At 45.4% G+C, this 243,793-nt stretch overlaps 1 protein-coding gene across 2 annotated transcripts; it reads left to right on the top strand.

The window, feature by feature from the left end:
* Positions 1-936: 936 nt before the first annotated feature.
* MYOZ2 (myozenin 2) lies at positions 937-211,748 on the top strand. 2 transcript variants are annotated; one of them, XM_086961442.1, is made up of 6 exons: positions 939-1,231; positions 4,692-4,795; positions 14,513-14,682; positions 85,918-86,047; positions 89,267-89,447; positions 211,127-211,748. In XM_086961442.1, exons 2-6 carry the CDS (start codon positions 4,720-4,722, stop codon positions 211,356-211,358), a joined length of 789 nt encoding a protein of 262 aa, XP_086817568.1. In that variant the 5' UTR covers positions 939-1,231; positions 4,692-4,719; the 3' UTR covers positions 211,359-211,748. The 2 variants fall into 2 exon arrangements, with proteins under 2 accessions (XP_086817569.1, XP_086817568.1); XM_086961443.1 differs by lacking the exon at positions 4,692-4,795 and having other exon boundaries at positions 937-1,231.
* Positions 211,749-243,793: the final 32,045 nt, after the last annotated feature.

Raw genomic sequence — 243,793 nt, 5'->3', positions numbered from 1 at the left:
TTTTGCACCAAAAGTTAACGCCCTTTTAAAGGAGGTGCTAACAGGAGAAATGCTTTCATTTCTCTGTGCTTTTTCGACTTTGCATGCGTGCTGTACTGTGCAACACGTATGCAAATTGGGAAAAGCTTTGCATCGTGCCTAGCATAGTACTTTGTACAGGAAGGGTACCCTTCCTGTACAAAACCTATGCTACACTTATGCACACACCCTAGCGCTGCAGCGCTAAGGTGTGTGCGAGGCGCAAGGCAGCTGAAATCAGCACCAGCATAAAGGGAAAGGGGAGGAGAGAGACATATTTCTGAAGATATGGCGCTCCACTGCACACTCCCTGTTGCGCAACGAAGCGCAGCCTTGCAGAAGGCTGCGTGTAATAAGTCCAATGGGCCACAGGTATTCTTAAGATGAGTGCTTTATTGTTACAATCTTAGATGGAAGTAAGTAACAAGCACAGGTATCAAAGGTAGGTAAGCCCAAAGGGTGAGCCCCACCAGGAATACTACACTGCGCTACGTTGCGTGCCTTTTTAAAAAATATTCCCCTTAATTTCCATGTGCCTAAAAAAAAGAATCTGACCTTGTCTATAGTAATCTGGTGCTCATTTAAAGCGCTTTAAGGCTCTTGGGTCGAGTTCCCGCTATATAAAACTGAGAGCGAGTGCTCCCATTTCTGTAAAGGTCAATCGGCCCATGTCTGGATGAGCTGTAACACCAAGTCTCACTTTGATGCACTATAGGTCGTTGAAGGTGTCGCTCAACATCTGTCTTTAGTCTTCCCTCCATTTCACACAGTGGAGACACCCCGCAGCCAATCGCAGTGCAGGCTGACGAATCCCCTACTTTCAGCCGAAAGTTTGGTTGAGAGTTCGCACTTTGTACCACAGACCAGCCTTGCCAGGACCCTTTCACCTCCCTCCCCCAATGAAATGGCCAGTCCCCTGCATCCTTTCTGCAGGAAGCCAGGCCATGCCTCATCCTTGAGTCAAGTCTCTGAGGAGAAGCTCTTTCTGTCAGCCCCATAAGCCAGGGAGATATGAACAGACAGTGTTTGCTTCTATATTTAACTGCCTGATGTCATGCGGCCGCCAGGCTTTGTGGCGAGGCTAAGCCCCCCAGTTGGTCTTCTCTCAGGGCGCCGTGCAGACCCTCCGGGCTGAGGCTAAACAAGCACCTGCAACCGCAACAAGCTCACAGTGACAGCACCTCTCCAGAAAGGGGCCCGCCTCAGGTGTAAGGTGAGTGCATTGTTCGTGATGTTTATTATTTAATCCTTGCTCTTGTCATCTGTCACTTAGACGAAGGAAAAAATGATCCCCTCGCGGCTGTAACAGCCGAAGTGCAAAAAGGCCCTTTTAGAGGACCCGTATTTAAACTTATTTACGCTTTCTATTACACTAATATGCTTCTTGAGGTTGGCGAAAGGGCGTTTGAGAGGGTGTTTACTTCGGATTCTGTTGCCATGGCAACAGCTGCCGGCTTCTGGGCATCTTTCCTGGCTTAGATCAAAGTGCAGGATGTTTGACGAGAAGCAGAGGGTGCTTGGACAGTGAAGGGGACAGCAGCTGGGGGTTTCTGAGTCAGGCAGCGACAGGAAGGCTGTTTGTCACTGTGCAAGTACTGGAACAACCACAGCAGGATGAAGACGGCGGGATCTTTGAACCGAAATAATAAAAAAACAAAGATGGCATTATCTATGGTGAAGTGTCCAGTTGTGTCGTTACAAATGGTGTCACCAGGGTCTGGCAGCACATGGGTTTTGGGCATAAAATGGATGCCTTCTTCAGTACATTCCAGTTGATTACCATTGCAGCTTGAAACTAGTTATTGGCCTCAGATCGTATCAGTGCTTAGTTTGCAAAAAACATAAGGACCAGGGCTCTCGTCAGGAGGCCACTGCACATTGTAACACACATTGCCATGACAGAGCCCCCAATGATAGTAAAAACACAAGTACTAACATTCACAATCCTACAACTGTGACAGTCCTGACTATTTCAGGTCCCAAAGCTATAAGAATGGCTTGGGCGAGTGGTAATATTCATTTTTAATGCATATTGAGTTAATAATTAACCATTGTTGTGGTAATCTCTAAATTAGCCAGACAGCACCATCTTGTGGCAGACTGTCACTGGCACCGGTGCTGACAATTAAATGCTAGTGCCAGCACCGGAAACTACTGGATCAAATTAGGCACTGGGATAGTATCTATTGGTTTCAATAGGCATTTTTAGATCTGGTGTTAGCCAAGACCTTTTGAGTTTACTAAAAATATATGTACAAAATACCTACTTATAGGGGTTTTCAGCCAGCCCTCTTCATCCATTGATCTGTTATTGTGCCATTCACATTTTTCATCTAACCTCTACAGAAGTGGTCTTCAAACTTTTTGATGCAGCGCCCTCGATGGGAAAAAAAAAATCATTGGTGGCTCCCTCAGAATTTTTCACAATTCTATTAAATTGGCAATGTGTAAATATGTCTACACATTTTTAAACATTGCAGTTAAGTTCTGTTACTGTTTTAAATGCAATCAAATACATGATTGCCAAGCATACTATTCCGGTCAGGCAGGACTTACTAACGTGTAAAAGTATCCACAGTGCGATTATTAGAAATAGGGGTGGGGCTTTGTAGAATATTTGGAGTTCCTTTCCTTTTGACAGGTACTGCCAGCCAGGCTACAAATGGCTAAAGATGTTAGTGATGGCCCATTACAGAGAGGCTTACTGTTGCACATTTTGTTCTTCTAAAGGGTGAAAGAAAAAGAAAGCACTGTTATCAGCATGATGCGTGTTTTGGCCAGAGTCTGGCACACCCCCGGCGGATCACTTGAGCCCTAGGAGGGCCCACCCCCTAGTTTGAAGACCTCTGCGCTACAGTGTACAGCATGGGGCAATGCAACCCACTTCAGCAGCCACTGGCTAACTTCAGTGTGAGTGACGCCACTCAGCCCTTTTAGAAGGTCATCCACACACAAATAAATTCCCTTCAGTGCCAGAGCCTCCTTTTTCAATTTGTGACTTTTTTAGATCAACGTGTTTTTCCTACTCCTTAATGTTGTTGTTTTTTTAGTTTTTTTTTTTAGATTGATGGGGGCCTGGCATCTTCCTCAACAATAGCGTTTTGCAAAAAACATGACAAAACAAAACAAACTGCCCAAAGTCAATAGGCGGTGAGACCATGGCAAAACTATTGGCTTTGCCAATGCCCGTTTCATTTTGGCTCTATACATTTTCTTTTTTTATGCAAGGCATCGTAAGTTCTTAGTAAAAACATACGTTTGCCACAGCAAGCACCAGTCTGGGTTAAACTGGCCATTCTGCAACTCTGCCATTTTCCGGGCGGGCTTCTAACTGGGAGGCTGCTTTCTGAGCTGAATCAGCTTCCACCGGAGAATAATGAAGCCTCCAGCACCCCTGTTCTAGGGGTGGCTACCTCCTAAAGTGTGGGCTGGTTGGAACATCTCTGTTACCAGTCCAGTTCTGGCAACAGTAAAAAAAAAAAAGAGTATTCTGCCAAGCAGTATTTCCACCCGGGGCTCATATGTTCCATTTCACCACTGCAAAGGTCCTTTTTTTTTTAGATCCTATTGTTCTGTTAATGTAATTTTTAAAGCGTACATATGTCACTTTTCATGGCGCTATAGTTAAAAATTTAACCTGAACATGATTTGATTGAACTTCATTTTTTTTTTAGAAGCTTTATTCGGTTTCAGTTTCAAGAATCCATAAAAGCACATACAAATGTAAAACAAGCATTACATAGCATTCATATTTACATTAGATAAAAACCCATTTCATAAATACAGAGAGAAACATACCGAATTGCCACTAAATTCCAAAATTGAACTTCATAGTCCACACAGAAGGAAGATATGGGTCATAGATGATGACATTTTGGATAAAGATCTTTAGCAGTTTCCTGGCGAAGGCCTGCTTAGTTTCAGCTCACATGGAATATGGGGGGGTAGTCACAGTCTGGCCCCGGCAAAGGAGAAAGATCTCTCTCCGAAGGTCACTGTTCTTGCTTTGTGTATACAGCAGAGAGCAAGATAGATTGCAGCAATCCAACAGTGTTCTAATATCTACTTACAGTCTGTGATCTGGATGACATAAATTGCCTGGGTGTGCTAACAATGATTTGTTGTTGCTGCAAAACTGTGTTGACTACCACAAAAAGAGACCGAGCAAAACACTCACCCAAACAGCAAATACTTCGGTACTAAATAGCACCGCAGAGGTCATTTTTGCTCTATTTATTTTTGTTGAGGTTAGTGATGTTTTGTGGCATCAAACATCTTATGTTTCCTGTTTTGACAAAATATGGAGCCCTATGTCTGTTGAGATAAAAGAGCACTGACAGACACAAAAAAATGGTACACAATAACACATCGTTATAAGGTGTACAGTCGTGTTCAAAGCATCTCTGTGCAAAATTGCACATCCCAAACACTTTAGGCAGTCCGACCCAGAATATTTTGACTATTTGGAGGTGGGAAGCATGCTCAGTGGTAAATTAGTTTGGGATAATCTCAGAAGGACATTAAATCAAACACATATATTAAATTAATAGGAAATAGAAGTTGGCAAATGTTCCTGAGGAAAAGAAAGAGTTATCAATCGCAATATCAGAAAGCACGTGACTGTAGCAGCTTCACAGCCTGAGATGTCTTCCTTGTTTTGTTTCCCGCCACAGGGGAGGAAGAGCCCGGGGAACGCGCACAATGTTATCACACAGCGACCTGATGAAGGAGAGGAAGCAACAAGCCGCCGCCATTGTGAAGGGCGTCCAGGGATCTGGTACAGCTCTGCAAACCTGTAACTTCAGCCGTGTTCTCCTCCCCGCCCTCCCTAACATTACCTAATCCACACTTTTAGTCCGCTAAAGGTCCTTGTCTCCTCCGCAGGGTGGATGACCCTTAAATAATCTGCTGGAGTGTTTCACAGCCCACACACACATGGTAACTAACCCTTTTGTGGGTCTCATTCATTTGGAAGCTATTTTCAGATGAACAACTGCTGTGAAAGAATGGCGCGCCCTAACAGCTGATGGGCATTCTGCGTGGGTAGATTTACGCACTAAGAACTTGGCTAGCCGCCATTTTGTAACACAATGCTACAAATGTTTTATAACCAACTTGTTCAGATTCTCTGTCACATCTAAGCGGAGCAAATGTTATTTTCTGAATTGCTGCATGTTGCTACAAGCTAGCAAGCTTTGTTTCCCAGTTTCAAGGATATTCCCTCGGTAATACAATGTTATCCTGTCTGCATGACGCAGTTTAGAAACAGTTCATCAGCCCTACTGTTCAATGAAACGGCTACCCCCCTCCCTCTAGTTTGAAATATCCAGGTTCTGGAAATGCACATTTCTGTGTTTCCTTTGTATGATATCTCATCATCCTTGTGACCACGGTGGTCACTTTAGTGCATTTTAGAAAGAGTACAGAGGTTTATATGTATGGAAGCATAAACACATGTTCTAAATCGTTCAATTAGCTTCTTTGCAAGTTCTGGCTTAGCTCCTCATCAGTACTTAATTTGTGTCAGAAGTTGCAGGTCTTTGCACTGGCATTTATTTATTGGAAATCACGATAAGGAGCTCAGGAGGGAAGACATTAATCAGGTCGCCCTCCACTCACAAATAACAAGACTGGTAATTGGATGTAACCAGAAAGTGGGTTGAGGTTGTAGCCCCCCGCCACCAGTTTTAGAAAGGGAATTGGTTTTTGCCCTCTTCAAGCAGGTCTTTTTGTTTATTATTTATTTATTGGAACCAAGACTTAGTTTTCATCTTCAGCCTTTGACCTTGAAGAAGAGAGAAGAAAGAAGAAATTGGTGGAATAAGGTAAATTGGGACAGATAGGGAATCAGACACAAAGTGGGAAAGCAGTGATGAAAAGCACATCAAAGAGTGAGTTAAGGAGATGGCAATTCTAAGGTAGTGGAAGAAAGATCCATGAGATTGAAATCAAAACTAGACAGCCTTGGCATTCAGCCAACCCAGCATTCTGCAGCACTGGCGATAGGCTTCAAATCAAAGCTCTATGCCCTGCACTTATTTTTTTCACAAGTGAACCACTGCATCAGACAGCAGCTCCCATGGCACATTCACTATGAACTCTACCAACACAGGAAGTTCTAGCTTGCTGGAGTTGAGGATGAAATGGGTGAGGAGGAAGAAAGTTACTAAGTCTATCTTTTTACAGTTTTCTGTACCATCGTCGGATGCTGTGTTGACTAAAGTAAAACAGGCTTAAGATTTTCATTAGCAAAATTGTCATATTAGTGAACCTGCTTGTCTACCGGTGCCCCTTTACTGTCTGCTCTGTATGATAGAAAATTGAGTTAATTCAATCATGTCTTTGATCCCATTTGCTATCTACCTAATCTATAATCTGTAGGCTGATTGGCTGTGAAGGATTTGATTTCTATTCCCGATCATGAATTCGACCCTCATACTATCTCAGACAGTTCTTTTTTTAAGAGACTATCAGTACTTGAGAGGGAGTTTTATGGACACTATACTTACGTGGAACTTTTTGAAGACAAATTCCACCAGCAATGTGCACACAGAGGAGGAATACTGTCCCAGAATTCCTTTTGTAATGGCGCTGGTATATCAAGTGTTTTCACATATGGATGGTGAAGACCCATGGGAAAGATGGGAAGGAAGCCCATGTAATATAAGGAAGGTGTGGACGTTTGTTGAAGGGCTGAGTGCTGCTCGGGACAGAAAAGTGTCTTCATGTAAGGAAGAACAGACATCCTAGGGGCTTATGTACAAGGAAATGGCGCAGCGCTGAAATAAATTTTGCATTGCCATGCTGTGTAATTTAAAAAACGCAGGGATGCACCGTATTTACAAGAATACAGCGCACATTTGTGTTTTCCATTGTGCTGGAGCTAAAAAGAACATCCTAGCACCAATACAGACACCCTTGCGTCGCAGTGCAAGGGTGCCTGCATTGCAAGGATGATTGTTTATGCGCAGGAAGGTGTCCCTCCCTGCACATAAACAATCAATAATGGCGAATTGCTACTTCTGTGTGTGCTGCAGAATGCAGCAGCACACATACAAAAAGGAAAAGCGAGGGAAAATAAAAGTATTTCTTTTCATTGCGCAATTCTAATGCCTGCTTTTGCCTGGCATTAGTTTTTGGCGCTGCCTTAGATTTACAGATCCTTGTAAATCTGAGGAAGCATCAAAAAGCAATAGGTGGTGTGGTGGAACACCTACAGAAACACCCATTGCACGCCTCTTTCCACACAGATACCTGCGTGAAAGGGGACCATATTTACAAAGCGGCCACTGGAACGTTGAAAAAAGTGACGTTTTGGTGGCGCAATCCCCTTGTACATATGCCCATCAGTGTCACTGTAAACTCTAAACTTCCTTTTTGCCATAGAGGTATGAGCTGGCTTACCCGAGACACACTAATAGTGACTGAGGGTGCTCATCGCATTGGCGCCTGGCTTGTGCCTGGTATCACCTCTCACCTCCCCTCAGGGCAAGCTGGATCCAGTCCTCGCCAATGACTGCATGCCAGAGCTCTACTGCTCAGTTTAAAAATAATTGTTTCCTTTTGCTAACTGCGCATTCCCAAATGACATTTGCATGGTTTATGGTGGGCAAGTTTAGTTTATCGCACACACTCCACGAATGAAAATACTCTGGGACTACTCATTCTCTAACAGCAAACAGTGCCAAGCCTCCTGTATGTGAAGTTTGGCATGCTTTGAAATATGCCCCTCACTCTTCTTGTGTGTTCACATTAGGAATGAAGATGCAAATAGCAGAAGGAGAGCATCTAGTATGCTTCTATGTAACTCTGGGGTGTTGATCACATTGGAAGACAGCATTTAGACAACATTTTGGAGAAAAAATATAGTGTGAACAAAAGAATGTGTCAATAATATTGAGGACAAAAATAGCGTGAAGGAAATTATCTATAGGTAAGCAAAGTTTACTATATATAACTCCAAATATATGTGCCTTCACAATATATATATCTTCAAGGTACGTAGATGTGGAGTTAAGAATAGTAAAACAATACTTATCTATGTGCACTTACCTTCTTAATATTTTAGTCCTCACTATTTTTGACAACATATTCTGTCCACACAATATTTTTGTTTCAGATATTCTCTCAGTGATCCTCAGAAGACAAAACTATAACCTTCATTAAAAGGTCAGTTGAACAATTGTCACATTGTTGATGATACAGTGCAGCACTGGACTGTCCCAAACCAGGCACTACTGGCTAAGGGTCTCCCATCTCTCATTCCTTTGTATCCCAAAGCAAAGGTTTTATGGATACAAGGGCGACATGTTCAGTCAAGCTTCAAGGCTGCTGAAGGTTCCAGCAGGATTTTCAAAGTGGTCAGGCACAACATGTTTCTGGCATCAACAATCTTTTACAATCATAATTATTAACTAAATGTAATTTATGCTGGCTTCTTTTCTTTGTCTAGCTCAAGATGTGAGGCTGTCAGAGTTCAGAATGTGATCTTTCAGCACACCTATAGTAATCTATTAATCAAAACCAGAAAACCAATCACTTACAGTAGATTTTGTGCATTTTCTGCCTCCAGAAATACGTTTATGTGCACACCCAAACGTCTGGTTCCTCCCTTTCCAGCTCTTGGATCCCTTGTGTCCTAACCTGTCTTGTGAACTGAGAAGAATTCCCAAATGCAATTTTAAGTATAATCATTGTATAGACCAGAGCTCTGCATATTCCTCTCTACCTGGAAGAATTTGTGTTGTCTCTAAGTGGAACTTATATTCAAATGCATTATTGTGTTGTCATTTTCAATATCATAATACTGATGGCAAAAAAGTCATCATTTAATTCCCGAAAGATTTGGTTATGTCTTTAGGTACCAACCAATATTGATTCAAATACAGACTTACAAATGAATTATGAATATTTGATAACCAAGGTAGTTTCACAGCATGGTTCAGTACCATTATGTCCTGCAATTCCATCTGAAACACTATGGCCTTTGGGTTGAACAACAGATCAGATCAAAATCTTAAAGGTTTTAATGCCCAATAAGGAGCCACTTTTGCTTCCTGACTTTTTTCGTAACATCAATAAGGGTGTAGAATTGGGTAGAGTGCTTATCTTCCTAATATTCTGAGTGATTACAAGAGGACTACAGATCCACATACCCCGAGATTTGTCTCCATAAAGAGCACTAGACATCACCTTGAACTGATGAACAATAACAGGAGTAACAAGGACTTCCTTCCATTCTGTTATTGTATAGTGAAAGTGCATATGAAAAATTCTGCATATCTATGCCACTTTTTTCTAGCTGAGCTGATAAATGAACTCTATTATTCAGTCTCATACCTACAGATTACAGTTCTATGACCTGTGTCAACTGACTATTGTTGAATCATATAGTTTCATTGGCATATAAGACTTCCCAACTATTATAATTTTACACTTGGCAGAATATAGGGATAATCTTTTATTCAGGAAGTAATTTTTAAAGAATGATCAAAGACAAATGCAAAATTGCATAAGCTCAGTGTTACATGCCTCAAGCAGACATGGTAGTTTAAATTAATTCAAACATTAACTTCAATTAATTCAAAAAATAAATGTAAACAGAGTTGCTCTTGATTTTGCAGGGTCTAATACTCCAAAGCCCTATGGCTATTTTGAGCTATCAGCAGCAACATGTACTGGTGAGGGGTCTGCACTGAGTCAGGAGAACCAGATGATAAGATATATGGATGGAACTCATTTAGAAGGTACAAGCAGATCGAATGTGTATGGCAATGCTAAGCTTTCATTAGCATTCACACAATTCCTATTCATATGAAATGCTCTACAATTAGATTGATGCAGGCCATCCAAATTGTTTTTGGGCTAACACTGTGTTCACTCCATGTGGGTTATCATACCTGGAGAATACAGCCAGAAACCTTCAGACACATCTCACCACCTGGGAGATTGTGATAGATTTTTTTATGCGTATGCTCAGGAAGTGTCATAACGTGGCTGACAATTTCGTTGCAGTCCATGGAACTTGGTTAGACCCCTCTCCCACAGAATTATCCAATAACCATAGGAGGCTTTATTTAATTCTTCTGGATTTCAAGACCATATCCTTAGTGGATCCATTCCTGAATGTACTGTTTGTCATTTGCTGCATGAGTACTACCTAATAGGTATTTCCCATTCTTCATCCTAATAGTCACCCTGTACAAATAACCTCAAGGGGTCGAAACATTGACATTATAGTACTGCACTGTACTGTTTTTGTAATTCAGGTACCTGCAACTCTATGTTAGATTTTAGATCAAACAACTGCGCATCCTCCACAGTCACTATTTATGTATATATTGTATAGCACTAGCACACTTCTGTCTCAGAGAAACATGTTAATAGCATCATCTCTCAGTTCCTGGAGGAGAATAAAATCCTGCACCAGACTCAGATGGGGTTTCACACAGAACATAGCACAGAGCCGGCCCTCCTAGTGATTACTGAGAAATTGAAAATGATATTTGACCAGGGGAGAGCCGTTGCGATTCTACTTTTGGATCTTAGTGCAGATTTTGATACGCTGGATCACAAGATCTTAATACATAGACTCAGAGAGATAGGGATCTAGGATAAAGCTGATCAATGGCTTGCCACTTTCCTCAGAGACAGATTGTTCCAGTGTATGGAATCGGCCATCCTCTCAGAGACTCTCCCAGCCCCTTACGGAGAACCTCAGGGCTCAGCACTCAGCCCGACCATGTTCAACATTTATCTGAGTCCTCTAGCACATATCGTACAAGAGTATGGCTTGTCAATTATATCCTATGCTGATGACACTCAGCTAGTGGTCTCAGTGTCAGAAGAGATGAATTTGAACCATCTGCAGCTGGTACCATGCATGGAAAAAATAGTAAATTGGTTGGCTAACTGTATCCTAAAACTGAATGGCAACAAAACAGAGCTGATGTTCCTGGGCAATGGACCAGGTCCATGGGCCTGGATCAGTTGGCCAAGGGGTTGGGGTCTACCCTGCACCTAAGTCATCCATAAAAAACTTGGGGATGTGGCTAGACCAGAATCTCTCCATGGAAACACAAGCGAAAAAATTATCGGCAACCTGTTTAGGTATACTACGGATGATCCGAAAGATCATAGACCTAATACCAGAACAGGCTCCGAAGACGGTGGTCCAGGCTCTAGTGGTCTTGCGACTGGACTACGGAAATTCCCTGTATCTAGGGTCTCCTAAGTATGTGATCAACAGGCTACAGGTTGACAAAATACTATAGCTAGGATGCTCCTGAAGATCCCCAGACAGGAACAGTGAGATCCTCTCTGAAGAAAGGGTCAGGGCCAGACTGGCTATAGTGGGCAATGGGAAATCCCCCGGTGCGCCGCACAGGTGGTGGGGGGGGAGGTGGTGGGGGGGGGAGGAAGGGGGGGGGGGGGAGGGTTTGGGCCCCTGGGGGCCGTTTTTGTTACAGGGCCGTTTTTGCAGCATAGCTGCAAAATCGGCCCTGTAACAAAAACCTCCGAAAACCAGCCCCGGCAAAGAGCTCAGCGGCACCCACAACCCCCCGGGGGAAAAGGGGGGGCCGGACGAGTACTTTGCCAGGGCCGGTTGTGGTTCCCAGTCCGGCCCTGGTAGAGGTCCTGCCCTGATAAAATCCCTTGTCTCCCCATATGTCCCGAATAGGTCCCTTGGGTCCTCATCTGATTTCCTGATGAACATACCAAAGATAAAGAAATCAAGATGGGGTGGGAGATCCTTTTCACACCAGGTCCCAAAGCTCTGGAATTCAATGATCCCAGGACTGAGACTGGCTACAAATGAACGGTGCTTCAGGAAAAAACGTAAAAGTTGGTTGTTCCCATGATTCCCTACCTCTACCTACTGCCTCTTCTCTGTAGCACTGGGAAGCCCTCTGGTAGCCATGTACTTTATAATCCCATAAACAAACTTCTTACTTACTTATTTCACTTTCATTGCATTGTTGCGTCATTTGGTAACACCTCTCTAATTTTGAATGTATATTTTAACATAGTACCATGATTTCTCTTCATAAGATTCCAAATGTTGAGTAATAAAATAAAATATATTCTGCTTAGTAAAACCAATCTATTGATAATTATTCACTAGGTTTCCATGGAAGTTGAGGTCACACTGCCCCCTTCAGGTACCATTGTTTCCTATATGACTCTACTACCCAGGTTCCAGGTTTACTGGATTGCCCCTTGTTTTACAAATATGGTTTAGAAGGTAGGTACCTTGTTAAGACAACAGGCAGACAGGACAGTAACATAACTACGTCACGTGATGGGCCGATTGGCCAAAGTGTGTGTGGTCTTTTGATCATTGCCTAAAATGTTTTTATGTACCTTCCTCCATTTTAAGTTTTTTCAGCATTCAGAGAATATTGACCAAGTTGTGCGATTACTTTTTCTGGTGACATCACAGGTGTTCTGTATGTCAATTATATGCTCAAAATAATGATCAAAGATAATAAGTCACATAATGGCCTGTTCAATATATTACGAAGACTTCACCTGGGGCCCCCAGGTTGCTAGTTCCACCCTGAGACTTTCGCAGATCACTGGGGGTATTTGCAAGTTCCATAAGTCAACCATCTTCAGACCAGTTTCCCTTGCTCTTGAGATCTATGGGGTTCAGGCAAGACCTGCTGCAACATACGGAGCGGAGCTCTGGGGCCATACGAACACACATAGCCTACTGAAAGTGGAGCAGGCCTTTATGAGGAACTTGGTGGGTCTCCCCCAGAGCACTCCATTGATACCCTTGCGATTGGACATGGAAATCGAGCCCATCACTGAACTACTCTCAGCACGTCCGCTTCTGTACTGGAGAAGGCTCTGGACTGTTCCAGAGCTCGAGGACTACAGAGCGGAATTCTCAATGGTCTGGGCTACCCTGAAAGGCAAGCGTATACGGTGGTTACAGCACATCAAAACTCTTGCCCAACAAATTGGCCTCCCCCAATTGTGGAGTCCCCTGAGGTGAGCTGTGCGGCGGTCCAGAGGAAAGAACTGGTGGCCATTGTGAGACATTTTAACCTAAGTCTTCTGTGTAGTGCGGCAGTTATGGGAAGGCTTACGAAAGAGTTCTTACAGGTCAAGCTGGCGCCTCAGAGGGAAGAATTCTTAGACCTAATACAGACACCGCTAGCGAGGAAACTATACACCCAATTAAGGCACGGCTGCTTACCCATTGGGGCACTGACTCTCTCTTGGTCAGGGAAAGAGGATGGTTCCTGCCCAGCATGCAATTGTACTAAAGAGGACATTGTTCACATTCTGTTATTTTGCCCGGCGTATAGCAGTATACGTAGATGCTGGTTGGTACCGTTGTGCAAAAACTTGGGATTAAGCCAATGTGCCCAGGCCTGCAGGATCCTAACCTATGACACCTCTCCCGCCATTGTCTTCTCGGTTTTCCGCTTTCTACATGGAATGTGGCGAAGAAGGACTTCTTTGCTTAACTAACTGTCTATTTTTTTTTATTCTTTCTTACTGTGATGGCCACTTCTTGATAACTTCCAATTTAATAATGTCTTATCTTAAAAACTCTATTTATATTTTTATTATCTGTGTACATATTTTATCTGTGCTTTTATGGTCTTTGACCGAAATAAAGTTATCAAATGAAAAAATATATTTTTATGTATTATCAGGTTAGCAACTTTAAATTGTCACCATACCATTGTGAGCTATATTTGTATTGATGAAAGCTTCAATACAGAGAGTGGGAGTTTGAGAGTTGGCTGGAAATGATAAATAAACTTTCAGATTTTTTGTATGTTTTAAAAAAAGTATATAAATATGAACACATCTATGACTTTCAATTTTATTTTATACATTCATGGGCAAGGTTCTGTTCTTGACAGTTTTACTTGGAATGCTTTAGTGAAAGTGGACCTTGTTTTGTATTTACGTCCACGCAAACGCATAGCGATTCATTTATTTACTGCATGCCTCTAATTATGCATAGTTGCTCATTTCATATAAGTAAAACCTAAAAAAAGATCAACAACCAAAACAGTATTCAAAAGACTTTGAAAAAAAAACGGCCAAGTGTGTTACGGGGTAGAAATTGGACTTTGAGAAGCGCTTTTGTAAAAATTATTGAAATATCTGCTGTGCGCCTGGACCTCACAAACTGCTTGATAATATCTATCACGTTTGTGATGAAGTAACCTGTCCACAACACCCTCATCAGGCTCTATTTGTGTGTACACACTGCAAATTAATACACCTCTGGTTGCTGATTAAATCTTAATCTTGATGTATGCAATACTAAGAGAATTAGGATCAAAGCTTTTGCCTATGGCCTGTCATAGTGTGGCATGCTTGTGTCTATCTGCATGAGGCTACTGTATCATTGCCATAAATCCAAAATAAAAATCATCCTTAACAATCATTTTAGAAAAAGAAATCTCTGAAACTCGAGACATGCCTGTGGGCACTGAGTTTGTTGGTCTGTGTTGTGTTGCAGAGTCAAATGGCTTGGACCTTGGAAAAAAGATGAGCATCCCTCAGGACATCATGCTGGAGGAATTGTCCTTGCTCAGCAACAGAGGTGCACAGCTCTTTAAGATGCGCCAGCGGAGATCTGATAAGTACACCTTCGAGAACTTTCCATATTCAATAAAGGCACACATTCAAGTAAGTAATATCTAGGTCTTTAAGTATCATGAAAAAAACGGGTATTCTCTCAAAGGGGCGTGGTCAATGTAATTAAGGGCGTGGCTTAAAAGCGAATACGCTGAAAATCTATGCTTAGCTTAGTGTGGCCCGAAGGGTATTTTGCTACTTCTGTCATTATATCCAGATATATATTACAGCAAGTAACATTAAATCTACAATAAACCAGTACTATTGGATTTGCAATTGGTTGTTAGATGCATAACATTAATAAGCAACAACAATGGCTTTGTAGAATATAATATTGAAAATGCTTCAGTTGCAAACCGGTGAGAAACTGTGGTAGAACTATAACAAGACTCTTTGAAGTTACATCAAAGACAGTGAAGGGTGGTACTGCTGCAGAGTTAAGATATATCTTTTTTTTATCATGAGGGTGAGGGCAAAAATGGAGAGCCAGATAGGGACCCATTTCAGCATCTCCCCTTTTTGGTAAACAGCCTTTACAAAGAAACTTTTACAACGCACTACCATTACAACGCGGTCATTACAACGCAAACCATTACAACGCATTGTGCTGGGGGGCGCTCTAGGATAGGGAATAAGTTTAATTTTCTATCCAACTCCTTCCCTAGTGTCCACGGGGACTGGAGTTGGAATAGAAAGTTAAACCTTTCACTATCCAGCACCTCTAAGCGCTATGCGTTGTAAAGGTATGCGATGTAAAAACCACGTTGTAAAGGCAGGCGTTGTAATAGCCTGCGTTGTAACGTCATACATCCCCTTTTTTTGAATTGCCGGTGCTGAGCACGGGCATGTCCCAGCCCACCTAAAGCCCTGGTAATATCCAAAAGCATTCTCCCTCCCTAGTGATCAATATAACATGTAAAGGTGCCAGTCATGCTGAGGTACTCACGTCTGGCTCTCGCATGCAGGAACATCCCCACGTGATGGAATTGAACGTTATTCGCATGGGTCTCAGACTACCAGCATTCATCGCGGGGCAGGCGTGCAGAATGTTAAGGTGTAAGGAGGTGTGACTGAAAAGGACCACTCAGAAAGGTTGTTATTTCTACATCTTATGTGGATAGAACGTCAGTTCCAAGAGTGCGGTCCTATTGCTTTTGGTTGGTTATACTTATTGTTGAGTTGTCTGTCTCCTGTTTCCTCTATACTGAGGCGGGATTATTTAATCCTTTATGATTAAAGATGAGGGGCACGAACTGAGCACTCTCCTCAATCAGCATGCAGGCATTATAGGGAATGGTGAAGACGTACATATGCAGTGCTTAATTTGGTGTTTACAGGTGGGGGCAATCAACACTCATTTTTGGGGACCGGGAGTTGTTTTTCTGCATTAGACATTTACTGAGAGCAAGAGAAGGAAAATACACAAAACGGGAAGGCGGAGGAAGAGAAGAATGGAAAAACTGTCACAAAGGGATAAAGCAGTAACCTGCGAGAGTGAGATAAAGGGGCAGGGAGCGTCTGACAGTGGATTAAAGATGCATGAGGTGGATTTAAGATTAACCGCCTTGTTATTCGACACACATTTAATTGCACCTTCTGTGGGAAGAGCTTTGGGGAATGGTAATCATTCTTTTACAAATTAAGCACTGGACGGATGCCTATAACGGAGAGCATAGGTGCATTATGAAAGACCTTGAGCCTGCCCGGGAGTCTCTCTAGGAAGCCTAAGTATAGTATGTTTATAAAATCCAGTTTGAAGCTTTGAAGATGTTTGAGTGATATTAATCTAGCGAGGAAACCCCCATTCTGGAACATACGATTGAACAAATTATGTTTGCTTCTAGCTGTGAAATTTTGGTGGAGGGCACCCTTCCTTTAACGAGACAATCATATTTGATCTATGCCACCTTTTTTTAATTGCACATCAAAAGATGTTGCTGAGACAGAGGTCCCAGTCAGGGATTACCCGCTGTGCTAGTGCCATGCTGCATCACTCCAGGTAATTAAAGCATGTCTTCTGCTCCCCCCACCCCCAAGTTTTTTTTTTTTCAGTTGACCAACTCGGACACACGTTGACAATTTGCACGTGGAATAAGGCCTCCAATGTATTCTGTTAATCCTAATATGCACGCCTAAATCACCTTCAGTACAGAGGTCTAAACTAAAATCACAAAAGATCGCAGGAAATGCAAACACTCGTCTGTTTTTATTGAGATAAAGCATTCAGCCATCTTCAACACTACAGTTATACCCACAAGGTCCTACCAGGGTTGCCCCTTCATCACATGTCATACAGAGTTTTTCCATCAAGATTTCACATGACACTGTACTACATTCTGGGTGCTGAAGAGCACATTTGCTTCCAGTGAACTAATTATACTAACAAACCTGATAGGAATGCCTCCTAGGCTATAAACTCAGGATTGAAAAGGGTGTACATGATGACACGGAGAGAGGTGGACGGTCCAGCCTCTTCTAGAATACCGAATGCACAGATACGCAGCACAAGGCTGTGCGTTTTATGCCACTGCTTTCCCTCGTATGCATTGGGGTTTCCCCATGCAAGTGAGGGAGGTGCTTGTTTCCTAAAACCTATTCCTAACCCAAAACATGAATTGGGGCACACCAATACCTGGAGGAGGCGCAGAATGTAGATCACCTAGAAGGACGGAGACCAAATTCACCATGTGAGCAGTACCCCAGGTTCAGGCTGCATTTCACATTTCAGTGGGTCGTGTGTTTGAGTTTCATCATTTTGAAGAAGAGGGTAACAATGCAGGGCTCTGGATTGGTTTCCAGATATCTTTCAAGAGGGGTCTCCTTACTGGCAACACAGGGAACCTCTGGCCTACAACAGTGTTGGGATGGAAAGGTCCTCTGCATGGTAAGAGACGTGCATCCCTGCCCTGAGGGCCCAACTGTACTGGTGTCTGGATCCCTAATGCGGATTTTCTTGTAATAGATGAACATGCATCATGCCTGTCTGCCATGACATAGCCCTGTCTCATGGATTGCGGCTTGTTGCACCTGAAGGGTCGCCTAAAGCACTTTCCTGATAGTGGTGGAAGGCTGCAACCGTCACCAGGAGTTAAGGAGCACAAGTTTGTTGGTGGCACCATGCCGTGTAGTGATCAGTTGTAGTGAACATGACGGTTACACCCTGTGGCACGGGAGTGAGGCCTACAGACTCACTCCTGTTTTAAAAAGTTCATCTGCTGTGTACTTAACTCACCCCTGGCCTACATCAGGCAGATGTGGAAGGGCATGCATGGTGGAAACATGTACTGAGTGCATGGGTGCTCACAAGACTACACAAGGGGTGAAGTGTGGTACAGTGCACGCATGGCAAATGTGTGCATGCTGGCAGTGACTGTGTTTAAAATAACACACTCTGGTACAATACAGAAAGGCTGCAGTACTGAACAGTGTGCGCAGACTGAATATGTTTCCTGCATCTAGTTATGCTTGTGGTGGCATAATACATGAGGATAACAGTGCTGTGCAGTAAGTATGCTGTGGATGTACACTGAGTGAAAATGTGCCTGCACTGGTACATTATATGGAGGACGTCGGGTTCTATTTTGGGAAGGCCAGGCCTGCCTGGTGGAAAATATGAGGAGTAGAGGAATTACCCCAGACAGATTTGTGTATTGCTGCATTCCTGTAAGCTGGGAGGGGCATGCACAGGTGGATGGGAGAGCCAGGCTGTCTCTGTGCATTTCAAAGGGCTCTTAGTTCAATTACAGATCACAAGGAAGGGGCTTGGACCCATCTCAGGAAGAGAAGAGTTGGCTGATAAGGAGATCATGAAGAGTAGGGCTGGGAACCCAGGATTAACCTTTATTTTATTTTATTTTTGAAAACCTTTATTTGAGAAAATGGATGCGTACAAATATGGGCCTACAACCCGGGGGCTGGCCACGGAACAAAACTGGAAAGCACCATTATCAATTAAAGGCACGGAGTGGTTAGACAATATTACATAACGCTGCAAGTCAATGATATTAACTAACTGGAACCACTCGACATAGAATCAAAGGAGGTTAATTTTTTCATATATTAAGGAGTAAAGGATCAGTTGTATAGGTATCAACCTGGTGTACGTGGCGGGGAACAAACCAACTGTTTCATTGCAGTACAGCCAAAAAGCAATAATCAGAAAGGTCCAGAGCATGCAAAACATAGGTTCGCTTACAGTTCCTCATTGGTAGTATCCACGCCCGACCACATGTACCCAGAGACAAACTGAACAGCGTTTCGGCAGTAATAAAAACCATCGGGGAAGCAAATAAGTTGCAATCATTATACAACCCAACCCAAGAAATAAGAGACCAAAAGTACTAAAGAGAAAAGGAAGTTAGGGGACCCCACGTTACTGTACTCGCCCCCCGGTGGTAATGGCGATCAATAATACAAATAGCGAACGTGCTTGGGGGCGGAGCGATTAATTCAGGATAAACAGAGCCATGGGCACCATATTACATATAATACCTATTCCTCCACTCCCAGTAACTCACCCTGCGGGGTTACGCACAGTCGTGGAGATCCAAGAAAAGGACACAAAAGAGCCATAGAAACAAAGAACTATCTAATAGACCCTAATCCACCCGTCCCACCCTGCACCGCTGCAGAAGGCTACGGCCTACCCCCCCCCAGTAGCGTGCCTGTCACCCTAATTATGAACCCGAAATATAGAATAAGATAATATAGAGAAACGGAAAAAGAAAGAGAGAAAAAAGGAAAGCCTGGGGAGAGGGACCATTTAGCGAATGTCACGGCCCCCGCCCACACACACCATGAGCGTGGCCCAAAACGAAACTAGCAAGTGTTCATTTATACGTAAATATGAAGGAATCAACAAAGTATCACAATTTGGGGCAGTCCATAACTCCATTCACCAATTAGTAGTCCTCCGAAGTAAGAACCGGGCTCATCCTAGTCCTTTCTTAGCTAGCATCATGATGTGCGTCGATCCAGTGGGCATAGGACATGGCAATAAGAAAAAGCAGTGGAAAAGTTGCTGGACGATCAATGGAAGCAGCCAAAGGGACCTCCTCTCCCGATGGCAATGCAGGAATTGTTCACGGCAGCCGTGTATACCAGTGTCAATGATCACCAGCGGTTCCACCCGCTCACGTATCGCGTCCTCGCTACCCCAACCAGAAAGCGGGGAACCATCAACGACCACCCCGGGCCCATCCGCGTCCTCAAGAGACGACCCGGGAGCAATGGCGGCCAGTACGTCGTCCTGCACACAAAAGTCCTGGGCCATGGTCGATTTTCAATTCTTCAACGCTTGCAGGACGTCGCCAAGCGTGGGTTCGAGCTCACCAGTGCAGGCCCAAGCGGAGCACAAGGGCAAGGAATCGGCATCCCGGGACTTTACACAGGACATGGCAACAGCCGCCATTTTGCGACAATTGCGCCGTCTCTTCGGGATCATCTCCAGGGGTGAGCTCACCAGTAGAACCCCGGCGGGATCCCCCTCAAGTGCACAAGCAGCACCCACGGCGCTAAAATGATGACCACCAAAAGAGGGGGACCCGCCGGCGACACCGCTCCGCTAGGATCACTCTCCGCCACCGAGCGAAGGAGTCCAGTACGGCCGGACGGCAACAAAGGGGGGAGCCACCAAACACGGCGTCCCCAACCCACAACTTGCCGCACACCACCTCTGGAGCACCGGACGGTAGTCCCAGGCACGTTCATTTGCCTCCGGGCTCTTCGCACATCGGCATCTTCCGGCGGGCCCCAATCCTCCACCCGAGGCCGCCGCCGACACCGTCTCGCTGGCAACTCGCTAAGTAAGGGCGAGGCCCCGGTCTCAACCCCGGAGAGGCCGCACTTTCCGGGAGGACGCCGCTGCGGATCCACTGAGCACCGGACCTACCAGGATGGATGGTAAGTGACTGCAGGGCTTTGCATATAAGTCGTTGTTCGTTTTGGGCAGGATGAACGACAGGATATTCGAATTTAGGCAGGTAGGACGGCGGAGCCGAGCTAACGTGCGACCATCTCGTTGTCGAGCTTGGCTCCTCCCCCCAGGATTAACCTTTTGATGCACATATCACTGTGGCTGACATCCAGGTGCGAACTCTGTTCACTCCCATGAATCTTGTTGAGGGTTAATTAGCTTTGAAGTCCTGCCAGCTGGGCCAGATATCCTTTAGGAGGAAGAAGACAGGGGAAATATGTCCATTTCAAAGAAGCTAAACCCCAAGATAAAACCTCACAGACTCAGACATTAAAATACATTTTGTGTCTTGAAAAAGGACTATAAGTAGGGGAGCTAGAGAACCCATAACTTTATCAACTGCCAAGCAGCCAGACGGGCTGTGTGAGGAGAGGAGGCTCTGCAAGACTTCTGCCTGTGACCAAGACTGGGGACATCTGCAGAGCCCAGTCAGAGCAAGGAGATCAACCTCGCCCCCCCTGCAAAGGGAAGTGTGACTTGCTATGATGTGATCACTGGAGCTGGAACAACACAGATCGCTAAAGCCACCTGTTAGCGTGGCTCGGAGAAGAGAGCCTGCACTTGCTGGTGGTTGCTGCTTGTGACTGCACGCTGACAACTTTTCTGATACGGAGCAGGACTTCACTGTGCGGCTGAGGGGTTCCATACTGCCAAAGCAGGAAAGCCATAAACTGGACCTTTGGGGCCCTAGGGGACGTGCTGTGATCTGTACTGTGCCCCATAGACTCTTGTGACTGTACTTCTGAAAGGAGTCAGGCAGGAGAACTCTTGAGTACCGCCTAATAGTTTACAATCCCTGGATGTGGCCAGCACTGAATGGGAAATAACATTAAACCCACTGCACTAAAGTTGATTGGACAGGGCGTGGCCTGACAACTACTAGGTCCTCCACCTCAAGGGGGATTGTGTTATTGCTTTTGAATGCTGCTTACCTTTGCATGTGTAGAGTTACAATTAAAATACTTTTTATATAAAAACAAGTATTTGAATGGACATTGATTTATTGTTTGCACTGCTTATACTTTAAGTTATGAGTCATGTTCACTGATCTGTATCTGCGCTTCCCCAGTAGAAGCCGTAAGTGCTCGTCAGATGCTACCTAACTGACAGTCAGGTGCAAATGGGGTGCTTGGCCCAGTAGAGCAGCATTCATAGTAGTTCGGGCCCCAGGACATCGGGAGTTAAAGGCCCCAGTCACCACAGGTAGGCCCAGTAACTCCTGCTTGCCTCGTGGTCTACTGAAAGGTTGTAAACATGAGTAGGGAATTCGAAGCATTTTCACAGTTTGACATTATTAAACTAATTCTCCATTACATTCCAAGTTGAATGCTGCGTACAGTGTGCACACTAAAAACTCACACCAAAATGCGCAATGAGATGAAATAATTCCTGAGTTTAATGCAAGTAATTTGACGTCATAGTATATTACTAAAGTGCGAGTGCAGTCCATGAAATTGGGCTTGCTAGGTAATGCTGATGACAATGAGATAATGAGATTAGAGAAGAGTGTCTTTAAGAGATGTACAATGTGATACTTTTTATTAGAAAAGGCCCGCTGTTGTCACACAGAACTTCATGAAACTAATGGCCTGGATACACCAAGCAGTAATTTTTTATTTATAAAATCCATATTTCTATGCACTTGTGATATATGAGGATTTGGTTTAAAGTGTGACCACAAATGCTACTGTAGGAGCTTCAAGATGGTACCAGTGTGTTACTGCTTACAGATGCCATTTAAACTATGACCTGAAATAGGACTACAAAGCTAAAACAATTACGGGCAAAGCTGAAAGGTCTGTTATAGGTTGCCAGTGTTTTGTCATTGTCAAAGCATGGCTTTGTTAGGGTTTTTGTAGATTGTTATACTTGGAGAAGCTGTTGGGCTCTCGTGTACTTAAAGAAAGCACTGGTTCAAAGAAAAAATATCTTTGGGCTCAAAAATCACACATTCCTATAGTAGTCCCTTACACTCAAGATTACTAATGTGTGTGTGAATGTGCTCCTGGTGAAAGGGCTGGATGCTGTCACTCACCGTGAAGTAAGCCAGTGGTTGAAATTGGTTGACCCAGTGCTCCATGCTTTACGCTTTAATGGGTGGAAGATGAATGTGACTGATAAAATAACCGACTGATGTGTGAAAAGGCTTTAAGTATATTATGCATAGAACTTTAGTAAAATCAAAAGGTCTTGGTAACACCAAACCTAAAAAACAGTCTGACAATCTATTTTTTAGATATGTTTTGTTTAATCATTTTTGTGTTATTTGCCTCAACATATCCAGTAGTGCATGTTTATAGATGCACACTATGTTATTTAGATTTGTTGAGTGCACATGCCACCCGTGAGAGTATCCAGGCGCTTGAGCAGTTGTGCAGGTCAAGCGAGAGAAGTGTGGGTCATCTGAAGGAGATCAGACGGGTTAGTTGAAGAACCAGGTCTTCAGCTTCTTGCAGAATTCGAGTGGAGAAGAAGAGGTCCTGGTGTGTTGGGGGAGGTCGTGTCAGGTCTTGGCAGCAATATGGGAAAAAGTGCAACCTCCAGCTCTGCTTTGATGGATGCATAGAATATGTGTGAGAGAGACGCAGATCACAGTTGTCTGATGGGTTGGTAGAAGTGAAGGTTGTGGTTGAGGTAGGTAGTTACAATGCTGTGGAGGGCCTTGAATGCATGGGTGAGCAGCTTGACTTGGTAGCATTTCTGAATGGGGAGCCAGTGGAGCTGTCAGAGGTGAGGAGAGATGCGGGTGCTATGAGGGAGATAGAGGATGAGTCTAGTGGCATCATTCTGAATGGTCTGGAGCCTCTGTGTGAGGTGGTTTGGGATTCCAGTGTAGAGCGCATTGCTGATTGCAGCCTGCTCATGATGAGGGCTTGAGTGACGTGCATCTGGTGGTTTGGGGTAGCCACTTAAAGGTCTTAAATAGCATTCTAGGATGAGGAAGCAAGAGGTTGTGACAGTGTTTATCTGAGGTGTCATAGTAATTTTATTGTCCAGGTTGAGTACTATGTTTCTGGCTTGTTCCGAAGGGATTGGCATGGGTACTAGTTCCACTGCACACCAGAAGGAGTCCCAAGGTGAGCTCTTGTTTCCAAAGATCATTACTTCCATTTTGTTTGTGTTTAGCTTCAGGCAGTTCTGTTTCATCCAGTCTGCCATGCTGGTCATGCAGTTTATGAAGTTGTTTCTGGTGGTGTTAGAGTTGTCTGTAAGGGAAAGGGTGTGATGCGTGTCATCGGCGTAGGATAAGAGCTGCATTTCTCCATGGTCGAGGATGGTCTGGATGTCATCCATAGCCTCAATGAGGGGGGTTTCTGTGCTGTGGTTGCTGCGGAAACCTGAAATGGTACTGTGCAGTAGTTGGTAATGTTCTAGGTGTCTGAAGAATTGTTTGTTGATTGCCTTCTCTATGAGTTGGTGGGGAAAGGTAGTATTAAGATGGGTTGGTAGTTCCCAGTTCACTTGGGTCGCAGATGGTTTCTTCAAGAAGGCGTTGAATTCAGCGTGTTTCTGGTTGACCAGGAAAGTTGTGCATTTGAATGTATTGATGATGGATTTGACCGTGGAGCTGATCATGGATCCTCCCAGATTGTAAATGTGGTGGATGTATGGTTCGTTGAGGGCTACTGAGTGGATGGATTTCATGTTTGCAGCAGTGCCCTCACTGCTGAGTGGTGTCCTGTTACTTAGGTGATTGTCTTCGCTTGTGGAGGTGGGTAGTTGGTTGATGATATCTTCTGGGTTGGGCTGGAGGTTGACGTTGCTGTAAATCTTTGTGGTTTTGTTGTGACAGAAGTTGGAGAAGTTGCTGCAGAGTTTTTGCAAAGGTGTGATGGTTTTGGTTGCGGCTGCAGGGTTGGATAATCCTTTGATAATGGTGAAAAGCTCTTTGCAGTTGTTGGACTAGTTTCTGTCCTTAGTCCATCGCTTTTTTTTCTTGTTTCTCTGATTTGGTGGTGGTGGCATCTGAGCACGACCTTGTATGTGTTTCTGCCGGTGGTGTCTCGGCTGGACTTGTGGGCGGGGCCAAGGCAAGTATGGAGTGCACTTGCAGTGGTGGGAACTGAAAGTGCAAATGGCGGTTCTGCCAGATGTCTTAGGACAGTCAAATTGTCATGCGCACTTAGATGTCTCCAGATATATCACACTTAGATGGCTCAGGCTATTGCTGGAGAACAGCAGGCACAGGCTTCGTATCCTTCTGCGAGCGTAAAACCATCCCGCTCTGCCCCATCCCAGCCCTGCTGTCATTCTGTGAAATAGTATTACCAGCATGAGAGCAGCAACTGGATTGGCACAAGGGAGTCTGGGAGCCTGTGATAGGGAGAAGAGAAACAAGCCAGGAGGTACGTTTTTATTTCAAATTATTTATCCCCTGTGCTGACCACTTTTCCCTTTTAGCAGCCGCCACTGGTTTGAATTCATTAAGGTTGTTGGTGTAGCAGCTGACTTTCTTGTTGGTTCTCCTCTGTTTGGTGTGCTTGAAGGGTGCTAGGGCATCAGAGGAGCCGAATATCCATTTGTTGAAAGTTGAATGAATGAATGAATGATGGGTGGGTTGAAAATTGTTATGTTGGTGTCTAAATCCCTGGTGGTGATTAGTTGGTAGGTCCTGAGGATTTTGGTCTCGTCTTCTTCAGTTATACGGATTTCTGAGGCTTAAAGAACTGAATGTTATATTTTTAGGATTTATGCGGTGTTCTGTGGTCCCTAAACAAGGATGGATGATAAAATGGATGACAGGTGTGTAAATTTAGCAACTTTGGTTTTTTATCTGGGAAAGCATATTAGGCAGACCAAGTTTAAACCTTGAATTTGGTCATTAAAATACATGGCTTACCTTAGGGACTGTGCTACATCCTCCCTTTAAAGGTAAAATTACTTTTATTCTCATTATTCTTCAAATCTGGTTTTGTTCTTTAAGAAGGAATTGGATATCTGCACTACCTCCCCAGTGCATGTGTCGCCCATTGGCTGAACCCAGGGATTTAAATAAAGGCCCCCTGGTGCTCTGCACTAGAGGGATTCCTTTATTTAATTTAAGCTCAGGCGTACTATGATGACAATAAGTGTGCATGGTTTTACTTTCACTGCATCAATACTTGGGGGCATATCTCAGCCACCCTGAGCACTGATTGGGGTGGGAGAGGTATTGTTGCAAAGGGGAGAATATCCCTTTTCCAATCCTATCTCTTACTGGTGGATCCCTGCTCGGGGATCACTGCAGGAGAACGCTCTCAAGGAGGAAGCATTCATTAAGCACCAGGGATGGGGACAGCGACCCCTTAGGCAACAGCTTGTGCTTCCCCAGCATATTTAACTATATCAGTCTGTCTCTCTAGGGGGCGGATGGGGTAATTACCATCAATCTGTTCCCTCGTGTGAGGGGGGAAGCTCACTAAACACCAGGGAAAAGGATTTTAAATGGGGCATCAGTTTTCCTGCCCCACCTTGGGCAGGTGGGGTAATTACCCCCGATCTGCCCTCAAAGGGTCACAAAGCCCACTAGATGCATGGGAAAGGATTATTTTTTTTAAATAGCGGGTGGGGGCTGCCCACCATGGGGATGGCCATGCCCCCAACCCATTTAAATAGGGCATCAATCTTTCTGTCCCCTCCCCCGGGAAGCAGAACGTGGGTAATTACCCCAATCTGCCACTTTGGGGGCACGGAAAGCCCACTAAGTACCAGGAAAAGCATTGTTTTAAATATAGAGGTGGGGGCTGCCCACCATGGGTGTGGCGATGCCCACACCCCACCTAAATGGGGCATCAGTCTTTCTGCCCACATGGGAGGATGGGGAAATTGCCCCGAGCTGCTCCATAGGAGCAGAAAGCCCACTAGACACCAGAGAAAGCGTGTTTTTTTTTTAAATAGGGCTGTCCACCATAGGCATGGGCATGTTCATGCCCTCACCCAAACTAAATGGGGCATCAGTCTTTCTGCCTGCTCTGGGGACAAATGGGGGTAATTACCCTCGATATGCCTCCCGAGGGGGCAGAAAGCCCACTAGATACCAGGGATTTTTAGAGAGAAATATAGGAATAGGGCTGGCCACAATAGGCATGGCCAAGACCCCAACCCCAAAAAATGGCAGCCTTTCTGCCCCCTGGGGCGAATACCCCCAGTCTGCCCCACAGGGGGTAGAAAGCCCACTAGACACCAGGGGCAGCATTCAAGTAATACATTTTTGAGGTGAAAAGGCCCCCCCTAGATATGGGCCCGGGACCTCCACCCCAGGATCCAATAGACTTGCTGCCCCTTATCGGGAGTGAATAGGGTATTCAACCTACCAGACCTGGACAGTTCTGAAAATTAGACATCCAGGTGAGTCCAGGGCGGTGTGCTTCATCTGGATTCCACACCATTTTCTAACCCACAATGCTCAGCAAAGCTCAAACTTTGACTAAAAATACACACATAACTCAAATGTCTGCAAGGAAAACTTCTGGAAACAGTGGGGAGCCACACATTTCCTACCACAGAGTATTCCCCCAAGTCTCCCAAATAAAAATGGTACCTCACTAGTGTGTGCAGGCCAAGAGACCTTAACACAAAAGGCCCAAAGAGCTGCATGGAGAGATCAACAATAGGGGTAGCTGCTCTATTTGGGGCCGAGCTCGGCTGCCACCCAAAGAAAGCTTAAGAACAAACCACTGGAAGGTGCACCCAAAGGAAAAAAGGTCTACAGGCCTTTGTTATAGATCCAAATAGTTTTTAAATTGATATAAAAACAGCCAAGGATGACAGCCAACGCGTTTTGTTCAGACCATGCTGAACTTGATCAGGGTTTTCTATCATGTGTGCTCCTCTGTACATGCCCTCACATACGGTCCTTTCACTTGATGCTATTTCAATTAATGATTGCAGCAACTCAATCCTCTATGAGGGGTGTGGTCAGAGTATTGCCCCACCCCAGACACCTGGATCGTGTCCACATTTAACCCTGGTCGGCAACCTCTCCATTCACAACCCAACCGGCAAAAGGAAAGGAAAGCTACCAACCCCAGACATTTTTGAAAATTGAACAACCAAGGGGTTCCAGGGTGATGTTTCTTGCATGGATCCACCAAGGGGGTCTTACCCACAATGCCTTGCAAACCTCAAACTGTGACTGAAATCACACATTTTCTTTACAGTTCTGTGATGGAAACCTCCGTAATCCACAGAAATCCACAAAATTCCAACCACCCAGCATTGCCCCACTTGTGCCGATAAAAACTCTGTGCCATTTGTGTGGTTGGGCTTAGTGCCCAAGATAGGAACGAATCACACCAAGGTCAATGAGAGTCCCCTCGCAAGAGAACCTCTGAAGACTTCATGACAGTAATCCAAGCCTTCCTATTCTCTCACTTCGAAAGAGGCAATGTGGTCCTAGCAGGCCTCCCCAAAACCACTATCGATTCTGGTCACCAGTGCAAACGAAATCCAACTACATCAGGCCCAATTCTAAAACAATTTCTCTGGCTACATTCATAGGACGACATCAACTACAAAACAGCCTGTATAACCTGTAGGATTCTGCCCTGCCCTAATTTAAAGACAAAAACGCATATCTCCAGAGGAGAAGGCATAACGTGAGGCAAAACCTTTAAGACTGGTAGCCAAGCTTCAATTTCTCTAGTCCCAGTCTATTGTTAGATTACTCTCCCTCAACCTTTCAGTGATTCTCTTGAATGCCTCCTGCTGATAACCATAGCTTAATGTTCCCCTGTTTCTACGGGTTAACATCTTACTTGTTATGTTTTCTTTTTTTTCGAGTTTTATAGAGCGCGAACTAGACCTGAGGAATCGGGTATCAGAGCGATTTACGTGAGCACCTGTTGTGTTTCAGATGAACACATTCAATTTTGTTGGGCACGGGGAGATTATGTGATTTGCCCAGAATCACAGGATGTTGAGCGTCGTTGCCAAGCCTCGAACCTGGCTCCCCAGGTCTGAGGTTAACCGCTCTAGCCGTAAGGCTACATCCTCTCCCCTATGTTAATTTCTACTGTTACCTGTGTTATGTTATATATAAAGCACTTCACAAAGGCTGTCACTACGTCCATTCTCTACCAAAAAAGTAAATGAAATAAAAAAAAGTGAACCTAAATACACAATCCAAATAAATCATGAACACCATTTCAGTGTTGGTAATTAAATGAGCAATGAGTCACTAACCTGCTTGTTAGATTAGATGCCTGTTGGGTTTACTGCCATTTTTCACAACCATTTACAAACCTTCCAACTGCTTTGCTTCAGGAATTGGGACTTTCAGGGTTGTATGGTGCCTCCCCCACCCCTTCAATTTGACACCTACTCCCAGTTAGGACATGAGTGATAAAACACTTTGAATATGACAGGTTTACCAAAAAAGAAGTAAATCAGCACCCAGAGAAGTACACCTTGAATAGATGTCAATTTACTACTCTTTGGAATTCGCAAATATTGGCAGTAGTAGGCTTGGAAAACTGTCAAATTCTCAGGTTTCAGGCATACTGTAGCCAATCAAATACGCAAAAGGTGATGGGGCAAATGCTTGCAAATAGTCTAAGCACTGTCTATGTATTTGGAAGCATTCCAACCAATATTTTTTGCCCTCTGTGCCACTCTAGACAGAGGGCCTCATTGAGAGTTTGATAGAAGAAGTGAAGGGAGACTGGGTGGCGGAGGACTTTACGTCAGCCACCCTTCCTTTAATCTGGCTGCCAAATTCAGTGATACATTGGCAGGAACCACCAGCATGGCCGTTCCTGTCAATGTAGTCAGAGTTTTTATGGATAGCTCCATCAAACACGACAGCCAGCTGTCGCACCTTTGCATAGTTTTTCATTTTTCAAACCCAAACCCCTAAAGAAGGATTGTTTTGTTTTTTAATAGTTGAGGGGGTAATTTCTCTTTTTTTAACGATCCATCACCGCCAGGGTATACCTGGCAGTGATGGACAGTTAGAAAAAAGCAACCTAGCCATCCTCTGTAAATCAAGTTAACAGTCAGACAGCTTACCTTTGAAGACTCCTACTCCATTGGGTCGTCTGAAGAAGTTTTACACAGACGGAATAACTTTTACTCCATCAGTGTAAAACGTATGTCTCACCCAATTCAAAATTGGGTGGGTGGACCTTGAGATTGGCGGAAAGGACAATCCATCGCTGTAGCAAGAGTATGTCCACCAAACCCTAAACCAGCCCTAGAGGCTCATTTAATGCAAATCAGTACTGATATTGCTCCTCGTGGGAGCAGTTCATCCCAAACCTAGGCCATCTAAACGATTCACTCTGTGGCCCACTGCTTTTGTAGTTGGGAAATTTGAGATTCACAGCCTCCAACTCTCACTGACTAAGCAACGCCCAAGGAAAAACTGTCCTGATGCAATCAGGAGTGTCAGCAACAGAATGACCAAACAAGGCATTTTGATACTCTGGTGGCTGTGGGTAACAGAGTAGTACTCCTGGTGCAACATGTTAATGGTTTGTAGCATAATAATTGTGATGCAAATTATAGATGCACTGCCCCTCAAGTACCCTGGCTACTTCAAGACAGTTTGAGGCGCCAAATGTGCATGGCTATGTATATCAAACAGTTGTGTACAACTCCTGATGTGTTTGCACAACGCGCACAACATTGAACATACAGATCATGATGACACTCACGAGCCATGAGCCCTAGCTTTATGCAACACAGCCTTATGTGACGGGCAAAGAACGTGCTGTGCAAAGAAGGCTGAGGCAACCATTGGTCCTTATGACCATGACCTTCATGTACCAGAAATGCTGAACATTGAGGGGTGTAAATAGAGTCCTAGGCTTAATAGTTAAGCAATACTTATTGATAAAAATTACAGTCTGAACTGTGTTGACACCAAATGCCCCCCCCCCCCTTTTATAAGTATCCCAGTTTTTCCTTTAGAATATGTTTCGAACACAATGTACCCATGGGAACATAACTTTTTTCTGCAGGAATGTTGCATGCATTGGAGAGTGCATAATATTGCCCTTGCCTAATGTCCTTAATATGTAAGCGAAACTATTTCCAAACACATATTGCTGCATTGCACGCCAATACCCAGCGACACAGTTTAGCACTGAATTAGTTTAAACCAACCAGCACTATATGCCGAACACAACTGGTACAGCATAAAAGAAGGTAACTTGACACTGTGGTTCAAACAATTACCAAGGTCTAACAGTTGGTTTTTTTCAACAACAAATTGGTGATGTGCTCTTTGTCCTATTTTAAGTGAATACAGATCTATATTCTCTAAAAATGGCAGACAGAACAGCTGCCAATTCTCTTGAGACATTTAGGGGCATATTTGAAAGGGGATCACGCCACGGGAATGTCACTTTTACAGATGCTCCGGTGGCACAATACCCTACACCATATTTACAAAGTGGTGTTAAGCCACTTATTGTGGCTTAATGTCGCTTTGTAAATATGGTACCCTTTCACACAGGTATCTGTGTGAAAGGGGCGTGCAATGGGTGTTGCTGTGGGTGTTCCACCGCATCACCTATTGCTTTTTGACGCTGTCCCAGATTTACAAGGATCTGTAAATCTAAGGCAGCCCCAAATACTAATGCCATGGAGTAGCAGGCATTAGAATGGTGCAACGAGGAGAAATACCTTTATTTCTCCTTGTTTTTGCTTTTTGTGATGCAGAATTCAGAAAATAGAAAGAGCAAAACGCCATTAATGATTGTTTGTGTGCAGGAAGGGACACAATTATTAAATAATGACGATTTGCTACTTCTATTCGTGCTGCAGATTGCAGCACACATAGAAGTAACAAATAACCATTATTAATTCTTTATGTGCAGCAAGGGACACCTTTCTGCACATAAACAATCATTCCCTGCAATGCAGGCACCCTTGCACTGTGGCGCAAGGGTGTCCGTGTTAACTCTAGGCAGCTATTTTAGCACCAGCACTAGGGAAAACACAGGGGTGTGCCATTTTGTTGTAAGTACGGCGCATCCCTGCGTTTTGTAAATGGCAGAGCAAAGCGCTGCAAAGTTTGCCGCTGCGCCATTTAAATGTGAGTATGCACCCCAGAGTGTATACATGGTATACCCTTTAATTAGGGTGGACAGGACATCCACCCATTTTAGGCGGGTGCTCACAACCACCAGACTCTAGGTAACTCCTGAAGTCCCTTGAGAATGACTACATTGCCACAAGGTTAAAGCACTATGTTGGGCAATTAGTTAAAATTACCGTCTGTGTTACGTAATGGAGAAACAAAAAACTGCATAGCCACGTGATTGAATACAATGACATTTTCAGAGGACAGCTTTTACTTAATACTGTTTACGCATCAACAAAGCTACTTTGTGGGTTTGTAATTAATTGTGGGTTTGTAATGCGCTAGAATCGACTCCCGAAGGAGTATCTCTGCGCAGTAGACCGCTGGGGAACCCGTCCTGGCTTTCCCTGTGAGATGGTTCCTACTGGGTATCTCCAAGGTGAAACCAGGCATCCCCGGCGTATGTGGGGGGACGTTGTGGAGATGAGGCAAGCTAATGCCCAGAGTTGCCGAGTGTGATCCCTGGTTAGAGTAGGCACCGAGATGAGAATTATCGAGTCCGCTGACCCTGGTCCACGACCCTGCCGCGTCAGGAATTGAACCCTGGTCCCGAGCCGTCATCTGCTCTCAGGTCTGCCGCCTCTAACCAGTGAGCCACACCACACCACTATGATGACTGGAGCAATTTAACAGGCATACACATTTGTAGGGTAAGTTTGCATTATCAACATAATCAAAATCTGGATTATTCAGATTTATTTTATTTAGTGTTTTTTGCTAAAAGTCACTAACCACTGAGTTGGTGGCTTCTGAGCGCTTTAAGATTGAGCCCAATGGGTGATTGTAGGAGTCTAGCAGTGAGCCTCATAAAGACTTCCGCTACAACCTTCTACAATATTCCCACTAAAGAGTTTACAATGATGTTAAAGTCTTGCCTGTGCAGATGTCCAGACCCTAGTTGTAAAAAGAGCACTCTGAACATGAGCCTCCGACCAATGAACTATGTAAGGTTGAATTTGACCAAGAATGAACACTCAAGCACTTTACAATGAACACACAAGCACTTTTTGAACTATAAGTGCGAAAGTTTGCATATTATGTTAAACCTTGACTAATAGGGAGTTGCGAAGCAGGCAGAGTTTAAACTCAGACTGCACGAGAATATAGGATCTTCGACTTGAACACGCACTAGCATTTTCAGCGTGATTTTAAGTAAAAACAATCTGACATTGCAACGCCGGGATTCGAACTCATGGTAGTAAGTCACACCCGTTGCCAGGAAGGACGGTGGAACCCGCTGAATAATTTTGCCCACAAGCTGAGTTTAATGATAATCATCTGACAAATGATAATGAAAACAACTGCTATGGTTTTGCAAATTTGCCCTCCCGGATTCAAACCTATACCCAAATGGCAAAAACCAGGTAGTAAAAGTACAACTCAATGTTCCATATTATAGTGTATAAACTGGAGCTGGTGCACAGGTGAACTGCTCGAGGGACACCACCCGACGTTGTTACGGAGTTTAAATATGTGTGTAAAATTTAGATTATCGCATGAAAACAATGACCACTGTAAATGCTGGCCTATGTCCTTGAACCAGCCACCACTTTGCCTAATACAACAAACCTTCCAGAAACCCAAATGACAAGAACAGTTAATTTGCATAGTCAGTCCAGAGTGCAGCTGAAGAACTCATGCTACCATTGAGCAGTGATGGCTCGTCCACAATAGCGGAGAAGCGTTGCCCCACTCCCTGACGCAGAGCCAGAAAATGAAAAATAAAACGATTTTCTTTCAGCGTTTTATTTTTCGTTTGCCGGTTCTGAGCCTGCTTGTGCAGGGAGGGGAGGGGCATGGCTGGGGGGGAGGAGGATTGCTTTTGCACTCCCTAATTACGCATATGTTTTTGGCCGGCTGTCTCAGGCCGGACACAACACACATGCGCACTTAGGTTTCTCCAGCCTGGCTGCATTCAGCAGCCAGGCTGGAGAAACCCCACAGACTCCATGACCTGAGGCTGAGCGTCTTTCCTACCCGCTCAGGCCGATCCCCGTGCTGGAGATTGGATGGGAGTCTGTCCCAGGGGCTGCTGGGAGCAGGAAGAGGACAGCAGGAGTGATGTGATGCGGGAGGCGGCTGGCAGCTTCAGGTAAGTTAAAAAAAAATATTAACACGCCCCCTGCGCTTCGCCCCTGCGCTCCCTTCACAACCCGCTCCACCACCCTTCGTTAGTGGAGGCCGTCACTGTCAGTGAGTAAAAACACTGAAAACGTTCTCGCCTTGCCCAAATACATTTGAAAGTTATGAGTCTAGAGGTCAGATTTAGAAATTGTCAGATAGAGTACTCTATTGTATCGGAGTACCCTGTTCAGTAACTGATGGGTCACTATCGCTATTTGGGGTCGGGAGTACCGCCACTTTTCCGTCGACATACATACCCCCCCATGGCTCTGTCGATGGAACGATTTCTCCGAAAGGCCCGACTGATTTGGGGCCATCCAAGGAAGAGAGTTACATGCCTGTCCTATTCAGAGTGGACGATGTAATGTCCTTTTGGTCCTCTCTGTCAACAGTGAGGGACAGACAAAAACAAAAAATGACACCTACACCAAGAGAAAAAAACTCCCTGGTTTTAGGGATCATTTTTTTTTGTTTTTCAACAACAAACTTCCATTTTTTATAAACAAAATCTTTGTAAAAGTTTGGTGAAGACCTGACAAAACTGACAGCGGCTATCCATTAAACTTTGTGTACCTGGACAGGAACTGCCATGACGGCAGATCCTATCAAGGTACAAAGATCTCAGCTGGGCCAACAGTGATCTCTAAATTTGGCAGATGGCAGATATTTAGGGTGGCGGAGGACATTTCATCCAACAGTAAGGTCCGCCACACTTTAAATCTGTCCCTAAACGTTTTAAATAGTTCTCAGCACCATATGTAAGACATGGCCAGTGAGATCTGAGCCTGTGAACAGGTGCTCTTAAAAACAGCGGCGATTGTAAAATCAGATGAATGAGACTCTAACCAATGACAAGCAAACTCAATTTTTACCACGTAATTTGACAACTCATGTAGGCACATAAACACAATGCATTTTTAATTAGGTAAAAAAGAAATCAAAACAAAATCAAACGCTGTTAAGATGACAAAGGAAGTTTTAGCACTCTATGTTCTGTACAGTAACCTGATGCTCCACCAAGACTCCAGCAAAAGCTAATCTACTTTTTTCGTAATTAAAAATAATCCAGAACAAAAAAAAAGAAAAAAATGTTTCGGGAATACCTAGTGAACTCCTCCGCTGTGATAAATAAACAAAATGGTTTCCTCAAATGACTGCCCTTTAACTTTCTTTAAATGGTGGACTTTGGAAAGTCTTAGCCCTGACGTGTCATTGGAGGTGAGGGATAGGTTTCCTGTACCTATGAAAGCTTAGGCTTTCTTAAGAGCAACATTGCCTGGGACCCGATGTTCCACAAAGTGAAGGCAAAATGGGTGGAAGCTGATTAAGGGGAAGCTAAGTGGCTGACAGGTGGCAGGTAATTTGCCCAGATTGCAACAAGCAAATACGCTTCTCAACAATGTTAGGTTAAAAGGGTGAGAAGATGAGGGGCGATCATCAAGGCATGCAAGATGATGAAACAGGCAGCCAGTCCTCAATGAGGGCAACACGCACAGCAGTCAGTGCCAGCTCCTGTGCAACTGAGTGATTCCTTTTGGTGCACTAGCTGCAAAGTCTCAGCATGAAACGCACGGCACCCTAGATCCTTCACAGTTGAGCAATGCAGCAGCTATGTAGCAGAAGGATGGTCTCTCCTGGTGCAAGAATGGGATGGGTGTGCCCTCATTATCTTTGTACAAAAATAATTTTAAAAAACATAGCCAACCAGACTTTTCAGATAAATTGGCGGGATTTGAGAAGAAGGCCCAAAAGAGGACTCGCCTTTCTGCTGCACTAATGAAATAGATGTATGTACTTATGCCGGTAAATTGAAAAATATTAGTTAATATTACAGACCATGGGACGAAGAGAAAGGAAATAAAACAGTTTGAAGATGTTGTTTCCTTTGAACTCTACTGAAGGCCTTCTTCAGATGGCTTAGTAGGGTTTTGCTTTTATTAGTATCTTGAACTTCTGCTACCTCAGGCAGTTATTTTGAACAGAAACCCATGTTTCTTGGATGATTATACAATGAGACTTTTATCTGCTGAAAATACATGAATGTACAACAATATAGGTTTTTGTGAGAACACAAAGATACTCTTTGTTCTTCACAGCTAATGATTCCATAAGACGTGAAAAGTGCAATTTTCCCACGTGATTCTTTCCTGTTTAAAAAGCACAAAAAGTATAGAATCAATGCATACTGACTTATATTAAGCATGAAGGGCTAAGGTTGCCTACTCTCAAAACACGACACAGGCTCTCCGCATGCAAAGATAACGTTAGAAGACTGTCTGGGCGTAGTTTAGGCATTGATATTCGGAGTGTGTGGATCTCAAATTTTCCAACTCAAATGCAGTGGCCTGCATGTGGAGGGGTGAGATGACCAAGGTGCATGATAAACTGTTTCCATGTGGGACAGGGTCAGTACTGATTTGCATTAAGTGGGCCTCTGTCTAGACTGGCACAGTGAGTCGAAAACAATGTTTCGGAATGTTACCACTGAGAGAGTGACACCGGTTACACTATTTGCAAGCATTCATCCCATCACCTTTTAAGTGTTTAATTGCCAATAGTATCCCTGGAAACTTGAGACTGCTGCAGCTTTTCAAGCCTACTACTGCCAATGTTTGTGAACTAAAAAAAAAAGTACATTTGCATACATTCGAGGAGTATTTCTATAGGTGCAGATTTGCTACTTTGTTTTATAAATGGGCCACCAAAAAATTAACATGTTCAAGCCTCTTAATGAAATTAGAATATCGAGAAAAACTGACACTGACATACCAGACAAGACTCAGGGGCCCCAGACTTGCCCACCAAACCAAGTATGCATATTTAGGGGTGTCACACCCGAAACACCCTCACTGAGGCAAAGCCCCTGCCCATCCCATCTGGGCTTGATAGTTCGTCTTAGGAACGAATAACTACGGTAACGTACAACAGAACGACTTGGAGTCCCTTATTTTACATGTGTTTTCACTTTACGCAATCTTCTCTGGCCCTGTTACAAGAAGCCTTGACGATAGATGTTGTCAAATTTGCACTGTCACTGGGTAAATAGAAAGTAATAATCGTCGGAGACCGCTGCATGGCAAAGGTACCGTAAATGTATTTAAGCGTATATGGGGCAATAGCAGTAACCAGAACAAAGGCTTCTGCCACAATCTCACCAACTGCCTCCCATCTCGCTCTGAAGATTCCAGAACCGATCCACACCACTGTGTTCTGGAATGCTGGGCGCGCCCGACATGCTGGACATAACAGGTACATGTTGGGAGGGCTCCATGTTTTTAGTCCTCGCCTTCCATCAATCATTTTATCACGTGAATGACAGCTCCATGTTTTAAGCTAGGGTCGCAAATAGAGGACGGCGTGGATTTGAAAAAATAGCGGGAGCTGAGCCAGGGGTCTGGCTTGGCTCCAATATTCCGTGCACAAGCCAAGTCATTAAAATGTTTGACATGTGCATCATGCAATAATGATAATGTAAAAATATGATACAATCTCTTTAAAATAAAAATGTTATATTTCTTTAAAAAGTGGGAGTGTTTCACCTTAGTACATCAAATTATATCACTACATTTGATTTGATTTATGATTTTTGTAATGTGGCTAATGTTCAAGGAAGAGCTTAAGGTCACCATAAAATCAAAAAAGCAGAATGGAAGAGTGTAAACAACCAAACGGAGTGAGAAAAAAAGTACTGAGGAAATTAGTTATTAGTAAAAAGCCAGGTTTTAAGATTTAAAAAAATTGTGTGTGATCAGCTGTCACATGAAGCATGCAAGGAAGAGTGTTCCATAATTTTGCTCCTGAAACTATTGCGGCGTGCCCTCCTTTCCATATTAGTTGAAATTTTGGAAGGTGGATAGACAAGGTATCAGAGGATATTAAGGTTCCGTCCAGCGAGAGGAATTTAAATAGTTTTTAAAGACTATGTAGACCAGAAAGATAGACGGCTCAGTGAATGTGAGTCAGAGTTTTGAAGTGATTCCTCTTTTCTGCCGGTAGCCAGTGAATGTCCTACAAATTAGCTGAGAGGGAACAGTATCTGGGAAGAAAAAGTAGTCTGCAAATTTGGTACCAACTGAACTAAGTTTATGAGTTTTTGGGAAGCCCTAGGTAAAAAGAGTTTGAATATTCCAGTCTAGAAGTTTAAACAGCATGAATGACAGATTTCCAAGCCCAACACCTTGCAGAGAACCTTTAATAACCTGAAGAAGGTGGATATGACAGTGGGAATCTGGTGTTTAAAGGAGAGTTGACTGTTGAGAGCTGCATAGGCATACATTTATTAAAAGTGATCGTTTTTAGAAACACTTATGGCTCTCTCCCCAATGACAAGACTAAGATCATTTTCTTATACACCATTGCACATTACAATATTGCATAGTCATATTGCATATGGCGTTTTTGGTGTCGACGACGTTTTGATGCCATCACTAGATACTGGGCATCATCCTCAGGACAACATAATATTTCATTGTTGTCTTTATGAATTTACAATTGCACTATGCCTAAATCGCATTACTGCAAGTTGGATCAGAAGCGGGCGTGATAGCTCGGGTCACAAGGGGCGGTTAGCCAGCTGATAGGGATCGTGTTAGTTCGGGAGTCCACTTGGATAGTCCGGCTTCAGGATAGAGTCTCTATCCTGAAGCCGGACCAGCCATCGAGCTCCTGATCTTAAAACTGTGCGATTGTGTACTTGTAAGGAATCCCTATCTCGACTATCCAAGTGGACTATGCAATATTGTAATGTGCAATGGTGTATAAGAAAATGATCTTAGTCTGTTAAAACTTTCAAATAGGAGTGTACAGACGTATTTCACTTTGCCTTTTGGCCATTCTGTGCTTCGTTTTGTTGTCTCACTGTTTCGTGGGTCACGGCTGTGCCCACTTATCATTGAATGTTTCTAACAATTTAATCTTATATATATTTGCAAAATAAATTCTTGTCCGGCTGGATAACAGACATACTTCCTATTTAGAGTATGAGTATTGTATATAAGTGATGCTTCCTCTGAAAATAGGGACCATTGTTTTCTATAACATGATACTGCCCAAGGTCCCTATACTATACCTTTTGGGTTCCCTTGTTTTTTGTAACAACCAAAGAGGACCAAGCCATTGCATCACCTTAGAGAGTAGTCAGAGCCACCCTGCTGTGTGAGGAATTCCGAGCCTGGCCTATGGACCTCCGACCCCGACCAACACAACTGATGCACAGAAGAGGACCTGCAACCATTGAGGACCATCAGCCATGCCGGAGCCTGCAAAGAGGCAGTCCCAGGTAGTGGTCCCCCACCTACTAAGACCATAACCGGAGCTGGATTGCCCCTGTACTCGCAGTCAGCGAATGATTCTTAAAAAAAAAGGGTGTAGAAACCAAACAAGTGCTGCCAGCCCCATCATGACTGATGGAGGGCTTTAAGGCTTACATTGATGAGATTGAATTATAAAACTGAGCGCACAAACTGTATACACTAGAGGGCTAGCACTGCTCTCATGACTGAAACCTGGCACACTATCCATAAACAGAGTTAAGGGGAAGTTAGGGAAAGAAGGGAAGGAGAAATTTTAATTCTGAGTATAGGAGCCTTGCATAAGTCAGTGTCTGAGTATTGTATTGTGTACTATTTCGGTTTTGAATGTATTACTATCCTTTCTTCTCTACAAAGATAAGCACTCCTCGTTGGATTGGGTGCTTGTTGAGCTAAGAGCTGAAGCAACCATGCATTACTTCCCTGGGAAGCCTCAGTCCGCTTGCCACCGCTACCACTGAGTCACGTGCTGAAGAGTTTGTAGTGTCCAGTTTGCAAAGCCATTGTAGGACAGGACTTGGGACCTTCAGAGGCAAATGCCCCCACACCTGTGGCTCAGTACCACCTTTTGCTCCGTTGACCCTGAACAGGGTCTGACAAGAAGTGTAAATGGGACACAAATGCATGACCCATGCATTTGATGGACCCCGGTCTCTTTAGTATTCCAGCTATAAAGAATCAAAACTTCTTTATGAAACTCCTTAAAACAGCATTATTCTCGGGCAGGCCTAAATGTCGTACCCTAGCAGAACTAAAGTCAATACATAAATCGGTATTTTTTTGCTGTTCCAGGAAGCCACTGGCTGAGGTCGGTTTTCTTTACAAAATTCTGATATTTTGTTACAACCATAAACTCAGGCCTTGATAAATGGTGATTCCTTGCCACTACAACCTCACTACTTTGATGCTGGCTGTGTTAAATGTTGGGTTCCCATTTCCTGTCTTTCCCCAGAACGCCACTGAAAAATTGTTGAAATCCCTGCTGGCCAGGGGCGGATTGGCAAGGCGGGCATTCGGGAATGGGCCGAAGGGCCGGTGCCTCAGTGCCCTCTGTGGGCCGTTTTTTTCTCCCCTGTCCCAGTCCACAGAGAGTGGACTAGGAAAGGGGAGAAAAAAAAACGGCCCACAGAGGGCACGGAGACAGAGACACAGAAAATGAAAGCAGCCTCGCTGTGCGGCCAGACAGCGATTGTCAGCTGTGGCCTCTCCTTCACCCCTGCCCTGCCAAGCAATCAAGCTGAGGCTGGGCTGGGGAGGGGTGATTGTTTGCAATAATCGGCCTCCCTGGGGGCCAGGTGTTTCTCAGGCCTTTGAGCCATTTGCACCTCGGCCCCCCCTGGGGTCCATGCAGCCCAGAAACGCGTTAGTCTTAACACCTCGCCCACAGCCCTTCACATTCAGGGCATAGTGGGCGAGGAAGAATGGGTCTTGCTGTGGGGGCCCGGTGGTGTTTGGATTTTTTTTGTTTTATTTATTTATGCGATTTTAGATAGCGCAGACTTTACCCGAAGGTGTCAGAGCGCTTCACACTAGGACCAGCAATAATACATGAGGAGAAAATTATAAGTGGACAAATTACAAAAGCAAACGTTAAGTTACATGAATCAAAAGTGACAATAGTGAGCAACCAAAATACAAGAGGAGCAAACGATACATTACAGGAGGAAAAAGAGATATGTGTGCAGGTTACAAAAGCGTACAAAATACAAGTAGAGGTATAATACTGCAATTAATGGCAGACACTCCAGCACAAGAACAAACGTTACGTAGGCAATGGTGGCACTTGTGCAAGTATCTAAAGCAAACAAAAGTGAGAGGTAGCAAACAGTGTGTTACAAGAGAAAAGTGACTTGTGCAAGTTACAAAAGGGTACCATACACAGGTACAAGGGTAATACTACAGTAAATGGTAAATACTCAAACTGCCAGAACACACTGGGAAGGCACTTCCCATGCACCAGCTTCACCTCAGCCTCCCCCTGGCTACCTTGGATGACCCAGAAAGCTGTGTTTTGTGCTCCCCTGCCAGGACATTTTCCCAAGGCCTGGAGAGTTGATTAATTTACTAATTGCAGGGGCCTTACCTCTGTTCATGTGCTCCTGAGCTGAAGGTCTGGGGAGGGCTGAGTAGGTTAGTAATAGCAGGGGCTTTGCTGCTTCTCAGGTGCTCCTGTGCAGGAGGGCTGGAACAATTTTGTGACAAAAAGGGGCCTTGCTATTTTTGTTAGTTGCTCAGCATGTAGGCCATTGTCACCGTGGCCCTGTGTCGTGTGCAAGAACAGTATCCTCCCACTTTCATTCCTTGTCTGTGCAAATGGTGTTTCATGAAAGGGCACGCCCCTTGAACGTGGGCCACGCCCCTTAAATATGGGCCACGCCTTTTGAATGTGGGCCACTTTTTTCGTCAGTGCCCGGGCCGAATTGTGATCCCAATCCGACCCTGCTGCTGGCTGTTTTAGCTAAGAGGCCAACTACTTTCTATTCATACAGAATAGGTGCTGCTACGCGCAGGCAGCGCATTAAAGCTTGAATTGACATAAATCCCCTGTTCTCGCGATATGATACCCTTGGACAGTAGTGTACATCCCTATAAATTACATAAAGTCAGTTAAACCACTCCTATAACCGTCTATAAGCTTAAACTTTCTGTTCTCTGTCAACACCAACCTTAAAACGCCTCGCACTGAGCTGGTGCTGCCTACAATTAGAAGCCGGGGCGACTTTAGCCTGTATTTATCCGGTGTGTCTTTTTTTTAATAATTCTGTGATGTCGCTGCTGTGTGCTATATTTTTATTTACCCCGGGTATTCGAGACCTCTTCCTGGCAAATGTCTGGAGAGCACATTTAAACAAATGCCCGCGCCAGCGTCTGTAATTGGAATAATTCACGTTCCAGTACGCAGCACAGCCTGGGAGCGCCCGCCGATAATTCTTACATCATCTCAATCACGTTGGGAACACGCTGTCTGCTGTGCAGCCGGGAAACAAACGTGCCTGTCTGGAATGTCACGCAGGTTACGTAAGAAGCGTGCGTCAGGCGAGCCCACGTTTATTTTAATTGACTTTAAGGAACCGCACAGTGGGCTCCGAATAAGCAAGTGTTTATTTTACTGCGTTCACCGGAAACTAAAATCTTTCTCAGAACAGGTGCATAATGAGCTAAGCGCCAGCTTTGTCATGCTACCACGTGAGTGTGCTTTGGCTCTCAGTTATGTGGTTTCATAACCATATTTTGTAGTACTTCTTTGATTTTAGAGGCCCTGAGGCTAATGTTCTTCCTGCTCTTCTCACTCTGTCTTTGCTCACCTGAGCGACTGGAACCACAACGTGTCACTCAAAGAAAGCTCGCGACGTCACTTCCTTTGGCGTCCCACGGTGACATAGACGAGTAACTATTTTCGGGCCTCTGTACCTACACCTCGCGCTGCAAATATCGCGGATTTAAGTCCATCTCCTGAGCTGCGCCTATGGGCTGTGACCTGGATCCCTATCAGCACTCCACAACCCTCAAACCTGATGCCAAGGGGCGAGTAGCCCATGTACATCGTATGTAATATCAGGTTCGGACAGGCCCATAGGGCAGTCTGGCAGTGCCAGAAAAACTGGTCTGACAGGTCAGTGTAAGAGGTGGTTTTTGGGCTGTTTTAAGGGCCTGTTTTATTGGGGGGGGGGGGGGGGGGAGCTGTTTTGGCGACTGATTTCGCTAATATAAACACAAACATTTTCTGCAGCAAGCACAGATTCATGCAGTCTCCCATACCTTGAAAAACACCTGCACTGCTTGTCTTTACAAGTTCAGAACTGCCCTCACTTGCAAATGTGGGCCACTTTCTTAGCTATCTGATTAGCAAATGGGGGAAACTTTCAGTTTGTGCCCAGAATAATTTCCTATTTTTTGTCCCAGTCCAACACTGTAATGTCTCCTCACAGTGCACAAATCGCACTCTTGGTTGACTGAGATTGAGCCATGAAGAATAGTCAACATCCCCTGACGATCAACCCTATAGTCCCATTCATGGATTTGGGCAAGAATTAATATCTGGGCTCTCCAGTAGCCCCTGGTTATTTGAGACAAAATATCTCTCCATTCCTTACCAGAGAGGAACTTGGGCATCTCTCTCTCACAGCCACATCTCACTTTCAACCACCATCAGGTCTTTGACCTAAGAACCACCCATCTGTGCTCTTACTATGTACCTGGCTACCTACAGGGTGACTCTGCAATAACGTGGTTCATGGATGATGGAAACAAAGCTGCTCTCACGGTCCCCTTTATCCCATTCTGGATTTATGGGATTATCGCCTAGGTCACGTAGATTTGAGAATCTACATTTTTCCTATCACATCTTGGCTCAGAGAGAAAAGTCTGCAACCACTCCTATACGACGGAACACTATGAAACATACTCTTGGACAGCAAATTGGTATAAAACAAGCTCGCGCAGACAAGGCATAATTGCAAAACAAGCTCACAGACTATGACAATTGACAGATATTTGCCAAACATGCTCATTCAATTCAACTTCTCTTAAAACCATGCAAGCTCAAACTATTCCACAACTCTGCTATATGGTCCCAGCACAGATAGGACCCTCACACAGTACATCAATAGACACCTACTCGGGCAAAGCCCTCCACCACAATTCTTCACAACCATCCATGCAGGATATGACTTACAGCTGTTATCGACAAGAACTCGGTGTCTAGTTTTGAATGAGTACCTTTCTATCATTTGCGTGTGCACTACAGTGATTGTTGTCTGTACAATAATCAGTGTCCTTCTGGGGCTCCACGTATGTCCAATGACTGAATACAGGTGCAGTAACTGAGTGACAAAGAAGATGTGACGTAAAGGCCAGAGCTTCCAACATGGGAATTGGGTAACCAGGTTGGAGTCCCAGTATCGGCTCCACATCCTGAAATTCTCGGTAAATCATGAAATCTCCCCCTGTCCAACAAAAATCTGAACTTGTGTAATGTAATCTGGTGCTCTAACACCCCTGGATCAAGTTCGCACAATGAAAACTGCGAAAACAAAAAGACTTCCTACTCGTATGCATTGCATGTAGGCATGTAGTACATACCTTGCTGGAAAGTTGAAGAGTAGGCATGAGTGCTGGGTTAACTGAAGATCGTTTACAAGAGACAATGTGTGCTATTGCTTGTGGAGGATAGTACTTTCTGAAGAGATGGGTCTTCTGTTCCTTTCTGCACGGCAGGAGTCATTTTGATGTTTATGGGAATGCTGCTCCTGATCTTGGGTACATATATTTTGGTGGACTTAATTTCCGTTACAGTTGTGATGTAGTAACCCTTTTGCCCAGATCTAAATCAGGCCCTATATACCCTATCTATTCTCACAGCATTTGATGTCACTCAATGTCTTTTTCTCACCGGGGATTTTTACATATTGGTAGCCCTGACTACACTATAAGGATGTTCCCATATTAGAAAATAAACAGCAACGGTGGACCCTCGATGCCGCACATAACACCAGTTCCTCAAATATGCGATCGCTGTGCAATCAACCCCTACGCCAGCCGTTGAGCGGCGTATCTGTGCTCCAGATCAAGAGAGAATTAGATCAAATGGGGGTGCGCAGCTCACAAAGTCCAGTAAGTCAAAGTGGATGAAAAAAGTCACTTCTTTATTTAGTAAGTGTTTAACTTTAAGAACATTCCATATTCATTTATCAGCCAAGGCGTTTCGCTCCTATACAGAGAGCTTCCTCAGGGCAAAAAGTATTGAGGTAAGTGTATGTTTAGTCACCATGTATTTATTCAAAAAAGTGTGCCAGCGCTCACTGTGCCGCAATGTAACAGACGCTGTTTCCGGACCGCTCAAGAGTTTCTGAAGTCACCTAATATGTCCAGTGGAGACTCTTCGCGATTTCACAATCAATTCAACCCCCTATTTGATCTGATGTTCCCATATTAGTTTGTCCTGATGAGACCCTATATCTGATACAGAAACGAAACATTGTTGACACTACATACACATACAAACTTAATAAGCCTAACTCAGGAACAGACTTTGGATTATTGTATCTAAGAAGTGATACATTCATGGTTGTTTGTTTTCCACAGACACACTTTTTGGTTGTATTACTTGTACTGGATTGTTGATTGTTTTGCTGGCCAGAGGATCTCCGAGCATGGGCTGAAGTTACTGTCCAGGACCATAAGCTCAGGTCTATCCCCTTTCAGCTTAAGGCTGCAGTCTGCCATCCATGAACCAATCTTTTCCAGGCAAGGGGCTAGTTGCCTAGGTTGGAGTGGATGGAGTCAGAAATTGAGACCACTAGTTATGTATCATCGGCATATGACACAATGGAAAGACCGAACTCATGTACTATGTGAGCTAGTGGGCTCAGGTATATAATAAAGAGGGTCTGGCTCAGGGAGGATCCCTGAGGAACCTTCCATTGAGCTGAAAAGGAGTCTGAAAAGATTCCGGCCTCCATGCATTGGAAAGATCTACCATTCACGAAGGAGGCCAACCATTTTTTGGCTGTACCTCTGATTCCAATATCCTTGAGCCTTTTGACCAGTAGAGCATGGCCTACCGTATCGAAGGCCACACTTAGATTCAGTAGCACAATTGCGGCGGTTCTTCCCTGATCTAAGATGCTTTTTAGTTTTTCACTGACAACAAGTAAGGCAGACTCTGTGCTGTGTTTTGGTTGAAATCCCATCTGTGTCTGATGAATGACACCATTGTCTTCTAGAATTTGTGAGATAGTCCTATTTACGTGTTTCTCCACGATCTTGCCCAAGATGTGTAACAGTAAGATTGGGTGGTAGTTCGCCAGAGAGGCAGGGTCAAGTTGGGGTTACTTCATTAGGGGTTTTACTATGGCATGCTTCCACTCTTTGCGTACTGTGCCACTTTCGAGGGATAGGGAGATGAGGTGAGAGAGTTGAGTTAGGACACCTTTCCCCCCTTGGACAAGAATATGAGGTGGTGCCAGGTCTAGGAGGATCCTGATTCAATTTTCTGTAACAGGGACTCATCCTGTTCCTCACTCAGTATGGGGAAAGTGAGTAGAACGGGGGGGAGGGTGGTGACTGTTCTGCATTCTTGGGAGGTTCAGTGGAGGTGTTAGGGGGTTCGGTGGATGTTGATGTCAGGCTTATGTTAGGGTGGAGTGAGTTGTAAATATTTTCCACCTTACTCTTGAAAAACTAGGCTAACTCTTTGCATCTTTCTTTTGAGCATTGGGAGATGTTTGCTCCTGAGTTGATTGTAGAGAGGGACTTTACAATTTTAAACAGCTCCTTTGGAGGACTTCTCAATTTTTTCCTCGAAAAAGGCACCTTGCGCTTTCCTAATATACTTATGGTATTGCTGGATGGCTAATTTGTAGGCTATTTTGAGCTTGGGGTCATACGTTTTTTTTCTAGCTTCGTTCTATCTTTTTACAGCTCTTCTTTTGAGCGACCAGCTCAGGGCTGAACCAGGACGATCTGTTAGTGTTTTTTTGGCTTTATTGGACCTGGCTTCCTGAAGTTTCTGTCTATGGATCCGTTTATCCAGGATACCCAATATTTATGGGCTTCGTCTAAATCTTTTGATTCTGATGGGGAGGATGACTCCAGGTCTGTAATCCAGGCTTCGGGGATCTGCCTTGGCCATTTACGTCCACCTACAGAGCGTACGTTTTTGGCTCTGCGATATTGGGTTTTAGAAACCGGATTGGTATGAAGAAATGGTCAGTCCATGGCACACCTATGGGGGCCAATGATTCCAGTCTGGGGTCGTTTGAAAAAATTAGGTCCAGAATGTGACCCTTTTCGTGAGAGGGCAGGTGTACCAGTTTTGTAAACTGTAGTGCATCCAAGTCGGCTAGACATCTCTTTGTCGAAGGATTAGTGTGATTATCCAAGTGGATGTTGAAGTCGCCTAGAACAGTAAAGGCACTTTTCCCTAGTATCATGTTAGCCAAAATGTCTGGAGCGGCTTCTAAGAATGGTGTACAGGTCTCTGGTGGGCTGTAGATAAGGCAGCCTGAAAACGAGCATGTAGGTGTGGGGGATAGTCTGAAAGCAAAGGCCTCACACTTACCTATATTGAGGGGGTGATGAACAGGCTAGATGTGATTTGCAAATGATGGCGATGCCCCTCTTATTGTACCCGCTCTATCAAGGCGATAGATTTCAAAGCCCTGGGGAAGGGCATTTTCAATGTCTGGGATAGAGCTTTCTCGTAGCCAGGTTTCCGTCAGAAATAGAGCCTCCAGCTCTTCCTCCTCTATTAGGAGCCTAATCTCGATTGCATGTTTTGGGAGGGATCTGTAGTTGATTAGTCCTGTCTTCCAATAATTGATGAAGTCTTTCTTTTCCCCTGCACCCTTTCTCTGCTGCAGCTCTGTCTTAGCTGTGAATCCACAGACTAAGCAAGTCAAGGGATCATTGGGGACCATAGAGTGCTGGCAGGTGGGATGAGCTCCTGTATTCAATACCCGGAGCTCTAAATTTGTATAAGTTAAAAGTTTTGGAGGAACCCATATAGTTTGGGCAGGATTCCTGGTCCCGGACTGGCGCGGACGGGCGCAGACGGGCTTGCCTTAGGCGTGCCCGCTGCACGCATCCGCTGAACGTTGGCGCCATCTCGGTCTTAAATCCAGACCCTGGAAGTGCCTTTGCGCGAAAACTAGACCACCAACTCTAAAAACGGCATCTGTCTATTGGTCTCCCGGATGTGAGTATTTCCGGCGTCTACTTCTCCGTCCATGCAATCAGCTACCGGGGCTGCGGTGGCCCGGGGAGAGTTAGGTGAAGCGAATATGGAGGTATTTCTTTTAAACACTTTTTAAAAAAAACAAGTTCATGTGCAACATTTAAAAACGGTTATGTGCAACATTTAAGACAATTTAAAAATGTGCCTTCTTCAGTAAAAGTGCAGAGTGCCCTAGCAGCAATGCAAGGGTATCTATCAAGTGATATTTTAAAAGCAATTTCAGCACCTGGCGGGTGGAACAAGCAGCTTTCAACGAGCGAATATGCAGAAATTGCCTGTCTTGATCAATTGTGCGTCAGCGCTACCCCAGTCTTAAATCAAGACCCGGGAAGTGCCTTTGCGCGAAAACTAGACCGCCAACTCTAACAAGCATTTACAATGCAATGGTTTTGCCTTTGTTAAAGTTAGAGCTATTGTCATTGCTCTTGACATTACTTTTATTTATGTTTTTTAACATAAATAAATGGCATTGTCATTTACAATGCCAATAGCTTAATCTCTCGCAAATGCCACACACAAACACCCACAGAGAGCCCCCCACACACACACACAGAGCCCCCCACACGCACACCCACACAGAGCCCTCCACACACACACCCACACAGAGCCCCCCACACACACACCCACACAGAGCCCCCCCACACACACCCAAACAGAGCCCCCCACACACTGTGAGCCCCCCCACACACTGCGAGTCCCTTCCCCATACACACTGCGAGCCCCCCACACACTGCGAGCCCCCCACACACACACTGCAAACCCCCCCACACACACATTGCAAACCCCCCCACACACTGCAAACCCCCCCCCCACACACACACACTGCAAGCCCCACACACTGTCTGGCAATGTACATCAGACCCTCAGAGTTCCATACAGCTTTGGAGAGAGTTATTCTGCAACTGGGGTGGGGTGGCGAGAACTGGGGACCTTTGAGGCGGGTAAACTCCAGAAGTACACCATCAATCATAACACCCAATACAGCGTTGGAAAGGGGAGGTCCTGCAGATGGACATAGGTTATACATTTGGACAACATATACATTACGAAGGGCAAACAACATTCCAGAGAAAGTAGTTCCTTGCGGGCGTTGTTCTCAATGTGGGCGGTAACATTGGCAGAGGGGCAAGTCCCATTCACTCGGTTTCAAGCACTCAAGCACACACAAAGCAACAGATTCTGCAACCACACACAAGCACACACACAACACAGCAAGCAACAGATTCTGCAACCACACGCAAGCACACAATAAACACCGTTTTATGCACGTCCACTTCAGGACATAATCATCGTTTTTAGGTCTCGGCGTCAACGCGCGGAAGCGCGTCTCCGCCGAGATCTTATGTCAGGGACTATGCTTCCCAGGAGACAGCCTTGGCCACGCGCATTGCCTCTTCAAGGAGGCAATTTCCGCTGGCCACGCGCTCGCGAACGCGCTCAGCTGCTGTCTCCTGGGAAGCAGCTACACCACACGCGCATGCGCAGAAACAGCGACAGACACACACACGAGCGCTCCTGCACGCACGCACCCACACATTCAGCGAACCCACCCCCGGCGTCGCATGCATACACACACACACACACACGTGCACCGAGCATCCCCCCCACCCCTCCGTTGTCGCACCCCCCCCCACCCCTCCCCTCCGCCGTCGCACCCCGCCCCCACCCCTCCGCCGTCGCGCACACACACACGCAGACATACAGGCATTCTCTCCCCCCCCCGCCCCGCTCACCGGTCAAAGGCCCTCCGGACACGCAGACATACAGGCATTCTCTCCCCCCCCCCGCTCCGCTCACCGGTCAAAGGCCCTCCGACTGCGGGGCTCTCCCTCGGTGCTCCTCCAGGCACTCCGTGGGCGCGGGCTTCACAAAACGGAAGTCCCGCCCCACGATAGGTTTAGTTTTCTCAGTCCCGCCCCACGATAGGTTTCGCTTGCAGCTCGTTGGGTATAAAAGCTTGTCGATCCAAGTGTGTGTGTATTGCAGATGTTATCCCTTTTTACAACAAACCTTGACCTCACCAGAGATTCGTAATTGTCCAAACATTCCTCTATCTTGGTTAGTTTTTGTGTAATAGAAGATAGCAAGGTAGTTAAAATACTCTCAAATGTCTTCCACTGTTCTAAATTACAGTTCGAGTTAATACCATTTCCCGCTGCATAATTGGTATCACCATCAACCAAATCGGCATTAATTATAGGACTGCCCTCCTCGGGTGAGACACTGTCACGGGTTTTGTTCGACCTTGCCACTTTTGCTCTACAAGGCCTTTGTGGTCCTCCTCCCCGCTTCCTTTTTACTGCCGGTTCCAGAGTTAATCGTTTGGTAGAGGTTTTTTTATTTGGGGATGTGGCAGATGCACGTGTAGAGACGCTGGCTGTAATGTTACTTTGGGTCAGTGGCGATTTTGGGGAATCCTCTAGTGTTCCAAGGGGATATGGAACTTCAACGCCAACCTCAATATTAGTCGATGGTATAATAATGATTACATCTTGATGAGCTGGCGAGCGAGCTGTAGCTATAGTCCCTAGGGAAGATCTCCTATTTAATAACGGGACCAGAGACAACAGATGCTCGGTACAGAGGTCGCCCTAAGAATAAACTGATCAAGCGTCCCCACCACGCTGCCACCATGAGAAGTACCTAGGTATTTCCTTTCCTGTTTGCTCATCTTTAATAACTTAAGTGAACTTAAGCCAACTGGTAATGCAGAGTAGTGAGTAGTGAGTGCAGAGTGGTAATGCAGAGTAGTGAGTGCAGAGTAGTGAGTGCTGAGTAGTGAGTGCAGAGTAGTGAGTGCAGAGTAGTGAGTGCAGAGTAGTGAGTGCAGAGTAGTGAGTGCAGAGTGAGTGCAGAGTGGTAATGCAGAGTAGTGAGTAGTGAGTGCAGAGTGGTAATGCAGAGTAGTGAGTGCAGAGTAGTGAGTGCAGAGTAGTGAGTGCAGAGTGAGTGCAGAGTGGTAATGCAGAGTAGTGAGTAGTGAGTGCAGAGTGGTAATGCAGAGTAGTGAGTGCAGAGTAGTGAGTGCAGAGTAGTGAGTGCAGAGTAGTGAGTGCAGAGTAGTGAGTGCAGAGTAGTGAGTAGTGAGTGCAGAGTAGTGAGTGCAGAGTAGTGAGTAGTGAGTGCAGAGTAGTGAGTGCAGAGTAGTGAGTGCAGAGTAGTGAGTGCAGAGTAGTGAGTGCTGAGTGCAGAGTAGTGAGTGCAGAGTGCAGAGTAGTGAGTGCAGAGTGCAGAGTAGTGAGTGCAGAGTAGTGAGTGCAGAGTAGTGAGTGCAGAGTAGTGAGTGCTGAGTGCAGAGTAGTGAGTGCAGAGTGCAGAGTAGTGAGTGCAGAGTAGTGAGTGCAGAGTAGTGAGTGCAGAGTAGTGAGTGCAGAGTAGTAAGTGCTGAGTGCAGAGTAGTAAGTGCTGAGTGCAGAGTAGTAAGTGCTGAGTGCAGAGTAGTAAGTGCTGAGTGCAGAGTAGTGAGTGCAGAGTAGTAAGTGCTGAGTGCAGAGTAGTGAGTGCAGAGTGCAGAGTAGTGAGTGCAGAGTGCAGAGTAGTGAGTGCAGAGTAGTGAGTGCAGAGTAGTGAGTGCAGAGTAGTAAGTGCTGAGTGCAGAGTAGTAAGTGCTGAGTGCAGAGTAGTAAGTGCTGAGTGCAGAGTAGTAAGTGCTGAGTGCAGAGTAGTAAGTGCTGAGTGCAGAGTAGTGAGTGCAGAGTAGTGAGTGCAGAGTAGTGAGTGCAGAGTGAGTGCAGAGTGGTAATGCAGAGTAGTGAGTGCAGAGTGGTAATGCAGAGTAGTGAGTAGTGAGTGCAGAGTGGTAATGCAGAGTAGTGAGTAGTGAGTGCAGAGTGGTAATGCAGAGTAGTGAGTAGTGAGTGCAGAGTAGTGAGTGCAGAGTAGTGAGTAGTGAGTGCAGAGTAGTGAGTGCAGAGTAGTGAGTAGTGAGTGCAGAGTAGTGAGTGCAGAGTAGTGAGTGCAGAGTAGTGAGTGCAGAGTAGTGAGTGCAGAGTAGTGAGTGCAGAGTAGTGAGTGCAGAGTAGTGAGTGCAGAATCTTTTGATTTCAAGAAAAAAAAATGTCATGAGCAATGCCAATAGCTCTACCTTTAATGATGCCGAGACCATTGCATTGCAAATGCTTGTTTAAATATGTGCAAACAATAAACACCGTCCACTTCAGGGCATAACATCGTTTTTACAATATGGGCTAAATCGCAAAATCCGATTGTGCATTCCGAAACCTTACTACTCACTGACTGCGAAAAGGGCCGGTAATACAAGACGATTAATAATAGCTAAGCCACAGAAGCATCCACTCGCACTACACTCTTGGCCGCGCCTCCCAGGAAACAACCTTGCACAACCATCCAATCAAGGCTCCGCGCATTCCACCAAACAACCAATGGCGCCACACACAGTACACAAATACCCAATCACCCAAGCAATCACGCAACACATTCATTGCTAAGAAAATTCAGAAATAACTTCAGGAATTGGTCCAACAAGCACGTGATTCCTAGGAGCATTATTGATGTCACGGCCACTAACGCGGGCAAACAACTGAGCAATACATTTTCTCACAGGCAACGGAAAAAATTGCAGCGCGATTTACACAAGACATTGAGCCATCATGTATTCTGGTATTTGTTTAACTGCTTTATAAACCCATATCTCTGCACAGTGTTTAGGGAAATTGTACTAGAAAAAACAATGTCTTCCACCGTTTTACCAAGTTATCTTGGTTAGTGGGAACCCTTTACTACACAGCACTGCTGGGTAGTTTTGCTTGGCAAAGCATGAACGTTTTTTGAAATATGTTTTTAGTTCTGCTTAAAAATCTCTAATATTTTAGCCAACCTATGTGGAAACTGTGCTGTTAAAAGCACCAGTGAGCCCTGCTCTTACGTCAATTCTTGATAAGGATCCATTACATATGCCCCTGAAAGGCATTGGTAGAATGACGAGGAAACCCCAGGTCAGGGGTTTATGCCCATCACTTTCAAGGTTCACCACCCAGCCCTGCACCCAGAGAGCAAAGATATATATCATATAAAATAATTTATAAGGTGCAACTTTGCCTTTCTTTAATACCACAGTAGCACAGAGGAATGGAGATATTAACACAACATGTTTTAAAACAGAAGTCTCTAATACTACAAATACTGACATATCTGTAGTAAACTGCTTCCTGGCTCCAGGGTGCAGATTTCAGTATTTTCTAAGTACCCTCCGTGCTCTGGCCGATACATGTCTCGGAATGCCATGGAGCTGTAATTATGATGGTATTGGAGGGCGGGGTAGGAGGGTGGGGGGTAGGGTGCGAAGTACTTTCTAATTACCTTCCGTGCTCTGACTGCAGAGTGAGTCATTTCGCACAGTGTGATCCTCGGCGCACGGCACCAGCCAGTCCACCGCCGGGGCTGCAGCCTCCATGCACAGGATGCAGAGGTAGCCACAGGAAACGGCTTGTGCAGTGGCAGTACGGCACACACTGCTCTTGGATGGAGGTGCTACTCTTGCATGTCCACGGACAGCACAGTACCCCTGCTTCCACACAATGGCAGCGCTGGACACTCTGGTCTTGGCTGGAGGGGTTGCTCCTGCGTTTCCACATACAACACAATCCCACGGCTTCAGCACTGTGGCAGCACTAGACACTAATCTCGGTTGTAGGTGCTGCTCCTGCGTGTCCACGGACAGAAAAGTCCCCCAGTTTCCACACAGTGGCAGGACTGCAGGCTCTGGTCTTGGGCAAAGGTGCTGCTCTTGTGTCTCCATAGACAGCAGTACAATCCCACAGCTTGCGTACAGTGGCTAGACTGGGCGCTCTGGTCTCTGCTGGAGGTGCTGCTCTTGCAAGTCCACGGACAGCACAGTCCCACAGCTTCCGCACGCTGGGTGCTCTGGTCTTGGCTGGAGGGGATGCAAATGCGTGTCCACTCACTGCAAAAACCTATGGCTTCAGCACAATGGCAGCATTAGACACACTAGTCTTAGCTGGAGCTGCTGCTCCTGCGTATCCACGGACAGCACAATCCCCCAGCTTCCACTCACTGGCAGGATTGGATGATCTGGTCTGTGTTGGAGGTGCTGCTCTTGTGTGTCCACAACCCGCATAATCCCAAGCAAGGCCTCCGCACTGTGGCAGCGCTGAACGCTCTCGCCTGGAGGTGCAGCCCTTGCATGGCCACAGACAGCACAATCTCACGGCTTCCATACAATGGCGAGAATAGGCGCTCTGGTTTCGGCTAGAGGGGCTGCTCTTCCGTGTCCACGTACAGCACAAACCCAAGGCTTCTCAGAGGGGCAGCAATAGGGCTGCACATGCATGTCCACGGACAGTACACATTGAACTCCCAAAAATCCTGTGTCCAAGGTGACTCCCGCCTCTCCAACATGCCTGCGGCATAATCTCCATTCTCTAGTTAAATTTTGCTTGGAGATTTCATTAACTACAGTTTGTGTATCTGTCTGTATATATGTATGTGTGTGTGTGTGTGTGTGTATGTGTGTATTAATGTATCCCAGTGGCACCTATGTCTTGTCAGAATCCATACATTGGTGTTTCTTTTGGTGTTCCTGTAGACTTTCCTCCCAGTAACCAATCAAAGTGTTTCTGTGATGTTTTTCACATGCATCTCTATAAAGGGCTTGGTCTGGGCTCCCTGCCTGCTCTCAGTGTGAATAAACCGGTGCACAAGCGGCCTATCTCTGTCTTCAGTGATTTCTACATGCGTTTGCCCGGGGGGTTGCTCCTATGTCTTTGTGCCTGCTGCAGCTGCCTGTGCCGCACCACTTCCTGGTTGTGCAAGCAGAGGCGGGGCCTGTATCTATGACAGCATCTGACGCCTGCAGAGCTCCCCCCCCTCTCTCTCTCTTTCCTTTCTCTCTCCATCCACCCCTCTGGTGCCTCCTCTCCTGCCCAGCCTCCACCCCTCCCTTTGGCTAGCTGCCTCCACCGTGCAGAGTCCCCCATGGCCCGGTGGAGCGCCTCGTAGCCCCCTCTCCGGACTCCAGCGCTGCCTGCCCTCCCCCGCCGCGGAGGGGGTGATGCGCTCCTAACTTCTGGGTGAAGTGCAGTTTGTGGGACCCGCAGGCTCCGGACTCCGTGCTCAATGAAGATTCGGTGGCTTTTCCCGGAGAAAGGTGCGCACATGCTGCAGTGTCTATGTGCAAAGCGCCTAAAACAGCGGAAGAACGTGCCTGATGAGATCTTGGCGCTACTCTCAGAGAGCGCTACCGGATGCTCTGTCCACAGCTCTTAAATGCAGAATTTTACTACACACACTCGCTGTCTGTCAAATAGTGCACATGGGGTCTGGGGACCCTCTGGTGACGTGTGTTATTAGTGTGCTTGTGTTTGTCAGGGAGACACAAGCTGGGCGATGAGCAAACAGCGTGGTAGGCGCTATGCACGTGGTTATCGTTTGTTTGGGTCTTGAGCCCCCTCCCCCTTGTCCGCGGGCACGCTGCACGCGGTTTCCTTTTCAACAAATGGTATCTTCGAGTTCGTTTAAGAGATTACTCTTGAAGGGGTAATGTCTTCTAGGCAGCCTGTTGCAATGTGATGATGCAGAAGACAAGAATGATAATCCAAGTGGGCTCAGTGTGTGATCCTGGGCATACCACGATATGAGGTGTGATTTTAAAATAGCGTTAGTATAGTCCCGTGACGGCCCTGTTTATTATAGATGCCACGCATGCACGTCCTCAAAGCGTCGAGTGTTAAAGGCTATTTGAGATAACATGCATTTTACAAACAAGCATTTACAAGGGGCCGGAGACACGGACAGCGGGGGGTGGGGGGCGGACAGCGGGGGGGGGGGCGAGAACGGGCACAAAAAGGCAGAAGGCAAGAAAAAGCACTCACCCACCTCTTTAGGTTACTTGAGGGAACGGGGTGCGTGCTGGGGTTGCTCCCATAACACCTACGGGCATGTTGAAGTGTTGCCCATCGTATCGGTAGAGCTTGTGCTGCCCCTTCCTCAGAGCTGGGTCAATGATGAGTTTGTAACTTTTCCAGTCCGGCGGCCGTAGTTAAACTTTCCTTTTCTACTCAGAATATAAGGATGGTCCATTTGCACGGTCTTTGTAAAAACACATAAATGGGGACGGGCTGAATAATGATTGCAGTGATCGCAGGACGAGTGCACGTCTTCGTCTGTCCCACGAGCAGCACGTTTCCCTGGGTTTTTGAAAGTCAAACCTTGCCTTCCAGCGTGTCCCTTGCTTTGTGTTCCCTTTGCAGGGATGAGCCGGTGGGGAGGGCGGGCACGGCTGTGGCAGAGCGGGCCTGTGATAACAAAGTACTTCCACGCAGCCCCGCCCTTGGGAGCTGTAATCGTGTCCCAGAAGGGCAGTTATTCATTTGGGGCATGCATCTGCCGTGGTCGGCATGGAAGAGCGGGCGGGAGAGGGGGCCGGAAAGGCGAGCACGCCCACGAGAGCAGGAAGGCGGGTACCGTCAATGCAGGAACAGACTCGGGGGCATTCCCGAGAACTGGCTTTCGGCTGCTGTTGCCAAAAGCCAAAAATTCTCGGGAACGCCCCCGAATCTGGTCCTGCATTGACGGACAAACGTGTCTTCCAATGGCTAGCCTCCATTTATGGAGCTAGCCAATGGAAGACGGGGGCGGATTCCAACCCCTATACTATACTCATTAGGTTTTTCCTAGCACATGCGTACTTCGTACGCATTGGCTAGGCAAAACCTAAAAATGGCGTCCGTCTATTGTCCTCCTGAAAGTGAGGTTTTCCGGCGTCTACTTCTCCCTCCACACAATCAGCTACTGGAGCTGCGGTGAACCGGTGAGAGTCAGGTGAAGCTAGTATGGAGGTATTTATTTCAAATACTTAAAAAAAAAAAGTTCATGTGCAACATTTAAGAGAAATTAAAAACGTGCCTTCTTCAGTAAAAGTGCAGAGTGTGCTAGCAGCGATGCAAGGGCATCGAGTGACAGTTTAAAAGCAATTTCAGTTCGGGTGGATCTAGCAGCGTTCAGCGCGTGTATATGCTGAAAATGCTTATCTTGATCCCGTTAATAAGGTACTGTAAATAAGGTTGAATCTCAAGGTTTTGCAACAAATTAATAATAGTCCAAGTATGCTTTTTGACCACTAAGGCCTCTTTATCAGATATAAAGGATAGAACATTTGTTGTTCGATTTAATAGAAGGCTGGAGGTTAAAAGTATGTAGGGTCCCTGTTAAGTAAGATCTCTAAACACTTGTAAAATCATATTTTGTAAGTTCTTGCTAACACAGGTTTGCTAGAGTGCTGGGGTCAGATAAATACAGAAGATGTAAACTTTTTTTAAAGCGGACTGTTTCGCTAAGATTTGACTTAGTAGGCCGTACTCCAGTCGGATTTCCGCATCACCAATGCTATTCAGGATCTTGAAAATAGATTTAAAAGCTTTTATTTGTAGTTTGTCCAAGAGTTTGGAGCTAAGGCCTCGAAAGATTACTAATCCACATGCCAGTCTTCTTAGCCTTCATGACTTTTACTAAACGTTTGTGGCTAGGATATGAAAGCTTGTCACAGGGGATTCTAAAAGCAAAGATAAGTGAAGTATTTAGTTAGTAGTTTGCATTTGTTCTCCCACTTATATCAGGTAGTAATTAGTATTTGATTTGGGATGTATGGGTGTGAAATGCCTCCCAAGAGCAAAAATGATCCCTCAGAACCCGACGTTATATGTAGGGTGGGGCTGTGAACATCCATTTTGGCTATTACAGTGTTGAATCCTGCTTGACTTTCAAATCCTGCTTGGCAGGTCTGCTGGGGTTTTACATGAAAATCTTGAGGCACACTTGAAAGAGGCCTATGTCATAGGCATATGTCAACTGACACCTGGACAAGGCTCTTGTTTTTTCCGCCCGGCTTGGCAGCTCTAATCACAGCGGGTCTCTTTTTGAAATTACAGTATCAAATCCTTCTGGAGTGTCAAATTCTGCTTAACAGGTCTGCTGGGGTTTTACATATAATGCTTGAGGTGCAATTCAGGAGGTGAGAACAGCATGCCAAAAAATATTTGTATGTCCATTTTATGGATGTTGTACAACTTGCGTTGTTCTACCACACTTGTGTCTCTCGTTTTAATGTGGGTACAGTGACTGCTTCAAATTGGATTTTAGTGTTAGATATCGGAGGACACAAGAGTTAACATAGTATACTCTCCACACACACCTGCTCTCAGAGCCAAACTTTAGTGTGACCAAAGGCTTCTGCCATCTTGAAAATGCCCAAAGTGGGTAGGTTTCGCCCTGGGCATTTTAACCCCATTGGTTAGGGTGTGGCCAGGAGTTATTCCCCACTAGTTTGTGCCAGGCATAAAGGTGGCACCTCCATGCACTGACTTCAGAACACTCCTGGACCTAAACCTACTGTCCTTGACCTGAGAAGAACCATGAAAGGAATGGGTCTGACCTCTCTGTTGCCCAGGAAACATTAGTGGAATCCAAGTGTGATAAGGCTGACCCCCTGTTAAAGCAACTGAACCTGGACTGGACCCTACTGTTTGGCTTATGCCTCACTCCCAGTGAGTCTCAAAGTGCCTGCCCTGAGTCCCTGGGGGGCTTCAGAAGTGTACTCCTTTGCAAGATTGGGATCTAAAGTCAGAAGGTAAAATATTTGATCAGGAAGAACCTTGATAGTTTATCCAGCCTGTGCTCCATTGTTGTCAGTATCATACTGCGGCTAGGTCCCAGACTACCTCACCCATTGACTATCATTGGCACTTTATTCTTCTTGGCACTATTCCCACTTAAAACTTTGAAAAATCATATCTCCAGTTTCTCTTATTGGATTTTTGTCATTATGGGTGTCTTTTTGTTTATTACATTTTAGTCTAGTCTTCTAATTTGGTTTGGGATTTGTTTTGTTTTCCATTTCTACGTTAGAGCTGTTTTAGTGCTGCATACATATTTACACATCTCCCTAAATTATGCCCGTTTGCTCTTGCCACAGCTACCAGGGTACTGAGCTCAGAGTAATTTAGTGACTTCGAGGGTTCACCCTGACAAGACTTGTGATTGTTCCAAGAGGTGTTAGTTACCACCCGACCCTCAAATAATAACCCAATATTTGGCATCATTAACTAAGGGCCTGATGAACAAAGCGTATTTATTTATTTTATTTTATTTTAAGGGTTTTGTAACGTGCTCTGTTACTCGGAAGTATCCTGGCGAGGTGGGCAGAGGATAAGGCGTGCAGAGGGGGAAAGAGGAAGCTAAAAGGCTACTTTAAACAGATGAGTTTTAAGGTTTTTCTTAAAGATGGCAACATTCTGGGAAGAGCGGAGCGAAAGAGGAAGGGTGTTCCAAGCTCTAGCCGCCAGAACAGATATAGACTGACCTCCCATTCTGGCATATCTAAATCTGGGGATGACCATCCTGCATTGGTTAGCAGACCGCAAGGCACGGTTAGGGATGTATAGGGAAAAGCGTTCTCTTAAATACTGAGGCCCAAGCTCATGGGTGGCCCTAAAGGAGAGAACAAGAGCCTTAAACAGAAAACGTTGCGTCACTGGGAGCCAATGCAGGCTATGCAGGTGGGGGCGGACGCTCAACCTCCTAGGGATGTTGAACAGGAGTCTGGCGACCGCGTTCTGCACCACCTGCAGCCTTTTGATCAAATAGGCAGGTATGCCAATGAACAACGCATTCGCATAATCTAACCTGGAGAGAATGAGCGCCCGCAATACTGTCTCTCTAGCATCTCTCGGGAGCAAAGGGAAGAATCTTTTCAGGGTTTTTAGGGTGCCAAAGCAGACACCAGTAAGTCTTCTGATATCCCCAAACCAGACTGCCAGATTCCTAGCCCGGCCACCCATGGATTTTGGACAGGGAATGTCACGAGGCCAGAGAAGGGTTCTAAAATTATCTGGAAATGCTCTGTAGAAAAGGACCTCCGATTTTTCCGATTACATTTAAGCTGTGCTTGGGCCAGCCAACGAAAGACTGAGGTAAGACAGTCCTGCACAACCGAGGTATCCAAATTATCATCTGGCCAGGTGAACAAAAGTTGGGTGTCGTCGGCGTAGGCCATAATTTTTGCCCCAAAAAACTCTGCTAGATAGATCAAAGGAGTCAGATACAAATTAAAAAGCAGGGGGCTCAATGTAGACCCCTGGGGGACTCCTGTGGGAAGTGACTTTGGCTGAGAAGCATATGGTGGCATCCAGACTTGCTGCGTCCTGTCGTTCAAGAAGGACGTTAGCCAGTCCAGAGCCAACCGCGAGATGCAGATAGAAGACAGCCTGGAGAGTAGAAGCCCGTGGGGCACCGTATCGAAGGCGGCAGAGAGATCCAGTAAAACCAGAACTGCTCTGCCACCTCCGTCCAAGCACCCCCTAATTGCCTCTGAAACCTCAACCAAGGCCGTCTCAGTACTCTAGGCAGCCCGGAAGCCCGATTGGGCAGGATGTAAAGCTTGAGAAGACTCTACAAAATTATCCAATTGGCGGAAGGCCATTTTCTCACAAATTTTAGCCAGGGCCGGTAGCAAGGATATAGGCCGATAGCTCGACAGAGCAGCTAAATCCGACCCAGCTTTTTTGAGGGGCGGCAGAAGTTTCGCCTGCTTCCACACAATAGGAACATTAGCCGTGGAGAAAGAGAGATTAACGATCTGAGTAACTTACCTACAGACCGTCGCAGCCACCGCCCCAAGCACCCGAGCAGGGCACGGGTCTGTGGGAGAGCCCGACTTCAAAGATTTAAGAACCGTCAGGACATCTTCCTCCCCAACCGTAGAAAAAGCAACAAACTGATCTGTCAGTTTGGGCATAGGTACGGACGGCAACACTGGAAAGGACTTATAAATGTCACAAACAGCCACCAAATCCTCCTGAATTTTAACAATTTTTTCAGAGAAGAAAGACGATAGCTCTTCACACCAATGTTTAGAAGATGGCAACAAAGGTTGAGTGGCACAGGGTGATAAGAAGCTCTGAACAATGGAATAAATGTCTTTGCTATTGTTGTTTGCCTTGGTAATTCTGCCTGCGTAGTAGCCACCTTTAGCTGCCTTAATCGCAGCATAGTATTCCTTCTGGGCCGTACGCAAGGCAGTCTTAGCCTCAGGGCGATAGCCTTGTCTCCACACTCGTTCTAGTTTCTTACACCCCAATTTCAACTCACGGAGGGCATGAGAAAACCAAGGTTGAGAGGGGGAAAAGCGTAGTCTATGAATACGGCCTTGATTCACCGAAGCAGTCGCCCCCTGTTCCAGCCACCCATTGAAGTGTCCCACTGCCTCACCCACTGTGGGACCTAAGAACGGTCGTTCTCGGGAGAGTATGTCTGAAAAAGTAGCTAGATTGATCTTCTGAGGATGCACATTCGGAAGGGAATTCCCAACCCCAGCAGACTTTTCCAAGGCCAAGGAAAACCTAATCAGCCGTGGTCCGACCACGTCACACTCTGGGGGCAGGACATTCCAATATCAAAATTTGAACACACTAGATCTAATAATGCCCCCCTACATGAGTTGGGGATTTGACCCATTGTTTAAGCTGGGCCAAATTCAGGGCCTCCTCCAGACGTCTAGCCTCTGGTGAATCTGGCACATCCACATGGATGTTAAAGTCCCCCAATAAAAGAAATTTAGCAAATCTCAGGACCCGGGGCACAATTACCTCTTCCAGAGCTTCTATGAATTGACCCGCATAGCCCGGAGGTCGATACACCAGCGTGCCCCCCAAGGTAAAATATGGGCTGAGAGTAAGGACAAAATGAAGCAACTCCCCGTCGACCAGATCACCAGCAGGTTCGTAGGAGAGCTGCCATTTATCCCTATATACCACGGCTACACCGCCCCCTCTGCCTACCGGGCGGTCAGCCCTCGTGATTTTAAAACCTCTAGGGACAGCCAGCTCCACCACTGGGGAACAGGTATCTGTGAGCCAAGTTTCAGTAGCAAAGAGAAGATCCAACTTATTCTCCGTCAAAAGCTCAAAAACATCAGCTGCATGCTTAACTAAAGACCTAGCATTGATAAGCCCCGCATTGATCGAAGCAGAGGAAGTGCTAACGGGTAGGGGGCCACAAAGAGAAGGACAAAAAGAAAACTCGCAGTCAATACATTTACTGGAAATACACTCCTCAGCTACCCAAGGGGACCCAACCTTACACCTAGCTGTATTCAGTGCAAGAAGTTGCTTATGTGTGTACTTCACTCTAGTGATTTTGGGCGGACTTTGTGAATAAGCAGGGGGTGTGGCCCTGTGCCCGGCCGAAGCACGGACGGGCACAGACGGGCCCTCCTTTGGCGCTCCATCGGCGCGCAGTCGGCGTGCCCGCTGCGCGCGGCCGCTGCGCGTCTGGAAGTGCATTGCTACTTAAGGCACAAGCCCCTCCCCCAGCTAGACCGCTAACTCCGGTCCTGCAGGGGTCTGAGACTGATCTAAGATGGCGCCCAACCTGCCCTCCACAACAATCGGCACAGGGGAAGCCGTGGTGGACCGGGGCACAGGGAACAAGAAGGCAAAGGGAAAACAGGTTCAGTTAAAAAGCGCAAATGCGCGGCACAATGTAACACCACCGTTTTAAAAAAAATATGCAGGAAATAAAAATATAAGCAGCTGGGGTGAAAAGTAGGAGCAGAGGAGAGACCCTCGCAATCTGCTTGCCTCGCCACGCTAAACGATGTAACAGGGAGCTGCCACCACCTTGCACTATTGCCCAGGCCCCCGGACTCTCAGCCTACTTAAGGCACAAGCCCCTCCCCCAGCTAGACCACTAACTCCGGTCCTGCAGAGGTCTGAGACTGATCTAAGATGGCGCCCAACCTGCCCTCCACAACAATCGAGCAGAGGAGAGACCCTCGCAATCTGCTCGCCTCGCCTCGCAAAACAATGTAACAGGGAGCTGCCACCACCTTGCACTATCGCAGACGGTCGCAGACCCTCAGATCCCATAAAACTGATGGTTTGCAACCACTAAAAACACTTTAAAAAAGTACTAAACCCATTTCAAGGCTTGGAAATGGTTTTCCAAATTGTTAATTGGGTTTAGGAAACATTAAAGAATCAGTTTTTTGAACAGGTTTTTTAAGGGCGTTCCTTCCAAATATTGATTCTTTAAGGTATTTATTAATATTTTGCGACAGAAATCCAGTCCCAAAACATTAATATTTTACCACTAACTTAAAGAGTAGGCAGTGGACACATAGACCACTGAGAATCTTAAAAAAAGCTTGTGAAGATTTTCATTTTCTATTTTCAAACACATCCCATTTTTCTTTAAGAGAAACAGGCTGCATTTTTAACAATCATTCTTTATTTCAAAGCTGTCACAGACATGGTGCAGCCATACCTCTTTTATATTTATGAGGTAGGTCGAATTGCAACCTACTACAATTCTGTATTTTGTGAACCAACCGTTTAATACATGGGGCAGTTTGCAAAATAAGAGTGCATTTGGTAAAAGTTGGTGTACAAATTTCAAACCCCTTTACCTAATGCATTCTTTGTGCATCTGGGGCCGTATTACACATGGGGCGCATTTTCCTGGATTGCGCTGGGCGCACCATGCGCCCATTATGGTAAATGCAATGCCCCAGGGGCAACCACAATCTCACACTGCCCTAGGGGCAGCACACTCAAGTGAAAAACGGATGGCTGCTTTAAAGCCGTTCTGTGTTTTCATAGTGCAGGCGGCACCTGCCTGCACTTTTAAAGGGGAATAGATATCCCCTTGCAGGCACGTGCAGTTATTGACTGCACCCACCCGCAAGAGGATGTCTGGGCCCCCTGCAGAGGGCTGCTCTCAGGAGGCGCACTGTCAGTGCACCTCCTGACAGATTCTTTGCCACTGCACCTGCGTCTGTAATACGGCTCGGGCGCAGAAGCAAAGGTATTCCCTCATTTGCATGGGGCACACCCCATGCAAATGAGGGGTCCCCTGCAGTTAGCGCTGACGCTTTAGGTGCGCCAGCACTATTGGTATTACAGAAGGGCCCGCAAGCGCGTCTGCGACCCCTTATGTAATACCAAAGAGCCCCGCGGGCACACACAGTGGACGCACACGCTAGTGGCACCCCCGGGGCACTCTCTGAAACACGGCCCCGGGTCCTAGTTCATGTGGAAACCAGATGCAATTTATCACACCTCATAAATAACCATACTCCAGGGTATAATACTTATTGAGTGTGATAAATAGCACCTATTACGAGTTTTGGGGGAATAACATACAGATTTTGGTGCTTAACGCACCAAAATCTGCATGGTGGGGTAAAACCATACACATTTCTTCCTGTTAATTTTCAGCTGGTTTGACTTGGCGAAATTTGTGGAAGTTGAGGTATTTAACGCATCCGATGCGATAAATAACTCCCAACTTCACCCATGCGCATACAGGGGTTTACACAAAGGTCGGATTACACAGACTCACTCGTAATCAGGAGTCAGGTCCTGAGTGTCTGATTGTGAGGTTGTCGGCTTACTGGACGGAATCCTTTTAGGATAATCTCATTTACCACTAATGTTTTAACGAGACCAATAGTATTCCACTCCAGTGAGAAAACGAGGTTACTCCCCTTTAGCACCTAATTCTCCTGGGCTAGCAACGTTGAGTATTCAAGACTTACTTGAGGTGGAGGTAGGGGAAATGCAACTCAGATACACTAGTAAATCAGGAGTGGATGGTACAGGGAAGAGCAGTGGAGCGGGGCGGGGGGAAGTCGACAGATGACAGAATAGGAAATATAAAATAAAATAAATTAATAAAACTACTTACCTTTCACTCACCGCATTGCCAAGGCGACGATGCGGCAAGCACCATGTGGTTTCCTTTAAAAAAATGTATTTTCCCTATTCCGTCATCTATTGACTCCCCCGCCTCACCGCTCTCACCTGTACCAGCCACGCCGGTAGTAAATAACACTGAATATATTCAGCATCCAGGCATAGCTATATTGCCCAAGAAGAATAGGACTTTTATGTATAGTAAATAAACATACCAATTAAAAAAAAGTATACTAAAACACCCCGATGTTGGTCGCATCTTCTGGAACAGATGTTCAACCAGAAACTCTAGGGCTCAAGCACAAGCCAAAGTTTGCCTAGTGTTAAAGCACCAGGCAAACAAGGGGGTTATGGGGCTGTACACGGGTTGATTATGGCACTTCAGGTCTAAAGTATTTTACTGTACTGTTTACAAATATTTCTTTCATGCTGCAGCAGCATGGAAAAGATGTGTCAGTCAAAAATGTTACAAGTATAAAAACCTTGCATGATATGTCTAGCCCTATATCATACAAGGTGGCTCTTCGTGGCATAGTAAATCTCACTTTAGGCTTACATTGCCCTTGCGCTACCTTGAGTGCCATAAGGTCAATGCAATATTTTTGAAAATCTGTCCCAGGTACTTGATCACCAATGTGCGCTTAATTGTCGACAAAAGATTGACTATCTTCAAAGTCCTTTGTACAGGGTGAACACTATGCATAGTAAAGACTTCAACGCCAAAGCGGCCTTGGGTGTCTAGAAGGAGTGGGCTCTCCGTGGAGGGTTTCTGCACAGGGCAAAAACTGTTCACAGATGCCACTTTCCTACCTATGTCTGGTTCTTTGCTCACGAAAAGTTTGCTATCTGAGAACAGTTTCGGTACAGGGCAAAATCTCTGCATAGTATATGTTTGGACACTTAGTGGGGCTTTGGTATCTGAATGAAATGGGTTCTAAAAGAAGAGTTTGTGAGAAGGTGGGTTGGTATTAGCTGTCAACTAGTTAAAGTGGGCACCTTGTACCAGGCTACACAACCCTTATGATGTATGAGGTCAAAGATAACCTTATTGAAAGCTATCCTCGTGTTAGCTATGGAGAGCAGCCTCCAGGCGTAATCTTGAGGGACTGAAAAGCAGCTTGTTTGATCAGAATATCACCTCCTAAATGATTAAATGAAAGGAGAACCACTCAGTGTTTATATAAAAATATGTATTTATTAATATAACACTCTCTACTGGTCTCTACACAAGACTAGGGCACAAAACACACAATACTAAATCAATAGAACATTCGTAATTAGCTAAATACACAGCTGCCTCCATGGGGAGACCGAACCATATAATTAAAAAAATGGTATAACAACAACGACTTCATTAGACACAGTGCCTAGAGCACGTAGAATTGCTGGGACCCCAAAGAACTACCCAGATGAGTGACACAGGTAGCCCACGTAGGACGGGTGCAGTGAGGAAACACAGATGCGTGCTCCGTACAACTCTATGGGAAAGTCGCGGTTGGAAATTTGCAAGTTAAGGACACTTCTAAGAGGACTTCGAGCAAACCCTTTGGAACTTAGTAGGTTCTGAGGCCAACCCTCCAGTGAGTACTGAAGTACCCGTGTTAACTATCCCAGAGGAGCTGGGTGCATAGGGGTCAAGTTGTGTCAGAAACCTTTGTCGTTTTCAATGGAGAGCTGCAAAGAAGTCCTGCTGCCAGGAGGGCGAAGAATGTCCGGTGGAATCCAAGCCTGTATTTGAGGTAAGAAGAACCTGAAAGCAGAGGGGACAGAGTCTGGGTCATTTCAGGTGACCAGGGGCTCGGTAGTCGAATGCCCACTGATGTCGGGTGCTTCAGGTATGAAAGGGTTTCTTGACTCTACAGCCACGGGGACCAGGAGATGTCGAAGACAACCAAAGTCTGGAGGTGAGCTGTCCAACAAAGGATGTCGAGAGCTGAGGGGGTTGATGTCCAGCTGCAGCACCAACAAGCCTTGGCAACTGCAACCCATGCGGTCAGAGGAAACAGGTTACGGTGTGGACCAGCAAGGTCCAGGGGACTCTCCAAGCAATGGAGAGTCAGGGCACGTGTCGAGCAACCAGATAAGCCCGAGAATTAGTAAGGTGACCCTCACCAGGACCCACAGGCCAACGGAGCAGGGATCGTGAGGAGATCTCAAGCAAGTCTGCAAAGCACCAGCCCACAGGACACTCGTAGAGTGGAGGCCGGAAATCTTCAGTGCAAATACTGCTCGGGGTCAGGACTGCACAAAGTCCAATGCACAGGCTCGGTAATAGTCACTAAGCATATGCAACTGCAAATATCCGCTGTACACAGGGGTTCGGGTTACATGGTCCCCACAAGGGATACTGGTCTCAGAATCGCTGAGAGGGCATATCAACCTCAGGGACCTTCGGAAACTCACCTCCTGTGTTGCTGAAATTTTCAGAGTCCGCAGGAGCTCAGGAGAAGCAAATCGGTCAGATGCGTTAAGGTTCCTGCTTTTGCAGGGGAGTAAATTCTTCAGTCGTCCAGCGTCGTGCAGGCAGTACTTGATTTCTTCTTAGCAGAATCTTGTCCAGGTAAAATCTACAGTCCTGTAGCCAGGTAACCCACTTTATCCCCATGGGAAGGGGTTGTAAAGATTCTGTAGACCCTCCTAGGGGAAGGGCAGGACAGAGGGGTGGCTACACCCATGTCCTTAGTCCAGTTTTGCGCCAGAGCAGGAGCAAATGACTCCTGGAACTGGTTTGAGCTGGATTATGCACAAGGAAACCAAATGTGCCCCCAGTGCAGACTTTCTGGCACTCTAAGAGTGCGCCCACCCAGCTCCAATACACTAAATTGTGTGTAGGCGGTGGTTACACCTCCCTGTGACAGGATGCCGATTGTCATGCCTTCCTCTGCGCGAGCTTAGCTCAGCAGCAAAACACAACATATTTCTAAGCAGCCATTTTAAAGTTAGCATTTACCGCAAGGTTATAATGCACTTAAACATATATGTCTGGCTGCATCACAGACAACCCCGGAGAATGGTCTCTGAAGGCTGCAGAGGGGCTCTGCTCATGCAGGGGCACCCTCTCACGTAAAATCCAGCACCCTTCCTTCAGGATTGAAAAGGCCTGCCATAGGGGTGACTGTTGGTATTTAAGTGTAGTGATTTAAATAGATATAATGAACCTATATCTTATGTAAGTGGTGCAAGCACCAGCGTACACAGTCTGCTGTAGATGGCTGGTCGTGTCAATTTGGATAGCCTCTAAGGGGTGGCACAATACATGCTTCAGCCCATGGGAGGCCTCTGGGCTACCTATGCCCTGGGTACATGGTGTACCATATACTAAGGACTGATAAGGGCTCCCCATATTCCTATCATGAGTGTACTTAAAGTACATGTATAACAACTTACAGGAGAAAGCAGATAGACTGGGGCCCTGGACAGCAGTATCCCAGTCAGACTAGGCCAAAAACAGCGTGCTATCAGCAGAAAGTGAGGGTAACCATAAGAAGCAGATGCTACTTTCCTACAGAGTTGTTCACACAGTGAAGACCGCTTGCAGCAGCGGCTGGCCCACCTGTGTATGGTTGATTACCCACATGAGCTCACCTATCCACAGAGTGTTCTGGACTGGGTGAATGCTGTATGTAGGAGGAGCTTGGTCACCTAAGGGGGCTTGTGTGTCTGAAGGATAATTCATGATTTACATGAATCTGCACCACTTAGTACTTAATTTTGTATCTGAAATGCTGTACAGTTTGTTTCAGTAATTTGAACAGCAGTAGGTGTTCACTGACATTGCTGACTAACTATAACATCCCTTTAACCTTTGCTTTTTTCAGTGATTTTCTATTTTTTAGTTAAATAATACATTAATACCACTCCTCCCTATAACTTCCCTTTGACCTTTGATTTTATCAGTGAATATCTAGGGTTTTTTACCGTCAAGTAAAATATTACCTCTATACCTAACAGTAGGTAGAAGTGTCTTGGATTCGTAAGGAAGCTTGAGTATGTGGAGAGAGTGGTATCTTCATGAAGGCCTCCGTACAGGGTGAAAGCTGTGCTCAATAGTGTTTCATGAGGGACTGGCCTCTCCAGAAAGACCTCTGTACAGGATGAAGACTGTGCATGGCAACGATTGGCAAGGGACTTCCTTCTCCATGAAGACCTCTGCACAGTGTGAAGGCTGTGTGTAGTAGGTCTGTGTGAGGGACTGGCCTCTCCGCAAAGACCTCTGTACAGGGTGAAAGCTGGGCATGGTAGTGTTTGGTTAAGGACTTGCCTCCCCATGAAGCCTTCTATAAAGAGAAAAGGCTGTGCATAGTAGGGTTTGTGAGGGACCGGTCTCCCTGTGAGGACTTCTAGAGGGAAAATTCCGTGCATAGTAGGGTTTAGTGCGAGACTGGCCTCTCCACAAAGACCTCTCTGAAGGGCAAAGGCTGTGCATAGTAGGGTTTAGTGGTAGACTGGCCTGTCGGCAAAGACCTCTGTGCTGGACCAAGGCTGTGGATAATAGGGTTTGATGTGGGACTGGCCTGTCCATCAAAACTCTGTACAGAGTGAAGACTGTGGGTATTAATACCACCTATATCGAATATTAGGGGGGCCATTTGAAATTAGCCAGATCTACTGGCTTTGTCAAGGGGTGACCAAATTAATATAGAAGGCAGCCCTATTGGCTTTGTCAAGGAGTAATCATATCAACATACAAAGCAAACCTAAAGGCTTTTGTCGAGGGTCACAATATCAATATAAATGCAAGCCTATTGGCTTTGTCAGGAGACCACGAGCGTAATGAAATAGTAATCACGTTAGGATTAAACATTAAAACCAACAGAATCTAAAAACATATTCAAAGACATTCAGGCCCATATTTATCAAGGTTTTGTGTCACCCTGGCGGAAGGATAACATAAATCCTAAGTTAGATTTATCTTGGGTGGACCTGCATGGCTTGATAAATATAGAATAGCGCAAGGCAGCGCAAATTGCTGCCTTGCGTTACTCTGTGGCAGAGAGGCGTTCCATGGGTGGAGCGTGGGTGTTCCCACGAATCCACTCATGAATTTTGGCACAGTCCCAGATTTACCATTAGTGGTAGATCTGGCAATGCTTCAAATTGCTATGCCTCCCCAGGTGAGTTGTAATGAGGGGAAATATCTTTGTTTCTCCTGGTTTTTTCCTCTTTTTATATGTGTTGCATTTTGCAGCACCCAAAGAAACAGGAAAATGCCTCTCAGGATTGTTTTTTGCAGGAATGTCTCCCTTCCTGCACAAAAACAATCCTGCCTACAACGCAGGCACCCTTGCAACATGACGTAAGAGTAACTGCATCAGAAGTGCGCCAGCGCTTAGAAAGTACAGGAAAGAGCTGTTTTATGGGAAATAAGGTGCATTCTTGCCCTTTACATTTCACGCCGAACAGCAAGGTGGCTTACTGCGTGGGCTGCGTGAAAGATGATAAATATGCTACTCCATCCTAATAAAAAAAAGTACAATGCTCATCAACAAGCCTTCAAATAAAGCATTTATATTCAAAAGACATTAGAAAGGCATCAACAGCTTTCTTTTATACGTCCCCAGCCTCTAATGCTGTCATTAAACCAATCACAAGGGATCCCTCCAATCCTCAGTTGAAGAGCCAAAGCTGTAGCTCTGGAAATGCTTAGAAACACTATATTCGTTTCCTGGGGTCATGTTGTATAGGGTTACTTTTAATAAATTATTTTTGGGGGACTGCTGCACTCCCTGCAGCCCACAACAACTCTCTTGTAGCATGTTGGTGGTGCCCCTGCTCAGACTGACAACACCACAAGGCAGGACAAAATATGCAAATTAGGTCACAAAAGTTATTATGGGGCACTCCTTGCATGGAGCAGTAAATAAACGAGCAGCTTTGGCTATTTTTTTTACTGCATTTAATGCATCTGTTAGACCTGGCACCTTGGCGTGAGTCTCCCTTCCACTTTTTGCTGATGTGCCTCCGATGTTTTGCTGGATTTCCGATACTCAGGGCACTGCGCCACGGCTGACCCGTGCCGCAGTGCAAGTGCTCTCTACTGTAAATTGTACATGTGATTGATGTCCATGATTGGTTCATTGGATTTACTGTTAGTCCCTAGTAAAGTGCACTAGAGAGTGCCAGGGCTTGTAGATGCCAATACTGCTGGTGGGCCTGCAGCGCTGGTTGCGCCACCCACCGAAGCAGCCGTAAAGATGTGTCTGGGAACTGCGACCGCAGAACCCGCGTGCGGTCTCGTACTGTCACGCTAGCTGGGCAAGTGCACCCACTTGCCAGCCCCCGAACCTTCCCTTGACTACATATTAGTCACCCCTATGGTAGGCCTGCGGGCAGGGTGCGTTGTAGGTGTAAGGTAGGACAAGCCCTGATGTGTGTGGCATGTCCTAGTAGTGACTTACAACCAAAACCGTATTTCACTATTGAAGGCTACTTGCTCCAATAGGCCAGACTGAGCTGCTGGAGTTATTACACCCTATAATCCCAGCAGGCTCAAGGAGCATAGTAGCGCGTTGTGTTTAGTATGCCTGAACTCAGGATGATAAAATATTTCTTTTAGGAAAGTTTATTTTAGTATCCTGGGTTTGCAAATGCTACTTTTAGAAAGTTAGCCTTTGCTTGCCTAACCATTTCAGCCCGCCTCTGCTGGTATGTGTATCTGACTGTCTGGGACGTGTGAGTGACAGGGCTGGGAGGATGACAGGTGGTGAATGCGCAGATTACACCTTAGTGGGAGGTAGGAGTGGCTCTTGACTCTGGATCTTGCTGTGCTCTGCCACCACAATGCTGGCTCCACCCTCCTGGGGAGCGTCGGATGACTCAGCCGACACCTGGCCCAGGAAGGGCGAAGCCCCATCAACAAGGTACTCTGGCTGCCCCCGTCCGCACAATGTTGGCTCCACCTCCTGTGGGGCGTCTGATGCCCCTGCCCCTCACACTGAAAGCAGAAGCCGGAGTACACCCGCCAGGGTACTCAAGGACTGAGAGTGGTTATGCAAAGGCCCCCCTTGCCTGCGAGAACAAAAGAAATGCCATATAAAAGAAGGAGCCCTGCTCCTTGAAAATTAGATCCTGTTTGGGCTACAGAAGGAACTCTGCCCGACGAGAAGGACCGGGAAGGACAAGGAAGAGTGCTGTCTCTTGCCTGTGTCTGGTGCCTTGCTGCTGAAGGAGAGGAAAAAGGAAAGACTACGAAAAGACTTTTGCTTTACAAGACTTTGTGCCGAACTCTGCTAAAAGATCTCCAAGGGCTTGAAACTGAACTTGCCCCCTGACCAGCGCCCCAGGACCAGTGGGCGCTACACCCTGAAGAAAGCAACTGCGTGTGCTGCTCCTCGTGGCAGTACCGACGGAGGAATCTCCTCCAAGGCAACGACATCCACCTGACCACCGTGACCGGGGCCCAGAGCAACAGCGAAAGCAAAGTGAGGACCAGCCGCCGCTGGCCCGAACACCGTGACCGCAACTGCACCGGGAGCCCGAGAGCAAAGCGAAGGAGGACCCGTCCGGTCCAAGCTCTCGAGTTGACTGCGCAAAGAGCAGCCAATCCACTTGCAAAGACGGACAGTCACCCTGTGAGAGTCCCCTAGGTCGGTACCTTGCCCGACAGCCAGCTGTGAGCGCACAGCTGCACCGGCACTTGGCTGGGTACGTCCTGCACTTGAGGACCGTACTGCCACTTGCCGCCACCACGCAACCGCCGCCTCCAGGGTCGGAGCGGACGACGAGGAGAGGACCCTGCCGCCACAGAACACCGCTGCCCCGGATGACCCGTGAACTGCTCGGCTAAGAGCCGCACCGAACAGCGACCCCGGGAAGGCAACGCGACGTGGGACAGATCCCCTGGGAGCCGCCTGCTCCACAAGAACTTTGTTGAACTGGGCCGAAGGCCCTAAAGAACTCTTATTGCTCGAAAGAACTGTGGCAACTTGAACTAAGTAACCTTGGAACCGCTATTTGAAAGTCGATAACTGTATTCTTAAGCCTGCTTGAACCTTATATAAAGATATATATTTTTACAGAATACAGTCTGGTCTCATTGTGTGGTGGGTTGGTTGTGACGGTGTAATATTGCAAGTGTTTAACCCTATGTGCCCCAAAGATTAGCCTACGACTGCTTAAGCCACACTACCTAGAGGGTAAGCAGAGGTTGTCTGGAAGGTAACCCTCAGCCCTGACGAGGAAGAGAGAGTCCCTGCTTGTCGCTAGTGTTGCACTGCGCCAACTAGAGCCTCCCCCTTCCTACATTGGACGCAGCGGTGGGGATTTTTCGAATTTACACTTGCGGTATCTATACCTTAGCTTCCGACCATTGCACAGTGATTTCAGTCCAGTTACTTAGCCACAGACTTTGCTTTTCGCTGAAAGAAGATTCCGAGTGTGAAAACCATGCCGGGCACAAAGAGCCTGGATGGAGCGGAGTCCACGACCTCTGAGGTGTTGGAGGTGGAGTGGGACGCCGCAAAGCTGGACAAATACTCAAAGACGGAGCTGAAGTTTTTCTGTAAGAAACTCAAAGTTCCGCACGCTGGTTGCAAGAATAAGCCAGAATTCTACAAGGCCCTGAAAGCCTGGATAGAGTCCAGAAAGGCCCCGGAGGATCAAGATGCCCTCGCGGAGCAGGATGCGACTGAAGAGCAGACTGCACCTATGGATCTGGTGGATCTCGAAAGGCAAGACAGCGTGCACAGCTTTGGTAAAGGCCTGTCGCCAGAGGAGCTGGCAGACAGGAAGGAAACGAGGAATCACGAAAGAAAGCTGGCAGAATTGAAAATCCAACTGGAGTTGGAAACAAAAAGAATGGCGCTGGAAGAGCGAAAGCACCAAATGGATTATGAAGTGAAAATGAGGGAGATAAGTCTCAAGGAGAGAGACTTGGATCGTCCTCCCTCTGGTGGCAGCACATCGCCAGTGCAGGTAGAGTCAAGAGTGCACATCCCGAAGGACGTAGTTAAGGAGTTCTTCAAGGGGGATGACATAGGACAGTGGTTTAGGGCATACGAGGTAGCCATGTCCTCCCACCGGGTCCCTGACAAGGATTGGGGAGCGGGGTTGTGGGGAAGGTTCCTTAGCGAAGGGCGAGATACCTTGCTAGATTTGCCCGTTGAGAAACAGAGGTCCTATTCCCACATGAAAGAAGCTTTAATGCGCAGGTACGGGCTTACCCCTGAAATGTATAGACAGAAGTTTAGGGGATGTACTAAGCGGCCTGGGAATACGTATGTGGAGTATGTGACTTACTTTTGCAGAGCACTGGATGGTTGGGTGAAGGGTAGCAAAGTGAATGATTTTCAAGGTCTCTTTGATTTAATTGCATGGGAGCACTTGTCTGATCACTGTTTTCCTGAGTTACGCCAACACCTGATCGATAGCAAGCTGTCCAACCCGAGGAAGCTTGCTGAGGAGGCGGACCGCTGGCTCAGCACCAGGGTCCACAAGGGTCCCGTGGGAGACTCCGCCAAGAGTGGGCAGGGTCCCCAGCAGAAGAGTGGGGGGGACAAGGGGGGAAAACAGAAAGGGTTCCAAAAAGGCCCCCAAAGTAGTTCCCAGGGGAACCAGCAGCAAGGTTCTCAGCCTCCCCCACCCCCAAAGCAGAATGGGGCCCGACAGGTAAGCCTGTTCCAAAGGGGCCCTTCAATTGTTACAAATGTGGCGAGCCTGGGCGCATATCCAGTGACCCCAAGTGTCGCCTGTTTGGAAAACCCGCACCCACTGGTGCTCCGCCCCGTCAAGTGACTAGTGTTCACTTAGGAGAAGAAGTGATGGTCCCGGGGGGTGGAGATCCCGTTCAGATGACCCTAGTCTCGCTAGGAGACAGTGAGATGATCCCTACGAACTACCTGCCCTCTAACACTAAGAAATATGGGCAGATGGTGATCATCAATGGCAAGGAAGCTGAGGCTCTTCGAGACACAGGAGCCAGTGTGACTGCAGTGAGGCAGCACCTGGTGTCTCAAGAGCAGGTTGTACCCCATGCCTACTGTAGGGTTATCAACGCTGATAATTCTGAGAGTCAGTGTCCGATGGCTCAAGTTCCCTTCGAGTGGGGGGGGGTCTCTGGTACTCTGCAGGTCTGTGTAAGAAAAACCATGCCTGTTGACTGTTTGCTAGGGAATGACTTGGGGCCCGATGTAGGTAGGGCGTTACCGATCGGTAACGGCCGAAAATACCGATTTTTGGCCCTTACCGATCGGTAAACAGCCATCGAGATGTAGGGAAAGAAAAACATAAAGAATCGGAGTGAAAACCGAATCGGAATGAGTACCGAATGGGAAAGAATCCGATACGTACATACCGAAAATCGGATATGTAACGAATCGGAAAAACACCGATTCGGATGCAAAGACCGATTCGGTCCATGTACCGAATCGATAGTGACACCGAATCGGAAAATCACCGATTCGGTCCATGTACCGAATCGTTAGTGACACCGAATCGGAAAATCACCGATTCGGTCCATGTACCGAATCGTTAGTGACACCGAATCGGAAAATCACCGATTCGGTCCATGTATCGATTCGGTAGAAAGACCGATTCGGACATGAGCCGAATCGGAAAACATGCCGATTCGTATGAATCGCCGATCGGGAAATTCCCCGATTCCGACAGTTGGGGAGATGTAGGGAGGCACAGAAACACCGAAATCGGCTCAAAATCGGTAGAATTCACTCGGTATTTACCATGGATTGCAATCAGGTGGTAACCAACTCCAACCCATATAAACAATCCCAAAATGCATTGCAACTTGCAGGATGGCAGCTTTCTATGTCATTGCGAGGCGGCTACGGCTACAGCAGGAAGGACAGAGGGAATGGCTAAGAAATGAACAGGTCTACAGACAGAGGATAACCCTGTTCATGCTCACAGAGGCAGAGATACTACAGAGATACAGGCTGGACTCTGACACCATACTTGAGCTCATCAGGGATCTTAAGCCATTCTTGGACCACCACACCCCAAGGGCACACGCCATCCCTGCGCACATCCAGGTGCTATGCAGCCTACACCTGCTAGCGTCTGGCAGCTATCAAAGTGGTGTAGCAGCAGCAGGAGGGGTGAGCCAGAGCAGCCTGTCAAGGTTCTTCCACACATTCCTTGACGCCATGATACACAGGATGGACCAATACATCTCTTTCCCTGCAACCCACGCAGAACTGCTACAAACCAAAGCTGACTTCTACCAGATGGCACAATTTCCCCAAATCATCGGTTGCATAGATGGCACGCACATTCCGATTTGCCCACCAGCGGACACCGAATACATATACCGCAATCGCAAGTCTACACACACCATCAACGTGCAGGTGATCTGCAATGCAAAGTGCACCATCACAGACCTGGTAGCAAAATTTCCAGGGAGTACCCATGACTCCTATATTTTCCAACAGAGCGGCATATATGCATGGCTGATGGCTGGCGAATTTGGAGAAGGATACCTCCTAGGTGAGACACATCATCAGACCCCCATAACACATAGTAGGTAGGTGGAATACATGTATGCATGTGTCTAATGTGACCCCTTTCTCTTCCAGGCGACAGTGCATATGCCCTCCGCTCATTCATACTCACCCCCTACCTCAACCCCTCCACACCCAGCCAAAGGAGGTATAACCGGGCCCACATACGCACAAGGAATGTTGTCGAACGGACCTTTGGCATCTGGAAAAGTAGATTCAGATGCCTGCACAAGAGTGGAGGTGCAAGGCAGTATACCCCCATCACCTGCTGCAAGATCATAGCTGTATGTGCAATGTTACACAACCTTGCGGTGAAGAAGGGCACTGAGGTGGAGTTGTCTGACTACGAGGACCATGACGACGACGAAGCTGTGCCACTGACACAGCCAGCTGGGGTGTGTACGCCAAGTGATGGCAGATACAGACGTGAGGAGATCACTGAGAACTATTTCTGACTGAGTACAGATGCAAAGACAGCTAAATGTTGATTGGAAAAAACAAATTTTAATAGTGTTGCAACACAGTTACAGCACTGATGTGCAACAAAAAATGGTGTATGGTAAATAAAATAAAGTCCAAGGTTCTGGTTGCCTCACCCGCCCTTGCAAGGCTATTTTTTTGCCCGCTTGCCAGAACCACTGGGGTGTCCCTCAGCCCCCTCTGAATGCCCAGCAGCATCAGCGGAGCGCCTGGTGCTCCTCCGTGGCTCAGACGCAGCGCTGGCCGGGCTGCTGCGGCTGCTGCTGTCCCCAGCATCAGCCAGGTCCAGGGCAGGATTGGAGGCGGTGTTTGAAATAATCATGGCCTCCATAGCCGTGGTGATCCGGGCCATCCCCCTAGTAAGCTCAGCCGTATGCTGACTAAGGACAGATTCCTGGTTGGCGCTGCGATGGCACAGTTGTGCCGTCGCCGCTGCAAGGCGGCCCATGGCGCGGTTCAGCACCCGGGCATCCCGCCTGCGCACCAGCTCATGCTCCTCCTGTCTGGCAGATGAGTGGGTGATGGCAGTGGTTAGCCTGCCTAACCCTGCTGCCACCTCCTTGTTCGATTCCACGACGGCCTGGAATCCCTTGACCAACTCTCCCATCTGCATGTTGTGCTGCAGGAGCTGGCGTTGGCAGGCCATAGTGGATCTTGCCTGTTGCCTCTGAATTTTCACCATCTGTCCCTCCAGGCCCAGGAATACACTGCCCTCCCGTGCTGGTGCAGCAGTGGTGGTGATGGTACGGCGCCGGGCACTGCTGCTTCCGGCCTGCTGAGTGGGCTGGGGTGCCACTGGTGGGGGTGTGAAGCTGGCCGGTCCCTGAGCCCCTGCTCCCAGGACAGGTTGAACAGGTGGCAAGGCCACGGTTGTGGCAGGAGCTGGTGTAGGCGGAATGGTGTCCCTTGTAGGGGAGTTCTCTGGGGAGAACTGCAAGGGGGGTGTGCTGGGCATTACTGGGGAGTGCAGTGCATCGAAGTCAATGACCAGGACTCCCTCCATACCTAGCCCTGGGGTGTCTCCTTCCTCCTCCTCCTCCTGGCCAGCCTGGCTGGTGCTCGGCCCTGCGACTGCAGTGTTGGACGGTGCTGCTCCCTCTGATGCCACTGTTGTTCCGCCTGATGGGGCCCCTAGGTACAAAGAAGCATTTGTAAACTGAGTGCCGATGTATTACAGTCAGTACAATTATAGCATTCCACATGTCCTTGCATCTCCTTACACTGTGTCACACTGTTTCCTGTCTTGTGATTCTGCACTGCCATATTTAGCTAACTTCTGCTGACTACATGTACCATGATGCTTGTCTCTTGTATGTTGGTGACAGTACTGTGCTGGGGTTTGCCTATGCATTGTGTCTAATGGGGAGGTGTCTGGTAGGGTGTGTCATGATGCGCATGCTTCTTACCTGTAGCTTTAGCTCTCGCAGAGCTGTCCAGGGTCCCGATTCCACTGACACTCTCCCTCTCAAGGTGCTGGAGACCAGGTCCTCCAGCTCGGTGAGGGGTGGCGCCGGGTTGTTGCCTCCTCCAGTGAGTCCAGCCTGCCTCTGTATCTCAGCCATCTTCCTCTTAGTGAGGCTGCGGATGTCGTAGAATCTTTTTTTCAGTTCTTCTACAGACCTGGGGGTGACACCCGCAGCATTCACCTTCTGGGCGATGTCCGCCCAGATTCTCCTCTTGGTGCTGTCTGGCACGTTGAGGGACAGCTTGCCAAACAGCTGGCGGTGCACCCTCACCACCTCCTCGACCAGCACCTGAAGTTCGGTGGTGGTGAACTTCGGCTTCCTCTTCTGGGAGGACTTCTGGCTTTCTGACTGCTCTGCCATGTTCTCCAGTTCAGTTGGCAACCTCCTACTCCCACTGCTGCAAACTGTGAGTGTTGAGCTCAGGCTGGCTCTCCAGAAACTTCTTAATTAGCTGCACCTGCCAGTGTTGCCACTCCCTGTTTGGGTGGGGGAGGGGGAGCCACCTCATTGGCTGAATCGGCGTTTGCCGAATCGGCTATTACCGATTCGGTAATATCCGATTCGGTAAAATCCGATTCGGTATTATCCGATTCGGTAAAAGCAGATTCGGTTCCTTCAATGCATTCCTATGGGCTTTTTCGCCATGGGTGTGTTTTCATGGCTACGAATCTATGATTGCCGAATCGGAATTTACCGAATCGGCTTTTACCGAATCGGTATTCGCCGATTCGGGACTATCCGATTCGGGGGTAGCCGAATCGGTAAATTCCGATTCGTTGTTAGCCGATTCGGTACTTTCCGATTCGGACCGAGGCGATTCGGAACGTACCGATTCTCATTACCGATGCCGACCGATTCGGTATTCATTCGGTTTTTTTCCCCTACATCTCGTTTTCCGATTTCAGAATACCGATTCGGCCCGCCTCGGTATTTTGAATTCGGAAAATCGCGTTTACCTACATCGGGCCCTTGGAGCACTCCCCTTGGGAAAAGGTGGAGAAAACGACTCACCTGCGGATGGTGGGTCTGCCTGACTGGGCGTGCGTGACCACCCGGTCAATGGCAGCCAGTAGGGGTGATCAAGAGGTCCTGGGGCCTGAAGGAGAGGCCCAGGAACCGGCCTTAGGGAGAGGGCGCAGGGGGCGCGGGAAACCGGCCCCTGAAGTTCCCACGGTCCAGGAGGAGGCAGACCTTGAGGGGGATGCCCTGGAGCCTACAGGGGAACAGATCGCCGAACTGGGGGACCTGCCTGAGCTGACCCATTGGCAGCAAGAAGGAGGACCCTCCAGGGAGGAATTCTGCAAGGAGCAGAAAGAATGCCCCTCTCTCATGGGTATGCGGCAGCAGGCTGCAGACCAGGCCAATGGTGTTCAGGCCAAAACACATTATGTGTACTGGGAGAACGACCTCCTGTATTCAGAGCCTAAGGCTGCTGAACCTGGGTCAGCCCGTGTGCTGGTGGTACCCCAGAAGTTCAGAGCCTTCCTACTGGGTCTGGCTCATGATGTGCCTTTAGCAGGACATTTGGGGATGGACAAGACCTATGACAGGCTTGTCACCCACTTTTACTGGCCCCAAATGCATAAGAGTTCAGACGCTCATTGCAGAACCTGTCCGACTTGCCAGGCAAGTGGGAAGACCGGAGGGAAGAAGAAGGCTCCCCTCCAACCCTTCCCTGTGGTTGGTACGCCATTCCAGCGAGTGGGTATTGACATTGTTGGGCCTCTGGACCCCAAGACAGCCATGGGCAACAGGTTCATCCTGGTCTTGGTGGACCATGCCACCCGGTACCCTGAAGCCATCCCTCTGAGGACAGTGACGGCCCCCGTGGTGGGACGTGTGTGCACTGATTTCTCACGAGTAGGATTCCCTCTAGAGGCGGTGAGCGACAGAGGGACCAACTTCATATCCAAGTATATGAAGTCCCTTTGGCAAGAGTGTGGCGTAACGTATAAGTTCACCACGCCTTACCATCCCCAAGGTAACGGGTTGGTTGAGAGATTCAACCGAACCCTGAAGGGCATGATCATGGGCCTAGAAGGTCCGATGAGGCGTAAGTGGGACGTCCTCTTACCATGCCTACTCTTTGCATATCGCGAGGTACCCCAGAAGTCCCTAGGGTTCAGCCCCTTTGAGCTACTGTACGGTCACCCCGTGAGAGGACCACTGAGTTTGGTAAAGGAAGGCTGGGAGCAATCTCCCAGGAAACCTCCCCAGAATGTATATAGCTACATGCTGGCCTTCAGAAACCAGACCAGGCGCTTCAGACAACTTGCCGAGGCAAATCTGGAAGCCAGCCAGGAAGAGATGAAGCGGTGGTACGACCAGAATGCCACTCTGGTCGAGCTTCAGCCTGGACAAGAGGTGTATGTCCTGGCCCCAGTGGAGCCCTGTGCCCTTCAGGATAAGTGCACAGGCCCATTCGAGGTTGTGGAGCCCAAGAGCCCCGTGACATACTTGGTGGACATGAAGATGCCCAGGAACCCTTTGCGGGTCCTACATGTCAACCGCCTCAAGCCCCACTTGCGAAGGTCCGAAGTGGGCATGTTGTTGGCAACTGATGACGGAATGGAGGAGGAGTCGGAGCCTCTCCCTGACCTCTTAGTGGCCTGTGAGAAAGACGGGTCAGTGGATGGAGTTAACCTCTCACCCACCCTGACCCCCGAACAACAGGAAGACTGCCGCCAGTTGCTGGGGCAGTTTCCGGATCTGTTCTCCCTGGTTCCGAGTGTCACAGATTGGTGCGTCCATGATGTGGACACTGGAGACAGCTTACCTGTGAAGCATAAGGCTTACCGGGTGACTGACAGGGTCCGGGCCTGCATCAAGGAGGAGGTCTCCAAGATGCTTGCCCTGGGGGTGATTGAGTCTTCCAGCAGTCCTTGGTCCAGCCCCGTGGTCTTGGTTCCGAAGGCTGCTGCGCCGGGAGCCACACCCGAACTCCGGTTCTGTGTGGACTACAGAGGACTCAATTCAGTCACGAAGACTGACGCGCACCCCATCCCCAGAGCGGATGAGCTCATTGATCGGCTAGGGGCTGCTCGGTTCCTCAGTACGTTTGATTTGACGTCTGGGTACTGGCAGATCGCCTTGACCGATGGGGCAAAGGAGAGGTCGGCATTCTCGACACCAGATGGGCATTTCCAGTTCCGGGTTATGCCATTTGGGATGAAGAATGCCCCTGCCACCTTTCAGAGATTGGTCAACCAGGTGTTGGCTGGGCTGGACGAGTTCAGTGCCGCCTACCTGGATGACATCGCGGTGTTCAGTGGCACCTGGCCAGAACACCTGCGACACCTCTGGGAAGTGTTGATGGCTCTGCGCAGAGCAGGCCTCACAATCAAGGCAAGCAAGTGCCAGATTGGGCAGGGTTCAGTGGTGTACTTGGGACACCAAGTTGGGAGTGGCAAGGTAGCACCCTTGCAACCCAAAATTGAGACCATCCTGGCTTGGGAACCCCCCAAGACCCAGACTGCAGTGAGAGCCTTCCTGGGGCTCACTGGGTATTACAGGAGGTTTGTCAAGGGCTATGGCACGATCGTGACCCCCTTGACAGACTGACTTCGAAGAAGCAGCCCAGGAATGTGATTTGGACTGACACCTGTCAGAAGGCTTTTGACACCCTGAAGACTGCCATGTGCACGGCGCCCGTGCTCCTGGCTCCTGATTTCTCCAGGGAATTCATAGTGCAAACAGACGCTTCAGAGCATGGTGTAGGGGCCGTTCTTTCACAGATGACTGAGGAGGGCTTTGACCAACCCGTAGCCTTCATAAGTAGGAGGTTACTTCCACGGGAAAGTAGGTGGAGTGCAATAGAGCGTGAAGCATTTGCTGTGGTCTGGGCGCTGAAGAAGCTAAGACCCTACTTGTTTGGGTCTCACTTCCGAGTTCAGACGGACCACAGGCCCCTCAGATGGTTGATGCAAATGAGGGGTGAGAACCCGAAACTGTTGAGGTGGTCCATTTCTCTACAGAGTATGGACTTTACGGTGGAACACCGACCTGGCACCGATCACGCCAACGCTGACGGTCTGTCCAGATTTTTCCGCCTTAGTGATGTGGAACTCCCTGGGGAAGGGTAGTTCCCCCCACATTTCAGCTGGAGGGGACACATGTTAGACCTGGCACCTTGGCGTGAGTCTCCCTTCCACTTTTTGCTGATGTGCCTCCGATGTTTTGCTGGTTTTCCGATACTCAGGGCACTGCGCCACGGCTGACCCGTGCCGCAGTGCAAGTGCTCCCTACTGTAAATTGTACATGTGATTGATGTCCATGATTGGTTCATTGGATTTACTGTTAGTCCCTAGTAAAGTGCACTAGAGAGTGCCAGGGCTTGTAGATGCCAATACTGCTGGTGGGCCTGCAGCGCTGGTTGCGCCACCCACCGAAGCAGCCGTAAAGATGTGTCTGGGAACTGCGACCGCAGAACCCGCGTGCGGTCTCGTACTGTCACGCTAGCTGGGCAAGTGCACCCACTTGCCAGCCCCCGAACCTTCCCTTGACTACATATTAGTCACCCCTATGGTAGGCCTGCGGGCAGGGTGCGTTGTAGGTGTAAGGTAGGACAAGCCCTGATGTGTGTGGCATGTCCTAGTAGTGACTTACAACCAAAACCGTATTTCACTATTGAAGGCTACTTGCTCCAATAGGCCAGACTGAGCTGCTGGAGTTATTACACCCTATAATCCCAGCAGGCTCAAGGAGCATAGTAGCGCGTTGTGTTTAGTATGCCTGAACTCAGGATGATAAAATATTTCTTTTAGGAAAGTTTATTTTAGTATCCTGGGTTTGCAAATGCTACTTTTAGAAAGTTAGCCTTTGCTTGCCTAACCATTTCAGCCCGCCTCTGCTGGTATGTGTATCTGACTGTCTGGGACGTGTGAGTGACAGGGCTGGGAGGATGACAGGTGGTGAATGCGCAGATTACACCTTAGTGGGAGGTAGGAGTGGCTCTTGACTCTGGATCTTGCTGTGCTCTGCCACTACAATGCTGGCTCCACCCTCCTGGGGAGCGTCGGATGACTCAGCCGACACCTGGCCCAGGAAGGGCGAAGCCCCATCAACAAGGTACTCTGGCTGCCCCCGTCCGCACAATGTTGGCTCCACCTCCTGTGGGGCGTCTGATGCGCCTGCCCCTCACACTGAAAGCAGAAGCCGGAGTACACCCGCCAGGGTACTCAAGGACTGAGAGTGGTTATGCAAAGGCCCCCCTGGCCTGCGAGAACAAAAGAAATGCCATATAAAAGAAGGAGCCCTGCTCCTTGAAAATTAGATCCTGTTTGGGCTACAGAAGGAACTCTGCCCGACGAGAAGGACCGGGAAGGACAAGGAAGAGTGCTGTCTCTTGCCTGTGTCTGGTGCCTTGCTGCTGAAGGAGAGGAAAAAGGAAAGACTACGAAAAGACTTTTGCTTTACAAGACTTTGTGCCGAACTCTGCTAAAAGATCTCCAAGGGCTTGAAACTGAACTTGCCCCCTGACCAGCGCCCCAGGACCAGTGGGCGCTACACCCTGAAGAAAGCAACTGCGTGTGCTGCTCCTCGTGGCAGTACCGACGGAGGAATCTCCTCCAAGGCAACGACATCCACCTGACCACCGTGACCGGGGCCCAGAGCAACAGCGAAAGCAAAGTGAGGACCAGCCGCCGCTGGCCCGAACGCCGTGACCGCAACTGCACCGGGAGCCCGAGTGCAGAGCGAAGGAGGACCCGTCCGGTCCAAGCTCTCGAGTTGACTGCGCAACGAGCAGCCAATCCACTTGCAAAGACGGACAGTCGCCCTGTGAGAGTCCCCTAGGTCGGTACCTTGCCCGACAGCCAGCTGTGAGCGCACAGCTGCACCGGCACTTGGCTGGGTACGTCCTGCCCTTGAGGACCGTACTGCCACTTGCCGCCACCACGCAACCGCCGCCTCCAGGGTCGGAGCGGACGACGAGGAGAGGACCCTGCCACCACAGAACACCGCTGCCCCGGATGACCCGTGAACTGCTCGGCTAAGAGCCGCACCGAACAGCGACCCCGGGAAGGCAACGCGACGTGGGACAGATCCCCTGGGAGCCGCCTGCTCCACAAGAACTTTGTTGAACTGGGCCGAAGGCCCTAAAGAACTCTTATTGCTCGAAAGAACTGTGGCAACTTGAACTAAATAACCTTGGAACCGCTATTTGAAAGTCGATAACTGTATTCTTAAGCCTGCTTGAACCTTATATAAAGATATATATTTTTACAGAATACAGTCTGGTCTCATTGTGTGGTGGGTTGGTTGTGACGGTGTAATATTGCAAGTGTTTAACCCTATGTGCCCCAAAGATTAGCCTACGACTGCTTAAGCCACACTACCTTGAGGGTAAGCAGAGGTTGTCTGGAAGGTAACCCTCAGCCCTGACGAGGAAGAGAGTGTCCCTGCTTGTCGCTAGTGTTGCACTGCGCAAACTAGAGCCTCCCCCTTCCTACAGCATCCTTATGCAGCATTCATTTTTTGAGTGCCCCGGTCCCGCCCGAGAATACCTACAGCTTGCTGTTGCATTATGGGTCCACACAAGAGCCTCAAAGTCTGCAGCCATGCCAGCACCCCACACACAGCTCCATCTCTCTGGGGCCATGCAAGTTCCAGCAACATTCCCTTTGTGCTTCCACCGATTGGGATCAGTCTTTTCTCCTGGCTCCAAATGGCAGGAGCAAAACATTCTTCACCTGCTCACCAGCTCGAACTGAGGACGGACAAGGCACTGGAATCTCCACTCTGTCACAGGGGATGGGGTCCCTGTGACAGTGTTGTGTCAGGCCCTGGGGGATGGGGGTCCCTGGGTCATAAGTTGGCACAGGCAAGTGAGACTCACGCCCCTCTCCCCTGGCAATAAAGAAATGTGTGTGGACCCCTGGGCCCTGGCATTTCCTAGGGGATATTAAATCGAATTTAGGGCCCTCCATGATTTTTTTGGTCCCACAGTTAAAACTTATTTTTTTTATTTTTTACATATTGGCCAGGAGGAGTCACAGGTCCCTACCCGGCCCCCTTATGTCCTTTAAAAAATACTTTCAGGACAGGGGACCAAGTCTCTGAGTCCTCCAATCGCCACAGTAACATTTCTGTTAATGTTTTGGCCACCCAACCAGTGTGCTCACTCCAAAAAAGCCCCCTCAGCCAATCAGAAGGTGTACATTTTTGAACTGCAACCCAAATGTCAATATATCAATAATGTTTTAACTTGAATTAATCCAAAATGACCAAACTGATATACACAAAAACGCTTTCTGGGTAAAGATCTAGCTTTTTCCAAATTTGCCCTAATTCCGTTCACCTGTTTTGGCGGTAGTGCTGTCTAAATTTCCCTTTGGAATAGTACTCCCACGCCTTTTCCTTAGCTCCCAAGAGTACCTGGTTTAACAAATTGCTGGTTCATATTTCCCCATCAGTCCTATTTCAGAAGAAAAAAACGTTATCCTAAAGAAGACTTCATCTGAACCAAATTGACTGTTATATATTGTGAGATTTTAGAGCTGATTTAATTTCCAGTTAGAGTAATCTCATGACTGATAATCTACACATATCTAAATCCAGAGCCTGTGCTAGATAGGATGATGGCTGGTTATTTTAAAGGGGCCATCCACAGAAGGAAAACAAAGCTCTTACCCAGCCTTGCAGCACTCCACCATACACACATAGTGCAACCCCATAGTCAACATCGCATTCCTTCATCGCCTACAGCTCCATTGGTAGCAGGTACTATTCTAAGTCGATAGAGGCTTCTCTTATGGAGCCCTGGCCCTATCTTGATGGACTGAGAGAGTAGTAAACATAAATATTTCCTAGTAAGAGGCTTCTTATAGAAGTGCAAGCCAGGCCTATTGTACTTATGGCACTAATATTCAAGTGTAAAAATTGACTTGATTTATATCTTCTGTTTTCTCAAATGTGAATACTCCATTCATGTCTTGTTTTCTCTACATAGAATATTGGAGGCACACAGGATGGAACAATGGCAAATGCATTTCTAGAAGCTGGCCAGCAACAGGCACCCCTGACACCTCCTAACACACCTGATCATCGGAGTCCAGCTAATCCACACAACATTGCGCCTGGTAAGGCTCGTCAATACACAAGGAGCTGTTGAATGACTGCCACAGATATCAATCTGACGATGCATGGTGGTACTTGAGACATCTGATGTGTGAAGAATGTGTGATATTTTGTAGCCACATTCATCGTCAAAATATTATAATTAAAGAATATCTCTGCCTCTTTTGGCCGGGTCACAATAACATCTTTTGAGGTTTTCTCAGTTGCCCACAAACTACAACCTTGATACCAGCACTCACTGTAGTTTCTACATATTCGCTATAAAGTGTGTTTGTGTGTTAGCTACTGGTAAGCAACACAGGCAATTTTGAGGAACGCAAAAACGCAACAATGGTACCATCCTCATTGTGAACATTTAAAAGGCATAAGAATATGGAGACAACATTTCGAAACTGTCAGTACCATAGCAGGGAACAAGTAAGGCTTGAAATACAGATATCGCAATAAGAATAAGAACAACATTCACGATCCAATCAGAGTTGCAACAAATGAGCACCCCCCTCTTCCCTATTCTTGTCATAGCCCTAATGTAAATGGCTGGGCTCCACCCTTAAGTAAGGCTCTCATAGTTGCCACCTTTAAATACATGAAAAAGATTATTCCAGGTTTGCTATGGTAGCCAGAGGCAACATTGGGCCACAGAAGTAGCCATCCTAGTCCCGTGCTTGGCCCCAATGAGTACCGGGGCAATTGTGCAGGTGCGGCCCATGCCGTGATGTCCCAGGATCACTGACGGAGTTAAATCTGGGTGGAAAATGACCGGAATCCCCAGATGCAAGCTCCGTTTATGAGGATCACCTACAGGCATCTTCCGGATTGCTTTTACCCTCCCCCTTACGGAGGGAAAGCACCACCAGCTCGTTCCCTTTTTGTCGCCGATGCTGCCATACCCTTTAATTTGTATTCGTCCCACATCAGCCAACAAGAAGGTTGCGTGGCCAAGCGGAGAGAGAGTGGAGAGAGCAGCAACAGCAACCCACTGCCATACCCATTGCTTTTTGACACTGTCCCAGATTTACAAGGATCTGTAAATCTTAGGTGGCTCTGAAAATTATTGCCTTTCAAAAGGAGGCAATATTGTGGTGCATTGAGGAGAAATAATTGTTTTTCTCGTGTTTTGCACTTTCTATGTGTGCTGCTTTCGGCAGCACACATAGAAGGAACAAACCACCATTAATGCAGGTGTCCCTTCCTGCACATGAACAATCATCCCTCCAACGAGGGCACCCCCCTTTCACCATAGTGCTAGGGTGCCTGTGCTGGCGCTAAGCAGCTGTTTTAGCACTGGCACAGAGGAAAGCACAGGGGTGCACCATATTTTTCTATTCTTGTGTTTTTAAATGACCTAGCTCAGCGCAGCCGATTTGCTTGCAGCGGTACGCTGCGCCATTTCATTGTAAGTATCCCCCATTGACTCCAAAAGTCTTAAATGATACAAGATGTAAGTTTACTGTTAAATTGAAAAAGAGACTTTTTGGATTTAACATGTTAAATACATTGGCTTCAAGAGGCTTAAAGGAAACTGAAAATCAAAAATAATTTAACTGTAAAGATGAAAATGTATTACATAAATTGGTTCCAAAAGACTTCAATGCAACAGAAAACCTGATGTTTTACTTTTAAATGTTTCACTTATGAATTCGGAAATCAGTAATGTAAGATTGACCAAAAGTACAGGGTCAGAACGCTACATATAAGATGAAATGTTTTATTATAAGTTGCATATCTGGCCTAAATTTACCATTGACCATGAAAAAGATCGATTCCCACTAAGTAAATCGACAATAAGCACAATATACGTTCACGTGTAAAAGAATGATGTCCACTAAAAAAAATCAATAATAAGTTCAATAAAAGTTCATTCATGTAAAAAAGGTTACTTTCTATAAAACATTATGCATACACCTCACTCGCTATGGCTCTTTCAGACAGTGGAAGAATAATCAAAAAGTATTTTCATATGCTTCAAATTGCCAGTTTTTCGATATTATGTTTGTTGAACATATAAGAAATACTGTAGCAGAGGGCTGTCTTTAAGGTAATACAATGATATTTAAGCAATGCAGATTCTAGGTTAAGTAAGATACATGATAAAAAAATTGAAATGTAAGTCCAGCTTTGGCTCAAAATTTACATATTCGCAAAGATGATGCTGTCTTAAAGTCTTGAGGGAAAGGACTCTCATAGCACTGGTAGAATGGTGTGTGCCTGATGGGATTATTGTTATGGAGGTAATCCTTTAAACATTTCATATTTTATTGGCTACGTTTGTGGTAGCATTGAATGCTTTGAGTGAAATTATTTTTTCTTCTGTGTAAACTGCCATATATGAAGGTGCTTTGCCTTCTTGTTTCGTTGCCAATTTCTAAGCTAATTTATTGACCATTTAATTTAAGGACTGTACTTGAAGGAGATCTAGTTCTCCAAACTGCATTGAAAATGTCCATACAGTATGACTTATTTCACAAAGATCTTTGAACAAAGGTAAAATAGAAAAAACAAGGTTTCCCAAAAGAAGAATTGCTCAGAGAGTGTATTCAAACCAGTCCTATTTGAGGCTTCCAAAGCTATAAGAAGGGCTTGAGCGGCAGGTAATTGTCATTTAAAAATATATATATTTTATTGAAAGAAACACAAAATAACGATACAACAAGTTAATAGTCATGTTTAATGTACATTGAATGAATAATTACCTGTTGTTGTGGTCATCTCAAAATTTGCCAGACAGCACCACCTCGAGGCAAACTGTCACAAGGGCCAGTGTTGACAATTAAGTGGCGGTGCCAAGCACCGGAAACCACAGGCTCAAATTAAGCACTGATGTATACCAACTGGTACATGGACAAGTAGCATTCTAGCTAGTTTTAATAACTCTCCAGTTAGGATATGTGTAAATTCCCACATAGCAAGGAAATGAATGGTCCGGCAAGCCGCTGGAACTTACTGTCACGCAAAATGTGTTAATAAGTGAGTGCGGAAAACAGTAGCCTCTGCAGGGCAGTCCGGATTCAACAGACAGCAGTGCATTGATTGCACTGTTCAACCACCATGACTTAGTATCGAACTACGTCCTGTTTTCAGAAGGTAACTGATGCAAGCCAGCACGTCCAATTCCTGTCCAAAGAATGTTATGTAAAAATGCCCATAATTTCCACAATAGAAGGTCGTGGTTGGATTCTCCACCTAAGGACTCAGGTATTTACTGTTTTTTAATCTTGCAGGATATTCGGGTCCACTCAAGGAAATTCCTCCTGAGAAATTCAACACAACCTCTGTCCCAAAGTACTACCAGTCACCCTGGCAAGAGGCTATAGGCGATGATCCTGAGCTGCTGGCGGCGTTGTACCCTAAGCTGCCTACTCCTGAGCAGATGCTTTTGGCCGACTACAAAAGTTTTAACAGGTAATCTCTTTTTCTTGATAAAACATTAAGTATGTATTTTGGCTGACTACAAAAATTATAACAGGTAATCCCTTTTCCTTGATAAAACATTACGTATGTATGGCATATAGTTATTTATATGTTCAGATTTAATTGGGCAAATAAGCGATAAGGTCCATAGTGATTGGAACATTTGAAGTGCCTATAAAGGACAATCAGTTTAACTATTAAAATAATATGTATGGGAAACAGTCCAAGAAATAGGGATTAAATCACAATTTCCCTTCAAGTACTGATGTGTTTTGGGAATGTGGGCAATTTGAAATGCCTCCATGTGCTCCACTGTTTCAACACAGGAAGCAGTCAAACTACTGCAGGAAGACAATACAGGTAAACAAGCATTGGCAATGCCAATACGCCTGGCTTTCACATGGCAGCACATACAGCGCAGGCTGAAGAAATATATTTTAGTACAGTAGCACATTATAGCCAGACCTAATGGCTTTTCCAATGCTTCGTAGTGGTTGAAGTGATGATGGTGGTGGTTGTGGTGATGATATTGCTTGTGGTGATATTGTTGGCAGAAAGCTATTGGTGGAGATGGTGGTATTCATGTTGGTGGTATTGGGGGTAGCCATGATGGTGGGTTTGATGTTGCTGGTGGTGTAGTATTGGTGGTACTGATGGTGGTGTTTCATAGGTGGTGATATTATTGGTGGGGGTATTTGTATTGGGGATATTGGTGAAGGTGGTATTGCTGGTAGTATGAGTAATAATTATATTAGTGATGGCTGTGTATTGCAGGTGGTTTTAGTAACATTTTTACTCGTGGTGTTTGTATTGATGGTGGTGGTGGTATTGAATGCATCAGATAAAGAGCTGAATGCGACAAAGTATGAAGGTCAGTTGTTCTTCCAAGATGTAACATAGTCCCTCTTTCATTGAAATGCGAGCACTCCATAAGGGGAGAATCATACACCACCAACCTCTGCATATTTTAAAGAAATGGTAAGAGAAGGTCTGGCAACAGCTAAAGGTTTCTGTAGCCTGACCTAAAACCCAGCTAAGCCCTGAATGAAAGGTCATCATGAATGTTATCCTCCAAAGATTCCTTGCAAGGCCACATCCCGCATGCCCAGAAGTGGCATGAAGTGGTATGAGCAGCCGCAGTACAGCTGATAAACAAAGCATAAAACAAAATGTTTATTTGACAGGTTAATGTTCTAATTGACTTGTATTCGCTCCCTCAAGGTACGTTTTTGAGAAAATAAGCCAAGCAGACAAGTCAAGGGAGTACTTGCTTACACACTGTTCAAAATGGTTTGAAACATTCCAGTCAGTTGGTGTGTTTACTCTCCATGTACTGCACGCCTCAGCTTAGGTTTAATAAAAGCGCCTTGAGACCCTCACGGGTGAGTAGCGCGCTTACAATTCCCTGCTTGATTGATTTAATGATGGTCATGATGAGGCTGAATGTGGTATGCACATGAGGGCCTAGAATGTGGGTGGAATGGGAATGCAGAGTGTGTGTGGTTGGTGGGATGTGTTTGGAAGAGTGCAAGTTCAGAGAAGAAGGGGGGCGGTCGTCTGCTACATTTCCTTTTTGCTCTTCAGTTTACTGGTTACTTCAACGAACAGTGCTGCTGATCATACGCACAGTGGACCTTCTCTCATTGTTTCCGTGATGATGATGATGATTATATGAGAAGAGGAAGAAAAAGAAAAACAACCAACTTGATGTTAATACCCTGATTTTTACATAGAAATTAATAACAAACTTCTTCCATTTGCAAGTGCTGTAATGAGAATGCAAGCAAAGCATTTGATCAGGGGAAGGATCATATACACATGTATGTTAACATATGCCTGTGTTTAAGGGAATCCCATATTTTTTCATATGCCCCATGGTGTCTATCTGCTTAGCAGCTGGTCTAGCATTCATGAAGGACAAGGAGAGTCACTCATGAGAAGCACAGTTTTCTGTATTTTTCCACTATTAAATATATATACAAACAGGAAATAGATTATTTTCTGTCTGTATTTATCTGTAAAAATCAGTCAAAACTGAAAATTGGAAGCCTTAATCATGAGTTTCTAGGTGAGGTTTTAGGGGAGGCAAGGCCCAAGGTGCTTGCTGAGGGATAACACTCTTTTGCAGTTGTCCGAAACAGTGGATAGTAATGTATTTGCAGACAGCAACAAACATTACAGGGGCGAGATAGTTAAGGGACACCAAAAAATGTCTCTTTGCTTACAGCCATAAAAAAGCCCTTCTTAGCTATCATCCTGAAGGACAAGTCTCACATCGTATGATATGGTACATGAAGACACTGAGCATCATGAAGGGTAGTAGTGAGATGGTGATAACTTAATAGGGCAAGGAGAAGTAAGTGTGGCACATGATGATCACAGAGCAAGTCTTCAGTTCGGGCCTCACTTACAATCCCATGTTATAGTGACCAATGTCGCATGTCATGAAAGAATATTCGTCTTCATCCTGGCATCCTCTTACAGGCGAAATCCCATCAAAGTCTGCTTTAGGATGGATATGTTTTAAGGTGGACTTGAGCAAGGAGGCATAGCCATCTGTGCTATACTAAACATAGATAGTGAAAATAAAGCCTGAAATTAATTTGGTACAAAAGGGGGTGGTGATGGACCGAGCATCTGAATCAATCAAACACTCACACCCAGTCAAAAGATCTGGGTTTAATCCATCACCGTTCGTTAGCCCACTGTGCCGCCCCAGTTCAGACATGGCTATATGCAAATCAATCTGATCCTGTGCCTCATGGGAACAGTCCAGCCCGAACTGCCAAGCCATGTCTTCCCTGGACCGGAAACAAGCTTCCGAGGACTGCCTAGCCATGTCTGAACTGGGGTGGCAGAGTGGGCTAAAGAACGGTGGTGGATTAAACCCAGATCGTTTGACTGGGTGTGAGTGTTTGATTGATTCAGATGCTCCGTCCATCACCACCCCCTTTTGAAATCAATTTGGGCATGAAAAGCCAAATACCACACAGAGAACCTTGAGAATGCCGGTCAGAAGCAGCAACAGAAGGTGGCAAAGAGTCACATGAGGTTCAGCAGCAGAGATTGAGGAACAGAGACGGTCAATGGTTGATGCATAGGCCTTTGTTACGGAAGTAATAGAATTGTATGAACAGGTGTGATGTGGCATTTTCATGTGTTTGGTGGGCGAAAGCACTGATCAGCCAGCCTCAGATATCCAATAAAGAGCAAACTACATACTAGGTGGCTGCATTGCTCATTTGGTGGACTTCAGGACTGCCAGCTCTACTACCTGCTTTACTCAAGGGTCCAATAAAAAAACACTGACTTTGCAGAGATTTGAAAAGGCCCAACTATTATGGGAGACAGTTCTACCAGTGATTGAGGAGTGAGTGATGTGCAGTCCGATCCCTTCTCGCTGTATAGGCCAGTGCCGATAGCTACCGAAACAATAAATCTGCCATAGTCGCTCATGGTGATTATGTATATACCAAGCTTCACTTTTCAAAGATCAAAAGGATATCAGTAAACATGAAGAACCTGAAAGAATAAAAACTTCAGTACTGGAATGTTTAACACTGTTATAAATTGACCCAATGTTGAAGACAGCAGTTTGAGATGAGGGTGCATGATGTTCCAAAATTAGCATATGAGATTTAAGGAGGAGCACAGCAATATTGGACTGGAACACTGCCTATAACCAGTGCTGTCATAGCGCTACTTCCCACCTAAGCGCTATCCTTGTGATGTCCCAGAATGTACTGTAAGCATGTGAGATGGTGGTGGGCACTGCCAACAGGAGGAGGGTGGGGAACTTTCGGATATAAGTGAGAAGGAGAGACCTGAGCTCAGACTGAAAGAATAATATTCAGTGACAACTAACTGAATATCAGAGAGGAAAGAATTATGAATGTGTATCATATAACACCACTATATGTTTTCTACAACATCTACAGCATAATATATAGTTTGAAGCAAGTATAGTTTCTCCACTCTGTCATTGTGCTGATAATGATGACTGGACAGAGACGTTCATAAACTCTCAGAAAAAAAGCATAGCAGTTCAGTAAAAAAAATAATCTAACTCTGGGCCTGGGTGTTTAATAACGTATTTATTATATATCTACGAACAGGCACCCCATCTGATAATCCATTTATCACTGGTACAACTTTATCTCCCTTTCAGGTTTGACCCAGATATTATAAGAGTCATCACAATTTCAACTTACCTGTAACAGATTCATGGTTATCCAGTTCATTCTAATAGGAATTTCATTTCAAATGTTTATTACACTCAAGTCAAGAGTTTTAATACACTACTTCTGTTAAGATAAAAGAAAGTACCAGATTTCACTAAGAAAATGCAGCCACAGAAGGGCCTCCTTAGAAAAGCTGTCTAAATATCACTTTAGCCTGATGTGTCACTTCTGCCTAAATCCACACACTCACTTACCTCTGGGGCTGGCATGCCAGAGTGAATCTCTATAATGCCTTCCTAGCCAAGAGGAGAGGTCAGGATATATGCCAACATTAACAGGCACAGTAGCTATCATAAGCTCAGGATTAGTCATAGCAGAAGTGGCCTTTTAAGGTCTGACATTTAACGATGTGACTAAAAGGCATTCTATTGGTGATATCCTGGAAAGGTCTGTTGGCAAGCTGTTCAATACCCCTGCATATAAAATAGTGAACCATTGCCATGCAAGAAATATCTGTATGTATGTATGCATTTGGTAAAAACGGAGTGCTGGACATGGTCAAAGGCAATCTTAAAGTTGTTGAGTATTAGGAGAGAAAGCTGTATTACGGACAATGGGGTTCTATGAGAGTGGGAGCGATGTGGTCATATTTCTTCCGGCCCTGGATGAAGCATGCTGCAGCGTGTAGCATACACCTAAGGGTGCCAGTGTGGAATTGTGTAGACCATAGAGTAGGGCATCACCAACATCCAAATGAGAGAGTAAAAGGGCTTGAACAGCAGTTTTGAAATCGCTTGCTGGAAGTTTGACTTTCTCTAGAAGAGAGAGCTGGTACCAGGCCATCTTTGTTTTTTTGGTAATGTGTTCCTTGAGTAGAGGTTGGTATTCACGTGAATTAAAGTGATTTGGCATTTGGCGAGAGTTGGTGTTTGAAACAATCAGAGTTCTTGTCATTGAGCCAGGTTTGCACTGTATTTTGTTTGTTGCTCTTGGCAAATTATAGAAGTTATGTTTTGTTTGGGCTGAGCTTCAGCTAGGCTCCGGACATCCGGGGGCTGGATGATGTGCAAGCAGTGTTTGAGGTTCTGGATGTCTGAAGCAGAGGAGACTTTCACATCTCCTCTCACATCTTTCAATATAAACCTTCCCTGAACATCAAGGGGCCAAAAAAGACACCCCACTAGCATGGGGACTAAAAAGAAAATATGAATCCTTTGGCCATTTGGGAATCTCCCAGCAGAGCTGAGGAGCTGAGGATTCATCCACTGGCACCACTGACACCAACCTCCCTCTTGAGAGTTACTATGACCCACCTGTCCCCCAGCTCCAGATATCTGCATCAGAACAGCCTGTTGCCCTTCCTTCCTGATCTCTGGCATAATGGTGATCCTGACAGAATGTGAATCATTCTTGACATATGGTTATTTTTGGCAGATTGTGCATTATGTATATGGCATCATACTCGCCCTAGCATAATGGTGGTAATTTCTGACTTAATGTGGTATCCATTGTATGATAGTACCAACCTCAGGGCTTAATTTGAGCTGGTTGTTTCCTCTTTTTGGCACCAGCACTTAATTGTCAACACCAGTCCTTATGACAGTCTGCCACATGGTGGCACTGTTTGTCTAAATTAGAGATTAACACAACAGTTGTTTATTAGTTTAATATACATTAAAATTGATTAATACTTGCAGTCTAAGCCAATCTTATAGCGTCGGGCCTCAAATTGTCTGAATTGTTACACTGGTAGGCTGTGATGTTTAGTAGTTGTTTCCTCCTGACGAGGGCCCTGGCACTTAATTTTTTACAAATTAAGCTCTGGCCAACCTCATGCAAATACTGGTTCTTATCGAATCTTGGCAATTCTTCATATTGTCCATCGATGATAGAATGTTGGTGACCTCTGGCATAATGGTAGTCTTGGCAGTATGGTAGTATGCCCTGGAGTGAAATGAGATTCCCAGTGATTTAAAGGGAAATAAGGAAACAAGCCTTACTTAAGGTCTGTGTCAGTTAATGCCCACAGTAAGGGTTCTAGATAAAATTGTTACAAAAGCTTATATGCATTGCTTCAAAGTACAGAATCTCTGCATGAACATAAGTCAACTTGGGTCACATGCAGAAAGATTAAATGAATAAGAAAGCAACTAGCAAAAAGATACGGTCCGTATGAAAGAGACTTGGGTCGGCTCAGATAGATTCTGAACAGTGATATGAACACAATGCGGCAGAATTAGTGAATATATACTAACTTCTTGCTACCTCAGGAGCCCTAATGGCTAGAGCGGTCGACCTCGAAGCTGGGGAACCGAGTTCAGGCTGCGGCAGGGATGCTCAACATCCTGTGATTCTGGGCAAATCGCTTAACGTCCTTGTGGCTAACAAAATTAATGTGTCTCTCTGTATTGCAACTGGTGCTAATGTAAAGGGCTCTGATACCTTCAGATTAAGTTGGCGCTAAACAATACTCCCCCAAAAAAGTTAAAGAGCTGCCAGCAGGGATTCATATGGGATGAAAAAACTGTGGGGGGGGGACTCTCAAAGGGGTGTGGCCAATGTAATTAATGGAGTAGCTTAAGCACAGCAGCCAAGAATCACGCTTCAGATGGGACACTAACGCATTTCAGTGTACTGCTCCGCATCACCGCACTGAAATGCATTGTCACGCATTACAGACTTATAACGCCTACTGTCAAGCCGTTCGTGCTGCTTACTATGTTCGCGCTGCCCACTATGTGAAAATAAAGCTGGAGTTTCTGGCAGCGCTCTGTGTCATGGGTGCGCTACTCCCGCACGCTTGGGGCTCAGCTGGCTGCTACAATGTATCCATGTAGCAGGGGTTTCCTGCCGCGGAGCTGCTCTGACTGACATGCGTGTGATATAGACAGAGACTTCTTTAGGCGCGCAACTGGGACGTCAACTGACCTGAGTCCTGCTAGTTCTGCAGTTGTTTGTGGGAGGCTACTGTGTGATTGGAGCACATCATGGCAGCACTGCAAGCAACATCATGGTTGCAGTAAATGTTAAATGATGACCGTCACCCCACCGCAAATTGCAGAGGGAGTTACGCTGCGGAGGCCAGGACCGGACTGAGGAGGCGGCCGTCGCACCATCGCGGTACACCCATTGCAGTGGCTCGGGGACTCGCAAGTGAGTGCTGGAGCCAGCCAAGTGTGTACAGTGTGTGTTAATTTGGTAATGCGAAGATCTGACCGTCGCCACATTGGCTTTGCACTCTCCTCAGTGCTCTTTGGGCAAGATAATCCGCAACTTCATGCATATAAATTGACTGCCAATGTATTTGTTTTAAAAAGATGGGTGGCAGTGATTTCATATTGGGCTCCCGAATGTGAGTGTGAATGACAGTAGTTCTGAAGCGCCTTTGCGTTTTTTAAATGATTCTTATGCTGCATGTTTCAGACTGGCCTGTAGGGAAACCCGCAGATAGAGACACAGAACTGTTCATCGTGAAAGATCATTATTCACGTCCCCTGCCACGCGACTCCTCCCTCCGCCCACACTGGCACTGCCAACCCCGGTCCCTGTCGGGCAGTCTTGCTCTGGAAGCACTTGGTGTGCTGAGTGCTCTGCCACACGCCCCCAGTGGCTCGCTGCCTGTCATGAGAACTGCCTGTGAAAGGGTCGGTGGCAGCTGATGGATGAGCGGTGACCCTGGCTCTTCCTGATCAGACTCCATCTCTTATACTGCTGCCCACGCTAACCCCCTCTTCTGCCACTGCTCCTACCCCAGCCCTCAGTACACTGTCCAAGCCATTGACAAAGTTGCCCAGTCAACCCACTCCTTTATCCTGACCCGACATGCCCTTGCTCGATACTTTCCTCCCCTCGGAATGTATTTACAATACAGTGGACAATAATTTTGTCTTAATTTGCACAATATGCTAGATAGATAACTTGCATAAAATGGATCTTACAAAAACTATAAATATGTAAGCACATTTCTAGTCTAGTTTGTGAGCTACAGTTCATATTGCATTCTAGGAGTGTACTTCCATCCTCTTCTCTTTTGGTGCTAGCTTTCCAGTTTCATGTTTCTTCCCAGTTGTGGAGAAGTAATTGCCACAAACATACTTGTAAATGTAGTGGTGCAGGAGAAAGCACATGGCGGCCTTGGTTTCTGGTGCTTTCAAGCAGTTGTAAGATCGTATTAGAGTTTTTTTGTTCCTCAAATTGGTGTAATTTCTGAAATTCAGGTTTCCTTTTTCTTCATAGCTTAATTTTTGATTGCAAGAAAATGTCACTCATAGTCATTGAATGTCACTCATAATTACAGTGAAATTATGAAAATGTCACACATAAGCAATTTGAAACCTTGGCAGCTAAGGCTTGAGAACACTTAAGCTAAAAATCTGTGCTTAGATATAGTGTGCCGCCCTACTGGTAAATTTGCTGCTTTGTCATTGCATCCAGATAAATATTACAAGTAACATTAAACCTACAACAAGCCAGTACTATTGGCTTTATCAATCAGTGTTAGTTGCATAAGATAAATAAGCAACAGCTATGCCTTTGTTGTATATAATATTGAAAAAGCTTCAGTTCTGAAATGATGAGACTGAAAGAACTATAACGAGTCTTTTCGAAGTTAAATCACTGGTAGGAAAGGGTGGTATTGCTGCAAAGTTGTTTTTTTTAACCCTGAGGGTGTGGACAACAATGGAGAGCCAAATTGGGACCCGTCTGAGCTCCTGCTATGGTCAGCACCGGCAAGACCCGGCCCATTTAACGCCCTGGCTGCCAGTAGGACATTCCTTGCATCCTAAAGACTTCCTTATGAATCTGAGGCCTATGACGAAACCTGCAGAAGAATTGATGGAAGGCAGGCTTTACTGTTGCAGCAATGGCAGTTGGAAGGAAAGCGGTCTGACCAGCTCAATTCCATGGCTTATTTCTATGGCATGAAGATGTGAGTCGTGTTCCTTCTTGGATTTTTCCACCACGCTCACTTATAGTATCCTCTGTTAAAAAGTATTTAAAGGAAATAAATGTTTGAACGATGCAGATATTTTGCACATGCCCCAGGCTACACCAGTCCTTCCCCCATAAACAAAGCGGCCTTCCAAAAATCATGTAAAGTTGGAAATAAAGGTTGCAATTGTTCTTATATAACGACTGGACTGTAGCACATGCATTCACAAAGGCGGAGTAAATGCAACTTTCATTAATTCCTGGCATGACTCACATCCACCCGCGACGCCCACCCCTCAGGAATGTGCGTGGCTAAAAATGTGTTTCTGGCAAATTCGATAATGCTGTAAACAGCACGCGCAGTCTTGCCCAGCCCTCGCACTGCACATCGTAGAATAGGTCTGGTCTTGGCATGCTGGTGCAATGATTATTTTTTATTTATATTAATGTATTTTTTATGGAAAACAGCAGTCTGGTAAAACTGCAAAATCTGTCTCAAAGGCCCGACCTTTCAAAGAAAAAATAGTGCCTATCAAATCAATGATGAAAGATGGAACAAAATATTTAATGGAAAAGACACCTCTCTTTCCCATATACTACTTGAATTAAAACGAGGTCTTCTTAGTACCAGCTCATGTGAAAGCGGCAAAACCTTGATTCAAATATTTGTACAGCAGAGATCAAGAATGGAAACCACATCCCCTGTCTTGCAAAACAAAGGAATATTTTACTTGACATCTATCCAATATTTTCACAACTTAAGCTGTAAATAAGTTTGATAAAGAAATGTTGAAACATCAGGACTACTCCAACCCTGCTGTAGTTTGGAAAAGAGCTAAAGAAACATTTCCTGCAAAGAACACTACACATGGAGGAAATAACATTCTACTCCCACCCTCCAACACCCCTGTTATCCATCCAACCACTCACTTAAAGTATCTTTGCTTTGACCCAGTGCAGCGCCCTGCCGCCTTTCATGCTGTACGAGTACCACACACATACATGCAATAATAAACTCAAAGAATGACAGTACCAACTTCTTAGCAAAGATATGCAGCCAAGCAACCCTGGTGTGTCCAGAATATTAGTTTTGGGTTATCTGATAGTAAGGGATGAGGGGTTGAGGAAAGGGGACATTTCTCACATTCTGCTGACTTCCAACTTTACTGCTGAGGATGGTGGTGTTTGCTTAGTAGCTGCACCCTTCCTTGAAGATGGCCTCCCATTGTGAAACCACTCTTTAAACTTTATTTGGGTAGAACATGTTTGTGTTGTTCTCAAAAGCTCCTTTCCAAAATTACTGTTCTCTGTGCTTGGCAGGAAGTTTACTGCATTTCACCCACAATATTCTTTGTATTAAACTTCTCAAAACAAGGTCAACTTTTATAAGTTTGTCATCAAAATCCATGTGATTCCCGATTCATGTTATTCCAATCCAATCCAAAAATTATTTATTTCGGTCGTTAAGACCATAAAAGATGCAGATAAAACACATACAGTTTAGTTAAATAATACAATTCATACAATTTTTACATTTAATACACTAAAAAAAAGCATTATTTTCCCACCTCGCTAAAAGAACACAGAAGGTAAAACCAGATCAAGCAGTGATCACACATTCAGAGGATTTTCTTCTTCCTTACCAACCAAACTGCCATTAGGAATTTGGCTACTGCAAACACAATATGAGCAAGAGTATTGGTTTTCATTAGTCTATGTGCTTGTAAATAATTGCTGAACCCCAAATTTCTACAGAGAGGCGCTAGCCAATATTTCCTGTCTTTAATGTAGGCAGGGCAGACAAACATGATGTGAAATTCATCCTCCTCGTAAGTGTTGCAGCTTGGACACATTTTGTCGTTGCCCATTAACCATTTAGAAGTGAATGTTCTTATGGGCAAAGTGCCTAGCCTCCATTGTACGTACAGTTTCCTCACAAGAATGGGATAAATAAAATCCATAAAAGGTTCAAAAACATAAGAATTTTTGGATTCCAAAAATCGGTCTGTGAGGGTGCCGCTATTGTGTGCATTCAGCAGGAGTGCTAATCTATAGTCTTTACAGATTTGGACCAATCTTTTGCGAGGAACCCTTCTGCAACCTTGTTCGGGATCCACCCATAACTCAGATAGGTTCATGGAGTACAGTTCTTTTTTCACAAAAGCTAGCCAAGGAATTTTATCGCCTAGATTCAGGTTCATGACATGGATAAGGTCCTGCCTATAGTGAATAAGTTCACTGGTGGACCAAAGCCTGTGCCAGAACCTCACCGGCTTTGAGTCTAGCTCCTCTGCAATGGAAGGGAAACCCATATCAAGTCTCAGAGGCAAGAGCGGTGAGCCTCGCGGTAGAACCAGGAGGCGTCTTAAAAAGCTGTTTTCCACTCTGGCTAGTTCTTGGCCCGCTTTATACCCCCATAGTTCGCTCCCATAGGTTGCGGCTGCCTTGGCTTGGGTTTGATACATTTCGAGCGCCGGGCTGATAGGCTTATAGGAAGAGGTGTTGACCACCTTCAAGATTGCACCCGACAGCTGGGATAATTTTAGACGTGATCTTGCTATCTGGGGGTCCCATGATAGATTTTCCTGTAATGTTACTCCCAGATACATGAAAGTTTTTACCCTTTCAAGGCTGGCGGTACCCAGAATGGGGTTAGGTCTGGCTTTTTTTGGTGGATTGAATATCATGAATTTGGTCTTCTCTGTATTGATCTCTAGACCATGTTGTTTACAGAAGAGACCAAATCCATCCAAAATCCTCTGAATTTCCATCGGGGACTTGGAAAGCAGGAGGGTGTCGTCGGCAAACATGATTGCCGGCACCCTCCTGCCTGCCAGACGTGGGGCATCAGTGTCTTTAACATTTTCCAGGTGGGATATGACATTATTGATAAAGAGGCAAAACAGGGTCGGCGCCAATACGCAACCCTGCCTCACCCCTCTGCGGACAGGGAAACTAGGTGAGAGGCTACCGTCCCTCCCACACCTAACCTGCGCATAGTTATTATCGTGTAACCTAATTATGATGTTTAGGATCTGGGCAGGTACCCCCAGCTTTAACAGGACCTCCCACAGTTTCTTACGAGGGACCAGGTCAAAGGCTGACCTCAGGTCCACAAACACCATGTCCAGCCTTCCCCCCTCTATCCTCACCGTCTTCCAGTAGAGCAGGACGAGGCGGAATATGTGGTCCATGGTGGACGTGTTTTTCCTGAAGCCAGCCTGGAGGGGGCTCAGGATGTCATTAGCCTCCACCCAGTCTAGCAGGTTGTTCAAGATGAGGCGGGCGAATAGCTTTTGGGGGGCATCTATAAGGCTGATCGGCCTGTAATTGGCTGGGAGCAGAGGAGAGCCCTTCTTATATATAGGTACAATCTCTGCCCCAGCCAAGAACAGGGGATCGCCATCCCACCCAATATGGCGTTAAAGAGGATGAGGAGGTACGGGCCCCAGATCTCGGGATGATGTCTAAAGAGATCCCCAGGTAACCTATCTAAACCAGGGGCCTTCCCCCTCGCCAATCTCTCAATAGCACTCGCCACCTCACCAAGGGTGAATTCTAAGGCCGCTTCCGAAGAAGCAGAGACCTCAGGCTCCACATCACCGGATGGCAGGGTAATATCCCGATAGAGTCCCCCAAAGTGAGCCTCCCAAACAGCAGGAGCAATATTAGGCTCCACTGCAGATTTAAGTTCACCTGTTCCCGTGTTCACCAGGGCCCAGAATTTCCTGGAGTCTTTGGCATCTAGGGCATCAGATAGATCATGCCAGCGGTCCCAATCCCACTCAGCCCTTGCAATTTTCATTGCCTCTTTGTAGTCCCTTCTTAGTTCTTGCACCCTGCCCTTGTTGGATCCGATTTTAATGGTAGCAACTAAGTCGGACTTGATCTTCTTGCAGCTACTATTGTACCAGGTCGGGGTTCGGGTCTTCTTTCGGCGTGATGATACCAATGGGTAAAAGACCTCAGCGAGTCCACTCACCAGTTCCGCATGAATTTGCGCTAGTTGCTTGTTGTAATCTATGGGTCTGTGGAAATTTATAAGGTCATCCACTTTTTTAAACTTTGGGAGTGCTCGTTCATATAGTTTAACCAAACTACCTTCCGTATTTAGCAACTTCCCCCATTTTACACGACGCCTATTTGTAGTGAGGACCAAGTTCCCAGGGTCATTGCTATCAGTGAGAGTTGAAGACCCTACTTCAGGAGCAGGATGTTGCATCTCCAGTAGAAGAGCGTTATGATCACTGTCTATTCTTGGCACCACCCTGAAATCCTGGACTTTAGACCACGTACTAATGTCTAGGAAGATGTAATCTATTCTCGACTCGTGGTCCTTCCTGTTAAATGTACACAGTGACGGGGTATCCGACGGGGTACGCCCGTTGCAGGCCCTTATTCCAAAATTTAGGGTAAGGGCCATGATCTGTACTGCAAGCTGGGGACCAATTTTTAGGTGGGGGCGATGAACATGGTGGGACTCCCCAGAAATCATCATCAGTAGTGAGAGCACCCTCCTTTAACCCTTCTAGGGGCTCAAAGTGGCAGTTGAAATCCCCACCCATCACTATCTTATAATCGCCAGACAGTTGACCCAGAAAGGACGATAAATCATCAAGCGTTGATGATTCCCTGGCCAAGGGAACTGGGCGCGAGTATACATTGATGATTGCCAGGGTTATTGCACCGGGCCATCTAAGCAGCACACACTGGAAGTCCTGCGAGAACGTAGGGATATTTTCCGCCTGACATCCAATGTGGGTAGCTACCCAGATTGCCAGTCCCCCTGAAGGCCTCCCTTTCCCAATCCACTTGGCCGGAATTTCGAAGATTTCATAGCCCATTCTGCTCAGGGATTCCCTCGCCCACGTCTCCTGGAAGAGGCAGACATCACTGCCCTGTATCAGGAGGTCCCAATCAGTTGAATGCACCTTATTTGCTATCCCCGCCACATTCCAGGAAAGGACCTTCAAACATTGGGTACCTGCCCTGGTCCCTGGCCGTTCAGGTAAGGTTGATGCAATGGCTAAGGGCGGATCAGGGGTTCCACTGGTAGCTGGCTCAGCTGGTTCGAGGGACAGAGCGCTCATCACTGCTGTTATCAAATTGGTGCCCATTGGATCCTTTGATGGAATAACTGCTAGATCACTTGGGCTCCCAAGTACTATATTTCTCCTACCATGGCATTCATATGCCCTGACATTGGTCTCACTCACAACTCTCGCCCCCCCCATACTTTCCTTCCCGTTATCAGTTTCCTTGGCGACCTGCAAGACAGCAACCTTTTGTGGTCAATCAACCTGGTCCAGACAGGAGTATCTATTTGGGTGAATGAAATTACCGTAAGTGGGAAACTCAATGTGCCTGGGCCTGTAACGTGAGCCATCCACTGCATAGCCCACCCTGGTCCAGCCCTCATCCCTCCTCACAGCTAGGTTGGGTGCATTTGGATAGAAGAATGAAAGGGGCACCAAATCAACTGCTGTTTTAGTTGCACTGCCGAGCCAGTTACAAATGTATGGGGCGACCTGTGGACTTTTGAAGCTTACGATTATACAGTCCCCCACACATTTCTTGTTAGTGTACCCAATCCATGGGACCCTTCTTACCATAAGATCCGCTCCCTTTAGATATGGTGGGAGAGGTCTATGGATATTTAACCAACTAATCACCTTATTGCGCAGGGAATCTTGCAATTCCGTGGCGCCCCTGCTAAGTTCTGGTACTCCCACCAGAATAGCAGTGTAAGCTACTGCCTCAGGGGGCTTGTTGATTGCCCTACGCCTTGTGTTGGGACTAGTAGGGCAGCCAGCCTGCCCAGTGACTGGTCTATCCTGACCGAGTTGGTGTGCCTGAACATGCTGTTTTGACTTTCTGGGGGCAGGTACCGGTGGCCTTTGTACATGGGGCACCAGTGAAGCCGATGAGGGGGCTGATTCAGAGCTATTATTAGTCCCTGCCCTCAGCTGGGATGTTGGGAGATTGGAAGTCTGGCTGTTTGAAACTTGGGGCAGGTGACTAGGGCCAGCTGAAGCAACTGAAGGGGGGCAGGTACAGAGCTATTATTGGACATTACCCTCACATGAGCTGTTTGAATATTTGGAGCCTGGATGTTTAGGACTGGGGGTAAGTGACTGGGCCCAGCACTGGACCTATGAGCCCCACTTGAGTTTGTTCTCAACGCAGGATCCACGCCATTATTATCAATGCAGAATTTTTCTATGGCCGACAGTCTGGTCTCTATAGAGTCCAGCCTGACGGTCAGGGGATTCAAGAGATTTCTAACAATGTCCGTTAGCGAGCTGATGAACAAGTCTGTGGTGTTAGAAGAAGAGGCCCTGTCAAAGATGAATGGCCCAGTACACACGGGGACCGATGAGGCGAGTAGGGGCTTGGTTGGATCCGACCTGTTCCTAATTGGAGAAACCCCAGATGGAGTTGCAATGTCTGCAGTGTCACCTTGAGAGGTCGTGATTAATCAATTTTCACCCTTTTAGCACCATTGGGCTTCCTTGGTCTCTTCCTTTTAGTTGGATGATCCCCAATGCCACTTCTCTGGTTCATTAAGTGTACTACGTCAGAGCCCACCTCCTGTGGTACAGGCGCTGCATGAAGGGGATTAGGGGAAGGCTCTACAGTCCCTGACAAGCGTAGTGAGTCTCCATCCCGATTTGAAGATAGAGGCATCCTCAGTTGTTGTAGCATCAAGCAGTAAGGGTGTACTAGCATTGATTGAGGAACCCAGGGAATCCATGGACAAATTGTCAGTACCCTCCTCACAATGTCCTTCTAGCACAGTAAGTCCTTTTTTGGCCACAGGATTAGATTTAAGAAGACATTTTTCCATAGTACCTGAAGCTTGATGGGCAGCCTTACTTCTGGATTCTCTGGAGGCCATTATTATAAAGGGCGCCTTCGGTTCATCAGACACAGGTACGAAAAGAGCCAGAAGGGAGGCAGGACGTGAGAGGGATGGCCCGGTCCGGTCTCTTCCGGCCTCTAACGGCCCGCCCTTTGCCCGGGCTTAGCCCGGCGACCACCCGCGCGCGTCCCGCGATGCGCGTATGTGGTACTGAAGATGTATTTGATTGGGGCTAGGAGGCGTGGCCAGCCGGGAAGAGTCCCAGGTGCGGCGTCTCAGCAGCCGCTGGGGCACCTGGGACTCGCAGTCCCGCTGCGCCGTTGATGAAAGTCCAAGTCCCTCTTCTTAGCCAAATAGCAGCCTCACTGCAGCCTCCTGGACAGTCACACAGTCCGCCGGTAATCCAAGCCTTCGAGCGGCTCCCGCGAAGCGGGGGCCGCGAGGCGCAGTTTTAGGCACACGAGAGGGAGGCGCAGCCAGCCGGGAAGAGTCCCAGGTGCGGCGTCTCAGCAGCCGCTGGGGTACCTGGGACTCGCAGTCCCGCTGCGCCGTTGATGAAAGTCCAAGTCCCTCTTCTTAGCCAAATAGCAGCCCCACTGCAGCCTCCTGGACAGTCACACAGTCCGCCGGTAATCCAAGCCTTCGAGCGGCATGCAATGTCTCCAGAGATCAGTTTACATTACTGAGAGTTTTAATGATAACACAAAAAGTGATGGCAGGCTACTTGCAATACGTCTAACCACTGGCAATAGCTCAGAGTAGCACTCCAACCCAGTGTCCTTTGGCTCACTGTGCCGCCTAAATTTGGACCCAGCCATATGCAAATCAGCCTTGAACCTGTTCCTCATGGGAACAGTCCAGCCCGAACTGCCAAGTCATGCCCTCCCTGATCCAGAACACAAGCAACCCAGGACAGGTTTATCCCTAGTTATGGCCTCATTAGCCGGGTACAGCTTGTTCCCAGTGATACAGTGAGCATGGGACCCACGCCTGGGCATACCCATGTCACTGTGGGAGGTACATGAAACATAAAAAAAAGTGACGGGAGGCTGCTTGCAATATGTCTATCCACTGGCAATAGCTCGAAGTAGCACTCCAACCCATTGTTCTTCTGCTCACCATGCCACCTCAGTTTGGACCGAGCCATATGCAAATCAGCCCTGACCCTGTGGTTCTGTGGTTCCGTAGATTCTGAACCCGTTCAATGAAAGTCGTTGGATATAGACGATTTTGGTGTCAGCGGACCGCAAATCACGAGTGCGGTATGTACGAGTGTTTTCGTCATAACCGATCAAGGGAACACTACGTATTTATAGATTTCGTTCGAACCTTCGGGTTCCATTTTGTGTATGGCAGCCATTTTGTGTGGCTGCCCTCACATAGGTCGATGACTACGGCCGAACGGGTCTTTGGAACACATACACCTTAGCTGACTTCTATGTGACCATAACGAACTGATTCCCTTGCCCGAAGCTGACCTCGTTGAGCCAGTTCCTTGTTAAGCAGCTGGTCAGATAGAGATCAAAGAGCAGGACATTGCTGAGTTTATGGTACATGCACACACCCTTCTATCTTGCTTGTCATCTGCTTCTGTTCCTTCCTTTATGGCTTAATTATTGATTTGGGTTAAGGTCTTTACGATGGGTTCGTCCGGCCCGTTCGAACAGGAATGTTGGATTTTGCTTGGTCATTTCTGGTGGGCTGGACAACGGAAAGTGGGATTGTCGTCATGCGATATGTTTGAAATGTCACCCTACGATTGGTCAGTTTGTATGTAATTGATGCTAGCCAGGAATGTGATTTTTAGCATAAAAGACGATGCTCCGCTCTATGAATTTGTGCAGTCTCTAGCGAACCACCTGTGTTGTGCTTCGTAGACCTCTGTTCCTGGTTGCAGCCAATACATTTGGTCTTTCTAACTCGATCACCAACCTTCACATTAAGCTCTCTAGAACTATTTTGAACATACTTGTTTTGAGCTTCCACTCTTTTCTTCTCTACTTCTTTTATTTTAACTACAGGTAAACCAAACTCACCCATCCACTTCCTTAACAATTTAGAAGATGGAAGACGGCCCCTTAGTAAAATGAAAGGAGAAACTTCTATATCAGAATTTGGGGTGATACCTACGGCTCTCAACACATTTTTAAGTACATTTTTGCAATTTAGGTTACTGGCTTTAGACAACTGTATGTTGTCCTAGATCTCTCTGTTGAATCTCTCTACGAGACCAATACTCCTAGGGTGATAAAGTGAGGTTTTGGTGTATTTAATACCCATGAAATTCTGAAGAAGTAAATTGGCAGCCATTGTCTGAGACTATTGCGTCTGGAACACCTTCCCATGCAAATAAAAATTCAAGAAATTCTATTACACAAAAAGTTGTGGGAACCTTTACAAATTTCAACTCCGGCCAACAACTGTGGTGATCTATTAAAACTATACCATATTCCAAAACACCACTGTCAGACAGAGATAAAGGGCCAATAATCTCAATGGCCAATTTGGACCAGGGCTTGGAAAGAACACTCACAGCTTGAACTGGTCTAGGTACTGTCATTTGAGACTTGTCACTTACAGCACAATATAAACTGTCTCTCAAAAAATGTTCTACTTGCTTGTCGAGACCGGGCCACCAAAACTGCTCTCTAATCCTTCTCTTCATGGCACACATACCAAGGTGACCTTCATGAGCTAAGTAAGCACTTTGACTCTCATGCTCATAGGAACCACAAGTAAAGAAGAGCGATACAAAAGCCCATTTACAATAGAGAGTTCATCGAAAACATGCTTGAATTTGCTGATGGTTACATCAACCTAACATTCTCTTGTCCGACCATTGTGAATCATACCCATGAGCTTCTTAATGTCTAAATCAGTATCATACGCATCTCTCCATTCACTTTCTAAAATGGCTTCATCTGAATGAGACACAGCATAACAAAAATCTCTGACTAGATTCCTTATCGTCATGAACATCCACATCATGTGTACTACCTGGTATCCTGGACAAACAATCTGCTAAAATGTTATGTATCCCTGGAACGTATTCAACGTTAAAATTATGTTCTAACAGTCTTTATTGCCACTTTGCAATTCAAGGAGTGGCTTTATCTCCTCATTTGGTGGTAAAGAGTTGAACCAAAGGTTTATGATCCACTCTAACTAAATGTGGAGCGCCATAGATATTGTTTAAAATGAACAATCCCTCACCAGCAGGCTAATGCTTCGCTTCTATCACTGAGTAAGTAGCTTTGGCACCCTTCAGACCTCTAGAAGCAAAGGCTACCACCTCATCTCTGCCATCCCTATGCTGCATGAGTACTGCACCAAGACCCTTCTGACTGGCATCTGTCATGATTATTGTGTGATCATTGATGTCAAAAGGTTTGAGAGGAACAGCTTGTGCAATCTCTTTTTTGATTATATGAAATTCCTCATCACATTCAGCATTCCATTTGAATTTTTTTTTTTAGTAGATTCCTCATATAAAATGTTTTGGCAGAACAATTAGGCACAAATCTTGCATAGAACTCGATGAGTCCCATGAAGGACCTCAACTGATCCTTATCACTAGGTGCACGAAAATCTTCTATAGCCTTAACTAGACTGGATTTAGGTTCAACACTAACCCTGGGTGTAGTTCGCGAAGTAGCACTACGTGAGCTACGCATAGCGCTACGCAAACTGCGTAGTGCACTGTTCGCGATGATTGCACAGTGCCGGATGCTTGTCCGCACTGTGCAATCATTGAAAACGGCATCTTGCACAGTGCGACCTGTCGTTTTCTGCCGCTCCAGTAGATTTTTACTCGAGCTGCAGCTTTCACAAAGCGGAATGGTATTTTCTCATCCCGAGCGGTCACGAGCATACACGACCACTCGCAATGAGAAGTCTGACCACCGCGCATTTAGAATCTCGCTGGGAGGTTTATTTTCCATGCTTGTGATCGCCAACTTGTTGTTGCTGATCGCGAATGAGGAAAAAGTCTCGCCGGGGTGTCATTTTACTCGCTCGTGGTCGCCAACTTGACGTTTAGGTCCGCGAACAAGCAAAAAATTACCGCTACGCGTGTTCGCACTGTGCTACATGCAATTCCCATAGTGCGAAATAGCGCAAACTACGCGAGCGTAGCGTAGTTGTGTGCCCAGGGTTGTTCAACACCCTTGGCAGATATTCTATATCCTAAATAATCTACAGAGGTCACATTTCATTTACATTTTTCAAGACTCAAAGTGTCACCTTTTTCTTTTAGAATAGAAAAACATGATGCAATCTTTCTTTGTGTTGAATCTAATTAGAACCATGAACCAACACATCGTCCTGGAACGCCATCACCTCTGGGGTATCTCTGAACATGGTTCTCACAATTCTTTGAAAAACTGGTTATGCAGAAGCATGCCCAAAAGGCATTTGTTTGTACTGGAATAAACCCTCTGGGGTGAGGAACGCAGTGTATTGTCTAGAATCTGGGTGTACATCGTTTTGATGGTAAGCTGATGTCATATCAAGTAAACTAAACCATTCACCATTCTTAAGGTAGTAGTCATCTCAGTGATGTTGGGCAAAAGGTGTTGATCAACCCAGATATTGCGATTCAGATCACAAAGATCAACACACATGCACAATGCACCATTGGCCCTACGGGCTAAAACAATAGGTGAAACTCAATCTGAAGACTCAATGGATTCTATGACATCGCTGGAGAATAGCTTATTTAATTATTTTTTAAGTGCATCCCGTAAAGCCAAAAGTACTCTTCGAACTTTGTGTACCACAGGTTCGGCATGGTCGATTAATCTGATTTTGGGTTTGAATCCTTTAAATATACCTAATTTGCAGTGGCGGCTCCTCCATGGGGTCGTTTGGGCGCCGCCTCCCTGCTTTCTCACCGTGCGAGAAGGCAGAAACAAATGGTAGTTATTGCCGTAATAACTACCATTTGTTTCTGCCTTCTCGCACGGAGAGAAAGCAGAAGTTCCTGGTTTAAAGTGGGCGGTGTTATTCGAGGGCAGGGGGGAGCGGCTTGCCCACTGTTGTTAATAATGTCTGTTTGAGCAGCATGAGAGGCTGCCTAAACAGACAGTATTAACAACAGTAGGCAAGCCGCTCCCCCCTGCCCTCGAGTAACACCTCCCACTCGCCCTGTCTCTCTGTATGCTGCAGCATACAAAGATAAATGACGCAGGTAGGGCAGCCTGCCGAACCAATCACAGCGCTGGCTGCGGTGGAGGGGAGGTATCCTGCCTGCCACGCCGCCTTCCTGAAGACGTGCGTGCTGAAGGACTTGAAAACCAGGACGGCGGGAGTCGGGACGGAGTCTCCGGATGGTAAGTTTACTTTATTTTATATATATATTTGTTTCGGTGTTTCCAAACCCCTCCCGCCCCCCTCATCCCCTCAGGTCGTTGCGACCCCATTTCCAAACCCCACCCGCCCGTAATGCCGGCCGCGACTGTTGGGCTGGGATTTAAAAAAGCACTGGGAGCCTAGTGACATCTGTAAAGGCAACAACTCTTAACGTACATGTGCTTAGTCGTGCGCAGTCAAGCCGGCTACAGTGCAATTTTTTTTGTCTGAAAGCAACTCACGTTCATATGCCTTGTGCCGAAGTGCTGAGTAAAATCCAGGAGTTGACTCGGAACAAGGCGATATGGTGCCCAGGTGTGATTTGTAAATTGGTCGTATAAGAACATCACATTCGCCCTTCCCACTTGCATCTCTTGAGTTTCAGGTGTGTTCGCCTTGCAGAGCTTTCATTGTGCAGAAACAAAATGCTTTATAACATTTCCAAAGAGTGTTTTTAGATTGAAGGCCTGCCTTGATTCAGTTAATTGAATTATTTGTGTAACAGCACATGCATATAAATATTAGGTGATTGGATTGGGCGATCTTTTAGTTAGGCAGTTGCATTGGTGCATGTGTAAAGATGATACTGTGAAAAATGATAGCACTGCAGTGTACAGTAGGTTTAAAAGTTCATGTGATAGTATCCCTAACTTGCATCTGTCAGAGATCCAGGCAGATTGTCGGATGTAGGTTGAAAGTGCTTAAATGGCACCCATTGTTGCAGGTGTTGGGCATTACGTTGTGTCCTTCCATTGTTCACTATTAAGGCACTACTTTTTTCCCTTTCGTTTTTAGCTAAGCACACCAAGAGAGTGGGTGTTTTTGCTCGCCCCAGTGAAGTACGACAATTGTTTTACGCCCTGCCACTTTCAAATGTCACCAGCTGCCACTGCAAATTTGACATAATTTCAGGATACATTGACTCCCATGAATTTTCCTTCACCGTTTGCATACAAACTAAATCTTTCTCCAATATAATCTTTACTTTCCTAAAATATACATGGGAGATACAGAGGAATATGTCTATTACCACATGCTACTGGCTGTTATCTGTATTCGTCTGCCTGCTAGAGAGTATTTCCTTTGCAGTGCATGAGCTGCATTGCTTTCTAGATCAGGAGTAGCAACCAGAGAATATTTTCACCTCAAAACTAATAATCACACGTTGTAACATTCAATCATTTATCTCACACTATATTTTTAAACACAGATCAATCCTTTTCCTTAAATAGGATATTAAAGTATTTATTTATTTACATATTAGATCTTAAGAGCAAGTTGTCAGCACTTTTTCTATATGTAATTTTCGAGACCATAAAGCGATATTGCATGGATCGGATTGTCAGATTTGAGTTTGCTCAACAAATGAAAATACATTCAATAATATGTGAAGAACGTGAGTCTCCACAAAAAGGACAGAGAATGATTCAGTTTAAAACCATGCAGGTTTATTAAAAGTTAAACGTTTACAGAAGACGCAGATCAGGATAGCAGTAATCAAAAAACAAAATGTGTATTCTTGGATTAATATGCAAATCAATTAAATCAAAATACTATAATTCAGAGGATGAATAATCTGGGTAATCTGTAAGGAAAGTCAGTTCTCTCTCTGAGAGAGTACTCTATGGCAAATCAAAATCACATCCACTTTACTCCATTCAGCTTTACACTACATCAAACAATCTTTAACATTTTACACACCTAAATGCAGTTCTCATATAACTATCCAATCAGGTTGAATCAAGATAAAACAAATATGTGCTCATTAAGTTCTCACAGGTTGGTCACTAACAAGCTTCACTCTGCGTCCGTCAAACTTACAATCACTGTAACAGGATAAGGTACATGGAGGCTGCACACTGCAGGGGTCTTCTTGGATGCGCTATACATTAAAACATTCCAAGGTTATAGCAAAGAAAAGAAGACATTTATTCTCCTTAGAGAGAAGGAGAAAGAACATTGTGTTAAACTATTAGAACTGCAGCTCTTCTAGGAATAAAATGTTCACGTGCTACCAAGCAGGATGACAAACATTAGCCATTTTAAATTCAGGTCTGCATTAGCTATGGTCAGTCTGAACGTGAATAAACATGTATGCTTCTCCAAATAGAATTTGCATGTCTATACTTTACTGTAATATTAATATGTTAAGGCAAAACATTTAATAATAAAAACCCTTTCAAAGTCTGACCCTTTGATAGCTGCCTTACTGGCTTTCATTCTTGCGGGACTGCCTGACCCCAAGATGGCCACCAATAACTCTCACAAGATAAACAACAAAAGACACAGTTTTGTATTTCTTTGAGGCAGTCATCTTGGGGTCAGGCTATCCCAATTTTAAGCTCAAAATCAAACCTAAAACTAATGCTTTTTCATTTAAAATTACTTTACTATAGTTTCTAGTGACCTCTCTTTCTCTTTTGTCGGGTCACACTGTGCAACTGGTGGCTCCACTGCCATGCTGCCACTGCCTTCTCTCCTTCTGCTGCCATGCTTCCGAGCGCCCATCAGCTCCCCTGTCCTGCTGCCCGGGCTGAGCAATATTTAGAACTCTATAGCCACACTTTTTACTCTTTCTTGTTATTGTTTTGACAGCTATAGGTTACTTTTTCAAATCATATATTGGCATTTGCCTTTCAAGAGTTATGCTTGTCCAGTCTACGCACAATGAACATTGAGGTAAAAATTCAAACCCGGACCGCTGTCACTCAAATCTTTGCTCGCAGGGAGGTGGGCTTTTTCAATGAGCAGGTGCATGGTTCTCCGCTTTTGTGTCAAGCTGTGCAAAAACGACCTCTTTCCTTAACCCGTTGCATGCGTTGGACGGCCCCGGTTGTCCTACGTCACAGGGGGCATGTGAGGAGTACAGCTGGGGGACGTCCTAAACACGCCCACTCATTAATTCCCCAGCACTGCAGCGGAATTTGCACCGCGGTCAGGGGGTTAATTGTTGTACATAAATAAATGGCACAAATAAATCGGTGTCTGCTGAGTATGTTTTTTTTGTATGTTCATTTCTATAGTTCTTATAACATAACATGTTTTTTTGGCTTTTTTTTTTTATATAGCGCAAACTTTGCCCGAGGGCATAAGAGCGCTTAAACCAAGCACTACTTCACATTACACAAGGTCAGATTCTTTTTTTAGATCTCGCCTGAGACAACGCATATGCTGTCGCTTGTGAGGCGTTTTGTTTACATACTGGAGACTTAGAGCACACCCATTACTTACTATTGGTTGCCTTCATCGTCCCTTTCAATTTCTTGCTTCTCATTGTCAGCACATACAGGCTTCGTTTTCTCTTTGTGTGTTTGTTCCTTTAATGGAGCGTGGACCTAGTACTCTATTTGCTCTCATATTTAGGTACTTTTTAAAATTTCACTTTTTTTATTGTTTCTTCCCTGTTGCGTTGTCATTGTGCTCCCTTCATCATTCCTTGCCACATCCCTACACGCCACACTAAGACATGTTTTCAGGGCAAGGATACAGGGTTGCAATTTTAAGGTGGCACATGCCCTTTGCATTTAACTTTCATCAAAGACATATCACACAGAAACAGGCATGCACCTAAAACAGGCCAAACCTATTACCTTTGCTAATGCTTGTTATCAGGATCAAATGAGTGATTAACAGCAATGATTTTGTGGTGATGCCTCAAATTTTCCTGTTCTTCCAGTCTCACCACTTTCATCTGTAGTCTCTCTGTTACACATATATGCCATTTTTCTCTCCACATCTTTCGAAAATCCTCCATTTTCACATCTCACACTTCATCTCTTCCTTTTTCAACACCCTATTTTCACTCTTTCCTGTATATACTCCCGCACATCTCCTTCACTTCACCGTCCCCTACTCCAACAATTCACCTACAAGTTATGCATTTCCTTTCACGTGCATATGGTCAAAAATTCTACAGCTGCATGCCTCCTTCACACACTTTCGTATAGAATCACAATTGCAATTCGCACACATGACCATTGCTCTGTGAGATCTGCAGAGAGGCCAAAGATTGGATGAGCATGTATTCTGAACTCCGTTATGACCCACTCACAGGCACTCTGAGAAACTCACAATGCCTTCAGCTTCAGCTTCCAAGCTCGCACTTGTGGCTTTTATACACACCCAAAACCTCAACGCATACAGACACTTAGAAATGACAGTTCATATTAAGAAATATACAAGACTAATATGCTACAAGAAAAAAAACTACAAAAACACATGTCAAATGTAAACAGGAATCATTGCTTAATTTGAGCATGCTACTCGCCGAAAAAGCACTTTGACACCTCTGCAGGGGTAGTAAGCTCTATATAAATGCAATTACAATACAACATGCAGTCCTGAAGTATCTTGAATGTGCATTGGCAAAGCCAATAGGTCTCGCCTATGTGAGAGCTATTGGCTTTGTCAATGTTATTTTGCCCATATTGTACAGCAGTGCAGCTACTGTGCAGCATGGCTAAAAGTCTGAAAAAAGTGCTGGCTGTGTCATAGCGCTTTTTTTCATAGTTTTTGCCTTGCTGCACAGCAGATGCGCTGCTGTACAAATTGGCTAAAAGGCATTGACAAAGCCAACTGCTCTTGCTTAGGCAAGCCCTATTGGCGTTATCCATGCATTTTTTATGTTGAGCCAGCCGTCAGGACTCAAACCCAGTTCCCCTCTTCCAAAGTCAGCAGCTGCGGCCCACACCAAAGCCTAAATTACGGTCTGCTATTTGCTTCTGAACTGTTCCGCACAAGTTGAGGCGCTCCGCTTCATTGTTTGATCATGAATCCAAGGCCGGCCTTAGGCATGTGCAAGGTGTGCACCTGCACAGGGCCGCCAAACCCCAGGGGCCGCCACAAGGAATCGGATACATACATATTCGTGGCGGCCCCTGGCAGGGATTTGGCGGCCTCCCCGGCTTCCACTATTACTAACTTCCTTAGTCACCCCCTCCCCCCCCCCCCTCCTCCCCTCCTCCCTTTCACTGCCTGGCCTATGGCTCCGCACCGACCTGTGTTCCTCGTTCCTGATTGGCAGTCAGCGGCGCCGGGGTGTTTCAATCAATCAATGTCACCAAGGGCGGCGGTTGCGGCTGGCAGACGCCGGAAGCCAAGGATAGAGTAATTTGCGCACTGCAGACTTAACCTCCTCATACTGCTTCCCGCGTGCGTCGTGGTGGCGTATGTGAGTCTGCATTTCTGGTGGTGGTCGGACTAAAGTGAGCTGTCCTGCTTCAGAAACAATGTAAAGTCTGAACGCACCTGGCGTCAGTTGCAGAGGGAGATCTGAATGTAGATTCTGCTGTAGTCACACAATGTGTCACTCTGACCCTGGATGGGAGTAGTACTGTCCTTTCTGGCACGTGCCTGCCCTGGGTCTGATGGAAGGCCGAGGGACGGCCACCCGCATAATAGATCATGTCCAATGCCTATGCCTTCCAGTGTTCATAGCGGCGCAATAGTATAGGGTGGTGTGTCTTTGGTTTCAAATATTATACTGCAGCAGGTTACTGTCGAAGGCCTCAAACAGGCGTCGCTGTTTGAGAGCAGGAGACCGAAGGCCGGAGGGCTGTGACGTCGAGCGAGAGCAGGATGCACTGCTGGTTCATCTGTATGAAAAGATGGCACTCTATTTTTATTTTACTGATTGTGCTTTAGCCCTGCTCTCTCTCCATAAGACACGTATAACCAGGGGGTGCTATCTTTTTTTTATAATGATAGTTGTTCGATTACAGGTTCATTTAAATACGGCACACCCTTAAAACAATGCTCTTAGAAAGTATACATTTATAAAGGCTATTAAATTTCCTAAAAATACACTTACTCTCAGTTAGCTGAAATAAAATGATAAAATAACATCACATGCCAGTAACATTATAGAAATCAATCACTCTACAATAGTCTAACACCAGTAACATAGTCCAGTTACAAAATGTATTTGTATAGCGCTTCATATCTATCGCGAGGAGCCAGGGCGAATTGCTTCTCGAGCACCACGCTAAACCGTGAGAGAGTGCTTGGTTGGAAGGATGATGTTTTTGCAGTGGCTTTTCTGGTCTCAGAAAGCCCTGGCATTCTTGTTTCTGCTGGTCCAATCTGGGTAGGGGATGTTGATGGTTTGCTCAGGTTACAGGCTGTCTCAGTATAAGTATTCAGCACCTGCTCTCGTATCATTAATAATAGGGGCATCAGGGGCTGGCCGCATGTTGTATGTGGATGTGGGTGTGTGTGTGTGCAAGAGCTCATTTGTGTTCCTTTCCTTTGCATGCTTATTGTTGTATGTGTGTATGCGTGAACTGGGTGCTTGCTTGGTGTGTGCGTTCGTGTATGTTCAGTGCGTTTTTTTATTATATCTGTGTGTGTTGCGTGTTTGCTTTGAGCGCGTGCCCCTGTTTGTCCCGTGCGTGTTTGTGACTATATATCTATAGGTGTCTGTGATATGTCCATATTTTCTTGATGCGTTTGCGTTTGTGTAGGAGGGCGTGTGCGACAGAGAGAGCGTGTCTAGGTGAAAATGCAGTCCCATTGCCCAATGTGCAGGTCTGGAAAAACGTTTGTCTGACATTAAAATGTACACGGACAAGCGGCTAACATCAATGTGGGAAGTGCCAATCGGCATCTTCCTGTTTAGTGTATATTTATGTTTCAATAGGACGAATAAAGCATTTCCCCAGGTGCCTAATATGCAGAAAATCTCTAAAGGACATCTTCCAAGTGAGTTCTCAAAGGCACTGCTGGACAGAGGGCTGCTGACCAATGAACTCGAAGTTAAATGTCGGGCAGACTGTGGCGACTTTTCCCTATGAAGAGATGAAAACACATTACCGGCGTGTCACCCCAGTGCCTCGGTGCTCGCCGTCTTCCATGCACTCCCACTCCATCTGACAGCCGGGCGCCCTGGAGCCCCCACTAGGACCTCTCAGAGAAGTATTATTCCAAGACCACTTTGAGTTGGCCAATGTGGTGCATAATGGTGGTAATTTCTGAAGCTTTTCCTGGAACTGGCCTCATTCTTGTTTTTTGCGTGGATCGTTTTTAAGCAGTGTGTTTTGTTCTGACTTCACATTTGTTTGGGTTTGCAGAGATAAGATGCAAGGCTAGTTCTGTATCCTTATTTTGGAAATAATTTTAGATGGTCATTCATGATTTGTATCTCACTTGGCAAGGTGTTCCAGAGCTTTTCCACCTACACTAAGAATGTTTTTATCTCAAAAGATGTTTTCTTGTTGGATGGAATGATTACACAAGATGATAGTCTTGAGAGGAGTGTTCTACTCTGTTTATCTGTGGAATTTAGCCAGCACATACAACAGATGTTTCACTTAGATGACTTTGTGGGAGATACCAATGCTTTCAAGGCACAATATCTTGCTACAAGTAGCTAGTGCATAATAGATCATGTCCAATGCCTTCCAGTGTTCATAGCGGCCGGCGCAATAGTATAGGGTGGTGTGTCTTTCAAATATTATACAGCAGCAGCTTAAAATGCGGGAGAGAAATCAATTATCGTATATGTGCAGTGTCTCTTCTAACAAAGTCGTCAAAGTTAAACTATGCCCAGAATGTTATAAAGGTACTAATTTTAAGATTGCTACATACTCCGCCCCGCCCGGACCCCTTCTTCCGGGGCCCCCTACCTACGCTCCTTGCACAGGGCCACCATGAGCCTAGAGCCGCCCCTGATGAATCCCTTTTGAACACCATCAAATGTTCTGAAAGCTGCCTAGTGAGTGAATGTCAAAGCATGAGAGAACTTGTGTTCTGTGTCTGCAGCTGCTGTCTTCGTTTAGTTCCCACAACTATTTTGTTATAATTTGGAACTGGGAACTGGGAACCATGTTCGAGTCGGCAAGGGCTTACCCTCCTGTGATGCTGGGCAAATCACGTAACCTCCCCGTGCCTGAGTAACAAAAATAATTGTGACTTTGTGTAATGTAACTGGCGCTCTTGTAAAGCACCCCAATATCTTAGAGTCGAGTTTGAGCTAGATAAAAAAAATAAAAAAATAAAAATAAGGAACTTTGGGCCAGATGTACATTGGTTTGGCTTTGCGATTACCAAATAGCAGATTTTTGTGAATCGCTATTTCGGAATTGCAAACTCCCATGTACTAATGTGTTTTTGACACAATTTGCAATTCCTGGTGGGTCACAAATAGCGGTTTGTGACCCATTGGGAACGGCTAAACTCACAGTCAAGTCAAGTCAAGTCAAAGGATTTATATAGCGCGCTACATACCCGTAGGGTTTCAAGGCGCTTAGGAAGGGGAGGAGAATTACTTGTCAAAAATCCACGTTTTAAGTTGCTTTCTGAATGCTAGGTGGTTCTGGGTAAGGCGAAGGTAAGCGGGGAGAGAGTTCCATGTTTTAGCAGCCAGGTATGAAAAGGATCTGCCTCCCATGGTGGTCTTGTTGATGCGAGGTACAGTGGCGAGGGCTTGGCTGGAAGAACGTAGTTGGCGGGAGGGGGTGTAGAAGGACAGTCGTAAGTTGAGGCATTCTGGACCGATGTCGTAGAGTGATTTGTGTGCGTGGGTAAGTAGTCGGAAAGTGATCCTCTTATTGACGGGTAGCCAGTGGAGGTCTTTACACAGGGATGGTTGGTGGTAAAAGGTAAATGTTTTGCGGCTGCATTTCGATCACAAATCATTCACACATACCACTGCAGGTCAGTAGTAGGAAGGGATGCCGTAACACACCCCTTCCGAATACCGAATTAGAAATCCTATTTGTGATTCAGTAATAGGTTACCAAAAATGTTCTTTGTACTTTTGGCCCTTAGTAATATAAACTGATGTGGTGACTGTCGTCATTTGTTTTATTCTAACGAGTTGTGGCCAGCGTGCCGCCATCATGCATTGTCGGGATGTTGGCAACTGTCGTGACATTTTGTTCCATCATTAGAGATTTAAAGCGTCTTTCCACTTTGTGCTAACACTTGCGTATGATAGTGGGGTACTTTACATATGTTACAATTGTTTTAAATTGCCAACACAATAATGGCATGCCTGTGTTTGTGTGTGTTACCACATTAAATGTATGTACACTAGGCCGACCAACTGGCACAGCCATTGCTGGTTTTGCTTTGTTTTGAAACCAAGCCCTGTGGTTTTCTGTTTTTAGGACATGCAATAATACTCTGGAATTCTGTTCCATATCCTTGGTACTTAAAAGTCCAACACACCCTGGGCGTGTATAGACATTCTTTCCCACACAACACACCCTATCTTGTCTGACTGGTTGCATAGGGCTTCGTGTTCTGGTGACCTATAAATTATAAGGCTCAAACAGGGGTGAAGCGGTAGAGTGAGCCCTGCTATGGGTGAGATAAACAGCTGTTGGAATGGCAGGCATGCATTTGTGTTCCATTCTCATTTCCAGTAGCTTTCCTTCTGTGACTTTGTAAAGTATGTTCCTTCTGTTTGGTTTAAAAATAATGATAGTAAAACCACAGTGCCAACCAGGTCTTTACCATTTAAATTTCAGTTTAAGCAGGAATGGCATAGCGGTGAGAGAGGGATGTGGCTTGTAGGAGACATCATCACAAGCTGTATGCCTCTTAAGTCTCCAGGCTGAACGGAATGAATACTGTCGTTAATTCAGTACTTAATACTGGAGTTTAGCCTCTAGGCACTCAGGTTTGGCGGATAGTTTTACTGACACAGGCAAATCAAGTTGGTTGTTCAAGTCCATTTAATAACGGTCGAGTGGGGGGAGCCTTGAAAAGAATGGGAATTTTCCTGATTGTACAGTGAGCAATATCCAATATACCCAGGTTAGCAGTTGTCTTGGCTATGTTAAATTGAACGTATGTCCGCCAGACAAAGATGACAGCTGCAGTGAGGTAAATTCAAGCTGGAAGGGCTACAGTAAAAAAAAAATGTTTATGTTAATTATTTTTTTAATAGGGCCCTTCAGTTGTACGTAATGTCTTCTTAGTTATATTTAAGGCAACAACAATATTTATAACACATTTTTATTATCACTTTTCAACATGCAGCACAGCAGCCACACTGCTCTACAATATAGCTTAAAGACATTGACAAGCAAATAGCTCTGGCTAAACACTTATAAGGTTCCAAAGGCGAGACCTACTGGATGTGCGGATGCGTGTTCTTTTTTTTTATTTCAAAGTATTTGATGTATAACTTCTGTAAAACAAACCAGCACTCAGGTACCACTCGCCCTGCACAGACAGGGCTCAAGCTGCACTCACACTACTCTCCATGCACTCACATACTGCTCAAACACCTCTCACCTTGCACTTACACTGCTCACGCATACCCTTCTCCCCCTGGGCTCACATACCTGTCACCCTGCACTCACAGACCTCTCTCCTTGCACTCACACTCCTTTAACCTTGTACTCACTCTCACCAGGCACTCACACACCACTCACCTTCCACTCACACACCATTCACACACCTCTGACCCAGCAACCACTCACCGATCAGTCAGCACTGACACATGCTTACAAGCGAGAAGGTATTTTTATAATGGTAAAAGAATGTTACATTTCAAGCTACAGGCAAATTAGTATGTCACATTTACCACCAGCAATCAAATAGAGGCTTTCATTCTAGGAATTAAAAAGAAAAAATACACCTTTCTCTCAAGGACTGCTATTTTAAGGTTTGAAAAAAATGCATGTAGGATAGTGTAGCCCAGCATCCCATATTGACCTCAAACATGCAGCTGCACTCTGAATTTGATAATGGGAATGGGAGGAGACTCGGACTGTAATACAGCAACACATTCCTCCTGACGGTGCTGCTGATAGAGACACCGTAATTATCCAATTATTTAGGAGACATTGTTTAATAGTATCTCAGTGGCCTGTGTGTGTACACATTAGAGTGCGCTCTCTTTTGAAAAAACAAAAAGGCAGACTGGCTCAGGCAGCGTGGTAAACAAAAATAAAACAATGCTCACAGCTGCTTGTTGCACAAGCATTTTTTCTGTGGGCGCACACAGTTTTTGCCAAAGCAAAAGCTTCACTCAGGTGAACCAACATCTTGGCGGTGGCACAGTCCTTAAAACTCCTTTTTGATCACATAATATCTGGTGACCCCTGTGTTGTCAAGCTAGATCTAAAAAGGGCGCCAGTCACTTTCTAGAAGTGTGTACAAGGCATTCTTTGAATGTGTTATAAGGTAGTATGTTTTTATGGGGTGTACTGGAAAAGTGAATTACATCTAAGCACTTCAGAGAGAGGCAAATGTTGTGCAAGGAGGCTGTAAAGAATGTATTAAACACTACTTGCTATGCCCAAGGCACAATGCAACTGAGAAATGCAATGGAGGCATTGTCAGGACTCAACTCAGACTGGATGGATGTGCCAGGCCACCAATGCAAGGGAGGTGGTAAGTTATAATCATCGCACCTCCGCTGTAAATCTCATTTCACAGGATGGAATCCCCAAATCTTGTTTCCTAAAAGAACAGGAATGGCTGATTGTGATCTCAATTAGAATCCTTATATTGGCCTATCCAATACAAGGATTCTAATGGAGATCCCCTTGAGCCATTTTTGTCTTCTATACAAGGATTCCAAATGAGATTCCATTGCAGCATTGGTGTCTCCAATACAAGGATTCTAATGGAGATCCCCCTGAGCCATTGTTGTCTTCTATACAAGGATTCCAAATGAGATTCCATTCCAGCATTGATGTCTCCAATACAAGGCTTCTAATGGAGATCCCCTTCAGCCATTAGTGTTTCCTATACAAGGATTCTAAATGAGATCCCATTTCAGCCATTGCTGTCTTCAAAACAAGATTCTAAATAAGATCCCATTTCAGCCAGGATTTTAATTGAGATCACATTCCAGCCATTCCTGTTAATTACACAACACACCTAACGTCTCGTATTCAGTAAGAGGTGGTGTCACAGAGCACTATTATGAGAGCAGATTTAGAAGGTTCACAACATAAGCCATTTCAAGAGGCTACACTACGATTTGAGCGGTACCGATAATATATATTTTTTGTATTCTCTGTAGATGTATTTCTCTGGAAAAAGCTACATATCACATACTGCCTATCGTACAACTAGTGACATTATGTTTAACAAGAAACTTAACAACAGTCAGAAATTATTGGGACTGAAAAAGAAAGCAATTTTTAATTCAATTATTTTATTGATTAACACAATATTATAAAGGAGCAGGAGGAAAGGGGATGATAATATCATGAGTAGGTAGGTAGAGAATAGAGTTGGAGGGAGTTTTAGGGAGTTTTAGGACTGTCTTGCACAACAGGGGCATAAAGTGTCAAGGTTTGCTCTTGCAGACAACTCCTCAGGATCAGACTGAAGTACAATGTGGTCCACTTCCTGACGTCCCTAATTCTGCTTATCATTAAGGTATGGAGTGTTAAGGCAATCAAGTGAGGGAAAAGGGTAATGGGAATAGCAAGGCGCGAGACCTGTAAGAAAACAACAAAGAATTATAACCACAGTAAATCCCTATTTGTATAAGTTTCTCTATATAGGTATATCTCTAGGTAGGAGACCAACAATCACCTAGTATCGTGCAGTTTCTTAAGCAAGGAAAACTAAAGGACCCCGCTGCACAAAACCCTGAAGTGGATCCTCCCTCATAGAGCTTGAACCTTTAGAAGGAAGAAACACAACAAAAGAGAAGAGATTACTATCCACAATATCTTTCATAACACAAATAATAATAATATAGCTTGTAAAGTGTACTGCTACCCCTAACGGGAGTGCCCCGGCGGACGTATACACAGAAACTGTGATATACCACAAAACAAGGTTTGAAACCCTAAATTAAATGCTTTCTCCGCAAATCCTGCTCAATCTAATCACTCTTTTACTTCAATAGAGAGGTTTTTTTTAAGTTTGAAAAAAGTCTTTATTGAACAAAATTAGGTGTCAGTATAGAATACAGTGTAACAATTAGCAATTAACGAATCATCAGTAAATTCCAGCACAAATTTGACAAACGAAAAGCAAGGATCATCAAACATTGTCATGGATAAAACAAGGCAAAAAAGATGAGGTATAAAGAGAAATATAAACAATGTATATGAGAGTAAATGAGTTAAGGAGGTTTAAGTACTTCTTGCTGAGAGGGTTGCAACAAGGAGTGTGATTTAGCGCGTTTATCAAAGAACATCGTGACAGGTAGCCAAAGTTGAATCCTCTTTGCAATCATAGGTGTAGGTAAATTGGAGAATGTATCCAATCTGTGGTTGTGACATATATCTTACCACCAAGCTTTATATGAGATTTTAGTAAAGTCCTTCCAATTCCTCGTTATTTGCTGAAAGGTAACCGCTAATAATGCATCAACAATTTTAAAGTTTGTTACGCCGTCCCACACTGGCGAAATGCTACCTAAAAAGATGGTGGTTGTAGAGAATGGGATATGTGTGTTGAAAATTAAATTAATTTGAGACTAAACACATGTCCAGAAATTGCGTACTAGGGGGCAGAGGAATAACATATGAAGTAAATCAGCGTCAGGAGATGCAAAAGACCAGCAGGTATTAGGTGTTAGGTGTGTCAGAAAATCTTTTATGTTGGACCTGTGGAGATAAGAGAAGTCTGTGATATATATATAAAACAGCTAGCTGCTCTCGAGGACTTGCAAATTTTAGTCCATATGGTGTTCTATATTAGTAAGGACCAGTCAACACCAAAATCCTTCTCCCATGTTTCTTCGACCTTTGATTTGTGTCTGGGTGTGGGAGTGGATTGAAAAAAGGTATATAAGGTTGACGCTTTGGGTTGAAGGCGTAAAAGTGAGGACAAATTGGTGTGTGAGTGCGTGGGTTGAGTTGGTTGAACATTATTGGATAAGAGTGTGTATGCATCCAAAATGGTTGTACGAAGAACATGATATTTGGTGAGGAATGAATTGGGCAAAGTATATAACTGCCTAAGCGAAGAAAAAGAGAGAAATTCTCTGTTTGAGAAGAGTTGATTGACCCATAATAAGCCACACTGTCTCCATGTTTTCCAATAGAAGAGCTTATTGCGTATCAATAAAGTCTTATTATACCATATTGTGGAGGCTAGAAAAGAGGCTAGAGTACCAGGAACTAAAGGATAAAAAGGGCTAAGGAATTTGAAGGTAAACTTAAAAAGTGGGGTAGAAATTATTTGGGGATTGCAAAAAAAAAAGAGATTTTCTTGAAATGAGAAAGACGAAATAAACGCAAGTTCAACTGAAGCCCATAAAGGAGAATTATCAGTTGAATCAAGCAGCCAATATGAGGCCTGTCGTAATTGAAAGGCCTTGTGATAAACCGAGAAAAGAGGAAAGTTAACCCCTCCTTCCTCTTTGGGACGAGTTAATTTAAAAATGGATATATGTGGTGTCTTCTTGCTCCATAAAAAGGACGATAACATTGAATTAACAGCTTTAAAAAGTTTAGTGGGTATGGGAACTGGAATATTAGAGATAGTGTATAGAACAATTGGCATGAGCATCATTTTAATAGTATCTAGACAACCCCACCAGAACAAATATAGAGGGTGCCATTTAGTTGTGAGATCCGAAAGTTTCTGAATGCAGTTATTTAGACATAAGGTGACTGTCCCTTTGATTGTTGGTGTGAAGTGTAGGCCCAAATATTTAATAGAGGAAGATTTCCAGGTAAAATTAGTGGAAGTAAAGTCATCCTTAAAGGTGTATTTAGTTAATGGTAGAATCTCACATTTATCGTTATTTAATTTGTAACCCGAGATTAATGAGAAGGTGGTGACTTCTTCAAGGAAGGCAGGAACCGAGTCACTTGGGTTTGAAATAAAAAGCAAGATATCATGGGCATACGCCGCAAGTTTAACGTGAGTTGCAGGGGTTTGAAATCCTGATATTTGTGGGGTTTGTCGGATTTTGGAGAGGAAAGGTTCAAGGGCCAAATTAAAAAGAAAAGGGGAAAGGGGACAACCCTGATGCACTCCCCTGCCAAGATCGAAGAGAGGTGATATGAGACCGTTGGCACAAACAACAGCCCGAGGATTAGAATACAATAGGGATACTAAGGAAATAAAATTGGGATCAAAGCCAAACCATTTAAGAGTATAAAATAAATAGCGCCAATCCACCCTATCAAATGCCTTTTCTGCACCTAGTGCTATAGCTGCTAAAGAGTGATTCAAATGTGGAGCTTTAGATAGAATGTTAAAGAAGAGTCTAGTGTTGTCCTGTATGACTCGTCCTTTCACAAAGCCAGATTGTTCCCTGCCCAGTACTTGTGGGAGATAAGGTTCTAAGCGGAGAGCTAATGCTTTAGAAAAAATGTTGTAGTCTATATTGACAAGCGATATAGGTCTAAAATTCTTGCAATACTTAAGATCCTTTTCCTCTTTGGGAATTAAGCAAATGTGAGCATCTCAGAAAGAGCCTCCAGATTTCCCCAAAGAATAGAAGGAATCGATTAGAAGGTGTATTTTGGTCATTAATAAGTCGAAAGAATTTGAGTGTGAAGCCATCAGGCCCAGGTGCTTTGTCTTTTTTAAGGTGGCGTAATGCATTTAGGATTGATTGCGTGACTTCGCTTTCTAAGATTGAGAGTTTAACGGGGAGTTGTTGGGGTTGGTGTAAGGTCGAAAAAAAGTGTGAAAGCGTGTCCTCTGTGGGATTTGTTTCAGATGAATACAATTTCTCGTAAAAGGCAGCAAATCCATTTAAAATTTCTGTATCTTTAAATTTTAGAACGGAGTTATCATCATAAATTGAGTCAATATTAAGCTTATTATGTTTAGTTTTTGAATAGTTAGCCAGAAGTTTGTCTGCTTTATTTCTACCACCATAACATGTTGCGCTGGATTTCAAAAGATACAATGAAGCATTATCAGTAGACTCCTTATTAAATTGTAACTTCGTTTTTATAAGTGCATCAAGAACCCCTTTTGAGTTAGATGTATAAAAAGAGTGCTCCAGTCTCTTAATGTCTTGAAGTAGCAAACGTGTACGATTGCTTGCAATGTTGCATTTTTTTTACACATATGTTATAATAAAGTCCCTCTCTGAAGCTTTAAACGCATCCCAAATAATGGAGCATGGTAAGGATTCAGTGTGATTAATAAGGAAATATTCAGTACAAAAAGTCTTGAAGGAATTGGAGAACGCCGGATCAAGAAGAAGGGAATTATTAAAGCGCCATCTTGGAGCGTTGGTTTTGGGTAAAATATCCAAATCAATTGAAATAGGGGCATGATCCGACAATAGTATGGGTCCTATGTCATCATCTATGAGCGATTGTCATATGCTATGTGAAATGAAAAAGTAATCTGAAAGAAACACGTTAGTGTTAGATTCCTTACCTTAGAATATCCCCAGGCGTCAGTCTGGATCCGGAAACTTTTGCGTAGCAGTACCCCTGCGCGTCGGTAGGCGTCGTCTGCAGGCGTCCCCTGCGGCTCCGCGTCCGTCGTCGGCGTCGTGCGCCGTGATGACGTCGCTGGAGTATATAGACGCCGCCTCCGCGCGCTGACGTCAGTTCTTCTTTTTTCCGCGCCAGTAAGCGCAGATCCGAAGAGCAGTACTCCGGTCTTTTGACCAACTTTGTTATCTTTCTAATCTCTTTTTGGTGCCTGGTAGGATGCCCGGTTTCAAGAATTGTGACGGTTGTGACCGCACGATGTCGGTCACGGACCATCACCGACTCTGTCTCCGGTGCCTGGGCCCCGACCACGACGTGGACGCCTGCGTCGACTGCCGGGCTCTCACTAACAAGGCTAGACGGGAGCGGTACCGCAAGCTGCTTGAGCTCCGGGTGTCGGCCCCGCGTCGGGAGCGGTCCCGGTCCGGCCGGAGGTCCAGGGAGCGTTCGAGGGAGCGGTCGCGGAGCCGCGCCGAGCGTTCCGGAAGTCGTCACCATTCGTCGGGCTCTTCAGGTAAGAAACACAAGAAGTCGGGGCGTCGTCATCGTACCCCCGACTCCCCCCGACGCTCGCGCGACGCGGCCGGGGGTTCGGGTGACCCCCAACCCCGCGGCTCCGCGAGAGTCGCCGGCGCGGCCTGCCCCATACCCTCCGGTCCCTGGGCACGGTGCGACGCCTGAGGAGATTGAGGCGTTCCTCATGGCCATGAGGGCGCTCAGTTCTCCGATGGGGCCTACGGCGCCTTCGGGCCCAGTGCTACCGTCTGAGGGCCCTAGCGGGTCGGGTGTCCCTGGCTCGACGCCATCGGGTGCTCCGGCCCCGGTGCCGCCGACGGCTCCGACCCCGGCGCCGCAAGGGCCTTCGGGGTCGACGCCGGCTGGCCTACCGGCCGGTCCGGCGCCGATTCCATCGGGGTTACCCCCGACGCCGTCCCCGCGCGGCGCCGGTTCTCCTGTGCCGGCGCCGGGGCTCCGGTGCCGGCTCCGGGCGGCGCCGTCCCCATACCCTCCCCGAATCCGGACGCGGAGTCGGACCGATGTCGATCGACGCCGGGCTCGACGCCGATGGGGCCTGTGAACCCCGAGGAGCCGGTCTACATCGTTGACTCCGAATATGGAGATGATGGAGAGTACGGGGAAGGTTGGGAGGGGTCTGAGGACCCTCTGTCACGTGAGTGCCAGTATGACCCGGACTGGACAGGTGATTTGGGGGATGCCGGTGGTCTGGACGACTCTCCGAACCCTGGCTTTGTCTCTCCTCCTTCCGTGGCGTCGGAGGAGGGTGCTGCATATTCAGTGGTGCTGATGAGGGCTGCCAAGGCCTTACACCTTGAGCTCCCCGTCGCGGCCGTGAGGCCTAACATCCTCACTGAGGTCTTCAAACCGCAGTCATGCCCACAGGAGCCACTGCTGCCGTTTAACGAAGCCTTGTCAGACGTTCTGTTGGGCACGTGGTCCAGGCCCGCTTCAGGTTCGCCTGTTGATCGGAACGTGGCCAGACGCCACCGTCCTTGTCCGGACGACCCCAAATTCCTGTCCACCCATCCCACCCCCGAGAGTCTGGTGATCCATGCCTCGACCTCCCAGACCGCATTCCCGTCGGCCCCGCCCGACCGGGAATCTAAGAGGTATGACCAGTACGGCAAGAAGGTCTTCTCGTCCCTGAGTTTGGGACTGCGGTCTTGCAACACCGCTTGCCTCTTGGGCCGCTACACCCACTCTGTGTGGGATACGGTCGCGGAACTGCTGCCAGAATGCCCCATGGAGGTGAGGGCAAAACTCGGCAAGGCTGTGGCTGAAGGCCGAGACGCAGCTAAATATTCTATACGGTGTGGTCTTGATACGACCGACTCGCTAGGCAGAGCGATGTCCACGACGGTGGCGATTCGTCGCCACGCCTGGCTGAGATCCGCCAACTTTTCGGCAGATGTCCAGAATGCCTTGATGGACATGCCGTTTGATGGCTGTCGCCTGTTTGGTGACAAGGCGGACCACGCGCTGGAACGCTTCAAGGACTCCAGGGTCACGGCCAAGTCCTTGGGTCTCTCGACCCAGCGCCAGCAAACGGGTTCGTTTCGCTCCTTTCGTGGCCAAGGAAGGGGCGTCCCCACACGTGCTGCCAGCCACGCGCCGCAACAATCCTTTCAACGCGGTGGCGGACTTGGAAACCGCTGTGGCGGCGGTCGGGGTCAACGGCGGGGTCAGGCCACACCTCCCCCCGCAGCATCTGCCTCCAAATCCTCCTAGTCCATGCTTTCGGCCCCATGTGACGCCAGTGGGTGGCAGGGTTCGCCATCACCACGCTCACTGGCGCACAATTACATCGGACAGGTGGGTGCTGCAACTCGTCCGAGGGGCTACTCCCTCCCCTTCGAGACCACTCCTCCAGCCATGCCACCGCAGAACCACCGTGTGTCGGGGGACCACTTGACACTTCTGCAGGAGGAAGTTACGGCTCTCTTGGCCAAGGGGGCCATCGAGCGCGTTCCTGGGCCAGAAGTAGGGCGTGGTTGCTATTCCCACTACTTTCTGGTACCCAAGAAGGACAAGGGGGGCCTACGTCCTATCTTGGATCTACGGAACGTCAACGGCTTCCTCCGGAAGGAGAAGTTCAAGATGTTGACATTAGCTCAGGTCTTGGCTGCTCTAGACCCGCAAGACTGGATGGTAGCGTTGGACTTGCAGGATGCGTATTTTCACATCCCCGTCCTGCCGGCCCACCGGCGTTACCTGCGGTTCACGGTAGGCCAGGAGCACTTTCAGTTTATCGTGCTTCTCTTCGGCCTTACCAGCGCCCCACGGGTGTTCACAAAGGTGATGGCGGTGGTCGCAGCCCATCTGCGCAGGTTAGGGGTTTCAGTCTTCCCCTACCTAGACGACTGGTTGTTGAAGGCGGGCTCGCCCCAGACAGTCGTCCACCACCTTCAGATGACGGCAGACCTCTTGCACGACCTGGGGTTCTCCATCAATGTGCCGAAATCACACCTGTGTCCCTCTCAAAAGCTCCTTTTCATCGGAGCGGTTCTGGACTCGGCGCAGTTCCGGGTTTATCCTCCGGAACGGCGGGTCCGGGATATACAGGCTTTGATTCCCATCTTTCAGCCGCTATCCCGGGTTTCGGTCAGGTTGACGCTGCGGCTGCTGGGGCTGATGGCTTCCTGCATCCTTCTGGTGCATCACGCCCGGTGGCGGATGCGGGCTCTGCAGTGGGACCTGAAGTTTCAGTGGGCCCAGCATCAGGGCAACTTGTCCGACCACGTCTTGATCTCGGAGGGCACTGCGAGACAACTGCAGTGGTGGCTTACGGACCGCGATTGGGTCAGAGGCAGATCCCTCTCCCTTCCCCAACCGGAGCACGTTGTCGTGACGGACGCGTCCCTCCAGGGCTGGGGTGGCCACTTGGGAGAGGCAGAGATCAGAGGCATCTGGTCTCCGGCGGAGTCCCGGCTCCATATCAACCTGTTGGAGCTACGGGCGATTCGTCTAGCACTGAAGGCATTCCTCCCCTTTGTCAACGGGAGTGTAGTGCAGGTGTTCACCGACAACACTACCGCCATGTGGTACTGCAACAAACAGGGCGGAGTGGGGTCGTGGACCCTTTGCCAGGAGGCTCTGCGCCTCTGGCAGTGGCTGGAACGTCAGGGCGTGACTTTGACGGTTCAACACCTGGCAGGTTCTCTGAACGCCAGGGCGGACGAACTCAGAAGTCGGTGCTCGATGGATCACGAATGGCGTCTGAACTCGGACGTGGCGCAAGGCCTCTTTCTGCAATGGGGAGAGCCTTGGTTAGATCTATTCGCCACAGAGAGATTGCGCAATGTCATCAGTTCTGCGCGTTGGAGTTTCCAAGACGGCACTCGCACGGCGACGCCTTTCGGCGCGAGTGGAGTTGCGGTCTGTTATACGCCTTTCCGCCTATACCACTTCTGCCCAGAGTGCTGAAGAAGATCAGGCGCGACCGGGCCCAAGTTATCCTTGTGGCTCCGGACTGGGCTCGAAGGTACTGGTATCCCGAGCTACTCAGCATGTCAGTCGGTCCCCCGATCCGCCTGCCCCTTCAGGAGGACCTTCTGTCGCAGCAGCAGGGGACGGTCCTCCACCCGAACCTGTCCAGTCTCCACCTCCATGCTTGGAGATTGAGCGGCGGCAGTTGAGGCCATTTGACTTGCCTCCCGAAGTCTGTGATGTAATTCTGGCAGCCAGGCGTCCCTCCTCGAAGTCGGTATACGCCTGTCGGTGGAACAGATTTGTGGCATGGTGCACAGCAAAGGCTGTGGATCCTCTTTCTGCCCCTCTTGCCGAGGTTCTTCTGTTTCTTCTCTCTCTTGCCCAGCAGGGCTCTGCTCTGGGCACTATCAAGGGCTACTTTTCGGCCCTTTCAGCCTTTCTACGGCTTCCTGATCAGCCTTCTTTGTTCAAGTCCCCCATTGTAACGAGATTCTTGAAGGGCATCACACACATGTATCCACCTGTTCCGTTTGTGATGCCTCAGTGGGACTTGAACCTGGTTCTGACCTTTTTGATGTGTGCTCCCTTTGAGCCCCTTCATTCTTGTCCTCTCCGTCTCCTGACTTTAAAGACGGCTTTCCTGGTTGCCATCACCTCTGCCAGGAGAGTGAGTGAGCTCCAGGCTCTTTCTGTCAAACCTCCTTCCTTGTCCATTCATCCAGACAAGGTGGTTCTGAGGACTAGACCTTCTTTCCTGCCCAAAGTAGTTTCTGCTTTTCACATCGGGCAGTCCATCACTCTCCCCTCCTTCTTCCCGCCTCCGCATCCTTCAAAGGATGAAGAGCGGCTCCATCGTCTGGACCCAAAGCGTGCGCTTTCATTTTATATGGATCGCACACGCCAGTTCCGGGTGGATGACCAACTGTTTGTTGGCTACGTGGGTGCGAAGAAGGGACGGGTGGTGTGTAAACGAACCATCTCTCGGTGGGTCGTTCTGTGCATCAAAGCGTGCTACTCTTTGGCTCGGAAGGAGCCTCCTGTTGGGCTGAGGGCCCATTCCACTCGGGCCACGGCGGCTACTACTGCCCTGGGCCGGGGAGTCCCTTTGCAGGACATTTGCCAGGCGGCTACGTGGGCCTCGCTGCACACCTTTGCGAGGCACTACTGCCTGGACAGTCAAGTCCGGAGGGATGGCTTCTTTGGCCGTTCTGTCCTCCAGGACTTTCTGGTGTAGGAATGTATTGGTTCGCAGACCCACCACCGGGGTTGGTATTGCTGGGGTATCTATTCTAAGGTAAGGAATCTAACACTAACGTGTTTCTATCAGATGAACAAGTTACTTACCTTCGGTAACGATATATCTGTAAGAAACATTAGTTAGTGTTAGATTCCTTACCGAACCCACCCATCCTCCCCGTTCTGCGAACTGATACCTAGGGTTAAGGACATCCCTTTCAGGGCCCTAGTTTCAAATGGCACCAGTGTTGGTTCTCTCATGGCTCTGCGTTTTCTGGCGCGGAAAAGCTGTGTACAAAGAACTGACGTCAGCGTGCGGAGGCGGCGTCTATATACTCCAGCGACGTCATCACGGCGCACGACGCCGACGGACGCGGAGCCGCAGGGGACGCCTGCAGACGACGCCTACCGACGCGCAGGGGTACTGCTACGCAAAAGTTTCCGGATCCAGACTGACGCCTGGGGATATTCTAAGGTAAGGAATCTAACACTAACTAATGTTTCTTACAGATATATCGTTACCGAAGGTAAGTAACTTGTTCATCAAGCCGTGACTGGGAGTGTTGAACTGGGGAATAAAAGGTACATTCTCTAGTGGTCGGGTTGCATAGCCTCCATGCATCAAGAAGTTTATGTTGCGTAATCATATGGGTAAAAGATTTGTGGGTCTTGTTGGGGATAAATGAAACTCTAGAATTGCAATCTATAAAGGGATCAAAAACCTGGCTGCAGTCTCCTGCTAATATGAAGCTATCCTCCATGTGAAGAGTGACCTGTTTAGCAAGTGAAACCCAAAAAGATGAGTCACCACCAGTGGGGGCGTAGACATTAAAAAAAGAGACTGGAACATCCTTCAACATTAACTTAACGTTAAGCCAGCGTCCTTCCGTATCTGATTCTTGTGAAATCATTTTATAACGTAAAGACTTACGACATAACATCATGACTCCATTACGTTTACCATCACCACTGGAATAGAAGACTTCACCCACCCGATCTTTTTGTAGCTTTAAAGATTCATTTTCTGTAAGATGACTTTCCTGCAGGAAAACTATATCCGCATTTAATTTATCTAGATGTAATAGAACTCTCTGTCTTTTGATGGGAGAGCTTAGCCCTCTAACATTCCACGATACTAATCTCAACGGCTTAATGAGTCAGGGAGAACAAGCGAAAGAGAGTAGAATGAGCTGTGAGAGTCTAAAGGAAACAAACGGCTCAAGGGAATACAAAGAATGAAGGATGTCATGTGTACACTAACCAAGGGTAGAAAAAAAGAGTAGGGAAAAGATTTGTTGAGGAGAGAAATAGGAGAAAATACTCGACAAGCAGAAACAGTGACATAAAAGAACATAAAGCTTAAGACGTGGTATATAAATAGAAGAGAAGCAGGAGATTGTAAGATTTCCAAAAAGATTAGCATTGAAAACTGGAAAATAGCAACAACAAAGATATAATTTAGCAGGAAATTTGGAGTTTTGTAAGGAAAAAGATTACGAAGAAAGAGAGTGATAGTGACACCTAAGAAGAACAGAGGAAAAATATCTGAGCGAGGAGAAAAGAAAGGACTAATGACTAAAGAGAAGTGGAGATACAACAGAAGAACATACCTACATGGGGAAGAAAGCATGAAGAGACGAAGAAGGGGGTGGAACCACATAAGACAGATGGCACATCCGATGCCAGCTGAGCGGAAACCAGGAAGACAACAGATAACTGGGACATGAAACCTGTGAAGAGGGAGGAAATAATAACAAATTAGTATATTAAACCGGAACGAACAGAGACAACAGTAAAAGCAAACAAACCTGGAATAACAAGTGACAAATAAATTAAATTACAAAACTGTGATCAAAAAATGTTATGAAAAATGCGAGCTTAAGAACTCAATCTCTAGAACAATTGGAATAAAAAAGATAAAATATCAAACAACAATAAAGTAGAAATTGCGTCCAAAGTTCAACCATGGAACAAGGATGAAGGACCAGAAGTATCCATGTTGGGTGCTTTACATGAGTTAATGAAACTCTGCAGGCGGAGTGGATCCTCATATGTGGTTGTCTTATTATTGTAGGTAACCTTGAATAAACAAGGGTGGAAAAGACCATATTTGGCACCCAGCAGGCAAAGATCAGCTGTCATATTTAGAAAGGCTTTACAGTGGAAAGCTGTAGCTTTAGCGTAATCCTGAGCAAAAAATAAAGAAGAGCCCGACCAAGTGATCTTTGGAGAGGATTTAACTGCCGCCAAACCTTCAATAAGTCTGTGTATTCTAAAAAATACAAAATGACTCCTCTAGGCCTTTGTGGTGCTGATTCTTGAGTGGGTTAACGGCTAAGCCTATGTGCTCGCTGTATGTTCAAAATCGTACCCTCAGGCATATGAAGAAGTTTTGGAATAAATAATTTGAAAAAAGTAAGAGAGTCAGATCCTTCAATCCCTTCTACCAGTCCGTAAATGCGGAGGTTATTCCTTCTATTACGATTTTCCAAATCCTCAACCTGTTGAAGCACCGTAACTTGCGAACGAAGATTGGATACATGAACACAAGTCTCTTTGAAGGAAGTAACATTCTTTTCAACTGAGGAGACCCGTGTCTCTAATTGGGACCAATTGTCTGTCAAAATGTGTAATTTAGCGTTAGTCTTCTCCATGATGGGTCGAAGGGTCCTAATCTCCTCCAATAATAAATCCATGGAAACTGATGATGATGACTTAGGAGGCGAGGGCAGGTCCTTTTTCAGACGTTTGGTGTTGGATTTCCCAGAGGTTGCTTGGGAAGATTCCATTATTGTGTCAGAACTTTGCGAAGAAGAGGTGAGAGAATATTCAAGCTTGGAAAATTCTGAAAAAATCTTGGAATTTTTTATAAAAATGCGCTTTGGTGTGGTGGTCGAAGAAAGTGATGACTTTAATCTTCCCATAAAACTTCAAATATCAGACTCCTTCTCAATAAGAACAGAATATATTGCAATGTAAATTTTGCAAGAGAGAAAAAACTTATGAGAGGAGACACAATATAGACGAAGTGAATGAGGATATGAGGTGAATCAGGTGATTTGAAACAGCCATCCACAAAAAGAGCGAAACACCGTCAGAAGGAACTGAGTGCGGCGGACAATGAAAGGCGCCAAAAAAGTAGCGATGCAAAAATAGGCATTACACAGCTCCTCCCAGCAACAACTAGTGTAAGCTTAATTGGCAGGGTATGGAGAGATAAATGAACGGCAGACCAGTATTTGAAGCAGCATAGCCAGAAAGATACAGCAATGGTGAATCAAAGAAAAACTCCTGAGGAGATAGCGATGCTCCTAAAATGGCCGCTATTAAGTTCCAGAGCTAGCGCTGAAAAATGGAGCCTGGTGCGCGAGTCTGGCGAAATGGTATCACATTTATGCTGCCAAATAAAGTGCTCACATGAAAAAGAAGTTTGCTGGAAAAAGGGGAGTCATTCCAGAATCAGGACGCTGTCGAGCGAGACAGTTGGGAGGAGATGCGTCTTCATGCAAAATACACAAAATAGCGCCCGCGATACGAGCGGAACCGCTATGAACTCACTGTGCCAAAAAAATTATGCTGAACACGCATTAAAAGGACAGTCAGGTGTCTCGAAATATTCCTGGCATCTTCTGACGTCCGTCAGTGTTCTCAACACAGGGTAGGAGTTGCGGGAAGCGTTATGTCTCAGAGGCGAGCCGCGGTGCCTCACTCGCCTGCCTCCATGACCTTCGGGCGCCAAGCCACGCCCCCTCAATAGAGAGTTAAATGTTCATGATATTCATCAGTATGGAGAAAGAACCTTGAAGCTTTTGGAAGAACGAAAAAGCTGCTGCAATGTTTTCTTATACGCAAGAGTACCATGTACCATAATAGCCCATAAAGTCATTAACTGGATTTCTTTTAGTTATTCCACTGAGTCCTTGTACTGATCAATACTCCAAAAGTGATATTTTAAGAAAGTGTAATCTCTGCTGCAACACCAATACAGGAGGTCAGGAACCTCCTACTATCTCCTTGCTCAGCCTGCTTTCAAGTAACGTAACTGTAGAGAACCCCCCTGTTATTAGGAAGCAAGTGCGAGCATAACACTTCAAAAAAGTATACAAGGTTGTAATAATTAACAAATCATGAGCTAAGTGTGAACACAACATTAATACTATTGTACAACATAACACATCTTACTCCCTCTAAAAAATCACCAAATAAGGATTAAAAGAGAAAGAAAACAAACAAAAAAAAAAAAAAAAATATATATATATATATATATATATATATATATATATATGAACAACCACCGTCTCCTCTGCGCAATCGTCCTCCCACGACAACGCCTTGTGGACACAGACACTGACCAGGTAATCAGGATGCTGCTATTTTTTATTCAGCTGTCGCCATAATGTTTCGGCACAAAGCCTTGATCACATGACAGCGCAACAACATTTGCAGTGGATATTTAAAGTGCACAGTGCTACCTCATGATTGGGCCATCATTATCATGAATACAGAAGAAAGACTTCACATTGGTTCCTAAACTTGTTAGTTACCGGAATTCATGCAACATATATTTATACGTATTTGAACTTTACATTCGTATAAAATCATGCTTAAACCCCTATTTATAATTTAAGAACAAATAACAGGTTAAATCCCGATATAGTTTTTAACATTTAAAATATACACAATAGTGGGTTAAATCCCGTTACAAGTTCATTTTGATATACGATGACCTTTATCCCTTCAACTAATATGAAACAGAAATGTGTAAATGTGCTATAAAGTGCATTACCGTGCTGTTAAAATTTGTGTAACTTAATGCGATTGGTTAGGACTGAGCCCAGTTCCTTCAATCATTTGCTACATTGCCGCTTCTAGCGGCCTCTCTCTATGCATTTGTATACTATTTACATCCTTATAGTTTACACTTGATCCTAAAACCAGTTATGCTTGATTATGTTCATTATTCAATAGAGGTGGACTATTTATTATCATCATGTTCGGATTATTTTCATATGCTGGTTACTTCTTTTCATGGACTATAGCCCCTTACATTTTATTGTGCTGTATATTTCTGATTTAATGGGGTAGGGGATGACAAGCTTCAATAGGGTTATTCTGACCTACAGTATGATTTTCTTTCTTGAAACAACTCGCAACTGACACATATATATATATATATATATATATATATATATATATATATATATATATGTGTGTGTGTGTGTGTGTGTGTGTGTGTGTGTGTGTGTGTGTGTATATATATATATATATATATATATATATATATATATATATATATATATATATATATATATATATATAATCACTCACAATTTCACAATATTAATCTGACAACCATTTAGGTTTACTTCTTAACCGTTTACCCTCTAACACATCAGTGGTCCCTTCACTCTGCACAACCATAGTACCACTACTGCCCTCCCTTGCATCCAGTTCTTGTTCTTGCATTTCACTTCATACCACCTTCCCTCCTTCATCAACTTGCACATTTGAAATTCCTTCCCCAATGCACACCCCACTATCCTTTCCTTCACTTCTCCAAACATCTCAGTCATCACATGTCGCATGTTTGGCTGGTTCCTCAAACCTCTATCTGTTAACTCCTCTGAATGGCTGATGTGCAGTGAACCGCTCAGTATTCAAGATCTCTGTAAACCAGCGTGAAAGGTTCACATGGTAGGCCTCCACATGTACTTAATGTTTTTTAACCTACAGCCCCTTCCTTCTGGGTACATTTGTTGTACATGGCTGTAATGATGTGCATGTAGCAGCAATGTTAAAGGTAGTCTGCCATGCATTATGTTAGTAAGAAGTGTTCAGGGATACAAGGTGTGTCAGGATGTTGAAAATACAACATGCATGAACAACGAGGGCAAACTGTTGTGCAAGGATATTGTGTGGTCCAGTTATGGATGTTAAAGGAGTGCAGGCAGAGGTTCATTTGAGCCGGTGGTTTCCGGTACTTGGCACCGGCACTTTTGACATTCTGCCACACGATGGCGCTGTCAGTCAAATTCAGAGATAAGCACAACAGCTGTTTATTAATTTAATACACAATAAAAACATCACTAATACGTACCGCCCAGGCTGTGTTTATAGCTTTGGGGGCCTGGATTTGTCACACTCTTAACCCCTTGCTAGTGCTTGTTGGCCGACGGAGCCCCGCCCACCTAATAGAACGCCCGTACTTCGGCGGAAAAACTGCCACGTTTAAGAGTGTGAGGATCATTAGTGTGTTGGTTCTGTCTTTGGCAGCTCTGGCAGGGGCAGCGGGTGGTGCAAGCTACAATGGACTCCTGACGAAGGACCAGCACTTATTTATTTTTTTACAAATTAGGCCCTGTATACATGTGTATCTTGTGCTAAAGATGTGATTAACAGACTACGTCGGCCATGTCTACTGGCCAACAGAGGTGGCATAGTTTTGGGCATGGCACTTTTGGAACTATAGGTTGTGTGGTTACAAAAGTGCCTTGGTGCTATTGTTTTGGTCACTTGCAGCTGTGTTGCTTTCTAACATAGATACCTGGTACATCTATGTAAACGGGGTGAATGATTCCAGCAGCAGTTTCTGACACACATTTTTAACAGTCCCAGTCATAAGTCACACGTTGTGTAATGTTGCATTTTTAGCTCTAAAAGTATACTGAGCATTCAGAGATAGATATTCAGTGCCTCAACAGTTTGTCAGAGCTGGCACTGTGCCAGTAACATGGCAAGCATTACCTGCTTTATCTGTAGATGTGCCCAGGCACCATCATAATGCAGAGGCACTGGCCTGTTTGGCTACCTCGTGTTGCTTATTTACTGCTTTTTAGGGCTCGTGGCGTTAACCGCGCGAAAGCGCGGTCTCGCCAGAGACCCTTTTGTCGGCGTGTCTGCTTTCCAGGAGACAATCCTGGCCGCGCGCATCTCGGCGATTTGAAACTGGCACACGCACGAGAACGCGCTCGCTCTGGCCAGCTCCTGCCTCCTGGAAAGCTGCTCTAACACACACGCATGCGCTAACTTGGGACCACGGGCACACACATCACACTTGGGACCCCCCTCCTGATGTTCGCACTCACCGGGACTCCTGTTGCGGGTGGAGTTGGGACCCCCCTCCTGATGCTTGCACTCACTGGGACTCCTGTTGCGGGTGGAGGCCGTTACCGGGCTTCTTGCACCGGCGAGACTCTCTCTTCCAGGCGGGAGCCTCGCTCCCTTCAGCACTCCTCCGGTAGCTGCTCTGGTGCCGAGGGCGGGGCTCCTCTCCTCCGGAGGAAGTTCGGCGAGTTCCTGTTGTCCCTCGGTTCCGCCCCCGGCCTGCCTGACTTCCTACTGCGGGCCGGGCGGCGGCGGGGACAATCTTTTATTTTTGTAACCAAACTCACTTCCTCTCAAGTAACGCAAGGGGCATACATTTTTAGTATGCACAATTTGTCAATAATATTACAATATTTTAGTCTTATTAAGCTGCACACAACGTATGTTTCATTTGTTTTGAGCTCACTCTGAATTGTATCGCTTCTACATGCGTGCAGATTTTGCAGTTACGGAAAGCGAAATACAGTGGGCTAAATCCGTTTTCTGCTGATCACAGTCTGGGTGACTAGTTAACTAGCATGCCGCTTTCAGCCCAGGTATCATGATCAGAGTTTCCAGTTCAGCCACAGTGGTTATCTCTAGAGTTGTACAGGAACAGCAAATTGTTAGTTCATAGTTATCGTTCAAACACAACATTACTACACACTGATCAATGACTTTGACTTTCGAAGTATGATTATGTGGTGCATCTACCAAGCACTTTGTGAGAAGTCTTTCTGGAACTATGAGAGCTAAATCGAAGGCAATTCCATCAAAAACGGGCAGAAGAATACAAAATGAAACGTAGAGCGTCATAGTTCGCTCAAAAGAAATGCAACACATACCATGTATTAGCAATCAAACATTTACAATGCAATAGGTTTCGCAGTGACATTGTTTAAAGCTATTCGCATTGTAAATGATATTGTTTTTTATATTTTTTGGGGTAAAAAGTATACAGTATATATTATCAATTATGCACCATTAGACTGGAGATTGAGAGGAGTGAGTAGTGAGTGCAGAGCAGTGAGTGCAGAGCAGTGAGTGCAGAGTAGTGAGTGCAGAGTAGTGAGTAGTGAGTGCAGAGTAGTGAGTAGTGAGTGCAGAGTAGTGAGTGCAGAGTAGTGAGTGCAGAGTAGTGAGTGCAGAGTAGTGAGTAGTGAGTGCAGAGTAGTGAGTGCAGAGTAGTGAGTAGTGAGTGGAGTAGTGAGTAGTGGGTAGTGAGTGCAGAGTAGTGAGTGCAGAGTAGTGAGTGGAGTAGTTAGTGGAGTAGTGAGTAGTGAGTAGTGAGTGCAGAGTAGTGAGTAGTGAGTGCATAGTATTGAGTAGTAAGTGCAGAGTAGTGAGTAGTGAATGCAGAGTAGTGAGTGCAGAGTAGTGAGTGCAGAGTAGTGAGTAGTGAGTGGAGTAGTGAGTAGTGAGTGCAGAGTAGTGAGAAGTGAGTGCAGAGTAGTGAGTAGTGAGTGCAGAGTAGTGAGTGCAGAGTAGTGAGTGCAGAGTAGTGAGTAGTGAGTGCAGAGTAGTGAATGCAGAGTAGTGAGTGCAGAGTAGTGAGTGCAGAGTAGTGAGTGCAGAGTAGTGAGTGCAGAGTAGTGAATGCAGAGTAGTGAGTGCAGAGTAGTCAGTGCAGAGTAGTGAGTAGTGAGTGCAGAGTAGTGAGTGCAGAGTAGTGAGTGCAGAGTAGTGAGTGTGAGTGCAGAGTAGTGAGTAGTGAGTGCAGAGTAGTGAGTGCAGAGTAGTGAGTGCAGAGCAGTGAGTAGTGAGTGGAGTAGTGAGTGCAGAGTAGGGAGTGCAGAGTAGTGAGTGCAGAGTAGTGAGTAGTGAGTGCAGAGTAGTGAGTGCAGAGTAGTGAGTAGTGAGTGCAGAGTAGTGAGTAGTGAGTGCAGAGTAGTGAGTAGTGAGTGCAGAGTAGTGAGTGCAGAGTAGTGAGTGCAGAGTAATGAGTAGTGAGCGCAGAGTAGTGAGTGCAGAGTAGTGAGTAGTTAGTGCAGAGTAGTGAGTGCAGAGTAGTGAGTAGTGAGTGCAGAGTAGTGAGTGCAGAGTAGTGAGTGCAGAGTAGTGAGTAGTGAGTGCAGAGTAGTGAGTGCAGAGTAGTGAGTGCAGAGTAGTGAGTAGTGAGTGCAGAGTAATGAGTGCAGAGTAGTGAGTGCAGAGTAGTGAGTGCAGAGTAGAGAGTAGTGAGTGCAGAGTAGTGAGTTCAGAGTAGTGAGTAGTGAGTGGAGTAGTGAGTAGTGGGTAGTGAGTGCAGAGTAGTGAGTGGAGTAGTGAGTAGTGAGTGCAGAGTAGTGAGTAGTGAGTGCAGAGTAGTGAGTAGTGAGTGCAGAGTAGTGAGCGCAGAGTAGTGAGTAGTGAGTGCAGAGTAGTGAGTAGTAAGTGCAGAGTAGTGAGTAGTGAGTGCAGAGTAGTGGGTAGTGGGTGCAGAGTAGTGGGTGCAGAGTAGTGAATGCAGAGTAGTGAGTGCAGAGTAGTGAGTGCAGAGTAGTGAGTGCAGAGTATTGAGTAGTGAGTGGAGTAGTGAGTAGTGAGTGCAGAGTAGTGAGTGCAGAGTAGTGAGTGCAGAGTAGTGAGTAGTGAGTGCAGAGTAGTGAGTGCAGAGTAGTGAGTGCAGAGTAGTGAGTAGTGAGTGCAGAGTAGTGAGTGCAGAGTAGTGAATGCAGAGTAGTGAGTGCAGAGTAGTGAGTGCAGAGTAGTGAGTGCAGAGTAGTGAGTAGTGAGTGCAGAGTAGTGAGTACAGAGTAGTGAGTGCAGAGTAGTGAGTAGTGAGTGCAGAGTAGTGGGTGCAGAGTAGTGGGTGCAGAGTAGTGAATGCAGAGTAGTGAGTGCAGAGTAGTGAGTGCAGAGTAGTGAGTAGTGAGTGCAGAGTAGTGAGTGCAGAGTAGTGAGTAGTGAGTGCTGAGTGCAGAGTAGTGAGTAGTGAGTGCAGAGTAGTGAGTGCAGAGTAGTGAGTAGTGAGTGCAGAGTAGTGAGTGCAGAGTAGTGAGTAGTGAGTGGAGCAGTGAGTGCAGAGTAGTGAGTGCAGAGTAGTGAGTTCAGAGTAGTGAGTAGTGAGTGCAGAGTAGTGAGTAGTGAGTGCAGAGTAGTGAGTGCAGAGTTGTGAGTGCTGAGTAGTGAGTGCAGAGTAGTGAGTGCAGAGTAGTGAGTGCAGAGTAGTGAGTAGTGAGTGCAGAGTAGTGAGTAGTGAGTGCACAGTATTGAGTAGTGAGTGCAGAGTAGTGAGTGCAGAGTAGTGAGTAGTGAGTGCACAGTAGTGAGTGCAGAGTAGTGAGTAGTGAGTGCAGAGTAGTGAGTAGTGAGTGCAGAGTAGTGAGTGCAGAGTAGTGAGTGCAGAGTAGTGAGTAGTGAGTGCAGAGTAGTGAGTAGTGTCTACCACACTGCTTTCAAGAACAGCATACTCTTGCACACACTCTCACTGCTCACCAATTCAGAGTTTGCTAAACATTTTATGCAACGCATTGTCATACACAATGCCAATAACTCAAACTTTAATGCTGCGAGCCCTATTGCATTGTAAATGCTTGTTCTCCATGTTGTTAGGTTGTGGTGTGTGTGTAGAATATCACAAGAGAGCACATGATAACATAATTATGGATACCACATATACTCCCAGATGCAGGGACCTGTACCAATAACGAATACAGACTGGAGAGTCATGCTAGCCAGTGCAGGCATTTATGCAGCATGTGGACAAGTCTTAATGTGTTGGTGGGATGTCACATATTGCGATGTGGAAATGGCTGAGCATTTGTAGTAAGATGACCGATATTTGGTGAAACTGGTGAGTAAGTAGGGAGGAGCAACGTTTTCAAGCAAGGAGTGTAGTGCTTTATGATCAATGTGTTTGACTGTGCAACTTTCATCCATTCTTTACATGTTGGTGAATCATGATGGTAGAGGTGGGTTGGTAAGTGCTGGTGTGGGCCCTATGTATCATGCAGTGGCTGTGGTCCAAGTTTCATCAGTGAGCAGACTTCTTTAATAGTTATTAGTATGACACTGGACATAACAATAATAGGCAGCGTTGGTTTATCTGTCTGATATAAAATGATGCATGACTTTATGATGGATACTGTATCCATCCACAAAGGCCTATATGTAACCCATTCCATATAACAATTCTGAAAGGATTAGCCACATTAGTGATGCAAATGGTATTCATATTATCAAACCTAAAAAGTATACTTCATTGGAAAATCCCTCTCTGACTGAAATAAATCTCCATGTGTAGTAGCCTAGTCGTCAGAATGAATTTTATTAATTAAAGACCATTGTAGAAAGTCACACTAACATTATTCTGAATTAACCAGAGAATCTTTGCTGATAACACTGCTGGCAGTTAGTTGAATACTGCAGAGGATCCTGAATGCTGGAGTTCTTTTCAATGATGTACCATTAAAAATATTAATTGTTATAGGAATCATATCATGCAGAAGCTGAATCCCATTCCTGAATCATAACGCTGGCAGCTCAAATTATTCTAATTCCAAAGGCATGTAGTACTGGATGTTGCTCAGTTTATAACTTGCCACCCGCCACCCCCCCCCCCCCCCCCCCATTCACTGCAAAGAGCTTATATCTGTATCAAACACCTGGAACTCACCAAATCTACATTGAGAATTGAAGTTAATATCAGGACAGTACTGGGTACTACAAACAGTGCTTACTCTATGGAGAGAGTTTACTTCATACCACACTGTTTGCAAATAGTGAAACCTTCAAAAGAAACACACCACTGAGTATAAAAAATATCTACTAACAGTGTATGCTCTATACAACAGTTGTCAAAGAAGACGCTATTGCTAAAAGTAACCAAGATCTGAAGGTGCTAAACATCCTACTACTTGCACTCTTTACACTTTGTGAAAACTTTACACATAGCCCATCATCTCAAGCAAAGCAAGCTCATGTACATAGGTTAGTACAGTGATACTCAAATTACGGCCTGGGGGCCGCTTGCAGCCCTCTCGATCTTTACATCCAGCCCCCCTGGTGAACAGTAGCACAAGCTGCTGTTTATTTGCTGAGCACTAATATTCAGAAATTGTTTTAATAAATGGTCAAGCATTTATTTGCAGGTTAAATAAATTAACTCCTGTGGTGTTTATTTAACATTTTTTAGACCTCATTATGCAATCCCTGAACCACCCAGGACCCCCTACCGCCACAGTTCAGCCCTCGGTCACACATTAGACCATACCTTGTGGCCCCTGGGTAATTGTTTAGGAGTACCCATGGGTTAGTACCTGGTGCCAAAAGTCTTCTAAGTTATGTGAAAATTGTCATGCTGACACGATTCTGTCTAATAAGTCAAGGCTGCTTAAAAAGTTAGTATCTACTACTTAGAGCCTTACTCCTGTTTAAAATGTTTTCTGCAGAGTCAAAACATTTGTGTGGAACTTAATGAACACAGGTCAACTGTCATCTGCATGCAGAGTTACTCCTGAACATAAAGATGTATAACGCATTCAATACCTCTACACACGTATGGTGCATTAGGAGCAGATGTGTTTTGGGACACTTACACCCATTAGGTTTGACCCATGCTGTACAATATTAGGTAGACAAGTCATATGGTACTTACTTGCCACTAGGTAAACTATAAATCAAACTAGCATACTAACTGGACGAGGTCATCAGTGATGCCATCAATGATGTCATTTGAGATGTCATCTGTGATGTCATGTGTGAACTCCTATGCTGTGAGGCCATAAGGAGAGCATGGCGGGTGCAAGATATAGTTCATATGTAAATTAATATATATATAAATAAATATATACGCACACACACACATATATATATATATATATATATATATATATATATATATATATATATATATATATATATATATATATATATATATATATATATATATATATATATATATATATATATATATATTTATTACCTACTGGTGATCACCAGTAGGTATTTATAGTTAGGATCTAGTTTCCATAGGAAGAGGTTTTTTGACTTATATCTTTGGTGCTGTTAGACTAATCTGCACAAAAATTTCCAAAAACAAGTGTGCCAGTAAGTCTTATTGTGCATAGAAAGTTTCAGGGTGATCCATCAAGCAGGGGCCGAGAAAAAAAGTTGAAGGGTCAAAAAAAGTGTGTTTCTCATGTTGATTCCCATAGAGGTTTGGAACACGACTACAGCCCAAACCGCGAGACCGAATTACACCAAATTTTGCCAGAAAGCTTGGGCTAGAAAGAGTACTTTTTAGGCCTCGGCCTGCGTAGGCTGCGCTTGCGCAGTCTCGCCGGCGAGATGTTATGTCTTAGAGTAGGGGGCTTCAACCCACCCCTCTTCTCCATTGGCTAGCTTCCTAAACGGAGGCCAGCCATTGGAGGAGAGGGGTGCCTGTCCGTTTAAGGCCCGTGTTTTTGGGATTGAGGGGCGTGTTTCTTTAGGTTCTTTCTCTCCTCTTCCCATTGGCTGGAATTTTACATTCCAGCCAATGAGAAGAGGAGAGAACGAAAACACGCCCCTCAATCCCGAAAATGACGGTGGTTTCTCAGAGGCATTTCTGCTTCGCCTCGGAGAAACATGGTGGTGTTTTCATGCTTTATTGTAATTATATTTACCACGGAATCGGAACGTAGCCTATCCTTACATACACCCCATCCTGCCGACCATGGATTCTAAAAAATCACACTAATTGTAACACAGACCGTGTGATTTACATGATCACATGTCCTTGCTCACTGAGGTACATCGGCCACACGACTCGCAAAATTAAGTTGCGCATCAGCGAGCATAGGAGTACAATACGTTGTAATAAACAGTCAACGTGCCTGACAAACCATTTCCTATCCCAGAAACATCACACAGATGAGGTGGTTGATTTTGGAACATCCCAGGATTCCCCAGCATGTGACCGATATCTCCAGATTTCTGTTCATTAAGGAACAGAAATGGATTTTCAAGCTTAAAACGGATACAGAAGGCTTGAATGACAATATTCCGTGGGTCTCCATTTAACATGTTTCTGTACAGTAATTTTACAACCATCAGGACATAGTGCTAGCCATGGATGGTACTCTTGATCCAAGATATCAGGCTCGACTAACCTGTAGTACATCAAATAGCAATGATGTAAAATGAAAATAGTCCCATACCATCAGTGATACATACTAACAATAGCTTCAGCGTGTTCTGCTTTCACACCCTTTGAAATGTCCAGTTTTATCATTTGATATGATCACATACCAGTACCGATCAAATCATCAATCCCAGGGAACTCAATGACATATCAATAGATGGCATTTTTATTATCTCACGATAGTTGATAGCGACCTACCTGAGTTCCTATACGATTTGACTTTAGCTCAACATCATCCACTTAAAGCCTTATATCAATGCGTGGGGAGCATTGTGCACTCCGGTGCCTAGACACACGAAACAAATGCTTTAGCCATGACAAAGCTCAACAACACTGGCATAATTTTTCCCCTTTTGATATACTTTTATATAGCTGATCATGGGGTCAAGGTTAGCCCTACAGTTTTAATATAAGGCATAACACCTGAGTGAAACCATTTACATTACAGTTGGCTGAGCAGAATCCACATAAATCATTGGTTCCATAAAATAATTTAAAAAACCTTTTTTTTTTTAAACGGATGAAACTGGAATACTTGTGGCAAATTGCGAAAGACGTATTAACTCACTTTGCAAGTGGATTACCACAATACCGAAAATACACTCACGGGCACTAATTTGATCATAAATCTTGGCAATCAGAGCACTACATATCTATAAATTGCAGCCTGACATCGTGAATACTAGCACAGAAATTACGTTCACGAAATCACACACAATACCTTGACTAGTTCTGACGCTGCCACTTTGCTTGTAGATCGAGTGCGCACGCGCGAAAGAATTGTGGTCCCTAAATGCGCAAGCGCGCGAGATTAGTATTCGAACTTTCTTCTGCTCGAGGGAGCATTCCAAGAGTACTGCGTGATCTTATGGCACATGCGTACAAGGGCGAAAAAGAGTTGAGATAGCTTCTGAGTATGACGCGCGGGTCCCACGCATTCGGCGCGTTACGAGGCGACTTTAACAATATTACAACACCCTCCAGGATTGGTCTAAGATCCAATTCAGACCAATTGGGCCAATTAGAAGGACTATAAGAAGAGACTTAGACCTGCCATCGGTACCTCCCACACTGCTTGCAGATCGCAACGAGGTACCGACGGACAGGTAAGAGGCTCTTTGTTTGTTATGCTTAGTAGGGTTAGGTTCTTTGAACTTGTGACCTGTCACTTGGCATGCTCCTAAATCCTGAGATCTGACATCTCGTGATCTCGTGGATTTTTCACCAAGTTGAGAACATAGACTATTTGATAAACAACATTGGGTATGCATTACAAATAGATCTTGGCAACATGTGTAACATTCTATTCCAATAACATATGTGCTAAGGATAGCTCTCCACTGTGTCCATCCATTGCTCTTGGGTCTTTTTGATAGAAGCAAGGGGCACACCACGTAGGAGATTGTCCTAACAATATATAGATACCATTTTTTATGCTATGATTGTTTAGAAATTGCTTGTATGAACCCACACAAGACATTATCTAACTGAACCATTTTTAGATTGAACCACACACGTCAAGTGCTAGCTTGCTGTCATTCATGGTGTGGAGCGCCATGGTTCTATATTTTTTGATTTAGGTTTTTGTAATTTTCGATTTCTGAGTACAACATAGGGATAAAAGAAGGATGAGACAATCAAGTTATGTTTCCTTGTTTTACCTACGAATAGAGCTGGTCTCTATCACCGAGCAGTCGCCGGTTGAGGTGGGGCTGACTCCCACAGAAAGCTGGGTGAGTACTAATCTATTGTTAAAAATAAAGAATTGCCTTAGTAAAGTTACATAATGAATTGGCACGGTCGATTAAAATGTAAAATCGATCTTTTGACTTTTTAACCTCTATGCTCTAAGTTTTTTCTGTTCACTAGTATAAGTTTGACTCTTGCATTGACAAAGTCTTTTTGTTTTAGGAATGAAGATAATGTTCTTACCTACACACACATGGGAATCATGTCGGGTAGGGTGGTAATAAACCACTGGTCTGTTTAATTCTTTCACGTGCAAATTATTATGTACAACACATTACATTGATTGCTTTTCCTGCAGTAGCATTCAACAACTACTAGGTCCTGAAGAAAGCCGGGCTAGTCAGCCATACGGCTGAAACATGTCGAAGTCACTACTCGCCAGGAGATAGTAAATTCGTTCCATACTATCAGGCGATCTATTTTATCTTATGGCATTTGGACAATACTCGATAAACTTATTTTTTGTCCTCATAGTCATTTTTAAACTGCACCTGTTTTTCACTCACACTGCACTCCATCAGCTGTCTCATATCTTGAACAACTACTGTGGCTGAGATCGCTGAGAGTATCAGGTCAGGTATCTATTTATGTTAGCCTTTGAGCAACATTTGGCTACATCTGACCCCCCTCTCATAGTCTTCCAAATGACGAAGTTCCGCAGAATGGGTGGGCTGATGGAGACTTCTCTTAAGCTAGGTATTGGGCAAGCTATCTGCATCTGTTGAATAGTTCCCTTTCAGCATTTGTTTTTTTTTGTCATAGCACTAGACTGACCTTCTCCTTGTAATTGTGTAAGAGTGTGTGTGCCCACGATGCTCCAGTGAGTGCGCACCTTATACCACGAGCGTGCGCCCCGCATGCACGTGTGTGCGTGTACATGTACCCCAGTGTGCACCAATGTGTGTGCTGTGCATGCTGGTGTGTGTAAGAGTGTGTGTGGCTGCGATGCTCCACTGAGTGCGCACTTTATACCACGAGTGTGCCCTCTGCATGCATGTGTGCCCCCCGCCCTGTGCGCTCGCCCCGCCTACCCCATTTTGAGGTCCGGCACCCCCATTTTGTGGCGGGGTTGGCATGCTGCTCGCTGATATGCTGCCAGGCTGGGATTTTAGGGCTCTGCAAATCACAGGGGTTCTTGTGAAGCGTGGCTCGAGTTACTGAGAAGGAAGGGGCCCGGCAGAGGGGGCGAAGGCCAGAGGAGCCGCCGAGGGGACAGGGCCGCCTGCTGCAGCCAGGCCCGCTCCTACACCACGCGAGATGGCCGCCTCCTGGACACCTCACCTGGGCCCAGCAGCAGCTTCGCACAAACAGAGGCTCGGAAAACAACAGTAATGAAAGAGAACAAGTCATATACAGACTGTCAATAGGGCTACGAGACCTTCACGTTTACAGAAGGCTGATTACAGTGTACGTTTCTTCTGGGCGCCGATAGCAAGTTGTATTGCCTCATAAAGATACAAATCGAGTTCCATGTTTTCGGGATAAGATTCCATGGGCCTTAGGTGACTGAAGCAGGTGCATAAACCTACTGAGCTTTCTCAGCCGGATCAGCACATGTGCAACAATGCTACCCTTTAGCAGCATCTACGGGATAGATTCTGTTGCAGGAAGGATGTGTAACATACAAACTAGAGACATATCTCTATCTGTAGCTGCAGCGGGGGGAGCCTCCCTCTCTCTGGACCAGAGCCGGGGTGCCCCCATAACTCAAACTGAGGGTCGCCAGGGAAGTGTTGTGACGTGCTGGGGGTGGTCTGATCAGCGCTCTTGAAACCGAGGCTCTGAACTCCATCTGTACTTTGCAGCGTCAGTGAAGGAATGGCTGAGAAGAAGCAACCTCTCCCCAATTTTTCAAAAAGATAAGGTTCTGCTCATGTGTGACTCTTGTCCCAGGCTTGAGACCCAGAACACGCTGTCCTCTTGCGAAGGATTCAAGAATGGAGGGAGCATCAGTCCCTTCAGCCAAGCCTCTCACAGATCATCAAAATAAGGGTCTTTATGTTCCAAATTCACAATTAATAATATTACAAAGAAAGTTCATTTGGTTCTCCAGGGATCCATATAATACATTTCAGTCCCCATCTTCAAATGTGAAAAAAGAAATGTCTTTATTATTCAATTTCCATCTTCGCTTGGCACAAAGCGAAGATCGGCCCAGCCAGCGCCTTGAATCTCAGTGAGGAGCTTCATCGGAGATCGTTGGTGGTGGCCACCAGTATTATAATCGTCGTCAATAGTCCAGGTCTCCTTCACTTGCAGATCCTCATGAACCATCATGTCGTCTACACAGATCCACGTGTCGCTGTTTTAACTCTGTTCCCTGGTTGTGATCGTTTTTTCTTGCCTCTCTTCCCTAGTTGTGATCGTTTTTTCTTGCCTCTCTTCCCTGGTTGTGATTGTTTTTTCTTGCCCCTCTTCACTAGTTGTGATAGTTTTTTCTTGCCTCTGCCCCCTAGTTGTGCTCGCTTTTCTTGCCTCTGTTCCCTGGTTGTGATCTCTTTTCTTGCCTCTGGTCCCCGGGGCGTTACTGGGCAGAGGTGGGCGTGTGGTGAGGGGCAGTGGGTGCCCAGGGCATGGACGCCAGCGCACCGGCTGACCTGCGTCTCTGTGGCTGTGTGTGTGTGTGGCTCTGTGTGTGTGGCTCTGTGTGTGTGGCTCTGTGTGTGTGGCTCTGTGTGAGTAGCTCTGTGTGTATGTGTGTGGCTGTGTGTGTCGCTCTGTGTGTGTGGCTCTGTGTGTGTGTGGCTCTGTGTGTGTGGCTCTGTGCGTGTGGCTCTATGCGTTTGGCTCTGTGTATGTGGCTCTGTGTGTGTGGCTCTGTGTGTGTGTGTGGCTCTGTGTTTGTGTGGCTCTCTGGGTGTGTGTGTGTGTAGTTCTTTGTGTATGTTTGTGGCTCTGTGTGTGTGTGTGTTTGGCTCTGTGTGTGTGTGTGGCTCTCTGAGTGTGTGTGTGGTTCTTTGTGTGTGTTTGTGGCTCTGTGTGTGTGTAACATAACATAACAATAATAATATTAACAATCCAAATTTGTATAAATAGGGACGTGAAGGCTCTGCGAACCCTCCCAATCTCGTGCTGATATCCGATTGGATGCCTACACTTCTACTGGGAAGTGTTGGCAGCCACCTTGGGGCTCAGCTTAAGCCGAATCCCCCCCAAATTTTTTTTTTTTAAATAAAAGGAGGCAGGGTATGAATACCCTGACCCCCTAGCCCTGGTCCTGGGACCCCCCTGGGGCCCTGCCTGAGCAAAAAAGCCCTTTTTGGTTATTTAATTATTGCTGTGAAATCACGATGGAGTTGTGAATCCATGGCAAAAAAACTTTTAAAGAAACAAGCACGGTCTCCCGAGCCTGTTTTTATTAAAGACCCCAGGTGCACCAGGTCCCGGAGGCATGCACACTTTATAAAATCAAAGGAGGGGGGCGGACGGTGCCCATCTCCAAGGACATTTTTATGCCCTGGGGACCACCACCTTCCCGGGGCTACATTGACATGTAGGGGGGGCCTTGTGGACCCCCCGGGCCTCAGGGATCACCACCTCCCAGGGGCATTTTTAAAAAATGAGGCCGGAGTGGACAGACCCCCCCCTTGGACCCACCCTCTACTAAATTCTGGAAGGTGTTCCAAGATGAACTTTTCCAGCCCTTGCATTCCATCTGCCTCCAGTCCTTTGACACTGCAATCGTTCCCGAGTGCTGGAAGCTGGCAGTGGTGTCGCCTCTATTAAAGAAACCCACATTGGACCCTGCCTGCCTGTCTAATTATAGACACATCTCCTTACTGCCGTTCCCTATCAAAATCATGGAGAAGTTAGTGACCCGCGCCCTGTCCGGTTTCCTGGAAGAGAACACCTGGTTTGATGAGGCACAATTTGGCTTCCGTCCAGCGCATGGGACTGAATCTGCGCTGGTGGCCGTGTTGGACAACCTTCGTTCGCGGGTTGACATGGGTTGGGCAGCCTTCTTAGTGCTGCTCGACATGTCGGCCGCGTTCGACACGGTCTGCCACTCTACCCTCATCAGGAGACTGGAAGAGTGCGGAGTCACCGGGCTGGCAAGGGATTGGTTGGTCTCTTATTTGAACAACCGACGGCAGGTGGTGGCGCTGCCCCCATTTAGATCGGAGGTGAGGAATGTGGGGCAGGGGGTACCACAGGGCTCGGCCATCAGCCCCATACTTTTCAACCTTTACCTTCGCCCTCTGGTCTATCTGACAAAATCATTCGGTATTTCAGCATTCAATTATGCTGATGATACCCAATTGGTCTTTTCACTGGAAGGAAATAACTCGGTCCCGTTGGAAACATTCCACCGCTGTATGTCAGCTACAGCTGACTGGCTCCGATCTAACTCCCTTCAGTTCAACAGCAAAAAAACGGAGGTGCTTTACTGTTCTTCTGATAAAATACTGCGCTCACTCCCCGATAACTTTTGGCCCTCGACCTTTCCTGAGACAGTGTCAGCCGCCGAGTCTGCACGTAATTTAGGGGTTACTTTTGGGCCTAACTTGCAGCTGGATATACACGTAAATAAGACCACGGCTACGTGCATGATGCTGTTGCGCATGCTCCGTAAAGTTTTGCCCTTTTTACCTGAACAGTCTAGACCAGAAGTAGTGCGTGGGACCATCTTAAGTAGTTTAGACTATTGCAACGCTCTACTTCTGGAAGCCCCTAAAACGTTGCTATGCAAGCTGCAACGGGTGCAGAACATGGCGGCCAAGCTGGCCCTCTCTCGCCCTAACTTCAGCTCCTCCACCGCTGCTCTTCGGGACTTACATTGGCTGCCGGTCCACTTACGTGTTCAGTACAAAGCTGCCTGCCTGGTGTTCAGGGCTTTGCACGGACAGGGCCCGGTTCTACTGCAGAATATGTTTTCATGGTATTCGACTGCGCGATGTCTGCGCTCTTCTTCTGCGTGGCTGGTGGTGGTACCGAGATTCCAGAGAGTGAGGATGGGTGGACGCTCGTTCAGTGTTGCAGCGGCTAAACTCTGGAATTCTCTGCCACTCCTTTTACCAGGTCAAAGGGACTTTCTACCATTTAAAAAAGAGTTGAAGACCCACTTTTTCCCTAGGGCAGTTTAAGATGTTGTTTTCTGTTGCTGACAGTGATCTCAAGCGCCAGGATGCCCTTGGGGTGACAGTAAAGCGCTATACAAATATACAATACATACATTCTAGGGCTTTAAGAAGCCCTGTGGACCACCACCTCCCAGGGCTAAAATTAACAACATAAAGTGGGTCCGCGCAGATACACGGACCCGGGGACCACCACCTCCCCAGGCCAAAAACTAAAATGTAAACCTGGAGGAGGCCACGCGGCCCCCTTCCTGGGCCATATACGGCCCAAGGTACCACCACGTCCCCAGGGCCAACCAGTGCAGAACAAAGGAGAGGTGCTCTCCTAGAGCCACATAGGGCCCCGGGTACTGCCTCCCCCCTGGGTTGGCTTCTGCTATCTCCCGAGGTGCCCAGCGGGAGATAGCTGTTTGCTTTTGCTTGGTGGGAGCTGACAGCTCCCTCCAAGTAAGAGCAAACACTCCACTTCCAGCAAGTGGTAGCTGTCAAACCACTCCTGCTTGCTGGATCTCTTTTCCTTCACTGTCATGCGGGCATGGTAAGAGATTAAAGTATTGCTTTTCCACAGAGGGAGCTGTATTTCCAGCAGCTCCATGTGTGCGAGAGCAATGCTGTCGGGGAGCCAGCTGGGACGGCAGAGGCCTTGAGGCTGCCCCCGCAGTCCCCAACATGCTCATTGGGTGCCCTGGGTGGGACCTGGGCACCCAGGGAGTTGTGGCCAGGCCCCAGGGAATGGGGTCCTGGGGCCGAAATCAGCCCTGGGAAGGGGGCCACACAGCCACCTCCCCATGTTATTTAGTTATATGCAAAAGCATTCACATCTTTTCCCCTTGTTGATGGACAGATTAACAAAAGAAGTCCTGCACGAAAAGACAAACAAAATATTATGAAACAAAGGAAGAATTAGAAAAACGATGTAGATGGCCAGTGGGGGAGTAAATACTTCTTGAAAATATTCAACAAAATTCCCATGAGTATTAGATGATTTATTTGAACCATTTGAAGATGCCTGTGGATTCACAAAATGTTCCACCGTGGATGAAGAATACATCAGGTAATCACTGGAAGAAGCACACTTCCCTTTATGAGCTGGAGGTGACCTGATTGGTAGAAGCTAAAACATATGGGAGGAGAATGATGCAAAGCAGTGGGATAATATTCACCTCTGTGTCTTTAGTAAAATTCAAAACTTACTTTACTAACAGATAGGGAAATTTGCATTTTTCATGGCAAGACCGGAGGCTCATACTATGCTTCTTCAAAGCATATCAACGACGGCTGAAGCAGCATAATACTCTGCTTTCCAATAAAAGGTCTGAACTGTCCTATCATTATATCAATCTACTGATATCAGAATGTTCTTCCATCTACAGACCGACCTAAAGGCTTTAGGAGCCATTGTGAAACTTACTGGATGAGCTTGAAGGGGACTGCAATCCCTTTCAAGCTCATCCAGTAAGTTTCAATGAACATAGGGCCAGATGTACAACCCGTTTTTGCATGCGCAAACGGGTATGCGACCCGTTTGCACATGCAAAAACCTAAAGGGCCATGTACAAACCTATTCAGAGAGTCGCAATTTTTTAGTGAGTCGCAATTCCTATTTAGTGACCCTGGGTGGGGGGGGGGGGGGGTTCAAGGACATCCCTTCCTAATAGCGACTCTCAACCCCATGTATGAATGTTTTGCAACAGCAATTCGGTCGCAAAGCACTCACAATTTACCGCCCTCTTCAAGAGGGTAGTAATGCAGTCGCAATTGGGAAGGGGTCCCTAAGGGACCCCTTACCTTTTGCAAATGCAGGGGAATATATTTTTTATGGGCAGGCAGTGGTCCACTACCTGCCCTTAAAAAATGAAACGAAAACATTCCTTTTTTTTCTTTTTTTTTAAATGCATCCCGTTTTCCTTTAAGGAAAACGGGCAGCATTTTAAAAAAAATTGCTTTATTTTAAAGCAGTCCCAGACATGGAGTTCTGCTGAGCCCATCCGACCACCATACCAGGGAGGGCCAGCCATTCCAAATGAGGTTGCAAATTGCGAGTGCCTCATGAATATTGATGAGGCCTTCAATTTGCGACCCACTTGAGAATCGCAAACAGTGTCTCTGACACTGTTGTACATGTCATTTTGCGACTCGCAAAATGACATGGTTGTACATCTGGCCCATAATCCATTTAATCCAGAGGTATAATTTGGGAGAAGAAACTGCTTGAATGTTTTCCTAAATTAGATAAGTAGCTGCGAGGAAGAGGACATTTTGTTGGGAATAAAAACACTGTCACTAAATTAGTATGTGTTCTTCTCCAAACATTAAACCAAACATCTGTTGGATTATATTGTCTAGCAAAGATGTGTCATCTTTTAACATCGGAAAGACATTTGATAGAAACTAAACGGAGTAGCATAGTCGAGTTAGCAGATAACATTTTGAATGACAAAGCAGTACTATCAGACCAGGAAATAATCAAATAAAAAATGCATTAAAATTCCACAATTGACTATAATAGGGAATAGGCAAATTATAAAAACATACTCCAATTAAAGATAACAAATCTAAGAGTGTTCTGCGTCAGGTTTCCCATTGACTGGGGGTGTATTCTGTTGAAATCGCAGAACAATAAGTATTAATTACACTATAGGTTTTACCTTGGCTGGATAAAGAAGCTAGAATACTGATGAAGAAAGTTACATTTGATGAAAAGGAACAAATGAGGTAATTGTACAGCTTATGTCCAGTGCAACGTGTTCTGTAAAGTGATAATTACCACTCTACCACAAAATAAATTATAAATTAAACAACCAAATGTAAAAGGCACGTAAAGTAAATAATCCAGAGTGCAGCTCCTTATTTTTCGATGTACATTTATTGTTAGAATTAAATAATTATGTATGACACATGTATAGTTCATTAGGAGTTGACAATTATATTATATATAATGGAATACACCTTTTATATTATTGTGTACAACTTCTTTTCATCACTGTCACAGAAAATGTGTTGTTCTCAGTTTCCTTTCAGATTACAATATAAATTACACAATCAAACAATAAAAAATTAGGATACTTAGAATATGCATTAGTACAATCAGTACAATAGTGCGTCGTGTCAAGCCACAAAACAGTCAACACGTTTAGCAATACCTGTCGATTTTTCAAGACTGTAAAGCAAAAATAATGCAAAATAACTTAGAACACTGTCTAAAAAGTTATATAAAGCTTACAGAAGATCTAAAGCCTTTATCATTTATTGTATCAAGGAATTCCTTAGAGATATAATACCTATCGTGTTTGCTCATGTGCCTTGTAGTTTTGTTATTACTTGAAGAAAGTGACAAAACAGGAAGAGCGCGAAAAGTAGCATTATAAATCCTGAATTACCATCCAAATATTCTTGGGAATGTCCATATATTAGTGAAGACTCGCACAACCTACAATATTAGGACTAAGATTGAAAAAGTGAAATGGTATTGAATTATAATAGGTCGGCTAAATTTATGACAAAGAGATAATATGAGAAACACATTCATACAATGTTAATTAATTATGATGTATCCTTTTGAAGTAAAACTGGCGCAGGAAAAGCAATTGTCACGTGGAAGGGCAGCCGTGTTATTTCTTACGTCTATAAGAAAATTATTTTGGCAGGTAGGTAAAGCGAAAATAAATTTGAATGGCAATCCACTAAGGAGTGCACTATAAAGTCCAAATTCAAACATTATCTCAAAATGCAGTCAATTTGTGAGTATATAGAAATTAATTCATACAGACCCCCAAGAAAGAGGGAAGTAAAAATTAGTTCATTTAAGTACACGTGCCCTGGCTGCATCCAGTGCATACACAGATATTAATAGGGTGTATTAAAGCTAGTGAGAAATCCCTACTTACCTTTTTATTAAATGTACACCAGTAGATAATCACCAAACTAAGGCTTTAACTTCTGCAAATAAATATATCTACTGCTGAATCAGACTTCTCTGTCAATAAGGATCACAGCCCATAGTAAACAGAAAACTAATTTATTTAACACCTTTATATAAAGCTCATTAAAACATGTAAGTCAAGGATGACATATTCCACCGTTTATTGTACTACGTGTGGAAGCCCTTTGTTAAACAGTTTCTGTAAAAACAATATAACAATAAGTAAAAACCATCATGAATCTAGGTACACCACCTACCAATACCACTGCCCATATCACTCCTCACATGAGTGAGTCGAATTCACCATCCTCTGGGCAGCGGTTTCATAGAAAAAAACCCGCACTGGCTATGATACTCCATATAAATCCTAGACGCTGTGCGGTAAATGGGGCTCACCTGAGATGTTCCACCCTCCAAAATAAGGTATAGAATGAGGACCACCCAGTTCCATTTTGGGAATATGCCAGCATAGGGTAGACTCATTCAAAATGTAAACACCCTTAAGAAGAGCACCATCTTCGAACGGCCACCTGGGGTGAAAAATAACACCAATTGCTAAAGCAGGAAATATTTCTTTGGTAAAGGCAAACACATATTTCACAATTTTTAACAATAAACACTCTTCACCATATGGGGCATCCCTGCATAAACAGATAGGGAGATCGAAACTAAAACAAGCATTTGCAATGCAATTGGTCTCACCTTTGGGGCCTTAAATGTATTTAGCTATGCAGCACATTAGCCTGGGTGCTGAAACATCTACTGTTCTTAAACATGGAAGGAAAGTGAGCAACAAACTGTGAGACATGCCGGGAATGGGAGCACATGAAGAGAAATATTGCCTTTCAGCGGGTAATGGTATAGTCCAAAGCTCCGTTTTTAATATAAAATCAGGGCCTTCGGTGGTCATATCACTGAAAATACTAGATTTTAAAAAAATATTATTGTCTACAGGTGTTTGTGGAAGACAATTTCTATGGAGAATGCTTAAGTGATTCTGGTATTTTACTGACCTCTGCTGGTCGTTTTCTATCAAGAAAGTTAAATAGAGGCAGTTGCCAGAAACATTCAAAAAAAGAAAGCCCCTCAGCAGAAAGCAATTCTGATATTTTACTGACCTCTGCTGGTCATTTTCTATCAAGACAGTTAAATAGAGGCAGTTCAACAGAAAAAAAGTCCCTACGCTGAAGCAGACAAGTCCTAGGGCAGATCTCCAGAGCCCACAAAGTACATACACATAGAAGTATATATTAATAAGTATATTTTGAATTTTGAATTTTAAAATATTTATAGAGCGCTCTTATACCAAAATCGGTTTCATGGCGCTAGGTAGCAGAAGACCAGTGGATGCGGGGAAGAGGGCTATACAGCTACAGATCTGGAAAACAAGAAGGTCTTAAGAAGCTTACGAAATTCCAGGTAGGAAGATGACGACCTAAGAGTAAATGGAAGTGAGTTCCAAAAGGAAGGAGCCAGCACTGCAGATCTGGCCCCACCGGACTTCTGTTTTCTAAAACGAGGGACTGACAAAAGGGCCAAGTGAGTGGAACGGAGTTCTCGGGAAGGTAGGTAAGGGGAAATGGCTTCGCACAAGAAAACGGGGGCGGTCCCTGATCTGGCCTGGTAGGTGATACATCCAAGCTTGAAAAGGGCCCTCTCCCTCACTGGGAGCCAATGGAGAGACTGCAACAGGGGGGTCGTGTGATTGAACCTGGGGAGTCCGTAAATCAGGCGAGCCGCCTGATTTTGAATCTGTTGGAGCCGACGGAGCAGGTAGGCCGGCGCAACGTTGTAAATGAGGTTCCCATAGTCAAGGCGCGAAAGCACCATGGCCATGAGGATGAGCTTGAGTGCAGCAGTTGAGAAGAAGCGGGCGACCCTTCAGATGATCCGAAGGGAAAAGAAACAGGCAGACACAACTGCATTGGTCTGCGTATGGAGGGTAAGCATGGGATTGATGAAAATACCCAAGGTTTTAACCTTGGAGACAGGAAGAGGGGGAGGGCCAAGGGCAGAGGGCCAGAAGGAAGGGGACCAGGGACTGCAACCACCCCCCGTCAGGACCAATTCGGTCTTGTCCGGGTTCAATTTGAGGTGGTTGCAGTTCATCCACCCTTGGATAAAAAGCATAACCTTCAGGAAGTTAGAAGCCGAGGAAGGAGAAGAGGAAAGGTTGAAAACAAGTTGGAGGTCGTCGGCGTAATTAAACACCGAGACCTCCATCTGCTGTAAAGAAAAAATGAGGGGTGAGATGTATAAATTAAAAAGCAAGGGGGACAGGGAAGAGCCTTGGGGGACTCCGCAAGTCACCCTCCTAGGAGGAGCAGTGAAGTTGGCAAGATGGACAGCCTGTTCCCTGTCCGTCAAGAAAGAACGGAGCCAAGCATAGGCCGTGCCCGCCGCTTCGACACGGGTCAACAAGATGTCATGGTCCACCGTGTCGAACGCGGCGGACAGATCTAACAGGACCAAAGCCTGTGGCCGGCCAATATCAATACCCTCTCTTAGTTGATCCATCACCGACACAACTACCTTCTCGGTAGAGTGCAGCGGGAGGAAGCCCGCCTGGCGGGCGGCAAGGCAGCCTGTGGATTCCACAAAGGAGCTCAGGGACCTGGTGATATAAGCCTCTGAGACCTTTGCGAGGTATGGGAGGAGGGAGATAGGGCGGTAATTGGCGGGCACAGAAGGGTCGATGCCAGGCTTTTTCAAGATAGGGATGATGACTGCTGACTTATGGGCGGGGGGGACAATGCCAGAGTTAAGGGAGTGATTGATGAAGGTAAGTGGTGGAGAATAGCAGTTAGAAAAGAGCTCTTTTAGAACAAAAGCAGGACCGATATCCCGAGGGGAGCCTGATTTGATCCGAGCTAGAAGAGGAAGCAAAGAGTCTCGGGTGAGGGGAGGAAACTGAGTGAAAGAGGGGGCAGGGGGGGGTGGGGGAACAGCAGAAGGTACCGTGGGTGGGGGAGGGATGTTGGCCCTAATGAGGGCAATCTTCTCAAAGAAAAAAGAGTTAAGGGAATTACAAAGTGTTTGGGACGGGGGGATTTTAGAGATCGCCCTGTCGGAGGCAGCCAACTCATGGATAGTGTTGAATATCTCCTTGGGTTGGTTTTCTGCTGCCAAGATTCTGCCAGAGAAATACTCCGTTTTGGCTTTTAATATGTCACGTTTGTAATCTTTTAGAGACAAGCAGTAACTAGCCTTGAGGAGAGGGCAGTAGGTACGCCGCCAGGCGCGTTCGGCTCTGCGGGTCGCAAGTTTTTTTCCCCTGAGGGCGGGAGTAAACCATCGGTTGGCCGCGTGGGCGCGTTTAATAGTCACTCTCTTAAGGGGAACGATGGGATTACACGCCTTTAGCAGCCAGTTGTTAATGGCTGAAAGCTGGGAGGAAGGGGATAAATCATTAAGCTCCGGACTAGTTGCCTCCAGGGAGGAGCAAACCGCCGGGAGGACTGCCTTATCCCACTTTCTGGCCCAGATGTTTTTGGGCAGAGGGGGTTTAGGTGGCCGTCCGAGATTGGCAGTGAAAGAAATGAAGGAATGGTCTGACCAAGAACAAGGGGAAATGATTGGAGGACCCATAGGGATGTTAAGGGACCAAATTTGGTCAAGTTGATGACCTTTGGTGTGGGTGGCCGAACTCAGCTGAGGGAGGAAGTTTAGGCTAGTGAGCAGAGCCGTAAACTCCTTAGATCTCGTATCTTCAGCTGGGTCATTCGGCCAGTAGTTCAAGTCTCCCAGTAGAAGAATGGCGGAGTTGTTTACCACAAGGGTGGCCAGAAGGTCCTCTAGAGCGGGTAGAAAACCGGGGGTAGACTGGGGCGGGCGATATATAAGAACACAGGTTATTGGGATCCCAAAGGAAGTGGAACGGACTACTAAGCAGTCTACAGCAGGGATCACAGGAGATGGTAGGGTTTGAAAGAGGAAGTCTGCGCGGGTGATCAGGGCCACACCCCCCCCAGTCTTCCCTCCTGGGCGATCCTTCCTAATGGCCGCGTAAGTAGGGGGCAAAATGGACAGCAGGCTGGGAAGCGAGTCGTCCCTGAACCATGTTTCCGTGAGGAATAACAGGTCAGGCTGGCGTGAGTCGAGCAGGTGAAAGAGCTCGAGTTGATGCCCATCCGCAGACCTGGTGTTAAGGAGGATCGCAGAGGTACGAGGCTTAGGGTCGTCAAGGGCGCAAGAGAGGGTGTCATCGTGCCTGGGAGACGGCCTGGTGAGGGGAGAAGGGTCAAGGTGCGGCAATAGGGATAAGACGCTGGGGAGCGGGGGTGCAGGGCAAGGGCAGCTAAGACCTAAAGAGGCAATGCGTTCCAATACTAGGGTTGAAGGGGGATGGGGATGCCAAAGGGAGTGTATAAGCGCCGAAGGGTATATGGTAGAAAGGAGGGCACAGCGACCGGGCCCGGGCCCCAGCCGGCCGCGGACGGGCGCAGACGGGCTTAACTCTGGCGCGACTCCGGCGCGCCTGCGTCGCGCCCGCTGCGCTCGTCCGCTGCGCTGCCTCATGGTGTCCGTATAAATAGGGGCGGAGCTGCGGGGGAGTGGCAGGGCTATGATGGAGAATACTGCCCAAGCCAAAATGGCGCCTGTTACCGCTGGGAGCCCCCGAGAAAACAATCAGGCCCAGTCGGCAACTCACCCCTGCAAACAGAATAAGGTAAGAACCTGCATAAGTTTAAAAGCAGTTAGTTACAGTGCAATAAAATACATATTCCGATATTTCCGAAAATAAGTCGCCTGCGCTCGTAATCAGCGGGGCGGGATGCCAAAGAAGCAGGGAACTCTCCAAAGTGTGACCGGACGACCCAATGCCACCGGGCCACTAGTCAAACACAAGAGAAAGCAGGAAACGCGCTCCTAAATAGGGGCGGAGCTGCGGGGGAGTGGCAGGGCTATGATGGAGAATACTGCCCAAGCCAAAATGGCGCCCGTTACCGCTGGGAGCCCCCGAGAAAACAATCAGGCCCAGTCGGCAACTCACCCCTGCAAACAGAATAAGGTAAGAACCTGCATAAGTTTAAAAGCAGTTAGTTACAGTGCAATAAAATACATATTCCGATATTTCCGAAAATAAGTCGCCTGCGCTCGTAATCAGCGGGGCGGGATGCCAAAGAAGCAGGGAACTCTCCAAAGTGTGACCGGACGACCCACTGCCACCGGGCCACTAGTCAAACACGAGATAAAGCAGGAAACGCGCTCCTAAAAAGGGGCGGAGCTGCGGGGGAGTGGCAGGGCTATGATGGAGAATACTGCCCAAGCCAAAATGGCGCCCGTTACCGCTGGGAGCCCCCGAGAAAACAATCAGGCCCAGTCGGCAACTCACCCCTGCAAACAGAATAAGGTAAGAACCTGCATAAGTTTAAAAGCAGTTAGTTACAGTGCAATAAAATACATATTCCGATATTTCCGAAAATAAGTCGCCTGCGCTCGTAATCAGCGGGGCGGGATGCCAAAGAAGCAGGGAACTCTCCAAAGTGTGAACGGACGACCCACTGCCACCGGGCCACTAGTCAAACTAAAGTATATACTAGAGGTCTCGAATGCTCGACCTAAAAAGCACAGCAAACTAAACGCAAAAAACAACTGCAGTGTTAGAATACAATCTACAAAAGGACTCCTGTTGGAAAGAAATATATGTGCTGTAGTTACCAGGGGAAGTTGAAGAAAGTGTCAGAGCCACCAGCAGTGGCACCCACCCTACAAACTGGTCTCTAAAGGCTCCAGCCCAGTGGAAAAAACAGGTAGTCTGTGCCTGTTCAGTAAACTGTAAAACCGTATCTGTTGGATCAGTTGCAAACCAACTGTGGACCTATTGCAGGTACCTGGGCACCACAAAGGCTTGGCGAACCTTGTGATCTAAAAATACCATACTATATAGCACAGCACCTGAATTTCAAGCTCTATATAGACATAGCACCTTTCATATAATCTGTGATGAAAGGAATCTACAGACAGTGACTTTCATACTATAGCCACAATTTGCTTTGGACACAGGATCCCCTGCCTCTCATAACAAGCATTGGCACAGCCAATAGGTCTCGCTTTTTGGACCCTATTAGTATTTAGTTATGCAGCAGAATATCCTTGGTGCAACAAAACCAACTGTTGCATGGCTAAACACTTTTAAGGTCCCAAATGCAAGACCTATTGCCTATGCCAATTCTTGTTTTAATTGCAGCCGGGTCTGAGACCCGGGCGAATCCAGCCTACTTTAAGTTCTGCTCTTAGTTGCCACGTGAATGTATGCCATGTGTGATACATTCAGTCAGTTCTGTTTTTTAGCCATCAGTACTGTGAATGCTGGGATTTGTAGTTTTCTTTTTACTGTTATAAGAATGGGTTTACAACTCCAGTATGCTGAGGGCCGCTAGCTAAAAAGAACACAGGATTGATAAAAAGTTTCATGCATGGCATGGGTGCCACTTTGCAGTTATGTCTGAGACCTCATTACAGATGTTATAATTCCATTCGGATCTATAGACATCAAGAAATGACATTTAGCTGGCATTGTTCGAAGAGGGGTAAAGTGATTACAACACTTTATAGCAATGTCTCCGAACACTAGAGTAAAGAAAATCTGCGTCTTTCTCCGGAGAAGCAGCTTTAAATGGAATCTTGCGTTATGTTGGCCCATGGGCTTTCGTGGGGTATATTAATATGTTTAATAAATGCAGTGCATTTCTTTCTCTATGGATACCAGCTGTGATACAGATTTAGACTCTTATGGCAACCAGCCATTGGGTTAGAGGCAGAAGCTACAAAATCGGAGGAGATATCGTCAGCTATAGATTGTTCTGTGTTATATTGAGTGGTCTATCTGTATATATAAAATACACTTTGTCTTATTTAAAAGCATAGACATCTGTTTAAATGGGCTTTCTACAGTGCATTTCAGGGTAATTGAGAAGTTTCACTGTCTGTCGTGAAACTTTTCGAATCGGATACAGCGAAGTTGAAGAAGCTGTATATATATATATATATTACTTTACCAATTAAGTGTTTGCATTTCTGAATCTGGTACCACTCTCTGACGTAATTCGTCGGACCATAAACGAAGCACGGAGATGGCATATGACATGCGGTATAAGGCCACGAGTGAACCTTCTCCGGACATCATCAACGGCTGCAGCGGAGGAGAGAGAAGCTACGTCCATGAGTGGAGATTGGCGCCCCTTGGAGCTTTTCACATTCAGCATCATGGCGACCGTTAACCGGAAGTACCGGATAAAGTTTATGCATCTGACTTCAAAGGGCAAGAGGTTTTAAGATCACGGCGGCCGTTTGAAGCTGGAACAATAGCACATCATTGCAGACAATAAATCAGTTGCAGAGAGGCCCCCTCGTTCTTGGAGCCAGAGCAGAGGATGCGGAGAACAAACCATAAAACTAACAAGAGCCCTATTAAGCGAGCACTCCAGCCCCCTGCCGCTGGGAGAGCGACCACACCCCCTAAGAGTGCACAGGTTATATTGCCCCCCAGAAGCCTTCGGCCTTGGAGCCCAGCTGTGACACTTCTGCCCATTAAGAGAGCAGCTGAGTGAACAATGGGTTTTCTGTCCCCCTTAATAACAGATTCTTTTGACCATCCGTCTCATGATGATTCCGCCTCCCCCATGACACTTTGCTGAAGCTGGATTTGTTTGCTTTTTGATACTACTTCACACAGAGCCATTCATTCTTTGCGGATATGTGTGTAGAGGAAATGAGGCTGGAAAGGGGGCGTGAGAGATGGAGTTACCTGGAGGCGCTATGTGAGAAAGACACAGGGAAAGGCAATGATAAGGTAAAGGTCAGCGGTTTACCAGAATGCATGATCTACCTACAGAGGTACCAAATTGAACGGTGATTGCACTCAGCCGTGCAGAAGCATGAACTAACAAGCATTGGCAGTGCGACCCCGCCGGGAGTTGTGTCGCACGAAAAAATTAATTTTTAAAAAACGCGAGTGGTGAAGCCAGTGGTGCGTGCGTGCGCGCGCGATATGAAAAAGTGCTGAACGTGTGAGAGCGCTCTGGCAAGCTGATCGCCGCTTTGGGAGCACTTCTCAAAGCCGCTCCTAAATGTCTCTCCGAGCAGCGCATGCGCGCTGACTCAGCGAGACCTAAAAAGACTAGGGAGTGGCCCTGTACCCTCCCACAAACCAAACTACACCATCTTGAACAACAATTGGTGCCTATGGCAATGACTGGCTTCACTGGCGGTCTTTGCGAGGCAGCACCAGCAGCATGTGCTGCACTTAGTCAATGTAGGGCTCCCCAACGTCTTGGCCCATACTGTGCTACGGAACTGTCACGATTCTGGAAACCTCAGGATCAGGGTGATGCCGAAAGGGGTCCACCTCCTGATTTCCCCACACTCTGACTGTACAGATAACACAGAGCGTAGAGGTAATCAAGCGAGGGATAAATCAGGGAAGGTAAGGAAGGGGTCTGGAACGGATGGGACAGCTGAAATGACAAGAAAAGAGAATTATCACATCAATTCTGACTACTCTCATTCAAGTCTCGCTAATGGAACGATACATACCACATAAATCAGGAGGGGACCTCTTTTCCTCTAAACCATAGATACTTCTCTATACCAGAGTGGTGCCTGTAAGAAAACCACGTATTACTGTTTGTTCAACAACCTTCAGCAAACTTTCAAAAGGCCAATCCTTCAACACACATACCCTTATTATGCTTCCCTTGAGTATATAATAGTTCTCTCCAGTAACCCAGTGGATAGTTTATGATACTGCCAAAACCTCAGTTCCAAACACTGAAGATCAGGAATTCGTGATAGTATCTTTGCAAGCACTTCCAGTTCATCCAAGGACAAAAAATAGTGTTCGAATTAGTATTCCTAGCTGGGCCCAACTAATAATGGAATACTAACAAAAATAGAAATGAAACAATGCTTCCTCATCCGAGGCTTACCAGCTTCCCTTAAATAAGTTTCGTATGGTTCATAGATTTGGTTGCGCTCGTTTTCTCGTTTTCCAGCAACCCAGGTTTTGCCACAGTATCAGCTGCTTCACTCCTCGCGGCAGCCACTCGCGATAAGGAACAAGGCACAGTACAATTTCTCGAAGCAGATATCCTTTCTGGCAACAACAAAGTTCGAATTAAAGCGCCCCTCAGGTCGGACACCAAAACCGGGGATCTTCCCTCGCGGCAGCCGCTCGCGAACGGGAAACCTCAGAAGAACACAGGAACGCCTTCTTTTGGCAGCAGTTTACTCCAACAAAGCCTCTCCTCGGAGACGCGCATTCCTCTCCTCGCGGCAGCCGCTCGCGGAAGAAAAGAACAAAGGGAAAGCCTTCCCCAAGTCTGTTTGGCAAACGTAAGGTTCTCGCCTCCCAGAAACTCCAGCAAACATTCAGGTTTCCAATCTTTGATCCTGGATAACGCTCCCGAACAGGGAACTCGACCACACTCTCTTTCAGGTTCCAAAGAGTAATCAATTACAACGCCCTCTAGTGGACAACATAAATATATAGACTCTGTTTCCACACCTAGCTTTATGGGAGTTGTAGTTCTGTAGGCGCACTTACGCAATTCCTGACAGGAACAGGGGTCACAGGGCATTATTTTTCCTTTCTCTTCCTCTGGACACATTTAACTTCTGCTGCTCACATTGTTATGGTAAACAATGATTCTCGCCCACCGGGCTTTTTAACCAGCAAGTGCCTATAAGAAACAAGCCTTGGAAAAGCCAATAGGTCTTGCTTAGGGACCTATTGGCTTCGCGAATATTTTTAAGCGATGCTGCACGCAATGAGGTATGAAGCACTATATGAATGATGCCGTACTGCGTGCCCTCTGCAATCCTGTGTGTGCTTCACTAAAACTGATAATTTTAAAAAATGACTTGACTAATTTTCTTTAAAATATTGTACACTACATCACAGTAATGTTCAATTCAAATGTATGTTGCAGTTCGCTGTTTGAAATGAAGGCATCAACGAATTTTGTTTTACACATGTCCTCCCCGAAGCACTTCACCAAATTACACTACTGATGGAACTGTGCAATAATATTTGGATTTTTACAAACCTTCTGCTATAACGGTTCCCTCACTGGATAAAATGAGAAACCACAACCAGAATAGTTTGCATAGTACAGTAATAAAGTAGTGAAAGGTCTGAGGAGTTTTAAACATTCGATTCAGTTTCGTTTGAACTCCAGTCCGTGCAGACTTTTTTTAAAGTGCCTACTTTTGTTTTTCCATTCTCAAAGTCGTATTCGATATACTTTCCCATATATATTCCACCAATATCAAATATTTGGATGTTAAAAAGTTGGTTGAGGGCAAGCAACAACACAGTTAGCGAGTTGGGGGAAGCAACAATATGTACCGCGGATGGGGACAAGCAACAATACTGAAAGCGGGATGAGGCAAGCACAACATGAAAAGCGGGAGAGGGTAAGCAATAACACAGACAGCGGGTGAGGCAAGCAGCAAAACAGTCTGTGTGTGGGGGCAAGCATTAACATTGCTAGCAGGTGGGGGCAAGCAACAACACAGACAACAGGAGAGCGCAAGCAACTGCATGGACAGGTGGAAGGAAGAAGCAAGCAACTTGGACGATGAAAGGTGGGTGGGGGAAGCAACACAGACAATGGCATGATGGAGGGCTGGAGGTGGAAAAAGTACATGAGGTAGCCAGTTGAAAAAGACGTATTCTCGTAGAGTGCTTAAAAACAAAAAGAAAAGTAGGGGCTGTATAAATTATCAATGGTTGCACACAACTAATGCGTCCATGCTTCAGGTGTGGGACAAGCATGAAGTGGAAGGAAACCACTAGCAGCTGACCAATAAGAAGCAAGCAATTGAGAATGGCAGGGAAGCCAACCGATGGTAAACAATGGGCTGTGATAGAAAAAAAGGTCTCAAGGAAACAGTGCTTACACAGTCTAAGAAAGACCTAAAATGCAGAAAGTCAGGGTTTAAGTTTTAGTTTGCATTACGCAACTCTGCACTTTCCCAGTACCGCTTAGGATACTATCATCTACTTTTGTTTTTTTCAGCCAACAGCGTATTATGGGGCTTCTAGTATTGCTTTAAATACTTTCATTAATGGCTCAAAACCACACCACGCAAAGTGCTGTTCGCTAAAAAGGCAGAAATTGCTGTAGGTGCCATACATAACACAGAGCCACTTGTTGGCTGTGTTTTAACATTTTACAATGTTGTCTCCTCCATTTCAAACGCAGTTTGTTTCACGTGTAAAGTCAAAAGCAAACTATGTTCTCATATTTTGTGTTCACTTTACCCTCCCATCATCCAATGAAATAAGCATTGACAATGTGGATCCTTTTTATCTGTGGAATGCTTTATTTCAAGCTCCGAAGCCCAATAATGGTACAACACAGACAGCAGCACAAACTTCCCTAACTCAAATAATAAGTTACGGACAAGAGGCAATTGCAGATGGAACATCACGTGATTCTCTCACACATGAGTGGTCTGATCACGGTAGATAACACTCGAAAGAGGGTTGAGAGAAGTTAAAGGCGTGTTGTACACTCTTGGTAAACAGACATAAACATTACAAAACTCAAGGAAGAAACAGTCATATGTGCTATGGAATTACCATGCATTAAAGTTTTCACATAGGATGATGAATCCTCCTATACCTAGTATGGCATGCTTCATCAGTGCATTCCACAGCTTAAGCTAGGAGGCATCTTTGAGTACTAATCCTTACTAGTTGTGCAGTCTCTTAGTTATGGGTTCCATAGTTTGGGTGTGGTTTTGTCACTTATGTTGATGCTTATTTTCTTCCTTTATTAAACTGTCAGACCTATATTACAGTTGAGGGGTGAGATACAAATGGTTTTAGTGGTGTTTCCCTACCACAAGATTAAAAACAGGAGGGCCAAACAACTGACTTGGATTCTCTTTTCCATTAATATGTCTGGGTGCTCGAATATTGCCCCTATTAGGCCAGGGTGTCTTTGCAGAGGCCTTGCTATGTACTATTGGAAAGGCTGTCAACATGTTTCACATGGAGAGTCACTGTAAATGTAGCCTGTGCTATGAAAGAGTCAATGCCCACGATGCCAAGCAGCACCTGCAGCTGACTGTGTGTGTGAAGTGGGATTGCGTAGGCCTTGAGACTGCAAACCCCTTGTTGAACATCAAACGAGTTAAGTGGTGATGAAGCAGTGATGGCTGGGTCGTAATTCTCCACAGCCTCACCTATGTTGCATCCTCCTAGGAAAAGCAGTGCAGTGGGGGCTGAGGAGTAAAGCTATTAGGTCAGCCTGGAACTCTTGTCCTGTGCCAAGTGTCAGTGACTGGCATTTTATTTATAGCTGAAATATGAACTTTAACATATAAATGTGTATTTTGGATTGTTTTTCTTTAGAACCTTAGATAAGATCACTACACATTGAGTGGCCTTTATTACAATTAGTGACCAACATCCTTTCTGCTATGACAATTTTATCACTGAATCAAGTCAGTGGTCTTGTTTCTCCTATATAAGTCTTTATTTTTATAGATGGATCAACATTATGATCTACTAAAGTATACTCAAGAGAGATTATTGTACAGAATATATTTTGCACAGAATTATTTCAAGGTGCTCTCAAATATGATCACAGAAAAGAAGGCAGGTGGAAGGAATTGTTCATTGATTATTGTCACACAGTTTGGTCAAGGTGGGACACTGAAATTGAAACCAGGGCCTCTTGGTCAGGGCCACGTAACTAGTTTTTGTCCTAGTTCCAACATAAGCTTCCGACTAGGGATGATAAGAAAGTGTTTTCAAACATCCTTAATTATGAAAGATTGGGTAACAGCAGTGGAATCCCTCCTGTTCTCAGAGCATGTACACCACGGGCAGAAACAGTGCAAGCTTCCATCGTTCAGAGGACAAGTACATCTAGGGTAGCATGAACACATGCTATTTCCATCATAAGACAGGTACATGTCGGGCAGAATCAGTGCAAGCTTTACTTCCTCACAGAACAGGAACAGCATGGCAGTAGGAAACCCAGCTTCCCTGTCAGGCAGAAGGCAATGACTTCAAAATGTCATATCTCACAGAACAAAACCAGCAGGGTAGAATATTACAAGCGTTCATCTCTCACAGAGCATGCACACTTAAGGCATGAGGGACATTTAGGGTACAGACAGATCTCTGGAGCCGGTGCTCAATCAAAGGAATGTATTGGTGAATTAGTGAGTGAATATGCAAGTTCCAACATCATTCTCACTTTGGTGCTATTCCAAGTTAGCCTTCTGAAAGTCCAGCTGCTGTCACTTGGAGATCTGTTGTTTGTGTAGATTCTTTGGAGTTCTATGTATTGAGAAGTAGCTGTTACCAACTATAGCCTTAGAGCGGGCTCTTACAGTCATTAAAGTCCTGCTCCAGTGTTATAGACGAGGGCCTTTAACTAGGGAGCTGGCCTTTAATGGCCAGTAGAGCCCGCTACAGGCTCTAAGGCTATTAGAACATTCCGCAGGGCAGAATGTTCTAATTTGTAAAACAAAGGGCTTGTGGCACCCGAGCTCCGTAAGGCCTTTGTTCAAAGCAACAGTTGTGAACAAACATTGGAATGTTGATGCTCAGGGCTTAGATCATAACTAGAAGCGCAGAGCACTCCATTGTCTTAAATGGAGCTCCCAACAATCCAGTGTTCTAATAGGTCATAGTTATTTGAAGCAGCCTAGCCACAGCCTCCAGACATCCATACAGGTGCCAACCTCTTTGAAAAGGTTTTGAATGCGTACCCACCAGGCACTGTGCAAACTCAGCCTTTGTGCTGCACCCATTCAAAATGTTGATGTTCACCAGAAGGATTTTGGTATTAACTGAATACTAAAATCTGTTTTTGGCAAACTGTTTTTATTAAGTTTGAAGGGTGTGAGTACATAGCATGACAATGTCCATGTATGGCCTAGCCAATGGCTACAGTGTGCTAATGACAGTTTCAGATTATCAACAGATAGGCACAATAGGAACAAAGCATGTATAGCAAATTATAACATATATTATTTCTGCAAACTTGTGTGCATTGACATGTAAGGCACCCCTTCTTTGAAGAAAAAAGAAAAACAACAAAAATCCTAGTCTTTACAAACACAACTAGAAGTAAGGTAACAAATAAAAATAAAAACAAGCATTGGAAATGCAACAGGGCTCGCATTAGGAAAGTTTGAGCTATTGGTCTTATAAATCAAAGTTTTTTTATTTATGTGTTATTCTTTAAAATAGCTAAATGAATAGCTTTGTCATTTGCTATGTTTTGTTATGTATGCTATGTTTTGTTGGGTTTTGTTATGCTATACTATATTATGTTTTGTTTTGCTATGTTTTGTTTTGCTATGTTTTGTTTTTCTATGTTTTGTTATGCTATGTTTTGTTATGCTATGTGTTGTTGTGTTTTGTTATGCTATGTGTTGTTGTGTTTTGGTATGCTATGTTTTGTTATGCTATGCTGTTTTGTTTTGCTATCCTATGCTATGCTTTGTTATGCTGTGTTTTATTATGCTATTTTTTTTATGCTAAGCTAAGCTTTGTTTTGTTATGCTATGCTATGCTGGTAAGTGAGGGTGAGGGAGGGTGAGGGTGAGGGAGGGTGAGTGAGGGTGAGTGAGGGTGAGGGAGGGTGGGTGAGGGTGGGTGACGGGGGTGAGGCGGGGTGAGAGGGTGTGTGTGAGGGAGGGAGAGTGAGGGAGAAGGATTGTGAGTGAGGGTGTGTGAGGGTGAGGGGGTGTGTGAGGGTGAGGGTGTGTGTGAGGGTGAGAGGGTGTGTGAGGGTGAGGGTGGTGTGTGAGGGTGAGGGAGGGTGAGGGGAAGGTGTGTGAGGGGGCATTACAATTACCCAGTATGGTAAGTATGTCGCAGTAGCAGATGTTACATTAGTGTTTCTACATAAGAATCGCCATGTCTACCTCCCTTCCACATCAGCCGTCCCTGCTGATCTGCACATTTGGTAGATTTGATGCTGTAGCTGTTGTAAACTGATGCATGTAAAGCAGTCTAACACTAACTGGTGAATGATGCTGTAGAAAACAACGTAAACAAACAAAACACTAATAACCAGGAAAAAGTCGTAAATGTAACCAACTGATTTTGGCCTCAGAAGTTCACGTGTCCACAATTCCAGATTTCACTCACTGGATCAGGCAAAAAGACTGAGCAGTGAGACCACTGAAACGCCCACAAAGTAAGCTGTAACACAAAGACAAAAGACACACGGGCATTCGAAGTTCTACGACATGTTTTCAGGAGTCAGCAGCCAATTGAAAACACATTTATGCAAATATTCAAAGAAAACTTCCAATCCCGCATCTGACCTTCAGTAGTACGAACAGGAAGGAGAAGCCAGCGCCAGACAGGACTTGCAGTGTTTAGAAAGAAAAGTCTGAAAGGAACGGGGGGAGGGGGTTCTAGGGTAAGTGAAAGGAATTGTCACCCATCGGAAGAAACAAAGAATTTGACATCAGTATGTAAGTTAGGGCTTCATTTAAACGGGGCTGTCACAAAAGTGTCTGTCCACAGAGCAAACAGCCCTCCCGAGGAAGTCAAACTCAGCAAATAAAACGAATATTCATCTGGAGAATTTCAGACGGAAACGTTAATAAGAGAAGCACAGGATTTACAGTAGACCAGTTATTAAATGGTTGATCAAGAGATAATATACAGTACGCACGTGAGACTCCCAACCTTGAAGAATCGAAACGTAAATGAAGCACCTTATTTAAAATACGCACAGTTCAATTGAGAGAGGGAGTGGGGGACGGGCAGTCGCCGAAGGGTTCTAGCGCTTTGACACCAGGGACTTACCCGAAGAGAGCTCAGAGCGGACTGACGGAGTTTTATACTTTACGAGATTTTACATCATGTGACAGGTGAAGCTGTATAGGGTTCTACGCTGCTCTTACCTACCCTATGTGAGGGTTGACCGCACTCTGATGACCGCTCTACGTTTTCACACTTCAGCCTAACTACAGGCTTTGTCAATGCTCGCTTCCCGCGTCTGCTGGAGTCCAGCGAAGCGGTGCTCCGGAACTGTTTTCCCTCGGCACAAATGGAATGCTTTTATTGCACCGAGCACGGCAGCTAATGCTGCTTTCCGGAAGCCTGCTGATAGCATCTTGTTAGGAGGCAATGAGCTGAACGAGCTGCAATGTTCGATTTAATAAAAAATTATTTGGAAGTGGTTAGATGGAATTTCCACAGTCCTGGCTAGTCAGTTCAGTATGTGTGATGCAACAAGCCTTGTCTAGGTCACAAAAAGAAACAAGAATTTATTGACACAAGAAAGGTTAACTTAAAAAGGAAATCCCAACACATAACTCTATCGCTGTTAGTTGCAGAAAAATAAGCTATTGTCTTCGCAATTGCAGTACTGGGCACACAGCGTCTACCCACTACCAGAGACAGCGGTGACATCAGCCCTCGAGGCAAACCCTGTCTCTGCATATCTAGGAGCAGAAAGCAAACCGAAAGCAGGGCCCCGAGATTGGAAATGAAAACCTGAGTAGGAAGGGAAAACGTGAATAAAAGGATTTCACAATCTAATTTCCGAGCCTCAAACCCGACGCAGTCAGTATAGAACCAAGCGCAGTTTTAAACAAGCCAGCAACAAAACAAACAAGTAAATGTTTCAACTGAAAGTACGGCCGGCCGGCCGTGAATAATTAGGGGATGACAACTGCGCTGGGAGGAGAAATGCAGAGCGCACGCTGACAAGCTTGTGGGAGGGAGGCTGTGCTGCCTTTGATGTGGTAATGCGAGGCAGGCGGCTGGTGGCATTGTGCACGCGCTTTTTAGGGCTTGCGCTTGCGCAATGACCTAAAAAGCACATGCACTTCAAGAAATCGCCAGTGGAATCGCCAGTGGTGGTTAAACACTGGATAAGCCACATTAGAGCTTCGCCAGCGATGCGCAGAAGCGCATCAGCAGGCGAGCCCTAACAACAACATGCATGGTAGGGTACAGCAATTGCCTAAAGAAAGGCTCAGTAGAAATGGATATTCTCCCAGAGGCTGTGACAAATTTGGGGGATCCGCCATTCCCGCGAGAAGGGAATACTAAAATATTGTATGAAGTTTCCAGCGGCGGTCGGCAAGGCTCGCGGGTGAGGTGCAGGCACAAGCGGGGGCACCTGCTGCTTTAAAAAAAAAAAAAGATAAATAAATAAAACTTACCTTGCCACCCGGGTCCCGCGTCTTCTCTCCTGCTCGCCTGTGTCTAACTCCAGGTCGGAACAGGAAGCCGGCAGCCAGGGTCCCACCCATAAGCCAATCACAACGCTACAATGTAGCATTGTGGTTGGTCTGAGTGCCGTGACACAGCGCTCAGCCAGGGGCTGGGGGGGTGGGCATGTTCTTCATGCAGGCTGTAATGAAGCCTGCATGAAGAACAGGGAAGTGCGCATGACTGTTTTGGGCGGCCCAGGAGGGCCGACCAAACAGTCATAGCACACAGGAATGTGCTACCACTCCTCCCGAGCTCCACCCCGCCCCCTCATGCACTACTGCAGCAGGAGAAAAAAATAAAATGATAATAACATTCCATTATTCCATTTTATTTTTTCCTTTATTTTGCTGCTCCTGGCAGTGTGGCGACGCTCCCCTGCCTTAGCGGTGGAGCCGCCACTGGACTTTTTATACAGTTTTTGCACCAAAACAATTCTTCATGTAACAAATATATCATGAGCCTTTTTGTATCATGGCACTCATAGCAAATTCGCTCCCCACTATAAGGATAAAAAAGAATGCTCAATGTATACAGAAACATAACCCTACTCAGTACTTGCTTTCTGGTCCATTCGACTTGTCCAGCAACTAGAGTAGTTTTGTATTGTTCAGCTCAATGTTCAAAGCCAGGCCCATGCCTGTTGAGTTTGTTAATGTGGTACTAAAAGAGCTTTTTTTAAAACATGTAGGAAAAAGTGAACAGATTAACTCAATATATTATAGAAAATCACACTAGAGGAAAATACCAGGCCAAGTAGAGTACCTCCTGGAAAGTACTAGGGGCCGGAAATGAAACCTTTTTTTTTCATTCATGTTTTATAATAATGTTCCGCTTCTGTAGATTGCTTAATCAGCCTTTTGTAATTGTACTGGCATCACACAAGCGTGATTGTCACACAAAAACAAACGCTGCAGACATTTACAGACACACCCGTTCTTTCAATGCGGTTGCGGTTGCTTACCTTCTAAAATGCTTTGGGTGTGTCGTAATCAGCTAAGCGGTTATGTAAGATGTACTTGAAGAATACTACTTGCGTCTAACAAAAAGAAAATACACAAGCCGCTCGTGCGGCTGCTTGTCAGACAGTCCGCTTCCTTCATGGCAGAAGTTAGTCATACAAACTGCACGTGCACTACCAACACCGAAAGCGGAAAGGGTTGTATTACGCGTAAGAATGCGATGTTCAGATGGTTGATAAAGAATGCGCTGTTCACACGGCACGCTTAGTTCTACAAACAACAATAAGGACGCGCTGTTCAGCTCGATACAACACTACCAGGAAATTACTAAAAGCCCCCTGGGAGTAAATAGCACGTCACGTGATGCGTCGGCTGAGAATGTTGCACCAGTTTATTGAGGCCTTGTATATTAGAGAACGGAGAATGTTTTTTCGCAACGTTATTCATTCATAGGGGCAATACTGAGATATGATGGACCCTCATTACTTTTGCTCTATTGCTTATTACGTCACCAAATACACGAATACAGTCAGTGAGCTACATTTTTGCTCTTATGTAAAATGTAGATTTAATTCATCTCGATACCTTGCAATGCTTACACACTGGCCGCACCAGCAAAGAATGTACCGTAAAAAGGAAGGAGAAGAAGAGTGTGTTTAATCTTTGCGATTTAAAGGTCACATAAAGGAACATGGGGTGAACAGGCCGTGCCCACGCAGTCCGATTCCAACCTCTTTTAGTTTGTTTTCTCCTCATGTACCTGCATGGTGACATTCTAATAGTGCTCTAAGTATTGGAAAGGTAGCAAACATGGCTGTAACAAACTCAAAATAAATAAATAATGAAATCTAATGATGCTGAGACAGAACTGACTTATGGTTGTGAACGTAACCGGAAGTGCAGGACATAGTGAGAAAGGACGTGAACCACACATGACAATGTCAAGTCCTAGTTAGACCAAGTGTTGAAAGTGAGCCCATAATTCTATCAATGCCCAGGCTGCTGGCGCAAACCGCCTCTTAGTTTCCATTCCGAATAATTTACCAAATAAAGAGACGGGCGCTGGGAGCAGGAATCAAGAACAGAGTTTATTTCTCATGAGGAGAGCCAGTCATTTCGGACACGAAACACAGTGTCTTTCGGGAGGTGCTCTAACAAGTGAGCGTGAGACTCTGGCTTTTATACATTTGCAGAACATTTGATGATACAATCAGGTCAGTGTGTCGCAAAAGGAAAACATTCCTATAATCCTCGTGATGATCCTACTCCACATACGTTCACAATGGGGACCCTTGACCTGCTGATAAGAGGGAAGGGCGATCGTGCAGCTGAGTGTGTCGTAGGATGTGTGCGCCTGATCATGGTCCAGGGGGTGGGGTGGCTAGGCATACAATAAGGGCAGTAAATGGTATCTCCTGGCTCAGGCGATGGCCTCGGACATGTGTGGTCAGCCGAACTCGGGGGAAGGGGTCATCAAAGGAGTGGTATTCATGCCTGCGTGGACAATCGAGCGCGGAGGGAGGGCTCGTCAATAGAGGGGCATTCATGGAAGGGAAGGAGGTGCTGGTCAGGCGCGGTCGTGACTCTCAAGGACAGGGTTTTGCGAAAGAAGAGGGTTTATGACTTGCTCATATGAGGAGGAGGAGGGGGGGTCAGGGTGCATGCGGGGCCAGAGCCGCGCAGAGAGAGAGAGAGAGAGAGAGAGATCTTATGACCTGTACATGAGAGAACAGGGGCAGTCAGATACAACTGGGGGGCTATGTCAGCTGAGGCGAAGGATGCCTCTTCAAGAGGGAAATGGGGGGGGGGGGTGTGCCTGGGTCAAGCAGGAGGGTTGCCTTTCATAGCAGGGTCGCGCAGAGTGCTGGGTTTCATGGTCTATGTATGTGAGAGTGGGAGAGGGGGGGGGGTGCTCAAATGCGCGCAGGAGGGAAGCCAGTGATTCTAATGAGTGGGCAAGAGGCCAAGGTGCCTAAAATGGCTGTCATGTACGCATGGGTACAGGCCTTTGCGGGCTGAGGGATGCAGTCAATGCTTTACAATATTCATGGTGCGTGCAGGGAGGGGAGTGGGAAAAGGGAAATGGACGTTGCCTATGTACATCAATACTTCTTATTTTCTACAGTCGCCCCTTTTTACATAGCAAAGTTCATTTTTGCAGTCGATAAAGGTACATATAAACAGGTGCGATCGAAGAATTTGCATTTGTCAATACTAACACATGGCATATAATCATGGACAGTTGATGTGTTTGGCAGAACGCAGTACATAGGGGATGGCATTTGTCGAGTTCCTATCATTTCAAATCACTACATAGCATAAATGTTTCTGACTTAAAAATGTGACCAATGAACATTTTGACCAAGTAGTCAAGGGAGGAATTCAGTTCAATACGCAAGATCTCTTCGTCACAGTGTCTTTTATCAGTGAGCCATCACTGGTAGGCTCTAGTCCGTGTCCTTTCGTTGGCGCTGTTGAGCACCCGCGGTGGAGCTATAGGTCCAGCTCGGTTCCATCCTTACGCGTTGCAGGGTGCGGTCAGTCCTCTGCTGTTAGACCACAGTCCTGTTCCCTAACCAATCCTTTGAGTGGCGCCTTAAGCTTGGCACCTATATTTCCGTGGCGTAACCCCATTTCCATCTAGATGCTGTTCTTCCTTTCAGCAGAGAGTCGCATGGAAAAGAGGGTGTGCGGTTTCGTTAGTCGATGGGAGTGAGAGGGCGGAGTGGGGGCAGATTTTCCCGGGACACACCAAAGGGACCAAGGGAGCAATGGGTAACAAGCAGGCAGGCCCATCAATCGGGCTTGAAAAGAGGGACGGAGGCTCCAGGCACACGTGGGTTGGCGGACAGAGAGCTTCAGGACAGCCCTTCATTCTTTCTTTTTCCGCCTTTGAGAGTGCTGCCTCGTCCCGTTTCTTGTTGTCCTGCGGCTCCACTTTTGGTTGAGGTCGCATGTGTCTCATGATCTGCAGCCACGCTGTGCGTCACGTCCGGCCCTTCTCCTCCGGTGATTGAGTATCTTTAAATGGGTAAAAACAAGTTTTAGAGAACTGGCAGGAGAAGAGATTTTTACATATGAATTCCACTCGCAATCCTAGCACCTGGCGTTATGCTCATTGGTCATAGTCAGAAGTCTATTACCATGAAGTAAGTAGGTGGGTATTTCTACTGCGTTCGCACCAAGTCTAATCGGCGTTCGTTCATGACATATATGGACAGAGGTCGGACTCTTATCACCTGCGTATTTCAACAAAAAAAACCCCAAGATTGACAACATTCAGGAGAGACTCGTCCTTCTAATTCGAGCCTTAACAGTCTTACATTTCCCTTTAGAGCTGGCTAACTCTTTAAAACAAGCGGGGGTGCAATCATTGAAAGACAGAGCCAAACATGTTTTTTTTCTCGAGGGGCGGCAGTTACTCATGGTTATCAGATATATATATCGGGGACAGTAGCTGGGGTCAATCAAGTGGGGCGGGGACGCTTCGGGCATTCGTGCTTGGGTGCAAAGGGGTGGGGCAATCTGGGCATTGGGGGTCAATCTGGACCTTGGCGCTTGTCTCTAACAATAAAAATTAGGATGCCATTGACATATAGTTCCCCTATAAAAGGCCAAATTGGGGGACCTTAGCCGTCTGACCTGTCCTTTCCTTCTCAGCCAATTCAAGTTCATTCATTTTGCAGAAAGGAGAGGCAGTAACATGGCGAGATACAGTTAATTTAGTTTTGGTCAATTTCGCTGAACACCTTCGTGTTCAATATGTATCAAATCAGACTGGTGCCGGTGGGGCACAATTTTACCAAAAAGAGGGAGAGAAAATAGGGAGACTCTCATAGAGAGTGAGAGTCGTCCGCAATCTAAACGAGCCATTCGGTACACGTATGACATGTAGAGAGAGAGAGAGAGAGAAAGGGTGGAGAGAGAGAGAGAGACGTGTACAAAAATAGGTCATTTAGTGCGCTCACAACACAGAACAGCAAAGGTCGGGTAACATGCAGATATAGACAGAGGGGAGACATATATTCGTACGTTGCACACACACAAACTCAGACAGGGAAGACGGCACATGTATTACACATATACAAGACATTCACAACAAGACAGGAAACAATTGTTAGTCTACAACATCTGTTTTTATATATATCCTACGTATCTTTACTATCCTATTTATCTACGTGCTTAGCTCTTTCTGCCCTTCCCCCCTTTTCCTTCTCGTTTGTCACGCCTGCGAGCGTTCCCAATTACCAATACTCACACCTCGGTTGGTTGATCGGAAATTAACCTGGTCGCGCTAGTTACCCATGGTTGGATCTTAAACCATTTTTCTGTTCCCTCCTTTGGTGGGAAGCTCTCCAGGCTGAGGCAACGGCAAGTATTGATCGGGAAAACAGTCGGACAGCTTGGCTATATCTGTAAGAGTGTGAGAAAGGGGGCAGTGCATTTTGAACATCGGCAACATTTCTAGCTTCCTAGGCGGGTGGTGCTGTGGCAACCCTTACCCGTACAATTTTTCTTTGTCCTTTCCCTACCTAGTCAAAACGTCCAGTTACATTATTTAACGCGTCGTTTCTAGTCAAATTTTTTCGTCATTCAGTACTTGTCCAGTCTCTATGTCAGTCCATCCTCCCGTTGCTATGTTCTAAGGAGGAACAGTCATGTTTAAGTCTACGTCTTTTTTAAAAACTTTTACTTGTCCTAAGGACCATGCTCATATTTCCTTTTTCCCCCTCTCATCGGCGGTTCGGTCGTCGTCCATCCATATATCAGCCAGTGTTCCGACGTGACCTGCAGAAGGGAGGAAAAAGAAGGGGTGGGGGGCAACATTCAAAACCTCATCAACGTGCAGTAATCCGGAAATGCTTTTACCTACCACATACTCGACCTATCTCCACGTAGTGCATTTCTCTACCATCACGGCGTTTAAGCCCAGATGGACCAGAAAGGTCAGACAGATAATCATTGATGATCTGTGCGACATGGGCTACTTGGTCGCAACCCCTTTTGATCGGGTACAAGGGTGGCGGTCAGGTGGCATTTCTGTGGTGTCGTTTTAGGGCTTCTAAAGCACCTTTCCGGCTGCCTGTCACACATAATGTGGCTGCTGAATATCGGGTCCTTTTTAACCTTTAGCCTTCATCATACTTTCTCGTTGCTCATAGTAGTAATACATTCAAAACTCATTAATGCAATCCGCTACAACGATGCTTTCGTTTCCAAAATACCTTTAATAAAGAGGGTTGACACATAAATACAGGCCCACAACCCGGTGGGCTAGCCACGGAGCAGATTGGAACTGTACATGGGAAGAACGAAGCTGGTGGCAGTTCATTGCATAAAGTGCGGCAGTGCAATAAAATCATATTAAACTCCCCTACAGAGCAAGCATGATGCATGTCGGTAATTCATCTTTAATACATTCATAAATACATCATCCAATGATCATTCATTACCTTAAATTACACCAATTCATTTTCCAACTCATAATCAGTACCCACCCTAAGTCAATTCATTGTCCAAGCACATGCTCAATATCCTTCATATCTACTTTCATTATCCAAAACGTTATATATATATCTCGGGGCAAAAAGCTTGCGCAATCAGGGTGCAACAAAGTTCATAAAAAACGTCTCATTTGGTGTCGGCGCCATTTTGGGTGGGGTCGGGCAAGTTCCAGCACAGTCAGAGTGTCTCTAGTCTCACATGGTTGGCTCAGACTTTCCGTTGGCAGTTCAAAAAGTCTCGTGCTATGTGGTTAACAGTCTAACAATATGGACCATGAGTCAAAGAGTGGGAAGGGCGGCAACAATTTTCCTACCGGGTCATTCTGGTGTTCCTCCGGAACTGAACAAGCCTGTGCCGTGGCGGCATCTTAGCCATTTCCGATTCGAGTCTGGTGCCGGCAGGAGTAGCACCGATGTCGTGGTTCCCAGTGAAGGGGGCGGGGGCACCCATGCAGAGGGTCGGGGGCCCCCCGGCTCTTATAGAATCTTCAAGGTCGAGGAGAGACGATATGGAGCGTGTGCCCGTCCTGGGCAGAAGACCTCTTTTTGATGTTGACCCTCTTTAAGCGAAGAGTGTTGGGGTGTCGCTGGAAGCCTCCACCTGGAGGGAGGTGGGGGAGGGTCGTTCGCGACACCTCCCCCTTCCAGCGACCCCGCGCCGTTCCCCGGCTCCATCGTTTTCGACATTGGCCGTGCCAGCCATTGATGATGGGGGGGGGGTGGTCGGCGGCTGAGGCAAGACAGCCCCCCCCCTCCCTTTTTGACATGTGGCGGGACTACCTGATTCTCCAGGGAGCCCGAAATGTGGCAGGACTGCCTGTACCTATGAAGGCGGCGGCAGGCGGCGAATTTGGCATCTGGCGGGACTACTTGATTTGCCGCCGTTCTTGCCTTGGCTTCGGCTCTGGACCAGCAGGCGATGGCATGCGGCGAATTTGAAATGTGGCGGGACTACTTGATTCGCCGCCGTTCTCGCCTTGGCGTCGGCCTTCGGCAAAAGCCGGATCGGGTGAGAGAGAGGGGTGGTCGGTGGCCAAGGCAAGACAGCCCCCTCTCTCCCCGCGGCCTCCAGGGCGGCAGAAGGGAGAAGACGGAGAGGTCCTTGACATCCTTTGGACCGCCTGCCCAACATCATCTCCTCCTGACCGTGGCCAGGCGAGTCCCTCGTGCCTCCAGGCCTCGCCTTCCGGATGGGCGTAACCGCGGACCTGTTGCACTTCGGGAGCTTCCGGAACGGGGGTAGGTGCCTATCGAGTTGTTTCTATTTCATGTGACCGTTATTTGGGCGGGGCGGGCAATGAGGCAGACATGTTGGGAACAGGAACAGGCAGTGAAGCCTAGCTACCTCGTGGCTATGTTCTGCTATCGAATCTTTTCGTCATTTTACATTTCTTATTACGAATTATTTCTAATGTTTCTTATTTTTGGTGAAGTCAAAAGCTCATCAGGGGGTTACTGACTTAGCCTGATTTCTTTTTATTTTTCTTTCTCTTCCTTAGCGTGTTTCGAGCTAAAGCTTTCTGCTAGTAGGGAACGGTGATCACTTCATATTTTTATGTGTCCTTTTCACTAGGGGGGTACGTCTGGACGGACCAGATGAGTCCCCTCCAATAAATGGTCCGGGGTGGAACGAGATTATCGATCAAAAGGGGAACATATATTCCTTCATTAGGGTATCATCCTGGACAGACCGAGCGATGTACTTCCACTTACTAGGGTAGCCTCCTGGACGGACCAGTCGGTCTATTTCTATTAAATGGCCCATGAGTAGAGAGCATATGTCCTCCATAAGAGTAGTCTCCTGGGCGGACCATGCGAGCTACCCCACAAAAACCAACCAGTGGGGAGTGGGTAGGACTGACGAATTCACAAAGGGGCATAACCTACCCTTTTCTACTTGCAAAGACTAGACAGAGTGTTTCTATTTCACGTTGTTTGCAAATAGAAAATACCTCAAACGAAACAATTCCTGGAACAACAATGTCCAGGCAACCAACCAATCAGTGGGGAGAAAAACAGGCATGACGGATTACAACGGGGACAAATGTCTGCATTACCTGCCCTTCGCTATCCAAAAAGGAAGACAGAATATTTCTACTCGTCTCAGTTTGTAGACAGGGAAGATCTCAAAGAGCAACAATCGATTATTAATCGACTTCAAACAATCAGTGGGGAGAAAAGTAGGCATGACGGATTACAACGGGGACAAAAGTCTGCATTACCTACCCTTCTCTATCTGCAAAGAGGGACGACGTTCCTATTCGCCGCTGTTTGCAAACAGAGAATGTCTCGTTCTCAAAAGAGAACCAATATGTCAAGTAGCCCTCAAAGCTAAATGAACCAATACCAACCAATACAATATCAGTATACAAATACCGATTTCAATACAATCAATCAATCAGGTGGATAGAACCACCCTACCAATCAGGCGTAAAAACACCCTACTTAATCTTACCCGGACCGGACCATACGGACAGTTCTTCGACTCCCTCCTCCAGCGCCCGATCGTTCTCTTACTCCATGTAGCATTCCTGTGGGATTCCAGTCAGGACAATAGGTCACTCAAGAGAGGTCCGTTCAGAATTGGTGAAGTTCTGTCGATCGGCAGCCGGGCTAGGGCCCTCTCAAGGCAGGTATACTCCGATCATTTTAGACGTTCACTTCTTCGTCTGGATCTCTCTTACCGAACCCTATGTCACTGATGGACCCCGCGTTGGGACGCCAATTGTTGAAAGTGAGCCCATAATTCTATCAATGCCCAGGCTGCTGGCGCAAACCGCCTCTTAGTTTCCATTCCGAATAATTTACCAAATAAAGAGACGGGCGCTGGGAGCAGGAATCAAGAACAGAGTTTATTTCTCATGAGGAGAGCCAGTCATTTCGGACACGAAACACAGTGTCTTTCGGGAGGTGCTCTAACAAGTGAGCGTGAGACTCTGGCTTTTATACATTTGCAGAACATTTGATGATACAATCAGGTCAGTGTGTCGCAAAAGGAAAACATTCCTATAATCCTCGTGATGATCCTACTCCACATACGTTCACAATGGGGACCCTTGACCTGCTGATAAGAGGGAAGGGCGATCGTGCAGCTGAGTGTGTCGTAGGATGTGTGCGCCTGATCATGGTCCAGGGGGTGGGGTGGCTAGGCATACAATAAGGGCAGTAAATGGTATCTCCTGGCTCAGGCGATGGCCTCGGACATGTGTGGTCAGCCGAACTCGGGGGAAGGGGTCATCAAAGGAGTGGTATTCATGCCTGCGTGGACAATCGAGCGCGGAGGGAGGGCTCGTCAATAGAGGGGCATTCATGGAAGGGAAGGAGGTGCTGGTCAGGCGCGGTCGTGACTCTCAAGGACAGGGTTTTGCGAAAGAAGAGGGTTTATGACTTGCTCATATGAGGAGGAGGAGGGGGGGTCAGGGTGCATGCGGGGCCAGAGCCGCGCAGAGAGAGAGAGAGAGAGAGAGAGATCTTATGACCTGTACATGAGAGAACAGGGGCAGTCAGATACAACTGGGGGGCTATGTCAGCTGAGGCGAAGGATGCCTCTTCAAGAGGGAAATGGGGGGGGGGGGTGTGCCTGGGTCAAGCAGGAGGGTTGCCTTTCATAGCAGGGTCGCGCAGAGTGCTGGGTTTCATGGTCTATGTATGTGAGAGTGGGAGAGGGGGGGGGTGCTCAAATGCGCGCAGGAGGGAAGCCAGTGATTCTAATGAGTGGGCAAGAGGCCAAGGTGCCTAAAATGGCTGTCATGTACGCATGGGTACAGGCCTTTGCGGGCTGAGGGATGCAGTCAATGCTTTACAATATTCATGGTGCGTGCAGGGAGGGGAGTGGGAAAAGGGAAATGGACGTTGCCTATGTACATCAATACTTCTTATTTTCTACACAAGTTGGAAATATTTATTTTGCTTGAGGGTGTTCTCCATTGTGGTGTGTTCCTTCTCAAGAAGAACTGCAGATATCAGAGGCAAGAAACAGCTCAGGAATGAGAAGTGTCTGAGAGCTCATCAAAACAAAGAAACAGGCTTAAAAGATCTGGGAAGAACAGGGCATAGGACGAACAGGGCGTATGTAAACACACAACTCGCCACCTCATCCCTCAGTTCTGACACCTCTTCATCATACCCAATTTTCATCCCCTCTATTTCTTTTTAATAGAAGCACACACACAACAGAGGCGCAACTAGAGCCGAATTTCGGGGGGGGGGGGGGGGCTAAGGAAAATTTTCGGGGGGGGGGGGGCTGAACCATTAATCAGTAGACAGAGTGGAGCTGCAGGGCCTCCAACAAGGGGTGAAACAACAGCCAGGCCTAATTAGCATTCAAATGGTCTTTTAAAGACCTGTTAAACGATCAGGTGCGGCTGTGTGTGTGCCCGGGATCCAATGGGTGTTGCGCGCCTGACACACAATCCCTAACATTCTTCACTACAGGCCTAATCCTGCTTTCAATACCATTCATTATTGATTTTGCTTCTTTAATTTAATTTTTCAAATCATTTGTTTAGCAATAAAAGACTGCTGGTGCTAGAAAGTAAAAGCGGATACATCTATGACCTGGAGCACTGACATTTGGCATCGCGGACAGAAAGTGGAGGACTTAGCAGACAGGGCTCGGAGGGGCATTGCCCGCCTTGATGGTATCCCTGAGAAAATGAGGGGGAGACATCAAACATTTCCTTTCAGATCTGATCTGGTGCCTCACCGGCCTCTCCTTTGGCCTCCCTGTGGAGTTCCAGCAAGAGAACCGGATTCCAACTTACTTGCCTGCCACTAGGGACAAAGACAGGCCGATAAAAGCCTGCCCACTTCATCACAAACAGACGTGTCAGATCCTGATGGCAGTGCGTCTGCATGGTCCCTACGATCTGGACTCTCATAAAGTTCACATAACTGTAGATTTCTCCAAGGAAACCAGCATGAAATGCAAATTCTTCTTGTTGCTGAGACCACAACTGCGGGAGCATGACATCAGATATGGTTTGCTTGAAACCACTACAATGTGGATTACCAAAGACAGCCAATCGCAAACTTTCCAGGAGCCTAGGAACCTGCAGCGCTTCCTCGAGGGTTTTGTGGAAACTGGCATGTACAATGATTTGCCCCCTCTGGAGCTCTTTTCTTCTTCCCATTGTGGTCACAGTATCAGCAATCCCAACAGAGCAGGACTCAGGAAATACTTTTTAATAAACAGTCTGACCATTAGAAAGGGATTCCAAAGGTTGTGAAACTTATCCAGGACTCGACTAGAAAAAAATACCCATCCCCACTCAAATCCATATCTGCGAGCGGGGAACACCCTATTGGATGATACTGAGCTGGCAGTAGTTGCCTGAGAAGCTGGACCCAGATGAGTTTCATGCCCACTTTGCACATTGTGCACTCTTTAGACACCTATTGCATTATTGTTCTTTGTATATTGATCATTTGCCTGTCCTCATCCTTCCACACACCTACTCTGTCGAGTTTTGTGAGTTAGAAATGTTGGGACCCTTTTGGCTCCAGATGGACTCCGCAGAACTGTGGCGTAATTGTTAAAATGGAATGCACTGAAGGTTGGTTTAGAATGTTGAGTTCGCAGTTACACACAGACAAATAAAGATGTGTTATACTAAGCTCCATGTGTGGTGTAGACACTACAACTGGCAATGAGTTTGGGGATAAGTAACCTGAAGATTGCTCTCCCAGACAGTTTACCATGGTCCAAGCTAACTGCTCGGGTGTGCCACGTGTGTTGCAGTCGAAGTGTGGAAATAATGCTTAACGCCTTTGGAGTCGAAGCGCAACTCCAGCTACTGGAAGGAAGTTAAAAACTACAAAAGCATTACAAAGAAGCCTTCGTATCGATGAACGAGAACCTGATGGTCAGATCGTACTTAAAGTTACCATGCTGCTATGCAATATACAGTCATACGTAATCCAGTGCGTGAATGCTAAAGGCAGATACAACCAGGTTTTCAAAGACTAGCTATTGATATTCACAAAGTGCAAGATAACGTTCCAATTAGAAAGTGGTAAAGTCAAAGAGCCACCAAAGGTTAAAACAGTTATTTACCTACCAGAAGCTCAGTAACATGAGCTGGTACGACCTCAGAGCCAGGCACCGTAACCCAGACCAGACACAGAGGTTGTGTTTGACAAGTGCTTGCCAATCAACACAGTTTAAATATGTTCGTAATAGTGAAACATTGCTTTTCCAATGGAGACAAAGATTGAGGCCATCTCTACAAAAGTCATCTAGGGTGATCCAGAGGCCAGCACATCCCAAGGCATCAGAGATGGCTCACATGAACAGGTTTAACATGAACGATCGAGGGAACTGGAGAGAACTCCACTCTTAATGTCAGCCACATCTGGAAATGGGTACAATGCTGCTGTGTTCCTGAAACCACCACCACTGTTCGATACCGCCAAAAAGCAAAATATTGGTGAAAGGTGGACTGCTTTGATAGAGACATTTGATGATTTCATTGAAGCACTTGAAGAGACTGATAACAAAGAGATTATCAAGTATTTCAAAAATATTGCTGGTGATGGTGTAAAAGAAGTCAAAAAAAGAATGCTGCAAAGTGATGAAGAAGTCACATATTATCAAATTAAAGAAGTGATGAATATCAGGTTTAATCCAATGCCAAATGTTGATTCCGAAAGATACATTTTCAACCAGGAACGCCAGAAAGTTGTTGAAACCATTGATGAATTTGTGGAGAGACTCAACACACTCATCAGACATTGTCAGTTCAATTAATTTAATGATGAAGAAGTTATGCATCTGAGAGTTATTGGTAGATGCTTATCAGCTTCATTCAGATGGCAAATTGCTGAGAGAAGCTCTTAGTTTAGAATGTTAATAGCTGTCAAAGCTGCCGACATGGAGGGCGGAGATGCCCCTAATGAATCAGACTGGAGTGTGAAAAGTAAAACAAAGCAAAAGACTGAGGGACACAAGGAGATGTCTGCCCGTAAAAAGAAGTTGTGTTTTAGATGTGGATTTTCATTTCCACATGAAGGTAGATGTCCCACTCTTGGACAGATCTGTAAGGGTTGTGGGAAGCAGAACCATTTTGTGACAGTTTGCAAATCCAAGAGATATGCAAGTGCATCACAACATGAAAACAAAATGGGTGCCAAAATGATCAAGAAGCAACATTCGACGCTCACCTACAAGGCCAAGTGGCAACATCTGTTAAGACAATTCAACACAGAACGAAGTCGATCACCATCCAAATCATCGTCAAACAGTTTTTCTGTATCAGTATCAAGTGAGAGTGAAGAAAATGATTGTACCATGACGATGTAACCTCAGTAAATTGTGAGCATGTTGGTCTGGCTACTTGTGAAGAAAAAAAGCAGTCAAAGAAAGATCGACATGCCAAAACACCAAAGTCATTCAAACATTGTCACAAAAATGGAAAAAGGTACCCCCTAAAGATTTAAATATATGCCTAGGAAAGGGGGGGGGATAAGAAAACTGTACAGTGATTCCCAGTTCACCTTTATATCTTCAAGAATGGCTCTTAGTGCCTAACGTCTGAACCACCAACTAATGTCATATACAATGAAGTTTATATAGAGTTTGTATTTTTTATTGCAATTTATGATCATTTTTATCTAAACTTATTTTCCAAACTCATTTGTTTTATCCAAGCAAATATCAATACATAGTTTACGATTTTATTTAAAAAAAATATACATATATTGATTCAGGAGATTAGGATTTATTTTATTTATTTATTTAAACTTATAAGGCGCACAGCTAACCACAATAGGTTTCCCGGCGCCAAGGGACAGACTAAAGAAAGAATGAACTACCAAGCAAACTATCAATGAAGACTACTAAAGAAGACGGCTCTGATCACTACTGAAACCCCTAGGGAAGCGAAAAAGATCCATCTCCAACTTCAGAGTCACGGGCAAGGCATTCCAAGACTTAGTGCCTAGATGAGAAAAAGAGCGGCCGCCCATCTTCACCAACCTAAATCTAGGAACAATGAAATCGCCTTTTTCCGATGATCTCAAACAACGGCTGGGTTTATAAGCCTGAATGAGATCCTGTAGGTACCTCGGGCTGAGCCCTGTTTTATCTTAAAAATGTGGCATAAGGCTTTGAATTTAATTCTACTCGTTATTCTCAGCCAATGCAGGTCGCGAAGGGCTTGAAGAGCAGATGTTCTCCGGGGAACATTACGTAGAAGCCGTGCGGCCGCATTTTGGACGACCTGGAGTTTATTCACTGTTGTTGAATCAGCACCGAGGTAGAGAACATTACCGTAGTCCAGGCGAGAGACTACCAATGCCTGGACCACGGTCCGCTGTGTAGAGGTGGGGAGCACCCCAAAATTTTTTGAAGCCATCTTAAGGTGGCAAAACAGATGGAGGCCACTCTAACAGCCTGTTGCCGCATTGTAAGCTTTTCATCAATGAGGAATCCGAGATTGCGAACCTGAGCAACGGGTTGAGGGGTAGGACCGATACTCTCGGGCCAATGTTGAGAACCCCATAGATCTTTACCCTTGCCCAGGATCACAACCTCGGTCTTATCCCCATTTAGCTTGAGGAAATTACCTTGCATCCACTCCGAAACTCGGGTCAAACCCTGCTTAAGAGCCAAGATGTTATTACCTTCCGTATTGGAGAGGGAGAAAATAATTTGCGTATCATCGGTGTAAGAAAATAAAGTAAGACCGGCTTCCTCCTCAATAGTGGCCAGGGGTCTAACATAGATGTTAAATAATAATGGACTAAGGATAGACCCCTGGGGAACGCCGTACGCCGATGAACAAATTTTAGAGGATGCTTTAGCTGAGAAGACTTGAAAAGTACGGCCACTTAAAAAAGAGGCTATCCAAGCCAGAGCAGAGCCCTCAACTCCCAAGGATTGAAGAGTTGCGAGGAGGATGGAATGGGACACGGTATAGAACGCTGCACTTAAATCCAAAAGGATAAGTGCAGATGTTTCCCCGCGATCGATACGATGCTGTAAACTCTCCGTAACTCCAAGAAGTGTGGTCTCAGTGGAATGGTGTGCTCTAAAGCCAGATTGCGATGAATGCAGGAAGCCTGAACTCTGTACCAAGAGAGTCAGCTGTGAGTTGATGTGCCTTTCCAAGATATTAGAAAAAATGGGCAACAACGAAATAGGCCTGAAGTTGGATAAGTTAGAGGCATCAGCTCCAGCCTTTTTGAGCAGAGGAATAATCATCGCATGTTTCCACTTCTGTAGAACACGAGACTCCATCAACGAGGAATTGAGGAGTTTCATCACAACGCGACAAGAGTCCAAATCAAATTGTTTAAGGATCTTGGCCGGTAAAGGGTCGCGGGGGGAGCCAGATTTAATGCTCTCTAGGCAGTGAGCAAAAGAGACATCATCAAAAAGTGCCAGTCAATAAGTTTGACTGTCAGAGGGGGCTGAATGTTATGGACAGGCACTGGCATAGATAATTCCTCGTTCAAAGGTAAAGGATTCAAGGAATCATAGATGCGTTCCACCTTAGTAATGAAAAACTCAGCGATGGAATTACATTGTGCCTCATTCAAAACAGGAGGGACAGGAGTAGAGTCTGCACCTGTCAGTTTTTTTACCACAGAGAAAAGTGTGCAAGGACAGTTCTGGGTGTGTGTTACGGTATTGGCAATATAGGTCACTCTAGCCATTTTACATTGTTTATGATAGTCTCTAAGAGCTTCCTTATATGCCACCTTGCGAGACGGAGAGTATGAGCGTCTCCATTTCCTCTCGAGGGCCTTACATTGAGATTTCATGGTTTTTAAATTTTCCGAGAACCATGCCGCAGGGTGACGGTGGTGCAGAAGATACCTAGGTACCAGTGGAACAAGTTTGTCAACAGCAGCACTCAACCATTTGGAAACTGCAGCCTCCAGCACCAACAGAGACGAGTCAACATCCGGTAAGGTATCAAACAGGTGCGAGTTAAGATCAGGATTCAGGCTGGAACTACGTAATATATATATAAGGATAGAGTGATACAATTGATTATCCCCGGAGAGGGTAAACCATTCCATTTGACAATAAGCAGTGAATCTGATAGGAGCAGGTTATATACCCTGTATAATCATTAATCTTTGTAAGAAGACAAGGAATGGTACCCAGGATATAGGAGCTCTCCAAAATAAAGGGGGTAAAATAACTTCGCCAAAAGGTTTGAAAAGGCCCACTAGAGGGCATAATAAAAAGCGGAATGATATAACTAATATTGAGAAAAGGAAAATATCATCCCAGGGGATAAAGCTAAAGGAAAATAATTCCTTCTAAATAGCGGTGATTAATAAGCATAAGGGTGGCGCATGCCGAGAAAAACGATGAGGACTAGCCATGGTTAAAAAATAGAATAGTTTATACACGGATAGGGACACACAATAAATCCCTCAAATCCGTCACATCACTCATCCTTTTCCGTAAGTCTCTTAAAACCTGGCTTTTCCCCCAATCTGGATAAACTCTAATCTGCCACTTTCAGAATCCCAATCAGCGCCAGGAAACCTACGGTGATAGTGCGCTCTAAAAGAACCTCCTAACATAACATAACATAACAATATAATAAATATACAAAATATAGTTTTTAATATAGTTAGAAGCAATATACAAAAGCCACGGGTGTTTAAGGGTCACTGTTAGCACAAAACATACACATATCAATAAGGACATAAACACGCTCACTATTAGTTTAAATAAACGACTATATTTCCCATAATTCAACAGCAGTGGTTGGTTGAAAATGATGACGTCAGAAATCACATGTGTGGTAAAAGAGGATTAATTGGTGAATTGGAATGTACCACGTTAACTGTGATCAAATAAACTGTGTTTACGAAATGCGTCGGTTGCTCCTGATACTGGATACTTTGTGGAAAAGAAACTAATCGAAGAAGTCTATACTCTGTGAGTGCGTTTTTTCTAATCTGAAAGGATTAATGTGGATGGATATATATATATATATATATATATATATATATATATATATATATATATATATATATATATATATATATATATATATATATATACGTAACAAAGACACAATGTATTATACAATATAATTTACACATTTAACATCACCAAATGTTAGCATCTATTGCCCGAAGATTACAGTGAAAGTAAATAGTTGTTCGATACCATTCATTATCGACAGTGGTACATCGATAAACGTTATGTCTGAGGAGAAATACAATGAACTATCTCTATTGCCGCAGCTTATGCCATTGAAACACAAGAAAACAAAGGTGCAAGAAACCATCCATGTGTTTGAAGGCACGGGCATCAAGTGTCTGTCTACTTAGTTTTCAGCACAGCCGCTGATATGGGATGGATTTCTGACAATTAAAACATGAATACTCACCACAAAATAGTAAGTTAGTTCTCTTCGTTTTTTCATGCTTTGGGAAAACTTAAGACTAAAAGTAAAGTTGCATATTATTGAAGACGTCCGTCCTGTTGCTCAAAGACATAGACAAATTGCTTTTAATTTGCAAGAAGGGGTTGAGAAAGAACTTGGATTGTTACTTAAGCATGATATTATCGAGCGCTCTACTGGTCTAACCTATGGGTTTCTCCCATAGTATTAGTGCCCAAAAAGGAGAGTGAAGGAGATGTGCCCATATGCATTGGCATGCATCAGGCTAACAAGGCAATTGAATTGGAACGACATCCAGGTCCACATACTGATGACATGATCAATCAAATAAATGGTGCAAAGATCTTCTCTCGCCTTGATTTAAATAAAGGGTTTCGTCAGTTAGAACTTGAAGAAGATTGCATGTACATTACAACCTTTTCTACACATGTTGGTATGTTTTGATACAAAAGACCAAGTTTTGGTGTGTCATTCAGAGATGTTTTAAGGCATGGGCAAGTTGGCTCTGGCCCAGAGCCTCAGCCTTTTAGGGTGCCCCCTGATAGGGCAATCTCTGGTATGCAGAGATTCTTGCCCTAATGGCCTTGAATATATCTTAAACAGATTATATTAAATACTGTTTTACTTTTTAATGTGGGTGATATGTGAGAATCTACAACAGATATTTTGCAGAGATATGCTGTGTTTATGTTTCATGCAACATCCATAAAAACGTTTCTTTTAGATCAAAACGAGACCTCACAGATCAGAAATGGGAGAGTGTCACAGAGAATATTTGCAGTAATGTTAGTGAGCTGCTGCTGTGATTAAAAACATGCACCGCTACCCCCGAATATTAGATGTAAACACATATTGAATTTGGAGAAGTGTGCCTGTGCGCTGTCAGTAACCTGGCTAAGCAGGGCATGAAAGAGCTGAAATTGGATCATGAGTTCAAAGCTGTTCTCAACAAGGACCTCCAAAATACGTTTGGCCCCTAGCCCACAAAATCCTTAAGTTGTCCCTGGTGTCATCGGTGGCAGAACTGTTTCAATATGTCATTCGATGTATTTTGCAGCCTGTCATGAATGCATTCAATTACAGCAATGACATATTGGTTTTTAGAGCTACAGAAAAAGAACACGATAAAGCTCTTGCACAAGTATGTAGTTTACTGGCCGAAGCAGGTTTGACTTTTAATGCAAACAAGTGCGAGTTCCATATGACAAACTTGAAATTCTTTGGCCATATCTTTTCTGAGGGAGGTAGGACATCAGATCCAGCTAAGGTACAAGCGCTGTCAAATGCTGATCCCCCACACGACTATGTTGCGTTCATTTCTTGGCATAGCCCTTTACTTTTCTAGATACATACAAGACTTTGCCACTGTAAGTACTCCGTTGAAAGAACGTACAAAAAAAGTTTCATTTCATTGGTCACATGAATGTGAGACAAGTTGTAAAAAAATTAAACAGGCCATTTTAGAATGCAACTGAAATAGCATATTTCAATCTGAAGCTTCATACAGAGGTTGCTGTGGACACAAGCCCAGTCGGGTGCGGTGCTATCCTTTCACAGCACAGTGGACACCCAAATGTTTAAAGGGATATTGTGGCATTTGCAAGTAGAAGTTTGTCCCAAATAGAACATGCTTACTCACAACCTGAAAAAGAAAGCTTAGCTGTGGTATAAGCTTGCGAACATTTTCATGTATTCCTGTACGGGAAACCTTTTACGATGGTAACTGATCATCAAGCTTTACTGACTATATTTGGAAATTAAAAGGCCAAATGCCTCCTCGCATTGAACGATGGGGAATACGGTTACAAGAGTATAATTATATAATTGTACATCGTGCAAGGAAGGATCAGAAGCCTGCTGACTACTTTTCCAGAGTGCCTGTACAAGGTCACAATACTCCATCCAAGATGGCCGAAGTCTATATAAACTTTATTGTAAAATCAAACATCCTAGCTGCCATTTTGTTAGCCCAGATTATAACTGCCATGAGCCAGGATTGTGACATGTTAAAGTTGAAGGATATAATTACACATCTGTCCTAGATCCAGCACATTCGACCCCTCACTAGTGACGGTGAATATCAAAAATGCAAAAATGTCAAGGATGAAATGTCTATAAATCAGGAAGGAGTTATATTATGAGGGTCAAGAATCCTGAATCCGGAGAGTCTAAGGCAGAAAAGAAATGAAGTGGCCCATGAAGAACATTTTGGAATCATTGCCACAAAAAGAGCTCTATGAGAACGACTCTTGCTTTCAAATTTTGATGACAGGGTTGAAAAGGAATGAAGGACTGTCATCTATGCAACTTCCTTTCTACAAAAACTACTCACCACACCTTGAACATGTCAGAACCCATGAAGCAGGCATGGGAGAGAACAGCCATTGACATTTTCAGTTCACTCAACAGTGGACATTATCTATTTGGTGTTTATGGATAAATACTCACGATTTCCATTATGTGAAGATCTTTTATCTAGTACTCAAGAACGAGTCATTGAAAGACTAGAAGGCATCTTTGTGACATGGGGTGTTCCAGCCATAGTAAAGTCTGACAATGGCCCACCTTTCAATAGGCGATAGTTCATAGATTTCTTGGAGCATTTGAATATAAAGCATCAGAAGACCACACTTCTGGGGCCCCAGGCCAACAGCCTTGTTGAGCGTTGTATGAGTACACTAAAAAGCAGTGCAGCGTGCTACTCTTGAAGAGCGCAATCTGAAATCTGTGTTGAATTCTACCTTGAGAGTTTATCGTTCAACACCCCATTACAATACAGGTGAGAATCCTGCAACATTGATGTTCGAGAGAGAAATAAACACCAAGTTAACTCAATGGACCAATCAGAAAAAGAAAGATGAGACAACAATTCATGAGAAGGACTTGATTAACAAATAAAAGATGAAAGTGTATGCTGACAAAAGGAGGCATGCGAAAAACATTGTCTTTAAGAAAGGAGATTGTGGTAAATTATATAAGCAGTCCCAAGCAGGTAGCAGGTTGTAGAAAGTAGGTTTATTTGCAGCACAGAGAAACACAGCAGATCACCATCTGGCCAGACAGTAACTGACACAGCTGGAATTCTTAGGTGGAATCATTATAGCAAGAACATGCTAAAACTCCATGAAGGAGACAGTGAAGACAGACTAAATACACAGAAGCTATTTACAACATATCTCTATCCCTTAAACCTATAAAGAAAACAATAAAATAATAAAACACCTAATGAATATAATCATTAAGATAAATAGGCGGATGGCGAGAACGAACAGTTCTCAGAACGCCACGACTAGTAGAGATAGCAACAGAGGAGGAAGAAGGAACAGAAAAGGAGACAGCATCACCAGAGCAGGAAGGAGTAGAAACATCACTCCCAGAGAGTGAAGAAAAAGAAGAAGAGGTATCACCACAACCCACTTCCCCCCCTTGAACTGGATTGAGAACAAGAATTGAGGTCAGACTGAGTAGATAACATGTAACCACTACTAGAAGCAGAAGAAGGTAGAGAAGTGGTAAAATCCACATCAGAATGACGCTTGTACAAAGCCACACGTCTGAAATTCCACCATTCTCCATTGTCGAGAAGAATAGAACGAGAAAGGACACGCTTTACAACAAAAGGACCTCTAAATTTCGAGAGACCCTTAGAAAACCTCCCAGGCTTTACCTTGACCAAATCCCCTACAGAAATAGGAGAAACACCAGAGGACTCAGGAGAAAGAATATTATCCCCATTCCTTAGCCAAGAAGGTGTTAATTTGGTTACAGGAGAACGACCACGCATCAACTCAAAAGGAGACCTACAACCATGTTTGTGAGGAGTTGAACGATAGGCCCACACAAGTTCCTGAACCTTATCATTCGGAAAACAACCACATTCAACAGACATTTGTATGATCCCCTTGACTAGCCTGTTGACCCTCTCGCACATACCATTACTTTGTGGGTTATAAAGGCTGGTCCGATGATGACTAATCCCACATTCTTTTAGAAAAGAAACCATTTTACCAGAAATTAATTGTGTGCCATTGTCAGTTATTAACACAGACGGAAAACCCTCATCCAAAAACACATTTTTAAGAAAGGAGATTGTAGAATCAGTAGTGATATCGTTAACAAAGCGAACAGTGAGCCACTTGGAAAAACAATAGCAAAACGTTGGTTGAAAGGTAACTCATTAATAGGCCCAATAAAATCTAGACAGATAGTGTGCCAAGGAGAATCCTCAAAAGAGATATTACATTCGCTCTGAGAACCAACAACCTTCAAGCGTTTTTCACCCTCCTTACAAAAACAACAACGCACCACACAATCCACGGCATCAGCATCAATGGAAGGCCACCAAAAGTTTTCCTTAACCCTACGTTGGGTGAGAGACTGGCCTAAATGCCCCTCATGGGCCAGGTCAAGTATTTTCTTCCTAAGTGAATACGGGGGAATAAATCTATCACCTCGCATTAACACATTGTTATCAAAAATAGATAACTCATCTAAGACTCTAATGTAGCGCCTAACAGAGGGCTCAACAGTACTCTCCCTTCTAGATCCCTTGACAATAAGATCCATAACCAGTTTCAAAACACCATCAGACTCCATACCCTTAGACCATTCATCAAGCGAAAATGACTCAGCACCAAGAAACAAAACATCTTGAGTAAAAGCAACTGCAGAGTCATCCTGAATCTCTTCTGAAGGATTCCTACAAGCTGTGGATTGAAAAGGCAAGCGAGACAAGCAGTCAGCTTGAATGTTTTTCCACCCTTGGACAAATTGAACATCAAATTGAAAGTCTTGTAGGCGTGAAGCCAACCTTGCCAGAACTAGGTGAACCCTTGCCAGTACTGCCAGGAGCCAAAATATTGACTAGGGGCTTGTGATCGGACCGCAAAACAAATCTAGTACCCCATAAATACGTCCTGAAATAATAGACACCCCAGACAGCAGCAAGAGCCTCACGCTCAATTACGGAATAATTGCATTCCGACACCGTTAAAGGTCTTGAGGCAAAAGCAATGGTCCTTTCTTCATTCCCATGCCGTTGAACAAGTACAGCACCCAAACCAACTCCACTAGCATCTACCATAAGAATTGAAGGGCTTATGATATCAAAGGGAGTAAGGACATTGGCAGACGAGAGTTCAGCTTTAATTGATTTGAAACAAGCTTCTTGTTCATCAGTCCAGGAAAACGTAACACCTTTTTTTAATAAGCCCCTCAAAGAAGCGGTCTTACTAGAAAAATCCTTTACAAATTTCGAGTAAAATTCAATTAAGCCCATAAAGGACCGTAACTGGTCTATATCGACAGGAGAAGGGGCAAGTTCAATCGCTTCTAGCAAATTTCTTTTGGGGTTGACACCTGCAGCCGAGAGAGAAAAACCTAAATACTCAGTCTCAGAGACTAAAAATGCACATTTCTCCTTCCTCAAGGTAAGACCAGCTTCAGATATCCTATGCAAAACACTTTGAAGAATAGTATTATTTTCTTCAATCGAATCCTCAAAGATTAAAATATCATCTTGAAAGTAGATGACCTTTTCCAACCCTTTGAATACTTCAGATACCATTCTCTGAAAAACACTTGCGGCTGAAATTAACCCGAAAGGTAACCTAGTGAACTGAAAAGTACCTTCCCCAGTGATAAATGCAGTGAGATGTTTTGATTCTTCGTCAAGTCGAATCTGGTGATAGGCATGTTTGAGATCTAACTTGCTAAAGAATTTAGCACCTTTAAGGGTAGAGACCAGCTCCCCAATATTAGGTAGTGGAAAAACATCTGCAACAACACACTTGTTTAACGACCTAAGGTCCACACAAAATCTAATTTTGTTGTCAGGTTTCTGGGAAATCACAACAGGCGAAATCCATGGAGATGCCTCTACAGGCTCAATAATCCCCCCTTGCAACATTTCCTCCAGAACAGCTTTCACTTCCTTCCTTGCAGCAAAAGGAACTCTTCTTGCTTTATGTTGGATGGGAACACTACCTTCTTTTAACAGAATTCTATGAGAATGACCTTGCAGTTCTCCTAACTGTTCTCTAAAGACATTGCTAAACTTTGAAAGAACACCATCCACATCAGACGCATTCACAACCATCACAGGTTCCTCCGCCCTGGGATCAATTACTATGTGAAGATCATATTGATGAATACGACCTAAAATGGCTGGTCCATTAATAGAAACATACATTTTCCCATGTGTAGATCTGTTCTTGAAGATAATTTCTGTTTCAAAATATCCAAGAATATCAATTTTCTCACCTTGATAACCAGAGGGAAAAATATCACAATCTAATAAAACTTTTTGACCCCATAGTTGTTTTAAAAGTGACATCGGAATGATGGTCCATTTGGAACCAGTGTCAACCATAAGACTGACAGGTTTTTTGTCAATTATAAATTCAGATTTGAGAATCCTCTCTCTCCTGTCTTGACAAGAACATATAGAATCATGTAAAACAAGTAATTTGTTAACATCTCGATTCAACTCACAATAATCATTCACCACAGTCACTCTAGCATTGTTCCTATTTTTACACATTTTGGCAAAGTGACCTTGTTTGCCACATTTTAAACAGTCCTTATTATTTGCAAAGCAAAATTTCGCATCTGAAGAGTGCGAATTGCTACCACATCTAGAGCATACTTTATACTGAGGTTTCGAATACCGCAAACTAGCATTCTTTTTTTGAAAGGCATACCCTTTTTTACTAACTAGAGCAACTGCACAACTCTCAGTATCACTATTGTCACTAGAAACAACTGTTTTGTTAGAAATTTCAGCAACTTTGAGATCAAGACCAGTTTTTTGTAATTCTTTCATACATTTTTCGCTTTCTTCTACTATTTTCGCGAGATCAATAGCAACTTTTAAGGTTGGATTTTTTGCAGCCCATAAACGTTCCGGTATTTTGCGGTTGTTGCATTGAACAATTAGTTGATCACGAATGAGTTCATCTGTCATCTGGCCAAAACTACATTTCACAGAGAGTTCTCGCAAGCGTGCAACAAAGTCATCAATGTATTCATCCTCTCGCTGTTCATTCTTATAAAACTTAAATCTTTGCAAAACAAGATTTTCCTCTTTAGCGAATCTAGTCTCAAGTCTGGCAACAGCTTCTTTAAACTCAGCAAGAGGAGACTGAGATCCCGACGGCAGAACTTGGGGTAAATATTTAAATATTCGCTGACCTTCCTTACCCAAAGTTGTCATCAATAGTGCTTTTTTTCTTTTAGGGGAAAAATCTTCACCATCCAAAGCTTCAATATAGTTGTGAAACATGGCTATCCAATCCTCCCAAGAGATGGAAGGATTACCTGGTTCACTGAGGAATTGAGGTGGAAGTGCCACATTGACTTGTTGTGACATAGATAATTATATAGAGATGTTAAATTGTATAAATAAACAAAAGGTATAATATTTTTAGAAAGAAAACCAGGTTGCGATATAATAATAACTGCCTTACTTATTGTGCTTGCGATGGTTGTCCACTGAAAAAACAAAAAGGAGCAGCAGTCTGAAGAAAAAACGCGTTGTCACCAAAGTAAATTAACACAGTGAAACGAAGACTTGAAGAGAAACTGACATCCGATGTCCAGATCGTCCACTTTGGAAACGAGACGAGGAGAGCGTCAACAGAAGGCAGACATCCGACGTGAGTAGCGCTTATTCGTTGATTCTCGCGAGATATTGAATTCTCGCGAGAGATGAGAAAGGAGTAGCGTCACAGGACTAGAGCGCACATCAGAGAAGGCAGGGCGCTGGAGGCAGACAGCGCGAGAGAGGCAGTGCAGGATGTCTTGGAGGTCTCGAGCAGATCTCGAGCTGATCAAATACGTAACCAGGCAACAAGGTAACCGGTATATTGACGTTTAAGATCAGACATAAGCCTCCATAAAACGTGAAAAAACGCTCACCTCGATGTAATTTAGGCGCGAGGACGAAATCTTGAAAGGGTTTGGGACAGATGACTCACTCAATACACGCAGAGTTCGTTTGTGGTGAAAAGCCGTTATTCTTCTGTAAATCTCGATACCACTGCAGCTGTAAATATCTGGCCAGATACAGGTCCTTGTCGCCAAAATGTGGTAAATTATATAAGCAGTCCCAAGCAGGTAGCAGGTTGTAGAAAGTAGGTTTATTTGCAGCACAGAGAAACACAGCAGATCACCATCTGGCCAGACAGTAACTGACACAGCTGGAATTCTTAGGTGGAATCATTATAACAAGAACATGCTAAAACTCCATGAAGGAGACAGTAAAGACAGACTAAATACACAGAAGCTATTTACAACATAGATCCAGTGCTCATACGACAAATTCATAAAAGGGGTGTCTACCAAGGGATACTTGGTGACTGCTCAGCGCCTTGGAAAGGCTATTACCAGAGCCTATTCTCATTTTAGGCACTTGAATAATCGTTCATCAGCTCTAATTGTTGAAGGAGAGACTGGCTCTGAAACATCAGCAACTGCTGTTGCTTCTACACCATTGACGCAGATCCTGGACATCAGTGATGACACATCCCAGTTTCCCAGAACAAGATCACTTTGAACAATTCAAACAGATTGAGTGAAGAAATTTGATTGTATATGTCTACCTATATTTATTTTGTAAACATTGTAATTTTTTACTTAACAGAGGGGGAGATGTAGTGTCTTGCTAGTTAGAAATGATGGACCCCTTTGTTCTCTAGATGGACTCAGTAGAACTGTGACATAAGTGTTAGAGCGGAATGCACTGAAGGCTGGTTTAGAATGTTGAGTTTGCAGTTACACGCAGATGAACAAAGACGTGTAATACTAAGCTTCATGTATGTAGCATAGTACTTTGTGGGTACCCAGGCTGTGGAGGACCTAAAACCTTCCTCATCCTCTGGACTTCCATCCCGAGACTGATTTGGCTCCTGTTTATGCTTTGGCTGCCTGGGCCCCTATTCTTTCGGCCTCCCTCCATGGTGGCTCTGTTGGCCCCGCAAGGCCCTTCCCTGCCCCCCTCCCCTTTTCTTCTATCCTTTTTTCTCCCTTCCCATCATTGTCACCACTCCGCCCCCTCCCTTTCTCTCATGATCTTTCTCCTGCCCCCGTAACAGACCTGACTGTCCAGTGTGTATGGTGTCAATATTGGAGCACCCCTCCTTCCCGCCCCACCCTTCTACACCTCGGCAGTCAGAAGGAAGTCGCCTTCCCTTTGGGGCTGTCCCGAGTATATGTTGGCTCTTACTCCAAATCCTGATTCCGGCTCCTCGGGTCCCTTGAATACAGCCCTGTGTACCTTACCACCCCACATGGAAACAACAGGGAAGACTGCTCCCTCTGCCCCTCACCCTTCTGGCCCTCTCAAATATACCCATTCATATGCACTTCCCCCATGTGGTACTTTTCATTTATATGGGGCCTCCGTTCCCCACATCTCCTTCTTTCTTCTGCCACTCCTTCCCTCTTGCTCTACCACCGATTATCGATTTGCCCGCTGGAGGCAATAGACCTCCGACAAAAGACAAGCAACTTGTGTGCAACACAGCTGTGTGCATATCCCTGCTCTGACGCTGGCCTATTTCCTGCATAGTCTTACTTTCTAACCTTCCTTGCCTAAATCCCCCACTTTTCCTCCCTCCCCCTTCAGGGGCACTCTTCACTTCTCTTCTCCTCTCCTCTTGCCCTTTCTCCTTTGCTGTGAGCACCTGCGGGCCGGTCTCTACTTTGGTGCACCTGAGTTCTTACTTTTTTGCCCCTCTTGAGTAGTGCAGTCCAGCATATTTCTTGACTGCCCATTCCTCTTACCCTGCCCTATCCATAGTCGGACATGTTTGCCCGTTCACGCCTACTACTACGTAAGGGTGATAAAGCAGTGATCGCTCAATCTGTGATGTATCCCTGTGCTACCCGAGCACTCCTCTGCAGACTTCACTGTGCTGGCTGCCACTTCTCTTAAGATTGTATCTTTGAATGTTAATGGCTTGACACACTATGTGAAGAGGGAAATAATCCTCTCCTACCTGGCCTCTAAGCGGACTGATATAGCACTCTTGCAGGAGATGAGGACTTCTCGCTCATATCACCGGTATATGGGACTCAATCCCAGCTGGACTTTTTCCTAATCACTCATCAGTTCCTCACCTTTGATGGTAAACTGTGGCAAGGGATCTTTTATGGCCCATTCGCCAAACGGCTTGGCCATCGACTGGGATCTGACGAGACTGTTTCGAAAACCTTCGCGTCTTAACATCTCGTATTGTAAAATGCCTAAAGAAAAGTGACTCATCTTGAGGAAATCCGGCAATTGGTCTCCTCCAAACAATCCCTATGGGTAGCAGCTAAGGCCACTATTCATGGTCAAATTATGCACAATGTAGTGATCACCAACAAATGCCAGAAGGAACAACAGGCCCGACTAGAGGCGGATATATGTTAAAATTTGCAAGCATACACACGCCACCTCAAGGACAACCATGACAGTTTGAAACTGCAAAAGGGAACTCATATAACTTATACACATCCTTGGTGGAATACATGCTCTATAGATTGCACACGTAGCACTATGAAAAAGGGAGAAAAAGCAGGCTAATTTTTAGCTCCCATAAACAGTGGGAGGTAGCCATGGTGATCTCTGCTATATGTAGTGCGCGGGGACGTCTGCTCTGAACGCCCCAGGAAATTGGCTCCGAATTTGAGGCATACTATTCAACCCTGTAAAGTTTGGAAGCTAGTGGAGACATGGAGAGAGAAGATCATTTGTTTTTATTCCCTCCAACATCCATGTCTTAATGCTGATGGAATGGCTCTGCTAGAAGGGGAAATCACCAAAGACGAGACCGCTCTGGCAATTTCTAGCCTCCCTACAACACGGCCCAGGGCGAGGTTGGCTTTCCTGGGGAATTTCACAAATGGATGACGGTTGAAATACTGCCTTCCCTGTATGATGCATATAGATAGGCTGAACAGGAGGGCAGCCTCTTGGCTATATCCAACAAGGTGGTAATTGCTGTCCTCCCTAAGTCTGGAAAGGAACGCCTCCTCTGCAGGAGCTACCGCCTGATACCCTTTTTGAAAGTGGTTATCAAAATTTTTGCTGGAATACTTGCCTCCCATCTCAACCGTGTTATTCCTACTCTTGGCCATCAGAACCAAGTTGGCTCCTTAGCAGGACCCACGTCCCATAATCATCTGCGTGCTCTAGGACACCTCTGGTAGACCAGTGACTTGCCGGAAGAGGCCCTTGCCCTTTTCCTTGACGTCAAAAACGCATTTGACGGGATAAGTGGCCCTACCTCTTCATTATGCTCAAGAGGTTCAGACTGAGCGATAATTTTATCTCCAAGGTTAGATGGCTTTATGGGAACCCCAAGGCCCTGGACAATTGCAGAGGGTTTTGATCCAAAAACTTTCCTATCTGGGGAGACACCCATCATGGATGCCCTTTATCCCCCTACTGTGTCTGCTCGCAATGGAGCCTTTATCTGCTGTCATACATCAACACACCTCTATATCCGGCGTGCCCACTCCATCTGACCCCTCCAAGATTTTATTGTACGTGGATGACATCCTATTGATGTTTACAAATCTTAGCCTCTCTCCCTGCCCTTCTGTCCCTTATTGCAGACTTTGCTCCTATATCGAACCACAAGATCAACTGGACGAAAAGCAAAGTGTTACCCATGTTCCGCATTATGACTGCAGCGGCTGTTGCTGACTATCTCTTTCAGTGGAAAGTAAACCGACTCTGATATTTGGGCATCAACCTTGATAGAGGCATGGAGAGAATGGTGACAGAGAACAAAGACCCACTGATGGCTAGGTCCCGGCTGGACTATGCGAAATGGACGCACCTTCACCTGTCGCTACAGGGCCAGAATCAGAAGATAAAAATGGTGGGAGTGCCTATGTAATGGGTATGCTACCTGGTCCGGTCAGTCTGTCCCTCTTGTGGTCAATTGATCATGATCTCAAAACCTTTGTATTAGCCACCTCAACGCCCTGGTTGAAAGCCTCCAAGCTGATGACCCACAGGCTGTAGGAGGACCTCAGCCTCCCTTGTGTGGAGCATTATTACACTGTTATACAACTGTCACAACTGGCTGAGCTGCGAGCTACTGCAGTGGACACACCACTGTGGGAGACCATCGAACCTCTCCTCACCTCAGCCACCCCAGAGTTACAACTATTTTATAGCCACAAAACCGCTTCCTCCCTGACACAAAAATTGATCATTCATTTTACGGTGAGGTGGTTGCTTCTGGCTCACAAACTTTTGCGGGTTCACACCTGGTTGCACAATCATGCACCAATTTGTAACAATACAGCACTAAGGATAGGTGGAATACTATATACGGGGGCCCTTGGTGCAGAGCGGAATACTGACTTTTGAGCAATTAATCTCGCAGGGGAGCATTCACTCTTTTGAATCGCTCCAGGATGAATGTAACTACCTGCTCACCAATGGTGGAAATATGCTCAACTACAACATTGCCTGCGGAGCAAACTGGGACCCACTCCATGGGTTATGTGCGATTCCCCCACAGAGAGTTACTTGACGGGCTGAGGTCATTCCGAGGTATGATATCCGGATTGTATGATTTGTTAGTTTCCCACCTATATGTGAAACCGCATCTTGCTCGATTGCAGGAATCCTGCTAGAGGACACTGCAGGTTCAATACACCGAATCTGAATGGGCTGCCCTGATTGTAGACCTGGGCAAGAGAGTCCAGGAAGCCATAATGAAGCTGGATCTTTTTAAAACCTTACAAGATTGGTGCTGGACCCCACAAAAACTCTGCTCTGCAGGCCCCTTCCACCGTTCTCACTGTTGGAGATGCGTTCAAGAGGGCTTTACTATAGTTCACATCCTGTGCAACTGCTCCCATATCTAGACATTTTTAAGGAAGGTGCAATCCACCATTACTGAGGCCCTGAAGTTGCCATTGCTCTTCCCAGGGCAACTGACCATCGTACGTCATATGGATGACTCACCCTACTCTTACCACTCATGAGATGTGTTTCCTGGCAGCGGCATTCACAGTGGCAAAGATCTGTATCCTCCAACACTGGTGATCTCCCCTACTTCCCACCCATGATGAATGGCTCATATCAATGTTTAAGACAGCCTTGTATGAGAGACTCATCTATAGAGTACAGGATAAATCTGAAATGTACCTACCGATCTGGGCACCCTTTTTGGGCACTGAATTTGGCTCCTGTAGGGCACAAGTACGGTTGCTGCCACCTGCATCTCGGGGACAATTAACGGTGCTTGTGAATTCCCTTTTCTTTCCATCCTCTGCGCCCCCCCCCCCCCCATCATGTTAGGTCACAGTTATTGGTCCCCCCCCCCGCCTTTTTTCCTTTTACCTCTAACTTTTAGCTTATTTGTTTCCATTTGTTCTTCACATTCATTATTGTTTGTTCCTTTCCAGTTTCGGTCACTCTACTCCCCTACCTTATACAGATGGGTGTTTTGGTTTTCCTTATCGACTGAGGCTGGTTTAACCATGACGAGGGGTTTGATTCTGTCGAATATTTCCTGTGTATGCCTCTCACCCATACCCCCCACCAGGGGACTTCAATGTTCCTGTTGATTATCTGTATTTTCTGGAACTTTGTATTTTCTGGAACTTTAAAATAAAGATATATGTTAAAAAAAACATAAACTCATGTTATACCATCTAGGTTACCTGCAAAACCCACGATCAAGCCTTGAGGTGGCCCACGGAGGGACAATATTCTGTTAGAGATTGTGTAAAAAAAGCGGATATTTCTCTAATCCATTTACTCTGCATTTGTCTGGCTCTCTTCATGTAAAGACGAAACCTGTTTAGGCAACTGTTTAATATAGGGCTTATAAGAACATGCCGGCAAGCTATCATTCACTTGTTAGACCAGAATGACCCTATTTCAAACACACATTTCATGAAGATCCTGATGCTGGCTGAAAATAAACTAAACATATGAACTTTTGAGCATGAAATTGTGCCTGTGAATGTGAGTTATTTTGGCTGTGATATTTTAAGTTTGCTATAGTCTATAAAATGGAAGGATTTTATAATTTTAAACTAATTCATCAAGCATGTTGTGCATTAATTTTAAAGTTTTGCATGTAATCATGTAAATGTTTTAAGTAATCAAACATGAATAAAGGAATTTGGAGTTAAAGGGTGCTTTCCTGACTCCTGCTAACTAGGCCTCAAATTAGGCCGAGATGCCTTCTTGTTCAAAATGGATGTCTGCTCCTGCACGCACACTGTTTATCATTTCTGCTGCACACTGTCAAGCAGAGTCATGTTTGGTATTTCAATTGACTTATTTCTTGCTGTTCTCAATTAAAACGTTCTGACATGGTCAGAATAATGGTACTTTTCCCAAGGCCCTTCCGCTGGCTTACTGTACCCTATAATTCATAAATGTTGTTCATGTAACTCGTTTTCCTGTCTTCGCTGGACGACATTAGAATATAGTGGGCAGCATCAATATTCTTGCAGTGGGATTGTGTTTAGAGGCTAAGGCAATATGACATTTTAGAAATCTTTGCTCAGATTTGCTGAGAATGTAATTCCTTTGCTCACACAATAATGATTCTGCAACTAATGATTTTCTATGTAAGAAATTTGTATACAAAATCTTAATTTTGGGGGTTAGCTAGATCCTTCCTTAAGACTTTCGGATACAATATTCTGAATTGCCCCATTCTGAGAGTCTTCATGCCTTCATGCATTTGCATATTTTGATCCCTGATCTGCATTTTCACATTTTTGTAATACATCCTTAAAACTGCTATTCCACTCTAGAACTAAATTATTCAGTCTGTCCTTACTTAATTGACTGTACTTTTGAGTTTTCTGGCTGCCGTTATTGCTACTGACGGTGCCGCTTCCGGAGGGAGATTCGACAAGTTCAGTTCCTCATGTTGCCATAGGGAGATGTGTTGTAATTTTCCTTCCCTCTCTGTTTTGGTACGTTCCTCCCGCTTCCCCCCTACCCTTTTGGTATGTTCTGCCAGAGCTTGCGTTCGAATGTTGCCTCTGACAGTCTTGGAGAGTGGGTGACAGAATAAAGTTCATGTTGACTTACCTTTGCTTCGAAGTTTCTTCATTACAACAGGGTGCCTTACCTAAGGGACACATTGCCTCATGAAACTGAGGTTTAACACTGTCTCTGCTTCATCAATCCGTGGGCAAGGTGTTGAGGTCATATTTTGGGGTGTATACATTTAGGGGTTTCCAGCTCACCCACTAATTATAATAAAGAAGAAGTTCCAAATTCAGATAGCAACACTAGGGGCCAGATGTAGGTAAATGGCATTTACCGATTCGTAAATACCGAATTTTACCGATTCGGTATTTATAAATCGGTAAATGCTATGTAGGTATTTTTACGGAATAATTTAACGAATCAGTAATATTCGGTAATTACCGAATAGGTATTTACCAATTCGGTAATTGCCATTGATTCCTATGGGCCTTGAGGCCCATATGAACCAATGGCAATTACCGAATCGGTAAATACCGATTCGGTAAAATTACCGAATTGACAAGGGGGACAGGGTGTCACTTTGACACCCTGTTGCAACCCTGATTCAGACTTGTGTGGCATGTGACACACATACATGCCCTTAGGGCATGTATGTGTGCCACATGGCACAGGTGTACAGGTGGCACAGGTGTACAGGTGTACATGCACGAGGAACAGGGAGTATGGCTTCCTCTACCGTGCGGAGATTATGGATAGAGGCAGGATCAAGAGCGGAGCCGGATTTGACCTGGGAAAAAAGTTGTGATAAGGTGGACAGGTCCATGGGTAGAAGGTCCTCCAGTCGAGGGGTGCTACCCCTGGCCTGAATTATCTACACAAGTGGCCTGAGGGAAAGTATTATATATGTCTAGGATTCTTTTGTTAAAGACCTCTGTGAGCTCGTTACAGCGTAACTGAGAAGAGTCTAAAGGTAGCTTGGGTGCAGGCCACTTTGTAAGCTTTTTTGCTATTTGGAAGATTTCCCTGGGAGCGTTTGTGGACAATGTAATACCCCGAAATCCAAAGTTCGGGTGTTTCCATTCCTCTCGTATGGGATTGTCTTTTCCGAGACAAGCTCTGAAAGGCCATCAAGGACTTTTTTACACTAAATGACCCTCAAAGTACTGACCCTTCCACTAACTGGGATGCCTGTAATACAGTTATTAGGGGAAAATGCATCTCATTGATGTCTATACTGTTGCAGCAGAGACTCTCAGTCGATTAGCACTCTAGGCTGAACTCCCCACACTCTCTTTACAAAGGAATGTCATGATCTTGCTGGAAAGCTAAACGCCATATATACAAAAAGAGTGTAGTTGATGTTATTTTGCCTTAAAAAAAGACACCTATGAACAGGGAAATATGGTTGGCTCGCATCTGGCGAGACAGCTTCGGGCCAAACATAAAAAATAATATATTAGTCAACCCCACTTAAACTCCGGGATGACTCCCTACAGAGGAGGAAAAGGCCAGGGCCTTACGAGATTTTTATAAACAACTCTACACCATTGAACCTGCAGACATGACTGCACAACTTGCCTATCTAATGGGGGTGGAACTTCCAAAACGAGATTTTGAAGGAACCTATCAGAGACAATGAATTCTAGGTGGCTATTGACCCTCCTAAACTCCATAAATCAGGAGGGCAGATGGGTTTATGGCCCAGTTTTACAAGACTTTTAGCTCAGACCGGGTTCCTCACTTAACTGCTTTATTTAATTACATAGCTGATTTCCGTCAAGTGATACACTGATCTCCGTCATTCCAAGGCCCGGGAAGAAGCCCCATTTTTGTGCATCCTACCGACCTATTTTATTATTAAATTTAGATTCCAAACTGAAAACAAAGAATTTGGCCACAAAGGTTGAGGATATCATGACGGACCAGAACCATTTAGATCAGTGCAGCTTCATTAAGAGGCATCAAACTCACAACAACTTGAGGAGGGTGGTTCATCTGGTCAAGAAAGCTACTAAAAAGCACATTCCAACAGTTTTATTGGCACTAGGCCCCGAAAAAGCAACAAACCAAGTGGACTGGGTCTTCCTTTTACACACGCTGTGTCGGTTTGGTTTTAGAGAACAGTTTGTAGGTGTGATTCAAGCCAACTATGTTCATCCACAGCCTCTAGTGATGGTGAATGGGGGTGGTTCTGACCTCTTTGATCTTGAATGTGGCATGAGGCGGGTGTCTGTTATTACCGCTTCTATTTACCCTTAGTATTGAGCCACTAGCAGCCAAAGTGAATACCATAGATTCCATCCAGGGCCACTCTTTTGGAATTGGTGGAACACAAAATTTCCATGTTCGCAGACAATGTGCTCCTATCACTTATCCCCTCAATTGTCCCTGACTGCCTTACAAACTAAAAGGAGTCAGCAGCAGGTTTTCGAATCAATCTCCATATATCCTTTCTTCTAAATCTGGCGCTTTCCACTAGCGAGATAGAGGCAGTACTGGGATCCACTCCCTTTCATTGGGCTAAAAAATAACTCACCTATTTGGGGATTAGGATCACTCCAAGAGTGGCTGATCTTTACAGAACAAATTACCCTCCACTCTTACAACAGCTTAAAGGGGACCTCACACGCTGGGCCCCATTATATTGAACATGGGCCAGTCATATCAATGTGGTTAAAATGACTGGTTTGCCATGACTCCTTTACCTTTATCAGGAACTCCCCATTGAAGTTGACCAAGACTTTTTCTCTACCCTGTATTCATTGATCACTCTGTATATTTGGCAAGCCTGCAGAGCTCAACTCCCCTATAAAGTATTGACACTTCCAAGGGAGGCTGGAGGATTAGCCCTACATGACTTTGAACTATACTGCAAAGTGGCTCAGTAGTGCCGGAAAGCCTCTCCGGAGGCAGCTGCGTGCTCTAGAAATGCCTTGAATTGAAGTTGAAGGTCTTTTCTTAATGGTCAGTGAGGGAATCAGACGAACATTGGCTCCACATGGACAGAGGAGTGGTCGATAGATCTATTTGGGATGTATTGTGGAAACCAAAATTAGACAGGCCACTCAACACTTACCTTAGCACTCCAACCTGGATCAGCCTTAAAGTGTGAGATGAGGTGAATCGGTAAAATGAATGGGCATCGTTCCCCTCACCCTACACCCCTATACACTTTGACTCAGCCTTTACACCAGCCTTACAGCTTAGACCTTGTGATCTATGGCTGGAAGGGGCTGCCTTACTACAGCTTATTTATTCCCCGGAAGATAAATTGAGTACTGTTAAATTGGGAAATGCTTTTTATTTACATTGTTTAGAGGAATCAAAGCTGATTCGTAGCCCTACAAGGAATTAAGATATTATTATTTCTTATAATTGGTGTTAATTCTGTCATATTAATAATAAACCTGCCTCTGTTTTTGATAAGGATTGGCAATAATGTTTAAGATAAGAAACTTGCTTACTGAGCATTTGTGAATACCACATGGTGTGTCTATATTTGTAATATGGCTTTATCCTATGACTGCCACTGTTAAATGAAACCACGTGCGGCAAGCTGTTAAAAAAACTTCCTAAACTTTTAGGGTATCCCACAACACTGTTTGCTCAAAATCAAAGAGTTAAGAGTTATTCAATCAAAATGTTAAGAATGCAGGGGAGGGAAAAGAAAAAGGGAATACAAAAATAAAAAGCAGATGAGGCTATTCAATTAAAGTGTACACTCACAGAGGCAATGTAACGTGGGATATAAAACAAAACGTGCGGGGAGTTAAATGCTAAAGAAATAGAAGGAACAAAAGGTTATTCAAGGGGGTTTTGCAAAATGTTGATATTTCTAACAACCCTTTTTTCTCTTTCTTCGTCAATTTACAGAGCTGCTATGCCATTTGGAGGCTTTGAGAAAGCGTCACGCCTGGTAACATTCAGGCTCCCTAAGATCGACCTGTCTCCGTTGAATGACCCAGCCTTAGCCCTGATGCTCAATCCTCTACGCTACAGGCGCTCCTTCAACCGGATGGCACAGGGGTGGACAGGCGAGTACACCCCTATTGTGCTGCTCGCCCACCTTGCAGACCCCACGGCCCTAGAAACAGAAGACCTGTAAGTGAGGGTGTACTCGTGCACGAAATGAAACATGGGCAGAAGAGTCAAGGCAGGTTGATTATGGTGTTATTATCAGCGACGGTTTAACTCTGGCGTTTGATGTCGTGTCTGTTTACGGGAGCAACTTTTATAGATCCAAAATAAAATCATTTACAATCTCCCATGAAGAAAATTGTGGTTCTTGCATGTTCTTAGTCTATGCTTTCCTGGATCCAAATGACCTATTAATTTGTTAGTCCTGTCATAGTGAAAAAACAAGAGTACACATCAGGGTAGAATCAATAAAGATACCACGTATGTAGTAGTCTCTTCATTTTCTTTTTCCATGCAGGATTTACGGCATGGTATACCTTGGGACGAGATTAATAATAAAAAAATCATTTTCAATGAATATTGAAGTGATGGGTCTTCATTTATGTTCTTCTTTCATTTTCCACTTTTAAGATATCCAGAGGTATGCATAACCAGTCTGTATTTTCAGTGCTTTTGAATTAGACCATCAGTGTGGGACCTAACAGAGAGCTATGCTTTTCACTACTTTTGTTTGGTGGTGATATGTTTGACCCAATAACTGAGCTCTGTTTCCAGTCCTGGACATGCGTGTGCATATGTAAGTAGAGACTCTTGTTAGGAAATAACACTGAATGGTTCAATCAGTGTGATTACTCCATTCTTCACCTCTACACCTTCTTGACAACACAAGTGGTCCACATTTATTCACAACCGAGAATTTTTGCAGAGCAGGTTGGAATTGCTACTGATCCTCTTGAACATATTGCCCTCAAAAACGCAAGCCAAGCTTCTCTATTGAAAAAATAATTGTTATTCTAAATCCATCTGCTCCTAGGTACTATCAAGGACACATTTTAGTTAAGAGAATGCAGTGCAGTTTTTCTGGTTTAAATGTTATTCTTCAGGTGGGAAAGCCAGCGTGTGTTTGGCCCCTTACAATAGTTTGCTGAGATTAAGGCAGAAGGAAGGAAGGTGGTGTGATTAGGAAGATGATACATTGTTTGCAGAACAACTTAAAAACTAAAGAAAACGGTCTTCCATTAGATGAGAAATTTATTATTTATTAATTTATTATTTATTTTATTGTTTTATAGAGCGCACACTTGACCCGTAGGGTATCACAGCGCTTTACAGGGGAACATAGCAGTGTACAATAGGCAAGGAATCACAATAGGGTAGTGGACACGTATGAACAGTTTACATATAAGTAACTCCAGATAAGGCCCCAGATTTCTTGACAAGGTAGCTCAGTATTCCGAATGGAGGCGCTAGTCCATATTTGGTCATGGTCTGTGTATTGGTCAAGGTCTATGTGTTGGTAGGAGGCAACATTTAGGAGAGGAATTTACCCATAAGGAAGATTTTGGCCTCCTTTTTGAAACGTGCCAGAGGAGGGATTCTTCTGCTGGCTGGCGGGAGAGAGTTCCATATTCTTGGAGCGGATCCAGAGAAAGCCCGGTTATAAGTTTTTTTTTTTCGGAACCGTGCAGGTTGGAGTAAAAGGTCTCTGGTGGAACAGGAGTTTCTGCTTCCGCCCGATATCACAATTTCTGTGCAAGGTAAGCAGGATAGTTTGAGTATAAAGCTTTGTGTGTGATGCAAGCCAGTTTGAGTTGTAGCCTGGCCTCGAAAGGAAGCCAGTTCAAAGCTTTCAGGTGCGGAGAGATATGGGCAAATTTTTTTGAGCTTGTAAGAAGTCTGGCGGCGGCATTAAGGCAGGCTTTTAGGGTTGCCAGGGAGATCTTGGGTAAGCCTGAGAGAGTGGAACAGCCATATTCCAGTCTAGAGATTACTAGCGCTTGGACTGCACTTTTTAGATCGATAGTGTCAAGGAAGGGTTTCAGTTTCCAGAGGTAGCTCAGGTGGAATCTGGCTAATTTGGCCATCGAGTTGATGTGGTCTCGCATGTTAAAATTGCAGTCAAGGGTTATTCCTGAAGATTTTGCTGAGTCCACGATGGTCGGTGGGCAATCTAAGGCTGTGATAGCCTTGATCCATATCTGCATCTCGGGATTGGTTTTTGGAGGGGAAATTAGTTGAAATTCTGTTTTCTTGGCGTTAAGTTTAAGTTGATTGGATGTGAGCCAATGGATGGTTGATTTCAGGGCCTCGTTCAGGTAGAGAATATCCTCAAGAGAGGAGGCTTTGATGTAGAGCTGCGTGTCGTCAGCATACGTATGGTAGGAGATATTCGCTGTGCGTAGTACTTCGGCAGGTAGTTCAAGGTAAAGGTTGAAGAGGGTACGGGACAGGGTTCCTTGAGGGACTCCGACCTTGACCGGAGAGGGAGCAGATAGGTTGCCGTTGATTAGGAATCGTTGCGATTGGTTTTGGAGGAAGGATCTAAACCATTCTAGAACAGAGCCATCCAAACCCATCCTGAGTTTGAGGCGTTCGATTAGTTTTTCGTGGTTGACTGTGTCGAAGGCCGAGGATAGATCTAAGAGGATTAGAAGACACGTTTTCCCTTGGTTCAGGGCTTGGAGGGCATCGTCAACGATGTGAAGCATGGTCGTTTCAGTGCTGTGCCCAGGTCTGAATCCAGATTGGAAGTCACCGAGAAGGTGGAAGTTGTTGATGTGCTGACTTAGTTGCTGTTGTACACACTTCTCCAACACTTTGGCTAGGAGGGGGATGTTGGAGATAGGTCTGAAATTGTCGGGGATGGCTGGATCCAACGACGTTTTTTTCAAAATGGGGATGACTTGGCTGGCTTTCAGAGAGTCAGGAATGGAACCATGCTAGAGCGAGGCGTTAATTATTGCAGTTGAGCTAGGAATAATGGATTGAACGACGGCCGCTAGGCAGTTGGAGGTGAGCGGGTCATTGAAATGGGTATTCGGGTTTAGGGACCATAAAGATTTTAGATACGGAGTCTTCGTCTTAGAGGTTGAAGTCAGTCCAAAGTGCTTGATTTTTTGGTGAAGTCTGTGGGGGCATCGCAGGAGGAGGGGGCAGGCCAGGAAGGGATAGAGAGTATGTCATTAAACAATGTTTCTGATAATTAATTATGGCCTTGAAAAAGGCTCAGGCATGTGCGCCAGGTAAAGGATGAAATGTGTGGCAGCTTTCAAACTTGAAGAATAAAATTTGAACATCAGGATTAAGCATATCAATCATAAAAACGCTCAAAATCTAGATTATTTTTAAGGCTCCCTGTTTTCCAGTTTTTACTGATTTTTACAGATAAATGCAGACAGAAAACATTCATTTTCCTGTCTGTATTTATTTTTAAATGTGGATAAATACAGAAATTGGGTTGCTTTTTGAGTAATTCTAAATACTGTCTGCCAGGCCAATAGCTGTGTGGATTGATAGATAAGGGGGTTTAAAAAGAAAGGAATTTTTGTAAAGAGGCTTTAACAGCAGTAGATATGCACAAGGTTGATACTGAAATTTGCATATTTTCATTTAAGTGCACTGATTTATCTTCTGTGGGTGTTCACAGTACACTAAAATGTAAAAATATATTTTATACTCTGCATAAGTGGTAATAGATATTTTTTTACCAAACATAGGGCCCCATTAGGATGGCGGGCTCATTGCCCCCGCCGGGCTGGCGGTAGTCACTGCCCGCCCGGGAGGGGCGATCCGCCCACCATTCTTGCAGCAAAGACCCTCTCCATATTTCTATGGCTGGGGGGGTCCGCGGCAGACGGATAGACCGTCTGCCCCTTTTACGCCCGGTCCACAAGTTGGGACTTTTAAAGTCTTTGGGGGTGGATCCTAGATCCTGATCTCACGGAGTTTCCAACAGGTGCTCACTATATAAAGAGGCAGGAGCCCGGCTTTCACCATGGAAAGAAGGGAGGAAGTGTGTTGAGAAAAGGCATCATGCGGAGGAGGTTGTTGAAGAGACTAAGGGCCAGATTTAATGTATGACTGAAGGTAATTCAACCGTCATGGTACCATCCTAACAAACTATTGTCTGTCAGATTTTTAGATAACCACCAGCCCAGTGGTCATCTCTGTGCATTGAAGGGAACTGCCATCATGACGGTTCCTTCCTTTTAATTTACAAATGTTTGGTAGACGGCTGCTGCTGATTTTGATGGCCTTTTAAAAAAATATTACTCTTCTTTCATTTTTCAGAAACAAACTCCAAAAGTTAGAGTTTTTTTCCGATAGCCAAAAAACTAATAATCCCCACAGCCTGTGAGTTTTTCTCCCAAGGTGTAATCTTTCAATATTTTCTCTCCCTCACAGCCATGTTTTTATTGGCGCTCACGGACAGAAAAGAAAGACATTACACTGTCCACACTAAATAGGGTGGGTGATGTAATGTAATTCCTCTGATGGGCCCTACTCCGTCAGGCCATCGCATGATGTTTTCCTTCAACAAAAGCTCCCTCCATGAAAAACGTAGGTTCCCTTGTCTCTAATAAAGCAAGTAGACCAAGGGTTTGGTGGATATGGTACTCTGTGGCCTCTGCAAGGGACGCTCTCCACCAAACTCTAAATCGAACGGTATGTCTCTTTCAATAGCAGGCTTACAGTTCATAACTGCAGAAGCAGTATCTTCTACTCTAAAGAATACAGGACCTCCTGGTGGAAGTCACCATCCTATAGTTGTGGATGATGATGATTAATATCCCTACCTAAAGGGAAGCAAGTCCAAGGTCAATCACTCCATCACCTCCTGAAGGTCACCTTGACCTCTTGCACCAGAACAAAGATGTTAATAAAGACACAGGCAAAGGAAAAAAAGGATAAGGAGTGAAAGAGAGAGCGGGATAGACAAACACACACGCACACGCCTGCAGGCTGGTGTTCAGACAGCCTACAATGGACTTTAGAGACAGAGCATTTTAGGGCCAAGTTATGAATATCATGGTCTCCATCTGTAGCTGAGAGAAAACGTCCACAAGATGGAATAGAAATTTGACATAAGCATGACAAAGTGAAGGAGTTAGCTGGTGCAAGCAGAGGGGATATTGTAGCTAGACCTTGGTGTACCGCAGACAAAAATGTAATACCCACACTGCACCAGGAGAGAGAATGTCTGGAGAAGGAGACAAACTCACAAGAAGGTAATCACATAGGGAAAGGAAACTAGGGGACCACAGGGAATCGAACTAGGGAGAAACCAATATTGGTGAATGGTCGAATAAGTCAAGTGCAAGCCAGCGAAAAGTGAAGAGTCACAGCAACCGCTGTTGTCAGACAAGGGAACTCTATATCAGTGGGGTTATTGACCCAAAGGTGAGCCTGATTGTGCTGCTTTTCTAATGGCGGAGGCTATGCATGCAAGACTCAGAAGTGTAATCTTTTGAGTGTGGTGCATATTTTCTGTCCTGTGCAGCAGATCCCCAAAGTTCCCAGTCTCCTGAGTCCAAATGCATGAACAGCACCTGCACAACTGGCTGGGGCTGTGCACACAAGTCTCAGAAATGTAGTCTTTCAAGTGTGCGAGCCTATTTTTCACTGTCCCATGTACCATCTCCTCCAAGTACCCAGTCTCCTGTGTCCAAAAATGTCTTGAGGCCATACAATTAGAGACCTACAGCCCATAACAACAGGTATAAAAGCACTCACAATCAGCGAGAGATACAGTGCCACTTCAGACAGCTGAAAAAATATTGGATTTGAGTTGAAATGAAATTGAAATTGAAATTTTCTAAAGTTACGTGAGAACATGAGCAAGCAATAAGGGAGGCAACATGGATATATAGACAAATATATAGGAATGTGCCTAGAAATGTACTTAGTCTTGGCATGATAAAAGAGCATTTAGGAAAACAGAAAATGAATGTGATAAATTATACACGCCCATTGACTGCTACTACAATTCATAACAAGTTGGGAACAATATATTAAGATCCCATACTTATCAGGTACTTATACATTTCTCTGTCCTCAACTTGAAGTCACTGTAGATGTCTCTTTTAGAGGGCACAAAAAGAGATCTTACTACAGCACCAAGGTCCCCAAGAATTTGTTTTGGGACCATATTTCTTTTTCTCCTCAACAATAGTATTCTATGGAGGCCTGCCTGACTCTTCCATGAACCTATTTACAAAAAAGGGGTACCACATTCAGAAAATTATCAATATCAGGACAATCAAATGTGTATCATTTCACTTGAACAAAATAACTTTTGAAATCAAAACTATGTCCAATAACCTTCTTGTCTTACCCACACTCAATCACAGCAGATAAAAGCTAATCTCATCCTCTGTTACATAACTAATTCATCTGCTTTCAAGAAAGACAAAAAATCATTAGGTATGCCAGCAACTACCATCTTGAAGTATACATTTATCACTCTTGAACTTAACACCAACAACCCCCTCCCCACAACCTATAACCTGAACTCTAACTTCTCTTCTTCCACCCAATTCCCTTTTCCTTGCCTCCATTGCTACTTCCACTCACTGAATAAGTCTCATCTCCATTGCTATTCCCACTCACTGAATAAGTCTCAACTTAAACCCATCAACTCCAAATCTGACATCCTCTCCAATTCAGCAATCTCACTGAATTCCTCAAAGTACAACAAACCTCTTTTGTATATCAAGGCCATTAATTCCAAAATTGACACTCTCTCCAGTACTTTACCCTCAATGACTGTAACCCTCTCAAAATCCCTCACCATGATTGATCTGATTATAGATAAAATCTCAGCTCAGCTAATTCAAATTCGTCTTTATTCGATCATAAATAATCATAAAAGACACATATAACAATACAAAGTTGTTAAAATTCATGGTAGGTTTTTTGTTTTAAGAAACATATTACCATATCATGGTGGGATTCTGTTAAAATTCTAGACACATATCAACAATAAAATGATTATGAATCTTTTCCTCCTAAAACCGAATAAAAATTAATTGTAAAAAAACTAAACATTATGTCTATTTACATAGGTTATGGCTAGACCTTCATTCTTATGAGTAGAATATATTAGAAAAGACTTAAACACAGTACACTCAACACAATCATGTTACGTGGAACCTTGCAAATTAATCCTTCTAAGGGCCCACGTCCAGCTCCAAAATTTAGCCATAGCAGTAACTATGACTTCACTAGTATCAGTTTTTAAGATACGCAAAGCCGTTTGACAAGATCTTGTTCCTATTATAGTGCAAACCGGCTTAAGCCATTTATGACGAGGGCCCTTGTATGCAGGGCACACAAACAGAACATGGGGTAAGGTCTCTTCCTCACATGGGCAGAGGTGATATTTTGTTTCTTGATTGAACCCCCACTTTTTAGTAAAAGATTTTAGGGGGAGAGAGCTCAATCTAAATTAGTGGTAGAGTTTCCTGTCACCAGGGCTCGTGATGGTATCCCAATAAGCCTCCAGCCTATATTCAATTTTGTGATCCAGAATGAGAACTCTTAGGGAAGCGCCATTAACCAGAGACAGAGACTTTTGGCTGACCATGTCCCTGGAATTGGCTTTAAAATGTATTTTTGAAGGGAAAGAATTCCCTTCAGGGTCCTCCCACAAATGGATGAGGCCCATAGCCAATAAAGTGGCCTTAATCTTTTGTAACCATGAGATTTTGTTGGATTTATCAGCTTTTCTAATATACTTAACTGCTCGTGCATAAGGAGCTAACTCCAGGGTAGTCCATAGTCTTCGCCAATACGCAAGAGGTCTAAAACCTGCAGCCTCCTCAAAAGAAACACAACCCAGATCTGTAAGTAATGGTCTAAGAGTTGTCGATTGAGGAGGGCCGGTCAATGCCCTTTGAAACTTGTACAGAGCTTGGACTAATGGAACTAGATTTTTGAAGCCCCAAAGTTTAGCTCCATAAATAATTGAAGCTCTAACCTTTCCTTGGTAAATAGTTAGAGCCGGAGCAACTGGTTTGGTTTGGGATCGCCGGTGTTCTTTTAAGAGGGCCCCTGCTAGTTGGTTGTGCCTCAAGACCAACAGATCCATCTGTGGCTTCTTGTTCAAGCTTTTGCCCATAGTAACGCCCAGATATGTAAAGGAGTCAGTTTGTTTCAGGGACAAATTATTCATTTCTACTCTAGCTTTTAAATTTTTTCGTTTATACAAGACCATGAACTTGGTCTTGTCAACATTGACTACAAGGTTGTGGTCTTTACAAAAAAGACTAAATCGGTCGAGGGCTCTTTGCAGACCTACTTGTGTTTTAGACAAAATTAGAGTATCGTCTGCAAACATTAAAAGAGAAACTCTCGATACTGCAAGAGTAGGAGCGTCCGTAGGATAATCGGTGTTGTATGAGATAACATTATTTATGAACAGCGTTTTTATTGCCTTTGGGGGTCCCCTCCCTGCTTTCTCTTTGTGGCCGGCTCCAGTAATTGTTCCATAACTTGGGGTTTGGATTTGGGGGCGGACCTTGTAGAGGCGTGTGGGGATGTGCTACCCTCGGTACCCTCTTGCACCAGCTCAACAGGCGCAAGACTAGAGGGAGACTCCAATATTGAGGAAATATTCACTGGTACCTGTGGAGACCGGGTATTACCTCCTGCCAAGCCGAGAGGATCTGCTCCTGCGACTAGACAATGTTCAGGTGAACGCGCAGACATCAGACCTCCCAGCTAATTCAGAATCCTTTACTCCAATCACTTGGCACTCCACAACTGCAGATCAGCTTCGAGGCATAACTTGGATTAAAAAAAAAATTGTTTTTAAATGTATGTTTTTTTTTTTATAAAACTTTTTATTGCGTTTTGAACAAACAAAAAATACAGTGGTCACATAAGCAAGCTACGAAGGCACACAGTAGAACACAGCGGGACTCAGGTGTATACATGTTTTGGCGACAGGGTTTGGCAATACTAAACAATTAAATATCGACCTCAAGCGCTGATCGGTTTGGCTGGGGGGGATCGCATATGTCACCTCTATACTCATTCCATTTGCTCCATACCTCCCCCGATTTTCGGGGGCATCCCCGGGATACATAAACAGTTCTTTCATGTAACATGCACCAGTTCATGTCACGCTTCCTTTCCACTAGACGCAGAGACGTGTCCGCCCCCCAAAGTCTTGCAATGTTCCGTTTTGCCACCATCTGGCCGAGTGTGACCCACAATTTGCCTCTAGCTGGTAAGTCCGTTGGTTCCCAAATATTCAGAATGCATCGCTTCGGCTCTGGGCGCAATTCAGCCCCCCATACATCCTGCATACATCGCACAACCTTCACCCAATAGGCCTGCAACACCGGGCACACCCATATCATGTGGAAAAAGGAGCCACTCATTCCGCAACCCCTCCTACATCTGTCATCCTCGCCTCTACCCATACTTTTTAGTCTGGTGATGTAGACTCAATGCAGTATTTTTAGTTGAATGAGTCGTAGCCTGGATGAAATAGCCACCTCCCTAGGGGAGGCCAGCGCGGATCTCCATTTTTAAAAGACAATGATCACCAGTGTTGATTACGTGAGCGGGCAGTCCAGTTATTTGACACACGTTTTACCTTTGTATATGTTTCAGTGCAAAAGTTAGAGGGGTGCTAACACCAAAGATAGGATCCGAGGTTTACCACCTAGCCAGCTCTCTCCAAATTCATTCAAGCCTACTTTTGAGCAGTACTTAAAGTGAAATCACATAGGCATTATAATTTCATGTTCTCTTTCCATCTCTCATCAGATCAGGCAGTTTTTAAACTGATGGGACTACATGTGTAACCCCCAAAAGACCCTACGCTTTCGGTGCAGCCCATGGTGAAGAAGTCTGCCACTAGTGAGGCACAACCCATACAATATGCTGGAGCAGCTAGGAATTCATTAGAATCTGGAAAGCACACCTTTAACCTACCCTGTTAAGGGCTTCAAAGTTATCATAATGTAACAATTTACGCATTACAAAATAGGCACATGCTCCACGTATTTACTCAGTATTGTGCTGTGCACTTCTAATTAAATGTAGTGGGGTAGTTCTCAAACTGCTGAGCTAGGAAGACCCTTTTTTCTGCACAGCAGTCTCTCTCAATAAATACTGTTTCAATCCAGTTATTTTTCTGTCAACTGCTGTCTTTCCTGATCACCAACTCTGAGCAGCATTTTTTTAATTGCACAGCTGTATCCTATGGTTACAGCTATATCAGATATTGTTCCCTCTATGTCACTGCATCTTCCCTGGCACGGTTTCTTTCATTGTGGTCTCATTCTACATGTGCCTTTGGGTTTGGCACAATACCGACCTGCACGCTAATGAGGAATAACATAAAGAGTGGACAAAACGTTTGATAATGTCGAGACTAGGAGTGCACCCCACACCCCCCCAATTTTTGAATTTCATTGGAACCCATTGTTGGGGAAGCACCCGTCAGATCTAAAATGAAGAATGGAGATAAAGAGGTTAAAAAGACTGTTCACACGTCGGAGCAACCATCTGGGTTCTTGGATAAAGCTGAGTTTATTTGGAATGGACAAGCTGGCGATCAGCGGAGTACTTTGGGACATATCTGAAAGAGACACGTTAGTGATAGATTCCTTACCTTAAAATATCCCCAGGCGTCAGACTGGATCCGGAAAGTTTTGCGTAGCAGTACCCTTGCGCGTCGGTAGGTGTCGTCTGTGGCTCCGCGTCCGTCGTCGGCGTCGTGGGCGCCGTGATGACGTCGTCGGAGTACTTAGACGCCGCCTCCGCATGCTGACGTCAGTTCTTCTTTTTTCCACGCCAGCCAGCGCAGATCTGGAAAGAGCAGTTCCCTAGTCACTTTTTGACTAACTTTTGGTGATCTTTTGATCCAATTCGAAGTCTATACGACTCCGACGGTGCCTGTAGGGATGCCCGGATTCAAGCATTGCGACGAGTGCGACCGTACCATGTCGGTCACGGATCCCCACCGCCTGTGCCTGACGTGTTTGGGCGTCGACCATGACGACGAGGCCTGCCCCGACTGTCGGGCCCTTTCGAGGAAGGCCAGGTGGGAGCGGTCCCGCAGGCGACTCGAACTCCGGCAGTCGGCTCCGCGCCGTGTGAGGTCCCGGTCCCGGTCCCACGGGAGGTCAAGGGACAGGTCGCGGGGACGGAGCCATCACAGCTCCGGGAGTCGGCACCACTCCTCCGGGTCCAAGTCGTCAGGTAAGAAGCATAAGAAGTCGAAGAGACATCATCGCTCTTCTGACTCCCCCCGACGCTCGAGCGATGCGGCCGGGGGTTCAGGTGACACCGCCCACGCGGCTCCTCGGGAGTCGCGGGCGCGGCGTTTGGCCCCATACCCCCCGGTCCCTGGGCTGAACGCGACGCCGGAGGAGATTGAGCGTTTTCTCATGGCCATGAGGTCCCTTTCTCCTCCGACGGGTTCCGCGGCGCCTTCGGGCCCAGCGAACCCGTCTGGGGGCCCTAGTGGGTCGGTGGCTTCGACCCCGACGCCGTCGGGTGCTTCGGCCCCGACGCCGCCGACGCCTTCGGGCCCGGTGCCGCAGGGCCCCACGATCCCGACACCGCCGGTGCCCTCGGGCCCAGCGCCGCAGGGTACAGCGGCTTCGGCGTCGTCGGTGCCTCTGGGCCTGGCACCGCAGGACGCCGCTGGACCTTCCTCGGGCGATGGATCGTCACTGGTGGACCTTACGACCCCCCCGGCGTCAGTCCGTGTGGTGTCCCCGATGCCTCCTTTCATTCGGTTCCAACGTCGGGACGACGCCTGTCGGCGCCGATCTTGACGCCGTTTGGAGATTTTAGTTTCTATGAACCGACCTCATTCAATTACGACCCTGAATCTCAGGAGATGAGGGATGAGGAGGATTGGGAGGGGTCTGAGGACCCTCTGGCCAGGGAGTGCCAGTCTAACATGGACTGGGCAGCAGACCTTGGGGGGGCCAGTGGCCTGGACACCTCTCCAGACACTGGATTTGTCTCTCCTCCTACCATGGCTTCGGAGGAGGGAGCTACCTATGGTGTGGTGTTGATGAGGGCTGCCAAGACCTTGGGCCTTTAGCTCCCCGTCGCGGCCGTGAGGACTAACCTCCTCACTGAGGTCCTTGAGCCGCAGTCATGCTCCATGGAGCCTCTGCTGCCGTTTAATGAGGCCTTGATGGACGTTCTTTTGGGCACTTGGTACAGGCCCGCTACAGGTTCGCCTGTAGATAGGACCGTGGCCAGACGCCGGCTCCGGGCAACCCATGTTTCCTGTCCTCCCACCCCACCCCACCCCCGAGAGTCTGGTCATCCAGGCCTCTAACTCCCAGACCGCCTTCCCGACGGCCCCGCCGGACAGGGAGTCCAAGAGGTACGAGAACTAGGGTAAGAAGATCTTCTCGTCCCTTAGCTTGGGACTGCGGTCTTCCAACACCGCATGCCTCTTGGGGAGACAGTGGCGGAAGTGCTGCCAGAGTGCCCGTTGGAGGTACGGGCCAAACTCGGCCAAGCCCTTGTGGGCCAAGTATTCAATCAGGTGTGGACTGGATACTTCTGACTCGCTGGGCAGAGCGATGGCTACGACGGTGGCGGTACGACGCCACGCCTGGCTGAGATCCGCCAATTTTTCGGCAGACGTCCAAAACACCCTCATGGACATGCCGTTCGATGGCCATCGCCTCTTTGGCGACAAGGCAGACCACGCGCTTGAGCGCTTTAAGGACTCCAGGGTTACGGCCAAGTCCTTGGGCCTCTCGGCCCCGCGCCAGCAAATGGGTGCCTTTCGCTCCTTTCGTGGCCAAGGAAGGGGCGTCCCCACACGTGCCGCCAGCCACTCGCCGCAAACTGTCGTCCAACGCGGCGGCGGCCGTGGAAACCGCCGTGGAGGCGGTCGGGGGAACAAGCGGAGTCAGTCCACACCTGCCCCCGCGGCATCCACCTCTAAACCCTCATAGTCCGTGCTTTTCGGCCCATGTGACGCCAGTGGGAGGCAGGGTTCGCCATCACCACTCTCACTGGTGCACAGTCACTTCGGACAGGTGGGTGCTGCAGATCGTCCGAAGGGGCTACTCCCTCCCCTTCGAGACGACCCCTCAAGCCATGCCACCGCAACACCACCGCATATCGGGGGATCATTTGCGGCTCCTGCAGGAGGAAGTTTCGGCCCTCTTGGCCAAGGGGGCCATCGAGCGCGTTCCTGGGCCAGAAGTAGGACGTGGTTGCTACTCCCACTACTTCCTGGTACCCAAGAAGGGCAAGGGGGGCCTACGCCCTATCTTGGATCTGAACGTCAACGGCTTCCTCCGGAAGGAGAAGTTCAAAATGCTGACACTGGCTCAGGTCTTGACTGCCCTAGACCCAGGAGACTGGGTGGTAGCGTTGGACTTGCAGGACGCATATTTCCACATCCCCGTCATGCCGGCCCACCGGCGTTACCTGCGGTTCACGGTAGGCCTCGAGCACTTTCAGTTTACCGTGCTCCCCTTCGGCCTTACCAGCGCCCCACGGGTGTTCACGAAGGTGATGGCGGTGGTCGCAGCTCATCTGCGCAGGTTAGGGGTGTCAGTCTTCCCCTACCTAGACGACTGGTTGTTGAAGGCGGGCTCGCCCCAGACAGTCGTCAGCCACCTCCAGACTACGGCGGATCTCCTGCACCAGCTGGAATTTTCCATCAAGGTGCCGAAGTCACACCTGTGCCCCTCTCAGAAGCTCCTTTTCATCGGCGCAGTTTCGGGTTTACCCGCCCGAACAGCGGGTTCGGGATATACAGGCTCTGATTCCGGTCTTCGGGCCGTTATCCCGAGTTTCGGTCAGGTTGACGCTGCGGCTTCTGGGGCTGATGGCCTCCTGCATCCTTCTGGTGCATCACGCACGGTGGCGGATGCGGGCTCTGCAGTGGGACCTGAAGTTTTAGTGGGCCCAGCACCGGGGCAACCTGTCCGACCATGTCCTGATCTCGGAGGGCACTGCGAGACAGCTGCAGTGGTGGCTCACGGACCGCGATTGGGTCAATGGCAGATCCCTCTCCCTTCCCCAACCGGAGCACGTAGTTGTGACGGATGCGTCCCTGCAGGGCTGGGGAGGCCACTTGGGAGAGGCGGAGATCAGAGGACTCTGGTCTCCGGCGGAGTCCCGGCTCCATATCAATCTGTTGGAGCTGCGGGCGATTCGTCTGGCACTGAAAGCATTCCTCCCGTCTGTCCGAGGGAGTGCAGTGCAGGTGTTCACGGACAACACCACCGCCATGTGGTACTGCAACAAACAGGGCGGAGTGGGGTCGTGGACCCTTTGCCAGGAGGCTCTGCGTCTCTGGCAATGGCTGGAACATCAGGGCGTGACTCTGGTGGTTCAACACCTGGCAGGTTCTCTGAACGCCAGGGCGGACGAACTCAGCCGTCGGTGCTCGATGGATCACGAATGGCGTCTGAACTCGGACGTGGCGCAAGGCCTCTTTCTGCGATGGGGAGAGCCTTGGTTAGATCTATTCGACACCGAAGAGAACGCGCAATGTCATCAGTTCTGCGCGTTGGAATTTCCAAGGCGGCACTCGCTCGGAGACGCTTTTCATCGCGAGTGGAGCTGCGGTCTGTTGTACGTCTTTCCGCCTATACCACTTCTGCCCAGAGTGCTGAAGAAGATCAAGCAAGAAGAATGGAGATAAAGAGGTTAAAAAGACTGTTCACACGTCGGAGCAACCATCTGGGTTCTTGGATAAAGCTGATAAAGCTGGATAAAGCTGAGTTTTTTTGGAATGGACAAGCTGGCAATCAGCAGAGTACTTTGGGACATTTTAGCAGTAGCGCGCATGAGAATACTCCTTTCAGAACTTACGTGATTGTTTAGCACTTGATGATTTAGCCACCGGCATTATGGGTCATGCAGTTCTTATATATTCGCTGCCTCAAGAAAAACCTTAACAGCGGGAGAGTATTAGCAGGCAATTAGCACTGCAATTAGAAAGGGGAGTGTTGTGAGAGAGGGTTTAAAATAAGGGAGGTGACCGGTTCACTTTGAGAGAAGCACTTGGCTGACGAGTAGCGAGAGCGCATGTAACAGGTATGAGGATTGATTTGTTTTAAGCACCGAGTGAGTGTTTGTCAAATAAGGGTTTGGAACTGATTGGGTGAATGTGTGGGAGTAAGCGGCCTGTTCGGTTAAAGAGTTGAAAGAGCGGAAGATTGAGCAGACGATTAAACAAAAGATATTTGTTTACTTTAGTGTTTCAGTTTTTGGTCGAGAGTCATTTACATGAGTAGGATAATGGGGAAACCCGATTCTAAAATGAAGGGGTAACGGATGCATGTGAATATGGAAAATATGGAGAATGAGTGAATGGGCCAGCAATCTTGTGATTAAATAGCCAGTGCAAGACGCGGTGATGGCAGATCATTATAACCACGACAGGGAAGAGGTGGGATGTTAACATGGAAGGGGATATTGGAACGCAAATGACGGAAACTTTGAGACGCGCAGGAGAACAGTGACGAATGTTGATGTAAAGATTATTTAGAAACAAGAGGTTATCTCTTAGCTCGTGCAAACACTGGAGGATTAGTGAGTAACGTGAGATGGCCCCAGAGGGTGTTACACCAGTAGCTTAGTTGAAAGAGAGTTACGCTTCAAATGAATTAGCATGCATTTGGTATTATTATAGAACAAAGATTAAATATATTAACAACAGTACATGATGCTAATAAAAATGTATTTCTGTATTGATTTCAGCGTACCCTGACGAAGAGCACTTGATGCTCGAAATGCATTGGTTTTTAATAAACGCTGTTTTGGATGAACCCCCTGCATCTGTCATGTTTATGCAAGAGGTCTGGATGGGCACAAATGGCACAATTACCCGTCTGTGGACTGATGGAAAAGGTTGAAGATTTCAGACAAAACATATGATGAATAGTTCAATAATGGAAAAGACTGGATTATAGTAGTACGGTGAATAATCTGACTGCCAAGTGGCATCAAGCAATTGTGCGGCCGGTGGAGCATTGAGTTGCTTCCCTCAAATGTCTCACCAACTCTGAGCAGCATTTTTTTAATTGCACAGCTGTATCCCATGGTTACAGCTATATCAGATATTGTTCCCTCTATGTCACTGCATCTTCCCTGGCACGGTTTCTTTCATTGTGGTCTCATTCTCTTTGTGCAATAGTCTCTCTCAATTAAGGCTCTCTTATCTTCAGTTACCCCATCACTGTAAACTACTGTAACAGTTATTCACCCTGGGCAGGCTCTTTTCTTCTCTACACAGCTCTCTCAGCCCCAATTCCTTCTTTTACCGGTGTCCTATCTGCACAGTCTCTGTTTTTGTAATATTATCCTGACATAGTTTGCCAGGTTTGCTTCCAATTACCTGATTGCCTCACTGATATTATCCTCATTGCTGCTTATAATATAAAAGATGCTCTATACTTCATTCACTTACAAGGATTGTATTTTGTCTCTTAATTCCAAATCCCCTGCACCCATCCAAGTCTAACAAGGATGGGGAAGAGGGTATGATTGAATTCTCCTTGGCAGCTCTCCTCCTACTCCTACAGGTTGGCCTTTGAAGAAGCTGTTCTAAGTCTAGTCCTATCCAATGTCTCTGACTTGATACATGGTGAGTTGTATGCCTCTGTCAGTACAGGGATATGGGTATGTCTGAATTAGTTTAGGATGAGAGTTGTTCCTTAGGGCAACTGAGCAGTGTGCATGTTTAGGGGCAGATGAGCAGTGTGCCAGTTCAGTGTAGGGTGAGGGATGCAACTTTCTGAATTTACAGTGGGAGCAGGATCAGTGATGGGCATAGTACATGCTGGAAGGAGTGAGAGTCACCAGAAGTGAATCATGAAGGGATTGGATAAGTGCAAGGTGAATTGTGTGAATGTAGGGTCAGCAGTGTGCCTGTGTGAGAATGAGGAAGTGTTCATTCTGTGCAGGGCGAGCAAAGCGTATTTTGAGTGCAGGTTGAATAGTGTGTATTGTGAGTGCAGTGTTTGGGTGTGGCTTTATGACTATACAATGAGTTGTTTGCCTAAATGAGTGCAGTGTGAGTAATGCGAGGGCAGAGTGAGTGATGTGCATAGGGTGATCAAGGTGAAAGGATTGCTTGCAGAGTGTAGTCTGAGTGGTTTGTCTGTGTGAATGTATTGGGACTTGTGTCTGTGTAAGCGTGAAATAAGCAGTATGTCAGAGTGTGTTCAGTGAATAATGGGCTTGAATACAGAATTTATGTGTGTTTATGAGTGCATCTGATTATGAGGTAAGCAAAGTGCCTGAAAGTAGGGTGAGCAATGTGTCTGTGTGAGTGCAGGAGAGATGAGTCTTCATAAGTTTAGGATGAGGAGCGTGCTGTGTGAGTGCAGGGTGAGTATGTGCCTGAGTGCAAGTTTTTAGCTGTGTTGTGAGTCCGGGATGAGGGGTATACTTGTGTAAGTGCAGGGTGCAGACATTGCCAATCCTTGTTAAGACAATTTAGCAGGAAAATGTGCTTTCATGGAACGCTTTAACTTTTAAATGTTTGAGGAGGTGACCTTTCTAATCTCACTAGAAAGTAGTATCTTTTTTCCTAATATCACTTAGTTGCGCATACAAACAAGAAATGTGTGCACACAAACAGGTCACTGCCGCACAGAGACAAAAATAATTAGAGAGAACACTGGCTACCACCACCTTTGAGGTGTCAGTAAAAAATAAATGTTTTGTGACCGTAATCTGGTTGCAAAACATTCATACATACCACGGTAAATCGGTATTAGGAAGGGATTCTCTAAACAACCCTATCATGGACAATGCTGGTCCTCTCCTCTTTGTCCTCAACAGACTGATATATTTTTAGAGTTACAGTGCCTAGCACATCCTATCCAGCATGTGGATAACAGTAAGCAAGGTCTTAGCTGTCATTATTGCAGCAGGTGGGCGTATGCTTCTAAATATAAACAGTTTCATTGCACAGAGCCATCATGACACGCAGGGATTTCTATAAGATTCTCTCCCCTTACCTGATTAGGACATTATTAGAGGTGTATGACCCGGTACAGACACAAGACATAATTAGCAGTGTAGTTTGTTACCCCTCATCAGTTCATGCTTGGGTTAACACATCCAGAAGGGGCCTGGCTTTTTGGATCAATAGGATGAGACGCTCTACCGTTGTGACGTCACAGCATTCTAGACGCACCGCCCCACTTCACTGCAGATATACATGCGTTGACCGGATACACGGCATCGTCGGCATCCCAGAAGGAATGAGGACCCAGGATACCGGGCAGGCGACAGACCTTGATGCAATAAGTAGTTGTGAGTCTTGAGTGCTACTCTGAGTTTGACCTACTTGCTCCGTAGCTTTACGGAGAGTACAGCCGCAATTCCTAACCCACTATGAGTAACGTTAGGGTCATTTTGTGTATTTTCCCCAACAGAGAGTGACTTCAGGCACCACTGGGACCTATGTCACATACAATAATTATAACTTAAGTAGGTTTACCCACTTTTCACACCTAGGGTAACTTGACGACCCCGTCACATCGAGGTGCATGTATCTACACGGACTCACGCTTTTCTGCCTCGAAGCAAAACGTATGTGGTTTCTTGTGTGTATGATTGCATTAAGATGCTCGCTGCCACCGATTGAAGGATGCAACAGAACATACAAAGACTGGACCTTGGGGGCACCCCAATTCAGAATTGATCTGTACCCTCGTGGTTGCCAAATTTTGCAGTAAATACTCGCTACAAAAAATGAACAAATATTGGGGTCATGAGAATTACATACACCCAATTTGCACGTCAGACTATGGGTTCAAATCACACATGACAACATAGCTTGAAAATGATTGGCACAGGGTTATGGGTACAGGTAAATTTTATGCTGTATCCTACTAATTATCCCTTATGAAGTGCCTGATACTTCTAACAATTATGTTTGCTGTTTGTTATTATATGTCTCCTTTTCTCTTTCAGAAATCTCCACAGTTGGGGGAAATCGTAAGTTACGAAACCACCCTGCACTCACGCACACCTTCGCTTGTGTGCTTACACACTAGCTCATAACACATCTAGGCCTGAGTCTCACTGGTCCTGATGAAGGCCAAAATAAATTTGAAAATGTGGCTAAAACTTTTAGAGCACTCCACTTTTTTGGGATATGTACAAGTTAATTTCTCCCCTTCCACGTCCAACTTTGATCTTAACCCTGCCTCAGGAACTTCTTAATAAATTTGGTCCACACCACTTGACTTAGTGTCATGGAGGCTGTTTTAAGGTTTACACTGATTACACTCACCTTTTCACAAAAATGCTGCTCTGCTGTGATCAGGTATCGAAGCACACCTAGGAGGCACTCGGCCCCCTAGGCGGGATTCCAATGATGAAGCATCCTACCAGCTAGGTTGGTGGGTGAGGGTTCTTTTAAAAGCTTGTAAAGGAGACCACTTCTGTTGCCTAAATTGTATGGGTCCTTTCAGGCCACTGTTAGCTCTTTCATACTGTTTATTCAATAGATTTTGTGGAGACAAACAAGCTCTAGTAAACTCCTCTCTCTCTCATCCTTGTTTGATACAAGCAGAAAGTAAGTCACTTACAAAGACAAGGGACATACTTCCATGCTCCACAAACACATGTCTGCTACCGTAGAGTTTATTATACTTTTGGCTGATAGCTACCCTTTCTGGGATCCAATTATTTGCAACTGCAATTTTCTGCATAGAAAAAGAGAATGTCAAAGATAAGGAACTGCTTACAAACAAGTGAGAAAGGCCTGTCTCAAGAGAAAGAAAAATAAATTTGCAACCTATTACAACGTTGACTGATTATCATTAATATCAAGCCTGGAAGAATGTTTTGACATCCAATATGTCTAATTTCTTTCCCATTAATGTCCCCAAATTGCTCCTTCATCCATTTGGTTAATAACATGGACTCTGAGTCAGTGTCTTGAAACAATGACAATAGTTTATTTAGCACTGGAAGTGTTAAACGATTTTTTTATTTTAATACAATTATTCATGCCCTGATAACTGCAGTAGATATAATTTAGCTTAGGCATATCTGAAGACAAAATCTCAGATTAATATCTTCCCCTTCAATCCTATGCCTACCCAGATCCAGGAGCCTTCCCCAGCGTGAAATAGCACTTTCACGCTGCACGTTTGCTTTCACGGAGCAACAAAGTAAAAATACAAATACAAATTAAAAAATAAACTACATGTGAAGAAAAAGGTGGTTCACAAGACATCAAAACAAATATTTTCTGACTAGTGAAGCTAGTCTGACCATTCCAGTTATAGCTAGCATGGCCTGTGACCATATTGCAGATATCACATGATCCCTTCCTGTGGGAATGATATGTATTTTGAGTAAATTAACTTATGCTATGGAAGATCAGGAATGCTAGAAATCTACACTTTTACCTTAAGGAGGCTGTCAGTATGAAAACAAGGGCATTTTGGATAAATGCTCCTGGAAAATGGATATGGTGTACAACACAGGACCAAAACTCTTTATGGCCAAACAAGGACCCAGGGCACAACCTAAGAAATATAGAACATTTCTAATAGGTTTATTCCATAGGGGATTACCAGTACAACACGTAATCAATTTCTTGTTGCCTGACTTATTGCTATAATTGCGTTTTGTACTGGATCTCGCGAATGAGGCAGACCAGAAATTAGACCCGCTAAACCATTGTTCCATAAGGAAAATAAATAGGCAAAGAAGGTCTGATGAGATGCCATGGCATCTCCTCTTTATTCTGCTGTCCTTTATCACATCAAAGTTTTTGTAAGAGAATGTTTGAGCACCTTCTAGACAGACAGCTCAGTTCATAAAGATGTTTCGATTCAGAATTCTCAGTTTCAGATATAGCAGACTGTTATGTTTGTCTTTGTTTTCCAAGGACCACTCTGAAACATTGTGTTGTGTTCCATCTTGCAGAGAAAGGTCTTTACAGCTTTTCAGTCTGTTGTTTATCATCAACATCAATCTGTCCCATCACGGAAGGATTGTATCTCTTCATTGTAAGTATACCATTTACTGACTTCATCAGACAACATCTTCTCCAGCGGGTCTGAAAGTACAGGTTGCTCCTTGGCAGACCTCTTTGGAGGTCCATCACATGTAGGTCAGCTGCTTTGCAAACGCAACAAATATGGCCTTCCTACAAATTTCCATGGATTTCACATAACCACCTTCCTTGCTCTCTAAATGTAATGTATTATAATATTAATGTATTATAATATTCCACGTCTATGGAAATCAGAAAGAAGATTAGGGGAAGGCATTTTGTGACACAGTAACCAAAGAGAAAGCTATTTTTAAGGGTTAAAAGGTATTACATTGTTACCCATAAGGTCTTTCATTGTGACACCTATATGTGTCTTAGCTACTTCATTGGGATTTTGAACTTGTGCTATAAATGGTTCTTACAATATAATATTTGTCATATCATGAGCTCAAAGGCTTTCTTATGTCATCAGGGCATAGGCCATGTGATGGTACTTCCTGTTATTCTTCAGAGGATCAAGGGAAATATGATGCTACTTCCTCTAACGCTATCATGTCTTTAAAATGATGACAGCGATTCCTTGGTCGTTCAGCAGCATCAGTGAAAATATAATCAGTGGATGCGGTGAGCCAAGCATATTAAATAAACATGAAGTTCAATCGCCAGCGATTGACATGATCCGCAGAGCTTACAGTGACATAGGTATAATAACCTACCCTGCTATAGCTTGTTAGCATAAAGCAGCAAGAGTCAAATGTCTAAGACATTACTTAAGGCCAAAGCCCTTGTCAGGTGTCTGCACTAGGGCACCTCGATGGTAAGACCCCCTTAAAGCCAGCTGTCCCTCCCAGAAATGGCATCTGGTTGCAGTCAACCGCAATAAGCACTCAGGATGCCCAGTGTTTCAGAAAAGACATAGAGTCTTTCCCTTTGGAAATGTATCCTCATTCTACCTTTGTGAGACCCCCAGAAAGAAAGGAATGAGATATTGAATTTCACTGCCTCTGTAAGTATTGTATCTGTGGCAAAATATAATAATTGATTGAGTTTCAGACACCCACATCTAAGAAGGCCCTCAGCATGGGGGCGGCGGGGGGATAGAGAGAGATCACACTCAGACTGAGGAAACTTGACTTCGCAGTGGGTACCTGATACCAAGTCCCCACGAGGTAATTTCTTCCAAATGATAAGTTTCACAACTTTTTTAAAAATTGCCTTGTGGGGACCTGTGTTTCATAAAGTGTGTTTATTTTTTTGTTCGGTCTGCCCCTGTAGACAGTAGCAAATATTGCAGTCTTAAACACACCAAGGCACCTTAATACTACTTGATGAATTAATTATTTTAAATCAGGAAACGAAAACACTCCTCCATGTGGGTTAAACATTGACAGCAGGTGCAATACATGAAACATTTGAGTATTTAAAGGCCTAGATTAGAAGAGTGTTAGGTAGTTATAACATCACTGGGGCAACACAAGACTTTGGGTGTGTGCTTCTGCATATGTAAATGAAACAACCGCAAAGGTGCACCACAAAAAGCAAGACAATAAGTGCAAATGGTATTTAAGCACGATGAAGAAATATTTCTCAAAGAGATGTTGATAGTCTTCTTTTAATCTTTATTTTCAGTTTGCAGTAAAACATACAGCCGACGCGTTTCGTCCCAAGCTGGGACTTCTTCAGGGCTTTAAATTTATGATACGTCCCTTGTGGAGAGAATGTGAGAGGAACCGGGGTCCAAGGGGCGCCTTCCCGGATGCTGTAATCCTGATGTATGAGCCGGAATGTATATTAGTTCATTCCAATGCCGAAATAACAGGGTTGGACTGTAAGCAAGCTAATGGGCGATGAAGGCAGTGCTTAACAGGGTTCCTGAGTAGTGTAAACGGTCTTGCCACCTTAGTTGTGTCTGTCTTAAGCCGTCTGAGTGATTTGTAGAACTAGTAGTGGACAGATGGTCCTATTTGTCCAAGGGAGGAGGGTGTGGGCACTGTGTTCCAGCAGGCCGTTCCTGGTAAAACGGCCGGCGCCCATCCACAGCCCTCGTCCCGCCGAAACTCCCACAGCGACGTCGTGTTCGAACGTTATTTGCACTGAAATTCCCTAGGGAATAGGCACAGTGATGATGGGTGCCATCCAGTGTGCACACAATCCCCTTCATTAACTCAAGGGTCAAAGAATATTACGGGGAGAAAGATAGTCAGGTGCTGACATTAGGAAGGGTCCATCATTATATTATGTTCCTTGCTTCTGCATATGTGTTTAGTTATTCTAACTTAGGAACAGATGGAAACCAAGTAGTTTGTGTTTAAATAGTTCATTGAAATAGAGCACAATATAGATGGAATAAATGTGTTTCATCAGTATTCCAATTTCCTACTAATACTCAGAAACAGTTTCAGTGAGAAAAAGTTCAAGAATAACCTTTTGAACACAAGGTGTATTTCAGTTGCTGGCCTGGGGGCCTCGCTTGTAGAAAAAGACGTAGTAAATGTTCCATCCATTTTAAATAATTACCGAAATGCCTAATAATTATTGCAATGTGAAACGCTTAAAAAACAAAACTTTCAATGAGCGTATTCGCTTCTTAGGCGCTGTTTAACTGCAAGAAACGGATCAGGTGACACTAAATATCTTACATACTAAACCCGTCCTGGGGATACGGGCTGTTCAGACCGGAATGATTCTGTGGATTCTTTCTTAAAGAATCACAAAAACTATGCCAACTGTCTCTGCACAGAGAGCAGAGGAAGTCAGGCCTTTGGGATGGGCAGCTAAAAATGTGTAAAAGCGCATGTTTCCATCACAAAGGGGACAATTACTTGACAAGAAACCAGTGTGCTAGAACCGCGTCTGGTTGGTTTCTGTCACACACTGGGAGGTGGGGCCGGCGGGAACAGAAAAAAACACCTAACTAGCCTGACACTAAAGGCGGAAGAAAGAGGTCAGTTTCAACTTTACACTTTTTAAGTGGTACTCAACATGTGAACAGTGAACCATTATGTTTTCCTTCTAGCTGTCACATACATGTGTGTGTGTGTAGAAAACTCCTTCCAAAGGAAAGAAGCAGAGGCCAAGTAGGGGATTTCAGGAACCACTTTATTGAAGCTGAACTCTTTCACAGCGGATGCATTTCGGAGTGGTAGCCTTCGTCAGCGCCTGGAGTTCAAAAGCAGGGTGTGGGCGAAAGATGGTTAAGAACAATGTCCTGCCGCACACTGATAGGGTCGCGTCTGACTCCACCTCCAGAATAGTCAATCTCACACACCTGTAGGTTCCAGGCTGCTGCAGAGACTGCAGATCCCAGAATGCAGTTCTTCAGTGAGGTGAGTGATGGGGGGGGGGGAGGGCAGAAGCGTGTTGCGGAGTACAGGGCTGTTCACCAACTCTTTCACCGGTGTACCGCGTATGGCTTCTGTAAAGCTGCTCCCTCGAGTCCCCTGGACCGCAAAACCCCCGGAGTGCAGGAAAGATCATGACGGGGGCTCGTCCGGTAATCCAGCTCGCCCAATGTGGAGCGTGAATATATATATATATATATATGATCAAGTGATCAAGGCCTGTTGAGGTCGAAACGCGTAATGGCGATGAGCACTAAATAAAATTTCTGCACTAATTTTGGGTCTCGCTTAGTCTGTGGTCGGAATACCTGTGAAGACGTTCCTCTGCCATATACATACATTTATATATAAAGTATATTTTCACTGAAGGAAATCGTTAAAATAATGACCAACAAAATCGAGATTCAGAAATAGTTCTGTTTCCTGTACTATTGTATTTATCAACAGCATAGCGTGGGCTTCTTAAGGGGCTGTGTGAACTTTAAGAAATACATTTGCATTTTCCATTAAAGGGAAAACGATAATTTATATCTCTGATCTCTCTAATTTTTCCTTTAAACTGCTTACTTCTTTGGCATTATACTAATTGGGGCTTATTTACAAGCCCCTTGTGCCAACGGTGCGTCAGCTTTTTATGTGATAAAAAGTGATGCACCGGCGGCGCATGAGGCTTGTAAATGAGCCCTGTTATGTTTACCGAAATGGGAGGAGGACTAAGCTTTTTTGTAAAATTCACATTTCTTGAAACACATTTGCTGTCCTAAATAAACTAGGGCTTCATTGCAATATTTTGGCGCACGGCTGTACAGCAAGCCTTCCTGTTGCGCTGCTGTGAGTCAAAATAAAAGGGCCGGAATGCGCAGTATCTAGAAGATAAGGCGCATTCCTGTCCTCCCCTGCGTTGGCCCATAACCAGCAGCAATGCACCAGCACAGACAACTTTGCGTCATTTTGCAAGGGTGCCTGCACTGAGGGGATGATTGTCCCTTCGTGCCCAAAAACAATCTTTAAAGGCATTTTCCTCTTTCTATGTGTGCTGCAGAATGCAGCACTATTGGAAAAAGGAGAAAACGAGGAGAAACAAAAGTATTGCTCCATGTTGTACCGCCTTACACCTCCTGTGGGAAGGCGTAAGATTCTGACGCATTTCCAGGTGTACAAAATGTTGTAAATCTGGGAATGCATCAAGTTCCATGAATGTTGCATGGGAACACCCACAGCAACACCAATGGAACGCCCCTTTCACGCAGAGGTATGGATGGAAGGTAAACATATTTACAAGGCCATGAAAAGTCACGCAGGGTGACTTTACATGACCTTGTAAATATGGGGAAGCCCATTGCGTGGCGGATGCGTCAATAAAAGTAAGAGTGGAAGGAAAGTAAAAAACACTGTTTTTAACAGAGCACAAATATTCAGGTCAGTGGGCCCAATTTATAGTTCCACTTGCAAGTGTAAGTTCATCTTACACACAAACAGTGGCTTGATGTCACAAAATGTGAATGTATAAGTAGTATTACATGGAAGGGAGTCTACTGTATTTAAGTACAAACTTTTTTCTTGCCCCATTTTCATTGTGACAATGTTCAGAAATTTAGTTCTGCAAGCGTAGGAGTACATTTGTTTCCATAGTGGAAATGGGCAGGCAACGTCCCAAATATTTTTTTATATTTCTAAATAACTTTCTATAATAGACAATAAGATAAGCCATCAAAAATATATTGCAAAGTATTATAACATCAGATGGTCCAATCCAGGGGTCTTCAACCTTTTCATTAATAAGAGCTACTTATGTTCAATGAAAAGCATCCCAAGCTACTGATATTGTTAGAGATATAATAGTTACCACTTCTGTCAAGACTACTTTAGGGGCTTCCAGGTGCAAAAATTACCAGCAGTGATCATTTCAGTGCATCAGGCATGCTTGCTAACAGTAATAGAAAAATGGTTTGTCAGTGTGGAATGCCTCTAGATGTGTTGTACATAACAGCCATAGCTGCAAAGCCCCTAGCACCAAGTTAATAATATTAGTAATACGTCTCCCCAACACTGGTTGATTTTCCTCACTCAACTAGGAGATTTAAATGTATTTTAGAAATTCAGCCCTTTTTCTATAAACAACAGCATATGAGTTCTGACAGACACACATTTTTATATTGAAAACCTGCTTTTCAATCTAGCTATACATGTATTAATTCAAACAAGCAAAAGCTTCTAGTATAGTTGACTAGGTTGCAGATAGAAGAGCTGCTTATAGGCAGCTGGAGAGCTACCAGTAGCTCACAAGCTACGCGTTGGAGAAGCCTGCTCTGTTCGAAACTATACAGTTACGATTCACTCAATAGGATCAGGAGATGGAACCACCGATCTCACCAGATGAGACCAAAACACCTCTGACACAGCTGCACATGGGCAAGACTCTGTGCAGCGACGGCCTTCCCCTGAAGTTCTAAAAGTCATTGCTGGGGCAGCTGACTACACCTCTTTTGGAACTTTACCATGAGGCCTGTACAAGAGGACAATTACCCACGACTACCAAAGAAGCTGTGGTGGTTATGCTGCCAAAGGCGGGTCACGACCCCATGAATGTTGGCTCCTATCCCCCCATTCACTATTAATTTTTGATTGCAAGATATTGGGGAAGATGTTTGCTAACAGGGAGGTTTGCATGCTGCTATTTATTGTACACCATGATTGGAGTGGGTTTGTCGCTGACTACAGCTTGATACAAATGTGAGACAGTTGTTTCATGTCCGTAGAGGTGTCTCGGCTGGATCCACAAGAGTGGCTGCAGCCGCCACTGACATGGAGATAAAGTGGACTCTCTTCCTGTGGTCAGTTCTAAAACACATGAGCTTTGGGAATGATGCCATTAATGGGTGCAGCTCCTTTATTCTGCTACAGCCATTGTCAGAATGGTGAGTGTGATCTCCGATGCTTGGCTGTTACAATGCGGCACAAGGTGTATTGCCTCTCCACTTTGCTATGTGCACTGGCAATGGAGCCCCTGACATGACACATCTGCAGTAGTGGAAGGAAGCCGACTCTTCGTATTAGTGGCTACAAGCATGTCATTTCACTATATGAGGGCAACATTTTATTATTTATGCATAATTGCACTGAAGGTCTGGCTGAACTGCTAAAAGAGCTCCAAAGGTTTAGGGCACAATCTGGTATACAGATGAATGCAGTGATGACGTATCTGTTCCCACTGACCAAGGAGGGTGCCACAGTGACGCTTTTTCTTTCAATCTCGGGGCTGTTGGTAGCATTCCCCACGTTAAATACCTAGAAGTCAGAGTATAGAGAGACCTTCAAGATGTGCTACAAGCAAATTTTGGACAGGCGATAAAGGTTGATACGTTCTCAATTGGTCTTTGGTGCAAATTGCCCTGGTCGGTATCGGGATGAGTAGCCCTAGCCAACATTGCCAACATTGCCCAGGCCGCTCTATTTTTTCACAAACATTCTAATGCAACTCAAATGACAATTTTTTCAGGAACTCTCCATGCTGTTGACGGAGTTGGGCTGGGGAGCAAACAGGAAGAGGATAGCACTTGACCGACATTATCTTCTCTTGGACAGAACTGGGAGATCCCTAACTTTGAATCTTATTATCTGGTGGTGCAATCCTAGATTGTTGCATGACGGTTCAGCCCTTGGGCATCCTTTGTGTTTTTCTATGTTTAAGAGGAGTTATTTCCCACAGACATTTGCAATTATGTTCTTGATATGCAGTCTAAGGTCTGGGCTACTTCGATCTTGCTGCTCTCAGTAAGATACAGTTGGCACTGGTACATATGTAGGAGGACTGATGCAACCCCTTATGCTCCAAAGGCTTTCACCGGTTGCACATAGGGTGGTAGGTCTCTTTGGTCCAGAGCAGGGATAACCTTATTATGCACTCTATATGGTTCTGGTACTCTAATGTCTCTTTCAAGAAGTGGTGCTTGTTTCCTATCTTACCTCCCGGGAAATTGTTGACCTATGTGGCACTTCCCAAGGCTATCTTAATCACTTTGTGTAGTGGAGGGTCAGAGCCAAAGGTAGATACAATAATGCAGATGCTGTGGATATGTGGAAATTGTCGCCATTTCATTACAATGGCATACAGGACCAACAGGATCACCAGATCTAAAAGCCTGACCACTTTGCAATCTAAGTGGGAAGAAGATGTGGCGGAAGAGCTTACAGACTCCAAATGAACCCAAATCCTGCAGAAAGTACGGCAGATGTTGCTGAATACTTGACTTAGGCTTATACAATTTATGAATGTCCACAGGGTGTATTTAATGCCAACACACCTGTGCATGTGCCTGTTTTAACCAGAATCGGGCAGCTTACGGTATATGGTCTGGTCACGTGGAGCCTTTAGGCACTGGTGGGACAATGTCACTAGATGCCTTACAGACTGGAAAGACAAATGCGATTTGGGGTTGCGTAAAAAGACCTGCTGGGGCTTATGCCTGGGTCTAAAGTTAATGGATCTAACAGTTTATTTATAGACCTGGCTCTAGCTCTCCCAATGGGACAAATAGCCATGAATTGGAGATCCCAGCAGCTCTGGACACTGGAAGATGGACTTGTATGAATTTCCAAAGACTGAAATGGATCCAAATTTATGCCCGGCAGGTGATATGCTCAGACCTAGACTGACATTGGATTGGGAGCCAATCTGTAGGGCTGGCATCCCCAAGAAAGAGTATAAACCACCTTGAACAATGACTCATACAGACATTTACGCTTATTGATGGTATTCGTAGACAATGAAAAGTTTCTTTAATTATTGTATAAAACCTGGTATACTTATGACATGAAAACGGAGAGAAAGGCATGTAAATCGTAAATCATACGTTCTTATATAGCGCCTTTCACCATAAGGTCTCAAGGCACTTGCTTTAGGAACCCGTCCTGGCCTTTCCCGGGGAGATTACCCCTACTGGGCATCCCCAAGGTGAAGACCAGGCATCCCATCACGGTGGGGCCGTAGTGGAGATTAAGCAAGCTATTGCCCAGAGTTGCAGAGTGTGAACCCACGATTCGAGTAGGCACCAAGGAGAGAATTATCGAGTCCGTGGACATTTTGAGCTCAAGGCCCTGCCGCGTCAGGGATTGAACTCTGGTCCCGGGTCTGACCTCTGCATCAGGGACTGCCTCCTCTAACCGGTGAGCCACACTTCTCCATGTGCCAAATGTTCTGTTATTCTTCTGTGATAAATTAACATTGTTGGCTGGATGAGATCTGGGGTGGTGGGACCTGGGTAAGGGTTTCGCTTTGTGATCATTTGTTGCTACATGTCCAGGGATTACAAACTGTTTTCTGCATACATGGAATAGGCATGTTACAAAGCTGCTTCCTAAAAATCAATGGTATTCTTCGGTACATGTTATTCTGCAATGCTAAATGATTACATTACTGCATGGTTGACTATAAAAATAATGAAGAACAATTGGTAAAATACAAAATTAACCAACAAAACAAAAAGAGAAATGTCATCATAGTGTCTGAGTTTTGATAAATGGAATTCTTCGGGAGTGCAAAGATGACTTGAGAATCGTCTGCTTATATGTAAAAACAGCAGATTGAACAGGGAATGGTGATCATACACGTGTGTTAAAGTGTAGAGAGCGCGGAGAACGTCGTATATGCCTCTGCGAGGCTTTTAAGAAATTAATTGATGTTCCATTAGTGGCATGGGAACTGAATGAAAGTAACCAAGTGAGATTCCCTGGACATTTTTATTCACCTAGAACTGGGCACTGACTTCAGGGCACCTGGACTTTGCTCTACAAGTTTCCTCACGCTTGTCCCGAGGAGACCAAGAAGGATATCAAGGCCGAAACGTGCCCTCGTCAACAGTCTTTGACAAGAGGAGTCTGATTATAATTGATATATCTTTCTGACCAGTGAATGCACATTTCTAGAGGGGTAATTACCTCTTGTGCTTATATGACGACCTCAAAGTGTATCTCCTTTATTTAATAGGCAAAAACTGTTTTTTCTATCAAATGGGTAGAAGGAATTTATGAATTGTGTTTGTGATGTGTACTTAGTTTGTATATATGTTTGTATGTTTAAAAAGATATCAAAATGAAAAAGAGAATATCAAAATATTGATGACTAAAAAAATCATTACAACGATAACTAAAAAGAATAATAGGGCAATATATAGTTCCCTATGTTGAAGTACAATTGCTTATATCTTTTCCTCCTTGCCAACCGTTTTCTGTTTACCTTTATATGTAAAAACAAGCCCTTGATTAATGGAACAATACTGCCAGTGGTCTCATGTATAAAGTAAATATGACCGGCAAGAGGATGGAGCTGATTATTCAATGTCATGGGTTTTTAGTAAAAGGGTGACAGGAAACAACTTGTGCTCTCTCAGATTGAAAGGATGTGATTCATTTGAGGACAGTGCATGTGATGTCAAGATTAGTGACAGTTGTAGAAGAATATTGTGGTTGATGGTTTTGAAGACTGTCAACATATCTAAAAATATTAGCACTCCAACATGTCCTCTATCTATAAGGCTTCATAAATTGTCTAGTGCTGATAGAATCACCAGTTCCGTGCTGAGTCCAGGGCAGAGGTCTGCTTGAGAAGCATCAGAAATGCCAAGATGTAGCGGCTAAGTAAACACAAGTTTCTCCATCAACTTATGCGAGAACGGAAATGTAACCCCTTCGCTGCTAGGCCCCCCCCCCCGTGCTAAACCTTTTTTTGGCTATTTGGGATAGTGGGTGCTTAAGCCCCTGTAACGTTTTGACCACATAAGGTATCCACGCCAAATTTGCGTCCTGTTCTTCCAACATCATGGGAATTCTAAATATAACCAGGGTTTGGGGATTGCCCTGGAGGGGTTCCAGAAATTAGCAAAAATACAGCAAAGGTTTGTTTTTCGGGAGAAAAATGGGGAAAACGGGCTGCAAATGAAAGCGTCTGGGTTTTTCCCTGAAAATGTTATCAACAAAGGGTTTGTGGGGCTGAAATCACCATTTTCCCAGCTTTTAGGGAATTACAGACTTTTGTCAGAAACCCAACATTTTTTAAACCCAACATTTTTTACACAGTTTTGGCATTTTTCTGCGACATAGCCTATTTTTGCTATTTTTTGTGCTTTCAACCTCCTTCCAGTTAATGGTAGAAATGGGTGTGAAAGTAATATTGGATCCTGGAAAGCTATACATTTCAGAAAATTAGACAAAATTCTGAATTCAGTAAAGGGTCATTTGTGTAGATCCATCAAGGTTTCTTTATAGAAATTAACAGTTAAATATAGGAAAAACTGAAAATTAGTTGAAAAACACATCCTTTTGTGTCAACGTTTTCACCTGTAACTTCTTATAAATATGACAGCTCTTTAAAAACAATATACTGTTACATCCGCTGGACCTTCCTGGTTGTGGGGATATATAGAACTTGTAGGTTCACCAAGAACCCGACGAACCCAGAGTCAAAAACTGAGCAGTAATTTGCAATGTTTTTTTTATTATGTTCCGGGTACATAGCAATTATTGTGGGAAAATGTATACATGGAAAAATCGGTATGAACAACACCTATGTATTTCTGAAATGGGAACAAATTTTAGAGTTTAGAAACAGTACATATTTGCAAATTTTTATAATTGGGAATACTCATACTAGCATGAGAATTATCGGTCATTTTTCAAAATGACTTCTTTTTTACACAATGTCTTTCATTTGGAAGGCAGAAATGCATAAAAAATCAATAGGTAATAACAGTTGCTTTACAAATCTGAATTACCCTAAATCTCCCATTAAAAATTGCACCTCACTTGTGTGGGTAGACATAGTGCCCACGACAGGAAATGGCTCAAAACCCAACATGAACACACCACATTTTCACAATGAAAATTTACTTTTTTTTGCGAAGTGTCTAGCTGTAGTTTTTGAACACTAGCTCTGCCGGCACCTAGGGAAACCTATCAGACCTATACATTTTGGAAAACTAGACACCCAGGGAAATCTGGGATAGGGTGACTTGACTGCCTCCCACCAGGTTCTGTTACCCAGAATCCCTTGCAAACCTCACAAATTGTCATAAAAACACATTTTCCCAACATTTCTGTGGTGGAAAGTTCTAGAATCTGCGTGGATCCACAAATTTCCACCCACCCCGCGTTCCCCAAAGTCTTACGAGAAAAATGGTAACTCACTTGTGTGGATCGCCCTAGTGGCCGCAACAGGAAACGGTGCAAAACGCATTGTGGTCACACCTCAATTTCGCAAGGAAAAATGACCCTTTTTTGGCAAAGTGCCTATCTTTAGTTTTT

The sequence above is a fragment of the Lissotriton vulgaris genome, chromosome 3_1 (assembly GCF_964263255.1).
Source record: "Lissotriton vulgaris chromosome 3_1, aLisVul1.2, whole genome shotgun sequence".
NCBI classification, from domain to species: Eukaryota; Metazoa; Chordata; class Amphibia; order Caudata; family Salamandridae; genus Lissotriton; species Lissotriton vulgaris.
The sequence above is the reverse complement of the archived record's forward strand: the minus strand, read 5'-3'. Positions and strand labels throughout refer to the sequence as shown.

What these genes read in the sequence shown, in the direction of transcription:
- MYOZ2 (XM_086961442.1), top strand. Translation starts at nt 4,720, where the DNA reads ATGTTATCACACAGCGACCTGATGAAGGAGAGGAAGCAACAAGCCGCC. An exon ending in CAATAAAGGCACACATTCAA is followed by an intron (nt 14,683 to 85,917) that starts GTAAGTAATATC and finishes TTCTCTACATAG; the next exon opens with AATATTGGAGGCACACAGGA. An exon ending in TCCACACAACATTGCGCCTG is followed by an intron (nt 86,048 to 89,266) that starts GTAAGGCTCGTC and finishes TTAATCTTGCAG; the next exon opens with GATATTCGGGTCCACTCAAG.